General features: G+C 37.2%; 1 protein-coding gene, 1 non-coding gene and 1 pseudogene across 2 annotated transcripts; 1 reads left to right on the top strand and 2 right to left on the bottom strand.

Annotated features, from left to right (window-relative positions):
* Positions 1–13,304: 13,304 nt before the first annotated feature.
* Positions 13,305–218,920, bottom strand: LOC101044492 (sperm flagellar protein 2). The gene is made up of 37 exons (XM_003925929.4): positions 218,729–218,920; positions 205,346–205,448; positions 193,804–194,056; positions 190,993–191,163; positions 188,868–189,008; positions 186,266–186,330; positions 181,116–181,302; positions 176,641–176,829; positions 168,610–168,797; positions 164,672–164,840; positions 142,566–142,785; positions 141,135–141,289; positions 139,606–139,666; positions 137,863–137,924; positions 135,879–135,982; positions 132,237–132,493; positions 128,119–128,227; positions 126,980–127,137; positions 125,234–125,407; positions 121,510–121,584; positions 106,896–107,044; positions 96,660–96,787; positions 96,439–96,577; positions 76,200–76,337; positions 69,888–70,039; positions 65,917–66,097; positions 50,411–50,558; positions 47,897–48,025; positions 45,519–45,657; positions 42,552–42,781; positions 32,597–32,703; positions 31,701–31,883; positions 29,300–29,392; positions 26,243–26,422; positions 19,556–19,801; positions 19,259–19,381; positions 13,305–13,418 (listed from the first exon to the last, which is right to left on the bottom strand). Exons 1-37 carry the CDS (start codon positions 218,784–218,786, stop codon positions 13,329–13,331), a joined length of 5,454 nt encoding a protein of 1,817 aa, XP_003925978.2. The 5' UTR covers positions 218,787–218,920; the 3' UTR covers positions 13,305–13,328.
* LOC141580600 (uncharacterized) lies at positions 35,252–38,260 on the bottom strand (annotated as a pseudogene).
* On the top strand, positions 202,855–202,916 carry LOC120365713 (U7 small nuclear RNA). Its single transcript, XR_005580588.1, has one exon. It is a non-coding gene; the product is annotated as a U7 small nuclear RNA (small nuclear RNA).
* Positions 218,921–288,358: the final 69,438 nt, after the last annotated feature.

The following is a 288,358-nucleotide window of genomic DNA, read 5'->3' on the forward strand; positions in this document are numbered from 1 at the left end:
CCTGATCAATATGGTGAAAACATGTCTCTACTAAAAATACAAAAATTAGCCAGACATGACTGCATGCACTTGTAATCCCAGCTGCTCGGGAGGCTGAGACAGGAGAATTGCTTGAACTCAGGAAGTGGAAGTTGCAGTGGGCAACAGAGCAAGACTACATCTCAAAAAAAAAAAAAAAAAAAAAAAAGATAAGTTTTCCAATTTCTTTCTCTCTCTCTCTCTCTCTCTCTCTTTTTTTTTTTTTTTTGAGGTGGAGTCTCACTCTGTTGCCTGCCCAGGCTGAGGTGCAGTGGCATGATATCAGCTCACTACAGCCTCTGCCTCCTGAGCTCTCAAGCAATTCTCCTCTCTTAGCCTCCCAAGTAGCTGGGATTGCAGGTGTACACCATCACACCTAGCTAATTTTTGTATTTGTAGTAGAGACAGGGTTTTACCATGTTGGCCAGGCTGATCTAGAACTCCTGACTTCAAATGATTGGCCTACAGGTGTGAGCCACTGCTTTGGTGCCTCAATTTCTTTATGTATAAAAATACACATACACCCATAACTTTACATGAATATGACATTAAACATGCTATTTGAATGCAATTTTCCCCTCATTTTCTTTTTTTTGTTTGCCCTTTCATGCAAAATTATCTTTTATCCTCTGAATCCAGTCAATTAACTTAGAGTATATCTTACATATTTTTCTCTATGTTCACGGAATCATGTATAGCTTAGACACTACACACATTCGTATATGGAAACACAAACAAATGCATTTGATTTTTTGTCTTGTATTTTGCAAAAAGAGGATCATATAATACATATTTGCCTGAGTCTAGCTTTGCATACACAACAACAACAATACACTGTGGAAATCTCTAAACAAACTAGTTCTCTCTGAAATCTTACTCTCTTTAAACTGCAGCACAGTGTTCCATGGTAGTTATATTACAATTAATTCAATTGCTTCCTTTAAGTAGGGCTTTGTTCTCTGCTTATTGGGAAACAAAGCACTGATAAACATATATTACCTATGTATTTACTGATATATTTCTATCTATTATCTATCTATCTATCCATCTGTTGTTTTCCTATGGACTAGATCCTCAAGAATGAGATTTTTGGTTTGAAGACTTCAAATATTTTTAATTTTAATGGGATTTTGTAAGCTTGCATCCCAAAAGCCTGTATTAATACACATTTCTACCAGCATGTATTTGAGGAAGCATAATGTTTGAAATACTTATTATTCATAGGATGGTTCATGGACCAGAAGTAACGGCCTCAGCTGGGAACTTGTTAGAGACGCACACCTGCAGCCCCATTCCAGACCTACTGAATCAGAATCTGCATTTTAATAAGATCTTTGGGTGAGCCATGTGCACTTTACCATTTAAAGATTACTGTTTTAAATCACTTGTAATCTGTTAAATTGGGAATACATTTATCAACTGTCTTCTCTGGAAGGATAATTAAGAAATTACTAACAGTGGTTGACTTTTGGATGGAGGATGGGAACTGAGAGACAGACTTGGATGAAAATTGTTTTTCATTAAATATTTATATAATGTTGAACTTTTTGATGTGCATGTATTTCTATGTAGAAAAATTTTAAGAACAGCTCCTTGCAAATGTAATGATTATTTTCCACCCTCAAACCTGCAGCCAGATAGTAGACTGGTGGTTCATGTGTATTCGTCACACACTAATGCTCACATTGTCAGCTGGTGTTTTCCAGTCTAAGAAATGCTGTGGTAAAGGAAAATTCTCCAAGCAACATGGCTTGCTTTTTTGAGGATATGAAAATGTCATGATGTCAGTGAGGGTTTTCTTGTCAGGGAACATTTGACAAGACAGTCAGTGAGTCAGTGTCACAGAACACTTTCAAACCTTTCTCTGTGACATTCCCACAGTTTGAGTTGTGATCACCGTTCCACCATTAAAGTTTTAATAATCTAAGATTTCCCCAAACCAGAAGGATGCACTAGAAAATTCCGACTGATTTAACTTCTTGGCATATGGGGTTCTCAGGTTTGCTGCGAATCAAGGAGCTAGCAAGCAAGTCTAGAACACCTTGGCTGCAGGGTCCACAATTAGACTTGTGGACACCAAAGTAGGGGTGAGGTTCAAAGGAGTAGGGTAAGTAGTCCTGCCTTTTTAGGTTAGAAATGGAGCCCCCTCATCACATAGCTGGTTTCTGTAAATCTTCCTAGGACAAGAATTCCCCTTCTACCTCAATGATGCATCGTACATACAACTTATTCTTAGGGAATATTTTATGCAGACTAAATTGAAAATATATGCAAGTTCTAAAAAGGCTCTGAAGGTTAAAATATATAAGTCTTTGAAATCTAATTTCTCCAGGAGTCACCACTTTTTGGATCTACATGGCTTTATGTTAAGAGCGATGATGCAAATTTATTTGGCTCATATATCCAAACCCACCCATTCTCTCAGGACTACCAGCCTGGAAAATGTTGGCAGTCCCCCAATTATTTGGGAGACTCTTTTAATGGGGGGAGTTTTTCTCATTAATGTTCGCAAACATCTGGCTGGCCACCAAATAATCTGCCATTTCTTACTTTCCATTGGCTTTACCCTCTGCTTTCAGGTGCCAATACTCCTGCCAAGATTTTTTTTCTTCTTCTACAGAGCAGCTTCTTTCTCCCAGTGGGCATCTGTCTCCAGCTGCAGTGGGGACACTGGAGTCCGAGCATGTGTGTAGGGTGGAGGGGACAAAGCTTGCATGATGTTTTTCTGGATGAAGGGAAATAAGTCAGCCTTTCGTCTTTAGCGGTATGAAAGCACCAGGTCCCAGGATATTAGTGAAACAGCACTTTTGGCATTTACTTAACAAGTCTGTCTCTCTTGAGGCCATGGGCATAAGTGGGCTTTGTTTGAAGACAAATGCAAGTATCAGAAAACACACTGTGGCCACGGCTTTGTTGTAAAATCTAGCTGCTGGACTGTGATTTCTTTGATGTTCAAGGTACATTTTGTCTCCAGATTATACCCCCTGCATATGGACATCTGAGACGTAAATTAAATTTATGCTGGGGTTCCTGCTACATCCACAGCAAAAACTCTACATTCAAAAGAAACAATGGTTTATTGCTTGGACTTCTCTGAGCTCTAGTACCTGAATCACAGGGTTTCATGCAAAGCAGATACAATCCTCAAAACTCTTGAGGAACTTCCAGGGGCAAGAGTCCAGCTAGCTGTTCAGTCATTGGCTCCATAGCAAGGTCAGGCCTACCTAGACCTCAGTCACTTCTTCTTGCCCTCTCTGGAGTGGAAATGGAAATCCGTTCCATGCTGCACGGGAGACAGCAGAACCCAGCCCCTCACAGGATGATGGAGCGAGGAGGAGGTTGCTCTCTGTCCTCGGGTTCTGCAATGCTACAGCTGCGTTGTGCAGCTCAGCTCTGGGGATGTCTGGTGTGGATGGTTGGGTCCTGGGACAGAAGGAAAGGAACAGAGGGCGGGAGGAGAAAAAGGGGATACTTTACCCCAGTGCTCCACTAGAATCTGTAAGGAAGTTCTCAGGAGACATGTTTTCTTCTCAATAAAAATCTTATTTTATTCCCCAAAGAATAAAGAAGATGTCTTGGTGGCTATGAAAGGGGACCGTGTGATGGGATGGGTATGGGGAATACATTTTCTCCCCATGTTTTCTTGTGCCTGAGAATGTTTGTGAAAGTAGAGGCGTGCCTTGTGAAGCGAGCCTGCAGCTAATTTGGAAATAGATCCCCCATCTGTGATTTCCAGATTAACAGTTTGATTACAATTGATATGTGGGTAGATGGTAATCACCATCTCAGTGACCCTATCCTGAAAATAGTGGTAGGGGAGGGGTGGTTACAGGAAACTGTGCTGTCTTTTCCATTTCAGTTTAGTTTTGCAGATTAGATTGAGAGTTTCGCAAAGGTGCATTGCTAAACATCTTCTTCTTCTTCTTTTTTTTTTTTTTTTTTTGATACAGAGTCTCACTCTGTCACCCAAGCTGGAGTTCAGTGGATCGGTCTTGGCTCACTGCAACCTCTGCCCCGTGGGTTCAAGCAATTCTTCTGCCTCAGCCTCCTGAGTAATAGATGCCTGTCTATTTTTAGTAGAGATGGGGTTTCACAATGTTGGCCAGGCTGGTCTTGAAATCCTGACCTTGTGATCCACCCATCTCAGCCTCCCAAAGTGCTGGGATTACAGGCATGAGCCACCACACCCGGCCAACATCCTCTTAATGCAAAGGAATGTGTAGGCAAATGGATCAACAGGTTGTGCAATGTGTCTGCAGGCTTATTCTTGGGTCCTGTCCTCCTCTACCACTTCAAGGTTTCTTCAAGGCTCGGCTTCATCCCACGCATCTGTGCAGTATCTCACTTCAAATCTTTCATGTCTAGCATGGACCAGAGATGCAGATGACAGGAAAGAGGGCTGTTGAGAGGCCTGTAGCTGTGATTGTGAGCCAGGTGTGCACCCCTCAACTCCCAGGAATCAAATGTCTGGCAGCCTCGGAATTGAAGAACGACAGCTGGAGAACTCACCTGCTGATTGTCTTCCTTCTTCAGAGTTTTAAATTTTTTTCACTCATGTGGTTTGAGTGTCCAGGTTTGCTGGTTGGTGCCATCTAAGGCAGCTGCATGTAGTTGGGTGGCTTATGTTCTGCTATAATGCAACCCTCTAAGAAGAGAGTGGAAGCTAACCTCTGTTAGCCTGTCTGCTATTCCCTGCCATATGCTACATCAGTCTGAAGGAAGAGATGTCTTTTATTCATTTATTCTCCCAGAGAGTGCCTTGTGAGGAGACCCAAGAGCCCTGAATGAGGTAGTGGTGGCCCTTGGCAGATCGTTTTAAACTGTGAAGCCTTGAGAAGACTTTCCCCTCACTGCCAAGGCCAGCCCTTCTCTGGCTTGCTTGAATCTGACCTTGAAAAATTGATAAGCCACAGACCACATACAAGCTCCATGAACCGATTTATTTGGTTTACACAAAGCTCAACCACATAGTGTTGTGAAATACTTGAATTTGTTGTCGATACCTGAAGTTTAAGAGATTTTACATAAATATCTGAGTTTCTGACTTCCCACAGTACTGCCAGGTAACATTTGGTAGCAGCCAGTTAATGTGTGACAGCCCTCGCCATGCCCTGTGGGCTCTCCAGCCCTGAGGGCGAAGGTTGATTGCTGTTTATCATAGTGCTTGTGCTCTGTTTACTTCCAGAAAAATTTTTAAAAAGTAAAATCTATCCTGTGCTCACTTTTTAAAGCGGGAAGATTTAAAAATATCTTGAGAAGCCACTTGTGGAAAAGTCTGGCCTATTACATATTCTCTTGCTGCCTCCTAAGGCTTTAGCATCTGCGTTGGCAGCGCGTGGCCCTGTGTCTCACAATCACGTAGTTGAAGAAGTTCAGTTTTAGCACATGCTCCTCTACTGGGCCATTACAAGCAGCTACTAGGCTTACAGAGGAATCTGAATTTATCATGACTCCTCTGAAGCAAGAGGGCTGATTTGGGGGAGTATATTCTGGGGGGCTCATCTGTTCTGCTGTCATTGGTCTAAAGTGTTCAGCAGGACAAAGAATCTAGACCCTTCTTGCTGAGCTGGGAGGCTAGTCCATGAGTGGCTGACCTAGGGCAAGGACAGGTGGTCATTGAACAAAAGAACACTGTGACCAGAAATATGAGACCAGAATTGGGTGCGAACACAGGGGCATTAGGAACATAGGTGACACAAGCCAAGTAGCTACCAAAGAGGCATATAGGTCAAGGAAATCAGGTTTCATAAGCTAAGGTCCTGATGGCAAAGTTTTGTTTGTTTGTTTGTTTGTTTTTCTGAGGCAGGGTCTCACTCTGTTGCCCAGACTGAAGTGCAGTGGTTCGATCTTGGCTTAACACAGCCTCTACCTCCTGGGTTCGAGTGATTCTCTTGCCTCAACCTCCTGAGTGGCTGGGATTATGGTGCGTGCCACTACTGCAGGCTATTTTTGAATTTTTAGTAAAGACGGAGTTTCACCATGTTGGTCAGGCTGGTCTTGAACTCCTAATCTCAAATGACCCACCTCCCTTGGCCTCCAAAAGTGTTGGGATTATTGGCATGAGCCACTGTGCCTGACCACAAAGTTTTGTAGTAGGGAGCAGATGCTCAAAATGCAGAAGATTGAGAGGCTCAATCCTTAGCTCAGAGAAGCTCTTAGGGACTTTACATGCTTGGTCATACCTCATGATGCCTGTATAGTTGACCGAGAAGCAGTCTAGTCAGGTGTTTAAGAGCAAAGGCTCTGGAGACGGATTCCTTCCTGGAGAATCCTAGCCTCTTGCTGGCTGTGAATCAGGTGAGCTCCTTAACCCCTTCAGGCCTTAGCTCCCTTTTCTATATAATGAGGATAGTGATATACTCATCTTATAAGGTTGCCTATACATGAGGATTAAATGATCTAATTCTTACGAAGTGCTTAGGATAGTAGCTGGCACATGCAAACTATCCAGTAAGTATTTATTAACACCTGCTTGCTACTTCTCCCACCTTCCTTAGGAAAATGCAATCTTTAGAAACATGTTTATTAGCTTGGAGGAAATTGCCTTCTGAAAGAAATAACAGCAACATATTATTACAAATGGCATTTTAGTATTTTAAAGGAACTTGCTAAGCATGCCCCTCGCACAATGGGCAAACTTTATAAAGGGCAGCTAAATTCTGAAAGAAATTGTAAAGGGCTCCTGTAGCATCAGAAAGCTAAGTTAAGTTTCCCAATCACGAGTACTATTCCCTTGGACAGTTTTAGAGAGAGCATGGTGCAAAGCTCTTTTTTAATTTAAAAGAACATTACCATGAAATGGGCTTACAGTGAAATCTGTTGGGAGAAGAGTGAGCCTCACTCTCTGGAGTACATGTTGGAGTCTGTCATACATGAGAAGGATGTTGTGGTTTCAGCCAGGTTTGTGGGGGCACAGCAAGGTGAGGCTGTCGCTATCTCTGTGTGGTTAGTGTGAAGTGAGAGCAAAGACACAACGGTATGTGTTTGGAGCTCGAGTGCTCAAGGCGCTGCTCTGAGCCCAGTGCGGCCCTTTGGGGCTTTGAACTGCAGCCACAAGACGCTGGTGGCATGTCTTTCCAGATTTGTTTTGAAACGAGTTTGAAAACAAGACTTCACCCAGTCCTTATGCTAAGATCTGCGAGTGAATGTGCTCGTGCATTTGCTTGTCCCTAGCTCGATAGAATGTTCAGCCATGTATCTAGTAACTAGGTTATCCAACCAAATGCCACATCTGATGTTGGTATCCCTTTGCTACCACTGTCATCGGCTGTTAGGGAACCATAGACTGGCCTGGACGGGACAGCAGCTAAGTGGCTGGGTATGGTATTGGGCTCCAAGGGCTGGAATTCTAGTGCAAGGAAATCTGGGATGCTCACAGTGCAATAACCCTAGTTAAAGTGTTCTAGAGAAGTGAGGGAACCACACATGATAAAGGATAAGCTGAAAGGGCCCACTGGGGAGATCGAGGTTCGGGCAGCAGAGCTGAGCAACTGATTCAACAGAGATGAAATTTCAGGAGGAGCAGGGCAAAGAAGTAAAGTACGGGGATCCTGTCATGGCTGCCATCTTCCCTGCCACAGTGTACCCTGCCTCTGTCAGAATACTTCTGTGCTTTTGACAAGAGGGAGCTCAGGGCTGTCCAGGGTCAGCTGAAATCTCTCATGCTTTATCATTCACCACTAGTGCTAGTTCATCCCTGGGGGCACCGAAAAGATGCTTCATCTAAACAGCTTTTCAAAGGGTTGGTGGTAGCTCCCCTAAATGTGAAATTTCTCTTTCTTGTCCCCAAAATCGGAATCTTCTCTTCTCAAGGATGAAGTTTCCTCACTTCAGTCACATGTGTATGTGTATAGAACTGACATATATCCCAGTTCATCTGCATAGATAGAGTGCGTATATATTAAAGTGTGAGGCCATGAACTTTATCCAGAATTGTGTTGAGGTCTGACCACCACAAATCAGAGGAATATCAGTACCTCCCTGATTGGAGCCATTATATTATCACTAATGCCCTGAGGATATTGGATTCTCTTGGAGCCACATAACACAGCCAATTAGATTCACTTTACTTTGAACAAAGCCTTTTGTTTTTATTTTTAAACACTGCTAAGCCATACTTCATCCTGTGTTTGTGTGATAGGTTATTTCTGCCTGAGCATAGACAACTGAGTAAGAACATGGCTTTTGGGGTTAGTATTGGGTTTCTAGTCTGTGTCTGGTTTTTACCAGCTGTGTGACTTAGGACAAGTTACATCATTTCTCTAAACCTCATTTGTTCATAGGTAAATGGAAATCGTAAGGGTACCTACTTCACAGGATTGTGAGAACTAAATGAGATAGGGGACATTTATCACAGTTCCCAGCTCATAGTAAACCCTCAATAACATTAGCTATTATTATCTATTGTTACCTAATATTAATACCTCAATCCTGTTAGGTGGGACTCATCCTTCAAGAAATTATTGGTTTCTCTTTCTCTTACTAAACATAATTTAATTCCAATCTCGTCCAACTTTGTGTCAACCACAGTTATAATTAATGTAAATTCTATACCTCTCTTTGAATACCTTTCTTGATGGACTGTATCAGAGAGGTGAATACAGCAGATCATTAACCAACAGTCCATTGAAGAAGACAGTTAATGAATAACTTGGGTATGAATCTTCTGTGTTTGCTAAAGTTACTTCACCAGTTACACATTCACACATCTTTGCATCTAGTTATATTTGTTACCTTGTTCCCAAGGATATCATGGAGATATAAATAACGCTGTAAAATGCCCCATTAATGTCCAAATGCCTTGTATCTGGAAAACGATGAGTAGTGACAAAGACTCAAGATTGGAGATTATCTCTAAGAAGCCCAGCAGGATTTTCAAGCTAGTAGCAGATGTGTATGAGCTTCTGGAGGTCACAGAAGCCAGAGATGAAGAAAAATATTTGAGTCTTTTACACATCAATGAGAGTGGAAGATAAGTAGGTGGTTGAAATAATCAAGAAACAATGGGGTGAGGCATAGGAAGAGAAAAATAAACTAAGTAAGGAGAAGTAATTAGAGAAGTAAAAGGGCATTTTGTAGTTTCTCTTGTAATCCAAAGGAGAATAAAATTTTAAAAATGAGGCACTGATTAATATGATACAAATATGTAGATAAATTGCTACTACATTTGTTTATTGAAAGGCCTAAGTTTCAGTGGATTACTAAGAAGAAAGTAAGATATTTTACGGGTTAAAAAAATCGGCTGCAAAGCAGATAAATAATAGAGAAAAAATTAATAAAATAAAAAGCTGATTATTTCAGAAGATGAACAAAATTGGCTAATTTCTAGCCAGAGTGGCCAAGAAAAAAGACAGAAAACATATATTAGGAATAATAAGAGGTCATTACTATAGAACCTACCAATGTTAAAATAATAATAAGGAAATATTATAAATTTCTTGCCAGTAAATTTAAGAACTTAAATGTAAAGGACAAATTCCTTGAAAGACACCATATTTCACCAAGGAAGACATAAATAATCTTAATAATCCTGTACCTATTAAATAAATTGAATCAATAATTAAAATACTTCCAACAAAGAAAACTCTGGTCAGGAGACTTTATTGGAAATACTTAAGGAAGAAAAGCTAATTCTATATAAGCTCTTCTGTAAAATAGAAGGAATGCATACTAACTCATTTATGATGCCAGAATTAACCTGCTATGAAAACCAAGTATAAGAAAATAAAACTACAGACCAATATATCTTCTGAAAACAGATCAAAAAATTATCAAGAAAATATTAGCAACTCAAATCCAGTTATATACAAAAAATGTAATGCCTTTTTGGAATGCAAGGCTGGTTCATCACTCAAAATTAAACAAAATAATTTCTCATATCCATATACTAAAGAAAACATATCATTTTTTAGATGCAGAAAAACATTATCTGACAAAATTGAATATCTTTTCATGATAAAAATAACTTTCAGCTGGTAAAGTAGGAGGAATGAGGGCAAATTATTATTTTAAGAAGTCTGGCAGTAAAAGAAAACAGAGAGAGAAAGAGAGAAAAGTAACTCTAGGCATAACTAGAGTAGTGGTATGGGAAGGGACTTCCCCCATACCTTTAAGTGTTGAACAGGTTTATACACTGAGGGGAAGTGGCCAGAGGAGAGAGACAAAAAAAAGAAAACATTGGAAATAATGATAGCCCAGGATTTTAGGGGTTGAAGAGGGATTAGGACCTATAGCAGGGTAGGAGCAAACAGTTAGGCTTTAAGAGGTTTGGTACTCTGGGACTGAAGGGAAGGAGGAGCAAATACGTACGAATGCAGAGGTTACACGAAACAGCAAAGCTGTGCACTGTTAGAGGTAAGAGGAAAAGGGAAAAGGCTCACATTGGATATTCTTACAGGTCTCAGAGATTCCATCACAAAGGGAGACAATGTGGTGTGAAGGAAAGAGCATGAGCTTTGACATTAGTCTCTACTGGGGTTGAATCACAGCTTTGCCAGAGCCTAGCTGGACAATCCTGTGCAAGTTACCTAACCTCTGTGATACTCAGTGTCCTCACCTGTAAAAGGGAAACTAACGCCAAACCCAGAGCATCATTACAAGGACAAAATAAGAAAATAACGCAGGCAATATAGCACAGATCATAACCCATAGCAAGTGCTCAGTATATGCTAGTCTCATTTTTTTTGCCTTTATAAAGAAAATAGTGGTAGAATCAACATTGTGGGAAATAAAAAAGACATTTGGATGAAAGCTTGTGGGAAATGTAATGAAATGTTTACTAAAGATGTGTGAAAATAACTGAGTAGTAGCAAGGTCAGATAAGATTGTGGTTGTGTGTTAAATAGATCATGCTATGATAAGCAAATAGGGGTAGGAGATAAATGTGCAAACAGTGGAATAAGTGAAAGAAGACTCTGGTTCATTCTCAGTCACCAGACCTGCTTCATTCTGACGATGATTAAAAGACTCTGATTTGGCAAAGACTGATCTGGAGACCCTTTGTGTGCTGGTTGCCATCCTACTGCTTAGAGGAGTTAATGGGCCTCAAAAGAAAGATTCTACAGTTTTCTTATTTAACAACATTGTGCCAATAATTTATTATAGGAATGCTGTTTGCTCTGCTTTATTGTTTTTCTATTGCAATGTACTGTTGCCCTGTCTCACTGAATTCTTAATGAAATGTGCATTAGCTCACTGCCTGTGTCCTTACGATATTTTATTGAATCGAACTCTGTTTTCAGATATTCTTCCCCTCCCTCTCTAGAATTGCTAGAATTACCCTGTTTGTCCACATGTGAATCAGCTAAATGGAAATTTTGTAAGCTCAGGTAGGGCTTCTTCTCCATCTCCCAAGCACACATCTGGGTCACTCTCCTCCATTAGCTTGAAGACAAGTGCTCTGGGAATACAGCCTCCAGTCAACTTTAACTCACAAGAAGCAAAATTAGGAAATGTGACTCTTTGCAGAAATAGAATTTCCACTAACAGTAAGAATTGCCTTGGGCTGCTCATTGACTTATTGACCAGTTTAAATGTAATTTTTCCACAAATGCATCAACAGAACATAAAACTGGTATGGTTTTTAGTCTTATGTTCTGGGGCACAACAATAAAGAAAATACACAAAATTCTGACTTCACAGAACTTACAACTGACTAGAGTGATAGATGAGAGAATAAATATAGTTTGTTAGATGTTGATAAGTACGATGGGAAAAAAATAAGAGTGGAAGTAAGATGTGGTGAGTTGCTTCTATTTTGCATGAGGTAGTGAGAGAAGGCTTTATTGATAAAGTGACATTTGAACAGAGACCCTAAGAAATTTGTGGGACAAGTCATGCAGAGATGTGGGAGGAAAATCATTCTAAACAGAGAGTATACCAAGTACAAAGGCTCTGCGGCAGTAGTATGCCCGGTGGGTGCCAAGATGGGCAAGGTAGGTTTGTCACTTAAGCAGTGAGAAAGGGGAGAGCGGGAAATGGGAACAAAGAGGCAATGAGGGTAAGATCAAGATGAGGACTTGGGCTGGACTCTGGGTGACACAGGACATAGAGGATTGGGGCAGAAGTGTGCACAATAAAAGGCTCCTTCTGGCTGCTGTGGTAAGAACAGCCTCTAGAGGGAACAAGAACAGAAACAGGATCACTGGTTACCCGGATACAGCAGTAATCCAGGCAAAAGATGGTGATGGCTTGGACCAGACTTTCTGCCACAGAGGACTAAGGAAGATCGCATTCTAAAGGCATTTTCAGAGTCTATCCTACCTGATTTGCTGATAGGCTGGAGGTAGGGTTTGAGAGAAAGAGGCAACTCAAGGATGACTTCAAGGTCTCTGGTCTGAACAGCAGGAGGATGCAGTTGCCTAAAACGAAAGACGACTTAGGGGAGCAGGTTTGAGGAAGAGGAAAATCAGAAATTCTCCTCAGACGTGCTGAGTTTGAGATGACTGTCAGCCATCCATGTGGAAAACATGGGGCCATTAAGACAGAGAAGTTTGGATTTCGGAGGAAGATGGGAATAGAAATTTCAGTGTTGGAAGCCTCTGTAATATCCATGAAGTCATGGGAATGGATGGATTATGCAAGGATTGACTGTAGATGGAGAGGGCCGATTCCTGGGGCCCTCCTACATTCAGAAGTTGAGAAGAAGAGGAGGATCCAGCCAGTGAGGAGACACAGGGGTTATCACAGAAGCAGCTCATCCGCTGAGAATACATCACCACTCTTGAAACACTTCCTTGATAAGTATCATTGAATTTGAGTCATCAATTCATCAGGTGAAAAGATGAAATTGTGCATCTATATATGAAGGAAATAGATTCTATTAAGAAATAATTGTGAATAGATGTGGGAACAAAGCTTTACCAGCAGTTCAATAATGCAGCCTTCTTCTTGGCTACTGAAATAAACCTGGAAATTTTACTGTATATGAAGCAAGAACTGTAAAATGTACCTAGAAGTACTATCCTGACGGGAGTTTTGGGGGAATTTTCACTATATCTGCCTAATGTCGATACCTCCTATAGGGAATTTTCATGACCTATTTGTTTTTGAACATGTTATTCTGGGGTCTTCCATTTTCAGAATCACTTCAAAATACATTTCCTGGCTACTTTGTATTTTTACTTTGGATTTTTTTCTCTCTTTATTATGAAATATTCTCCAAGTTAAGGAAGGTTCCCTTTTCAATGCCCATAATAAACTGGTAGGAATCATTTCTATACTTAAAATTTTAACATATATGACAAACACCACGGTCAAATTTAATATTTGGAAGATTTATTGCTGAATTATAGAAATCACACCTTTTGTCTTCATTTTTTTTCTTCTGTAAGTCTGGAAGGTGATCTTTCTCCATCACTTCCTTGTACATGTTCACTCCTTTGGAGAATTATTTTAATATCCTAAGACAAAAGATTCAAAGAGAAGTTACAAATACTAATAAAGCATTTAGGTTTAATAATCACACAGTACATGGCAACCATTAACCAGCTTTTATTTATGTTCTTCCACTGAGAAAATTCTTCTCCATTTAGTTGTAATTACACCCTGAGACTTACTACTTGTATATTTGGAAAGCTAAGATCCTGGAATCTCAGTTTCCACACTTAATAATGGATTTGTCAAATTAGGCTAATTAATATTTGTTAAAGCAGTTACACAGACCCTGTCATTTAATGGGCAAGTTAAAAGATTATTTCCTTATGAATGAATAAACAACAGTATTAACCTTCTATGAAAGAAAAGCTAATGCTAAATGAATCATGTCTATAGATTTGTAGACTTTTAAAACAAAAGATTACTTTCCTGAAATTGTCTCATTCTTTCATTTAAAAAACATCAGGGAAAGAATGACCTGCTTTTCATCTACTATCCAGCTATCTTACATCTTAAATCACAGATATTTTTCAAAATATATTTAAAAGATTATCACAATGTAGGAGAAGTACCAACGCATGAAAAATACAGAATTGCATTTAAGTAGCTTTTAGTTTTTTTATTTCACAAATTTAGGGAAGTGTTTTTACAATTTAAGTTCCTATTCCTCAAAGCTGAGTTTCGAAGGTTTCAATTTGACTGTGATCATTTTACTCAAGAAGACACGAGTTTGTTCACTATCTGTGATAACCCTGCTGATTGACATATGCGTTGCTTCTATCAGTCACCGCGAGGAATCATGGTAAATCACTTTCTTTAGAGATCTCGTTCCTTGAAAACACAGATCTCCTGAATGAAGCCAAAGGTCAATGCTAAGTGAACCGAGTGGAAAAGAACAGCTGCTCCTCATTGACTTTTCTAGTCTTACCCAGTACAATTCTTCTATTTATTATTTATTTTTTTTAGAAATGGAGTTTAGCTCTATCATCCAGGCTGGAGTGCTGTGGCATGACCATAGCTCACTGCAGCCTCAATCTCCAAGGCTCAAGAATTCCTCCCTCCTTAGTTTTCTAAGTAGCTGGGGCTACAGGCACATGTCACCATGTCCAGCTAATTTTTAAATTTTTTGTAGAGACTGAATCTTGCTCTCTTAACCAGGTTTGTCTCAAACACCTGGCCTCAAGCAATCTGCCCATCTCAGCCTCCCAAAGTGCTGGAATTACAGATGTGAACCACTGTGCCCAGACCACTACAATTCTTAATAACATGTCTTCTTTATATAGTATGTTTATAATAACTAATGGTATTTTAATATTATCAAAAGTTAATTTGAGGATTAAGGAATGAGCTAAATTGTAATTATCTGACCCTCCATAGCATGGGGAAAATGATAAGCTCCAGATATATTTAAACCAGAGTTAGCTAAATTTATAGCTGAAATCAGGGGCCATTATTTTCAGTAGCAGTGAATGAAGAAAAACCTGTGAAATTCAGAAAATGTTTGACACAGGTGCTTTGAAAACACAAAGCACTGAAGCAGCCACCATATTTTGTTATAAAGATAAAGGAGAAGCTTAGAGAATATTTTAAAGTTAGATATCTTGAAGACAAAGAGGAATGAAAGCCTCCTTCAGTTCACACTTATAATTATAGGTATATTATCCTAATGTAATTGGGTCCTGATTCATTTGTTTATAAGATATTTTCTGGTGATACTCTGATTTTAAAGTGAAAAAATTTCTTGCTATCTTCCATTGAATATAAACCCAATTATAAGGTAATATGCTTGATTTACAGATTTGGTTTTGAAAATGTATAATAATTGAACCTGTGTTCATCACAAGAAACTAAAGTTATTAAGCTTTCAGAGAAAATTGTTTATTCATTTACATTCATAAATATATCACAGGAAATTAACTTTGTTCACCAACAACCCAGTTCCAATATCCTCACTGGTCTTGTTATATTTACACAGATCATTTTCTTAATAATTTAGGAACATTATTTGAAAATAAGTTTTTGTACAAGGCCTATGAAAATAGAAATTAAATAAGTGACTTTAGCTGAATAACTAATTGCCAATACAAAATCTGGAACTTCTCTGTAGGTGTGTACCACATGGGGCTTCCTGGGACTTCAGTTTGGACCCTTTATTACCATGGTGCTGCACCAGTAAAAATCCTTCTTTTTTTCCAAAGATAAGACATGCACACTCAAAGGATCAGATGCCAGCTCACTAGTCCATCCACATATAATTGCACATAATTCAGAATTAATTCATTTAAAGTAATGGCAAAAACCGCAATTACTTTTGCACCAACCTAACAGTAATAGTAGTAGTAGTAGTAGTAGTAGTAGTAGTAGTAGTAGTAGTCGTAGTATTAGTATCTCACATTTACTGAGTGCTTTCTATCTTCCAGGAACTGAGTTAAGCACTTTATATGTATTATCTCATTTAATCTGTATAAAATCCCCATGAGGTGAGTATGATAACTGGCCCTATTTCACAGATGGAGACACCAAGGCACTTTGAGGTCACTTGCCTAAAGCCACACATTTCATAGGTATGAACCCAGTCAGTGCAGCTCCAGAGCCCACTCTCATAACCACAAAGCCAGTCCACCTTAAATATATTATTACAATTATGCGTACTCGTTTTCTTTTAAATGTGCATTTTAAAATGTTGTCACTTCTAAACAGAAACCTTGTAAACATAAAGCTGTTAGGCAACAACCTTCACTTCCTCCTGTTTATAATAGCAAACAACATTTTAACCTGAAAAACCACACTCTAGCTTTTGCTCTTCTTATCTTGAAAGATCTTCAGATGACATCACCGTGGTTGAAGTGTATTTTAAAATGTGATCTATTTACTGTACACAGATATCTGAAGCAAAAAATGACAGGACGAGTACAGTGTTCCGAGTCTTCAAAGATTCTTTTCTTTCCATCCATCCCTTCCTTCCTCTTTGTTTATTAGCAAAAGTGAGAATAGAACACCTTACTGGAAAGGGACCCCTTTTCATTGTAAATATCAGAACATAGGCTTTTCAGGACATGGGCACAACTCTTCTTGATGGACCATCATACAAATGAGTCCCACTGGTGGTAGTTTACTGGCCTTGAATTAGATTCATTGGTGGAGTGACCAGGAAGAGGTGTGGAGGGTGTGAGAAGCGAGAGTTAAAGTAGATGACTCATGCATCTCTTAGAGAAGCATTCTGGCAATGAACGAACTCACTCACTAACTCTCAGCTATGGGAACGCTTCGTACTATTGGTATTGTGAGACTGGTTAACAGAAGACAGACACATTGCAGCTGGGTGACTTTCGGCCAAAGGGGTACTGTGCACCAAGGAAGATTAGGGAAATGTGCAGACGGAGGTGGTTTTGGAGGTCAGTATGTCAGGATGTTCCTGGAATACAGTGGGTAGGACCCGAAACGTTAGGTATTCTGCCACACTTGGGACAGTCCTCACCAAAGAGGAACCATGCTGTTCCAAATGCCGATAGTACTTCAGCTAAAATTGTGAGTTGCTGACACTCCTTCAGAAATGAGGGGAAAGTGTAACTTAAAAGGAGTCCTGTGGGCTTTCCCAGGAAGTCAGAAACCTACTGAGAAAGGCTGACTCTTGCAGGCAGCCATCTGTTGGCTGTTTTCTCTTCTCCAGCAAAATGTCAAATAGTATCTTCTCTGCAAGTGCATCATATTTAATCACTCTGGTCAGAGTGAAGATATTCTCAAATCATCCTGACTTTGTGGGAGTCTTCTTTCCATTATGAGAGAAAATAATTGTGGTATCATTTGTATGCTCCTACTTGTTACCAGCAATATAAAATTAGTCCTATTTTATGTAATCTCAAGGGATTTTGCAAATCATTTTACTGGTTCAATATAAAATAGCTGTTCCCCGATACTTGGAACAGAGCATGTAAGCTAAAATGCAGCCTAGAGCGATGGGCCTAAGAAACCTACTTTGTGCAGGATGGCATGATGGCACAATATGGTAAAGAGACCAAGGAATGCCTGGGGAGGGACAAATTAATATCACATCATGTCCTGCTCAGCAGCCTGTGCATTCTTGCCTGCTTTTCTTGGAATCCACATTTCCCTGCGTGACAAAATTTAATGGGATCATTTGATACCTTTCCCAGGCTCTTCATGTGGTGAGGATCCTGCAGTCCTGTTTCCATGCCTTCCCTAGACCTTCCCTTCACCGAGGACTCTGCTGCCTCCCTACTCCAACAGCAAAATCTATGTAGACCTTCCCTTTCCATCTCTCCACTTTCCCAAACCATAGCCATCGTCCAAGACCTGGCTATTCCTTCTTGGGCCGACTCCCTCCATGCTTCTAGCACAAAAATGGCATGTATTGAATTCCTGTAATTTTGCACTTGGTTGGTTTAACTTATATAATTTTCTTGCAATTCCTGCATGTAAACATTATCTTGCAAAAAGGAGTGGAATTTTTTTTGAGAGGAGTCATTAATTTATGCACTCAATTTTCTCTCTCCTATGGAAGCGTATACTATGGGTCTCAGTAGTAGGTGCTCAGTATTGAAAGTACTCCTAAAATTCATCATTTCTGTAGCACTTCCCCTGTGTCAGATAACATGTCAAGTGCTTTACATGCATGACCTCACTTCATCCTCACCACCACCCTTTGAATATGAATATCTTATCACCATTTAACAGATGAGAAAGACAGGATTAAGAGAAAGTTAAGGTCAGGGAGCTACTGAGGAGTAGACCTGAGATTTAGTCCTATGACCTGATTCCCAGAGCCTGTGTTCTTAAATTCTGTAATCATATTTCACTACTGCATAGGCTCTGTGTCTAAACAGCTGCTAGCTTGTTAGAAATCAACTTCAATTATATTAATATAGAGAATAAAATTAATTTTAATATTAATTAATAATTTAATATTTTAAAGGATCAGCAATTTGGAACAAAAACATTTAGGCACAAAGAAAGATATTTAAGTCTGAATAATTTCATTTGTGGGTATAGGAAGAAAACTACAAAATGTTAACTTGTCGTCACTGAGAAGTCAGGATACACAATCTACATTTTACCAAAGTGAAAGTGCTTTTATCTTCAACTCAGCAAACCTTTTGTAACTCAATACACAACTCACAGGAGCCAAACAGGGAGACTTCATGAAAAACTTGTATCTGAGAGGGTTGCAGTGCTACATTCTGAAAGGGGGTTGGTGTCAGCCTCTGCCCTCCTCAGCCCCTGCTGTGAAAGACCTGGGGCTAGTCATGGTGGATGCACATTTAGCATGTGTGGTCCAGACTTGCTTGGTGGTTATGTGATTTCTGAGTTCTTCTATTCTTTGCAGTTCTTCCATTCTTCTGCTGGGTTTGTCCAGTTTCTCTGGTTTTATCCTGAGTTTCTCCATCTTGCACACTGTTTTCCTGATGGAAGTGGTGCCCAACCTTTCGCACATGCTGTCATTTCCACTACGTAGATTATGTGTACCACCTTGCGTGATTACAATACAATGAATATGTCAGCACTTGGCTGGAGATCATGGTCTTGGTTAGTTCTTTTTGGCAGGAGAAATCTTATTCTCCAAACTCTTCAATCGCAGGCCAGGGTCATTACATGGCTGGAATGACAATCCTAACACTGCCACCCACCCAACTTTAACTTCCACCTGTCCGCTGGGCTTGCTGTGCTTTGGGTATTTCAGGCTGACCTTTCTGGTTTGATGTGATTACTAGCTTAGCTTCTCCAGAGCCTGGTATGGCCTGGCAGAGTCCAGCTTCTTTCTCCTCCATGCCAGCTCACATTTAGAAACATCCTAGCATGCCCTGAACCTGAGCCCAACCAAATTAGAGCACTTTGGGGTAATACTCACAGGAAGCTTATAGTCTGAATAATTTGAAATCAAGTCTTGAATAAAAGGATGCTTCAAGAGAACAGCAACTTCAATTGGCTCCAGGTTCTTGGCACCTAGGTCTTGAAATGCTTTTACAAAGCCCTTTAAAGAAGAAAAAAATGAAGTTAATCAACCTTACAATCCTGTAGATGTAAAAAAAAAAAGGTTGTGTTTATGAAAGGGATTCTGTATAATATCTATACAATGATATATTTTGAGAGCAATTCCATAAAAATACGCTCAGAATTCAGGCCAACTTTTTACCAAATAACCAACCTCTGCATAAATATTCTCTATCTTTAGGTGGCTTGCAAATCTGCTGGAGTCCTGTGCTTCACTTCCCCCTTTGAACACTTTGAGTAGCGTTTCCAAGGAGATCTTTTCATGGTTTGCATTTTCAGGAATTTCTTCATCCTTCTGTTCCCTTTCCTCCCTGTCGTCTTTTAATTTCCTTTCTTCTCTTGCAGGATTTTCCTCTGGTTCAGCAGATTCCTCAACTGGACTTGTATCAGTCGAGGAGGTCTGCAAAGTTAAAATGAGAGAACCCGAAGTTAAACTGAAGTTTTTTCCACCAATAGAGACTTTTAGAATATACCAATTTCATCATCACACACTTTTCATGAATGAGAGAGCCTACCACAAACAAGCTACCCAGTTTAGAGGAGAATACACTAGCTGCCTTGAAAATCACAATGTCAAAATTCTAGACCAGTTTTACTCGTAGCGTACAGAAGCTTGTATAGTGTGGGGTGTGTCCTACTCATCTTCATACATTCTTGGGCTGACTTCATGGCCGGGTATTTCAACATCTGTATTTAGATATAGATATACACATGTATACAGATTTTAAACAAGATTTGCTTTTGAAATTGGTTGTAATTGAGAGGCTAAGGCAAGTCAATTGTTCTAGCTTGATAGATTCTAAGAGCTTCAGAAACAGTTCTTTGGACACTGGAGGATGTTCCAACTAAATACTCAGAAGGCAAAACAGAAAACAAATCCAGTATACAAAATCAGGCTGAGATTTTTACTGCTGCTCTTTGAAATTTGGCCAAAAGCCATGAACTCAGGCACTCATGAGTATGATGAAGAGTAAATGGTTTTGATTTCTTATGTATCAAAAGCCTGAATGTATATGTCTTTCTTATGTATCCTACCATTGACCCAGTAGTTACAGAACTAGGAATTGATCCTGAAGAAATATTCATTTGCGCAAATACTTTTGTATATAGCTGTTCATTCAGCGTTACAGCAAAAATAGAAAACCTAAGATTCTAAAAAATGGGTGAATGGTAATAGAAACTCTGTTTCTGCAATGGAATATTACATTACCATGAAAGGTGATGGTTTAGCAGAATTCTTAATGACACAAGAAAATGCTTATGATAGAATAAGTGCAAAAAGAAGGCAGAAAACAAAGTAAAACACATAGTAGGATATTTCGCTTATATAGCTATACTGCTGATGAAAATGGAAAGCAATACATTAAAGAGTTAACACTGGTGACCTCTGGCTAGTGGAATAGGCAATTTCCTTTTTCTATGTTTCCTATATTCTCTAGTAAATTTGTATGTATATGTGTGTGCATATATGTGTGTATTTATGTATGTTCCAATATTTGATAATTTGTTAAGAGAGAAAGGAGCATTTGGCATTTTGGGGGGCCAAATGTCAGAGAACATCTGAGATCTGGTCTCCTGCATCCCAAGGAAGAAAAAAAATGCTAATTTAGGAGGGTGCCAATCCTATAAATACTCAATTCAGTAGAAGAATTAAGTGCATAGATTGTGCAAGCTCTTTCTAAATAGTCATGTAAATCCCATGTATAAAAAGATGATGATGCAGCACAAAATTAAGCCCCGGGCAGTCATATGTCCATATAAGGAATGTGGAGGGGCAGTGGGCAGTGTAATGAAGGCAGTTACATTTGCTACAGCTCTGTGTGGTCACTTTGCCTTAATTGGGTCCTTATAGCCTTTGTTGAGAACTTAAGCTTGAAAAAGAAATTGAGAAAGAAAGACAGAGAGGGAATGCTCCAACAGGTGAAGATTTTGGAATCAAATAAATATAAATATTTATATAATTTTCCTCCAGCCTTTGGTTCACTTTAAACAACTGGAAATGCTATGCGGCAAAAATGTAAAATCAGCTTTAGTATTTCAACCCAGGATGCTTGGGAATTATTGGATTGGCTACCCATCAATAATAATTTTCCCGGGCAATGTAACAGTTAATATAGTGAAATGAACATAGTAGTGATGTAAAACATCTTTCTGAGTCCAGGATGAAAACATTTCTATTCAGAGTGTAGCCTAGGTGCTGTGCACCCGAGATAAACATAGAACCTGTAGGTAAGCAAATGACTAGCTGCTTAGATGAGCAGGTGATACCAAAATTAAGAAAAGAAGGAACCTGGCTTCTCTGTAACCAAAATTAGGGAGGAATTTACTTTCCAGAGGCCTGATGTAAGAAGAATGGAATAAATAATTTAAAAAAAAATCAGAGGTAGCAATGTAAACATTTGAAATGTGGAGTGAATAATCCTTGACTTATTAGTGTCAGAGGATCCTTTCTAAATGTTTGTTATTTTTGCTCTCTAGGGGGTTGGTATAGAATAGGCTTAGTGGCTCAGTGGGAGGGGAAGGAAGTGAGAGAGGCCCAGATCCTACTGAAGAAGCTGATAGTCCTGCAGGGAGGGAAACGTGTGTAAGAGGAGGTGGTTCTCTCCAAGAGACTCTGAAAGCCAGTGATGTTGAACATGGGTGCAGGAACAAAACCAGTGATGCCACTTTGGAGAAAAGCCAGTCCTTCTGAATAAGCAATTATTAGTGGTATCAAAGCTCTACAGAAGTCACATTATTATCTAAGCAGAGGAACAGACTGTGGTGCCGTCAAGCACCACGTCACACTTGGCTAACTCTCAGGACTCCCAACAAATGTGTCCCCAAAGTGCTACCTGTGTGTCCTCCTGACCATGCATTTTTATCATTCAGTCAGCCCAGTCCCACATCCTGGATGGCCGTGTAGAGGTCAGTTCTTGTGACTAATGTGGGCAAAGCCTCAAAGACCAGAAGAGCATAGAAATGTATGCGTGTTCTACCCCAGGGCCTCAAACGCTCCTGCCAAGATGTTTCTGCAAGACTTAATTTCAAGCTCACAATTTACTAACCCCACACCACACAGGTGGCAGAATGGACCATTTTCCCAAATGTCACTTATTTAAAGATCCACCAAAATTAGTGCATTACTGATAAATGCCTTGCTCTTAAGTAACTTTTAAATTACACAAGAAGCTGTGACTTTAAACAGAAGGCCTGAGCCACATTGAATAAAATCAGCATGAATAGTAGAAATAGAGTAAAGAAGAATGAAATGCTAGGGAGATTTCCTGTTTTTTTTTTTTTTTTTTTTTTTTTTTTTTGTGCAGAAAGAAAAGCAGAGATCTGAATGAATATTTTGGGAGTGAATATGAATCTGCTGGAGGTGTTATTTCTTAGCATTACGGCTTCTCGGGACAGGGTTGCCCAGGAAACTGGAACGCAGTGGAAATGACACAGAAATGAAGTGTCACAATTGGAGACAGGGTGGAGAGGATGAGGACTGATTGAGAATGAGGGAGGTGGGGGGCTCCTATGTTCCAAATGCTCCTCGGATTCACTCCAAGTCAGGAATAGGCCTGTGTGTGTAAGACAGTCCTGCGCTCCATCCCCGGCTCCACCTCCCACCCACTAGCTTAATCTCAGCTGTGCAGTGTTCTTGGTTCAGTTCCTCCACAGTGTCCTTGGATTTTAAAGGAGCTCGTGAGAGCATCGCTCAAGGAGAGCTACTTTCTGGGTGGGGACACAGGCAGACGGTGAATGCAGCACTCAGGGATGGAAGGCATTAAGCGTCTTCCTGTGCTAGCTAGCCTGGCTGCCAGCCCCAGAGACGGCTGTCTGTTGCTATGGCAACAGCTCTAGCACAGGCTTCCTTTCTCCTGGCCTTTCCTGCCCATTGCAGCCTCCTGGAGTCTACTGTTGCCTCTGCCTGTCTGGAATATCTGCTTTTCTCCTCTCTACCACGGAGACTAAACTCTGTTCATTTCACTGTCCCTCTCTTCTTTTTCCCTTCTTTCCTAGTCATGTTCACAAATACTAATCAAGCTCTGGCTATTGAAGCCGCTACTTCAGAGAACAAGAAGATGGGTAACAAGATGTCCCAAACTCAAGGCAGGAGCCATTTAGCAGTAGAAATAATAGATAAGTGGCCCCTGCCTGCAGCCCTAGGTCTCCGTACTTCCCTCCTTTGCACACTATAGTCTTTCCTTAACACAGAGAGTTCCTGACCCCTCTGGGTCCTCTCCCTCTCACGTCCCTTCCCTATGACTCTCCTCCTGCGTGCTCATCTCCAGCTCTGCTGGCTAGCCCTACTTCTCAGAACACACCAGTCAGGGCTGCACTTAAGGGCTTTCGCGCAGTTTTCTTCACTTCAAGTGCTCGCACCCCAGAGACCTGCATGGCTCTCTCCCTCACCTCCAGGCCTCTGTTTATATGGCTCTTCTCAGAGATGCCTTCTCTGGCCAGCCTAATTAACACTGCAACCCCTATTCCAATGCCTGTTTTTTTCCCCTGCATTCTTTTTCCCCCATAGAATTTATCACCATTTGATGTAGTCTCTATTTTGCTTATTTGTTTATTGTCTGACTTCCTCCTGCCTGGAATGAATAATCTTCCTTCACTGCCATACCCCTGAATCAAGAGTGGTCCCCAGCACACACAGGTGCTCAGTAAATGTTTGTGGAAGCAGTGGATGCATGTTCATGATGGTGCTCTGCCTGCCAGGGAAGTTCTGGTTATAACCCGGGCCTTGCTGCAAGAGTGCTCAGTGCTGTCAAGGGAAGCTTTGTGCAAGGTCTGGCATTGCCTAAGCTTTGGACAATGGGGAGAACTCAGATCCTGCAGGATGCTGCATGTAGAGAGAGTAACAGGAGCAATGGCAGGGAGGCAGGGAAGGAGAGGGCGTCCACAACTCTTCTAGTTGGCAAAGCCTCATGTTCATCTGCCTTTTATTCTGTGCTCCCTCCTGTTTGGGGCATCATACTCTCATTGTCTTCCATATGAATGAGGGCAACTTGAGTCCCTTCAGGAGAGCAAGTTTGGCTTCTTTTGGGACTATGCAAAGAGCATAGTTTACAAAGTGAATGGACTAATTAATTAATACAGTGTTTACTGAGCTCTGTGCCAGGCCTTGCCTCAAGTTCAGGGACTCAGAACAAGGCAGATGCCTCCTCTCCACCAAACTCTCCCTCCACAGGGTGCTTAGATTCTAGAGAGAAGCAGGTCTCAAGGAGGTCATTGCCAGGTGAGGAGTATCTTGTAGGAGAAGCAGGGTGCACCATGGGAACATACAGCAGCGGGTCTGACATTATTTTGAGGTGATGAAAAACAGACATGAATGAGCCCTCACAGCAGGGATCTGGGCTTAGATCACAGATCCAGAGTTAGTTTAGAGAACCCCCACCTACAGGGAGATACAGAAACATCCCTGGTAAAGTGGCAAAAGCAGTGCCGTGAATGCACATCATACCTAACTCCTTACTTACTTGGGAAACTTTTTTTCTTCTGAGACAGAGTCTTGCTGTGTCACATAGGCTAGAAAGCAGTGATCTTGGCTCACTGCAGCCTCTGCCTTCCAGGTTCAAGTAATTCTGCTGTCTCAGTCTCCTGAGTAGCTGGGACTATAGGCACACACCACCCTGGATAATTTTTGTATTTTTAGTAGAGATGGGGTTTCACCATACTCATCAGGCTGGTCTCGAACTCTTGACCTCAGGTGAACCACGCACCTTTGCCTCCCAAAGTGCTGGGATTACAGGTGTGAGCCACTGAGCCTGGCCCCTTATTTGGGAAACTTTTAAACTGGGCTTCTACTGTCAAAGAAGACAGCATTCTTGAATGGAAGTAAACACTCCTGGCTGATCTTTCTGCTGCTGTGTGTCGAATCGGTATTTACAGCACACTGGTTTGAAGAGCTGTTGGCTCACAAGGTGTGTAACTGGCCTCATTCTCGCTCTGGTGGAATGTGAAGGAGATCTTTCTGTCCACATGCGCAGGGTCAAACTTTAGGATGGCATTTAAGAGTTTATCTCTTCCCTCCCATGAATGTCTGATTAAGATGCTCAGAAACCTCTCATTCCTTTCAGACTACTTCTGCGTTAACAAGTACGTGTGAAGAGGACAGAAGTGTGGCTGGGACGCCTGAGGAGTCTGGACTGGGCAGCACTTTTTTCCCCTCTGTTTCAACAAAGGAAAAGCAGAAACAAGGTCCCCTCAGATGGAACCACTGCTCTGGCTCCCAAAGAACAAAACCAAAAGCCATGCCAAGAACAAACGGGCACCTAGGAAGCACGTTACTTAGCACCCTTCTGGAGACTACCCCATCCCAAAATCCAGGGAATGCCAACGCCTTTGAGATCTCAAGGGGAAGGTGAGGTGGCATCTTAATCAGATATTAAGCTTCTTTGTCCTTGGACACAGGTGACATAAAATGCAGGTTTCTGGTGGCCGGGCTTTGGACTGAAGCACTATCAAGTCACATATATGTGCGGTGCATGTAGGCCTGAACTGGTTTCATGTACAATTTCTATACAGAATCCCAAATGGGTTGGATTGAGACCCATTTCTGTTTCATTTATCAGGATCAGTACTCATGCAAATAAAGGCTATCCTTTACAGAGTAAAGTTGGATTCCACCAAGACACTTTGAATAAATTTTAATTTTACTGTAAAAGTGTCTGATAGGAACTGGGTCCCCAGGTCTTAATCCAGTTGAGTAAGGCTTTGTTGAAGACCGAGTATGTGTAAAGCATCATATGACACCCCTAGGCAAATATGGAGATGAAAAGAACAGTCCTCCCTGTCAGTTTAAGATCTTCAGGTATCCCCTCCGGACTCTATAGTCAGTTTATTTCTGGAATGCAATTACCTTGTCTGCACTCAGAGTGGAAGCTTTGACTTGTTGGAAGACATGAGTCCCAACAGCCACACTGAGGGCCCTGTAGACTCCTTCCACGGTGTCTGGGTGGCAAGCAAAGTAAAGCAGCATCTGTGTGTAGTCAAGCTGGGGTGGGTCCTTCTCAGAGTCGGCAAATAGCCTAAAGAAAAACTGCACACAAAAAGAATTTCAAAGATAAAATGGGTGTACTCTGGCAGTTAGTAGTTAGACATGGCAGTGAAGAATCCCTCCAGGAGCTCTGGAATAAGGTTACCTTCTGAGGATTGAATTAGTAAAGCTAACATATAACAAATGGTATGAACTGAATAATGTTAAGAAAAAAAGCAGTAAAAGTAAGGCCCTGAATGCTAATGTAAAAGAAATAGTGTGCTAATTAATGCTACTAATATATGTAGGAAATAATGTACTAATTAAGGGTCATGGGGGCTGCACATTGAATAGGAAAAGTGAGCCACAAGGACCCATTTATCTGTCCTCAGCATTATCTGGACAAACTAGGCCCTGGCCCTAAATATGAGGCTTCTGGTCCATCGCTTTCTGTGGGGAGTGAAAGGAGGGAAAGGAAATGATGTCGAAAGCCACTGGGATTCTAGCCATTAAAAAGTCCTCGAACTGCTTCACCTGCCTTGGACTTCATACTCAAGCTACTGACCCTAAGTGACTTCACAACCAGGCAGAGAGTGTACTAAACACGAAACAGCAGATGAGCAATTTTCTCATTCTGAATGCCTGAGCTGACATTGACACAGTGTCTTGTGCCTTCGGCAGCATGAGGATTTAGTGTTCGGGAGTCTATTATCCTCTGGGGCTCTCCAAAGCACAGGCCCAAGCCCTGGAACACGCAGGCCACACCTAGGCACCTAAGCAGACTGTTTGGGAAGACTGCTACCATCCAGCTCTTACTCAAATGTGTATTTATGACCGGGAGAACCTTTCAAAAATGTATATTTTGATTAAGAATACATCTAAGGTATATGGCCTCAACAAGATGGTGTTGGGGCCATCTAAGGTTCTGCATGTCTAGCAAGGTTCCAAGTACTTCTAATGTTGCTGGTTCTGGCCCATATTTTGAGAAGCAAGTTTCTAGAGCCAGAAGGTATTTCCACCATGTTATTTTTTGTTACCAAAACCCCTTACAACTATCAACAGGTTTAACTAGGAATAAATGAAGATAACAATTGAAAAAATAATTTCTGATATTTGGCAAATTCAATAAAAATTTAAATAATGTCTCAAAGAAATGAGAGAGGCCAGATATGGTGGCTTACATCTGTAATCCCAGCACTTTGGGAGGTCAAGGTGGGCAGATCACTTGAAGCCAGAAGTTTGAGACCAATCCGGCCAACATAGCAAAAACCCGTCTCTGCTAAAAGTACAAAAATTAGCCAGGTATGGTGGTGGGTGCATGTAATCTAATTTCGTATTCTAATTACAGCCAAGTAAATAAACAAACATCTTTTGTTGTTTGACTTTTTCTCTTTGCCCACCTTTCTTTAGCAGATTGACTGTTAACCACTGTTTAACCATGCATAGTAAACGTTTAGCTTGTGTACTAACACTTACATAGGACTTACTATGTGTCAATTGCTGTTCTAAGAGTACCATACACATAAACTCCCTCTGCACAACAGCCCTACCAGAGAGGGATAAGAAACCAAGGTGCAGAGAGGTTGGGTAATGCCATGAATACCTTAAAGCTTATAAACAGTGAAATCTCTGCTTTTATCCCAGTGTGAGAACACTGAGATTTACGTAACTTCTGAGCACTGAGTCTCAGAGACACCCGGGGGAGGATGGAAAATACCACTCCTTTCACCTTTTCTGTCATATGGACATCACACACACACACACACACACACACACACACACACACACCCGTCAGTCATCTTTTGTTCCATTACAACACTTTTTACTCAGGCTCCACAGTCCTGCCTCTGCCTCTGACTTTGTTCCTTGCCTTCCCATAATCTTCCAGCAGCAGGTGGGAGCCACCTGCTCCAAAAGTACTAAAAGGTCATTTTCTGTTTTGCTGCCAAGTAAGCAGCTCAAAGACTCTGCCTTTGATTGACATCTCTAAAAACTTCTGGCTGAAACTGAAAGTAGATTTCCCTTGGCATAATATTCAAACTGCCAGTTGCTTTCAACTAATGAAGAACCTGTTTATGTTGATGGCAGATTTGTTCACAAAAGCATATAGAGAACATTCCAAAACTCTCCAGGATAATTGGTTTTCAGTCCTTCAGTTTCTCATTAAAAACAACACATCAAATACTGCCCCTGCTACTGCCAGCCTTATATCTTGGACTTTTTTGGTAACTCTCTGACCCTTTCTCTTACCTGTTCTCCTGGAGCATCTAGCAGAGGTGCTCAAAAAATATGCATCCAATTGAAGGAAGTTGCTCTATTTAAGGTCACAACTGGAGCCTTGCTCAATTTTGTACTGCAATTTGGAACTACTGGCTGGCTAGAAATTCAACAATCTATATATTATACAGATCTATGTCTAAATCTACCATTCAGTTTTTTTCATGTCTTACTGAGGTCAGAGTGGCATTGAGATTTTTAAGGTCTGGACTTTCACTGTGGCCTCAGAAATAGAGGCTCATAAAATGCTCTTACTGAGAATAATAATAATCATATTGAGGGCAGTAAGCTCTGATGGGCCGTGGGCAACAAAATTAAAGAGAAATGGGCATTGGTAAAATGACAAATTTTATCCTAAGCCTTTAGAATTGGAAGGAAACTTACGAGACAAATGTGTTAAAAACTTAGCTTATTTGACAGATGAAGAAGGTGAGTTCTGAGAGGCCGTGGAATTGTTCAGGATCACTTAGAGTCCAGCCCCTGCCTCCTCTCCAGGGCTTCTCTACCCTGCCTCCTCAATGAGCACTGGTGTCTGCACTTTGGAGAGACAGCCGAGGAACTGAGGGGCTGGGGTGCAGTCAAAGCAAGTTTACACAAGTGGAAGGAAATGCAAAGAAAATGATTAGTGCTGTGATGCCAAATGTTTTAAAGATCTGTCATTACCTCAATAAGATGTTCCTGCCTATTAAATGGCAGGGGTTCAAGAGGGTTTTCTGGAATTTTTATATCTTCATCTCCTGTAAACCACAGACCAGCCTACATGAAAAATAAAAATGAAAATCATTAAAGTATGCATTATGCAGAGATATTCCTCTAAAAGCCACAAGAGATTGTGCCAATATTGTCTCTAGAGCAGCTGTCTCTCAGGTAGGCTGCAGAAACCACAGGGGTTTAGGAGAAAATACTAGAACTCCCATCTACATTTCTTTTTATCTCATTCTTTTGTAATTTTTATTTCCACATCTTTGATAACATTCATAATGCATTAGTGCTATAGCATATGTACTTAATTTATAAATCAATGTCCATAGATTAAGAGTGCTAGCCACTTTTAACTGCTGGAAACGTGTGACGACGCTGGGAGGCACTTCCCTGTATCAATCTTGGATGAGTCACATTTTGGAGGAGTCTGTGCCCCCATTAAAAATAGTTCACATTCCTCATTTCCTGTTCGTGTCCTGTCTACTTGTGGAGACTTGCATGATGCTGGTTACATTTTAGAAAACTCTTTGTTAAGTAACTGAATGACTAACTCAAGATCTCCGCGACCTCTTGTTCATGACATCCCTCTGTCTCAGTCTATAACCGACACCCATGAGAACTTCATTTCCGCAGTGCAGGCATCCTATTTGACTGTTCTAATGTGGCGTTTTCAACAAACCTTACAAAATTTTGACCTAAGGTTATTTTGATGTTTCCACTGAAACAACATTGTAGGGGAGGGGCAGTGAGCTGGGAAGTGCTGAAAATCTGTGAAAGGCATGCAGGCTGGTCAAGTGGGCCTTTCCACATGAGGGCTTCAGAGGAGGGGGCCTGAGGGCAGAAGGAGAGAGGGCACAGCTCAGAAAACAACTGTTCCCCAAAACATAGGCAGTGTTCAGAGAAGTAGTTCTGAGTTTCTCTTAAACACAGCATCCAGCTTTCTCTAAGAAACTCACACCTTTGGTGAAATAGTTTTCTGGTTTTGGCTCAGCACTTTGGTGAAAATTGCCAACACCCTTTATTCTTATTGTGTTTGTGCAAAAGGATGTTGAAATCGATATCCTATGTTAGTTGCCACGTGCAATAAATACTGAAGGTCAGTAATTTCATGAGTGCACACTTTTAAAAATCTTAAGACATCTATGCAAACAGAGTAAGTTTTGTTCTGCTGCTTTGCTTTTAAACAAAACCACCTTAACAAAAATGTAGCAGAGGTCAAATAACCGAACTACTGTCTTGATCAGCCCAGAAAGAGCCTCATTATAATTTGTGTTTCTTCTTCTGGCTCAACTCTATGAGCCTGGAAATGTCAGAACTCTCTCAAAAAAAGGCAGGCCATGCATTAAGGAAGAAAAGAAGCAGGAAGGGACATCTTGGTGTAATACATGTGGGATCCAGGCACCTGAGAATATTACTCTGTTTCAAAGTTAGCTCCTTCTGAAAGTTCCCTCTTTCATGTTTACCAGAAATGTGAAATGGTGAGCAATATAATGACATTAATAAAGACAAAGTAAGTAGTTCAGGCCCCCTCTCAGTTATGAAATTTTGTTCTTACTCCTTTCTTACTCAAAATTCTCAAAAATCAACAGACTTTTCCTGTCTTCACTTTCTAAAGACCCATTCATTTTCTCAAACCTCTGCCATGTAGCTTCTGTACTTACTATTCCACCAAAATTTTTCTAACACAGGTTACCAGTTACATCCCACCTGCCATGTCCAGTGGCCAAATATTACACTACTGGGTTATCCATCACTTTCCTTGAGTGATCTCATACATTCATAAATTCAATAACCTCCTACATGATACTGACTCGTGATCCCTTCTGTACAGGCCATATTAGATTGGACATTTCTGTCTTCATTTCCCACAGACATTTCAAACTCAACTTCTCAAAAACAATGTCATCATTCATCACCCTCTCACCCCAAAGGAAAAAAAAAACCACTCCTTTCCGTGTGTGTGTGTGTGTGTGTGTGTGTGTGTGTGTTTTATCATTGTTCTGTTTTGGGAGTTTCGGGCACTGGGTTTAATAAAAGCTTTGCAGATGATTCTAATGTACAGCCAAGGATAAGAACCACTGGTTAGGAACTCAGGAGAAGAGCAATGCAGTTTATGTAACTGCTTTCAGAACCCTTTGTTCTCCTGGAAGTTCTGACTTTTTCAGATTCTTTCCCTGGGGATGGAAGCCAGGCTTCTGCCTAAGGCTTTGACACTGCCTATGCTGCCTCTGGGTGCCTAAACATGGACAGCTGAAAAGCAACGCACTGGTCTGAGACCTGGCAATGTAACATCAGTGAGTAATTCACATCTTAGGTCACAAGTGTTCTGGTTTTACCAATGCCATCAGGTGCTGGTAACAACCTGCATATACTGCTCGAAAGTGATGGTGCCTAACTGCTCTTTATCCACAGCCTTGAACTTCTGAAGGGTCTCAAGGAGCTCCTCCTCCAAGGGAATGGGCCAAGGCATGGAGGTTACTAACAGGAACTTCCGCCAGTCCACGAACTCTGAGTTGACTGTTAATAAGGATGTTAATTCCTGTAACTAGAAGAAAACAGGAAATGTCTTTGGAATATTTACACGATTCTATCTTGATGCTCTACTTGCTTGCGTTTTCATAGTTAGGGTTTCTCATGAAAGAAGGAGGACTTTTCACTGGCACACAGAGTCAGTTCTGACTTTCGTTTCTTTTATTCTACCAACTAGTCTACACCAGACAGCACCTAGAAAGTGTTTCATTTTTTGCTCCCTTTACATTTGTGATTTTTGTTTACCGTTATGCCATCAATTTACACACATCACTGCAGTTAACTTGGTACGTTTCTAACAGAAGAGAGATAGAAATTATAGCTGTGCCTGTGCAAAGGCTCTGCAGCCCATGGTGGAATGCCCTTTAACCATTCTGTTTTCTGAACACTCTTAAGGAAAAGGTTATGATGAAAAGCAAGAACAACTAGAATTATCTACTATTACTAGTTAGGCTCATTCCATCTGGTAGTTATAGAAAGAAACTCACTGGTTGACCTTATGGTCTCTATAATATGTCACTGACAGATCATCACTTATTCTTCAAATATTGAGCATGTGCATACTGTATGTTTTAATTAGAATTTCATTCATTTTTTATTTACTCGTGTTTCATCGATTGCCTACTAAATACCAGACACTATGCAAGTACTCATTATTTTAGAACTATTGACTCATTGATCAAATAAGAATGCTCAAAGCTTTAAAACAGAAACAACATAGAAGCTTACTTCAGGTTGGGTCAGGTGCATCCAACTACTAGGTAAGTTGTTTGTGCCAAGGTTCAAGGTCACCAAATCGATGAGAATGTCAGTAAATGCTTTATTTCCTATTGTGCCTGTAATATAATGAAAAATATTTTGCTACTTAGATTAGGTGATTTTTTTCTTTCGCTAAAATAAAAGTAATAAGTATTTGAAAAATCATTTTATTCATATTATATAAAACTGTAAGCTTAAAGAAACAGAAGACATTTTCGAAATATGAAAATAATAATTTCCTGATGCTCTTTCATTATTGTTTCTCAACTAAGTCAAAATTGCTTTTTTTGGCTTAGTAATAATTAATTCCAGATTGGGTAAAATTATCAAACTGTAAACTTTTTAGTTGAGTCTTCTTTGTGTTTCACTCAGAATAGGCTGAATTTATTTAAAAAATATGATTTTAACGTTTCCAATATGCAATAGGGCATAAGAGTAAACTATTTTGGCAAATATTAAATAAAAGTGTTCCAAATGCATGCAGATCATCACTACAAGCAAGGTAATACATTTATCTGCATCTTGACCTTTGGATCAGACTAAATTTGCTTTTGTAAATGTAGAGAGATTTGAATTGTTAAATTACTGGATTTTGAAAGTGCTAATTTAGTCACCTAATTGGCTCAGTATTCCTAAGTATTTCATGAAAGATCACTAACCTTTTAAATTCTTTGCTCTTATGTACGAACTTACTTAACTCTACTTAAAAGAGATGTCTGCTTTGTTTTTCATTTCAAATTGCATGCACATGCATTAAGAAAAAAAATAAGAAAACAATATAAATGAATCTACTTTTGAAAAAATGTCTGGCTAACCAACACATAAGAGGTACCTTCTAGAACAAGGAGAGACTCCTAATGTGTATCCAGGTATCTTTCAGGTCCAGAGTACATCGCTATTCTTTGTTTCAGAAATAAAAAGACTGAAAGATAGACACACTATGCCAAGGTTTTCTTTCTACAACTAAGTTTTTAGCATTTCTAAAAGTCCACGTGAACTTTATCATTTCCTCTAACCTCCAGGGAAATGCAATAATTCTTCTAAAATCTCAGTGCTTCAAACCAAATACACAGTTTTGAGATTTGGAATGTAATTTTCTGGGTAGCAAGATCAAAACATTTCTTCTTTGATATAATTGGCTGTTCAGAAATAAATTCTGTATCCTTTTTCATCAAACTTGAGTATCCAGTTTTATAGACATGAGAGCATTTTCCCAGACAGCAGAATTTTCAGTGAACTGGGGTTTATAAAATCCTACGTTGGTTTTTAGGTAAGTCAGACATAACTCAGTCATGCTCTTCAAGCTACAGCCATAAACAAAATCTATTGAAACCATGAAGAGGCTCAAAGAATTTTAAAAATCTTGTAAGCTGCAATGCATTTCTGCTACCTCTAATGGATATAGTGCAAAACAGTGTTATAGATTACAGTACTTTCAGTTTACATAAGAATTGTTTACCTGAGGATTTAGCATGAAATGTGAAAACTCTTTTAATATTTGCCTTTGTTACTTAAATGGCCAAGGCATGCAGTGATATGATTGCAATAACATAATTACATAAATTTACAAATTTTGTTCACAGATGAAAAGAGAAGCTCTCTTTTAATTTGGCTGTAAGTTAATTACCTAATGCAGCTATCACTCAGAATTATCGAGGAAAAATTATGAATTGCAATGCCATGCCTAAAGGAAATCAGGCCATAATCATAGTCTGGTCACCCTTAGTGATAACTCTCAAAAAAATGACATCAAAATAACACCATTGTGTAGAAGCATACAGTTCCACCAAAAGAGTGTCAAAGAACACATTAATACATAAGTGAAGTTAGAAAGTTATAGACGAAACAATCTTGAGCCTTTTACTCTGTATGTTTGGAAGAAATCAAATGCCTTTTGTTTGATGTGAAGACAAGTTATTGTTTTACTTTTAAATTTCAGGTTTCTGGACACCATTTATTTTATGTTTTTTAATATGGGAAAAAGTTACATTGTTATGCAGCTACAATGTAAACATTTGCATATTGTTAATCACTTTCATAATGGCTTTCTGAGTTTGATGAGCAATCTGAATTAAAGCTTGTGTCACCAGTTGAAGATGGTGTTCTTGTATTCCATAAATGGATAGCTTTCCTAGGGTCAGAAATATTAATGTCTGGAGAATTCAACTGAATGATTAGGACATCTGTCAGATATTAAGCCTTGATTTTTGGATGCATGCGTGACTTGGTCCATTTCATCTGACTAAAGCCACATTCTGCTTCAGCTGAACTTGCAGGAAGGGTCAGCAGTAAGTCGACTAGTGTCAGGATATTTGGATACTTGTGTAAGTAAATGGAATTCACAAAATCCCAGGTCAGTTGTCGAATGTTTTGAAATCTAGGAGGGAGGATAAGAAATGTTAAAGTTTGAGACTCTCAATTTTTACCCAAACATTTATAAACATCAGCCACTCTCCTCGGCTTGCTTTCTTGCTTACCTGGCATAGATATGTAACTTCAACATGCTCCATTCAGTATCCACTTCACTAAGTTTCACATTGGCAGCTTCTGATACCAAGTCATAATGTGCAGTCAGGATGGATATCTCTTTTTCTCCAAATTCTATAATCAAGATACCAGAAAGAGTCATATATATATAAGAAACTCATACAGACCATCAGAGAATAGGTTCAAAGTCAGTGCATGTAGATTATCTTGATTTATCTTTGTGGGCCACAATTTAAAACTTCCAATCACGGTAGCCCTCACTACATTTTGGCTGGCGTCTCTGAAACAGCCTTGAAGCCTCTTGATAAGATGTGTTAAAACAGTATTTCTCACAGCAGAAACATTTTCTTTCCCTCTGAGGCAGTTTCCATGAAAGTGTGTGACTGAATCCACTATGCGTTCTTTTGGCCCTAGTCTGGGGAGAAAAAAAAAAAATCACCCAAGTAACAACTAACAAATTAAAATTTAAAAATCTGGCAGATAATTTTGTAAGTCAAACTGTCTGGTTTGACAGATCTCTGATCATCCCAACCTCTTACCTTGTTTGATAAATTCGGAGCATTTCCAGCATTGACACTTATGTGGCAAATATGTCAGCAATTGAGGAGTTTCTGTTCTTACTGACACAGGACAGAATGCTAAGGACATTAATGACATCCAACAAGAAGTGGGCAAATTTAACAATGTCAGCTTGGAGAGAAGACTCTAGAAGTTCTTTGTATTTCTTTTGATTGGCGTCACTTTTGCTTTTGCCGGCCTGTAACATGGGTTGGGAATAACATGGTGGTTATCTTTCCCAAAATAATGATTCCGGGGAGCTCAAGAGAAGTATGTTCTGTGATATTGAAAAAGTAAAACAATATGGTATTTCAAAATTACTTACTGAGTGGAGTTGCTGAACAATTGCAGGATATCCCTTGAGAAAGTTCTGGAGGGCTGCCTGTAATCCATGAAGCCACCTCCTGCCTCCTATTTGAGAAGGCATCACAGGTGAAAGGTGAAGGCCATTGAAAGCAGTCCTCAGAGCACTCTTACGAAGAGGAGAATTGTGATAAAAGTGATAAATGCTGTGAAGGAGGTCTTTGACATCATTGTACAGAGGAATGCTCTGGAACACCGCTTTGTGAGATAGTTCAAGGTGATGACAAAACAATATATAGTCCATATACATAGTTGTATTTCTCTTAATAGCAGGGCCATCTTGTTGTTCTTTCCCTCTATGCCATGGGTACCATCACTTTGAAAAGCAACCAGCTTCTTTGCCCAGTCTTGGCTTGACAGCCTAAGTTGAAGATTTCTCTTGAGAGTTTTCTCAATGGCATTGTTTATTGCCAGAGGATCGTTTCTTTCTACTGACTGTACCCCAACAATTTGACAGTGCACTTTTCCCGCATGTGCAAACTGCACATAGACAAGTTTGGCTTCTTTAATTAAACTGTCTATGATTCCATCACTGATGACAGAGAAAAATTTACTTTTTTCTAGCTTCTCTCTTAGATTTTTTTTGTTCTACTTCAGCAATAAAGTGTGTAAACATTCTTACTGGTATTTTAGTTCTGAATACTGGGCCAATATCAACACCTTTCATATCATCCAACTTGCACATCCAAATAAAATCTTTGAGGGGACACCTGGTCTTGGCAATAGCATGGCATGATCTGAACAAGTTCTCTACTCTTCCAAGGGTTCCTTTGCTCATGGTCTTCATCATCAGTTTGGTTGTTACTCTGTTCACTGGAGAACTACTCATTGCTTCCATTAATGAAGGCTTGGCATGAGCCTCACTGAGATGATGTGCACTGAGAAACTCAGCCCTAAAGTTGTCAGTACTGTAAAAAAAAATTTGCTTGACTTCCCCCTGACTTCACTCGATGCTTACGACACAGGGTGCAGAACGTAAGATTTAATAACTCATCATATATTAGCCAAGGGTATTTTTTAAGCCAAATTTTCAAAAATTGATTGTTTCTCTTTGGAAGGTAATGGTAAAGCTTCTGTGGCCTTTTCTGCTTTTCGGTGACTCTATTCACATCAACCGAGGGATTCCTGCCTTTAAAATAACTCCAGGTTGTTATTTTAAGTAATCACAATTTTGCTTAATCTCTGACCCCCACCATTTGCTCACTGTTTTTGGAAAAATTTTATTGAGTGCTTATTACCTAGCAGACATTCTGGTGAGTGCTTTAACTGGTTTATATCACTGAATCCTCACAATCCATTACCCCTGTTATATAGTTCAGAAAATGCACTGACTGTTATTATCACCATTTTATGGATAAGAAAACTGGGGCACATGGAGATTAATTAAACTGTGCAATGTTGCAGTGCTTATCAGTAAGTGGTGGAGCTGAGATTCATCAATAGGCGGACACGTCACAGCCCGTCTGTATACTTCACTCTTACACGTGTCTTGTATGAGGACAGGAGTGCTATGCTTTTCTTCACTTTTGAATCCATTGATTCATGCGTAAGAGGGACATGGCTTTTAGCTAAAATTTTCTTTCCTTGTTGAGAAAAAAGGTATAATAGAGCATGCATGGTGGTGTGTCTGCAAGACCTGCCTTGGACATCCCTTCGTTCCTGCCTAAGACCTACCTTCCGGGGCAAGTCTGCCCTTCCTTGCTGACTTACAGAAAGGGTGCAGAGCTTTGCAATCCTTGCCACGTGGTTTTGTAAAGGAGCTGTGCCTCATGCCTCATCTTTTTCTTTCCCCTGAAGGTCTAATTTTTGACACATATTTGATTATTTGTCAGACAAGAGGACATAAATTTATGTGAACAGAAGGATAAAAAACTAAAAACTACACAAAACAAAGTCCTCAAATACCAGTTTATCCTTGAAGGTAGAGAGCCTACATCACGTGTATATGTCCCTTCTACACTTTCTTTAATGCTACTCATCATTGGATTATATTGTCCTATTTTATTACAAATAAAAGTTGAGTATGTGTTTATTAAAATATTTCATGTTAACATACACTCTTTTTGTCAGTGCTTTATGGTTTTGACATTTGACCCCTCTGACTAGAACTAAATAATGTGCTTCATAATGTTTGGCTGACTCCTAAGCACTTGGTAGAGGTTTAAGAAAATTAATCTCCTTTCCTAATTGATTTTCATGATTTCATATCTCAACTTCTTTTAATTGAAAACCTTGATCTGCCTCTGCCTCTCATACCTTATTTGGGTCTAACTTCTCCTTTGCTTTTTAATCAGTCTTTTGTGTGGCTCTTGTTAAAATAGACCCCTATTTTTGTAAATTCTAAATATAATATTTCACCTAAAATTAGTGTCCTTGTAGTTGACAGCTACTGCCTTTGTTTTCTTATTCAAGCACTGAGCTACTTGCCAGTCTTCTGTGTTAGGGCTGTTGCACTAGGCCTGGGGTCTGCTATACACATATAAATGCTGATGAATAAATGAATAAAGGGATGAAAATATAAAGTCCCTTTTTGTTAAAGAAAGGGTTTTGGTTGAGCATGGTAGCTCATGGCTGTACTCTCAGCACTTCGGGAGGGTGAGGTGGGAGGACCACTAGAGCCCAGGAGTTCAAGATCAGCATAAGCAACACAGTGAAATCTCATTTCTATTTGAAGATGAAGAAGAAAAAGAATCAGAAGAAGATGAAGAAGAAGAAGGAGGAGGAGGAGGAGGAGAAGGAGGGGAGAAGGAGGAGGTGGAGTGGAAAGAGGAGGAGAAAGAAGAGAAGTAGGAGAAGAAGAAGAAGAAGAAGAAGGAGATTAATAAGAATAAAAAGAAGGAGAAGAATAAGGAGGAGGAGGAGGAGGAAAATAAAGAAGAAAAAACATTAGCCAGGCAAGGTGGCAAGCACCTGTAGTCTCAGCCACTTGGGAGGCTGAGGTTGTGGGGGGGCGGGTGTTGTGTTGAGGCTGCAGTGAGCCATGATTGTGCCACTGTACTCTACCCCGAGCTACAGAGTGAGACCTTGTTATAAAAATTTAAATTTAAATTAAAAAAAATTAATTTTCAATACTGATTTTGCTAATTTCAAAACAGAGTTTTAGTTCTATGGACTGATTTTCCAGAAGATGTTATCTTGAATTCTGAGTATATACTTTCATTTGTCTATGGAAGTTCTCTGGCTTTGGGAGAATGCCTGTGTGTTTCATTCTAAAGACACATTTGAAACTCTGTCCATGCATAAACAGTTTTAACAGGTTCAAAGCCATCTAGATTCACTACTGCATTTCTGTGATCTGAATCTAATCTAGTGGAAAGAGTTTGCCCGCTGAATAAAGCAAAGGCAGGTGGGGGACATACTCCTCTTTGCTGTAATCCCTATATTTTGCCACCTGCTATGATAATTCCGTTAATAACACCTAGTCTTCTATATCATTCCCTTCTCCAAGAAATCTTTCTGTATTTATTGATTTGAGTAACTTTGAAAATTTTCAGATCAAAAATACTTAACTGCAAATATATAATATTGTATTTTTATAATTTTCTCAGAGACACTAAGCCTGGAAAAATCCACAGAACTTTCTAGTTACTCCTTTCAGGCAACCAACCACTCAGGTGCCCTTATTCCTGCCTCTGGGTTTTTGAGGCTTTGGAGAGAGACTCGCAGTGCTGCCACTCTCTCAGGCATAGTCTCTTCCCTGCTCCAGTCCATTCTCCCCAACACTTGGCTCTAAACGCCTTTAAAAATTCCTCTCCTACATGTTCTCTGCAAGCCACCTGAGACTTCACAACCTAGCCACAAGCTCTCTGTGGTCCCATCTCCTGCCTCTTGTCTGTTCACAGTTTCCTCAATATATCATGCAATCTCAAAAGCTTCACAGCTGCTCCAGTTTCCCCTTTGCCTGGAATACCCCACCTTTGCTTCTCTTCCTGGAAAGTTCAGTTTCAAAAGCCTCTGGGCTAACCCTCATGCTGACTCACATAGGGAGCAATAGCTACTTCTGCCTTTGAACTCCTGTAAAAACCATGCTGCTGAATGATCTAGCTTAATCACTACAGCCCAGAGTTCTGAATGTGTACCCTCTGTCTCTGGTACCAGTCATTAAATCTAAAGATCTTTAAGAGGGGTTCAAAGAAGGGGTCCTTGTCAGTTTTTTAGAGCAATGTTGCAGGCCTTGAACAACTAAATGTTGTCCCTTTTGAAAAAAAAGAGAGGGTGTAGAATTTGCTGGACCATGTTCTCTTCAGGTAGCTTCTCGGCAGAAGCAAAAATAGATATGAACCAAATCTCTGCAGCATTGCATAGAGTACTGATGGGCTTACAAGGAAAAAGAGTCCTTTGGTTTAAGTGGAGACAGAGGAACCCTGCTAAAGTGTTCTAGTTTCAATAGAATCCAAATTGCTTCCATCAGAAAAAGGCTGTCTTCCTGATGTACTTGGCACTTAATGTTTGGAGACAAGATGTACCCACCCAGAACTTAACTAGAGTACACAAAATGAGTGTTTTTGTTTGTGATGCATGTAGTTCCTAGGAAGCCACATTAATTTATGATTTAATTCTACCAGGTGGTGTACAATTTTTGGGGAAGCACTCTGGGGTAATATTGCAGGTGCCTACTAGGGTACTTGCACCTTTAAGACACCAAGCTAACATTTTGAATAATAGAATACTTTGTATCAATATTGTATGATATTATATATTATATACTAATATGACATTACTATAATCAAGTCACAATGGCTTATATGATTACACTTAAATTGCACATTCTATGTGTGATACTCTTTCTAAGCACTTCACATATATTAATTACTTTAATCCTCATAACCTTATTTCAATACATGAAATAAATAGCATTGTTATTCTCATTTTACATATGTGGTAATTTCAGAGAGAAATTTAATAACTTGTCCAAGATCATATGTCAGTCATGTGACAAGAGGTGAACTTGAGAGAGAACGGTTTGACTCTAGTCATGCCATCACAGACTGAGGTGGATAATAAGTAAACTAACATATGAAAATGTTAGCAAAGGGCCTGACATATAGTGACCATGCCAAATTGGCTATTGTTATAATTCAGAAAATATTCACTAGATCTAACTCTTCCAGGGGTATGCTCATGGGAATGATTCCTAGGATAGTTGATGGAAAGAATGGTTTGCTGATTCACTGGCTTTCTTTTACTCATACTGTTTTGATGCTTCTAAAGTATGGATCTTTGCTAACTGGCAGGAAAAATGCAAGTGTAATCAACTGTTCCATGGCATTTTGCATGGAAGACCATGTATAAGGTCATTTTTTCCCTAGCATATTTGTAGCAATCATATCAATAAATGATAATTTATGTATAATCCTTACCTTTACCAAAAGAGGTTTAGAATCATCACAAGTGGCAGAATTTGACCAGAAAAGAAGTGTTGACTCTATTACAATATATACTGCTTTTCAACTTTATGTTATGTTTAGTAAGGGGTATTTTAATGAAGACTTTTGTTTTCAAAGGGATTAACCAATACTTAGCAGAAAACCCCTTATGCTCCTTTTACTAATGGCATATGATGTGAATTTCTAGAAATACTAAAATTTTTTTTTAAAGTTACATTGTAGTAATGTTAAAGTCAGTTGACTATGCTATAGGGAAAAGTAGTAATTTCCCAGTAAGTGATATATATGGGAAGATAAAATAAATCTGCTTATGAGAGGCAACTTAGTCCTGTGAGAAGGGGCAAGAACTTTGAATTTGCAGAGTTCTGAATGATGTATGACTATAGGCCAAAAAATCTGCTAAACGCCTCTGTGGCTTAGTATCTAGACCTATAAAGTGGAGATGGTAATCCCATGTGTCTGTCTGAACTGCTTGTGCTACCAGTTGGCAGAACTCACTGAATAGTATCTAGAAGTAGGAAAAGCCTGTATAAAAAAAAGTCTGTGCAGATGCTTTGGGTTCATGCTGATAAAATGTGAAAGAGCTAAAATTGTTGTGTGCAGAAAACATTTACATATACATGTGAACAAACGGACCAATTAAGCGAACATTTTCTAACAGCTTATTTGATTCTGTTTATGGTCTACAAGCACTGAAGGAAAAGGCCAATATAAAAGGGAAATCTTCAACTCCCTGATCTCCCCTCACAGACTATTGAGGGAAACAGAAACACAACCTCAATCTCAATACAAAATCTAAATTAGAAGGATGCACAAAGTCTTTCTGTAAGCTTCTGGGTGGAATAATACTCAAATATATAAACTTGTCAGCAAGGGGCAGAGAGGGCAGGAGAGGGGAATTACCAGGAATAAGGATCATCACACTGTTCAAACATTATTCACAGTGGGCCCTGCTTGTTTAATTTGGGTCTCTGTTGTATGAAACAATATTTAATAAACTAGAACAAAGCAAGGGCTTGTTTTAGGACCACATGATCCCATAAAGCTGATTTTACTTGTTGGTAAGTGATTGCTGTCCTGGTTAATCTTTACCTGTTTTGTGCTCTCTTCATGATCATTCTTTTTCCTACCTTTAGGTGCTATATCTAAGAACTGATCTCGAAGACTGTCAAGCTGTTCAATGGTCAGGGTGCCATCTTCTTCCTTTTCTACAGGTGGAGGACGTATTGGTGGGGGAAGATCTGGGAAAACTTTTATATTGCCATTAATGAAGAACTCTTCTTGGTTTAAATAAAGTTCATTCTGAATTTTTGTAGATGTTTCAATGTGATAGCGAGCTACATCAGTTAATTTTTCTATACTGAAAGTGATAAAACAGATAGAGTTAACCCCATGAAATACACTATTAGATTAGTAAAGTTTGCTTATAAGACATATACACTAAAGCAAACACATTATGCAGCTGTTCGACAACTCCATCTGCATGCTTATAAATCTCAATTTGTCCCCAAATCTGTTTTGTAAAAAAGCAAGGTATAAATAAATGCAGATTAAATAGAAAACGCATGCTTATTAAACAGCTAATAGTTACACATTTCATACAAAGCTGAACTTAAAGAGAATCTATTAAATATAGTTTTCATTAGTATTAGAATATATTTTACCATGTAAGCAAGATTATGTCAAGGGTTAGATTTCATTCTACGTATGAACCAGAATAAGGTTGTATGGTACAATACTCTGTAAAATGTGACTATTAGAATAATACATTTATTTGGAATCAGGCTAAATTATAAAGTGAACCAAATTTGAGAATGTATTTCTAGAACAGTGGCTTTCTCTATTTCTGTCAAGAAGTTTGATGTTATCGAAAATACAGTTGTCAGAATAGCCTGTTGCATATAACCCATTGAAATTGCTTTGCTACCTTCATGAAGAATAACAATTCCTAGCTATATCATATGGTTAAAGCAGCAACAGTTAGGAACCACTATCATGTGGTAGAAAGAGTACCGGAATCTAAGTTCCCATAATAGGACACTCCCTAGGCACAGATCCTGGGGCAAGTAACCTAAGCTCTCTGTATGTCCTTGTCTTTGCAATGTAGTCTACAACACATCACTCCCTATCTTATGGTTATTAATGTGAACTTGCATAAGGCAAGGATTTAAAATGTACTGGGGACATAGTTAATGATCTTTTAAAAGCATTTTAAAGGTGAGAGAAGTTTTATACATGAATAAGTGTATTATCTCTGTAACGTAGAAAGGATCTTGTTTATATATTACAATGAAAGTGAACATCACAGAAAAATGCATATTTAATCTGATTTTATATAATTCATAAGTACCAAATATACCATATACTGAAAATATAACTGAAAGTTCAAAAAATAGTATTAGTTGCTGTCTTTCAAAAGATACTCTAGAATTCAACTCCAGAATGTTGTATTTGTGAGTGTTCACGTAGTACGTGTTAGCCAATTAGTTTATGCTTTACGGTGGCTGCATGCTCGGCGACAGAGGAGAAGGGCATTGGATAGCTGCTGAGTTTACGTGAGTGAGGAGGGACTCCAGATGTGGATTGAGACCCAATCATAATGCAGCACTGTAAAACATGACTATTAGAATAATACCTTTATACGGAATCAGGATACCAAAACAGGTGCGCGCCACCTAGTGGAAGGTTACGAAGAGTAATCTTAAGAATGGAAGGCAAAAAGTGTCAGGAAAATAAAAATAGGATTTGAAGCTCAAAGGGATCTGACAGCTGTTTGTGTATTTATTTGTTTGTTTGTTTGTTTCTTTATTTGGATCACATTTCTAGGTTTTAACTTCTTGTCATCACAGTTCATGACAGCATTTGCAGATTCAGAGAGCAAAGACATATACAATATAAATCTGAGAAATATGAGTACCTGTGCTAAAACTAATATGCATTTACATTGGATGGCCATATGGATGGTAGCTATGAATCCCCCAAATGAAGAAGATATGCTTTCATTTGAAAATGGCAGGCAGAGAACAGAACTGAATATTTTTGCTGTATGATGCTGATGAGTAATGACTTGGCCATCCAGTAGCAAAATTATCTTAAGTGTTACTGCAGTCAGCTTAGTTACTTACACTTGTGTTTGTGTTTTTAATTCGGTTTAATGTTTGCTTGTTTGTTTGTTTTACTATGGAGCAATAGTTCTAAACAAGTAGACTGAAGACTTTACAGAAGAACTTCCTTATGAGACAAGGACCAGAAAAAACAAACCATAACAACTGCTTTTTACACGACAATTGTTGCTTCTAAGAATACTTGCCTTTTGAACACTGTTTGTGTATCAACTTCTAAGTTTTCAGTAAATGTATATTGTAAATGGTAGCACTTCCTGGAATCTATGTCTAATATACACTTCTGAAATAGCCTGGCTGGAGTGTTTCCTTGTATAGATGAAGCCAGTGGCGCCCAGAGCTATCAAGCATGTTACTAATTTGTGGACAAGATGGGGCTCCTAGTCTGTGGACAATCATGACTCACTCCACTGAGCTGCCTCTTTGTACCTTTTAGGGAAGAACTAACAGGATGAGGCTCGTTGCCCCTCAGTAGCAATGAAAATCTGGGAGGTCTTTGGAACTCAACAAAAAAGTAGAACTTGGGGTTGGTCTTATAAGAATATCAGCCTATCTGGTAAAACATTCCAGTGAATGACTTTTTAATCTCCTCTTAATTGGCCCTGACTAATAATAAATCTACCATTAGAAAAGGATGAAGCATTATTTTAGTTCTGAAAACTATTTTTAAATGACCTATAATCTTACCTTGTAAAATAAGGTTCTCATTGATCAATATGACAGCTAAACTCATAAATATTGTGCAAAGTTGAATATGGCAATAGAACCCTTTGATGCATGATTTACTGTTAGAAAAGAGTTAATACGAACATGACAGCAAATCTCATGTTATGTGTTTATACACATGATTTCTTACAAGGTCAAAATTTGTATTTATAACTGTAATTTAAATTTGTAAACACCTTAAAAATCCTCATCAGTTTTGATACTTAGAATTAACAAAGCATATTTTCAAAAAGCCATAGAGTATTTTACCTGGCCATTTCATTCAAATACTTTTCACCAAGCCATTTTTCCATGAGTTTATATACATCAACCACCTTTGTAACTAAATCTTCAAGAAAAGCCAATGCTTTTGTCTTTATCAGTTCAAGTCGAAATTGCGTGGCTGTTTCTATTTGCAAAGAAAAATAAGAATGTTTTCACATATTGTAGTCCAAGCATTTATTAATGAACAGATTCACTTTGAAACCACTCATGCTTCAATTTGGGAAGTTTTAGGTATGCATTTAATATACCAGTAATCTCCATCTCACTGAGAAGCAAAATGTAATGTTGTAGAGTCATTTGAGAAATTATCTGTACCAAAACTATAATTGAGCTTTTTATCCATTGTACTTTATAGCGATGGATAAAGTAAATGTACATTTCATTTGGTAAATGAAATGGGAAAACACATGTAGATAATTTCTGAATTTTGAAAAGAGACTGGGGGGACAAAGTCTCTCGCTTGCCTCCCTACTTCAGAACCCGGGGGTGGCAATGCCATTGTACTTCTCAGCATCACTAAAAGTAGGGCAAACCCCATGTACCCCCAGGCCTATTACTGATCCTGGCACATAATTGTTTGGTAGATTTTAACTCAAACATTTTTCCAATTTCTCTTCTTGGCTTTTTCCATCATCACTGTCTAGTTTGGGTGCTGATTACCTCTCACCTAAACTGCTACAACAGCCACAATCCTACTTTTTTAAACCTTCTTTCCCCACCTTAAATCCAAATTCACCTCCACATTATCCAGAGTAATTTGTCTTACCTGCAGATGTGATCATAATCACTTTTCTGCTCGTAATTTTTTACTAGCTCCCAGTTGCCACCAGGGAAGAATTGACCATTCTTGGCAGGGCCTAGATAACCCTCCATGGTCTGGCCTCCCCATCTCCCAGGCTACTTCTTCCCAGAACATGCTTCATGTTCCTAAGCTACTTACAAGCTGATATGCCCCTTACCCCTCTCTCTGCCATGGCCCATAACACTTCTCTTCATTCTCACTCTAGTTTGTCCTCTGGAAAAACTTCTCCATAGTTTTCCAATTCAGCTCAATAATTAGTTCCTGTGGTAAGTCAGGAACTCCCCTCAGGTCCCCTTTGCCTCATATGCCTACCACTAATATCACATTCTTCTTTTTTTTTTTAGAGACAGGATCTTACTATGTTGCCCAGGCTGGAGTCAAACACAATTGATCCTTCACTTCAATCTTTTCAGTAGCTGTGACTACAGGCCCAGCTGTCAACATGTCAATAGGCAACAGTGATTGCATTTCTCTTCCTTGAGATGGAGTTTTATTTTTTGTTTATGGTTGTACATATAAGTGTGTGTCTCCAGCAACTATCACAGGACTCGGAACATAGTGGAAAGTCAATAAACATTTGTTATAGGAATGAATGAATTTTGCCAACTAAGGATCATGTACAGAATGAACTGAAAGATGAAGTATACTGAAAACCATTGAAATCAGATGAAGAACAAGCCACAGAGAAGATGCATCTGTCCTGGGCTCTCCTGATGCCACAGGTCTCCCTGTGTTCAACTGACTTCAGATTTTATTGTTGGAGTTATAGAAGTGGGTGGTAGTGAGATGGAAAGGACAGGGAGAGAAAAAGAGAGAAACAAGGGATAGAAAGCATCCTTAGTGGTTAAAGGTATCTCAGCACGCCCCATGCCACATTTTTTGTGGTTTTGTCGTCTTGTATATTGACCACAGTTTTTTTCCTTAGGATATGTTTGCTCAGTTTTCTGGTCTTTTCAGATTTCATTTAGAATTCCATTACAAGACAATTAGGAGAGCCATAAGGAGAATACGTTTTACGGAGTCACTGCTCCTATAAAGAAGAACACCCCTGAACATAATAGCTATATGACTGGCTCCTCTATGGCCTTTGTTCCCAATAAATCACTTTCAGGGCCTGTTAGCCTCTAGAAAGAATTTATTTTCCTAATGAGAGACTTAAATTATTCTTATTGTAATATAAAACCACTTACTTCAGGTAGCCACTACCTAAACCTGTAAAATCATACCAACTTTCCACATTATCTTTGGTTTCTGTTTTATGAGATTTTGATGACTGCTGTAGCTTTTTCTAACCCATTCCCAAATTCTTTTTGGTTCTTTGTGAGATCCTACCATCAGTTAAGACTGATTAGGTGATGCCAAAACGTCTGACTCATGCAACACTCAAATCTAGTCCTCAAGTGGTCAAACAAAAACAGTCAACTGAATATTGTACTTTCAACCTGTTTGCTGTATGTTCTCATAGACATGGTCTGAGGCAACTGATGAGCCCGTTGTGGGCTGTTTGCCCACGGGTCTCCTTTCTACTGAAAAGCATCACTTTAGTTATTTCAATCGCTACCTTCAAATTGCAAGGCAGCAAGGTGTTCTTCTTTTATCTTGAGCTTCAGCTCATTTTTCATTTCGATTTCAGCAATTTCCTCTGTGGTTACTACCACAGGAGTCGCTTCTGCTGTAGGTGTTGATTTACCTGAAAGGGCAGTGAAACACGCTGAGTAAATGAACAAAATACAAAGGTATGCACATAGCATTTGGACAGCATGAGCACCATACAAAATTTGTTAAGCTATAAAGCTCTAGTGATTTGGAACCAACGAAACCTTGGTCCTCTCAGCATAAGTGATGAAATATTGAATTTTTCCTTAAGAACTCTCTGTATGGTGCCTGGGCTGGACTCATATAAAAACACCCAATTTGTGCAGTATAATTAAAAAATGAGTTGTGTAGCAAGCGCAGAGATAGTTACAGTCTCTAAACATAGTGAAATCCAGAGTTTGGGGAAAAGAATGAGCAAATCCCAACGTAGTGCTGACCCCATTAGACACCTGCAGAATTATCGCTCCATAAGGGGTAACTTCTATCAGTAAAGTGTTTCTAGATCTTCACCATTAAAAGATAAGAGAAGCCAGGTGTGATGGCTCACACCTGTCATCCCAGCACTTTGGTAGGCTAAGGTGGGTAGATTATGAGGTCAAGAGATTGAGACCATCCTGGCCAACATGGTGAAAACCCGTCTTTACTAAAAATAGAAAAATTAGCTAGGTGAGGTGGTACGCACCTGTACTCCCAGCTACTTGGTAGGCTTAGGCAGGAGAATTACTTGAACCTGGGAGGCAGAATTTGCAGTGGGCCGAGAACATGCCCACTGCACTCCAGCCTGGAGACAGAGTGAGACTTCAACAACAACAACAAAATAATAAAGACGAGAATAACCTCAAGAAGAAGTGAATGAAATGCAGGTGATGGTCAAGAATTTATAACCTATTTAAGCATCATTATTTTTTGAGAGGGTCTTGTTGTGGCCCAGGCTGGAGTGCAGTGGCATGCTCACGGCTCACTGCAGCCTCGACCCCCCAAGCTCAGGTGATTCTTCCATGTCAGTCTCCCTAGTAGCTGGGACTACAGACGTGTGCCACAACACCCAGCTATGCTTCTGTAATTTTTTTTTGTAAAGACAGAGTTTTGTCCTGTTGCTTAGGCTGGTCTCCAACTCCTGGGCTCAAGCAATCCTGCCTTGGCCTCCCAAAGTGTTGGGATTACAGTGAGGCACTGTGCCTGGCAAATTTAATTAAATTTTAGTGATTATATAAGAGCATTAGAAAATATAAATTTGTCAGTACTTATGAAAGGATTTACCATGGGCTATGGCAGTATGATTCTAGTTGTAGGGCCCATTTACATAGTTCTATTTTCAGTTCAACGAATCTTTCCTGAGGGTCTGACATCAAGGGGTTCAAATCTTGTAAAGAAGGCATAATGTGAACAAAGAAATTGTCATATGTTGCAATAATAGCTGTATGTATAAGTTACAGATGAAGGAGAGATTAATCTCTCTGGATTTCTGTTTTATCATCTGTAAAATTAAGGGATCAGACCCAAACAGTTATTGTATTAGTCAACAGAAGCATTTTCCTTATTCCTGCCACTTGAGATGGGTTAAAGTGGTACATTCTTTATCAAGGTAATACTCTTCCCTTTTCTTCAAGTGCCACTGATCCACTCCCTCCTCCATCCTCAGTGCTCTAACTCCCATTCCAGGCTGCTTGAATGTTTTCCATCTAGGAAGCATCTTCTATGCCCTCAGATGGAGTGAGAAGACCTCGTTCTCAGGCTACCTGTACCTCCCCTATCAAAGAACAATGGTTATGTGTCTGTCTCCATGCAAGACTGCAGATGGATTAGGGCAGGAACCGTGATTGTGATTTTTGTTTTTTTAATTTACTATTGTGTTCTTTGTATCCATATAGAGCATTTCACATAGGTGTCTAAGAAACATATCATGGACAATCTATGAGTGGAGTTCTTCTCATTTGCTTCTCAGGATTCCACTCAGGGGGGCAGGGTAATGTTTGTGCCAAAGCTATTTATTCCTAAGTTTAATTAGAGATCTCCTTTAAGATGAATTTTCTCAATTCTTTGTTTTTCCTCATGCTACTGAGGCAGAGATTTAGACAGGAGGCCTCCAGGAGAAAAGAACTTGCTCCTGAAATATGCACATTGCTTTTAAAAACACAGCTTTTAAACTTCTGTTTGTCACCGCAGTGTTAGCCCTTTCGTGCAGACTTTTCAGATGACACAGTACAATCCTGGAATTTCTTTGAAATTTCAAAACTGTCTTTGAGGTTGATTTCACTCCGGGTACATTTGGCTATTTGGAACAAGAAGTTAAGTGGGCTTGCTATGCAATATGATTTGCCACTAACGCCACAAATCATAGAAGCCTGGGTTTCTAGTTTAAACCTAATGAGCAGTATTTTAGTGGTTTAGAGGCTAATAATGTGTCTGGTTAAATGCTCGTTTTCTACCAAGGAGAGGTTTCAGCATCCAGGGCTCTGAGTGCTAAAACCATAAATACCTTTGGGTTTTTTGTCTTCCTGTTTTTTCTTGGGTGGCTCCTTTTTGACTTTTTTATTTGCACCCATCTGAGGAGATTTTTCTTTGGGGTCTGCTGGCTGGTTTTCTTTTTCTTCTTCCATGAGCCTCTGTTGAATTTCAGCAGCCACCTGGTTGCATAAGAGCAGTATTTCAGTTAATGTAGCATATAAAATATGGTAACCATTTGGATGTAGTCATTACTAAATTCTGTTGAAATCTTAATCCACTGTAAACAGTCGTGCCCATGTACTCGAACTTTACAAAACACACCTCACAATTTTACTTAAGCGGAAACCTGGCCCCATCCCAAGATGTGGCTTCCCTACCACCATCTGTGTGGAGGCTGCTCACTTTCTCAAGCCCTGCCTGCAAAGCATCCTTGTTTCCTCACTGCCACCTCCAGACTGTCACAACTCCATGATTATGCAAAAGTTCCTTTCTTTTAACTCTCAGACACACATCTATACTTCTCAGTTCCTTTCATCTCTTGACTTCCAATCTGGAGTATTTCCCTATATCAGTGTTTCTTAATCTTTTCTTGATAACTGATCCCCTACAGAGGTTTTTTTTTGTTTGTTTTTTTTTTTTTTTTTTTTTTTTTTTTAACATGTTTTTTCTTTTATTTGCATTTATGCCCTTTTAATACTGCAGAAGTGTATTTGTTTATGTCCTGGGTATATATGTGTTTCCACACACATATTTTCATTACCTCTGGCCACAGCCAATTTTTGGGAATGCATGTCCTGTGTTAACTGGGTCATCAACACTTGACTCCTGGGCTTCTATTCATCTTTAGCACTAAATATCATCCACAAAATAATCAGTATTTGTGAGGTTGACCCATCTCGCAGGCTAACCCCAAGGTTCTTAGCTTCCTCTGCTGGGCTGACTTGCAGCTTCTCTCTATTCCACCATGCATTTCCTTTCACAAGTGTTCCGGTTTGAGATTAGTTGTTCTGTCTCCTCATTATAAGTGCTGAATGGAGAAGCTCTGTCCTTTGCTACCCACGGGGTAAGGAACTGCAGGTATCCCTCCACCTCTCCTCTGCAGCTGGCTCAGCACTTCAGGCAGCAGAAAAAGCCTGGTCTCGTGACAACACAGATGAACCTGGACGACATTATGCTAAGTAAAATAAGCCAGGCACAGAAAGGCAAAAACTGCATGATCTCACTTATGTGTAGAATCTTAAAAAGTCAAAGCATGGAAGTAGAGTGTAGAAGAGTGGTTACCAGGGGCTGGGGTAGGTGAGTAGGTGGGACAGGGAAAGGGAAGATGTCAGTCCAGGGGTGCTAAGTTTCAGTTAGATAAAAGAAATAAGTGCTGGTGATGTATTGCCCAGTACAATGACTATAGTTAATAATAATGTATTGTGTATTTCAAAATTACTAAGAATAAATTTAAAATGTTCTAACCATAAAAATTACAAGTGAGGTAATAGATATGTAATTAACTTGATTCAATCATCTCACAATACAACGTATACAGACATCAAAACTTCATATTGTAACGCATAAATAGATGCAATTATTATTTGTAAATTAAGATTACATATATGTACACTCTTGTCTTGAGGCCTGTGCCACTGGGATTGTACTTGCAGTTAGAAATATTGAACATTTTGCAGTAAGTTCAACTGCCCCTGGGGAGGCGAAGGTTGTTTATGAGTGTCGCCTTAAGAAATAAGAACCCAGGAAAGAATCCCAAAGGAAGAAACAACACACATACACACACACACACACACACACACGCACACACACTATTGTGGAGGCAGCAGCAACATAAGGTTTAAAACTCTAAAATCTCAGTAAAGTAAGTGGTGAAAAAATGGGGGTTCTTGAGGGCTTATTTATTTATAATTTATGTGGTGAATGGGGTGAGGAGGTGAGAGGAGATAGAGGAAGATTAATGGAGATGAATAGAAAAATGAATAAGGCATAATCTCTACCCTTTGTGGGTGAAATAGACCAGCCAGTTCCTGCCTTCTCCAAAATTCTGCCACACTTCATACCCCATGGCGGCATCTAACTGTTCCTAAGTGTTCTGTGAGTGTTAAGTCTTGCCCCACCCTCCAAAGGGACCTCATGCTTCTCAGAGCTAAGCCAGTCCTACTTCTTTGTAATCTTCTTGGCTTTGAGTATCTGAGCTGCGTTTAAGAGGACGTCCAGTAGATGCTTATTAATCAATGAACTTTCTTTCAAAATAATCATATTCCACAGAATGTACCCACAACTTCTTCAATATCAACAGAACCTTGGAGGAATACAGGAAGGTTTCAGAGAGCAAGCAGATTTATTTTTTCTTTTTTTTTTTCCTTTCTTTTTTTTCCTTCTTTTTGCCTTTGTCTTTCTTTCTTTTTATTTATTTACTTCTTTTTTTTTTTTTGGTCAGATATCCTTTTGATAAAAATGAATACCAGATACTGTACTTGCAAATTCTTAGTAAAGCTGAAAGCAGACCGGCTAACATTCCTCCCCTAAATTGCAGGCAGTTCAGTTTTTAATTGGTTCCTGCAAAGCACTCTAAGTTAGCAATTTTCTTCAAAATTGGATTTTTCTCCTTTGTAAACAACTTTGTGATGATGATGATAATTGTCATAATTATCTGCATAATTATGTATCATAATTATCTGAATTTTTCTGGTCCACTTCCAAGACCTCTGGGTTGCTATCAAAAATTAACATAATTCACAATTCATTCAGCAATCTAGCTTATAAAGCTGGAGAGAACTTTAGACATAATGCTTTGACATTGTGGGTGTTAAAAATATGACTTGTTTCTTTGAAATCATTGCATACCTCTTAATTAGAAGGAAGTTTTGCCAAAAATTAACAGCCTACCAAATGGATAGCTCCTGGTAAAACTGCTGTGTAGATAATAGCCTGTGTTGAAGTGTTCTCATTTTTAGTTGCACTAATCTCAGCTGGTACTGTTTGCTCGATAACAATTTAGTGAATCACACCTGTTTCTTTTGAGATTCAAAATTCCCTTAAGGTTGTGTGACGTCAAAGTCAAGCAGGATTCAAATATAATTATTAGTAATATTAATTACTAAACAGTTCATTTTCCTATGCTTTCTATGAGATTTTTAAAAGTCCACAAGGAAAAGGGGACAATTTTAAATACATTTCTTAACAAAATTATAAGTTAAAATTTCTAGTTTTTAAAACACTTTATATACATTATTTCATTGGATTTTTTCAGCGATTCAATAAAGGAAAGATAGACTGTTTCCAATGTTACAGATACAGCACTAAAGAATTAGAGAGGTTAAAAATCTGGAGACAACAGATGCTGGAGAGGATGTGGAGAAACAGGAACACTTTTACACTGTTGGTGGGAGTGTAAATTAATTCAACCATTGTGGAAGACAGTGTGGCAATTCCTCAAGGACCTATAAATAGAAATCCCATTTGACCCAGCAATCCCATTACTGGGTATATACCCAAAGGATTATAAATCATTCTACTATAAGGACATATGCACACGAATGTTCATTGCAGCACTATTCACAGTAGCAAAGACCTGGAACCAACCCAAATGCCCATCAATGATAGACTGGACAGGGAAAATGTGGTACATATACAACATGGAATATTACGCAGCCATCAAAAACGATGAGCTCGTGCCTTTGTAGGGACATGGATGAACCTGAAAACCATCATTCTCAGCAAACTGACACAAGAGCAGAAAATCAAACACCGCATGTTCTCACTTATAGGCGGGTGTTGAACGATGAGAACACATGGACACAGGGAGGGGAACACTACACAGTGGGGTCCATTGGGGGGAAATGGGGGAGGGACGAGGGGGTGGGGAGATGGGAAGAGATAGGATGGGGAGAAATGACAGATACAGGTGAGGGGAAGGAAGGCAGCAAACCACACCGCCATGGGTGTACCTATGCAACAATATTGCATGTTCTTCACATGTACCCCAAAACCTAAAATGCAATAAAAAAAAAATCATACAGCTTAGTCAAGAGGCATAGCCAGTGTGCTCTTTGTGCTATATGAACCTCTCCTTCTAAGAATATACCATTTTTAAGTGTCATTTTGGCAGATAATTTTAATGGAATTCATAAGACTTGTAGATTATATCTATACTGCTCATTTAAAAATAAGAATAGCTCTTTTTTTTTTTTTCCTAGAGCTTCTTTGTCTGGTTTCTTACTTTCTGGTGTTTGGTACTTGTTGTGGTCTCTGCTATGACCATTACTGTCACTACTGTCATCACTTATATTGACATCAGTATCATCAGCATAGCAGCAGCAGTATCTCAAGACTATAATAAGAAATTTTTATTATATTATGCTAGATGTGGGCATTATGCTAAGTTCAAGGTATACAAAAGTTTTAGAATCTAGTTAAGTATTCAGACTAACAACTAACAAGATACAAATTACAAAACGACAACAACAACAAAACTTAGATACTAAGAGCCAAATGAGTGGGAAAGACAAGAACTGCTACAAGAATAGGAAGAGCACATGATCACAGATGGCTGGTACTTCAGGAAAGAGCAAACTAACTGGTCAGGAATCAAGGTAGAAACTAATGCTGAAGACCTAAAGAAGGTCAAGGATTTGGGATTCTTTGATGGCAAGTGGAGATCATCACACTAACCCATTCTTCTCTTAGGTCAATAATGAAAAATCATTTTAGTATCCTTATATGCATCATATCCCATTAAAAAACCCTAATACTTATTTTCTTTCATCTGGTCTATTTTACTCATTTAAATTTAATGTCGTTGCAGATATATTTGGGCTACAAATCTACCATCTTCTCTGTACTTGCATTGCTTGTAGAATATTTTTTTTCTGCCCTGTTTTCTTTTCTTCTTTTGGATTAAATATTTTAAATTTCACTTTCCATCTCTGTTAGCTTGGAAATAGCACACACTAAACAACTTAGTGGCTACCCTAGAAATAACACCATGAATTACTGACTAAATAAATGACTTTGATGAGTTACTAATTCATGTTGTAATTCCTGGGGTAACTGCTAAGAGAATAGTAACAGAATACATGATGGCCAAACTCACAGAGGGAAAACAAGCAGAAAAGATAACAATGAAAAGATGAAAAAGATATGACATGTCAATGTCAATAATACCTAAAAGTATAATTTGCAAAACAAAATGACTATATATACAGAAGATTATTTCATAATAAGAAAATGTTCAATTCACCAAAATGATTTAACAGTTTAAAATGTGTAGAAATTCCATTTGACTCAGCAATCCTGTTACTAGGTATATATCTAAAGGATTATAAATCATTCTGTTATAAAGACACATGCACACGTATGTTCATTGCGGCACTGTTTACAATAGCAAAGACCTTGAACCAATCCAAATGCCCAACCATGATAGACTAGAAAAAGAAAATGTGGTACGAATACACCATGGAATACTATTCAGCTATAAAAAAGGGTGAGTTCATGTTCTTCATAGGGACATGGATGAATCTGGAAACCATCATTCTCAGCAAACTGATGCAAGAACAGAAAACCAAACGCAACATGTTCTCACTCATAGGCAGGTGTTGAACAATGAGAACACATGGACACAGGGAGGGGAGCATCATACACTGGGGTCCTTTTGCCAGTGAGGGAGGCTGGGGGAGGAACAGCAGGGTGTGGGGAGGTTGGGGAAGGATAACATGGGGAGAAATGCCAGATATAGGTGACGGGGGGATGGAGGCAGCAAACAAACTTGCCATGTATGTACCTATGCAACAATCCTGCATGATTTCCACATGTACCCCAGAACCTAAAGCACAATAAAAAAAATGTGTATAGTCCCAATTTCATTGCCTCAAATATACATAAAGCAAACTCACCAAACTACAGATGATCTTACTATAACTCTCTTGATAATTTAAAGGAGAAAACAAATAAAATGAGAAAAATAAGATTTAAATGATATATACAAAATATGTATTTAAAAATACATAATAAAGTAATAAATATATCAAAATATTTATACATAAACAATGAGGTATAATATGTATACTAAATAATTAAATGAATATATTTCAGTTACACACATAACATTTATAAAACTGATCATAAGGCATCTGCACAAACTTTTATGAGAATATGTTCCATGAATAAAATGTAATCTAACCTGAAAACAACATATTACTTTGAAAATTAAAAATATATTTCTAAAATGCTTTGAATTTGATGAACATATCAGAAACTTTGGGATGAAGCTGAAGCAAGTAACAAAGGAAACTTTGGAGGAGCAAATGTGTATAGTAGAAAATAAGACTGGAAACTAATAAACTATGGTGTATCTGAAATCCCTAGGGAAAGAATGGCAAAGTATACTCAAAGAAAATAGCAGGAGGAAAAATTGATATTACAAACAGAAAAAAAAAAACAACACACACAGTAAAAGGAATCAATGAAGTTAAAAGTCCCTTATTGGAAAGCCTGATATAATTGATACACATCTGGCTAAGCTGATAGAAAAAAAGAGGAAAAGCACAAATAATAAACATCAGTACTGAAAGTGAACATCATATAGTCATTGCAATATTAACACAAACAGACTATTTTAAATAACTTCATGCCCACAAATGTAAACATTTAGAAGTAAAAAAATTCTTAGCAAAATAACACTTACCAACATCAGCTCAATCTTTTCTAAGAAGAAACAAAACCAGAAAGCATTGCATAATCTATTAAAGATAATGAATTCTTGAGTGAGGGAGGACAACAAAAACTCCTCCCACAAACTTCCTATAAAACTTTAGGTCTCCACGGCCTCTCAGTCAGTGCTACCAATCATTTTAAGAAGAAATAATCCCGGATCCGACTTTCAAGATGGCCGCCTAAGAACAGCTCAGGACTTCAGCTCCCAGTGAAAGTGCAGAGGGTGAGTGGACGCCGCATTTCCAGACGAACTCTTATTGCCCACAGACCAGGAGATACCCAGGCAGAGGGGTCGCCAGCGTCGCAGTCCCAGCCGGTGCGGCTGTTTTGGCCCCCGCGGGGCTGATTCCGCCCGCGCGGCTGCTGTGACCACTCCCTGTTGCTGCGGTTCTCCGTACAAAAGCCACTGGTCTGGGAGCCCTCTTAGCTGGCGAGCAGAGCCTTGAGACGGCAGAATAGCCCATTCATCTGAAACAGCGAGCCAGGCCAGGAGATTCCTAGGCAAAAAATCCGCCAGGAGCCGGCGCCGCGGTTCGAGCCGACTCCGTGAGTCGCAGCACGGGAGATCCCGGCGCCTTTTCAACAAGCGACCGGAACGCGGGGTCGTTCAACTTAAAAGAAAAGACTCTGAGTCAGGGAGCCAGGTGGTCAGGCTCGGTTGGTCCCACCCCTCCACCCCCAACAACAACGAAAACAAAAACAGTAATTGGAAACCCTCTGGGTTGAGCCCTTCAAACCAAGCACAGCTGAACCGGGACGGTCGGGCTCCGTGGGGGAGGGGCTTCCGCCATTACTGAGACTCTCCACCTCTACGGAGGCAGGCTGCCGTTGCGGAGGCAACCCGCCATTGCCGAGGCAACCTGCCACAACAGAGAGAGTCCGCCATAACAGAGGCGGGGCCACCATTGCCCAGACAGTTCTAACTACGCCCATATAAAAAGGACTACAGGGAAGAGCTCAGGGCAGCTGGGCGGAGCCCACAGCAGCTCAGCAAAGCCCCTGCGGGCAGGCAGAGGCTAGGCGTGCTGCTAGCTGGGCGGGTCCGACCTGAAAAAAAAAAAAATCAAAAAAGGCAGTAGTGCAATGGAAACTCATACAGCTCCAACTCCCTGGGACAGAGACAGACAACAGGTGGATAAACCCACAAAAATGGGTAGAAACCAGCGTAAAAAGGATGAAAACTCCCGAAACCAGAACACCTCTCCTCCTAAAAGTGATCACAACTCCTCACCAGCAAGGGAACCAGAACGGATGGAGAAGGAGGGTGATGAAATGACAGAATCAGACTTCAGAAGATGGGTAGTAAGAAACTACAATGAGCTAAAAGAACATGTTCTAACCCATCGCAAAGAAAATAGGAACCTTGAAAAAAGATTGGACGAACTGCTGACGAGAATGGACAGCATAGAGAGGAGAATAAGTGAATTGATGGAGCTGAAAAACGCAACACGAGAACTTCGTGAAGCATGCACAAGCTTCAACAGCCGAATTGACCAAGCAGAAGAAAGGATATCAGAGGTCGAAGACCAACTCAATGAAATAAAAAGAGAAGGCAAGAACAGAGAAAAAAGCGCAAAAAGGAATGAACAAAATCTTCAAGAAATGTGGGACTATGTGAAAAGACCTAATCTACGTCTGATAGGTGTACCTGAATGTGATGAAGAGAATGAATCCAAGCTGGAAAATACTCTTCAGGATATTATCCAGGAAAACTTCCCCAACCTAGCAAGGCAGACCAATATTCAAATCCAGGAAATACAGAGAACACCACAGAGATATTCCTCAAGAAGAGCAACCCCAAGGCACATAATCGTCAGATTCACCAGGGTTGAAATGAAAGAGAAAATGCTAAGGGCAGCCAGAGAGAAAGGTCGGGTTACCCACAAAGGGAAGCCCATTAGACTCACAGCAGATCTCTCAGCAGAAACCCTACAAGCCAGAAGAGACTGGGGGCCAATATTCAACATCCTTAAAGAAAAGAACTTTCAACCCAGAATCTCCTATCCAGCCAAACTCAGCTTCATAAGTGAAGGAAAAATAAAATCCTTTGAGAACAAGCAAGTACTCAGAGATTTCATCACCACCAAACCTGCTCTACAAGAACTCCTGAAAGAGGCTCTACACACATAAAGGAAAAACCAGTACCAGCCACTCCAAAAACACACCAAATGGTAAAAAAGCAGCAACACAATCAAGAATCTGCATCAACTAACCAACAAAACAGCCAGGTAGCATCAAAATGACAGCATCAAATTCACACATAACAATACTATCCCTAAATGTCAATGGACTAAATGCCCCAATCAAAAGACACAGACTGGCAAATTGGATAAAAAGCCAAAACCCATCAGTGTGCTGTATCCAGGAAACCCATCTTACATGCAAGGATACACAAAGGCTCAAAATAAAGGGATGGAGGAAGATCTACCAAGCAAATGGAGAGCAAAAAAAGGCAGGAGTTGCAATTCTCATCTCTGATAAAATAGACTTTAAAGCAACAAAGATCAAAAGAGACAAAGAAGGACATTACATAATGGTAAAAGGATCACTGCAACAAGAAGAGCTAACGATCCTAAATATATATGCACCCAATACAGGAGCACCCAGATACATAAGGCAAGTTCTTAATGACCTACAAAGGGACTTGGACTCCCACACAATAATAGTGGGAGACTTTAACACCCCATTGTCAATATTAGACAGATCAACCAGACAGAAAATCAACAAGGATATCCAGGACCTGAACACAGACCTGGAACGAGCAAACCTAATAGACATTTACAGAACTCTCCACCCCAAATCCACAGAATATACATTCTTCTCAGCACCACATCACACCTACTCTAAAATTGACCACATAATTGGCAATAAATCACTCCTCAGCAAATGCAAAAGAACAGAAATCATAACAAACAGTCTCTCAGACCACAGTGCAATCGAGTTAGAACTCAGAATGCAGAAACTAACTCAGAACCGCACAGCTTCATGGAAACTGAACAACTTGCTCTTGAATGTTGACTGGATAAACAATGAAATGAAGGCAGAAGTAAAGATGTTCTTCGAAACCAATGAGAACGAAGACACGACATACCAGAATCTCTGGGACACATTTAAAGCAGTCTCTAGAGGAAAATATATAGCAATGAGTGCCCACATGAGAAGAAAGGAGAGATCGAAAATTGACACCCTATCATCAAAATTGAAAGAGCTAGAGGAGCAAGATCAAAAAAACTCAAAACCTAGCAGAAGACAGGAAATAACTAAGATCAGAGCAGAACTGAAGGAAATAGAGACACAAAAAACTCTTCAAAAAATCAATAAATCCAGGAGCTGGTTTTTTGAAAAGATCAACAAAATAGACAGACCACTAGCCAGATTAATAAAAAAGAAAAGAGAGAATAACCAAATTGATGCAATAAAAAACGATAAAGGGGATATCACCACAGATTCCACAGAAATCCAAACCATCATCAGAGATTATTACAAACAACTCTATGCACATAAACTAGTAAACCTGGAAGAAATGGATAAATTCCTGGACACCTGCAACCTCCCAAGCCTAAACCTGGAAGAAGCCGAAACCCTGAATAGACCAATAACATGGTCTGAAGTCGAGGCAGCAATAAAGAGCCTACCACCCAAAAAAAGCCCAGGTCCAGATGGGTTCACAGCTGAATTCTACCAGACATACAAGGAGGAGCTGATACCATTCCTTCTGAAACTATTCCAGACAATCCAAAAAGAGGGAATCCTTCCCAAATCATTTTACGAGACAAACATCATCCTGATACCAAAACCCGGCAGAGACTCAACAAGAAAAGAAAATTTCAGGCCAATATCCATGATGAACATAGATGCAAAAATCTTCAATAAAATACTGGCAAACCGATTGCAACAGCATATCAAAAAGCTCATCCACCATGATCAAGTAGGATTCATCCCGGGGATGCAAGGCTGGTTCAACATACGCAAGTCCATAAACGTAATTCACCACATAAACAGAACAAAAGACAAAAACCACATGATTATCTCGATTGATGCAGAGAAGGCTTTTGACAAAATTCAACAACCCTTTATGCTAAAAACCCTCAATAAACTAGGTATTGACGGAACGTATCTCAAAACAATAAAAGCTATTTACGACAAACCAACAGCCAATATCATACTGAATGGGCAAAAATTGGAAGCATTCCCTTTGAAATCTGGTACTAGACAAGGATGCCCTCTCTCACCACTCCTATTCAATATAGTACTGGAAGTTCTAGCCAGAGCAATCAGGCAAGAAAAAGAAATAAAGGGTATCCAAATTGGAAAGGAGGAAATCAAATTGTCTCTATTTGCAGATGACATGATTGTATATCTGGAAGACCCCATCATCTCAGCCCAAAATCTCCTGAAACTGATAAACAACTTCAGCAAAGTCTCAGGATACAAAATCAACGTGCAAAAATCACAAGCATTCCTATACACCAGTAATAGACTTCAAGAGAGCCAAATCAAGAACGAACTGCCATTCACAATTGCTACAAAGAGAATAAAGTACCTAGGAATACAACTCACAAGGAACGTAAAGGACCTCTTCAAGGAGAACTACAAGCCATTGCTCAACGAAATAAGAGAGGATACAAACAGATGGAGAAACATTCCATGTTCATGGTTAGGAAGAATCAACATCGTGAAAATGGCCATACTGCCCAAAGTAATTTACAGATTCAACGCTATTCCCATCAAGCTACCAATGACCTTCTTCACAGAACTGGAAAAAAACACCTTAAACTTCATATGGAACCAAAAGAGAGCCCGCATAGCCAAGTCAATTCTAAGCAAAAAGAACAAAGCGGGAGGCATCACACTACTGGACTTCAAACTATACTACAAGGCTACAGTAATCAAAACAGCATGGTACTGGTACCAAAACAGAGATATAGACCAATGGAACAGAACAGAGGCCTCACAGGAAATACAACATACCCACAACCATCTGATCTTCGACAAACCTGACAAAAACAAGCAATGGGGAAAGGACTCCCTGTTTAATAAATGGTGTTGGGAAAACTGGCTAGCCATGTGCAGAAAGCAGGAACAGGACCCCTTCCTGACACCTTACACCAAAATTAACTCCAGATGGATTAAAGACTTAAACATCAGACCTAATACCATAAAAACCTTAGAAGAAAATCTAGGCAAAACCATTCAGGACATAGGTGTAGGCAAGGACTTCATGACCAAAACGCCAAAAGCAATGGCAACAAAAGCCAAAATAGACAAATGGGACCTAATCAAACTCCACAGCTTCTGCACGGCAAAAGAAACAGTCAGTAGAGTGAATCGGCAACCAACAGAATGGGAAAAAATTTTTGCAGTCTACCCATCTGACAAGGGGCTGATATCCAGAATTTACAAAGAACTAAAGCAGATCTACAAGAAAAAAACAAACAAGCCCATCCAAAAATGGGCAAAGGATATGAACAGATACTTTACAAAAGAAGACATACAGGAGGCCAACAAACATATGAAAAAATGCTCATCATCACTGGTCATCAGAGAAATGCAAATCAAAACCACATTGAGATACCATCTCACACCAGTTAGAATGGCGATCATTAAAAAATCGGGAAACAACAGATGCTGGAGAGGATGTGGAGAAATAGGAACACTTTTACACTGTTGGTGGGAATGTAAATTAATTCAACCATTGTGGAAGACAGTGTGGCGATTCCTCAAGGACCTAAAAATAGAAATCCCATTTGACCCAGCAATCCCATTACTGGGTATATATCCAAAGGATTATAAATCATTCTACTACAAGGACACGTGCACACGAATGTTCATTGCAGCACTGTTTACAATAGCAAAGACCTGGAACCAACCCAAATGCCCAACGATGATAGACTGGATAGGGAAAATGTGGTACATATACACCATGGAATATTATGCAGCCATCAAAAACGATGAGTTCACGTCCTTTATAGGGACATGGATGAACCTGGAAACCATCATTCTCAGCAAACTGACACAAGAGCAGAAAATCAAACACCGTATATTCTCGCTCATAGGCGGGTGTTGAACAATGAGAACACATGGACACAGGGAGGGGAGCACTACACACTGGGGTCTGTTGGGGGGAAATGGGGGAGGGGCGGGGGGTGGGGAGGTGGGAAGAGATAGCATGGGGAGAAATGACAGATACAGGTGAGGGGACGGAAGGCAGCAAAGCACACTGCCATGTGTGTACCTATGCAACAATCTTGCATGTTCATCACATGTACCCCAAAACCTAAAATGCAATAAAAAAAAAAAAATCAAAAAAAAAAAAAAAAGAAGAAATAATCCCAACTTCCGCAAAATTTTCCAAATTATAGAGAGGAAACATATCCAGACTTGATTTATGAAGCTAGTGTTATCTGGATGCTACAAGCCAACGAAGACAGCATGAGAAGGCAATTACACTGTCTCGCGTTCACTCTCTCACTTAAAGATTAACATTCTAAATGAAGTATTAACAAAACAAATCCAGCAATATGTAAGAAAGATGATACTTCATTAAAATGTTGGACTTATTCCAGGAATGTGATGTAAGTTTAACATTAGAAATTGGTCAATGTGATTTTTCACATTAATAGAAAATGAAGAAAAAATTATATAATAGAGGCAGAAAAAGCATTTGAAAATACAATTCATGAAAAATCCTCTCAGAGTAAACAGGATATGAAAAGGAATACTCATAATCTGATAAATACTGCCTTAATAATTAGCAGCCAACATTTTTGTGAATCTTGACAAGCTGATTTGAAAATTAATAGACAAAAAGTCATAAAAATTCAAAATGTTCTTGGCAGACAACAAGGTGGGAAGATTCGCTCATTCAGGTAACAAACAAATGGTATGATATTGGTGTGATGTTGGCATAAGGCTAGACAAATAGAGCAATGCAACACACCTATACAGACGTGGCCATCTAATGCATGACAAAGATGATAATGCAGTGAAATGGGGAAAGGGTTTAGCACTACCTATGAAAGCCAAGGTATTATGTATAGTATTGTCTACTAACTTTAAATATAGCACAGATTACTAGATGTATACCCAACAGTTATTTACACACATGGGTACCAGTAGACATGTACAAGCATGTTCATAGCAGCAGTATCCATACCAACACCAAACTGGAAACCCAAAAGTATACCAAAAGCAAGTTGGTTAAATAAATTGTGATACATTCATATAATGTAACATAATACAGCAACAAAAATGAGCAATATAAGATTACTCTCACAAAGAAAGTTGAGCAAAAAAAGACACAAAAAAGACAAGATACGAGTCCATTTATCTAAAGCTCAAAGGCAAGGAAAGCTAAACCACAGTGTTTAGAGGGATAGACTTGGTAATAAAACTCTTAAGAACATCAAGGAAATAATTCCTAAAAAGGCAAGATGGTGGTCCCATTTAGAGGATATGAAGTGGGTTAGGAATGGGAAGGAGCACAGTATTTATTACTATGTAGGTGCAGCCCTTGTTCCGTTTCTCCCCAGGGAGTGGTGCCATGAGTATTTACTTTAGGTGGGTTCATTAAACCATGAAATTAATAATTCGTGCATTTTCCTTATGCATGTCAAAATCCATACTAAAATGTTGTTCAAAAGAAGCAAAACAATGAGAAGAGTCATTATTACTCCTGAGAGGCAAAAAAGAAAGAAGTGGGGAGGAGAAAAGAGAGAGAGAAAAAAAAGGAAACACTGAGGCTGCTTGAACGAGAAGGTCAGAAAAAAAGAAGCCCGGAAGCAGAGAGGCCAAGAAGGGACTTGGAAAGTGTGCCCAGTTGGAAATTTCGTTTGCTGTGAGATGTGCGATGCAAGGTTCTCTTCTACGTCTTTCACAAAATCTTTTGGAAAGTTGACACTGCTTTCTGTTTGACTGATATTTCGTGGAAACTCAAAGAAGACTTGGCATGGAGTGAAAAGAGAAAACATCCTGGTGGACCCAGGACCTGGCAGATGAGGGAATAGCAATTGATCATCTGAGTTAAACTCTGGGTGTATCTTCTGCATGGTGTAACACTTCTGCTTAAAGTTAAGTGTATGCCTCCCCTTTACCTTTTGATTTAGGTATAAGCTTTGAAGTCATAGAGACCAAGGTTCAAATTTCATTTGGACATTTACCTGCTAGGAGAATCTGGGCAAGTTTCTTGGCCTTTCTGAACCTTAATTCTCCACCGTAAATCGGATAATACTACTACTTACCCCATAGGTGACTTAGAAAAAATGCCTAGCAGAGAGGTTGCCAACTAGAGCCCTAGAGGCCAGATGTGTGATTTGCTTGGCTCTGCAGAATATTTTTAAAATTTTTTTTATTTCATTTCTTACATACTAAAATTAGTAGTTTTAAATAAAAATCTGAATGTCTGGCTTTTCTTAGAAAATTGGAAAATCTGGCCACGTGAGACCTCATTCTTAAGTGGCAACTGCATTTGCACCTGCAAACAGGGGTGTGACTTCTGCTTGGCCTCAGACCCATCCCTCCTGATTGTCTTACACTTGACCCACCTCATTAACATTTCCTGACTGCCTTTAGGCCCTGCTCTTGGAACCTGAGCCCAGCACAGAAAATAATCAAAGTGTTGGTTCATTTGTTTCGTGATCTCAAACATGTATTGACTGAATCACATTTCTCTTTTTATTTCTTTCAGAAAAAAAAATGCTTTGAAGGTTTAACTTTATACAGTGTTTGAGAATGTTGTGCAAATTTGCAACTTACAGCATATTACCAACCTTAGTCCTTAGTGAGTGGGTATTACAAACAGGAAATATAACGAGCACTGCTTACCATGTGAGATACTGCTAAAGAAGCCTGCTGCCAGGTGTCCATGACCAGCCTCTCATCGGCCTCAAAGTTGGATTCTACGTTTTCTAGGGAGTTATCCATCTTACCCTTCAGTACTGATTTTGTTTTTGGTTTGGGCGTAACTGTTTCCAGAGAAATGGACGTTCGAGGAACTAGAGGAATTCTTTAGGAAACAAACAAGCAAAAGGGATATAAATATTTTGCTTAACAGAATTCTATTTTTGTGACCATGTTACTTTGTAAATGTTACTGTCTTGGTTTAATCTTAATTTTCAAAGTTTTCCTGGAAGAATTATTTTAATGAAGAAAAGATTATAAAAGACAGCATTCAAATTTTTGTGGTCTAGAATGTCCTGTTAATAAGAAGAGACTCAAAATGAACAATAACAAAACATACTTTTCAGGCTTAATTCTCAATAATTATAAAACAGAGGATTAGACAATGGCCATTATAAAGAAATGCAACTTTGGAATTTGTCCCACAGCACACACTTCTGATGAAAGATAAATAAAAAAGTCAGTCAACAAACCAAGCAAAAGTGGGCATCACTTCTCTAAGGTGAAAAGTATCATTTGGCATCCCGAAGGGCACAGCTGAAGATAGGACATGTCTGTCCATGGCCATCTCACATTGAACACCCCTAATCTCTTCTGACAGTAGCACATGACAGATACTAATGTGAGGTCTGAAAGGGGCTACTGCACAGAAGCAGCTAAGTTTTGATGGTGGGTGGGGTAGTTGACAGCACCACCCCCCAAAAAGTTTTCTTTGTTTTATAAAGTGGTGGGGGAACACAAAGTTAAGCGCTCCCTCCCTCTTCCCTTATTGCTGCTCCTGTGTGGAAATTTTTAAGCTGCCTCTGGGAATATCTTAACCCAGAAGGATCCCAGGATCTCAAAGGTTAACAGAAGCAGAGAAAGATCTACAAGGTAGAATGCTTTTTGTAACTGGGACCCCGCTTTAGTAATAGAAAGTGCAAAGGGTTATCAGCTTGGGGAAGAAATGAGAACAAAGCAGCTCCAAGGATGACTTTGTTGAAACTAGAGGAGAAGAGTCAGACACAGTAAGCTAGGAACAAGCATTTGGTTTTGTAGACTCAAGTTGCTGGAGAATAGAGCAGTGATTCAGAAAGATGATTGTAAACTCCACAAATAGCTTGCTTTGAAGCATCAGGCAAGGTTTTGAAGCATCAGAAAAGGTTTCTTGAACTTGGCACTCTGATTCTTAAAGTGCTTGAAATAGCTGCCTCTGTGCAGTAGCCCCTTTAAGACCTCATATTAGTATTAGTCATATGGTCCTGTCACAGGTAGACCACAGTCTACTGTGCCTGAAAAGGCAGTGTATTGAAGATCTGCTACTCATCTACACACAAATTAAATTATATTTTAATGATCAAAAGAGGCTAAATCACTGTCACTCCAGTTTGACTGTGATTCCTGTGTTCAGTAGGTTAGGGTAAGGCTTGTGTGATCATCTCTAGATGTTTAATACAGTACAATATGTATTTTTCAACATCTTGCTTTGGAGGACAGCAAAGTAGTAGCATATCAGTTAGCAAAAGAATTTGCATTTAGAATTTATTTACTGGAAAAGACACTGGTCTAGGTAGCTCCCTCACTATTAGTAGGTATGAACTTGAGCATGTCACTTGATTTTATGAGGTTCAGTTCCTCCTAGAATAATACAAACATAATTATTATGAGAAGTATTCATTATCAACTAATTATTAGTTATTACCATCATTGTGAATAATCATACTATACCACTTCTAATATTATTATTGCTATAGAGTTGTTGGGAGGAACAAAGTAGACAAAATATATGAAAATGTTTAACACTGTTTTTGTTTCCCTTTATATATGACAAGTTGATTGGTTGGTTGGTTGATATACTGATTGACTGATAGTTCCAGTAGGTACCCAAAGCTGTGGTTTGAGGCTGAGACTGGTGCAGAGTTATTTGCAGGAAATAAGAACTGGCTGTTCTTTTGTTAGTTTCATTCTACTAACCAACATTAACAGCTTCCCCATTATGCCCAACTTGCTATTATCTGCTAGGAACAGAATGTACTGCCATTCTAGACATTGAAATCTGGCCTCTTTTGATGGTTCTAGTGGTTCATATTGCCTTTGAAAATTTTTAAATTGTTTTTAATCTCAAAGTTCTTTTTCCACAGCTTGCTGAACATTTTCCTTCTATATGTGTAAAAAAGAGGGGACACATTCTTACTCTTAGATATTCTTGTGTACACATGGGCCTGACAGGGATGTGATGAGGGTAGATGGAAAAAGCCAGGAAAGAACAGAAGTGGGCTTTGGATCACTGCATAAAATATTACGTTCAGGCCATCTCGAATCCTTTTTGGAACAAGGGTGAGTAAAGGAAACAAATAGGGAACATGCAATAGGTAATAATCAGCATTTATTGAGAGTTATTGGGACTCAGTTTCATATTCTGATACCATGATATGGTACTAAATGCTTTGTAGATTCTATTTTCCGTAATCTTCACAACAACTCTCCTTTACAGATAACGAAACTGAGACTGAAGAGAGATGGAGTGAACTTGACAAGAATAAATTGCCTTATTTACATACAGTGATTGAGTAACAGAACCAGGATTCAAACCAGACCTGTCTTACTTCAAAATATATACGTTATCCTCCATTTAGTTTGTGCAGCTCCTGACACCTGCATTGATTGAGCAAACTTGTAAAAATATAGTACACTGCCTTTCACATGAAATACACATCTCCTTGGAGATTTAAATTTAACTTGCCTTTATATTATTTTTATTTAAGTGCCTTTATATTATTTTTTAAATCTTTCTCTTTCCCCTCCTCATATCTGATATAATGTTTTTTTGTTTCTTATCACCTGCCTACTGATTATTAAAAAGAATTGTTTTAATTCTTCACTACATGGGGAGAAATGCCAGATATAGGTGAAGGGGAGGAAGGCAGAAAATCACACTGCCATGTGTGTACCTATGCAACAATCTTGCATGTTCTTCACATGTACCCCAAAACCTTAAAATGCAATTTAAAAAAAGAAAGAAAAAGGAACAAAAAAATTCATTTAATTTTTAAGGATTTTGATTTCTATTTTTTAATTGCCTTGATTTCAATTCTTACTTTTACCTCTCTTAATGTTTTATAGTTGGAAACCATGCCACAAAAATTGGAACCACTCCTAACTACCATGTCTCGAAGACATTTTTCTGTCTGTTCAGAGCTTCTCACGAGTTTGGGATCTTGCCTTTCTCTTACCCCTACCCCACTGGATCTACAAAAACAGTGACTTATAGACTCTTATATTACACAGGATTTGCTTGGCTGAAGATAAAATTTGTCTTTTATCCCATCACCAAGTTTATTTTTGGCAGAAATCTGATGTTAGACTATTAATAAGTCTTTCAGTCACTCTCGTAAGGTCATTATCACATACTACTGAGACTTTACTGTTTCTCAATGTCTTCACCTATAAAAGAAGGCCCCAAATATCTTCCATTTTCATTTATATAATACAATATGTACACCGCCCCCCACCACACACACCCCTACTTTGGTCCTTTCATAAAAGTGTTAGAGGATCATAATTTCTTACCAGAAACCACTGGGGTCAAAAGTGCTTCAGAATTCAGAATCTGAGTATACCATATACTCCCTAATACCACCTGCAGAGTCTATGGGATGACTCCATTATAAAATGCATTTTATCTTTGCAACAAAATGAGTAAATATTCCCTATAAATTGAATAACATATGTTAGTAGTCTTAAGTCAATGACATACTAACTTTAAAAGAAAACCATGATAAGTTACTAGAGCGTTTTTGTACCTTGGATTTGCAGATAAAGGAGTATGATTTTTACTAGTGGTGTGATTTTTATTATTTTAAATCACAATGCTTTATGTTGAAAACAATTACGTGTGATATAATAGTCTGCCTTACCTAAGTTGGCTTTCGGAATTGTCTTTATTATCCAGTTGAACCAAAGGGATTCGAGTAAATTTCTTATTGTCCTCTACTGGGATTTTATTTTCCATTCCCCGGTAATAATCTTGAAGGAGTCTCTTCGTATCTTGAAAACGGTTCAATTCTGCCTTTAATAGCAAATGTGAATGTTAATATACAAGAAAGGACAAGCTGATCTGTACATATTTCTGATAGAAGCTTCTGAAAGCGCTATTTTGAAAACATTTAGATTGAAAATAATTTTCTCGAAATTAAGAAGGAGCATTGGTTATAAGTATACATCTAAGATTTTCATTAAAATTAAAAATAATTAGTGACTTTGTATTCTCTGTATTTACTGAACATGATTCAACTTAACAGAACGACTTTTCTATGCCTCTTGACATTGTGACAAACAGTTACAGGATGTATGATGTTTGAAGTAGTGCATATTATTCATTATTTTAACATTAGGAATTCCTGTGTATTGAATTAGGAATTCAGTCAGCCAATACAGTAGCAAACTACAGTAGCAAAGTTCTTTGTCAAAGGTAGCATATTAGTTGATTTGGAAGGTACCAAAAATACTATATGTACAAATACAAAATACAAATACACACACACACAAAACACTAGGTTCAATCAGCTCACTAGAGCAATTGAACTGAGATATGGAGAAACAACAAAGGGTAACATAAAGTTAAAGTTTTTTTTTTTTTTTTTTTTTTTTTTTTTTTTTTTTTTGACAGAGCCTTACTCTATTGCTCAGGCTGGAATGCAGTGGTGTGGTCTCAGCTCACTGCAACCTCCACCTCCTGGTTCAAGTGATTCTCCTGCCTCAGCCTGCTGAGTAGCTGGGATTATAGGCACCAGCCACCATGCCTGCCTAATTTTTGTGTATTTAGTAGAGACAGAGTTTCACCATGTTGTCGAGGCTGGTTTCGAACTCCTGATCTCAGGTGATCTGCCCGCCTTGGCCTCCCAAAGTGCTGGGATTACAGAGGTGAGCTGCCCCTCCTGGCAACATAAAGTTTTAATGAATAGTTCTCTTTCCACAATTTTTTTTTCTTATTCAATATGTGGAGAAGAGAGAGAATTCAGTTCCTCTAGTGCTCACAGCTAAACACTTCTGTTTGCATTGCCAGTAAGTACCTTGTGAAAAATGGAGCAACCCAGAGGAGCTGGTGGTAAGGTGAGCATCAGTCATTCCCTTGTTGTGACTTCCTGTCAGCACATGTCATTTTCTTTTGTGGTATGCATATGCTGAAGTGTGTACATGGTGAGACTGCGCACAGTTCCAAAAGCACAAATGTAGAATGTGATTTTTTTCAACCTCGTCTCCCATTGGGTTTATGACAATATGGTGCATATCTGTGATTCTCTTTGTTAGTGTAAACATGACCTCCAGACTTTGCTTTAGCCAGCTGGACTACTTAAATCAGTACCCGAGGGCCTAAATATTGAAGCTTCTTATACAGATGTGTTCCATGATATCTAGTTAATTACAGAAAGCATCTTTTTAAAAAGAAAAACAAAATTGACCTAATTTTCAAAGCCTTATGTAACCAAACTCAAAGATATTTACAAAAGGATCCCTACATTTATCAAACAATTATGTAGCCACTTATTTCATAAAACATCAAGAAATATTCTCTTACTGCCACGTTCACGGTTTAAAACAAACAAATGTCTGTGTTTTTTTTTGTTGTAGTCTATACTAAAAGACAAGAACAGTTTCAATAAGTCTGTGTTTGATATAGAAAAGGGTAAGCCAAATTGCTTCAGAAAAGCTGTTTTCTGTACTATTCAACTTTTCTAGCTAAATGACTGAAACAGGAAGAAATTAATTTGGTGAACTTGAATCTAAGTAGTTAAAAAATAAAAGTACTATTTATGTCTTGCTTCACATTATAGAACAATTTTTTCTCTTTTCTCTTTTCCTTCTTCTTCTTTTTTTTTTTTTTGAGATGGAGTCTCACTCTGTAACCCAGGCTGGAGTGCAGTGGTGTGATCTTGGCTCACTGCAACTTCTGCCTCCTGGGTACTGGTTCAAGCAATTCTCCTACCTCAGCCTACCAAGTAGCTGGGATTACAGGAATGAGCTACCATGCACAACTAATATATATATATTTTTTCAGTAGAAATGAGGTTTCATCATGTTGGCCAGTATGATCTTGAACTCTTGACCTTGTGATCTGCCTGCCTTGGCCTCTCAAAGTGCTGGGATTACAGGTGTGAGCCACCTTGCCCAACTATAGAACATTTTTAATGGTATCCTTGGATTTTAAACGTAAATAAATATTTAAGTAGTTTTTTAAACTAGCATTTTGGAATGACCAGAAAAACTAAACTTTTTCTCATTCCTTGCAAAGCTACCAAATTAAGTTTTAAAATATTCATGTATGAACACATTCTACAATTTGACAAAAAGTGTTTGCATCTGTCATGTTTAGGTTTGGGAAAACAGAGGAGAAAAATGAGTATTGTAAATTATACTTATGAGAACTTGCACAATGCCACATTTATGGTAAATAGAATCAAGTATAAACCCAATTTGTACAAACTGAATATTGACAAATAACTTTGGAGAATTTTATATAAGTTTGTTGAGGTTATACAAATTATTAGTCATTAAAGCATAGTATTGTATTATTTGGTAAATAAATTTGGAAATTAGGAAATTATTTCTTCCTTAACTTAGAGAACTAAACTAATAATTATTAGGTTTAGTAAAGCTTATTTTATACAATTGGTATTTGGGACAGTGCTGTCATCTGTGCCTTAGGCTTACCACATTATAGTGATTATCTTATAAAAATATTAATTTATTTTTAGCTGGAATAATTTAATTAACTAAATCTGAATAAGATGCCATACTATATCCAAGATTTTCATAAAGGCAGAATTAATCAAAATTCCTCTCACATTTATGATAACTAGTAAACAATATTTCATTGTGACAGAATCTTAGATTTAAAAGGAATTTCAGAAATCATCTAGGACAGCATTTCGTAAAACACATTTTGTAGAAAACCTGTCCTATAGAGAGTTAATGAGTACCTTGTTGGAGAAGAAACAAATAACTTTTCAAGGTCAAATAGTGTAGAAATAATGGGTTAACATAGAAAAAGGATCTTCTTACTTGGGAGTCTCACACGGGAATGTTCCCCCGGCACGTCTCTTACTGAAGGGCATTTTGATGTCTAAATATGTTGATACACTTATCAATCCTCCAAAGAGAGGGAAGAAGGATAGAGTGTGTAGCACTTCTCAAAGTCATTTGATCAGAGAGTCTGAGTCGTTTTGTGAAACATCTTGGACTAATGTCTATGGAGCCCACTTTGGGAAACATTTATTTTAGCTGTTACCCAATACCATAGATTCTTGAAGACTTTCTCTAGCATACTTTCCACCAGTCCTCCAAAACCTGTGCAAACTTCTGCTTTTGAGCCTCCTGGACAAAAAGCTCATTGCCTCAAAAGTTTGTTACTTGATGGCCTGTTCATTAGGCTCATTCTGTAAATACTGAATTGAAACCTCCTCTTTTGTAATTTCCACCCTTGGTTTTTATAGGATCCTATTGATCAGTGCAAAATAAGGCTCTCTCCTCTGTTCTATGTGGCAAACTTACAACTATTTGAACAATGAAGCAGTGGTTAGAAATAAGTAGACACTCCCTTCTCCATGGGGGTTAAGTTTCAAGACCCCCAGTGGATGCATGAAACTTTGGATAGTCCCAAACATTATATGCCCTATGATTTTTTCATCTGATAACTAAATTGGCTACTAAGTAACTAACAGATGGGCAGGAGCATCTACAGCATGGATACACTAGACTAGACACAGGGATGATTCACCTTCTGAGCCAGACAGATTGAAACAGTGTGAGACTTCATTACACTACTCAGAATGGAGCATAATTTAAAACATGAATTATTGATTTGTGGGAATTTCCATGTAATATTTTAAGACTGTGGGTAACAAACTATGGAAAACAAACCAAGGAGAAGGGGGAGCTACTGTATTGGCTTTGAAGTAGATGGACAAATTGTTTCACTTGTGTTTGTCTCAATTTCCTCATTTGCAAAATGAAGATAATAGAACTTACAGCAGGTTGGGTGCAGTGACTCACACCTGTATTCCCAGCACTTTGGGAGGCCAAGGCAGGTGTATCACTTGAGGTCAGGAGTTCTAGACCAGCCTGACCAACATGGCAAAACCTTGTCTTTGTTAAAAATACAAAAATTAGCCAGGTATGGTGGTGGGTACTTGTAATTCCAGCTATTTGGGAGGCTGAGCCAGGAGAATTGCTTGAACCTGGGAGGTGGAGGTTGCAGTGAGCTGAGATGGTGCCATCGTGCTCCAGCCTGGGTGACAAGTGTGAAAGCTTGTTGTGAAGTTTTAATGTATTCTACATGAACATCTTTAGAATGGTGCCTGGCATGTACATAGTAAGAACTTAATAAATGTTAGCTTTTATTTGCTGATTTTTCCTCTTTATTCCTTGTTGATCTTAGATGTTGGTTCAGTTTCTCAAGATAAAAAGTCCTATATCTAGGGATTGTTGAAATAAGAGTCATATACCATTTCCAAAGGAGGTATGTATTGCTCTGAATCAAGAATGATTCACAAAAATTATCCATTCTCTATGCCTTCATCATTGGTTTTCAGCTATTTCTACCATAAGCTTTTGATACAACTGTTTGTAATATTTGATTTTTGCTTGCCGAAACCAATGTCGTAGGGACGCTATTCAGACTGGTCTAGGCTGCTTAGGCATCTCACTTCAATCTTTGCATATAACCCATGTCATGTGAATCTGTCCTCTTGGTCATGGCCTGGCTTTGTCCTCTGCTTTAGACAACATCTTTCTAACTCCATCTTCTCATTCCCATCCAGTTTCCTAACATGGCTGCATAAGGTCTTCACTGTCCTGGTATCCTCACTTCTTGAAACCTCCCACCTGAGGGGCTGCTGTTGCCTCTCAGGTTTCTGCTGATATTTCAGACCTTCTGTGGTCTGGCCTATGTCTGAACCATGAATGCTCCCTTTGAAATCTGCAAGTACTGGCATGTATTGGTCCTTTGATGAAAAAATATTTACTGAAACCTATTATCCACTAGCTGTAGGGACTGCCAGATAAGTATTCTCATTTCCTACAGTATCTCTTTAAGTTAATCAACTGAAGACTAGAAATGTGCACTTTTCCATTTTCTATTCTCACGTCTATTATTGTAGGAAAAAATACTCATGTACACACAGCTTGAACGAAAACAGCTTTAATATTCCCTTCAGCTTGACTCAAGTTAGACAAGCTGCTTCATGACTCTAGGACTTGACCTTCTTTTTGTTAGAGCATTTGCTTTAAGAAAATTTGAAATTGTAAATCCTTTCACTGTTCCTTTGAGATGTCAATCTTTTCAAAAGCCTCCTACCAGTTGTACAACCCAGGAAAGAATGTCTTTCTCAAGGACCTAAAAACCATCTCTTTGTAATCATTCAGAAGGACAGTGCCTCTGTCTCCCAGTTCCCCTGTGACAGTAGGAGCCTAACTTCACTAGGTGCATTGCTCAAAGTCCTAAAACTACCTCCCATGACGAAGACAGTAGAAAGCTGACTTTTCCTTCCGGTAGTATCAATTGGCAAACACATTTGGCCTATGATCCATACCCTGTAGCCTACCCCAGTTCTTAAAAACTCTCTAGCCCTTTGTCTTGGTAGAGCTGGGTTTGTACATTCTCCCCTATTGCTGGCAATAGTAGCAGAATAAAATCAGCACCTGTCTTCCAATCTTGCCTTGTGCAATTTTTAAAAACTTAATATGCTGCAAATATAAGTTATTTGGGTTGCACTCACTATGGTCTGTTTTCTAGTCCAGTATTGGAAAAATTTTTATTTTCAGGAATCAGGTGTCTCCCTGGTCAGATCTTACCTATGTTTGTTGTGGCTGGGCTGCTTTCCTGGGCTTTCTTTGACCACTTAAGGGTCTGCTTTGAGAGTTTGGTGGGGTAAAGAACTCAATTCTAGACACTATTTCTACTGTGGCTTTCTACATATCTAGGCCACCTGAAGCAAAGCTGGTGGGTAGTTGTTTGGGATGTTTCCAGTCTGTGTGCATATTTGGCCTAGACCAAAATGTGTTATTTCAGCTAGCTTTCTTGGTGAGTTGGAGCTCATACTAGGCATAGCGCTATGACCAAACTGAGCACTGAACAGACCTCTCATATTCCCAAGAAAGTGTCATATGAGGGACTGAGGGATGAGGCTGTGAAGGGAAGCACCTGCGTCATTGTGACCAGCTGTTCTTACCTGCATCAAGGAAAAGAAATGGTTCACTGTTATTCCAAGAGTGTCCTGTAACCAGCTCTGGTTAATGACGTCAAGCCGCTCCTGCTCTGCCTCTTCCTTCCGGGCGTCACAAATGTCCCACAGGCGGTCTCGCAGATCCTGAACAGAAAACAGGCATCGTGGCTATGCATTAGATCACTGCTTAAATCACCTAGGTGCAATAAAACTGAAATCTTTTTCTCTCTTAAAAATGTGTCTAAAGAAATTTTACACAGAATGCACTCCTGTATTGTATGTGCTCATTCAACCAATATTCATTTTGCCTCTATTCTGTCACTCCCTCCCATTTAAAGAGCACCTCACCACATTATATGTCTATGTCTACCACAGATCCACTATGTTTGACTTTATTCATGAATGGCTATATTTTATGTGTTTTAATCCTTCCCCAAAAATGTGTTGAGAAAGTCCTTTCAGTGAATTTTTTTGGTGAAATGGCATATTGTTGGTGGAAAACAATACACAGCTGAATTTAAACCAGGGGCATAAACTTGTGAATTAATACTACAGATGGGACATATTGTTCACCAAAAAATGTTATCTGAGCTTAATGGGGTGATCCAAAAGTAATAGCAGTACTTTATCGGTATCTCTTTGTATTAAAGAGATACTAGTAAAGAGATTGCCCTTGCTGGCTATTGGGCAATAATAAAGATAATAAATACAAATATAATAATTTATAACATACTATTTATATATGTACACATAATAATGAACTATATTCATGCATTTATATTATGATTTTGAATATAACATAATAAATTATGTATATATTTAATAATTTATGTATAATAAAAATAACTGGTCATCATGTAGAGTCCTTTCTGTGTTTATCTATGTGTCAGAACATAAGTCAGTATGCTTGTGTTGACTCATTGAATACATCACAAAAACCTTAGCTAGGTACTATTATTATCTTCATTTTGCAGATGAGGAAACTGAGTCACAGAAAAGTTACTTTCTAAGGTCACACAAAGAGTAAGTGGTGGAGCCAGAATATAAACCTGTGGTCTTGAATAATATGTACTACTATATTAGGCTTCAGTTACTTTATCTGTAAAATGGGCATCATACTACTTACCTTTTGGATATGTTATGTAGAAAAAATTACCTGGTACATATAAAGCACATGCAATAATTCCCCCAATTAATAAAAATAATAATTATAATCTTATTCATAGCAATGAAATATTTATTATTTAATAAAATATCCCATCAATGAAACGTATACAGTTCAATAAAAATTGACAGTTTTTGCAATAAAAACAATTCATTGAGTCCAGGAGTGGTGGCTCATGCCTGTAATCCCAACACTTTGGGATTCTGAGGCAGGAGGGTCATTTGAGATCAGGAGTTCAAGACCAGCCTGGTCAAAATGGCAAAACCACCATCTCTACAAAAAAATTAAAAAATAAAAACTTAGCCAGGCATAGTGGCACATGTCTGTAGTCCTGGCTACTCAGGAGGCTGAGATGGGAAGATTCTTGAGCCCAAGGGTTTAAGGCTGCAATGAGCCATGATCATATCATACCAGCCTGGGTGACAGAGTGAGATCCTTCCTCAAAAAAACTTAATAATAATTCACTGAGTGCGATGGCTCACACCTGTAATCCCAGCACTTTGGGAGGCCAAGGCAGGTGAATCACCTGAGATTGGGAGTAGAGACCAGCCTGATCAACATGGAGAAATCCTGTCTCTACTAAAAATACAAAAAATTAGCTGGGCATGTAGGCGCATGCCTATAATCCCAGCTACTTGGGATGCTGAGACAGGAGAATCGCTTGAACCTGAGAGGTGGAGGTTGTGGTGAGCCGAGATCCTGCACTGCACTCCAGCCTGGGCAACAAGAGTGAAAGTCCATCTCAAAAAATAATAATTCACTGAACATTTATTATGTGTTGAGAATCATGTTAAATGCATTACATGAGGGCTCCCCAACCCCTGGGCTGTGAGCTGGTACCTGTTGATGGCTTGTTAGGAACTGGGCCACACAGCAGGTGAGTGGTGGGCAAGTGAGCATTACCCCTTGAGCTCCACCTCTTATCAGATCAGCAGCGACATTAGATTCTCATAGGAGCCTGAATCCTACTGTAAACTATGAATATGAGAGATGTAGATTGTGTGTTCCTTATGAGAATCTAATACCTCATGATGAGATGGAACAGTTTCATCTCAAAACCATCCCCCTCACCAATATCTGTGGAAAAACTGTCTTCCACGAAACTGGTCCCTGGTGCCAAAAAGGTTGGGGACTACTGCATTTCATTGATTGCCTCCTAATCCCCACAGTAAGTAGGTTTCTGATAAGACCATTGAGACACAGACAGGTTAAGTTCCTTGCCTATAGTTTCCGTGTGGTAGAGTCAGAAATTTGAAGGCAAGCAATTTGATGCCAACAGTGAATTTCATTTCTGTGACCCTTCGTGTTTATGGAATACTTTGTTTTTGAACTCTTATCTTTGCATTTTGGTTTGTTACCTTGTAGAGGCTGCACATGAAATGAAAATATCACAAGCCATTTTTATTGCAATATGCTCAGTATCAGAACAATACACTATTATTTTAGAGCTGATCTTGATATCTTCATGGGGTTTCCACAAATGCTCTGTCAGGCATTCAATAAGTACTAACTTGTGCTTATCAAATATTTATATATTTTTAATTAATTAATTTTTTAAAATTTTTTCATAAATTATTGGAGTTCAGGTGGTATTTGGTTACATGAATAAGTTCTTTAGCGGTGATTTGTAAGATTTTTGGTGTACCCATCACCCAAGCAGTACACACTGCAACACATTTGCAGTCTGTTATCACTCGCCCCCTTCCCACTCTTCCTCCCAAGTCCCCAAAGTCCATTGTATCATTCTCATGCCTTTGCATCCTCATAGCTTGGTTCCCACATATCAGTGAAAACATACAATGTTTAATTTTCCATTCCTGAGTTACTTCACTTAGAATAATAGTCTCCAATCTCATCCAGCTCACTGCAAATACTATGAATTCATTCCTTTTTATGGCTGAGTAGTATTCCATCATATCTATCTATCTATCTATATATACATATAGCTATATATACACACACATATATATAGATATATATCTATATGTGTATATCTATAGATATTATGGAATAAACATATGTTATATGTATACCACATATATATGTACCACATATATGTATGTGTGTGTATGTGTGTATATATACATATACATATGTATATATACACCATAGTTTCTTTATCCACTCATTGATTGATGAGTGTTTGGGTTGGTTCCATGATTTTGCAATTGTGAATTGTGCTGCTGTAAACATATATGTGCAAGTTATCTTTTTCAGATAATGACTACTTTTCCTCTGGGTAGATACTCAATAGTAGGATTGCAGGATCTAATGGTATTTCTACTTTTAGTTCTTTAAGGAATCTCCACACTGTTTTCCATAGTGTCTGTACTAGTTTACATTCCCATCAGCAGCATAGAAGTGTGCCCTGATCACCACATCCTCACCAACATCTACTATTTTCTGATTTTTTGATTATGGCCATTCTTGCAGGAGTAAGGTGATATCACATTGTGGTTTTGATTTGAATTTCCCTGATCATTAGAGATGTTGAGCATTTTTTCATATGTTTGTTGCCCATTTGTGTATCTTCTTTTGAGAATTGTCTGTTCATATCCTTAGCCCACTTTTTGATCAGATTTTTTTTCTTGCTGATTTGTTTGAGTTCATTGTAGCTTCTGGATATTAGTCTTTTGTCAGATGTACAGACTGCGAAAATTTTCTCTCACTCTGTGGGTTGTGTTTACTCTGCTGATTGTCCATTTGCCATGCAAAAGCTCTTTGGTTTAATTAGGTCTCAGCTATTTATCTTTGTTTTTATTGCATTTGCTTTTGGGTTCTTGGTCATAAAATCTTTGCCTAAGCCAATGTCTAGAAGGGTTCTTCCAATGTTATCTTGTAGAATTTTTATAGTTTCAGGTATTAGGTTTAAATCTTTAATCCATCTTGAGTTGGTTTTTGTGTAAGGTGAGAGATGAAGATCCAGTTTCATTCTCCTATATGTGGCTAGCCAATTATGCCAACACCATTTGTTGAATAGGATGTTCTTTCCCCACTTTATCTTTCTGTTTGCTTTGTCAAAGATCACTTGGCTGTAAGTATTTGGGTTGATTTCTGGGTTCTCTATTCTGTTTCATTGGTCTATGTGCCTAGTTTTATATCAGTATCATGCTGTTTTGGTGACTATGGCCTTATAGTATAGTTTGAAATCTGGTAGTGTGATCCTTTCAGATTTGTTATTTTTCCTTAGTCTTGCTTTGGCTATGCAGGCTCTTTTTTGGTTCCATATGAATTTTAGAATTGTTTTTTCTAATTCTGTTAAGAATGTTGGTGGTATTTTGATGGGGATTGCATTGAATTTGTAGATGGCTTTTGGCAGTATGATCATTTTCACAATCTTGATTCTACTCATCCATGAACATGGGATGTGTTTCATTTGTTTGTGTCATCTGTGATTTCTTTCAGCAGTGTTTTGCAGTTTTCCTTGTAAAGGTCTTTTGACTCCTTGGTTAGGTATATTCCTAAGTATTTCTTTTCTTTTCTTTTTTCTTTTTCTTTTTTTTTTTGTGGGCATTGTAAAAGGGGTTGAGTTATTGATTTGAATATCTGCTTGGTTGCTGTTGATGTACAGAAGAGCTACTCATTTGTGTACATTGATCTTGTATCCGAAAACTTTGCTGAATTCTTTTATCAGTTCTAGGAGCTTTCTGGAGGAGTCTTAAGGTTTTCAATATAAACAATCATATTGTCAGCAAACAGGAACAGTTTGACTTCCTCTTTACTGATTTCAGTGCCCTTTATTTCTTTCTCTTGTCTGATTGCTCTAGCTAGGACTTCCAGTACTATGTTGAAGAGGAGTGGTGAAAGTGGGTATGCTTGTCTTGTTCCAGTTTTCAGAGGGAATGCTTCAACTTTTCCTCATTCAGTATTATGTTGGCTGTGGGTTTGTCATAGATGGCTTTTATTACATTGAAGTACATCCCTTGTATGCCAATTTTTGCTGAGAGGTTTAATCGTAAAGGCATGTTTGATTTCGTTGAATGTTTTTTCTGCATCTATTGAGATGCTCATGCAATTTCTGTTTTTAATTCTGTTTATATGGTGTATCACATTTATTGACTTGCATATGTTAAACCATCCCTGCATCCCTGGTATAAAACACACTTGATGATGGTGGATTGTCTTTTTGACATGTTGTTGGATTTGGTTAGCTAGTATTTTGTTAAGGATTTTAGCATGTATATTCATCAAGAATATCCATCTGTAATTTTCTTTTTTGGTTATGTCCTTTCCTGCTTTTGGTATTAGGGTGATGCTAGCTTCATAGAATAAGTTAGAGAGGGTTTCTTCTTTCTCTATCTTGTGGAGTAGTGTCAAAATGATTGATACCAATTCTTCTTTGAATGTCTGGTAGAATTCTGTTGTGAATTCATCTGGTCCTGGACTTTTTTTGTTGGTAATTTTAAAATTATCATTTCAATCTTGCTGCTTGCTATTGGTTAGTTCAGGGTATCTAATTCTTCTTTATTTAAGCTAGGAAATTTGTATTTTCCCTGGAATTTATCCATCTCTTCTAGTTTGTCTAGTTTATGTGTGTAAAGGTGTTCATAGTAGCCTTGAATGATCTTTTGTATTTCAGTGATGTCAGTTGTAATATCTCCTGTTTCATTTCTTAGTGAGATTATCTGGATTTTCTCTCTTCTCTTTTTGGTTAATCTTGCTAATGGTCTATCAATTTTATTTATTTTTTCAAAGAACCAGCTTTTTATTTTATTTGCCTTTTAAATTTTTTTGTTGTTCCAATTTCATTTCATTCTGCTCTGATCTTGTTTATTTCCTTTCTTCCGCTGGGTTTGGGTTTGGTTTGTTCTTGTTTTTCTAGTTCCTTGAGGTGTGACCTTAGAATATCAGTTTGTGCTCTTTTGATCTTTTTTATGTAGGCATTTAGGGCTATGAACTTTCCTCTTAGCATCGCCTTTGCTGTATCCCAGAGGTTTTGGTAGGTTGTGTCATTGTCATTCAGTTTGAAGGATTTTTAAACTTCCATCTTGATTTTGTTTTTGATCCAATGCTCTTTCAGGAGCAGGTTATTTAATTTCCATGTATTTGCATAGTTTTGAAGGTTCCTTTTTCAGTTTTATTCCACTGTGGTCTAAGAGAGTGCTTGATACTTCCAATTTTCTTAAATTTATTGAGGCTCATTTTATGACCTATCATATGGTCTATCTTGGGGAAAATTCCATGTGCTGTTGAACAGAATGTGTATTCTGTGGTTGTTGGATGAAATGTTCTGTATATATCAATTAAGTCAGTTTGTTCCAAGGTATAGTTTAAATACATTGTTTCTTTGTTGACTTTATATCTTGATGACCTGTCTAGTGCTGTCAATGGAATATTGATGCTGTGTATCTCATTTATTAGGTCTCTTAGTGATTGTTTTATCAATCTGGGAGCCCCAATGATAGGTGCATATATGTTTAAGATTGTGATATTTTCCTGTTGGACAAGGTCTTTTACCATTATATAATGCCCCTTTTTGTTTCTTTTAACTGCTGTTGCTTTGAATTTTGTTTTGTCTGATATAAGAATAGCTACCCCTGCTCACTTTTGGTGTCCATTTGCATGAAATGCCTTTTTCCACCCCTTTACTTTAAGTTTTTGTGAATCGTTATGTGTTAGGTGAGTCTCTTGAATGCAGGAGATAGTTGGTTAGTGAGTTCTTACCCATTCTGCAGTTTTGTATCTTTTATATGGAGCATTTAGGCCATTTACATTAAATGTTGATACTGAAATGTGAGGTGCCCTTGCATTCATCACACTCTTTGTTGCCTGTGTACTTTTGTGTTTTTTGGGGTTTGTTCTGGCTTTTTAACTTGTATTTTGGCTTTTAAACTTAAAGTAAAGGGGTGGAAAAAGGTATTTCATGGAAATGGACACCAAAAGTTTTATACGCCCTGTGTGATTTATGCATTAAAGAGGTTCTGTTTTAATGTGTTTCCAGGATTTGTTTCAAGATTTTTAGCTCCTTTTAGCAGTTCTTGTAGTGGTGGGTTGGTAATGGCAAATTCTCTCAGCATTTGTTTGTCTGAAAAAGACTGTATCTTTCCTTCATATCTGATGCTTTTTGCTGGATACAAAATTCTTGGCTGATAATTATTTTGTTTGAGGAGGCTGAAGATAGGGCCCCAATCCCTTCTAGTTTGTAGAGTTTCTGCTGAGAAATCTGCTTTTAATTTGACAGGTTTTCCTTTATAGGTTACCTGGTGCTTCTGTCTCACAGCTCAAAAGATACTTTCCTTCATCTTAACTTTGGATAACCTGATGATAATGAATTTTCTGAATTTTTTATTGTTTTTTCTTTAAGCTGTCTATTTTCTTGAATATTTTTCCCTTCACTTCTTTTATCTTTTTTTTTTTTTTTTTTTTTTTTTTTTAATTTCCCTGCATTGGGGCTTTGCATTTCTCTGGTACCTCCCTGATTAGCTTAATAACTAACCTCCTGAATTCTTCTTCAGGTAAATTAGGGATTGCTTGATTTGGATCCATTGCTGGTGAACCAGTGTGATTTTTGGGGGGTGTTAAAGAGCCTTGTTTTATCATATTACCAGTGTTGTTTTTCTGGTTCCTTCTCACTTGGATAGGCTGTGTCAGAGGGAAGGTCTAGGCCTGAAGGCTGTTGTTCAGATTCTTTTGTCACACTGGGTATTCACTTGATGTAATATTCTCCCACTTTTCCTATGAATGTGGCTTCCTGTGAGCCAAACTGCAATGATTGTTGTTTCTCTTCTGGATCTAGTCACCCAGCAAGTCTACCTGGCTGCAGACCGGTACTGGGGGTTGTCTGCACAGAGTCCTGTGATGTAAATTGTCTATGGGTCTCCCAGCCATGGACACCAGTGCCTATTCCAGTGGCAGGGGAGTGCACTGGACTCCCTGAGGGTTCTTTGCTTTGGTGATTTAATGATCTATTTTTGTGCTGGTTGGCCTCCTGTCTGGAAGTGACCCTTTCCAGGGAGCATCAACTGTAGCAGTATGGAGAGAGACCAGCAGTGTGTGGGGTCCTAGAACACTCAAGATTATATGCCCTTTATCTTCCTCTACCAGGATGGGTAGGGAAGAACCATCAGGTGGGGGCCGGGCTAGGTGTGTTTGAGCTCAGACTCTCCTTGGGTGGGTTTGCTGCAATTGCTATGGGAGATAGGGGTGAGATTCCCAGGTCACTGGAGTTATGTATCTATCTAGGAGGAGTGATGCAGGTTGTCAGGGAAGTGGGGGAAAGCCAGCAGTCACATCCTCATGCAGCTCCCATGCAAACTGAAGGGTTGATCTCACCCTGCTGGGCCTCTGCCAACAACCCCAAGTCTGTTTCCAGGCAGTGGGCAAGATGGGCTTGAGAACTTCTTCCGGGCTACCTGCTTCTCAGCTGTGAAAGAAAAGGACTTGGTTCTTCCCCTATTTGTGGAGTCTGCACACTGGATTTGCACCGTCCCCCTAGTTCTGGCCAGGAGGCTTCTTGCTCAGTTCAAACTCTTACAAAGTCTAGCTAGAGATTTTCTTCTCCCTGTGGAGTTTTACCCACTGCTTCTCTAGCCACCCTCCTGATGGATCCCTGTGATGCCAGGTAGGAATGGGCTACTTGGGAACCCAGCGAGCTCCCAGAGCCTTTCTGCTGCTTCCTCTACCCCCTGTATTTCACTCAGATCTCTAATTGACTGAGCTCCAGGTAAAGTCAGAAACTTCTTCTGCAAACAGACTTTCAGTTTCTCCAGTGGGGGTGTGTGTTCGAGAGAGGAGGGACTCCCGTTTCCTCTTCTGCTGTTGGGGCACTCATAGTATTTGGGGTGTCTACCGGGTCCTGCAGGAGGTCTGTGGGTCCTCGTGGGATTGCTAGTTTGTTCTTGCAGTCAATCTTGAGCTAAAATTCACAGTGCGAGCCTCCACATACTGCTCTGTCCAGAGCTGCAATCTAGTCCTGCCTCCCGAATGCCATGATGGTCCAGTCTGTCTTTCTCTCTCTCTTTTTTTTTTTTGACAGAGTCTTACTCTGTTGCCCTGGATGGAGTCCAGTGGTGTGATCTTGGCTCACTGTAGCCTCCACCTCCTGAGTCCATGGAATTCTCCTCTTTATATATATTTTTTAAAGAAAAGAGAGGACACAGCAGAGGAAAAAGCACAAAAGCGGAGCTCTGGAGACCTTGACTCTAGTTCTATCTCCCATAGACTCATTGTGAAACCTTTGCAAGTAACATCATGTTTGTGGTTCAGTTTTATAGTGGACAAAATGAGAACAATGCAATAGCAGCACCTCTCCATTAACTTCATAGGATTGGAATGAAATAATTGAAGAACAAGGAATATTACCTGGGATAAAAAGGAATTCAAACAATGAATTTTTCTTATGAACTTGTCCAGAGATATTGCTGGTTATCACACTTTATTTAGCAAGAATTAGGGAATTACTAAATATTCCTGAATAAATCAGAGATGTATTTAAGAAAGAGTCATGACTATCAATTGAGATGATCATGCAGACTAAATCATTATAAACGTGTATTCTTACAAAAGCTGTAAAGACCTTCCACTGGGTAATACCCCACATTCAACTTACGTGGTGTTTACTAGAGATACATAAGGCAAAATTACACAAAAGGTCAGTGTGGAAACTTATATGACACATACAAATTAAAAGTAAAGCAAGGTTTATGGTATTAACATGAGATAGAAGTCAAATTTAAGACAAAAAGCACTATGGGGGCAAAGACTTTAGACTATAATGGGGAACAGGGCAACTTGGCCACAGAATCCCAACACTACTACTTGCCATGTTGGCCTCTTTACCATATTTGTTCATCTATAAAATGGGAGTATTATTAGTGTCTACCTCAGGGGGTGGTTGTACAGATGAAAAAAGACAGTGCCAGGATATAGTGCGTGCTCAGTGTTTATCTATTACTGTTGCCTTAAAATTGATGAAAATCAAAAACTGTAGCAAGAAAAATGGATAGAAATATAATAGTCATGGGAGTTTTTCACTTACTTTCACCAGTTTTTACAAGATCATCTAGTTATAAAAATGTTTTTTTAAAAAAGAATAGAGCATTTATTTCAATCAGAATTATCTGTATTCTTTTAAAATAAATGTAATATAAGGATTATAATAAATTTAATGAGTTGGTCATAGGGCATGAAGCAAAGGCAGGTTTATTTATTTTCTTAACTTGACTTCACAAGTTTCTCTACTGTATACTGTTGCTGAAGATCCACTGCTAAAATGTTATAATATCTTTAATAAGGTTGATTTGGTCAAAACTTACTGAACCTTCCAAGTAGAAATTACATATGCTGTTTTCTAGAATTCATGGATATTTTCTAATATCCAAATTTCTACTCAAAGAAAGTTTGTTTTTCTTCCCTTAATTATTCTTTGTAGAGGTTTCTCTGCATCTATTGCCTGGATTGAATTTTAAGTTTAATATGTTTTATTTGCCAAATGTTAAATTTAATTCCAAGTTTATAAGAATTATCGTCGTTAATTCCTTTCTTCTTTCCTCAGCTTTATTTTCTAGCTTCTTTTTGAAGTTACATTTATTTCTATTCTTCCATGTCTAATAATAAGTGAAGAAAAAAATAAAAGGGAGTATGTACACATCTAACCATGTAGCTAGATAAATATCCACATATAATATATATGTGCATATATTATATGTAATTCTATGTATTTTAGTCTTCTCACACCATTGTATTAGCTATCTGAAGAAAAAACTAAAATGAGATTCCTATTGAAGTAACATAATATTTTAAATATTTAAAAGTAAAATAAAGAACTGTAAAAGCATTAAAAATTGTGTTTTATATTTGGATATAATCTTGGGGTGAAGTATTGTAAATTTATCACAAGAAAGCTATAAATAAAATTTCCTTATTCATCTATATAAACATTAAAAACCAACTGCATATTAAAACTCACCTTAACATCAAACTGGGAATATATATATATATACTATATGATCAACAGCTCGCTTGTTTCCTTAATATATAAAAGGATCGTAGAAGTCAGTAAGAAACAAAGCATACTCTATCAGAAAAAGGGACAGAAATCACAAACAGGTTTTGGGAGAAGGAAAATAAACGACCATTAAACTTAGGAGAAAATCATCAACTTCAATTGTAAATTGAAGAAAAAAATGTAAATTATAAGAAGATATACATATTTTTACCCATGAAATTGGCAAAGATTAACAAAAAGAATATAATATTTGATATAAATTTAATAATTTAGATTTAAAATATTTGTAGAATTTAAAATACCATACAAATCTGCTATTTGAATAATCTGTTAGTTGTAGTAAAATTTACAAGTTTTTAATGTGTAAATTAAAAAAATTTTTGAAATTTGTAAATTTTTAGTGTATTTTTAAAACCTTAAAAATAAGCATAATCTTAAACAATTTTCACTTAAAAAATTTGCCCAAGGGCAGATCCAAGATGGAGTGCAGTTCCCAGCAAGAACAACACAGAGGGTGAGTGATCACCACATTTCCAAATGAGGTTTTTTTTACTGCCACAGACCAGGAGATTCCTGGTCTTAAAAGTGCCATGAGTTTCTGGCATGGCTGTTTCAGCCAGTGCAGCAGGTCTTCGCACAAAACCTCACACAAATCTGGGCGGCTATTTCAACTGGCCCCTGGAATGCATGGGATACAAAGCTGCCCATTCAACTGAAAAAAAGGGGGCTGAAAAAAGGATCCAGGTGATCTGGCTTGGCAGCTCCCACCCCCACAAAGGCCAGCAATCTGAAACACTCTGGATTGAGAGTTTCAAAGCAAGGGCAGCTGGTTGGGGGAAGGGTGCCCACCATTACTGAGGCAATCTAACACTACCAAGGCAGTCCACCATTACAGAGACAGTCCACCATTACTGAGGCAGTTCTAACTATACCTCTATAAACAAAACCACAAGGAAGTTCACACAGCAGCTGAGCAGAGCCCATGGCAGCTCAGCAATGCCTCTGCTGGCAGACTGTGACTAGGCTACCTACTGACTGGGCAGGGTATCTCTGAAAAAAGGCAGCAGCACATCAGGAACTTATAAATAAAGCCCCACCCTCCCAGGACAGAGCACCTCAGAAAAAAGGTGGTTATGAGTTCCACTGCAGCTGACTTAAACATACCTGGCAGCTCTAAACAGAACAGCAGAGCTCACAGCTCAGCACTTGAGCTCCTATAAGGGTCAGACTGTCTCCTCAAGCAGCTCCCTGACCCCCATATATCCAAATAGACACCTCATAAAGGAGAGCTCAGGCTGACATCTGGTGGGTATCCTTCTGGGACTAAGATAACAGAAGAAAATGGCAGAAACCCTTACTGTTCTGCACCTACTGCAGGTGATTTCCAGGCAAGCAGGGTCTGGAGTGGAACTCCTACAGTAGAGGGGCCCGATAGAAGGAAAACTTAAAAACAGAAAGAAATAACTTCATCATCAACAAAAAGGACATCCACTCAGAGACTCCATCCAAAAGTCACTAACTACAAAGACCACAAGTAGATAAATCTTCAAAGATGGGAAGAAACCAGTGCAAAAAGGATGGAAACGCCCAAAACCAGAATGCCTCTCTTCCTCCAAGGGATCACAACTCCTCACCAGCAAGGGAACAAAGCTGGATGGAGAATGAGTCTGATGAAGTGACAGAAACAGGCTTCAGAAAGTGGGTAATAACAAACTTCTCTGAGCTAAAGAACATGTTTTAACCCAATGCAAAGAAACTGAGAACCTTAAAAAAGGTTTGATGAAATGCTAATGAGGATAAACAGCTTAGAGAAGAATATAAATGTCCTGATGGAGCTGAAAAACATAACACAAGAACTTTGTGAAGCATATACAAGTTTCAATAGCCAAATCAACCAAGCGGAGGAAAGGATATCAGAGATTGAAGATTAACTCAATGAAATAAAATGAGAAGGCAAGATTAGAGAAAAAAGAGTGAAAAGAAATGAATAAAGCCTCCAAGAAATATGGGATTATGTGAAAAGACCTAATCTACATTTGATAGGTGTACCTGAATGTGACAGTGAGAATGAATCCAAGCTGGAAAGCACTCTTCAGGATATATCCAGGAGAATTTCCCCAACCTAGGAAGGCAGGCCAATATTCAAGCCCAGAAAATACAGAGAACACCACAAAGATATTTCTGAAGAAGAGCAACCCCAAGGCACATAATTGTCAGATTCACTAGGGTTGAAATAAAGGAAAAAATGCTAAGAGCTGCCAAAGAGAAAGTCGGATGGGCTTCCCTTTAAGGGGTTACCCACAAGGGAAGCCCAACAGACTCACAGCAGATATCTCAGCAGAAACCCTACAAGCCAGAGAAGAGTGGGGCTGATACTCAACATCCTTAAAGAAAAGAACTTTCAATCTAGAATTTCATATCCAGCAAAACTAAGCTTCATAAGCTAAGGAGAAATAACATCCTTTATGAACAAGCAATTGCTGAGAGATTTTGTCACCACCAGGCCTGCCTTACAAGAGCTCCTGAAAGAAGCACTAAACGTAAAGGAACGACCAGTACCAGCCATTTCAAGAACATACCAAATGTTAAAGAGCATCAACACAATGAAAAACTGCATCAACTAATGGGAAAAACAACCAGCTAGCATCAAAATGGCAGGAGCAAATTCACACATAACAATATTAACCTTAAATGTAAATGGGCTAAATGCCCCATTCAAAAGACACAGACTGGCAAATTGGATAAAAAGTCAAAGCCCATACAAAAAAGTACCTATGAAATCCATCTCACATGCAAGGACACACATAGGCTCAAAATAAAGGGATTGAGAAAGATTTACCAGGCAAATTGAGAGCAAAAAAAAGCAGGAGTTGCAATCCTAGTCTCTGATAAAATAGACTTTAAACCAACAAAGATCAAAAGAGACAAGGGCATTATATAATGGTAAAAGGATCAATCCAGCAAGAAGAGCTAACGGTCCTAAATATGTACACACCCAATACAGGAGCACCCAGATACATAGCAAGTTCTTAACGACCTACAAAGAGACTTAGCCTCCCACACAATAATAGTGGGAGACTTTAACACTCCACTGTCAATATTAGACAGATCAATGAGGCAGAAAATTAACAAGGATTTCCAGGACTTGAACTCAGATCTGCAAACCTAACAGACATCTGCAGAACTCTCTATTCCAAATCCACAGAATATACATTCTTCTCAGCACCACATCACATCTACTCTAAAACTGACCACATAATTGGAAGTAAATCACTCTTCAGCAAATGCAAAAGAACAGAAATCATAAGAAACAGTTTCTCAGACCACAGTGAAATCAAATTAGAATTCAGAATTAAGAAACTAACTCAGAACTGTGCAACTTCACAGAAACTGAAAAACTGGTTCTTGAATGTTGACTGGATAAACAATGAAATGAAGAAATAAAGATGCTCCTTGAAACCAATGAGAACAAAGACACAATGCATCAGAATCTCTGGGACACATTTAAAGCAGTGTCTAGCGGAAAATTAATACCAATAAATGCCCACATGAGAAGCAAAGAAAGATCTAAAATCGACACCCTACCATCAAAATTGAAAGAGTTAGAGGAGCAAGATCAAAAGAACTCAAAACCTAGCAGAAGACAAGAAATAACTAAGATCAGAGCAGAACTGAAGAAGACAGAGATACAAAAAACCCTTCAAAAAATCAATAAATCCAAGAACTGCTTTTTTGAAAAAATCAACAAAATAGACCACTAACCAGATTAATAAAAAAGAAAAGAGAGAAGAATCAAATAGATGCAATAAAAAACGATAAAAGGGATATCACCACCAATTCCACAGAAATACAGACTACCATCAGAGTTTACTACAAACAACTTTATGCACATAAACCAGTAAACCTGGAAGAAATAGATAAATTCCTGGACACTTGCACCCTCCAAAGCCTAAACCAGGAAGAAGTCGAAAATCTGAATAGACCAATAACAAAGGCTGAAGTTGAGGCAGCAATTAATAGCCTACCAACCAAAAAAAGCCCAGGTCCAGATGGGTTCACAGCCAAATTCTACCAGACATACAAAGAGGAGCTGGTACCACTCCTTCCAAACAATACAAAAAGAGGGAATCCCTCCCAAATCATTTTATAAGACCAATATCATCCTGATACCAAAACGCAGCAGAGACTCAAGAAAAAAGAAAACTTCAGGCCAATATCCATGATGAACATAGATGGAAAAATCTTCAATAAAATACTGGCAAACCCATTGCAATAGCACATCAAAAAGCTTATCCATCACAGTCAAGTAGGCTTCATCCTGGCGAAGCAAGGCTGGTGCAACATACACGAGTCTATAAATGTAATCCACCACATAAACAGAATCAAAGACAAAAATCACATGATTATCTCAATAGATGCAGAGAAGGCCTTTGACAAAATTTAACAGCCTTTATGCTAAAAACTCTCAATAAACTAGGTATTGACAGAATGTATCTCGAAATAATAAAAGCTATTTATGCCAAACCCAGTGCCAATATCATACTGAATGGGTAAAAACTGGAAGCATTCCCTTTGAAATCTGGCACTAGACAAGGATGTCCTCTCTCACCACTCCTATTCAGTACAGTATTGGAAATTCTAGCCAAAGCAATCAGGAAAGAAAAAGAAATAAAGGGTATTCAAATAAGAAAGAGGAAGTCAAATTGTCTCTATTTGCAGATGACATGATTGTATATTTAGAAGACCCCATCATCTCAGCCCAAAATCTCCTGAAACTGATAAGTAACTTTGGCAAAGTCTCAGGATACAAAATCAATGTTCAGAAATCACAAGCATTCCTATACACCAAGAGCAGACTTAAAGAGAGCCAAATCAAGAATGAACTGCCATTCACAATTACTACAAAGAGAAAAAAATACTTAGGAATACAACTAACAAAGAATGTAAAGGACCTCTTAAAGGAGAACTACAAACCACTGCTCAAGGAAATAAGAGTGGACACAAACAGATGGAAATGATTCCATGCTCACGGTTAGGAAGAATCAATATCGTGAAAATTGCCATACTGCCCAAGGTAATTTATAGATTCAGTGCTATCACCATCAAGATACCTATGACCCTCTTCACAGAACCAGAAAAAAAAAAACAAAAACAAACAAACAAACAAACAAACAAAAACACCTTAAACTTCATATGGAACCAAAAGAGAGCCCATAGAGCCAAGACAATCCTAAGCAAAAAGAACAAAGCTGGAGGCTTCAAACTATACTACAAGGCCATAGTAATCAAAACAGTATGTTACTGGTACCAAAACAGAGACATAGACCAATGGAACAGAACAGAGGCCTTGGAGGCAACGCCACACATTGACAACCATCTGCTCTTTGACAAACCTGACAAAAAAAAGCAATGGGAATGGATTCCCTGTTTAATAAATGGTATTGAGAAAACTGGCTAGCCATGGCAGGAAGCAGAAACTGAACTCCTTCCTGACACCTTAAACTAAAATTAACTCCAGATGGATTAAAGACTTAAATATAAGACCTAATACCATAAAAACCCTAGAAGAAAACCTAGGCAAAACCATTCAGGACATAGGCATAGGCAAGGACTTCATGACTAAAACACCAAAAGCAATGGCAACAAAAGCCAAGATAGACAAATCAGATCTAATTAAACTCCAGAGCTTCTGTACAGCAAAAGAAACAATCATTAGCATGAACTGGTAACCAGCAGAATGGGAAAAATTTTTCACAATCTACCCATCTGACAAAGGGCTAATATCCAGAATATACAATTAAGTAAAACAGATTTACAAGAAAAAAACAAACAACCCCATTCAAAAGTGGGCAAAGGAAATAAACAGACACTTTTCAAAAGAAGACATCTATGAGACCAACAAAGACATGAAAAAATGCTCATCATCACTGGTCATTAGAGAAATGCAAATCAAAACCACATTAAGATACCATCTCACTCCAGTTAGAATGGTGATCATTAAAAAATCTGGAGATATCAGATGCTGGAGAGGATGTGGAGAAATAGGAACACTTCTATACTGTTTTTCGGAGCGTAAATTAGTTCAACCATTGTGGAAGACAGTGTGGCGATTCCTCAAGGACCTAGAAATAGAAATTCCATTTGACCTAGCAATCCCATTACTGGGTATATATCTGAAGGATTATAAATCGTTCTGTTATAAAGAGGCACGCGTGTGTTCATTGTGGCACTATTTCAATAGCAAAGACCTGGAACCAACCCAAATGCCCATTGATGATAGACTGGACAAGGAAAATGTGGCACATATACTCCATAGAATACTATGCAGCTATAAAAAACAATGTAGGGACATGGATGAATCTGGAAAACATCATTCTCAGCAAAATGACACAAGAACAGAAAATCAAACACCACATGTTCTCACTCATAGGCAGGTGTTGAACAATGAGAACACATAGACACAGGGAGGAGAGCATCATACACTGGGGTCTATTGGGGGGGAATAGGAGAGGGAGAGCTGGGGGTAGGAAAGTTAGTGAGGGATACCATGGGGAGAAATGCCAGATGTAGGTGATGGGGGAATGGATGCAGCAAACTACATTGCCACGTATGTACATATGCAACAATCCTGCATGTTCTGCACATGTACCCCAGAACCTAAAGTGCAATATTTTATATATATATATATATATATATATATACACACACACACACACACACACACACACACACACATATAATTTTCCCATGGAAATAATTAAGGGTTTGGTCAATAGTTAGCTAGATGAAATTTTACTATAAAATTCTCTGTAATAAAACATTGATGCTCAAGAAACTTTGTTAATAACGTGGTGACTAAATATGGAATTCTGTAAAATAAATGATATAGTCCACTAGTCATATCTTTTAGTCATAAAAATGATGTTGTAGATGAATGTTTATTGAAAAAGAAAACACGTTCTATGAATAAAGAACAATGTTACAAAACAATACATACTTTGCTATCAAGTTTTTGTAAAAACAATCTGGAAAGACATGCAGACGTGCACCAAGGTAGCAGCCACCTTTTACTATTTGGGATTTGTCATTTTAAATGTTGCTTCTTATTATCTAGTTTATCTACAACAAACATATGTTGCATTTAGAATTAGAGAAAAAATATCCCAAATCTTCTCATTCTCTGCCAACAATCACCTGACTTACATGGGGAAATTAGTATACAGGAAGGCTGGCTTTATGAATAGGTAGGAAAAAAAAACCCAAAAAACATTAAAGTGTTTATATAGATATTAATTACTGTTTGGGGAATGTCAAAGAATAGGCAAAACACTTCAATTTTACTTGGACATTTGAATACTTATGGAGTTTAACGCTTTAGCACCCACCCTATCTCCTGAGCCACAGTGATGTCTTGCCTCTATTGCAAAAGCTTCCCATCTAGTCTTCCAACTTGCCTTCCTTCTGTTTTTACTCTACTGTAGACTGTTTTAAAACCAGATAGCAAGGCTTCCCATCTCACTCAGATCAATAGCAATATTCTCATAATAACCTCCAAGGTCTTAGGTAACCTGGTTACCTACAAACTCTCTGACCCTATCATCAGCCAACTGTTGCCCAGCTCACTCTGCTCCAGACACACGAGTCTCCTTGCTGTTCTTCAAACACAGCAGATATCTTTTCCCTTCAGTGTCATTGCCCTTACTTCACCCCTGCCTCATACACCCTTTCTCCAAATATTTACATGGCTCACCAAATCACTTCTATCCTCAGTCTGTTCAAATGTCACCTTCTCATGAGATTTTTTACAGCCACCATTTACAAAATGGTACATCCAATGTTCTTTTCCCCTTGCCCTGCTTTCTTGTTCATGGCATAGCTCTTATCACTAAGGACACCCTCACTGTATGTTTATTTGTTTATTGCCTATTCTATGTCACCTGGGCACAAGGATATAAACACCCTGTGGTCACAGATTTATTTTGTTCACTGCTGAATCCCTAGTCTCTCGAATAGTGCAAGGACCATAATAGATGCTCAATAAGTATTTATTAAGCAAATGAATGGGGCATGGGTTTGAGATCAGCAATATTGTAGTTACATAAATCAATATTTAGGTAAAAATCAGTTTTGACTGTTAGTAATCTATACTGAAGGTAGTGGCAAGGTATCCCTCTGGTGGGATAAGGGGATCTGTCAATTTAAAACAAAAGAGGAAGGGTAAGAGAATGAAATGAGGCTTTTTGTACATTAAAGGCCCCTTTCTAAAGCATCAGGATAATATACTTCATTCAGGAGTTTATGAAAATCTGCTTGTCATTATGCTTTCTGGAGCACCACCAGGAACTATGCTTGCTGGAGATAATGTGTAAAATTTAGTACCGGCCCTTAAGAGATCTATTCAATCAAGCCTGTAATCCCAGCACTTTGGGAGGCCGAGACGGGTGGATCACTAGGTAGAGAGATTGAGACCATCCTGGTCAACATGGTGAAACCCCGTCTCTACTAAAAATTCAAAAAATTAGCTGGGCGTGGTGGCGCGTGCCTGTAATCCCAGCTACTCAGGAGGCTGAGGCAGGAGAATTGCTTGAACCCAGGAGGCGGAGGTTGCGGTGAGCCGAGATCGCGCCATTGCACTCCAGCCTGGGTACCAAGAGCAAAACTCCATCTCAAAAAAAAAAAAAAAAAAAAAAAAAAAAAAAAAAAAAGATCTATTCAATAGAGGTAATTCTAGGTTTTCCATGTCGTTCCCTCATTCCCCTTCTCCTTGCTATCAACCAAATGTATAACTGTGCTCAAGACAGGAATGTGATTAACACCAGGCATAGACACAGTTACACAGACTCACAAAGGGGTTAGACATCTGCAGGACAGATGCCAAGAATGCTCTTGCACTGTAGATTGTGGCCCCACTGTGGATTTTGGCCCCTCTTTCCAGAAGTATTGCCATGGTATTCTTATTCTAAACTCAAAGTGTGGAAAATCCACAGATCTTGAGAGTTATCTGCTCAATAGTTCAAACCATTTTCTTTCTCATCCTTGTACCTCACAAAAGTAAGGAGCAAATGAGTTGGGGTTTTGCAGGACAAGATACAAAAATGTGCTAGCCCTGTCCCAACAGGTCACAATTTCCTTACATTCACTCGCTGGTGTAGTTCAGCCTTTGTTTCCTCATCATCCCACAGGTCATCAGGAAGGGAGTTGAAATCAGCCTGCCATTGAGCCACAAAATCTTGCTTGTAATCTGGACGTGTCAGAAACTCCTGGAAACTTGTTCTGTAGACACAAGGAGAATGAGATGAATTTTATATGTCATGCCTCTAAACTGTAAAATTCTGACTTTGGGAAGTTTACTTACCTAATTTCATATAAGGTAGAAATCACAGTATGCTGGTCTTCCCTCAGCTGCCTAAGTACTGTTTTGATGGTGTTTATATAGGAATTTTCTATTAGTTCCCAGTAAGGTACTAAAAACAAAGGCATTTCCTGTTAAATGGTAAAGTGTAAAAATTGTTATTTCAAAATGAAAGTTCTGAATAATAGAGTAAAAAGAACAGTCCCAAGCAAGGAGGTCAAGATGGAACTGCAGCTACCTAAAATCTACCCTGTGAGACTTTTTGCTCCTCTTATCTCCCACACCCCCCACTCCAGCAAATTCACATTCCAAATAATTCTTCATGCCTCAGCCCAGATATCATTTATTCCAGAAATTGAGGGGCCATGTGCAGTGGCTTATGCCTGTAATCCCAGCACTTCGGGAGGCTGAGGTGGGTGGATCACCTAAGGTCAGGAGTTTGAGACCAGCCTTGATAACATGGTGAAAGCCCACCTCTACTAAAAGTACAAAAAATTAGCTGGGTGTGGTAACGTGTGCCTGTAATTCCAGCTACTCAGGAGGCTGAGGTGGGAGAACTGCTTGAACCTGGGAGGCGGAGGTTATAGTGAGCCGAGATTGTGCCATTGCACTCCAGCCTGGGCAACAAGAGCAAAATTCCATCTTAAAAAGAAAAAAATATTTATTCCAGAAATCTTCCCAGATCCAACAAGTCTTCAAGGTTAACCATGGAGGTTCTTAGGTTCTTCCTTAGTATTCTGTAATTCTCCCATCATAACACTAATGATGTTAATTGTAACATCATTTATTTATCTGCACTCACTGCTAGAATGGCAGTCCCATAAAGCCAGAATCTATGATTGTCTTGTTCACCATTATAAGCAGAGTCTTCAAAAGGTTTCTGATAAGTGCATAGTATGAAAAAACTATGTGTGAATTTTAAAATTCAAAATTTCAAAATTTCAAAAAATTCAAAATTTATGCATAGTTTTTATAACATGTCTGAACACATCTCAATAGGATGTAGTTTGAGATACTGAGAAAGATGAGATGTCAGTTTGAAAAGAGCCCCTCTCTGTGCAACTTGAATTCTGCAAAAATTGAAGCAAGAACAAACATCAAATTGTTGGTAAAGCTTGGAAGGAAGAATGGTGAAATCATTAATGCTTTACAAAAAGTTTATGGTGACAATGTTCCAAAGAAATTATCAATTTACAAATTAATAACTGATCTTAAGAAGAGACAAGACAATGTTGAAGATGAAGCATGTGGCAGTAGACTACTCCACATTAATTAAAAAAAAAAAAACAAAAAAACAATTTGTGCCCTCACTGAAGAGGATCAATTATTAACAGCAGAACAATAGCCAATACCACAGACATTTCAATTGGTTCAGCTTACACAACTCTGACTAAAATTAAAGTGGAAACAACTGTGCACTCAACGGATGCCAAAACCATTGTGCCCAGATTTGCGGCAGACAAGAGCAAAGCTTTCAATAGAAATTGTGAAAAAGTGAGATCAAGATTCAAAAACATTTCTTCAAAGAATCTGTAATAGGAGATGACATGTGGCTTTATCAGTGTGATACTGAAGACAAAACACAATCAAAGCAATGGCTACCAAAAGGTGGAAGTGGTCCAGCCAAAGCAAAAGCAGACTGGGTCAAGAGGAAAGGTCATGGCGACAGGTTTTTTTGTTGTTGTTGTTTGGTTTTTGTTTTTGGTTTTTTTTCTGATGCTCCAGGCATTTTGCATTTTGTTTGTTAACTTTCTGAGGGGCTGAAGAAAAATAACATCTGCTTATTATAAGAGTATTTTGAGAAAGTTTGCTAAAGCTTTAGCTGAAAAACAGCTGAGAAGCTTCATTAGAAACTTATTCTCCATCACAACAATTCTCCTGCTCAGTCCTCTCATCAAACAAGGGCAATTTTGTAAAACTCTTAATGGGAAATCATTAGGCATCCATGATATGGCTTGGCTCTGTGTCTCCACCCAAATCTAATCTCAAATTGTAATCTCCATAATTTCCATGTGTCAAGGGAGGGACCTAGTGGGAGTGATTGGATTGTGAAAGTTGATTTCCCCCTGCTGTTCTCATGATAGTGAGTTCTCATGATAGTGAGTTCTCATGAGACGTGATGATAAGTATTTGATAGTTCCTTCTTCATACACATACTCTCTCTTTCTCTCTCACTTGCCTCTATGTAATATGTGCCTGCTTAAACATTCTGCCATGATTGTAAGTTTCTTGATGCCTCCCCAGCCATGTGCAATTGTGAGTCAATTAAATCTCTTTCTTTTATAAATGACCCAGTCTTGGATATTTCTTTACAGCATTGTGAAAATGAACTAATACAATCCAACTTATATTCTTGATTTGGCTCCATCTATCTTTTTGTTTCCTATTCTTAAGATATCCATAAAGGGTACTTATTTTTATTTTATAAGTAATAATAATAATAAAAAAAGACGGCATTGGCATGGTTCAATTCTCAGGATCCTCATTTCCTTAAGGATGGACCACATTGTTGGCATTATCTCCTAGAAAGGTGTCTTAAAGTTGAAGCTCACATTGAGAAATAAGGTCTTTAAAAATTTTTTATCTTTTAATTTAATTTTCACAAGCTTTTTGAAGTCATCTCATACCATCTTTTCTTTAATTACCATAATGTTTGGGATATAGTAGGCCCTAAAGGAATAAAGGTAGTTATTGAATGAATTAATTGAATCATCACAGGTAACACGTTTTGTCTCTGTTAGAAAACCGCCTAGCATGAAGAACACCTAGTGTTCATGTCAAGGTAGTGATTAGTTATTTCTCTGATTACATTTAGGAGGTTCTTTCATTGCTGTGTGCATCATAAAAATCAGAAAGTTTCTTTTATGTTTTCTTTAATAATGCAAACAAAACCAAGAAATAATCTAACTGAATAAAGTCAAGGATCTATATTACATTTAATATACACTTGCTGTACTCATTATTCCCTTATTGGCTGTGCATTTATTTAGATATTACACATGCAGACCTTAGAGGTCATCTGGGCTAATTTCCTCTCCAATCAAGAAATGCCAAATGCTAGAGATATGCTGTCTAATCTCTCTGTGGACCTCATGGATGCATCAAGCACAGAATTTCAAGGCAGTCTCCTTCAATGCTGCACAACTCATGTTACTGGAAAATGTTTTTTTCTGTTGAGCAGAAATTTGTCTTTCTGTAGTTTCTACTTAGTTCTAGCTGTCCTCTTTGGAGAAGGACAGACTACATACATACTACATTTCCTATGGCAGCCTGTCAGATATTTGAAGACTGGTATCATTAGTGAGGAGAGAGCTAGAAGAGGATTCAGGATAAACGAGATCTGGTCCAAGTCATACGGTCCGGTCCAAGTCATTCTATCATTACCTATGCCCAAGCCAATGAGTAAACCAACCAAAAATTATTCACTAAGTGGTCACCCTATGTAGGTAGGTACTGTTCTAGGGGCTAGAAATTTTGTGGTAAGGCAGAGTTCCTGGCTTTAGGAGCTTATATTCTGATAAAAGATAGGAAACAGTGAAGAATAAGTAATTAAGAAAATCAGTAAGCAGGTAAGTACTAAAGACCTAGGCAACTTAATAAGCCAATAAAAAAGCAATTCACGGCCGGGCACAATGGCTCATGTCTGTAATCCCAGCACTTTGGAGGCTGAGGCCAGTAGATCACAAGGTCAGGAGATGGAGGCAATCCTGGCCAACATGGTAAAGCCCTGCCTGTACTAAAAATGCAAAAATTAGCTGGGCATGGTGGCACACACCTATAGTCCCAGCTGCTTAGGAGGCTGAGGCAGGAGAACTGCTTGAATCCAGGAGGCAGAGGTTGCAGTGAGCCGAGATTGAACCACTGCACTCCGGCCTGGTGACATGGTGACACTCCATCTCAAAAAAAAAAAAAAAAAAAAAAGCAATTCACATACGAAGGCTGTGAAGTGACAGATGTGCTGCTTTGTTTAGGGTGGTCAGGAAAGGCCTCTTCACTATGGCAGAATTGCAGTTGGCATTGAGAGAAGGAAGATATAGGGCAAGCTTGTCCAATCCATGGCCTGTGGGTCACAGGCAGTCAGGATAACTTTGAATGTGGCCCAACATAAATTCATAAACTTTCTTGAAACATTATGAGACACTTTTGTGATTTTTCTTTTTTTAGCTCATCAGCTATCATCGGTGTTAATGTATTTTACAAGTGGCCCAAGAGAATTCTTCTTCCATTATGGCCCAGCGAAGCCAAAAGATTGGACACCACTAAATTAGGGGAGCAGAAGGAACAGCACGTGTAAAGGCACTGTGGTGGGAATGTTCTTGGCATATGTAAAGGACAAAATGCAGGCTAGTGTCCTGCATTTGTAGGGCTTGGTGAAACAAAGTAGGACTGGAGAAATATGACATCTGAGAAGTGAGTAAGACCCATTTCCTGAACCATTCCCAGATTCTGTTTCTTCCTCCCTCTTTCCCTATGTTGTGGCTTTTATTCAAGCCCTTATCAGTTCTTGTCTAGAGCAGTATAGGGGCCTCCCAACAGGTTTCTGATTCCTTTCAATATCCTTGAATTACTTTCTATTCTTAAAACAGTGAATACTTATTGAGAACCTACTTTGTGACAGATTCGGTTCAAAGGGCTTTATGTGGGCTAACTCACTAAATTCCTACAACGACTTAAAATATCGGTTTCTATTACTGTTTAAAGATGAGGCACTTGAGGCAACAGAGGTTAAATAGCTTGTACAAGGTCATGTAGATGCTGAGTGACATAGCTGGGATTTGAACATAGACCAGTCACAACCCATGTATTTTTGTTTGTTTGTTTGTTTGTTTTTGTTTTTACAATTCATTCTGTTTCTCTGAGTTACTGTTGTGAAAATGATTCCAACATGTTACTTTCTTGCTGAAAAACATTCCATGGTTCCCACTATCACACAGATGAGGTCCAAACACTTCAGCACAGATTTTAAGATCCTTCTAAATCTGGCCCTGCCTTCCCGTCAGCTGCCACCTGAAGCTGTGTCCTCAAATCTTCTGCTCCTGATGCACTGAACCAATCTTTCAGACTGGGATTCTCTCTTCCTCTAATATTCCCTACCCAATGAACTGATACTTTAAAGGGAAATTTGCATTGGGGGCCTTTTTTGATATTCTAAATAAAATGTATTATTCCCTCCTCTATGTTGTTATGACAGTTTATAGTCTTGTTACAGAGGAAACTATAAAACTGTGTTATAATTATTTGCTTACAGAGGTCCCACTTACCACGGGGGATATGTTCCAAGACCCTCAGGCAATGCCTGAAACTGAAGATTGTACCAAATCCTATATTTACTATGCTTTTTCTTGTGCATACATTCCTATAATATGATTTAATTTATAATCGGGCTCAGTAACATATTAACAACTGATAAAACAGAACAATTATAACAATATACTATTAAAAAGTTATGTGATTGTGGGCTCTTTCTTTTATTCAAAACACCTCATTGTACTGTACTGTGGGCAATCAAAATCACAAAGTGAAACTTGGGCATAGAAATTGCACTTTGCTTTCTTTTACGTTCCCAGAACTGAGTACAGCATTTACACATAATGGATGCTCAATAAATGTTCATGTGGATGTCAGTAGGCTCATCTGAACCCAGTTTTATCATCATATTAATTTTTTTGGAGACTGTATGGCTCCAACTAATTCTAAAAATCTAAGATCTTATGTCTAACCATATCTCCAGGGTTTTTATCTAAGTTAAACGTTTACAGTTCTTTTGATGTCTCTCTAACATTTCAGCACCCTTTCCTGACCTATTTCTCCCTCTGGTTTGTAGTTTGTCATAATTTCTCTTAAAGAAAGTGATATCCAGAGTGGTGCTAAAGACCATTTTTAAAAAGCATACTACTAAATCTCCCTCCTGGTCAATTTCAATCTATTAACCAACACTGTGTACATGAAGAGCTACCTCCTAAGAAGGGGTCTAATTGAATTAGTATCCTGCTCACAGCTCTCATTTCTCTATAATAACTTCATGAAGAAATTGTCAAATACGATTTTGAACTCAAGAGATACTATGCCTATGGTACTCCCTGATCCACCTATCCGGCCTTGCTCTCAAGGTTACAGCAGGAATGGGTCAGCTCAACAGGACTTATTCTTGCTGTGCAGGCTCCAAATGATCATCTTTATATTCTATAGGTGCTCAGAAGTCACCTGTTTAATAATTTGCTCTTAAATTACAGCAAGGATTAATGTATAAATTATTGGTCTGTATGTTACTAAGTCCCATTGCTTTTTCTTGCCTATTTAGTCATTTATCTGCATATAGTTTTCCGGAATCCCCTGTACTCTCTGTGATTTCTCTGAGTTGTGGATAATGTCATATCTGTAGGTCGTTCCAGTCCCTAATGCAATTTTTCTGGGTCTGGGAACTTGAACTTATGTGATGCAATGAGGTTCTCAGAGCTGTACTTTACAATTAAATAGTTTACCGTTTGCTAGAGAACACAAATCATAGTAGGAATTCAGTAGCCAAGGTGGTATTCTCCAAAGTTTCAGAGATCCTCACTTTACATAGGCATCGTCCAAGTTCCTGAGAGGAGTACTTTGCTCACATGAGCAGCAGGTTTATTTTGAAGTACCACTGGTCAGGTCTTCTACCTTTTTCCAATTTGACTTCCTCTCTGTCACATTTCCTTCCATAATGAGTCATGAAGCTAAAATAAAATGTTCTAACTATCAATACCAAAAATTCCAATGAACCTTGCTAGAGGGAAGCCTAAATTATCTTTCTGTTCTCGCTATAGGAAGATGAGTTTACAAAATCATTATCACATGTAAAGACCTGCAAAGACATCAAATAACAGAAGTATATTGGGCACCTAAAAAGTGTTTGTGGTACTTGTCTGTTTCTTCCAGTTAAAAAAATATTTCTTAACTGAAATCAGTTCCAAATAAATATTCACTTCATGACTTATTTGGTATTTTCAATTTTGGGCTTTTTATCTTAAAGAGAGTCCACCAAGTCTCTAGAACTCACAAAACCTTATTACTACTATTAATTAATTTTACTTTCTTTTCTCATTTAAGATGAGTTCAGGTTACCCAAACTGTGTTTCCATTTTCAGTCTTCTATTATCTTGTTAGACAATGTAACTACAAAATCTTTTGTTTTTGGCATTTTGGCAAAGACATCTACACATATCCTTGACTGTATTCTTTCAACATTTGAATGCCTATGATGGGCTAGATACTCCCTAAATTCCTCTCCTTTTATAATGTTCTCTAATTTTTTGAATGCCTTCCCCATCCCCAAAAATGCACTGGGATCACATTAGTTTCCTTGGTACATAATTGGGATTTTAGGGGCAAATTTTCTTCTTATTGGAGACCATCCATTTCTCTTAGAGTCTTATTGCTCTTTAGAATCTGATTATAATTTCACTATAGGTTTGAAATATGCTTTCCTGATAACTAGGGCACATGTTTCTTATGTTCTGCCAGATCCTTCCTTTACTATTGCACCTCCTTTATTAATAATTTCTCCTAAATTATTGATCATTTCCATTTACCTAACTGTATGTGTTTGTTAGTACAAAATCCAAAGCAAAAGTTCTCCATAGGCCCTGTCTATATTTTGAATGTTGAAATTGTCAGCAAGGCCAGTTGAAAACTAACTGATCAAAAGCTCTGCTTTAATCTGAGTTACACTGTTGGCAGAAGAGTCCTGTATTTGGCAGCCTCCTGAAGAAGGACAGGTTTCCAAACCCAGCACACATGGCCCTGTGGCCCCTAGGCCCAGTTTCAGTGAGGAGTGCTGCTACAGGTTAGTTGAATGTGATTGAGGGCACTAAGTGGGCCCCCCGAGGTATAGCTGCTTTTGTCCTGGGGTCCAGGCCTTGGTTCTAGTGATTCCACAGGCTGGAAGCACAGACCTCTCACTCTAACTGCCTTCTGCGTTCTCTCTGCACCTGCCCTTGTTGCTGGCAAAGGGAGGAGATCCCAGGCTCTCCTCACATTTGGTTGCTACCTGAATGTTATATGAAAGCAGCCTCTATTTTCTATCTCCCTCCATTTGTCTATTGAAGTAAGGTTGACCTGGGCCCTCAGAAGGTCTGGAAACAGGGTTACCAGATACAGTACAGGATTCCTAGTTAAATTTGTTGTTTAACTGAAATCCAAGTTTAATTGGGCATTTGTCTTCCTCTTCCTTGGCAGGTATATTAGTCTGCTTTCACATAGCCGATAAGACATACTTGAGACTGGGAAGAAAAGATCTCATGAGACTTGTTCACTATCACAAGAACAGCATGGAAAAGACTGGCCCCTATGATTCTATTCAATCCTGCTGGGTCCCTCCCACAACACGTGGGAATTCTGGGAGATACAATTCAAGTTGAGGTTTGGGTAGGGACACAGCCAAACCATATCAGCAGGTAAACTCGGCAGTTCACGCGTGGGGAGTCTGGAGTGGAAAGGAACTAGACTGGATCACGTGGCCTGCTTTGCTGTAGCAAAAGGTTTTTACTACCTGGTCTTTCTTAGGAAACGAGAGGTCTGTGCTGTGCATCATCCGTGTTTCTCCACACCAGTTTCCTTCACCTTGTTAGTGCCTGGGGAGGCTAATGTAATCTACTTCAGAAACTCCCTGGCCCTTCATATTCTTGGCCAGAGTATTTTTCTGCTCCTATTTGCGGGGTTGCATTGCATCCTTCTGGGGAAGGCCACAGCTCCTGTCAGATGGCCCTCTAAGTGCAGAAGTCATGTTGAGGCCCAAGGATCTATTCCCTTTCTGCACCTCCTCAGCCTAAGGGTTGTAATGACCCCCAGCTGTCCCTTGTTGGAGGGGAGGGAATAATCTAATCCTTGTCGGTTGCCATACTTATTGCCCCCACATTTGTAACTAGTCTTTTATTTCACGCTCCTCAAATTATCATGTTTTCTATAGAATCCAGAATGCTGGAAGATCTACATGGAGCATGTACCATATTTCAATGTTAATTAAAAAAAAAAAAATCCTGCTTTCTTTCTTGTCTCTATGGAGTTCTTTCAAGGGTTTCAAGTTTTGGAGTTAAGAAATGAATGTAGGTGTTTTTGCCCCACACTCCCCATCACTTACCATATCGTATCATTTTAATTTTATCTCATTCCCAACACCCACTTCTATAGCTTGCTTCTATGATATGTTTTTGAATCTACACATACTAATGTTAATATATACATTAAAGTAGCTTCTATTTGGCTGAGGTCAACTATATACATCCATAATTATATCATTTATTGTTATGATTTTAAAATATTTTCTATTCTAATTTCCCTCTCAATGCTAATTAATCAATTAGAAACCTATCAAGAATCTGTTACATACTCTGCACTGTGTTTGTGTTGAATACAGTGAATTATTCCATGTTCCTACCCTCCCCAAAGAATTTACAGTTTAATTGGGAGAGAAGACATAGTCCTAGAAAAGCTCAATAATAACAACAACACAATTTCTGTATTTCATAATTGGTTCTCAAATGCCTGGCACAGATGGTCGCTGCTGAGTTTATCAGAGCGAGAGGTCACTGGGGACTGGAATGAAGAAGGAGACCTTGACTTTTAAAAAGCTCTTTGTCGTTTAATAAGTTTTAAAGGAATGACCATTCTGTGGACTTTCTGAGAATTCATCTGTCAAAGCAACCAAAAATGGTAGCTGGCAACTGGGCCTTGCTAGTTGAGCTGGGCAGAGTTTCCAGCACTCCCCTGGGACATCTCCTTACCTAGCATAACCATTAATGTTCCCAGGTCAGATAGCTGTGTGTTCTTTTATGGATTTAGTTAGCTTCAAAAATATTCTTCTGCTTCTAAAAAGTCAAAGGTTAAACTTCATTTAAAAGCATTATGATGGAGGTATTAAAAAATGAATAAAAGCCTAGAAATTTGCTGGATATGTGTTCTGGGGAAGTCATTCTTCCAGGAATCTGCATCTCTGTGTGTCATTGGGAAGAAAATTATGCCTCACAGAACCCATTTGTTCCCCCATTTTAGCACTCAATAGCAGTTCAAAGCATGACTCAGAAACTCAAGTAGGAGGATGAGATATGGGTCATTGAGTAGTCTCTAAAAAAAGCTTCTCAGCTTTTTGATGGATAGATATGTATTACCTGCTGTAAAAGGCCTTCAGGATATTGCAAATGACAGTGAATCTTACTATATGCAGGAGAAAGAATGGATTTTTTTCTCCAGCTTGATTCTAAACGGCCATACCTCAGGAACTGGTTCATTCACATAGACCCATTCTTCCGATCCTGGCTTAGGTAGTTGAGGCACTATTGCAACAGGTGATACATCTGTAGAGTCAGCAGGTGATTTCTTTACTGGTGCTTTTCCTCCTGACGGTTTTCCTTTAGGAGAACCTTAAACATGCATATCAAATTATTCCAATACAAGTAAATGAATGGGACAGAATTCTGGTGGATAAATAAATCTATAATTTTCACGGACTTCAGGCAATTTATTAATTACGTTTTAAGCCTTTATGAGGAGTCTTACAAAAAATGCTTATCCTCCATAGCTCCCAAATTAACCAATAAAACAGTAAATGTTTTAAAGCAATCCAGCCTATCCAAGTGGCTAATAAATTTGATATTTTATTTTCATCTTTGTCTTTGCTTTTACAATGAACATGTGACTTTTATAAAGTTTAGACTCTAGAACAAAATGTGTTTCACCTACTATTTTAAAAACTGGCAAATTAAACTGTCTACCCTGAGTAAGAAAGAAAGTAGCTAGAACATGAGTGGTGCTCTTGGTATCCCTTGGAGACCCGATGAGAGGGCAGAGAGAAAGGAGGATGTTATGAGTCAGCTGGGGTAGGTGAGGGATGCAGGGGAGGAGAAGAGAGTTGTTGTAGCTCCTGAACAGTCCCTGCACATCACACAGGGTTTCTGTGGGGAAATTATATTTCTTGCTACAGTCAGGGAATAAAGATGAAGGTAGTTGCTGTGCCATAAGCCTGGCAGATTCAAGGCATGAGAGAGAGAAGGGCAGGGGAGAGTCAGGAAAGGGAGAAGAGGGGTGTGGAGGGCAGGGCAGGGCTTGGGAAGAAAAAAAAAAAGAGGAGGTCTGATTTTCAATTCAGAATCCAAAAAGGACATTCACTTCACTTTCCCTGATAACATCAAGAGGGGAATCTAGATCTGTTAAGTGATACCCTAGGGTATGAACAACCTTGGTTCTTAACTCAGAAAGCACTAATATTCCCTGGAAAGATCAAGTTATTATAGTTTGGAAATTCACTCCATTTAAAATTCCACTTACCTTTAGATTAATTATTGAATTTTTTAGATGCAGTTTATAGACACTTGTAGAACTAGGAGCACTTTCTTCCTTCAAAATATATTTCTTTACTGAGTATTATTTAATGATAAAGTTGTTTAGAAAAGCAAATACATCTTCTACTTTTGTGTCAGTTAAAAATAAGTGGATTATAAGTAGAGGAGAAATTGTTAATTATATCTTGTGGACAGTGTAGATGATCTCTACTTATATATTTAAAAATAGTATTATCTATAGATCTGAAGTTATATCTAAATTCTATAAAATTTAGAAAAATTTAAGAAAATCTTTTTTTAGGCAGTAATTGACAATTTTCACAATTAGATATATTTTTCTATATAATGATTTTCGTTGAACTGAATCTCTGATGAAGTACAAATGATAACTCTATGACTAATTTAAAATGAATTTCCTAAGCAAAATTCCTAAGAAGAACTTTGTAATGATAACTTTAGAGACTGGAATGAGTCTTTTTTTTTTTTTTTTTTTTCCCTTTCCTTAAACATCATGTTCATTTAGTGAAAACTGAGAGAACCAAGGAATATTTCTGGACTACTGTGCTTTGATTCTATACAGCTTGTATTTAACTTTTAACAATGAAAATGCTGAAGAGCAAAATATTTGAATGAATAAAAATATATGCATTAGTGAATATTCACTTTTGAACAAAATCTTTATGAGCATCTTAAATGTAACATTAGCAGCCTAACTTTTTAAGTATCATCAATACAATCTTACGAAGGCTTTGTTTTCTAATAAGGTATTTGCTTTCACTTGTAGAGTTTGGATCATTGAGTCCTCAGTATAACTATTCCTCATGCTCATGAGTGAAAGGTTTGGAAAATAAACTATGATTAGCATATGGCAAAGGCACATATTAGCATTTTTTGTTATAAAAACTTGACAGTATCACATAGAAGCTCATTGCACTGGAATGAGCCCAATAAAAATAAAATCCAGTAAAAAGAGAAATTCAATTTTATAACATTGGATTTTAAAAATCAATGTTATAAATAAAGAAATAAAGACAAAAATGACAGAGCAGTAAGGTTAAGCAAAGAAGATAATAATAGGAACTCAGTAAAGGTCTGAGTAATTAAAAGTCAAGAGCTGGAACCAAAAGTTACAAGTAAGGAAGTAAATAGTTAATTCTAAGATAAGAGTTTCAATTGATGAGAGGACATTAGGAAAACCAGACACTTTGAAATTAAACTGGCCTTCCTCAGGGAAGTGAAAGGATTGGGAGGTGAGAATTGTAGGAGGGAAGAAAAGATATGGAAAGTCTGATTTATGTGTTTTTTTTCTTTTTTCTTTTAAGAAAGGCATTAGTGTTTCCTTTGTGTTGCAAAATATGTCCTGCAGGACTTGATTTAATTAACAGCTTCACTAGATAGAAAACAGATCAGTTAACAGTGATGGCTTTCTTACTGCCTTGGGGGTCAGGCATGTTCAGCAAAAAACAACTCTTTGTTAACAGATGCCAACAATGGCAACCAAAGTGGAGATTTAGAGTGTCTTAGATAAAATTTTAGCTCAGCAATGGAACAGACTGAAGAAACATGACCAGGAAGAGGAGAGGTCCAGTGTTAGGCAAGGAGCCAGAGACTGAACATGTGTTCTCAGAACTCACTATTGAAAAAATATTCTGAAAAAGCTCATGGAGGGAAAGCTTTTTCTGCTTACTGTCCTAAAATTTATACTGTTATTCTGTGTACAGCTAGAGATACAGAATGTGGATGACTATAAATGAGACTGGTTATCTGGGGTCACTTATAAAACTTAATTTTAGTATTTTTGTAATCAGTGATAAGAGGGAACTCTCCAGGTCAGCTTTAAAAAGGATTCACCTTTCTGCCCACTATCTTTAGTGACTTGGTCTGGGGCCAATAATAATCGTCCATATTTATTTACGGTTTATTCTAGGCCAGACCCTGTACTATTTACTTTTTTGCACATTTACTTATTCTTTATAATAGCCACATGAGTAGATACTTCTATTACTCCATTTCACAGATGAGGAAATTGAGGCATATTAAGGTACAGTAACTTGCCAGAGGTAACCCATATATGGTAAAGGGCAGAGCTAGAATTTCAGTCTAGGCAGGCTGGCTGCAGACTTCATGCTTTTGATCAGGCGTCCCCAAACTTTTTACACAGGGGGCCAGTTCACTGTTCCTCAGACCGTTGGAGGGCCGCCACATACTGTGCTCCTCTCACTGACCACCAATGAAAGAGGTGCCCCTTCCTGAAGTGCGGTGAGGAGTCGGATAAATGGCCTCAGAGGGCTGCATGCGGCCTGTGGGCCATAGTTGGGGGATGCCTGCTTTTGATTGTCATACCTCATTACCTTTTAGTGTCTGTTGATGTAGTTCTTATTGACAAAATGTTCTTTTGATTCATACTTAGAAGTCTGCAAACTCAGAGAAGTTCTTATACTATTATTTATTATCAGTTGATTTTAAAATTATTTTTATTTATATTGTTATACTAATTTTCTTTTTGGTAAATTTCTGGCAAAAATTTTTAAACTATAGGCTGATAAACAGATTCATTAAAAGACTCATACTTAAGAGCATAAATAGTATTTTTTTAAATTTAAACAATTGTAACATTATTGAGGGAAAATCCAGGGAAGTTATGAGCAATTTAGTGTGCAAATTAACGTGGGAGTGTAGATTATATTTTCTGAAGAGTTAAGAAGCTCTTTTCTGTTTTTTTCTCATAGGTTAACAGTTCTTAATAAAACATTTCTTTATTCATTTTGACTCTAAATTTCCTCATCTTTGACATGGTAAATTGATAATTTCTACTTCATAGATGATTGTGAAATTTAATGAAATTATATATGTAAATTATCTTGTGCAGTGCCTGGTGCATGAAAGATACTTTATAAGAGGTAATTTGTTATTATGCTTATAAAACGTATTATAAAAGAAGACTATGGTTGAATTTTGCTACCAGAACTGTGATGGATCATAAATTAATCACCAGCTTTTGTATGTATGGCATCAACCTTCCAATGAAGCCCAACGTATTTTGCATTTGCTATAGACCTACGATGACCTTGCATTCTGTGCTACATACTATCCTCTGTTAAAGGTCTCAGATGATAAAAATCGATTTTAGAAATTAATCCTGTTAAAACTTAAACCCATAGTACTTCCTTCTTCACCTTGTTTGTCAGGTTGCTCTGATTAATGAGTCATCACAATAAGCATTGTGTCTTTGAGCTGAATGTGCTAATTTCCTTCTTTCAGGGCTTTGTGTTTTTATTTCTATTTCAACAGCATTATTATAAACATGTTTTTTATTGCAATCCAACATAAATATTTGAAGGAAGGGGTATATTATAAATAATACACTAGAGATCATTGAATGTTTCTGATTTTTCAGTGGCTACAATAGAGCAGTAAGCCTGAGGCTCCAGTAGAGTAGTTCTCAAATGTTAATGATCATCAAATCCTCTAGTGGGCTTGTTAAAACACAAAACTGCTGGGCCCCACCCCTGGAGTTTCAGATTTAGTAGGTCTTGGGTGGGGCTGAGTATCTATATTTTTAACAAGTTCCCAGGTGATGCAGATGCAGATGCTGCTGGTCCTGAAACCACACTTCAAGAGCATCTGCTCTCATGGATGATCTGGTTATTTCAATTTCATTTCACTTTTGTCTTTTTTCCTCTGTTCTCTCACATCCTTCAAATTAAGTGTCATTAATGAGACAGCCAGGTGGGAGGGGGTCACTGGAAAAACTTTAACCAGCCTGCCTGTGAGGGTTCAGTCAGGATGGTGGGAGAAATTGTAAAAGTATAAGAAATAGTCACAAACTTTCCTGGAAGGCTAGGAGGTTTGCATAGTTTCAGTAAAAGGTCTAGCTGAAGGCAGCCTAATCCTCTTGACCTTGAGTTAACAGCAGAAATGCAAACAAAAAGGGAATGTAGAAGAGTTTATCTAAATAGCTTGTTTACTCATATGGTCCTATGAATCATTCATAGGCAGGATGTCTCTCTTGGGGGTCAACAATATTAATTACCTTCTAGTACAACCTTTGTCATTTAATCTGTACTAAATAAATTCAAACTTTGCTGGCTGATCGAGGCAACACTGCAGACTGAAATAGCAGAGCCCCTTAGTTGGACTGAAGGCAAGAGATCTGCCTGTCAGGCTAAGTGTACATTATTCTTCAGTGTACGTCATGCAAGCCTAGGTTTCCAGGTCAGACCCTGGTACCTACCCACTAGGGTGGAGCCTTGGAAGTTCATGCCATTTGTGGTGGGGAGAAGCCTGGCCCCTCCTTTTCCTGTGTGGAACCTGGGATTCAAACTGCCAGGTAGGAGGTGCTTTAGCAGAGAGACTCTGGCCTTGGAAGAGTCCCTGTTTCCCCCTTTTTTCCTGTTTATGCCCAATAAAACCCTGCTTTATTCCTTTTTAAACCATGTGAGCCTAAATTTTCATGGCTGTGGAACAGACAAAAACCCCATCTTTAGCTGAACGAAGGAAAAGTCTTGCAACATTTTTGGCACCCAATATGGGGCTTGAGAAGCAGTGAGTGAAATGGGGACTCAAAACCTCTCACTATTGCTTCTAAGCCTTTTCATTCTTGGACTTCTGAGGATGGGGGAAAACAAGCCTCCAAACCCCATGAATCCCAGGCCTTTTCATGGCCATTTCCTTTTTTTTTTCTGGACAGACCAGCAAGCACCAGCTTCCTGATGCTCCCTGCTCCCTGCCAGGGTTGGGACACATGGCACCAGGGTCCTGAACTGCTGACTGCCTGGGTCCCAGCCACAAGCCACCACAGCCATCCCCTTTCCCAGCCAAAGAGTTTTACTCCATTGGACAGTAATTGAACTAACCTCCCTGGTAGAGAACAGCTTTCATAAGAATAAGAGGTTCTTCCCAGGCATTTTTATACGTTTTTTTCCGTCTTCTCCACCCCGTCAGCAGTTTACCTTTAAAGTTTTTTTCCCCCACTTTACTAGGCCAGGCCCCTCAACTAACACTGTTCATATTTTCTGTAAAGTTTTAATTGTGAAAAAGGATTTGTGGGGCTAGTCTTGGGCTGCGACCAATCTGGTATACTTTGCATGTCTATATGGTTTGTGCCGCTCCATCTTGCTTTACATCCTGGGGGCATAACTGCTTAGCAAGGCTTTGTTTAGCAATACTGCCTTAGGGGATGAGCCCTCTCTGGTTCAGTATCTGCATGTTTTCCTAGCTCTTTCTCTTAAAGTACCCCACCCAGCAACTGAATTTTCTTCTGCCTATGTATGTACTGTGTGTGATGTCTATGAAAAGAGCTCTAATTAATTTGTCATGAAGAAAGACAAGCACTTGGATCACATACTTTTTTTAAGGGAAGTTAAAAGCTGTGGTACCTTTTAGTTCACTCTTTAAGAAATAAAAACAACCCTAAAGACTTGGTAAAATGCAGGCCAGATGCAAGGTTTGCTAAGTGTTTTAAGGTTGCAAACTGCTTTTTGGGTTTTGAGAACTATATGACATGCTGGCTTCACAACTGGTAAGGCCTGGGGACATATGGAACTAACCTCACCCTTTATTAAGAAGGCAAACCTTGGCTACTTAGCACACAATTAAAGCAACTTACCAAGTTTTACCTTAAAGTTAAAATTCTTAGAGGAGTTAATTGAAACTACTAGAAATAGATTTACATGCAAGGTGTGTAAGAACAGTAAAATGTGTTTTTTAGTAAAAGGTTATAAGAAGGCATGGAAATGTTAATCTATGCCTAGAGTTAAAGGATTGTTTTGAGTTAAATTAGGAAAAAGCTGAAGGTTCAAAGAAGTGGTAGAAAAATTGTAGAATTTAATCTTTCATTAAAGGTTCTCTATGTGAACATACTGACTAAGTTCCGAAAAGGTTATTATATGGTTTTCCTGTAAATTAAGCATTGAAATAAAAGCATAACAAGGTTTTCCTAAGGCACGAATCTGCTCTTTGGCAAAATCTGTAAAGGGATATAAAAGGTTTTTGCTTATTTATAATTTCTGAGTCATCATTTGGCAAAATAAATAGTCTACGGTAATCTGCAATTATACTTCATACTTATCAAGTGTTTTAAGTGTATTTGAAAGTCTTCCCAAAATCAAACTTCAGTATCAAAAGTATCTTCCCTGGCACCTGTCTTTTTGAATACTTCAGAGGGCCCTGAAGTTTCCAGAAAAAAGAGGTAAATAGGATTATTTGATAGGTTTAGTACATGGGATTGCCAAAATGATGCTCAATCTTCTTGAGGTTATATCTTGGCAAATAATGCTAATATATATTGCCAAATTGTATACAATTTCTAAAATTCTAATGTCTAAGTATATGCTATCAATCATAATTAAGATTATGTTATTAAAAACTATGGAGATAACCAAATGTCTTTGTCAATTGTGTTTCTAACTGCAACTACCTTAGACATTTTGCTATCCACAGACAATTGTTTTATTTTAATCCTTTTCAAAGATGGTTTATAATGAGCTATAAACCTTAATAGATGCTCTCAAACACAGGTTTCTGATAACTTTGGAGATTGTGACATTGGAATAAAAGAAAATATACAGGACTCATAAACAGCCGAAATATTCATGAATATATCAAGTGAAGCAAGAACTAAATGGACTGAACTCAGAAAGCTGAAGCAACATTTTTGACTTTTGCTTGGAATATTGCTGATCCTTGTTTTGTTTTTCAGAGTCAAGGAAACTTACTTTGAGCTATTTGCAGCCTTTAATAATTAAGCAAGGTATCCCCCTATGATCAAAATTTGCAGCATGTTTGTTTCTCTATGCCTGGTTCCTCCAGAATTTAGAGCCTATCTGTGAGTATTCTTATGGCAATATAGTTGTTTGCATCAGTGCAATAAAAATCCATTTTTCTTTTGCAACAGGACACAATTGGAGAAAGTGGTTATTTTACTAAGGCTTTGACTGGAAGGGTATGCTTCCCTTTAAGGAGTAAATCTCTACTTGCAGAGCCAATAAAAGCCCAGTAGGGAAACTGGCCTCATGCATTCATCTACACCAGATGTCCTCAAACTTTTTACACAGGGGGCCAGTTCACTGTCCCTCAGACCATTGGAGGGCCGCCACATACTGTGCTCCTCTCACTGACCACCAATGAAAGAAGTGCCCCTTCCTGAAGTGCAGTGGGGGGCCAGATAAATGGCCTCAGAGGGCCGCATGCGGCCCTGTACAGGGTTCCTGACCTGTGGTCAGTAAAGAATGTCACTTTTTAACAGGTCCCGGAGCTCCAAGTATGGGACCATAGAGGAGAGGATCACCCAGTTCATAGGTATTTGAGGATACAAACTCATGATTAGGCTTGGCTTTGAAAGGTCTTATCTGAGATTCTTTGTGGAACAGACTTCTATCCGAGCCAATCCAAAAGGCCTATGTAAAAGTAATAGTTCTTGCTGCACTTTATTCAAATAGGCCAGTTATAAGACTAAAATCTGTTTTGCAAACTATTCAGTTCTGTGATGATTGTTTAACAAAAATGAGGACTGGAGAGACAGAAATCATGTTTCAAAACTTATCATACATTTGTCATTAAATTCTAAATTCATTAGTTGTTCTTAAGTTTTCACCTACATTTTAGACTAATCCTGCTTGCTCCAGTGAACCAACCAGAAATTTCTGGCTGCAGCTCAAAAAGAACAAAAGGGATCGGTAATGTAAAAATCTGGATCCATATGCTAGTTCCAAGCAATTATCCTGCATATCCTGCCAGGTGATGGGAATAAATAGGATGCCCATCAATCAGAGGTTTCCTTTTTGAGAAAGTAAGACCAAGGGAGCTAAGCAAAGCCAAGCACCATGCACCCAAATCTTAGCAAGCATAACTATAGCCACCAGTTATCTGGGTGTGTCACAAGACATCCTTTCCTCTTCCTTGTTGGAAGAGGACTCAGTTCCACAGTTTCACCTTAGCATCCACTTATAATAAGGAGTCCCTGAGACATATTTTTGTCCCAAACTCAATTTCAAGCTTTGAGTCAAAGCCCTAGAAAGGAAAGATGGATCTAAGGGATTCAGAGGCAAATGACAATAGAGGTTAAAAGGCACAGCAAAGGTGAATGTGTCTGATTCCTGCTGATTAAGCCAAGTTCAAGCTTCCTGTTTCATGGATAAAGGCCACATTAGTATCCATGACATAAATGGTATCTAGGAAACTCCGATGCTACTGACAGCAGGGGAGATAAGGCATACGTGGATAAGAGCAGATAATTCCTATTGTGTAGGGCCTCTCTGCTTTAAGGCACTTTGGCACTCACAGTGGGACCTGCCCAAATCACTCAGATACAAAGATGGAAGAGGGAAAGAGAATACTCTTCCCTCTCCCTCATGTAACCTGGATATCTGCTAGGAAGAGAAGGGAACCAGGGATGCCTATTCCCCTCTTTCTATTCATCTCCATTCTATATCCATTTTGAATGCATCCTGACCCTCAGGGATTCCTTTAAAAGGTGCTACTTTTTTTCTTTCTCCTCCTCTGTCCTCTCTTCACAGATAGGTAATTGTGTCTCTGTACCATGGGACACTCACCTTGGATGCATCCTCTGAACTGGAAAGAGTTAATTTCCCAAACCTTAAACTGGTTGGTTTAGGATTGGTCTCAGGGGAAGGGAACCCAGAAGCCCAACATGCCAGCAAATGGGTAGAGTTTTTTTTTTAACCAGTTGGGGTTCTGTCCTCCCTCTCCCTGTGCAAACTGGTAAAAGACCTCAGAAGTTTTGACCTGTCCTTATCCCTCCCCATGTTTCATTTTGATACATGTTTTCTAATAACCCCATTTGTCTGCTCTTGTCTTCAGGCCATCAAATTCTAAACGGTCATGCAACCAGAGCCTCTGACATGGCCCCTTCTGCTAGGAATCCTTAAATGGTCTCTGAGGGAGCTCTAACTGCCATTTCCCAAGAACAGCACCGCCTGTCAGCTGGAAGCAGTTAAGATAGGTCTTGTCGTTATCCTTAATCTACCAGCAGTTAGATGTACTTCTTTAGAGGTGGGAATCAGCCAGCCAGGTGGGAGGAGGTCCCTGGAGAAACTCCCACCAGCCTGACCACTAGGGTGGAGCCTTGGGAAGTTTACACCATCTGCAGTGGGGAAAAGCCTGGCCCCTCCTTTTCCTTTGTGGAACCTGGGATTCAAACTGCCAGGCAGGAAGGGCTCTAGTGGAGGATCTCTGGCCTGGCAAGAATCCCTCTTTCCCCTCCTTTTTTTCCCTTTTCACCCAATAAAATCCTGCTTTACTCACCCTTTAAACCGTTGGTGAGCCTGAATTTTCATGGCCATGGGATGGACAAGAACCCTGTCTTTAGCTGAACTAAGGAAAAGTCCTGTAACATTAATGCTTATAATATTGATACTACATTTATTACATTAAGTGGCCTGGTAGTACCTACAATTGACCCTATAAGACAAATCAGGAGGCAAGCACCGGAACATTACTAACACTAATACATGTGACAGAGCATTGGAACTAAAGATGGCGTGATTTCCAAGTGTTTGTTCCAGAGAACTCTGGTCCCTACAGATTCTTCTCCAGGGAGAAGAATTCTGCATCCAAAATGTTCTGGGATCTTACATATGGTGTATCCTACTCCCTTTGAAATGCACATTGTCATAGAAAAATAAATCCTGTAATTAAAAACATTTTAACTTGATGTAACTTGGCATTTTCTGAATTTAGTTGATTATGGAAAACCTTCTTCATTTGGCTCCTAATTAACATCTCTCCCAGGTAAGGCTATATGTTTGAAAAGCCGTTGTTTAATAAAGAAACATAATGGGACAGTGGCAAACTGGTTGAAGAGGAGGTGAAATATTTTAAAAACACTCTAAGTACCATTGTTAATGGCATCTCAGTGTCAAGATTGGGGAAGCAGAAGGGTAGAAACTGATCTCATATGCAGAGAAGAATATAAATGAATCAAAGACATCAATAGCAGGAAATAATAAGTTTGAAGAAAGGATAAAATAGATGGTTCCTCAACTCATAGGTGACACTTTAAATATAATTGGTATCAATGACCTGTGAAATAAACAGATGACCAATTAATGGTGTTCACCTGAAATGGTGTTAATTTGAAATATTAAGAAATAAAATCATTTGTTCTACATGAAGGAAATCCAGAGCCACACTATTTATATGTAACAGAGAGACTTTTAAATCTTGAGAGTTTTCCTATCTCAAATATTACTTAATGCAATAGAATAGTAAAATAAAAGCAATAAATATTTGGAAGTCTTTGGAGTTAGTTAATTTGAGCTAACGACATGGCTCCAATGTATATATTTTGCTGTTGAACCTGTGTTTGCCTGTGAATTGTTTGGAGTCTGTATGCTTTTATTAAGGATGCCCTTAGAGCATGTGTAAATTATGTTTAATTTGATGCTTTGGTACATAAGTCTTTTTAATTTCTATTTTTGATGATTCTATAATGATGTTTCATTTGCTTTTTTGATTCTAATGAGAAAAAAGAGATGAGTAATGTAAAATATGAAAATTATTCTATTAGTAAACAAGTGAGAGCTGAGAACAACTTATAGCCCTTAAAATTTTAACTAAAACTTCTATCTCCGTGTTAACTCACCAATTAGGTCTAGTTATATAAACCCATAATATCACATAATTAGAGAAGGGTGAGGTTCCCTTTGAGAATCATGGTTTTATATATATATATATATATATATATATATATATATATATATATGTATTTAAATGCTCAAATGTCTATTTTAGCACATTATGTTTTGAACATTACACGCTCTTGGACTGCAACCGCACTGGCAGTTTGTGATGAACAGTTTAAAAAAGGCACATACTTCATGACAATGCTGCTTGGATGAACCTGGAAGAAGTAAACTGCATGTGTCCATAGCTTCATTTAAATCTTTAGTTAATTGGTTGCTATAGCAACTTTAATATGAATCTAACTGATGTGCTTTATAGAGCTTAGGATTTTCTTTCACCAACTATCAATTACTTTAAAAATTATATCCCCTTATTTCACAGAAATAGTTAAAGCAAAATAAAAAAAAACACAAATGAAACTAGGATCAGAAAAAATATAGCTTAAAGTAGAAATTCAAAATCAGGAGAGGAATTAGAAGGCAGACCATTGAGATCTAGGTTCTTGCACAGATACGGAACCTGAGCCATGAGTTTTTTCTGAACTTCTAGTCAGCCAAAACACAAAGGGAAGTGATCTCACTTAAAGGTGCCCATTAATTATCCAGAGGAGGAGACATTTTCCTGTCCCTTGATTCTGAACAAAATTTATCACCTAGGATTTCATGTAGGAGCCACTGAATGATGTAGTGGGCATAATATTCCTTAAGAAAATATAGTACCAGGTATTTACTGGTATAATAAAAGTTTTACCGCCACTGCTATGTTATGTGGTGGAGGACTTTTTATCAAATGTTGAGGACTTTTTTTAAGACTGGAAGTTTCATTTCATTTCAATGGACATTACAGTTGGCTTACTAAATTCCAAAACTAAGCAAAGTCATTAATGAGTTTTGAATGAAAACATGGTCTTCAGAAAAACTGTTAACGAAATTCTTTACAACAAATAATTCTATAAAAATTTAAACTTGGCCAGGCATGGTGGCTCACTCCTGTAATTCCAGGATTTTGAAAGGCTGAGGCGGGGAGATTGCTTGAGCCCAGGAGTTTGAGACCAGCTTGGGCAACATGGTGAAACCTGATCTCTACAAAAAACATGCAAAAATTAGCCAGGGATGGTGGCTATGCCTGTGGTTACAGCTACTTGAAAGGCTGGGGTGGGAGGACTGTTTGAGCCTAGGAGGTCAAGGCTGCAGTGAGTCATGATCACACCACTGCATTCCAGCCTGGGCAACAGAATGAGACCCTGTTTCAAAACAAAGAAACAATAACTTAAAATCAAACATTATGCAGAATAAAAACTTTGCAAGCCAGGTATTTTAGAAATAGTATCGCATGGATAAAGCTATAGGCATTTACAATTAACTGAAAAAGGCAAGCAATGCAATGCCACCAGCTTAATTTAAGTTGTAAGGTTCCTCCTGGGCAGTAGGGAAGCAGGTGGGGTAGGCGGGTGGGGAATCAACCTCTTACTTACCAAATAAAAGAAGTGAAACAAAAAAACCTATCAACAAAACCTAAAAACAAGCAGCCATGGAATTGTAATATTGATAAAAACAACAACAACAACAACAAAAAGTAAACATCAGATATGAATGTCAGGTCAAAATAATTTTCAATAAAACAACATCAACCAAAATAACCTGTTAATGCTCAAATAGGTAACTTAAAAGTACCTCAGTGTTAAAAAAATAGTTACAGAGTACATATCCAAATACCCTAAAAGGGATATCAACCCTCATAAATGAGCTTTTAAAAGTTTACTTATTGTGGCTGTACGCATAACATAAATTTTCCAGGGAATTTATATTCTTTAAAAAAGCACAGAGTGGGGTTGGGGGAGGGGACAATAACTCAAGTTCTCTAAAATATTTGCAAGAGCTCTTTAAGGTTCTCTTTACTCTTAGATGGTTGAAGAATTTTCTAAAGAAACTCAAATAAGTAATACTTAATAAGAATTAAAATCCCTTGCATAAAATATAAATTAGAATAAAGTAAAAATCATTAAAATCTTTTGCCAGTATGCAGTTACACCAATAAGTTACATCAAGCTGTAAATATTCATTGATTCCAATTCCTTTTTTTTTTTTTTTTTTGAGAGAAATGGTGTGATCTTGGCTCACTGCAACCTCCGTCACCTGGGTTCAAGAGATTCTTCTGCCTCAGCCTCCCTAGTAGCTGGGACTAATTTTTGTATTTTTTTTTTTTTTTTTTTTTTTTTTTTTAGTAGAGACGGGGTTTCACCATGTTGGCAGAATGGTCTCAGTCTCTTGACTGCAGGATTCACCTTCCTCAGCTTCCCAAAGGGCTGTAATTACAGGATTTAGCCACCATGCCCAGCCCCAGTTCATATCTTTGTTTATAAATTACTGGCTTTAATTATTACAAAAAATGTAGGATAGGTCTCAAAAACTACCTTCAAGAGTTCCACTAAAAATAGATGGTAAAAATAAAATATTCTACTTAGTTAACAGTATTGTATCAAGTTTACTTCCTTAGTTTTGTAAATGTTCTAAGTTAATGTAAGATTTTTATTTTATTTTGTTACCAATGTGCTTATCAATGAAGGAAATTCAAGAGATCCAAGAAAACTTGATACAGTTATGTAGCTTTCTGATGACACAGTTTAGCTCAAGGATAACAGCTATAATATCTTTGATGAATGGATATTCTGCATATTAGATATTCTCTAAATTATCCCGGCCAGCATCACTTTTCTCAGCAGGGCCTTTGGTAAGCATTAGGATACAGAAAGTTTGAGGTTATATTCTTTGGCACAGCTTATGATTTACAAATGCCTGAGAGAAGTAGTCAATGTATACCACTACACAAATCTAGCTATTTTCACTGAAATAGTTATAAAATACAGAATTACATGTAATCATATCTATTTTTATTTGCTGTACCTTTTCTTTTGAGTGCGGTCTCACCTTTCTTCCCTTTTCCTTCCTGAGGAGATTCTTGCTTACCAGGCAGGGCTTCTAAACAAAATTCAACACACAAAAATCACTGATGATTTACTTCAATAGCCTGGGCTATATGATTTGCAAGCAAGCTAATGCTATTTTCCATAGGTAAACAGTTACATTTGTGAACTGCATAAAATGGCTCAGGTCTTTACTATGAGTTAAAATTACTCTGAAGATAGACTATGGACTGAAACTTCTGGAATGATAGCTCTAATAGCAGCATTATTCTCTCATATTGAGACATTTAGTCCTAACTTTAATATAAACATTTGATAATGGATTTGATCATAAACTCTTTAATAGAACTAGCTGTGGTGTTTTTAAAAGATAATCACAAGTCCATTTGAAGCATATGGCTATATTTGGATTTATTTCAATGGAATGTGGCTATACAATGAGACAGCTGTATCTGTAATAAAAGTGATGTCAAAGCCAGGTAATGTGGAATGTGCCTGTAGTCCCAGCTATTGAGGAAGTTGAGGCCGGAGAATGGCTTGAGCCTGGGAGTTTGAGTCTGGCCTGGGCAACATAGTGAGACCCTGTTTCTAAAAATTAAATAAATAAATAAAATGATAAAATAAAATAAAAATGACGGCCAAACACTTTGAAGAAGAGTTACATAACGACATTGTTTTGCTATGCTGCACCCTTGCACTTCTCTTGGTCACGTGCCTTGTAACACCCACATTTTTCATTGACTGTAATTGTAATGCAAAGAATGATGTGAGTATATTTATCTTAAATTCCCTGGGATATAGTTCGGAAATATACTGGAAAGGAGAAATTGGAAAACTGATGATTTGGAGATGCCCCAATTAATGAGTTTGTTTCTTGAAAAAAAAAAATTCACTACATCCTGCATTATTTACCAAACAAATTTAATTATTTTCCTCCCTTGGTCCTGGGCTATATTGTTTTCCTTCATTTTAAATGATGAACCAGTATGGCAATTTAAATGCCTGTGATGGAGAGAGACTCCCTCTAACCTATCGTTTTGTATTTAGAAGTGATAGTTATAAGAATGTATAGATGCCTAGCACCTCTCACTTACATTTAAATATCATGGACACGACAACCAAGATTCCACAGAAATAAGACAGGTGACTTTGTTAATCTCTCTAAATGAATGTTTAAAAATCCAAATAGTTGATAACTCAATCTAGAAGAAAGAGGGAGGAGGGATGAAAAGGAGGGACAGAAAAGAGGGAGGAAGAGAGGAGGGAGAGAGGAAGGCAGGGAAGGGGGAGGGAGGAAGGGAGGGAGGACATGAAGGAAGGAAAGAAGGAGGGAGGAGAGAGGGAAGGAAAGAAAGAAAAACCTAAATAGAAGTATAGGTAGTATTAGTCTATTGTGCCATACCAAGAACGAATTCTAAATTAAATACTGACAATTGATACTGCATTTGATAATAGACCCTTTAATGGTACATAAATATGAAGATTTTAAAATTTAATCACAAGTATAATTGAAGCAGATATATAATACAGAACTGAATAAAATATAGAATAATTTTTGAACTAAATAACTGTTAGGAATTCAATGTGCTGGCCCCTTTTAAAATTTTTACTTTGTTTCTTAGTAAATAAGTCCTCTTTTCATCTCAACTTCTATTGAAGACTGTACTTAGATGTTTGAGTAGGGCATGAAAACTTGAAAGCATCAGGCTTTCAAGTTGAAAAATGTTCCATTTTGGAAAATTTGTGAACTATTTATACAAAATTTTAAAAACCTGTGATAAATGTTCCTCTCTAAAATTGCTTAACCAAGATTCTCTCGGCTGTAGGAACAGTGCCATCTGCCCTCCTGCCCCATCAGTGCTCACCATACTGAGGCTGGATGACAGCAACTGGGACTCTGGAGATTAAGCTTTCTAAACATTCTTAAATATCAGGCATTAGCCCTGACATTGGTAGGAAAAAAAAGACAAGTACAACCACTCTTTAAAGCACCAATAGATTTATTATTTCTCCAATGAACAGTATTCAAGAATACAATTAAAAAAATGGCAAATTTCAGAAACTTAAAGACTGAGCTTTCTTTATCAGAAACACTAGAGACTGGTTTCAGGGAATGGCTCAAATACATAGATGTTCCTGACTGGAGCAAGCTGAGGAGGAGCAAGAGATGTAGAGCCATAGCTACAGGTTAAAGGATTTGATAATTCCAGGCTCACTTTAGCCACTGTTAAAACTGTCTTCTGAAGTTCTTTTTTTTTTTTTTCTTTTTCTTTCTTTCTTTCTTTCTTTTTTTTTTTTTTGGAGGCAGAGTCTCACTCTATTCCCCAGGCAGGAGTGCAATGTCGCGATCTCCGCTCACTGCAGTCTCCACCTCCCAGTTCAGGCGATTCTCCTGCCTCAGCCTCCCGAGTAGCTGCGATTACAGACACCTACAACATGCCCGGCTAATTTTGTATTTTTAATAGAGATGGGTTTTTGTCATGTTGGCCAGGCTTTTCTTGAACTCCTGACCTCAGGTGATCCACCCTCCTCAGCCTCCCAAAGTGCTGGGATTACAGGCATGAGCCACTGCGCTCAGCCTGTCTTCACTAGTTCTAAAAAGCGTTTAAAAGATTTCTATTTTCCTCAAGACCTCTGAATTGTTTTTTAATTTCTTAATGAAAGAGTGGGAAAACCGTGTATATTTAATTCATGTCTTTGTGTTTTATTGTTTATATGATAAAAACATTTTTTAGAGTTTGTGTTTTCCCTTTAGTAAAGTTCTAATTTCCTGGAGTGAAATGGTCTTTAATATACCATAATATATCTTACTAAAGTCTTCAAATTTCTTTGTTTATATGAATGGGTTTAATTAAAAAAAATTCAGACCTATCTCAATTCTCCATGAAGCAGAAAGACTATGGAATTTATAAAAGTCATGACACAATATCAAAGATACTTAGACATGGTGTAACTGCACAGTCAGCTATTTATAAAACTGAAACTAGAAACTAGAGCCTTATATGTTTCATATACACACACAACAGGTTACTGACACTCTACCAATAGCATGCATTACAACAACAATTGAGCACTTTCCTATTGTCATTATATTCACTGTCTACCATTTAATGCTAGACTTACCGTCCTTAGTGGTTAAGGATCTAGAAAAAAACTAAAAATATTCTTTACCTAGGCTCCATACATATATGTTTACTGAGATGGCAGGAGTTTGTTTCTATACTTTTATAATCACATAGTCCTGAAGATTTACAGTTACATATAAATTCTAGTTCTAATGGTTGCTGTTAATTGGTTCCCTTATTCTGGTAGAAAACCAGCTATACTCATTCTTATTTTATTAAGATATTCTTACTCTATACAGAAATGTAACTCTATAGTTCAGCAAACAGATCCTCTTGATCTGCCTGAAGTTACTTGTTACTCTGTGCCTTTTTCTCTTCTCATCTGTGATCTTACTCTTATTGGTAGACTTAGGTGTGGTGACTCCATGTCTCCTCCTACACAGTGAAGAAGCTGGGCTTTGTAACAACCCCGCTTTTAGCTACTATGAGGGCTTTTCCACTTCCATCTGAGTGTGAAGCCTTGTTTCATATGATTGACATTGCCCAAAGTCTGAATGTAGATAGACTATAATTTATAATTCTTTACTGAGTAAAAATAAGAAACTGAAAAACAAGATTATAAATCATTCTGTCAATCACCTGATTTAGGTTTTCCTTTTGCACCAGGAGTTTTTGAAGGCACATGCTGAAGATGAATTTCCTTCTCTTTTTCTGTTTCAGGAGGAGGAGCAGGAGAAGGTGCAGGAAGTGGAAGCTCAGCCAGGGAAGCTGCTGCTTTTGTCTCAGCTTCCTTTTCTTCTAATTTCTTCTCAACTTCAAAAGGATGATAAGAATTGACCTTCATTAGAAACTCCAGACATCTAATATTTCACTTGAACTAAGAGAAATCTAAATCAATATAAAACACTCTTACATATTTAAAGCTAATTCATGATTTACCACATCCTTTTAGTTTTTAACTTAATTGGGATGTTTAATATGGAACACTGGGCTAGGTTGATGTTTATTGTTTTAATGATTAAATATTTGTTAATTATCTGTTTGAAGTACACATCTAAAATAAGTGATAACTAAGTCTATTAATGCAGTCAGTTTTTATTAGAATGCAAACTGTTTAGGAAAATGTGAAGTTGAGTCTAACAGTTGGCAAAAGCAAACTGATTCTAACATGTAGCATCAAGACTTTATGGGTTCGAATTGGTTTGTTTTTGCTTCCCAACCAAGACTTTGTAAGATTGCTATGGAAGGTTTCTCCCTCCTGTCAGCCTCGTTTCTGTCAAATGACGTTAAGCCTCTTAAAATACAATATAATTGCTTTTTATTTGAAGGGTTCATGCTGTTGGTTTTTGGAGTAGGCATTTAGATGTAGGAGCTTGTCTTTCTAAGTGTGAGCTCCTGGATTTCCATGGTGATTGTCGTTTATGGCGATGGGCTATTTTAATATTAGCCAACACGTTATGGTACTTTAGGTCACAAATTTAGCGACAGGAGGCAGTATGCTTTCAAGGCAACTTTAGAATCCTTTTGATACTATTAACTTTGACTATTTTTTTATTATACCAAGAAATTGTAGTTGCCAGTATAATTAGGGGTGATTGATAAACAAAAATGAAACATCTCTTTTTCAAATCATTTCTTGAAGGTAAAATCTCAATGGAAATCTGACATTGGACTGAACTTAAAATCTCTTTAAATAAAAAACTTCAATAATAGTATAAACAGTTAGTGGGCAATTATCATTGACTGAATGAAGGAGAAAGATATCTGGGTAGTTTAATGTGTGTGAGATATAACATGAAAGCAAGTTAATAAATAATGATCAATTTAATTAATAATAATAAAGAAACATAACAAAATAGGTGGATTTGAGAAAAAACGAATTGCCTAGTGTGTTCATTTTAAAAGAAGAAATCATACAGTTTCTTGATAATGCTAAAGCTAACAAAGAAAACCTTTACCCTTATCTACAATATCCCTAATTTTCATTTTTTTTACTTAAAAATATTTAATTAACAAATAAAGATTGCATATATCCAGAGGGTAAAATGTGAATTAACATCTTTAAATTGAAGTCTGATGAGTTTTTGTTGTTGTTGTTGTCTTTACATGAAAACAATGCTTTCTTAGAGATCGCCTCTTTTTGATTAAAATTAAAGGAGAGAAAAATATTTTATTCAGAAACACGTACAACAGAAAGCTAAAGCCAGAAGCAGACAGAAGCAGAACACACTTGTAAATAGTATAAATCCAAATATAAGAAAGAACATTTCAAAAAAAAAAAAAAAAAAGAAAGAACATTTCAATCACATCTTCATTTCCTCCCAAACTCATTAAAACCACACATTTTAGTTGCATAAACTAAAAACTATAAACAAATTTAAATACCTTTATTCTTCTTTTTCACTATTTCAGTCGCAAAAGTTTCTTTTAGTTTTTGACATAAAGATTCTTTATCTATTTCAGCATTGATTTTTATCAAAATATTTTCTGGCTCTGAAAACCATTGCTCCAATAAGGGCCAGTGGTCCAAGAAGCCTATAATTCTGCAAAATCAAAACATTATATGAATATCTCATGCTGATCAAAAGATTAGAATGACATTAAGTATAATTTATCCAACACGCATAATGGAAAGATGGGCTTCCAATATTATTGAAAAAGAAACAATGTTATTTACTTTAGGTTAAAAAAGAAATATTTAATGTTATCCAGACATATTTTTGAGATGTATGAGAGTAAAAGAGGAAAATGTCATTGATTCAGGAAAATGTTCAGTGTTAAGTTCAGGTTTTTAAGTGAAAATCTAAGAAAACATCATCTGCGTTCACAGTACAATAACTGATTGCTCTTCCGAAGGTAGCTACAGCCTGATTCACCTCAGCCATCTATCTTTTTCTAAGAAATAGAAATTGAAGAGGTCTTTGAGTAGGCATAGATGGTTTAGACTTATCTGCTTTACTTAAAAGTGTTCTTGGAATGATTCTTAAAACTGTTTTTTCCTTCCTCCTGGAGAGTAGACAGCCTTAATGTAGCTCAAATTATTCTTCTCTGGTTCATTTCATATTGCTGAACTTTTCAGCATTTCATAAAAATGTCTAATTTGGTCTAAATTTCCATTTCCAGTGTAAAATTGTAAACAACCAAAATAATAATTTTATTTTAGCAAAACAGAAGTAGTTTATACTCCGATGCTTGGCTCTGTGAAGTTCCACCATCTTCACTGGCATTTCCTTAATGAGTGCTGAATCAGGATTCCATAGAATTAACTTACAAGTTCATGTAACCATAAAGGGAAGCATTTCCTGATTTAATTCTTATTTTTTTCAGACTATAATGACTTGCACTCTAAATGTGAAAACTAGCACATAAATATTTTACTAATTATCAAAACTACTTTTTCTTTTACCTGTAAAAGACTGAATGCTAAGAAATGGATATTCTTCTAGATCTGATGATTCCAAAGTGATTGGCAATTTACTCAGAGAGCATGAAACAAGAAGCAGAGCATTTAGTTAAAAACTAACCTATGTTGTATCTGGTCTCTTAAATTCTGGTCTTCATCTTTATCTTGGTTTTCAGCAGCTACACGTTGACTGATATCTTCTTGAGCAGTTTTATTAGAAAATTCTTCAGCTATGGTATAAAACTGATTTAATTAGATAATTTTCAAAACCAAAGTTGCTACTTACTGCTAAAATATACTGATGCAAGATGCCAAACAGATATGGTTCCTGTATTTTGTCCGATGTTTCTCAACAATGATTTAAAAGAGGGACTCCATGTTTGGATCCCCTTCCACAAACACTCCCATGCTCATGGAAGCTGTTTTTCTCTATCCTGGATTTTCCCTCTGGAGTCCCCTTCCATGAACACTCCCTTCATGGAAGCCTGTCTTCCCCTCCTAAACTCCATCTCTCTCTATTCCCTTCCACTCAGTGTGGAAGCTGCTTTCCTCTCCTGGATTCCATCTTTCTGGATTCTCTCACTCAGTGTGAGAGTTAGCTGTTTCTTTCTCTCTCCATCTCCTGTTTCTCTCTCTCTCTCTCTCTCTATATATATATATATATATATATAAAGAAAAGAGAAGAAAATAAACAAAAAAAAGTTTTAAAAGATATTGAAAGAGTATAGTTTTGAGATAAGAATTTGATTTTTTTCTTGGAAATTGTGGAAAATAAGAAATACATGAAAGAGAAGTTATAGTTTCAGAGTAGAGGATCTGAGGATTGATTATGACAGACGAGAATGAAAAATGATGGGTCATCATGAATAACTAACTTGAACTGAATTAGAAAAATTAATGTGGTGATGTAAAAATTAAGATGAAAGAACAAGGTGGCCAGAATGTCAAATATACATAAAATTATTTCTTGATAGTATATTGCAATATAATAAAATTATTCTGTTTCTTTTTAGACTTTATGATCTCCCTGCAGAATAGACATAAAGGAATAGAACTTTAGGTCTATTTGGTCTCTTCAGAGACCAAAACAAACAAAGAAAAAAACAATCTCAACAGCTCTGATTGAGTCCTATTCTGGATTTATGGTAAAAGTCCATAATATTCACCAATTTAGAATAAAAAAATCATAAAGAGAAAAGAAAGCCTTGAACTAGATTAAAATAAATTAGAATTACTCAATGGAAGAGAACATTGAATAGTGAATTAATAGAGTTCAAGAAAACAAGGAACCCTCACGGGATGTAGTAATCAGTGTTCTTCATCTCCATTCATAATAGAAGAAGGGGAAATCAATTTAGAATACAGATGATGCTTTACAATTCTTGATTTAGAGAAACCTTAAGAACATCATCACCAGCATCCAGTCCCTAAATTCCTACCTCCTTTTTTTCGAATTTATCCGCATTATCCTAACTTCACTTTACGCTTTCTAGCAAACCTAAACTGCGTGAATGAACACTTCAAGTTCTCTCTGTCCCTTAACAACTCCAATTTCTGTGTCCTTCTGTACCAGCCTTAGATGACATCATCTTTAAAAGACTTATGCTGGTAGATATCTTTGAGTAAAAATTCACAACCTTTATTCTCACTAATTCCCTAGCTCAAAAAATCAGCTGAGCTCATATATATATATATATATATATATATATATATATATATATATGTAATTATATTAGCTGAATTTTTAAGCCCATATATATATATATATATGTGTGTGTGTGTGTGTGTGTGTGTGTGTGTATGTGTGTGTGTGTGTGTGTGTGTGTGTGTGTGTGTGTGTGTGTGTATGGACTGTTTTCTAAACCAAAGAGAGAAATTTAAAAAAACTAAAAGACTAACAAATATTCTGTGGTCACAGCTCTTTTCTTTTTGCCTTTAGAGATCAACTTCTTGGGCGTTATCTCCACTCACTCTCCATCTTTGCCCCTCCCACTCACATCTCACTGCAATCTTTCTTTTTCTCTCCCACCCTCCATGAAATGGCTTGCATAATGGTCACCAAAAATGCCAAAGGACATATTTCAGTCCTTATTTTGGCTTACCTGTAGTACTTATAGGTAAAATTTGGCATACAACTCTTAAAAGCTGTTATACATATTATGCCATTTTAGACTCAATAGAAACTTGTAATGTAGGATCAAGATTCCATAATTAGCTTCAAATTTCACAGTTCATAAATGGTAGAGAAGGGATTTGATTCTCGGCAATGTGACTCCAGATTCTGGACTCCTTTTTAATTTTTACAGTATTTGTTGAATTATACTTGCCAAAAAAATGCATACATGAATATACAGCTCCATGAATTCCTGAAGTGAAGACAGTCAGCACCCAGATATACAAACATTATCAGTCCCAGAAGCCCCTTCCTGTTTCTTTTCAATTGCTATTAGCCATAAAGGGTCAGTATTTGAAGCCTGAATTCAAAACCTGTCTGTACCTCTCACCAGAGGGTAAAATAAACATTACTGTTCTATCTCAGGCTGATCAATGACTAAACAGCGGAGGCAGCCACCTCCTTTTCCATTCCGATGCAGCCTTTTACTCTCACAATGGCCATTTTCTCTCCTTACGTTCCCAGTCTCCTGCCCATTGGCTTGTAGTCTGGACCATTTATCTCAGCCCAGTCCTGGCAGGACCTTGTAGCCCACATGGCTTTGGATGTAAAGTGCTTCTCTGTGATGATATTCTTCAGGTTTCTCCACAGACCCCGAGCACTGCAGAAGTGCATGCTGCACCCGACCCTAGTGGCTAAGCTCCCACTCAGCCCAGGCTGCTACTGGTCTGGAAGCAGGACTAGGTGACACATTTGCCTTGAAAATTTGTCCTCCCTTGGCTTATGAGACATTCCTCTCCCAGGCTTTCTTCTTCTCCATTTAGTTGTTGCTTCTAAACACTTCTTCCTTTGCTCTTCCCACTAAATTCTGGTTACTATCTATAGAGCAATGTGATTTTTTTGGAGGCAGGGTCTTGCTCTGTTACCCAGGTTAAAGTGCAGTGGCGTGATCATGACTCATTGCAGCCTCGAATTCCTGGGCTCAAGTAATCCTCCCACCTCAACTTCCCAAGTAGCTAGAATCACCAACATGTGTCTCCATGTTGGGCTTTTTTTTTTTTCATTTTAATTTTTTTGTAGAGACAAGGTCTTGCCATGTTGCCTAGGCTGATCTCAAACTCCTGGGCTCAAGTATTTCAAATCATCTTTTTTTACAATGTGGAAATGGTCTCAGCCGAACACAATTTATTTTCATTTCTAAGAACAAGAATCATTTGCATTACTATCAATTTCCTACTATTAATAGAGTTATAGAAGAGTTGACTCAAAACCAATGAAATCAGGTACCCCCAAAGGTTCAAGAGTCAATACTCAGTCTTCTAGTAAAATGATGTGCTGGTAATCATTTGTTGATTTCAAAGTCTTCTATCATTTTTCCCTGATGTATTTACCACATGTTTATTATCATGTGCCAGATTCCATCCTAAGCATGTAACTCTGATGTCATTTAATACCCATAACAATCCAAGAAGCCATTCTATCATAAAGACCGTGACACTGAGGCTTACAGTAATAAAGTAACTTTCCCAAGGTCAGATATCTCCTCATGCAATAGAAAGCCAAGGTTCAAGAATCAGTGTTTCTACCAATAAGTATTTAAGTTGTGGAATAAAGGATTTTTTTTCAAGGTTGAAAAAGAGTTAAATAAACTATTAATTTTTGCAAGAAGATTCAACCCCATCATGTGACATTTTCAGCCAACTGATACCTGCTCTTCATAATACTCAGTTGAAGGAGAGAATGTTATCAGATTCTTTCTTACAGCACAGATATGGTTTATGATCCTCAAGAGGGTGACCCACCAAAACATGCTAGAAAGTCACAAAGCCCTCTTCTATATGTACACATCTCAAGAAAAAAACCCTATGCCAGGGGATCTCCCAAGTTGATGAAAAGGTTCAGTGAGATGCTTGCAGTTGGACTAGAATTTAGTTCCAGGTTTTGCCCACAGTACTGAATGCTAACAGTTAAAGCAAGAGGCAACTATGCTTGGCTACATAATTCTTTGATAGGCTGAAGTGGATTATTTTGTACTCCCTTATAATTGTAAATGGGAGTATTCGTGGATTCAAAGAGCAAACAGTTTTCATTGTAAAAAAAGGTGTCAAAAATGGTGTCCAGCTTACCTATTATATCATTCATGCGACTCATTGAGGAATTATCTGAAATGTCCAATAATATGACAAAATCAAATGCAGAAGAGGGAAGAGGTACTTCTTTGGAAGTCACAGGATCAATAGCCAAAGTGGATTTTTGTGCTTTTTTTCTCTCCACTTCTATGAAGTTTCTATTGCAGCCCATAAGAGCTTCTTCCAGAAGCTGTGCTTGGTTTAAAGTCATTGGAAAACCATCTAGGATCCAGTCTTGATTCACAGGTATCATGCTAAATTGAAACAGGACAACTCATGAATATTTTGTTAGACACAGGTACTTTGGAAATAATATGATGAATTTTTCTCTTTTCTTTCAATTCCACAATAACTTCCTACTGCAAGAATTTCATTACTTCATAGCTAAAAGATTAAGTTTTCTAATGTGCCACATTAATGTGCTTAAAATACTTCTGTGGATACCTGCTGCCCTCCACATCTATTCCAGAGGTTTTACCACATAAAATTAACTGGCCACACCTGTATTAGTCCTTTATCACACTTGATAAAGACATATCTGAGACTGGGCAAGTTACAAAAGAAAGAGGTTTAATTGGACTCACAGCTCCACATGGCTGGGGATGCCTCACAATCATGGCAGGAGGGAAGGAGGAGCAAGTCACATGAATGGCAGCAGGCAAAGAGAGAGCTTGTGCAAAGAAACTCCCGTTTTTAAAACCATCAGAGCTCGTGAGACCCATTCACTATTACAAGAAAGGGATACCATGGGAAAGACCCGCCCCCAGGATTCAATCATCTTGCACCAGGTCCCTCCCACAACACATGGGAATTATGGGAGCTACAATTCAAGATGAGATTTGGGTGGGCCACAGCCAAACCATATCAACTCCTTATTTCTCTATAACTTGTTATCACTTACAATTTTGAACTATTTACTTCAAACAAACTCATCTCCTCAATTAATGTTAGTATGAATTGCATTTTCTATCTTGTGTTCATAGACTGTTCCTCCTTTGGACCTCAGGTTCTTCATTTATACAATGGGGTTACATAACATACCTCATAAGGTAGCTGTGAGTATTAACTGAAATGAGGTATTGTAAAACCTCAGCACAGAGCTTAGCACATACTGGATACTTGTACTGCCAACTGGGAGAGCTCTTCCTATCCCAGCCAATCCTGTGTGGGGTCATAGTAGTCTGATCTGAATTTCTCTGACTTTCACTTACTTCGCCATGAAAGTGGTGATTAATTTCTCTGCTCAACACAAATTCAAGTGAATCTTTTAAAATCTCAATTAGATTATAAGATGCTGAAGTGCAACTGGGTTTTTGCACTCAGCACAATATCCTCTTTAGAGAATGGCTGTTCAATAATTATTGTTTTAATTTACAGCTGGAAAACGAGGTGAGAAAGGCATAAACTTCAACTTTGTTCTTCTAAGCCCTTAAATTATGCAAAATTGAGTTTTTGGCCTTTGGATTAAAAGGTATAGTTTCATTTGTTTCTGTTGGAACACATATTACACAATGGAATATCCTTTCCAAAGTTTTCTGAGTCTGCTTCGGGGACTGCATGTGATTCTTCTGATAGGGTAGCAAGGAAGGGTGGGGAAAACAGAACTTAAGGGAGATTTCATTACTTGTTCAAAGTCACAAAACTAAAAATCACCCAAATCCAATGATCTTTCCACAGTATCAAGCTGTCTTCAGGTCATTTGAATATAGTTCATGCCTATATTTTCCTCATTAGGATATTAAGAGCAAGAAAAGGTTTCATTTTGCTTTTATAACTTGTCTAGAGCTTGGTGAAGTATTCTGCATAGAACAAATTTGTTGATTCACTGGGCTAAGATGGGAAAGAGAATTCCCTTGAGTACAGTACCTCCACCCACAATTGCAGGAGGCACTTTAGAGGAAGGGGGAAGTCAGAGCTACTCTTGTTCAGCTGTAATGTGAGGATGAGATGACGGGGAGTCAGGAGCTGGGGCTATACCACTAACCCCATGTAACTGGAGCACCTCACTGAACTGTCATGTGCCTCCCTTTCCTTATAGAAAAAGGAGAAATTTAGACTGGATCAAAGATTTCACACCGATGACTGTCATCTGGAGGTCCCTCAGGGGCGATGAGGATGGTGGCAGTGGAAGGAGGGTCATAAAGTTCTGACAATGGGGTGTGGAGATTTCAGTTCCACTGAAACTAAAGTGAAGAGCTGCTTTATATCTGATACTTTTCATATGCATTTTTCTTTGGAGCAGAAGCAAAGAATCCCATGGCTGAAACATGCTTTACGCCACTTCTGAGAAATGTTACAGCTATTAGAGTGAGGCCCCTCCTAGATCTAGGCAGCCCTGAGGTCTGATTTCTAGATACATCATCATTGAGAAGCAACTTAAATCTTTAATGTCATCTTTTAAGAAAAGTCCATTCCAGATGCAGAGTAGAACTCTCAGCCCTCCTTGGTCTCACTGGTTCCACATCCCCCATCTCACTATCAATTCTGCTTCCTCACCTACTCTAAGCTGTCCGCAGCTCTTTCCCAGGTGGCTTTTTGACAGTTTTCTCTATCCCGCTTGGCCTTATCTCTTTATTACATCTATCAGCCAAGTCTCTATGGCTTTTTTTTCCCTTCAGATTTATTGAGGTATAACTGACAAATAAAAAAAAAATCTTTTATTTAAGGTGTACAAATGACGTTTTGATATATGGATGCAATGTGAAATGATTACAGTAGCCCCTCCATAGCTGCAGTTTCACTTCGGTGGTTTCAGTTACCTACAGTCAGCCATGGTCTGCAGATAGGTGAGTACAGTACAATAGGGTATTTTGAGAAAGACCACATTTACACAACTTTCATTATGGAGTATTGTTATGAAAAAATATTGTTTTATTTTTGTTGTTAATTTCTTATGTGCCTAATTTATAAACTAGTTATTAACATAGGTATATATGTATGGTATAGAAAAAAACAGTATTTATAGGGATTGGTACTACGTGAGGATTCAGAAACCTACTAGGGGTATGAAATGTGTTCCTTGAAGATAAAAGCCACTCTCTGTGACTTCTTTTAGTTTTTCCTTTTTCTGCATTACAAAGGAGGGCTGAGGGGTGATTCTTGCAAAGAATGGGAGAAATGACAAAATTATAGCCTATTTTTATTTTTTAAATCCCCTATTACGTGTCATGTCAGTGCTGTGCACTGCTTTTATTCTTTGCCTGTGCACCCTCTACTCTGTTCTTGGCTTCCTGCCCCAGCACTGCCCAGCCTTTGCCCAGCCTTTGGATCCCCGGGTTCAGCTTTCTGACTCCTCTTCCTGAAACATAAAATGAGGAAGCACCATGGTCTGTGACCACAGAGTTGAGTCTTTCCCTTGGCTTTTCCAGTTATTCAATTTCTCCTTAAATTCCCCACAGGTAATAGAACCTGACTTTATTCATGTCTGGGTATAAGAAGTCAAGATTGGTACAGGAGTAGAAGTGGAATATAGGGATTTAAATCACAAAATATGTCTATCTTTTCATTGCTGTATATTTTCTTATACGGATGAGTGAAATTTATAAGATACTAAAAAAAATTCCCATATTATTCTTTATACATCTTTGTGTGATAAAGAATATATTAAATAGATAGGAAGAAGAAAAATGCAATACATACTTAATAGCATTTACCATGATGTCAACAAGCAGCACGTCAGGAATGCTTTTTCCTTTCTTCAGTAACTGTTCTGATTTTGCACCAAGCTGAGCACGTGTAGTGAGCTGGGAAAATAAACAAGAAATGACAGAAGATGGCTAATTCAAAACTCAAATTCCAAACATCTGGAGGAAAAATCAATCAAATGACTGTGCTCTCTGATGATGACACTGATCATGTGACACAATTCTGGAGTCAGGAAAACACTTCAGGAAAATTTGTGCGCAGAACTTGAGGTTCTTCCTTTGAGCCTCCTTCTCTTCCAAGCTCATATTTTTCAAATTTCAGCTGCTTTTGCATCCCCAAACTTAATTCTCTAATACCTGAAATGAGACAGATTGCGCTCTCTGCTTGGGTTCTAGCCACTCATGCCATGCAGACTGGGGCATGCCCTCTGGGGAAAACTCATATAAACATGGTCCTTGCCCAGTGAAGTTCTCATCTTTCCATGGTCAAATTCCACAGATTTTCTGTTTGCTGTTGGCTGCTTGCTTATTTGCTGTCTTCTTTCAACCCTCAAATAATTAGCTTTTATATTTCGCCTGGTGTTTATAATTGTATTTGTAGGTTAGTCCAATACAAGCTATTCAATATCACTGAAACAGGAACTTCCCTAGAGTCTATTAACTTGGCCGCCAGAGTGAGAATTTTATGTCAAATGGTGTAGCTCTATTCCAAATACTATTAAAACTCTCCCTTTGACTCCAAATGTCTTGATAATACTCTCTGGCCCCTCTGGCCAGGCACCTTCCTGCCTCAGTATCCTCACAGTCTGGAACACTTCCCCAAATCCATTGCACTGGTTCTCTTACCTCTTTCAATCTGCTTAAGGCTCCCTTTCCCAAGGAGGCCTGCCTAATGTCGTAAGGTGACCAACTGTGCCTCTTTCACTTTTTATGTATTTTTTATCCCCATCACAAGTCATCTCATTGCTGGGCACATCTTTTATTCCTTGCCTGTGCACCCTCTACTTGCTCCACTCCATGTTTCCTTTTTCCTGACACTCATCATCATCTTCAACACCATGTATATCTATATGTTCATAGTTTATTATGTCTCTCTCCATTAGAATGTAAACATCATAAGGTCAGGGACCCCTGTCTTTTGTATTTACTGGTACATCCAAGTTATTAAAACAGTGTACAAAACAACATATGCTCTTTGTATTGAATTGAATTGAATAGAGAATTTGTGTAAAAATCAATAAATGTAAATATTAAAACATACTTATCCTTTCTTATAATTCTTATTTCAACTGCACAGAGTAAAAATTGTAAGTTCCCTTTTCTTGCTTTTTCTGAACTCACTTCCATTCCCATTGGTCATCTTGTTTACAGTTTGGTGTATATTTTTCCAAAACCTTTTCTATCTTTAAGCAGTTTTGAAATCTAAAATATTATAAAACTGTTTTTCATAATGAGATGCATTATAAAAATAGTCAAATGTAATAAAAAAATAAAATTTCACTTGATTTAGTCTGGCCATTTTATTTGATGACCAATTAGTTTCCATTAGGAGAAATAGTGAATTGTAGGAAACATTTTCTCAGGAATTAATAAGAAAATTCTATAGAGTCACCAACAAGAGTAAGGATAATATCTGGAAAAAATATTTAAAGGTAAAGAGGATATAAGGGAAATAAATGTCATAAATTAAATGGTAAAGAAAAACACACAAAAATGAGCTTAGACTTAGTCTAAAATTTTTAAAAGCACATGTTTATTACCCTGGCAAAAGTAAAGAGTAATTTCCGCTGCTTTTGATATAAATATTAAGAATACAAAGAATGCTAAGTAAAGTCAGATAAGCTAATATTATACCATCGAATTTACTTTAAAACCAAAGAGCACACTGCAATTTAATTGCATTTGAAGACACTCCAAAAGGCCATTAATCATGACACATTTTAATATGTTACTAGCCATATTTAGATCATAATACTTACTTTTAAGAGACTATCACTTGATTTGACTTCTTGAGCTTTTGGTGTTTTATCAGCATTAGCATCTAGGAATAGGAAAAATGGTAAGAACAAATTTCTGGTATTTATACCTAACAACCACAGCAGTATTTGACCATCTATGGTTTTGGACATAAGGATTATGATCCAGCTATGCCTGAGATACTCAGGGGAAGGAAGTAATAGAATCACCACAGTATAGCTTTTACCTTCAGTCACCGCATTAAGATCCCGGCCACTGTGTGTCTCAGTGTTTCCGCTTCCTCCTTACTTCCCTCCCTGATGCTCTCCCTGCCTCCTTCCCTTATTCCCTCCCTTCCTGCATGATCTAAGCTCATAAAAATATTGTTAGGAACACTTTAACACAGTCGGGGGAAGGATTTCAGAAGACAGTCAAGTTTTTTTTTAAAAAAAAATTAAAATGTTAATTTTTTACACTTTTATGTTCCTGGATTACCAAGTTATAGATAAATATCTTAAAAGCAGATGACTCTAGAAGTCAGAAGTGTTTTAAATTAAACTCTGTGGAAAAAAAAAAGAAAAGTTTTGAGTTTGTTTAGTGGGCCAGGCATGGTGGCTCACGTCTGTAATCCCAGCACTTTGAGAGGTCCAAGTGGGTGGATCACCTGAGGTTAGGAGTTCAAGACCAGCCTGACCAACATGGTGAAACATTGTCTCTACTAAAAATACAAAAAATAGCTGGGTGTGGTGGTGGGCACCTGTAATCCCAGCTACTCGGGAGGCTGAGGAATGAGAATCACTAGAACCTGGGAGGCAGAGGTTGCAGTGAGCCAAGATCGTGCCATTGCACTCCAGCCTGGACAACAGAGGGAGACTCCATATCCAAAATAATAATTTAAAAAAGTGTTTATAATTACTTAGACTAATGTATAATAAAATATGTAATAAAATAAGTTTTAAAAATCAACTAAAATTATCCTTAAGAAACAGATAACAGGAGTAAGGGACAGATAGTGTCCTTTTAAAAAAGGAAAGTCCAACTGCTCTGGAGTGTTGCGCTCATAGTAAACCTGGACATTGTTCAATGGTAATGGCAATAATAATGATAGCACAGGAGGAGCTTGGCTTCATGCTAGAATACGAGGAAGCTATTTAATATGGCAAAGCCTTCACTAGTACATACGGAAAAAGAAATATTTAATATTTAAAATTGTTTTCCTTCAATGGTTCTACAAAGGATCTAAAGGACTGAAGCCCAGATCCCAAGGGAGATGATGTTTTATGTTTGGGAAATTAATTGTATTGGCAGTGCCCAAGGTTGAGAATAAACTCAAGAACCACTGTGCATATAGGTTAAAAAGGCCAGCTCCTGCAATACAATTAACAAAGCAGCACATAGAAAGCCCCAATTGTACTTATGCACACAGTCTTGCCCAGGTGACAATGAGAAAAGACTGTCTCCCTGCAGAGCCAGGAAGAAGGAGGATGATTTATCCTGGATTCTTTCATAACAGCAACAAAACTGATCAACTATCTGAAGGAGGCTGAAAAGATTTCCTTGTAATTTTCATCTCATCTCCAGCTGTAGGCAAGAGTGATCTTGTTCCCTCTGTCAAATGGCTATATGTTGACAACTATGTAACACTTCTCTTGGTTCCTGTTTATTTCCCTGAAAATATGTTTGTGCTCACATACATGCGCTCTCATTCTCTCTCTAATGTAAATAGTAGATGATTTGTTTTGAGATCTTATTAAGGATTGTATCACCTTCTGTTTCTGGTAATGCTTCATCTGAAACTGGACCAGCTGAAAATACATTCTGTGCATCCTTTGGAGAGAAAACACATACACAGAGAGAGATTTTAATATTGCCATATTTTAAGAATCCTCCTAATTTCATATCAGTAAGTAAAGGTTTGAGAACAAATACAATATTTTTTAAATCTATAACATTAATGATTTTAAAGGGAATTGAAGTTTCAGTCCTAAATTATTATTTCCAGAAACAAACAATATAGGATGATAACTGCACTTACAGAAATACACAATAACCTGTGGTATAATCTGGCTTTTGAATGGTCTTCAATTACTATGTAAAATATGCCAACCACTACTTTGAAAAGACAGTGGAACCTGAGGAAAGGGTAGAGTATATGGAAAACCATCTACAACGTGGAAGAAGAGATCTGCCACCATGAATAAAACTTCTCCCAGTTATTTACAGAATTAATTGTTAAATGGTATTTACTTTTTTCAGGGTATGCAAATGACCTGGATTAGATTCTTAGCTAATTTATTCATTGCAGAGGCAGCATCAGGTAGAGAGAGGAAAGAGTAGTGGACTTAAAATCTGCCATTGCAATCATAGAGAAGCCACTGACAAGTCTTCTGACTCCAAGCAAACTAATTCATGGTTAGGGTCTTTACTGTCTGCTCTGTAGAATGACTGGGCTGGACTATATCAAGGATTCTGAAGGTGGGGCTACATCATCCTATTCACCCCTCCACCCCAGGAACCTTCATGCAATAATGTAATGATATGCAATACTTATGGGAACATGGTATAGGTAAACCTTTCAGAGAGCCATCCCCCAGTTGGGATCTACTATTAGAGATCAGGTGTCAGTATACTACAGCTCATAGACCACATGTGGCTTGCCAACTGTTTTTATTTCGTTTCTGAATGCCACTGAAGCAGCTGACCACTGTGAGACTAGAGACAGAGACAGGAGTCCTCCTCTACCTCGGTTCCTTCTGGGCTTCAAAATCTGCCTCAGCCACTGCCCAGGGCCAACATTGGGTCTCTGACTACACCCTGGGGACTTTGATGTTGGTAACTGCCGGAAGCCGAGTGGGAGAATCTCAGTCCAGGAATTGGTGATTTCTTGTGTTCCCCAACAATCACATGCCACCCTCCCACCTTCTGCAACCTCCTCACTTCACCCACCCCACTTACCAGCTAGTGGCTGTTTCCTCAGGAGAATGGCTCCTGCTGATGGCTACTACACACAGAGTGGGCCCAGCACATTAGGCGGTCCACCCAAACTGGTGGGAAACAAGAGTTTTCTCTCCTGTTGTACAAGTACCCACATAATATCCTCGATTTTGTCTCTTGGCCTAAAATTTGTCCTAAATATTTAACCTAAATGTTTATTCTCCAGATTTTTGTGGAACCTAAATCTTACTCTCTGGGTCTGTACAGAAAAAACCTCTGGTCTAGAAGATCTTTTAGATTCCATCCAGTTCCAAATCTCGAATGTGCTAGGCACAGAAAAGAGAAGTAGAATCACACTTGCCTGGCTTTCTTTAATCTCCTCCTGCAGAACTGGTAGAGCATCTTCTTTATCTTTTTTCTGAATTGGTAGGGCCTCAGTGACTTTTTCATTGTTATGAAATGCTTGGATAGCTTCTTGGACAAGAGTGTCAATGGAGAGTATCTGCATAGGAAAGTCTAAAGTTCGAAAGATAATTTTATAAATAGCTTTTCATTTGGGAAGTTGAAATTGTTGACTTTATGTTCTGGATTTACCCTATAAGACTGTCTTCTAGTCCCACTAGAACTGTCTTTTGGATCAAGCTTCTTCTTATAAATTGGGACAAGCCTGGGCGCAGTGGCTCATACCTGTAATCCCAGCACTTTGGGAGGCCGAGGTGAGTAGATCACAAGGTCAGGAGATCAAGACCTCCTGGCCAGCATGATGAAACCCCATCTCTACTAAAAATACAAAAACTAGCTGGGTGTAGTGGTGCTCACCTGTAGTCCCAGCTACTGAGGAGGCTGAGGCAGGAGAATCGCTTGAACTCGGGAGGCAGAAGTTGCAGTGAGCTGAGATTGTGCCACTGCACTTCAGCCTGGGTGACAGAGCGAGACTCCATCTCAAAAATAAATAAATGAAAATTGTGATAAAATGCATATAAAGTTAAGCATTTCCACCATTTTCAAGGCTGCATTTCAGTAGCACTAAGACTTTAACAATGTGTGCAACTATCACCATTTTATTGTTCCCCCCATTTTTTTTTTTTTTTTTTTTTGGGACGGAGTTTCGCTCTTGTTACCCAGGCTGGAGTGCAATGGCGCGATCTCGGCTCACCGCAACCTCCGCCTCCTGGGCTCAGGCAATTCTCCTGCCTCAGCCTCCTGAGTAGCTGGGATTACAGGCACACGCCACCATGCCCAGCTAATTTTTAGTATTTTTAGTAGAGACGGGGTTTCACCATGTTGACCAGGATGGTCTCGATCTCTTGACCTTGTGATCCACCCGCCTCGGCCTCCCAAAGTGCTGGGATTACAGGCTTGAGCCACCGCGCCCGGCTGTTGCCAAAATTTTTAATCACCCTAAAAGGAAATCCCAAACCAATTAAGCTGTCACTCCTCATTCCCCTACCCCTGCCTCTGGCTTCAAATAATTTAACTTCTTTCTCTATGTATTTGTCTATTTTGGATATTTCATACAAATAGACTTGTACGTTATGCGACCTTTTGTGTCTGGCTTTTTACACTTAGCATAATGTTGTCAAGGATCATCCATGTTGTAGCATGTATTAATATTTCACTCATTTTTGTGGCTGAATAATCATGGCCTGGACAATTATAAAATGTTTGATGATAGAGATTTCTCCACATATTAGCAGTGCTTCTTGTATGCTTTTTATAGACATAGACATTTGCAGCTATAGTCCATGTAAACAGAACCTAATGGCAGGGAGAGGGGGAGAAGAAATCCTACCTTTTTGTAGAGACCTTAAAATGGTAGTTTTTCCACTTAATGTTTTCCCCAATAAGCATCCTTTAACAGCAAATGAAGGTAATTCAGGTGTTGTCGATACTGCTTGAGGAGGAAGAGACTTTTCAAATAGTCTGCGAAGAACATGGCCCAGTATGCAATTGTTGGAGGGAGGAACATTGTCAATCATTTCTTCTGGTAAGGCCCACTCTCCAACCATGTTCTGTAAAAATAACAATCAAATAAACAGAAATATTCTGAAAAGTGGCATTAAAATCTACAAAAAAATTAAATGTTGAAAGTAAATCCAAATTATAGCAAACAAAAGCCAATAATGCTTTAATTATATTATAAAAATGAATAATAACATTAAATAGTTTCATACTAGAGGGCAGAAAAATGCTTCCCACATAAAAGAAAAAAAAATCTTAGCTTATGAAAGTGAGCATATAAATTGAGACATTTTGTAATCTAGGTTGAACATTAAGACATTTAAATTGATGTTACCACCAGTAAGTAGATAAAAGACAGTAATCATTCTTCTGCTATCTTATGCAAGTATTAAATTTATTTTACAATATTTTAAAGTAATAAAGATAAAAGAGATTTTTATGCTCAATACAGCATTCTCTAAGTCTACTGTGTTTAATTCCCATTTTATTCAGGCTTCTTGTTGAAATGATCAAATGATTAGATGGAGAGAAAAAACACTACAGATCACATTCTCTGACTTCCATGTGATAAAATTAGAAGTTGATTTTAGGAAGATAGAAAACAAAATAAGTACTTTAAAATTAAAAGCATTTTTTAAAAATAATTCTTGATGAAAGAGAAAATTGAGACTATAAAGTCTGAAAAGAACATTAAAACAACAGATTTATTAAAAAAATAGGGTGGAATCAAACTGTACACATAGAAAAATACCCTTTAGCCTAAAATGCCTTGATCTAGGTGCAGTGTTCAATAAATCAGTAGAGTGACTACAGTAAACAGTAATCTACTGAATATTTCAAAAGAGCTAGTAGACAACAAATCAAATGTTCCTAGCATAAAGAAAAGATCAATGTTTAATGTGGCAGATACCCCAATTACCCTGATTTGATTATTATATATTTTATAAATGTATCAATACATGTTTTTATTACATATCAATAAAAAATAAAATAGGAAAATAAACAAAGTAGACATTAAAATAGGCAATAAAGGTAATTTTAAAATAATCACACTAGGAAGAAAAAACTTGTAAAAGTAAAAATGGTAATTAATATATTAGAGAGTAAAACTATCCAGATACTCTTTATTGATAAAATTCTAAAACTTATCCTTATTAATCATGATAATGAAATTGCTACTACTTGACACAAAGGTAAAGAAGAGCAAGCATCTCAATGCTAAAAAACCCTCAATAAACTAGGTATTGATGGAACATATCTCAGAATAAAAAAGAAATTTACAACAAACCAACAGCCAATATCATACTGAATGGGTAAAAACTGGAAGCATTCCCTTTGAAATTTGGCACTAGACAAGGATGCCCTCTCTAACCACTCCTATTCAATATAGTACTGGAAGTTCTAGCCAGAGCAATCAGGCAAGAAAAAGAAATAAAGGGTATTCAAATAGGAAAGGAGGAAGTCAAATTGTCTCTATTTGCAGATGACATGATTGTAGGACCTAGAAATAGAAATTCCATTTGACCCAGCAATCCCATTACTGGGTATATATCCAAAGGATTGTAAATCGTTCTATTATAAGAACACATGCACACGAATGTTCATTGAAGCACTGTTCACAATAGCAAAGACCTGGAACCAACCCAAATGCCCATTGATGATAGACTGGACAGGGAAAATGTGGCACATATATGCCATGGAATATTAAGCAGCCATCAAAAATGATGAGTTCGTGTCCTTTGTAGGGACATGGATGAACCTGGAAACCATCATTCTCAGCAAACTGACACAAGAACAGAAAATCAAACACTGCATGTTCTCACTTACAGGCGGGTGTTGAACAATGAGAACACATAGGGAGGGGAGCATCACACACTGGGGTCTATTGAGGGGAAATAGGGGAAGGACAGTGGTTGGTGGGGAGTTGGGGAGAGATAGCATGGAGAGAAATGCCAGATATAGGTGAAAGGGAAGAAGGCAGCAAATCATGCTGCCATGTGTGTACCTATGCAACAATCTTGCATGTTCTTCACATGTACTCCAAAACCTAAAATGCAATAGAAATAAAAATAAATTTTAAAAAGTCATATGTATTTATTATAGAAAAATACAAAAAAGAAAATGAGAATTTTCTAGGACATTACCACCAAAAGACAACCACTCAATATATTTCCTTTTCATGTGTGCCAGAATCTAAAAATCTTAAAAAAAAAAAAAGAATAGCAAGTATCAATGCTGTAACATAATAGGAAAAAAGGTAACAACAGACACATGTACCCTCTGTTCATCATAGCACTATTCACAATAGAAAAAACATGGAATCAACCCAAGTGCCCATCAAGAGTGGACTGGATAAAGAAAATGTGATATACATACACCATGGAATAGTACACAGCCATAAAAAAGAATGGTATCATGTCCTTTGAAGCAATATGGATGCAGCTGGAGGCCATTACCTTAAGCAAACTAATGCAGAAGCAGAAAATCAAATACAGCATGTTCTCACTTATAAGTGGGAGTCAAATACTGAATACACATTGACATAAAGATGGGAACAATGAACACTTGAGACTACTGGAGGGAGGAGATAGGGAGAGTGGCAAGGGCTAAAAAACTACCTATTGGGAACTATACTCACTACCTGGGTGACAGGTTCAGTCATACCCCAAACCTAGCATTATGCAATATACTTCTGTAATATTTGTTACAGATTATGATAGAAGTATATTGCATGGTATAATTTTAATAAAAGTAGGAAGAGGGGAAAGATGTTGGGTACAGCCATACTATAATAAAGTTGGATTTATTAGTGCATGGCAATAAATGATATTCTGAGAAAGTGCAAATGATTAAAACAAAATATTTGGAAAGACAAAAGCCACGAATGAAACAAAAAAGTAGTCTGAGAACTATACCTATGAAACTTGAAGACACTAATGGTTTACAGAAAAATTTTCTTTCCTTAACTGAACAGAAATTTAAATGTTTAAAAGTCTTCTCGAGTATAGAAGATTAAAGATAAAGATACTAATTGACATTGACTGCATACTATGTGGCATATACTGTTGTTTTTATGAATTATCTCAAAAGATTCTCACACAACTCTTACATAAGTATTATTATTATCTTTCTGATTTTTAGAAGAAAAATCTGACTATTGCAAAGAATAAGTTATTTTTTCATGGTCATAATAAAGAGTAATGGCAAAACCTAGATTGGAACCCAGGCAGTCAGATCGCAGAACACATACTCTGATTGAATAATAATTATTTCATGAATCCAAGGACGATTAAATACTAGAAAGCCTATGTACTATATTCATTAATAGGTTAAAATAATAATTAAAAAAGCATATGATAATTTTGGCCAAGAAACAACTGATAAAACTCAAAATTCATTTCTGATTTTAAAAGTACAAGTAAATCAACAAAATAAAACAATCTCTTAGTAAGTTATGAATTGAAGATAAATTTTCTAACACTCTCTGGACCAATGGCAAACCAAAATGAACTATACATTTTTCCACTGAAGGCAAGAACAAGAAAAAGTTGCTTATCATGAGTACTATTAGTCACATTGTTTTGGAAGTTCTAGCCAGTGCAACAAAATAAGAAAAAGAAAGAAACAGCACTGTCCTTAGAAGGTGGCTGCTGAAGAGCAGAGTTCCTGGTGTAAAGGTGGCAGCTGCAATCTGAACTGCTACTAGTGCTCTGGGGTGGTGGTGGCAGTGACAGTTTTTTTTTGTCAGACTTTGCTATGATGGTTCTGGTCTGGAAATTTAACCTTGAGCCTACTTCTTGAGCCCACCCACTGATTCTTTGAGCCTTCCACCATATTTTGAGTATTATCTTTTTCTGCTTACTCAACAAGTCATTTATTTTGCTTGCAAATTTTTTTTTTGCTTGCAAATATTTTGTTTGCAATTTTTTTGCATCCAAATTTTTTTTGCTTGCAAAATGTTTTTGCTTGCAAATTTGGTTTTGCTTGCAAAAGCTGACAAAGTCATTAGAATTAACAAAAAATGCAAAATCTGTATATAGAAAGTTTCAAAACTTGACTATTAAGAAAAATGACTTGAGTAGAGGGTGAGATAAAAAGATCCAAAATTATAAACCATTTAATTCTCCCCCAAATTAATCTAACTTAATGTTTAATGACAACGAAAGTGCTAGTGTCATTTCTCCCTAGTTCTTGCTCAAAAGTTGGTATGACAAATGATTTTAAAGTTAAGGTGAAAGAATAAATATAATGGGCAAAAAAGAATCCATTAAAAATACTTAAAAAGGAAAGTAATGGGAGTGTTGCCTTATAAGTTATAAAAGCACTTGTTAAAAATATGGTAATGAAAAGAATGAGTTGCAGGGACAGAATATTCAGTGTATAAAAATATAGATTCTAGAAACAGATCTAATTATATATAAAAATTTAGTATGTAATAAAGTTTATGCTTCACATTAGCAGAGAAAGAATAGATTATTTTACAACTGATATTTGAATAACATAAGCAATGCTCATTTAGTGGGATAAAGAAGCTCCCTCATCAATATAGGTGCTTGTGAAATCCAAAGAGGGAACCAAAACAAAAGACAGGGTCAGTTTGATTTTTTTTTTTTTTTTTTTTTTGAAGAAGGTATGCATCATTGTCTTGAGTATGATTTAGCTCAAGTTTCCTAATGATTTTCTGGAGGGGACCTCTCTGAAAAGATCTAGTTTAGTTTAAACATTATTGGCCAAATTTGATCACTAACTTGAATGACATTTTTTTCATTTTAGTCAATTAGATGATGTATCGTTTATAAATATTACTACACTATCATTAAGTAATGAACAAGTCACATTTTTGGCTTATAAATGAATGTCCATATTATATTTTTAATCCTTAACTCTTGATTAATACGACAAAGTGGCCCTTAGTGAAGTCTACAAGTCAAGCTATTTTTCTAAATACCATGAAGAAAGAAAAGTTTGTTTAGGCCACCTTTGACAATATTTCTATAATTATATTATGTCATATATAAATAAATATATGCCTATGTTTTTGCTTTTCTTTCATCAATATTCTTTTCATACCCATTATCTGACAAAACACACTTACTCAGAATATAAGCTGCCAAATTTGGTGAGCGCTATGAATGGCTTGTCTGGTTTGGTGCCAGAATTTCTGATATGAGAACACTGCAGATAAGAAAATGCTTTTTGAAACAAAATTCGAAAACCCCAAAGTACTCGTAATAAGTTTTTTATTTAAAATTGGTGTAATGTAATTATATACACAAATTTTAGTATAGTTAGTATATAAATATAATCTTATTTGACTGCCACTTCTATATATACTATCCTGGATTTGTAAACATTATTTTGTTTGAGTTTACTGCCTTTGGTTTTTCTAGGAGCTCTGTGTATAATGATAATCTGTATTGTTCAAGATTAGCCAAATACTAAATGGATTTGCAAAATTATTGATTGTACTATAATTAATTACCTGCTTCTGCTTTCATTCATTGAAATTATTTATACTTCTAATTAGACAAATGATAATTATTTTATGTAATGTGGCCAATTAGAAATTAACCAAATAAGAAAACAGAAGCTGTAGAAATTATTTAATTTTACAATTAAAAAGGCGATAATCCCAAGGCCAAGTTGAAGTGGAAAGTTTCCAATATTGTAATGATTTTGAGCTAGGCAGTCACTTAACCCTTTTTAAAGGAAACAGTGTTAGGCTGAAATCAGATGTGTTTCTATTATATAACGCTTCTGCTACCTGCTTGCTTTGTAGTCTCATTAATTCCATCATCTTTGCAGCATAACAATAAATATCTCACCAGATTGTTGTAAAGATTAGATGAAATAATGCTTGTGTGAGGAGCCTATGTGACTGCTGACTATAAACAGTTTAGGAGTTCTCAGGCAGCTGCTGGAGGCATGTAAGAGCACCACATCCAGCTGCACCCCAATCTGAAAGGCCTGCTTCCTCACAATGAATCCGAATAGCCCTCTTCCATCACTAAGCTAGCTGTGGAATGTGGCCAAACACAATGGAATAGGATGTCACTGTGAAGAGAACAGAATGCTTAGGTTAGAAGAACTGAAGCCTAACCTGAGGAGATAAGCAGATAAAGGATTTGGTGAAACACATTCAGTAGAATCACTGCCAAACAAAGCCTATGAAGTTCCTAGCAAAGACCAAAAATAAAGGCTGAATCACGGTAAGCATCTCCAAGGGGATGAAATCAGAACATGCTGAGTGAAAGGGAGATCAGAAGAATTGAAAAAAAAAAAACCATGCAGACTAGAATGATGATGATTAGTTTAACTGCATGAGCTAAAGAGAATTACAGGAATCAGAAACTTTTATCAGAGCTGTACTTTACATATATGTTATCTATGTAGATATGATTAAATTATTTATATAATAAAACATTTATTATTTACTCTTTCAGGTATTGTTGTAAATCAACATCTGACTAATAGGCCCAGACTCTGATGTCCAGAGTGGGCAAAACCAGGTAAATATCACATGGTATAAATAATTGCTTTAAATGAGATACGCTTTCTGTGTAGATGTATAGTCCTTGATTTAGGTAAACTGTCATGAACATATAGGAAATAATTATTAAGATGTCTTAATTTTAATAATAATACTTTAATTAAACCTGCATAAATACCATCAGTACCCATTTTTGAGAAGGACTAAGATTCAGGATCCATCAACACATAGGAGATCTTACTCTCCCTGTGAATTTTTGTCTGCCTACACATAGAGATCATAAAATTACAACAGAGACTAAATAGACTAGCTTGTGGTCAAAAGCCTCAATCTGTTCACTAGCACTGCTTTTTTTTTCTTTTTCTTTTTCTTTTTTTTTTTTGTTTTGAGATAGAGTCTCACTCTGTTGCCCAGGCTGGAGTGCAGTGGCGTGATTTTGGCTCACTGCAGTCTCCATCTCTCTAGTTCAAGCAATTATCCTGCCTCAGCCTCCCAAGCAGAAGGGATTACAGGCAGGCGCCACCATGCCTGGCTAATTTTTGTATTTTTAGTAGAGATGGGTTTCACCATGTCCGCCAGGCTAGTCTCAAACTCCTGACCTCAAATGATCCATCTGCCTTGGCCTCCCAAAGTGCTGAGATTACAGGTGTGAGTCACTATGCCTGTCCCACTGGCACTGTTTTTATTAATTGGCCTATACTGACCTTTCCAGAACCTAAATTCTGAATTTCTGAAGTCGTAGTATCCACCATTTTTAAAGATCCCGTCTTTACAGATCACATGGACCTACCACTCTGCTATCTAGCCTAAATCCAAAGCCCTCACATGCCTCCCTATCCTGTTGTAGGAGCCCAATGGCGACCTAGACTTCTGATTCTGGTGACTTCTAGTCTCTCATATCTTGTTGGTTTCCTATGGCCTAATGTGTCAGTATCCTTGGTCGCTTTGTTATGAATCATGGCTAATAGAATCATGAGCATTTACAAACAGAATCTGGTTGGAAACAAACATGCTTGAATGTGGGCAGAGTTGCACACTGCAAGGGCAAGCTTAAGCTCCCATGTGTCCACTGGATTCCCTTCCTGATTGTAACATTGCCCAAGTGATTGAATGCTGGTGATGCTGCCGATTTTCCCTGTAAAAATCACATGTATCTCACTCTCATTCTTGCCACCTTTAAACCTCCATGTTGGGAATGGAGCTTCCTCATTCACCCTTTCAAAAAGTGAGGAGAGCTGGCTTACTTAGATCAATTTGAATAAACAGAATCTGGGCCTTTGGAGATATTCATCAGTCCATAAAATCTCAGAACACCTAGCACAACATTCAACAAATAATAGAGTTACATCAATAATACTTAGTAGAGACATTCAAAGGTGCTTTTGTAGAGGAGTGGTACTAGTCTGAAGGTACACATAATCCAGTGTTTGTCTGCATGGATCACTAGAACTTCCCAACATCTGCATGGCCTGACATGTCCCAGATGTCCCCAATTTGGTAAGTTCTAAATACTTCAGAATTAAATTACTGATACATTTAGAAAGATAGGGTAAGTGCCTTTTCCTCTAAGAAACAGAAAGGATCTTCTAGGGTGATATAACACTTACACTGTTTTTGATACCTGCTAGTTTCCTTGAGTTTCCTGAAATGCAATCTTGTTTTTACCTATATTTGATAAGACCCAACAACAGATTATCTTGCTGCAGTGGCCAAAGGACTTAAGGCAGAAGCTGCTAACAAACTGACTTCAAGACATTCCATAGATAGTGATCCCACGAAATGAGGCTATGCCCCTTTTAGAGGACAGCCAATGCATTCTAACTCTACCATGGCAAGACATTCAATCCGCCTTGATTTATGGTTAGCTGTCCCTTGTCCTACCACTCTCACATGTGCTTGGCTGGCTTTTCCGTTGGCCTCCACTTTCCCTGGTCCCAGCACTCTGTAATACTTAAAATATAGTTAAGACGTGTACTAGCAACCTAACAAGTAGTTGTAGCCATTACCAATCCTCAAATTTCAGGAAAATTTGAATTTACGTTCATTATGATGGATACTTCTTTAGCTATTCAAGACTTCCAGGAAGTCTTTTTCATCAGATGTGTCCATTTTTATTGGTCTGAACCCCTGTAAAGCACTCCTAAAGCTCTCTGGCTTCTTTTGTAGCATAGTTACCACTTGGACTGCATCTTCTAAGATAGTAGCTTTCAAACATCTTTGACTAGAACCCCCCCCACATAAAAAATACATTTCTATACAGGCATATATAAAATACAAAAAAAATTTATGAAGTGCTTATCATTACTACTTGTGATATGTTTTTTTTTTTTTTTTTTTTTTTTTTGAGACGGAGTTTCGCTCTTGTTACCCAGGCTGGAGTGCAATGGCACGATCTCGGCTCACCGCAACCTCCGCCTCCTGGGTTCAGGCAATTCTCCTGCCTCAGCCTCCTGAGTAGCTGGGATTATAGGCACGCACCACCATGCCCAGCTAATTTTTTGTATTTTTAGTAGAGATGGGGTTTCACCGTGTTGACCAGGTTGGTCTCGATCTCTCGACCTTGTGATCCACCCGCCTCAGCCTCCCAAAGTGCTGGGATTACAGGCTTGAGCCACCGCGCCCGGCCGTGATATGTTTTATTTTCTATTATACTGCATTGTATTTTATCCTATTGTATTTTTTTATAAATACTGGTTGTGACCTAAATTAATTTCACAATCTGGTTTTAACCTCTTTTTGGACAACAAATAATAAAGAATATTTCATTGGATAAGATACCAGGAACCCTCAGTTCTAATTTCATGTCTGTAATGACCATCTCAAGCTTGTTTTTTAGGTATCTTCAAACGGGGAGAGTAATTCTTAATTTTACAATAACAGTGACTCAACCCAGAGAGTTAGAGTGAAGTTATTTATTTACCAAAGCATATTTTTAAAGCATTACAGTTTTCAGTATAATTTCTCATGATTGGTTATAATTAATTTAAAGACCAGCTCACTCATATCCTAGATCTTACTTGTATTATTATTAGACTTTTGTTATTGGTTACTTATTTTTTAGTACTATGGAAAACTGTATTTTGTACAACTGCTGTTCTTAAATGTTTTTTATAATGTAAATCTCTAAAAACTCTTACCAACATGTGCATTATTCTTATTCAAAATGCAGTAAAACTTTAGGCTTATTGCAAAATAGACAAATTAATAGTTAAATTGCATCCAAAGAAAAAGTATTAGTGAGTAAGAGGTTAGGTAATTTATTAACTCAAGCCCAAACACCTTGGGCAGAAAATCATGTCTTTACCAGGCACAAGCCAATTGCCCATTTATAATATTTTAAGTTGTTGCACAATCTACATGGTTCTCTTGGAAGATTATTAGAAATATCCAAGATTGATATCTTCAGAGGTTACTGAAAAGTCCTGATGCTGGAAGTAACTCTTAGTAAGAATACCCAAAACACATGTCCTAAGCTTAGTTTGATCTACAGGCTTGAAATTTAATGAAGCCATGAAGAAAATACAAAGATAGAAGAGCCTAAGCTCATGGTTCATAGGGTTAGGTCCGTTTTGCATTATTACCATTAAATTAACTGATGTCTACCTATACTTCACAAATAACTGAATTTCATACCTTCCAATGTGTCCCATAACCTCCCATTGTTATCCACACGGCATCACTCTCTGGAATGTTTTTTCTCTCATCCCCACTGAACTGTGAACATTGGGACGGAAGGATCTCTATCTTATTTAACTTTGTATCTTCAGCACCTAGAACAGTGCTGGTAGAAGTGGGCACTCAATAAGTATCTATTTATTGAATACATGAATCAACCAATAGTATAGACTCAGTATATGTGAACTGAATAAATGAGTGACTAAATAGAAATCAAATTTTAGTAATTTTAACTAGGTACAAAGATGACTTAAGCCCCCAAATAAGATAAGCATAACCCAAAACTAGGGACAAGATCAGAAAGTATAATCCTCAAAGACAGAAGCTAGTGAAAATCTAGCCACATCACAGATGAAATTAGCTAATACAGGAAGCATCTCCTGAAGTAACAACCTGTAGTATGATTTTGAGTGAGCATCTCCATTAAATTAAGGCATCTCTTTTTATGTCAGCAAAAAAGCATTTCATTTAAGATGTAATATATGAAAAAGAGTTTATTAATTTGGGTTTTCCTAACAAACTATGCCAGAGACTTAACAGGGAGGCGAGAGATGTTATAATGCCATTTTTACGTATAAAAACAAATTGAAGTATTTCAGTTTTGTGGTGTTTTATCCCAGAGGAAAGATGGAGGACAAGTCTTCATTTTTTAAAATAGATATATCCCCAAATCACCTAAAACAAATGGGTAACATCACTTAGGGAAAAATAAATCCCTGGAGAACATTGACTATATTCACAATACCAAAAACCCTCTGGTTGTAAATATTTTTTCCAAGTGAATCCATGTTTGGGGAGAGATCTGTCACACTTAAACATGGGTAGCAATGGATTAGAGCTGGTAAGAAATTCAAATAAGTAACCTGAAAGATGCCAAAAACTAGGCAGGAAAGAAGTCAAGTTTAAAGCAGTCAGGAGCTGGCAGGTCCTAAAAATCTAAGCACCTGGGCTGAGTCCAGGGTCCTGGAGTAAGGAAGAGTAGCCTATGTCAATGGGTAGGTACAATCTGCTCTATGGCAGAAGCTGTTTGTGACTTGGTTAATTTCATATTCCTAACTGGGTATTTGCCTTGGGCCTCCTAGACTCTGATTTCCAGCTGTACTGGAAGGGAATCACTCAGGAGATCAGTGGAAAGTAGTTCAGTCACCCCAAAATGATAGGTTCCTACTCCTTATTCCATTCTCCATCCCTGGAAAGCCACCGTGTTCCACATGACTGGCAGGTGAGAAAAACAAGCTGCAGATGTTCTAACTCTGTGGCAATTGCCTAGAGCCTCCTCACTTTGCTTCCAAGCCTTTAATGTTTGTCCCGTTCTGTTCCAGTTCTGCCTAGCTTCCAACCTGCCAGCTTTGTTTTCATTTTCTAGTCTGGTTCTCACCCAATCTCAGTTTTGATCATTGGCATGCTCCAAGGACTTGGCTTGATTCCACCTCTGTTTCTTCCTGTTTCTGGTCACATCGGGGAAATCATCTTGATTGCCTTGGTTCCAGTTCTGAGAATTAAACCTCTGGCACTGTATCTCTTGGCTGACCTTCTGGCTGGGTCTGTCCTGCTTTCCTACCAGAGGGAATAAAATACTACAGAAGTATACTCACTATTATGGTAGAATGAAGAGTCTAGTGGCTGTATTCCAGTTCCTGTGCCTGGGGAATATGGCACTCAGAATAAAGCCATACTCCATAGGAAAATAAGAACTTTTAGAGCCTCTGTTGTCATTTCTTCCAGGGCTTTCTGTCCTCCAACTACCCGCAAACCCTGAAGAAATCTGGAAGAACTGCCTGAATTTTATTCAGATTTAAAAATGTATAATAACTCCCCAGGATTCTTAGAAGAGGCAGAAAGTGTGGTTACTTATCTTCCCTAATGGGAGTTCAGCTGTGTAATCTGGCAGCCCCACAGGGTTTCTTGAACACTGCGTAGGACCTGTTTGATAGCCAGGTGACCATGGAAAAGATGGAGGCTGCCGCATACTGCTTTAGACAAAAAGGCGGAGAGAAGAGAGGATGACTAGCTGATGTGCAGCTGAATTCTGTATTCTCATCCAGGAGCTGCCGTGGAATGGGGCTCTGTGTTGAGGCCCAGTTTCAAGAGGGTCTCATAATAACTTTGGAAGATGAATTGACCCTGTTGTGTGAACCTGGAAGCCTTGTTAAGTCACTTGGCCTTCAGTCAGATCAGCACATGGTTAGCTACCTGGACACATCTTTCCACCAGACACTCTGGCCTTCAGATTTTAAAGGAGTCAGTGGGCAGGAGTGTCTATCTCTCACTGACATTTTCAAGATGGCTGCACCTCTAGAGAGAAGGCCATCTCTATTGCCAGGAAATGCAGAGTCTGCACTATCAAGGGAAAGGCAGAGGTTAGCTCAACTTCATCTGCCACATGGAGCCCCATGCTGAGCTGAAGAGTGTTCTGGCTAGAAGCAGAATTGTGGGTGGCCAATGCCTTGCCTATGGATCCATACCATGGTTAATTCTGGATCATCAGGAAATCTAATGAATTTGACCTGATTCAATAATGCCTTTCACTCAGTAATCTGATCACTTCTGTCCCAGGAGTAGCCTTCCTCAGTCTGCCCTAATCTAATGGTATCAAAACAGGCATCTCATGGTATCAAAACAGGCATGTTCAATTTTAGCCTATTGCAAAAGCAGACTCAGTCTACTGCCCTGAGTCTTCTTTTGCAATAGGCTAAAATTGAACATGCCTGTTTTGATACTACCTTGTTCTTGTTTTTGGAAGGAAATTTACATTGGCCATGGTCAGTTACTCAGCATGTGAAAATGGTCACATCTCAAGCCCTTGAAGCCCACACTCGAGAGAGCCGGTTACCTCGTGATGCAATTCAATCACTCTAGCTTGTCACATGTTCAGAAGTTCAGAAAGCTCAGCAGTGAGCCAGAGCAATCAGGCAAGAAAAAGAAATAAAGGGTATTCAAATTGGAAAGGAGGAAATCAAATTGTCTCTATTTGCAGATGACATGATTGTATATCTGGAAGACCCCATCATCTCAGCCCAAAATCTCCTGAAACTGATAAACAACTTCAGCAAAGTCTCAGGATACAAAATCAACGTGCAAAAATCACAAGCATTCCTGTACACCAGTAATAGACTTCAAGAGAGCCAAATCAAGAACGAACTGCCATTCACAATTGCTACAAAGAGAATAAAGTACCTAGGAATACAACTAACAAGGAACGTAAAGGACCTCTTCAAGGAGAACTACAAGCCATTGCTCAATGAAATAAGAGAGGATACAAACAGATGGAGAAACATTCCATGTTCATGGTTAGGAAGAATCAACATCGTGAAAATGGCCATACTGCCCAAAGTAATTTACAGATTCAACGCTATTCCCATCAAGCTACCAATGACCTTCTTCACAGACTGGAAAAAAAACACCTTAAACTTCATATGGAACCAAAAGAGAGCCCGCATAGCCAAGTCAACTCTAAGCAAAAAGAACAAAGCAGGAGGCATCACACTACCGGACTTCAAACTATACTACAAGGCTACAGTAATCAAAACAGCATGGTACTGGTACCAAAACAGAGATATAGACCAATGGAACAGAACAGAGGCCTCAGAGGAAATACAACATACCCACAACCATCTGATCTTCGACAAACCTGACAAAAACAAGCAATGGGGAAAGGACTCCCTGTTTAATAAATGGTGTTGGGAAAACTGGCTAGCCATGTGCAGAAAGCAGAAACAGGACCCCTTCCTGACACCTTACACCAAAATTAACTCCAGATGGATTAAAGACTTAAACATCAGACCTAATACCATAAAAACCTTAGAGGAAAATCTAGGCAAAACCATTCAGGACATAGGTGTAGGCAAGGACTTCATGACCAAAACGCCAAAAGCAATGGCAACAAAAGCCAAAATAGACAAATGGGACCTAATCAAACTCCACAGCTTCTGCACGGCAAAAGAAACAGTCAGTAGAGTGAATCGGCAACCAACAGAATGGGAAAAAATTTTTGCAGCCTACCCATCTGACAAGGGGCTGATATCCAGAATTTACAAAGAACTAAAGCAGATCTACAAGAAAAAAACAAACAAGCCCATTCAAAAATGGGCAAAGGACATGAACAGATAATTTACAAAAGAAGACATACAGGAGGCCAACAAACATATGAAAAAATGCTCATCATCACTGGTCATCAGAGAAATGCAAATCAAAACCACATTGAGATACCATCTCACACCAGTTAGAATGGTGATCATTAAAAAATCGGGAAACAACAGATGCTGGAGAGGATGTGGAGAAATAGGAACACCTCTACACTGTTGGTGGGAATGTAAATTAGTTCAACCATTGTGGAAGACAGTGTGGCGATTCCTCAAGGACCTAAAAATAGAAATCCCATTTGACCCAGCAATCCCATTACTGGGTATATATCCAAAGGATTATAAATCATTCTACTACAAGGACACGTGCACACGAATGTTCATTGCAGCACTGTTTACAATAGCAAAGACCTGGAACCAACCCAAATGCCCAACGATGATAGACTGGATAGGGAAAATGTGGTACATATACACCATGGAATATTACGCAGCCATCAAAAACGATGAGTTCACGTCCTTTGTAGGGACATGGATGAACCTGGAAACCATCATTCTCAGCAAACTGACACAAGAGCAGAAAATCAAACACCGTATATTCTCACTCATAGGCGGGTGCTGAACAATGAGAACACAAGGACACAGGGAGGGGAGCACTACACACTGGGGTCCGTTGGGGGGAAATGGGGGAGGGGCGGGGGGTGGGGAAGTGGGAAGAGATAGCATGGGGAGAAATGACAGATACAGGCGAGGGGACGGAAGGCAGCAAACCACACTGCCATGCGTGTACCTATGCAACAATCTTGCATGTTCATCACATGTACCCCGAAACCTAAAATGCAATAAAATAAAATAAAAATAAAAATAAAAAAAAAAGAAAGCTCAGCAGTGAGCAGTGACAGGTTTATTTTTCAGAAAACGCTGAGCTACAAATTACTTATATATCAGGCAGCCAGCATCACTGGGCTGGATGCAGGTCTGATTACCATGGATATCTGATACTAAGCCATTCTAGGAGATCCTCTCTCCTAAAAACCTATTCAGTGCTACTAAAATTCAGTGACCAATCAGATGCTAACAATAGGTAGGGGCTTCTGCTGAGCACTCTGATTTCCAGCTGTACTGGAAGTGACTCACTCAGGAGATCAGTGGAAAGTAGTTCAGTCACCCCAAAATGATAGGTTCCTACTCCTTATTCCATTCTCCATCCCTGGAAAGCCACCACGGCCATTCCAAGGCATTAAATGTGGCACACTGATAATTACAGCAGCCCAGTGCTTTCCCAAAGCACAATTGCCTGGGTCAAACAAACAAACGAACAAAAAAGAAGACTCTAAGGTCACTGCATTGCTGCTAAGTGACCTTGAGATTGCATGACCCTGGACTTCATATCAGATGGGGGCCACCAAACAATTCTGGTGGTGGTGGCTATCCTTAGAAAAAACAGTAAGTGTCATTCCCTAACTACTTAAACTATGTCTCTTCATCAGGGAGGTGGTAGCCTACCTCAGGATCACTTTTATAGTAATTTCCATGGTCTTACTATTTAAAGGAAATTTTCCAGAAGCATCTACATCTGAATTCGCCTGTCTACTGCTATTACCTAGCCAGGGATAGTCAGAAAAACACATTTGGTTGGAATTTCTCTGGTGTCATCTTGTAACTGCAAAATTCACACAGAATTTTTCCATAGAGAATACCCTCTTCTATAATAATGACCACTATCACCGCCTTTATTTCACTGCTGAGATTGATACTCAAAGAGGTATAAGCCACCCCCAGAAAGCTTAGAGGTGACACTGGCCAATGTGTCAAAGACTACTATAGGCCCAATGTACCAAACAATATGGCTGAGAAGTCCTGGGCACTGGACAGGAGTGGTGGTATGGGGGGGTTCTTTTAGGTGGGAGAGTTTATGGTTCTCAGTCCTACACATCTGAGCATATCAAAATTTAAACACTTTATTGGATTCATTCAAGTTTTCAAGATTGTAAACCCCATTGTGTTCTTCCTATATTTATCTGTCAAGATACAGCTTTAAAATATTTTTTTTCTTTTGAGATAGATTCTTGCCCTGTCACCCAGGTTGCAGTGCAGTGGCGGGATCTTGGCTCACTGCAACCTCCGCCTCCCAGATTCAAGGAATTCTTGTGCCTCAGCCTCCCAAGTAACTGGAATTATAGACACCCGCCAAAATGTCCAGCTAATTTTTGTATTTTAGTGGAGACGGGGTTTCACCATGTTGGCCAAGGCTGGTCTCAAACTCCTGACCTCAAGAGACCCACCTGCCTTTGTCTCCCAAAGTGCTGGTATTATAGGTGTGCGCCCCCATGTCTAGCCTATAGCTTTAAAATTTAAAACTTTATAGCCAGCTCTAAAATCCTGGCTGGTAATTCTGAGCAATTGATTGAAGAGAAAGTGGGCTTGATGCATAGAAGCTGGCTTCTGTACTTGCCAAAGTAGGTAGAGGACAAACCCAAAACTCAGTGGTAGAAAGCTCGGAAAAGCTTTGACCGCCTTCTGTTTCCCAGGTCCCAGAGAGAAAGGAGCTTGGAAAAGGGTTGGCTTGTCTCTATGTGATCAAGAACAAATAAAAATGAGTGGTGGACGCTGATCTTATTCATGTCAGTCATCCAGGACTCCTCCCTTTCCTCTGTCCTCACATCCCATTCCACTTCTATCTGGCTGCCAATTTTTGGGAAAACATTTCTCAATTCTGATCTAATGTCTTGAACTTGATACCTTAATTCAACTATTTCTACCAAGATTTTCAATGAACTTATCTTGTCTCTAGTGTTAATAATCTGAAACCAAATACCCTCCACATGACCCAAGTTCCTCTTCTATTCCTGCTTTTCCTTAGACACAAGTCCCAGACCTCTATCAAACCCTCTGAAATCGTTGGCCTACAACAATTAGAAAATAGTCTTGTTTCTTGGCAACCACAGACCTAGGGCAACTAGAGCCCTCTTCAAAACCTAATACATTGATATTCTGCTCTGTAAGTTAGAATCAGTTTCCTCGATTACTACAAATAAGAATCCTACCCAACCAAGATACAATGAGGCTTACTCTAAAGAAGCCAGTTAGAGAGCCTTACAATTAGTGAAGGAGTTTAGGGAGTCATAGGTAAAACTGTAAACAAATGGAGAGAAGAAACTGCAGCTATGAAATGGCACATTCTTAAAAGCTAAACTAGAATGATATGAGAATGTTCCTTTCAACATGAATCTTCCTTCCCAGTTCCTTTCTATTTTGGAGGCTGATAATGATTCTTATTGCCTATCTTGAGAACTATTGCATTTTAGGAAGTGCTGGTGTCTTAATTCAAAGGAATGATAATGTGAGGCATGGAGTGCAATGACAGGAGGAATTTTTACAGAACAGCCTTAGAGAATATCTCAGCCTCCATCACATAAGCAAGTGCTTACTCTTCCCACTATATATTCAGCTATATTCCTCCATATCTGAAAATAAAAGATGAAATCATCATATTTATCAGGGCCCTCCAGTACTACACAATAAAATTATATATAGTTATATTAAAATGACTAATTAAAATAGAATTAATGCTCAGGTTCATCAATAGAAGCATTTTTATAGTTAAAAGACAAGAAAATTAAGACTTCTTGGCAAGAAACAAGAAAGACCATTAAACAAGCAATTTCATGTGAAATTAAAAGTTCTTATACTTTATTAGTAAGTTTCCATATTGAGACATTTTTGTAAATGTCCTGAATAAATGCATATATTATGGGCTGAATGTTTGTGTCTCCCTGAAATTCCTATGTTGAAGCCCTAACCTCCAATGTAATGGTACTTGGAGGCTAGGCCTTTGAAACATAAATAGGTTTACATGAGATCATGAGGGTGGGGCTCCCATGATGAGAACGGTTTCCTTATAAGAAGAAGAGAGACAAGAGTTCACTCACTCTCGCTCTGTCCTGTGAGATCACAGCAAGAAGGCAGTCTTCTGTGAGCCAGGAAGAGAGATCTCACTGTAGAGCCAAACTGGCTAACACCTTAATCTTGGTCTTCTCAGTCTCCAGAACTATGAAAAATAAACTGTTTTAAGCCACCCAGTCTATGGTGTATTATTATAGCAGCCTGAGTTGATCAATGCAATGTATATGTTTTAAATGTAAAAAAGTGATCTATTCATATGCCCTTAACACTCATCTACTAAAATCTATCACTGTGTTTGGGTCAATTATCCAGGGATGTCTTTGAGCCAAACAATTCAGATGAGACAGGAAAACAGAGAACCTCAAAGCCCATTTAGTCCCACATCATTTTCTCTCTTTTTTTTGAGATGGAGTCTTGCTCTGTTGCCAGGCTGGAGTGCAGTGGCACGATCTGGCTCATGGTAACCTCCAACTCCCTAGTTCAAATGATTCTCCTGCCTTAGCCTCCTATATTTCTATTCTTTGGTGGAAGAAGACCTGGTGGTCATTGTAAAACAAATTTGGGGATGGGTACCCATACATGTGCTGTAGTGACAAGTGTACACATGTTACATCATAACATGTGTATAAACACATCTTAAAGTCTAGTTAATGGAAAATCATGAACCAAAAATCATGTTAAAAATGTACATTATAACACACACTGTAGGTTTAACTCAATAACAACAACAAACTCAACTGATCATGAATTTAAACAGTAATTTTCCATTAAAAACAAAAAAAATAGTAGCAATTAAAAATCATTAACTGAGACAACATGGATGATGTGCTGGAAATGAAATATCCTTCCTCCACATTATAGGAATTCCAACCATAACTTGGTTGTGGGCATTCACAATAGAGCTCTGAAAATTGCTAAGTGCTTTATGGCAGGGACTTCTTAGAAAAATCCAAGTCTTCAGGAAACCATAGCCATGAGCTAATTTTAGTTTATGAACACTATATTTTAGTAACTCTTAAACTCATTCAACTAGTAATAGCTGGTAAGCAGCTTATATAAAAGTGAAATGCTGTGAATTACAACTCATTTGCTAGTAAGACCCATAGAAAGGATTTGCATTGGGGGAATTTGAGGTTCACCAGCAGGAGTCCACTGCATGATTGCGAACCACCGGCTGCTATGTGGGGCTGTGCTGCCAGCTGCACTAGAGGAGCTGGGCCTCCTGGCTTAGCCTGCTACCCATGATCCACTGGGCTTGAAAGGCCCTTCCTCACTCTCTACGGAATAACTCATTGTTATTATCCTGCGGTAGTTGCCTAGGAACCTCAGAAAGGTTCTGCTGCTCTGTGATGCTGCTCCTGCCTCTTTCCTGGGAGAAAGAACTGTTATTTCTAGCCACTGGGCTAGAGCTTCATCACATTCAGTCATTGTCATTCTGTAAATAGAGTGTGATGATTTAGAAAATAACGTTAAGAAATAAGAGTCAAGTTTTTGCCAGCTACATATGACATGAAGATAAGCAGATATCTGTTTTAATTGCAGTTTCTAGATACAATAATTAAACATTTTAAGCATAATAACTTATTCTAACAGAACACAGACTTTTAAAAGCACAGACTCAAAACTGGGAACTATCAGTTCTTTAAAGGTAGATGGTATAGACATCAATTAAGTATGCTAAGAATATAAACTTTTTGAAGATTAGTTTCTGAGTAATACATTTTCTTGAACGTAATAATGTTCATTATAATGTTATTGAACATTATATATAATGAACATTGTTATGTTCAAGCAAATGTATTAATTTCTTAGTAATATATTTACATTAAAACTCCTGAACAAATTTAATAATAACAAATGTGGACAACTGTTTCTTTTAGATAAGCCAGGATGCATTGTCCCTCTGCCTTTTGTAACAGGCTGTTTAAGCCAGATAATATATTTTGCAAGTTGAAACATTTATTTTTTACTTGTGTGTAGGAACCTTTAGGACAGGTTCTTGAAGAGACAAAAGATCTAAAAATAAAGAATGACAGTATAATGTTTACAGTATATCCTAAAACTGTATATGACATATTTTCCATTATCGAGTTGAAGGGAGTTTGTGAAAACACATTATAAATCCTAAGGTAATTTTCATTTCTAGAAAAACAGCAAAGTCAATACAGAAAATAAAGTGCATTGCTAGATGTTCACAAACTCCTAACAAAAGTTTACAATTTCCTGCAAAATAAATGCATCATCCACATCAGGATGTGGGTAAGACAAGCAGGTTCTGTGGTAACCATTTCTCATACAAGGAAAATAGCTAGAGAGACAAAAATCTTTGCTAAGCTGCAGCCTACTAGGTCTCCTGATTTGTAAGAGTAATAAAAATAGAGACTGAGCTGTTTAAGAAGTAATTTAGAAATAAACATTTGATGAACCAGTAAAGTCTGTCAAATGAAATGGCTTTTAATTCACAGTGGAAACAAATACCTTAACACAGTTTGACACTGTCAAAGCATTTTATGATGTGGCATTACACTTTAGGTTGATGTGCTAGGTCTAGTATATTTTACAACCATACAAAATAAATATCCACATATATCTTAAGGTTTTAGTCAATCCTTAACAATAATTCTCTTAATGCTACAAATACAGATTCATTTAATTAAAATATAATGTACATTTAATTTCTCATAATCTCATGTTATTTCCTTATCTTTTAACCACAAAGTTATCTTTTTATAATATTTACTTATTAGTGTTATTTTGCACTTTTCTTTGTTTATTGTAATGCATTCATTTTATTCACTCTTTGTTCCACAAACATTTGCTGAGTATTTACTAAATACCAGTGAGTAATTAGGTCAAATCACCTTTTCAAAGAAAGATTTTTTCATGTTGCACTTAGGCTTTCCGGGACTCATTCAGTAATTTTTCTAATAAAAAGCCTTACTCATTCCACTGTTGTTGATCCACTCAAAACTTCTATACAAAAGCTATGATTGTCACATCTTTACTTCTAAGGGTGAGATGGGGTGGGATGGGGAGAGTAGGATGGTGAGGAGAGACATGGGTATTCTCATGCATGTATTACATGCATCCAACATGAAGCACACTCAGCTAAGTGTTTAACTCAGGTTAACTTAAAAAAATTAGGTATGGTATATTACCTTTCCATAAATTGAAAAATGGAATCTATTAGCCCTTAAGGAACTAGTCACCTAAGGTCACATAGTTAGTAGTTGGCAATTCCAGTAATGTAGCTCTAGTCTGTCTAGTCTCAAAAGCTTTACAATAGTTCTTCTAAAAATCACTGTTAGAACCCGATACTTTTTATTTCAATCTTTGAACAAAACGTTGTTTGAATCTATGCTATTCATAAAAACCCAGACCCCTTCCTCTTTCATTTTGCCTGTAAAAAAATATATTATTTAGATTGATTACAAAAGAAACATTTTTTAACAATAGTTTTTAAAGCAGAAGTAGCGCATACAAAGAAAAATGCTAATAAATAAATAAAAGCATTTTAAAAATTCTGAAATCTGTCTACTCAATTATTAGGCTTGATGTTTTCTCAGACCACTTTCCTAAGACTACCAAGAACAACAGATAATAGCTTATGTATGTATAGTTTAAGCAACTAAAAAGTAGTAAAAATATACAAATTAAAATAGGGAAAATACAAACAAAACATGTCTATTTTTATTAGTAGAAATGAAATAAATGATATCACAAAATTAATGTTAAAGGACAAGGGTTTATTGTATAGCATTCTAATTACTTCATGTTGGTAGGTACCTTATAGTCTTCATAATCATTGGTATCTAGTAAGTCCCTTTTCTCCAGTTCTGTAAGTTGTTCTCTTGAGGGGTTAGCAGGTAGTGGCTTAACAGAGGCTTGTTCATATATGGGCTTTCCATTGAAAAACAGTTCCTTCCAATCATGCATCAACTTATATGGAATCAGACTATTTAAAAAAAGGTAGAGTTGGACCAATGGTTAGTCAAATATAGATTTTAAACATTTGTATTTTTATTATATTTATGTAATTAGCTTACTTTCACCAGATAAATAGAAGTAATTATTGAAAAATAATCTTAAAGGTTACCATATGTGCAATGACAATGATTCTAATATAAATTAAATTTTTCTGTTATGAATTATTTATAAAATGCAAACCTACCATTCTCTTAAAGGGGCCTTGAAAAGAACTCAGTTTCTTCGTTTTGCACAGGAGGACACTGATACTAGAGCATTTAAATAATTTCAATTAAGTTGATATCAGAGCTGAGAACTAAGGAACCTAAGTGTTTTGACTGTGCTCACTATTTTTAGATATATTGTTCTGCTATGAAACAGTCAATAAAAAAGTTTAAAGAACCCGTGGCATAAAGTAACATTCATTCTTCAAACCCACAAGTTCCAGACATTTTACTAGCCATTAGAAATACAATAGCAAGTGGAATACCTGGACTTACATAGACTCTGGGAAAGAAGGGGAAAAAATTGCATAAATAAATGAAAGTTTTGAATAGGAATTATACAATGGGAAAGTATAACAATATGAGTCAACCTAAGTTGTTGGTTCCAGGAAGGTCTCTTTAAATAAATGACTGCAAAGCAGAGGCCTAAAGGATGTTTCGGAGGCAACAAGGAGGGAGTGATGGGAAAATTGTCTCAAGACAAGATGTGTGAAATGTTCTGATATGATAATAAGCAGTTGGACTAGAACTTGAAATTACAACTTAAAAAGTAGTATGTTATTCTGATTCATGCTACATGAATGGACCTTGAAGACATGATGCTAAGTGAAATAAGCCAGACACAAAAAGGATGCATATGATATGATTCCACTTATACAAGGTACCTACAAGAGAAATTCAAAGACATAAAGTAGGACAGAGATTATCAGCAACTGGGGATTGGAAGGGATGGGGAATTATTTAATGCTACAGACCTAACAACTTTTCCTGTTTAAAGGGCTGTGTGTTCAAAGGTCTTGAACTCCTAACAAACCTCATATTCAGGTACTTCTTCCTTTTGCTTTCTCCATCACTTATTAGGGCTTTAAAAAGCCTCAAAATTACCTGTTTTCTCCTATTAACTTTTTAATATTCTCCTTCAGTATGACTTACTATGACATTTGTAGACATTCTATGACTTCATGATTGCAACCTACTAAAGTAGTCCACGTATTTTGAAAATAATACAGAAGAAAAAACCTTAGCTATCTGACCTTTACCATAAAATTCTTTTCACATTTAATAATATGAGGATAGAAACATAAAATGGCAAAAGTAGGATCATTTTTAAAATAGCTTCTCTAATCATACAGAATATCAGTCTCCGTGTTCTTGCCAAGCTTCTCCTTTGCCTCAAGATTCTGACCTTGCCTCTCCCTGCCTGATATGTTGGGGCTCCTGAATAGAAAATCACCTGCTATGGCTTCTGGGGACCTGAATGCCTTTCTTGTGAACTAACAGCTCACAAGAAGATTCCCTGCATACTTTTGGGCTAGCAATTCAGTTTTCTCAAAGGACTCAAATTCCATCAGTTCACCTCAAATCAGCCTGCTCTGGTGAAGCAATTATTAATTCAAAATTAAAAAAGTGAGGAAAAATGCTATTATATCAAAAAAAAAAGCACTGCTTTAGAAGCAGTATTATACTTTCCATTTTAGAATGAGCTCTTTTGACTTTAAATAACTTGGCCTGAAAATTACAGCTATGTGGTCTGCTTTAGCTTATGTGAAAGGAAGACATCTTGGGCCCTTTCAAGCTGGGAACCATTCAGGGCAAATCTGCTTCCCATTCTATTCAAGTCATCTCTTTGCTCACAGAGATAGATACATATTCTGATTGCTTCTTTGGAAAGACTTATCGGAAACTCAGAAGAATGCAGCCATCTGTCTCTCACCTACATGTGGCCTGGAAGCACCCAGTGGAGGGGCCTTGCTTTGAGCTGTCTCCACCTTTCTGGATGGAACTCACATACTTACTTCTTGCATATTGATTGATGTCTCATGTCTCCCCAAAATGTATAAAACCAACCTGTGGACCTATCACCTTGGGCACATATCATCAGGACTTTCTGAGGCTGTCACAGGTGCGTTCTCAACCTTGGCAACCCAAACTTTCTAAGTTAACTAAGACCTGTTTTGGGTTTTCAGGGTTCGTACTTAGTAGTATCTATGAATCATTTATCCTACTTCTATGTTATTCTATTGCTATTTAAATATTCTTTGACTTTTAAAATTAAACTTTCTATTTTGAGGTAATTTTACACTCACCTTAGGTGTCAGAAATAATATGGAGATCCATATACCCTTTACCCAGTATCTCCTAATTGTAATATCTTGCAAAACTACAGTACAATATCACAACCAGGATATTAACATTTAAATAGTCAAAATACAGAACTTCCTGTTACCACAGAACCCATCATGTTGCTCTTTCATAGCCACATTCACTTCCCTCTCACCTCCACCCCATTCTTAGCCCCTGGTAATCACTAATCTGTTCTGTTTCTATAAATTTGTCATTTCAAGAATGTTATATAAATGAAATCACAGAGTATGTAACATTTTGAGATTGGGTTTCTTCCACTCAGCATAAGTATCTGGAGGCTCATTCAGACTGTGACATGTATGGATAGTTTGCTATTTTATATTGCTCAGCAATATTCCATGATATGGACGTATCACACTTTATTACCTGTTGAGAGACATCTAGATTGTTATCAGTTTTAAGCTATTACAAATAAAGGTGCTATAAACATTAGTATACAGGAGTTTGTGTGAATTTAAGTCTTCATTTCTCTAGGATAAATGCCCAGAAGTATAATCACTAGGTTGTGTGGGAGTTGCATATTCAGCTTTTTAAGAAACTCCCAAACTGTTTTCCAGAGGGGCTATACCATTTCACATTCTTAGCAACAATGAATTAGTGATTTTCTCCAGATCCTTGCCAGTGTTTGAAGTTTTTTTTTTTTTTTAATTTAGCCATTCTTATAGGTGTGTAATGATATATTATTGTGATTTCAATTTGAATTTCTCTAATGACTAATGAGGGTGAATTTTTTTTACATGTTTATTTGTGATCTGGATATCCTCTTCAGTGAAATGTCTTTTCATGTCTTTTGCCTATTTTTGAACTGGCTTATTTTTTGTTACTGTGTTTTGAGAATACTTCATATATTCTAGATATTAGTCTTTTGTTGGATAGGCAGTTTGAAATATTTTTTCTCATTCTATACATCCTTTCATCTTTTTCAAAGCAAAAAGTTTAAATTTTGAGGAAGTCTAACTTATAAAGTTTTGTCTTTTGCAGAGCAAACATTTTTTATTTTAATGCAATCCAACCTGTCAAGTTTTCCTTTTATGACACCATGCTTTTGGTGTCAAGTCTAAGAATTTGTTGCCTACTCACAGAACCCAAAGATTTTCTCTTATTTTTTTCTTCAAAGTTTTATAGACCTATGCTTTATACTTAATTCCATGATCCATGTTGAGTTAATTTTCATAAAAGGTATGGAAAAAGGCATATATGCATCTTAAATAAAGCTAGTCACTGGGTAAATCAAGTCAGTAATCAAGGTCTTCTGGACCCCACCTTTTAGTCTTTTTATGAATCATTTTTGTCTCTCTCTACTTATCAGCCTAGCATCTACTTCACAATCATATCCTTTCTCATTCTTTATTGTATCTCTACTGTGTTATTATATAAAAAAATACTTACTTATTTGTCAACATTCGATAGTCTGCCACTTTAGTGGACAAATCAACTATTTGATCCAAAATTTCTGCACATATTGAATAATGCTTTTTATAACAAGCTTGAGCTCTTTCCACAGCAATCTGCTCATGATATCTCTTCTCTTTAAGGATTTGTTCTTCAAAATCAATCTTGGCTTGTTTTGCCAAAGCCTAAAAAGGCAAAAACATTTTTAAATCACTATAACTGATTCAAATAAAAATAATGTCATCCTTTCCATAGCCAAAAGAGCTTTAAGTAGAATGAAATGTCTTCTCACATAAGGAAAAAAAAATTAATCATGAATAAACACCTTCTTCTTAATATATTAGTACTGAGTATGATGGCAAAGATAATATTAGAAATAGCCTACTCTTAGCTTATGCTATCAACAAAACATAATACAGTGAAAGATGATCTAACTGAGGAAAGCCCAATGTGGATTAATGATGAATTGGATCTTAAACCTTCAGAAAGAAGTTCAGAGTTCAGTGGTTGTGAATAGGGTTCAGAGAGAAACAGGCAAGTCTCTGCCAGACCCTAAGCATAGCTGACCCCTCACTCCCACCACCAGAGTATCCATTTGGACACATCTGCCATAGCCATTGCCCTTTGTCTTTGAATGGGAGAGTTCTATAATACTGATTTATACCTAGAAAATATTTTAGAAATTCCCTGATTATACTGGCTTGAGAATATAACACATTTGCCAACAAATGTTAAATGTGTTAATTATAAACCCTCTATGGTTACAGGCTTAATAAACTGATACCAATCATTTGTAGAAACATCTATTTCTGTAGAAATCAATAAAATACTTAGCTTGTCATCATCTATCCTTAGTGCACTATTATTTTGTTTAGGGAATCTTTTCTTCACACAAAGTACAAAGGTTGAACTCAGTCCAGCCAAGCTGAGAGTAACATAATAGTTAATTAGTGGGATTCGAATGACCAAATATTGCTTTTCAGATAGCCATGGCAGCTTTTTGAGAAATTCAGTCACATGCTAACCTGCCTCCTGCAACAACCCAGTGAGTATAAAATGGAAGTAAACTTGGGCTGTGGAGGAGGTATGGTTGAGTTCAAGGCCTAGATTTTATAGAGAATGCAAGTTCTAGCTGTGAGAGTTTGGGCAAGTCCTTAGTCTCCTTCTGCCTCTGTTTCCTCAAAGTCAGGATATTAATAATACTTCGCATACCCAGAGAAAGTACCAAACCATCTCATCAGAACAATATCTCCTATTATGATACCATTCATAAATGACTAGATGTGTGACAATGGATTGCTGTATAAGGTCCACCATTTGTTTTGCTATTGCTGGTTTTATTTTGTGTGCTTATTTCATTTTTGTTGGGAAAGGGGTTAAGCTGGATGATTACTAAGGTCAATTCTGTACATTTGACAGATCCAGGAATTACACCAGAATTTATTATTGTCGTATCATTCTGTACACCCTGTTTTCATGGAGAAGGAGTACAATTTAAGTACAAAACTTTATGGCATGACTCATGAAGTGAAGAATTCAGAGAAAAAAATGAATCTAAGAGAGCAGAAATATCAGATGAGAATTTATGGAGAGAGTGACACAAAAATGGGTCATGAGGTTGGTTTACTACAGAGTGTCTTTGAAACACTTGGAAATATTTAGGATGTGAGGAACAAAAACCTTTAAGGGAATGGTAGAATGTTCTACCAGTAATAGCATAGCTTTTAACCCTGGTTGCTGCCCCATCTCCTTCTCTCTCTTCCTCTCTTACCCGCTCCCTCCCTTCCCCAGTCCCTCTCTCCCTCTCTCTATTCCTCTCCCTCGTTTCATTCAGCTGTCTAGTCTTCCTTCTCCTTCTTTTCTACATCTACCATCAATCCACTCCCAAAGCTGCAATAATTTCCTGTCTCATTACAGCTAAGTGGGTTGCAGCCATAAAAAGAGAGGGAGAAAAAGGAAAAAGGAAGTCTGTGGGAGATAGTAAATCTCAGTGGTTATGAGCCTGGACTCTGGAGTCTGATAGAACTGGCCTTGCTCCCTGCTATACCACTGATAAGCTGTGTGAATTTGAGCCTTCTACTCTTCAATTTCCTGATGTGTAAAATGTAAATAAGGATAATATCCACTTATGGTCATTGCAATAATTATATTATATATGTGTGTAACAAATATAGTACAGTGCTTGACTCAGAGTAAAGGCTCAACAAACATTAAATATTATTGTAATTAATTATGAATAATAATAGATCAGGAACTGTCTTAATATAGAATAGTTTTTCAATTGCCTCAAAGGAATAGATTAGCAGATTTAATCTAAAAACAAAACAAAAACCCCCAAAAAATTGAAAGTGAAAGAAAAACACAAAGTTCTCCTTCATCATTTTCTCTCTCTCCTCTGTCCTTCCTTTTCATTGCTTCCCTCTCTCATTTTCTTTCTTTCCTTCTTTTCTTTTCCTTCTTTCTTTGTTTCTGTCTTTTTCTTTCTCTTTCTTTCTCTCTCTCTCTCTCCCTCCCTCCCTCCCCCGTTCTCCCTCCCTCCTTCTTCCCTTCCTTCCTCTTTCTCTTTTTTTTTCTCTCTCTCTCTCTTTCTTTCTTTCTTTTTGGCAAGACAGAGTCTTGCTCTGTTGTCCAGAACTGGAGTGCAATGGCGTGATCTTGGCTCATTGCCAACTCTGCCTCCTGGGTTCAGGCAATTCTCTTGCCTCAGCCTCCCAAGTAGCTGTAATTACAGGCATGTGCCACCACACCCAGCTAATTTTTGTATTTTTAGTAGAGATGGAGTTTCACCATGTTCACCAGGCTGGTCTCAAACTCCTGACCTTGTGCTCCTCCCACCCCAGGCTCCCAAAGTGCTGGGATTATAGGCAGGAGCTCCTTCCTTCCTTCCTTCCTTCCTTCCTTCCTTCCTTCCTTCCTCCCTCCCTCTCCTCCTCCCCCTCCTCTTCTTCTTCACCTTCCTTTTTCTTTCTTTTTTCTTTCTCTTTCTCTTCACCTTCCTTCCTTCTCTTCTTTTCTCTTTCTTCTTCCTCTTTCTTTCCTTCTTTCTCCTTCCTTCCTTTTTCTTTTTCTTTCTCTCCTTCCTTCCTTCTTTCCTTTCTTCCTCCTCTTCCTCTTCTTCCTTTCTCTCTTTCATTCTCTCTCTCTCTCTCTCTCTCTCTCTCTCTTTCTTTCTTTCACAGGAGCAAACATGCTACTGCTCTTATGGACTTTACATGACAATGGGATGGGCAAACAAAGAGCCAAACAAATACAGATATAATTACACGCTGCAACAAGTGTCATTAGGGCAAGACCATGGTCTATGGGGCTATATAATAGGGGCCTGACCTAGACAAGAAGGAGCATATGCATGGAAATTTGAGAACAAGTATTAATTGGGTGAAAGCACTTGGGGAAAAGGGCAAATTAGAAGAAATGACTTGCTCAAGAATCTGAGAGCAAACCAATGTGGCCAGAGCCAGGCAATGAAGGGGAGCAATGAAGCTTCAGAGGGGATTATATCACCAACAAAGGCCCAGCAGCCTCCCCAAAGGTTCCTGTGCCACTGAGGGGAGAGTGTGGGCTGCGGTAGCTGAGATCTCAATAGCGCTGGACTTGCACCTGATGACCGTAGTGCTTCCAAGATGGCTTGGCCCTTATAACCTCAGGCATTGTACATTCTCTATGTGCAGAGATGGGCTGAAAGAGTAAAACTTAGGGTTGAATTAAGGAACAGAAATACTGTTATATTCTGAAACTCTTCAGTTTTTGGTTGCCAATTCATAACCACTAAAAATGGATGAAGAACCACTGCAGTAGAGACCAGGGGTGGTAGTGTAGACATGGAGGAAAATGGACACGATGAAGAGAAATGTAATGTGTGAAAATGATAGCACTTAGTGGGTGTTTTGGGTATGCGAGAATAAGAATGAAACAGCTAACAGGTGGGTCCTGAAATTTCAGGCTTGTACGATTGGATACATAATGATGCCATTTGTTGAGCTACGGAACATTGAAAAAGACTAGCTTCATAGAAAAGGTCATAAATTTGGCTTGGAACATGTTGAGTTTGAAGTGTCTCTGAGACATAGGACCACAGATGTCAAGGAATACTAAAACTATGGACCTTCATCTTAGAGGACAGAGGCATAACTCCATGAGTTATTTGTGTATTTCAGTAAAGGCACCACCATGGTTGTGGAGGCGGTTGTCTGAGAAATAACATAGAAAAGAAAATAAGGAAGCCTAAGATAAAATTTTGAGGAATTTGTTAATAAATGTTTTGATATAAGAGAACAATGAGCCTGCAAAGACAATGACCTTGCTCCTGAGAAGGCACAGTCAAAGAAGTAGGAAAAAAATCAGTATTTTCCACAGCAATACTTAATAGAAAGTGGCCATGGAATAGCAAATCAATACAATTAAATAAGTAATACAAGTATTATTAATAGTTTGTGAGCATAGTTAAAAAACCTTAAAGACTTCAATAGACTTAAAAATACATTTAGAACACTCCACCTTCTCTCACTCACAAATAATAATACAAATTATAAGAACAATGAAAACTAAGAACAAAGCTGGAAGCATCATGCTACCTGACTTCAAACTACACTACACTATATGGGGTTATGGTAACTGAAACACAAAAACAGACACATAGACCGATGGAACAGAATAGAGAATCCAGAAATAAGACCACATACCTCCAGCCATCAGATCTTCAACACACGTGACAAACACAAGCAATGGGGAAAGGATTCCCTATTTGATAGATGGTTCTGGGATAACTGGCTAGCCATATGCAGAAGACTGAAACTGGATCCCTTCCTTACACCATATACAAAAATTAACTTAAGATGAATTAAAGACTTAAATGTAAAACCCAAAGCTATAAAAACCCTGGAAGACAACCTAGGTAACACCATTCAGGACATAAGCACAGGCAAAGATTTCATAATGAAGATGCCAAAAGCAATTGCAACAAAAGCAAAAATTGACAAATGGGATCTAATTAAATTAAAGAGCTTTACACAGCAAAGGAAACTGTCAACAGAGTAAACAGACTATCTACAGAACTGGAGAAAATTTTTACAAACTATGCATATGATGAAGGTCTAATATCAACATCTATAATTAACTTAAACAAATTTACAAGAGAAAAACAAACAACCATATTAAAAAGTGGGCAAATGACATGACCAGACACTTTTCAAAAGAAGACATACAAGCTGCTAACAAACATGAAAAAATGCTTAACATCACTGATCATTATATAAATTCAAATCAAAACCACAGTGAGATACCATCTCATACCAGTCAGAATGGTTATTATCAAAAACCAAAAAAAAAACAACAGATGATGGCAAGGTTGTTGAGAAAAACAAACACTTTTACACTGTAGATGGAAGCATAAATTAGTTCAACCACTGTGGAGGACAGTGTGGCCATTTCTCAGAGATCTGGAGGCAGAAATATCATTCAACCCAGCAATCCCATTACTGGGTATATATACCCAAAGGAATATGAATCATTCTATTTTAAAGACATATGAATGCCTACATTCATTATAGCACTATTTACAATAGCAAAGACATGGAATCAACCTAAATGCCCATCAATGATAGACTGAATAAAGAAAATGTGATATATATACACCATGGAATACTATGCAGCCATAAAAAAGAATGAGATCATGTCCTTTTCAGGGACATGGATGGATCTGGAGACCACTGTCCTTAGCAAATTTATGCAGGAATAAAAAACCAAATATTGTATGCTTTCACTCATAAGTGGGAGATAAATGATGAGAACACATGGACACACAGAGGGGTACAACACAAACTGAGACCTCTCAGAGGATGGAGGCTGGGAGGAGAGAGAGGATCAAGCAAAATAATTAATGGGTACTAGGCTTAATATCTGGGTGATTAAATAATCTGTACAACAAACCCCCATGATACACATTTACCTATGTAACAAACCTGCACTTATACCCCTGAACGTGAAATAAAAGTTAAACAAATAAATATGTATACCAAAAAAAAAAATTCTCCTTCTTCACATAAAAGAAGTAGTAGAATGATAATATAGAGAATAAAATGGATTTTGTTTAGTTAGTGAATGATACTGGAAAGAAGAGGTGACTGTTAATTTGGCAAATCAAATTCAACATATATTGCTTTATTTATTCAGCGCCTACTTATGTACTAGCCACTGTTGGTGGAGGACTTGATAAATTCAACATGTATGGATGAACGCCATAAAATCCAGCCATCTCTAAGGGATAGGTGCCAAGGAAGTAGATACGTCTGTTGTTGGAAAAGGTAATCATATGAGAGTAAGAAATATAATTTTTTCAGGTGCTTTGGAACCTCACAATTCAGGTCTCTGAGGTTTTAGCAGGTCCAACTGTTCCAGTACTCTGAAGTTAATTTAATCCCAGTTCAAGAAAGAATAGGTGATCCTTATCATCCTGAGACCAGTCCAACTAAACATACTTTGCTATTTAGCTGAGCTTGTGAAATAAACATGTTTTAAATAGGCATTTAGAAAGATAAACACATCATTTCTAATGTAAGCAAATGACACTCTAATCTAGTCAAGTCTACTTTTGCCAAAGAAGAGAGACATGAAACAATCATCCAGATAACTCAGCTCTTGAGGCCAAAGAAGACATTGAGGTCAGCATTCATTCAGCTCAAATTCATGGGGAATGGCTCCCTCTCCCATTCCATACCTGCCATTTAGGCTATGCCTGTTTCACAAAGGTAAAAGCAACCCTTTCCTCACTGCAAAATATGCTACTGTCCAAATGATGTTTCTAAAAATTGCTTAATTTTGGCAAGAGCTACATTGCACTTTCACGGGGTACCACAGTGGAAGGAATGAAGCTAGTAAATAAAGCACTACCCTCCTGTTTTCTATAAGGTTTCTCTTCTGTCCAGTCTGGTTTTGTGAATGTTTTATGACAGTAAAGACAGGCTATCTACAATGCCACTCACATGAGTTCTCTTCAATCAAATGTGGACTAATGAATTAAATAAATCTAAAACATCCCCAATAGGAAGTAGACAAGAAGTAATCGATATTCTCCTTTAATGAAATCCATCTATTTTTGTTACTAGAACCCACATATACATAAAGTTTGGGGCAAAAATAATCTATTAAATAATTAAAAGATTGGATATTTTGATTTTCAGAGTTATAAAAGAGCCGAGATACAATGATACCATGGTAGCAAAGAGTACAGCTAGCAGCCTAGATCTGAGTTTCTGTATACAATTCTCAACTACGGTGCACCAGAGTACCCTAGATAAGGGACTTATTATCGTCTGAGGAAGAAATAGCACAAATGCCCCTGAGAAATCTCTTTTTTTTCAGAAGGCAAGGGATTGTTACTAAAGACTAATGGTGTCTAGTTGAAAGGAAATAGTTTAAAAGTTCTCTTATTGCCTGAGATATTCACCTAGAAAAACCAATAGCAATGCCTATTCTAGTAAACATAGTGAGCTTTTAAACAAAAAAAAAGTATCTAGAAAAAAAAAGTAATGACTCAAGGAAATGAAAGTTAGATTATCACCATTCTTTTTGACAGAACGCTTTAGAAAACAGAATGACATACATAAGATATTCAAGGAAACAAAGTGTGAACTAACCATATTATACACAGCAAAACTAACAATCAAATATAAAAGGCACACACTGTTACCAATATATAAGAACTCAGGAAATATGGTTTCCATGAGCCCTTCTTGAGAAATCTATTAGAGAAGGAGCTTCAGACAATCAAAATGACTAGTGAGACATGGACATAAGGGCTGGTGGTGAGCATTAAGTACTTAGCTACTTGTACAATCAAGGCTAAAGGAAGACAGTATCATACTATGCAGTGGCTATATGCCCTGTTGATGGAGTTACACAAAAATAAAAATGGGCAGATAACAGGCTGATTATGTAAAAAAAATCAACTCTTATTAGATGATTGGCAACAAAATATAGCTTTGTTTACCATCACTTGGTAGAAAGATTTCTAAGGCAGATAGTATTTACCGCTTCTCGATCAAGAGCATCCTGGAAGTCTTTCAGTCGTCTTTCCTCGTGTTGTTTTTCTCTGAAAATTCTGTTTTGCCATAAAACTTCCTTTTCATGCCGAACATGCATGAGCTGCACAGCAATCCTGCGCTCCTGCTGGGACTGCCGCATCAGTCGGTTAATCAGCTGTTCCTCCCGATAAGCCTCCTGAAAACATCAAGGGAAGAGCCCATTTTTTGTTAAAGTGATGTCCAGATTCCCCACTGGGCTATGAAGCCTATACATAAATAATATACAAAAGCATAATGTTCATCTAAATCAATTTCTGTCATTTGACTTAATTTGAACATAGCAAAAAAATCAAGTTATGAAGTGAGAATTTCCAACAAAAGTTGGTGTTCAGAAACATTATGATTTTGCAACTCACAAGCACTTTAAATAAATTATTACTTCATTCAAAATATTATTAAAAATAGGTAATTTTTTTCAAGGTTTTAAAAACAAGTGAACAGCTAATGGATACTAGGCTTAATATCTGGGCGATGAAATAATCTGTACAACAAACCCCTGACGTGAGTTTACCTATATAACAAACCTGCACATGTACTCCTGAACTGAAAAAAAAAGTTAAACAAAAACAAGTGCTGTAACTCTAAATTTAAAAGCATGTTTTCAACAGTTTAGGATTATGTTACACACATGTTAACATTACTACTAGTTGTAAATAAATGCAGCCGTTGTCAGCTGAAGATTGCAGATCTGATTAGTTCCCAGTGAGGATATTGCAATACCAATGTAAGGAAAAGCTATTAATAAAAACTGACAGAATATGAAGCCTGGAGAAGAGGCTGAGGGAAATGACCTACTGCTTATCTGAAAAATCTGAGTGGTAATAATCTGAAACAGAAACTAGATGTATTCTTGGCTGTTTGAAGAGAATAGAAGGGTGACCAGTAAATGAACAGTAGAAAAAAAACATTAAACTGGGAATCAAAGGACCTATTATAAGCTGAGTGGCCTTGGGCAATTAACTCAGCTTCTTGGGCCTATTTCTTGTCAGCTAAAATGATGGGTTTAGATAGAAGATGATATCCAAGACCCTATCAAGCTCTCTCACTCTTTCGAAACAGAGACATCATGTGGAAAGAGGAGGTATCTATAGTACTCAGTGGGGAAGACATAGAAAAATATCTAGACATTGGAGGAACTTACTCTGTTCTACAACCACTACCTAATTTTCCAAAGATGCCTGAGCAGCTCTACAGAGGAATAGGGCACTGCAGGAAAGACCTAAGAGCTAATAATTCAAGGGTCTTCTATTTAAGAAGTGAGGGAAGGGCCTGGTGTTCAAATACCAGTTCCAAAGAAACAGCATAGAAAAGATTCTTAGAAGGCAGAGGTAGTTGACTTGGAGTAAATCTTAACTAGCCAAGATACTAGCCAAATGACCACAGAACCAGGTTGGAGCCAAATTTGTTCCCAGTTTGAATATCTCCACTTAAATACCTATGAAGTACTTCAACTCGGCAAGTCCAAAATTAAACACACTAACTCCCCTTCAGACCTGGTCCTTTCCCCATATTTCCCCATCTCAGTTGATGATCCTACAATAATCTACTCTGTGATCTATGACATTAGGGCCATCCTAAGTTCATTCCCCCTTAATCACTCCTAATACTCAATTGTTCAGGAAGTAGTCTATTATACCACCCAGGTACATTTTTAAGCCACCCCTCATTCCATTCCATACCCACTGACACCACCCCATCTTGAACAACTTCAGGCCCTCTCTACCAATCCTTTCCTTACCATCCCTACTCTCAAAATCTATCCTCTAAAAAGTCAAACTGATTTTTCTCACTTTAAATCTCATCATTAGTTCACATAATTCCACATATTTATGAATCAGTAGGCAAGATATTAACTTGAGCACAGGTCTCTGGCTCTCTCTTCACCACCCAAACCAAAACAGGAATACTTAAATTCCAGGGGGAAACTGGAACAACCTGAAAGCTAGGGAAGATATTTTGAGGCATTTCTAATAGATTAAGTGCAAATGGCATCAGAAGAAAACATCCAGAGTTGATGTGGGATTTATGTCATGCTTGTGAAAAGCAGCAGGTAATGGAAGCAGAGGAATTCCTAGCCCTGACATATATCATTTTTCCTTTGGAGGAGAGGAGAATTGATGGAAACACCAGCCATTGCACACATGAGAATTTTCCATTCCATGACTGTGAACCAACATCTCTTGTGTCAGCTGCACAGAAGCCTGGGCTCACTAGATTCCATGGAAAGCAGGTGGTGGGAATGGAGGGAATGCAACAAATGCTTCAGGCCTGGTTCTAGGAACAGCAGCTTCCCCACACATGGAAAAGCAGCAGCACAAGAGGAGATTTCTGTGATGGAAATTATATAGTCTTGACTCTTTTTTTAAGTCCCTTAGGTTGCCAGATTTCCAAACTAGTAAATATATCTCCAACTCTAGTTTTGAAAATTCAGTGTTAATAACATCCTAGTGGAAAGTGAGGAAATCCAGAAATAACTCCTTTACTCCATTTTCCAGGCAAACACCAGGCCTAGACTGTAAGTAGAAAACTAGTGAGAAAAAAACTTGCAGCCAACACGCAAGCACTTTGGAACATACATAGAAGCGTGTCCAAAATTTCATTGCCAGGTAATGAAACTTGAAATGGGTAGTTATTTTAAAATCAACTTTTCAATTATCTAGTTTTCATAATTTGAAATTCTTCTAATTAAAAGATATGACCAAACTGACTGAGTAAAGATATAATTTGAAGAGATCTGAATTTGAAGAAATAACTTTCTAGCACAAAGAGATGTCCAGAGCTATTTTTTGAACTTTCACTAAGAAAGGAGTGGAATCCATGAATAAACTTCATTTCTTCATATTAATATGAAGGTTTTATTTCTTTTCAGTGAACAAGCAGACCAGACATGGATAGATGAATAAAAGCATCTTCAAATGTTCTTTTTAGACATACATATTTTTCCTATTTACAATCACAACTAAAATCACCATCCACCCCAACTTTGATCCTCTCACCATCTTCCATATCTCTGTAAATTACACCTCCATCCATCCAGGTGCACAACCTAGAAATCCAGCTTTTCATCCCACTTTTTCACTGTCCCATGTCTAATGAATCATTAAGTTCTATTGATTTTACTTCCAAAATCGCTCTTAAAGCCACTTCTCTCAATCCCTATTGCCACTAAACTAAATTTAAACCAGGATAATCTCTTACTCAAATTACAGCAACAGCGAACTTGGATTGCCCTTCTGTAATCTAGTCTCCAAACTAAAGCCAGGTGATCTTTCTAAAGGCAAGTCTGACCTGATCACTCTTATTCCCCTTAGCATTCAAACATGAAATCACAAAATCTATTTCTTTCTATGTATCCTACAAAGCTCACTATAATTTGGCCTCTGGTGACTCCTGCCAGATGACATGACTTTCAGTTAGTTAAAAGCACTGAGCTTTCCATGTGATAGTCTCTTGCCTGGAAACACACTTCACCTTCCACCATTTCAGCCTCTCTGGAAAACTGCCCCTCACCCCTACGCCACCACAACCACTCCACCTTCAGTTAGCTCACTCCTGACCCTTATCCATGCTTCTGCTATTGTCCTCCAGACACTGTCTCCTGAAGCAAGCCAGGTGAACTTCTTCTAAGTGTCATTCCCCCCAAACCCCCTTTCACCTGCATAGCACTTTCACACTCCAATGTACTTGCTGTTTGTAGATGCTCCTCTAAACAGAAAGCTCTGGGAGATAGGCATCTTGTTATTCTTGCTCTTTGTTATATCTCTGAGCCTATCACAGTACTCAAAGCATAGACATTCAATAAATATGTGTTCAGTGTAAGAAATGATCAGTGATCCTCGAGCTGTAGTGGCATCAGGATCACTTAGAGAGCCTGTAAGCACAGATCACTGGGCCCCACCCCCAGCGTTTCAGGTCCAGTCTGGGGTGGGGACCAGTAATCTGTATTACGAAAAGTCCCAGGCAATGCTGTGGCTGCTCACCCAGTAATCACACTTTAAGAACCACTGGAATAGACTGGTGAACAAAAGGAGAGGAAGAACAACTTTTTTCCGTATTGTTTTCGTTCATTCCCCTTTTCCTCTAAAAGTAGTAACAGAGTACACTTGGCAGATATAGACTTTAGGTTCCTCTTAATATAATTTTTATTATGGTAGAATATACATAACATAAACTTTACCATTTTAAAGTGTAGATTTGCCTTAAGTACATTCACAATGTTGTATAATCATTACCAGATTTTAGATTCTTTATTAAATAGGTAAGTTTTTTTTTCTAGTATATTTACTATTATGATGTGAGGATGTGAAAATGACATTTGATGAACAGTAGCAGACAATACATAAACTACATATTATGTATATAGAAGACTACATTTTGTAGAATTCCCAGCACTATTACTTAACTTTCATCTAAATATCTTACCTCTTGTGCTTCGTGGGCTATTAACTGGTCCATTAACAATTTCCGCCGTCTTTTCTCCCTTTGCTCTCGTGCAAAAGCATCTTCTTCGAGGCGCTTCTGGATTTTTTTAATGTACTCATCATCCGAGTAAGTATTTAACAAATCGGTAGTTGTCTGGCCTGCTGTATCTAAAGAAGTCTTGGATGCACTAAGAATAATAGTTTTTATTTTAGATTTTTAAAAATAATGTGATCCCATGCTACTATCTGTGGCTATGGAGGAAGACCTCAGGAGAGGGATCCCTTGAGTACACTGTTAATTTATTAATAGAAGTACTGAAGCAAATATTTGAAATCAGTGTGATACCCTTAGCTTACCAACAGATCCCATTTGCTTCACCCCATTTCTTAACTCTCTCTCTGTGAGGTCCTTAGCATCAGCGTTTTGTTTTGTTTTGTTTTGTTTTGAGACAAGAGTTTACTCTTGTTGCCCAAGCTGGAGTGCAATGGTGCAATCTTGGCTCACTGCAAACTTCACGTTCTGGTTCAAGCGATTCTTCTGCCTCAGCCTCCCAAGTAGCTGAGATTACAGGCATGTGCTACCATGCCCGGCTAATTTTGTATTTTTAGTAGAGACAAGGCTTTACCATGTTGGTCAGGCTGGCCTCCAACTCCTGACCTCAGGTGATCCACCTGCCTCAGCCTCCCAAGGTGCTGGGATTACTGGTGTGAGCCACTGCACCAGCCTGTTCTTTCACTTTCTATGATTTTCATTCTATCAAGAGATTCTGGATTTATTTTCCTCTTGTTCCTATTGGCTCTGGGCCTCTGGCCTCCTCTGTTTTGAATCAACAGTAGGCAGACTATTGATAACCCAAGTGTTAGGGAAGGCAGAGCTCTGCAACAGCCGACCAGGCACACTAACACCAGGTCACTAGAGAGTACTTCTACATACAGATGGTTCCATCTACTACACTCTTCCATCACCTATGAAAGTGCAAGTTACTCTATGAACTCCCAGATGAATTTCTAAGAGCTTAGAAAAGTGGCTGAACTCTTACTGAAAACACAGCAGTTGAAAGGTGGCTTGCTTATCGTGCCACACATATAAGCACAGGTCTAACTGGCTTCTTACCCATGTCCTAGAGACTCAACTCAGAAGACTCAACTGAGAACTCTTGTCCTATCTCATGTCCACAACATAAAGGATCAGGAAGAACCCAGTAGTTTTCCCAACAGAAAGTTAAACACATTCAATCTAGTGAGACAAATGGTGGCTTAATATACAATTCATAGATTCATTTCAAATTTATCATTAAAAGATACATTTTTATGTACATAAATATCAAATAATCATCAATTTTCATCTGCATCCTCTTCAAAAAGTAAAAAGAATACAATAATACAAGATATACCATAATGTTATTCACCTAGGAATAATGAATTTTTATATTACATATAATCATTGTTTTTGTTACAAGTAATTAACATATTTGGTCTACAACACTACTTATAATCTTATTCAAAAAATAAGGACACATTATTAAAGTGTGTAGAGATGTCATAAATTCTCATATAGACACAAGTATTCTTGTAAAAAACACAGTTAACTCATATTTAATGTTTAATGATGTAATATCTGCATATTTTTAATACAGACCATATTGTAGTATAGGTCATAATTTGAAGGTTTGCTGCTCCCAGCTGATCTCCTCGTGAATAAGAGAAATAGCCGATTTTTCTTCTCTCTGCACCTGTGCCTAACATGCCTAGCAAGAAGATGTCTGCTAAATTCCAAATAATATGCTAAAAAACACCATACATGTATAAAAATCAAACTAAAGTTCTAATCATTTTATCAGCAGAGGCTCAACATTTGATTATATTCTGTCAGTGAGAGGAGCTGAGCACAAATTATGGAGGTAACATGCACTCAGTAAGGACAAAGACAGAGCTTAACCCTATCTACTAAGATTTAGTATTTCATTTCATAGCAAAACACTTTTAGATCTTTCATCAAAAATATTATTATATTTGTACTTAAGTGTATTGTGTAAAAGATCCTGCCCTGTAGCATGGGTTCATAGCTCTCTCCACACAATATTTATGCTGTCAATAATATACTTAACATATTGCTTCTCCTTTATCAATTAGTCAACCCAACCATCTGTTGTCTTATTCCAATAAAGGTGAAAAAAAGCTACACATGATGTACTCGAATAAATATTCATTTTACTAGGTGTAGGTTTCTTGAGGGCAGTGATTATATTTTCTTTTTATCTGTTTCCTTGCCAGACCTTTATCAAATGTAATAATTGTATATATATATAATCTATTAGTAGCAGAAATCTTGGTTAAATTTGTATTTCTTAAAAAGTAGTTGCCGGGAAAAGCCTCTGATAGATCTAGTAATCCAAATACCAAATTACAGAAGCCAATAACCCCAGCTAAAGAAAACAAATAGCAGACAGTATTTATTAGTCATTTAAAAAATGAAAACATGGAGAAACCTTGTTACGTGGGGGAAAATGCAGCATGAGAGCTCTTGCACTGCTGGAATTGAGGCGTCATTTCATTCTTCCATAAAATAAAAACAATGGATTTTAAGGTGGCATCCTGAGAAACTGTTCAGGAGCAGGCTAAGAGGCAGCTGCAGAAAGTACTCCTGAGGTTCAAGCTGGGAGATTTTATTGCCTTCTGGAATTAAGTTAGTGTGAAGTTTCTCAATGTGCCCAGAACATTCTTGATTCTAAGCTAAGATTCAGAATGAACTAAAAAAGTAGCGATTAATGAAATGGTTTAAGAAGGGTCCTATATCATAGCCATAGCCTTTGTTTTCTTGAAAAGTTTGCTCTAGGTCAGCATTTCCCAACATTTTTCTTTTTAAGGCCGAAAGAGAAAAAGATCTTTGTGTAACACACTGGAAAGGATTTAGATTCTCAGATAAACTGTTCACAGCCAGAGAGGTAACTGGCCCAGGGACTTCAGCTGCCCCAGGCCGCCTCTTCCTGCTGTAAGTGAGGGTGTCAACATGTCATGTGCCCTCTGCTGGAAATCTTTGGCAGGACCAAGTGGAAGTTTCTGTGATAAAGGCATCTGACACTACTATTTCCCTCCCTTTTCTCTCAAAATAGAGCTCCAATTTTATGCAGGGAAACAGTGTGCCCAGTTAAAGACTACATTTCCCAGCTTCCCATTCTGCTAGGTGTGGCCATGTGACTGAATTCTCTACAATAGAATATAAGCAGAAATGTTATATGGGACTTCCGCAAAGTCTTTTGAAAGAAGCTATTTCAGATACGAGATATCTACTTTCTTTTTTTTTTTTTTTTGAGACGGAGTTTTGCTCTTGTTACCCAGGCTGGAGTGCAATGGCGCAATCTCGGCTCACTGCAACCTCCGCCTCCTGGGTTCAGGCAATTCTCCTGCCTCAGCCTCCTGAGTAGCTGGGATTACAGGCACGTGCCACCATGCCCAGCTAATTTTTTGTATTTTTAGTAGACTGATATTTAGATATCAGTCTTCCGTCCTGATATCTGGAATATGGGCCAAATGGCCAGAGTTCCAGCAACCATCTTGTATCATGAATGTAACCTTGAGGATGGAAACCACACAGCAGGACAGTGATGCAAAAGTGAAGAAAGGAGGAGCCTCAGTCCTTGATGACCTTGGAGCTACAGCATACACTATGGGTCGCTTATTTTCTGATTTCTGCTACATGAGAGATAAGCAGATTTCCTTCTAATTTAATTCACTGTTGTTTTGGGGGGTCTAAAACTAACCGATAGAGACCTAGGTCTGGTTGGGCTGGCAAAGGCAATAGGGAACAGGTAAATGTTTGCAGCGGCAATGTACAGGGATGATCTTTAAGACATTTAATAGCTGACATTGCAAGGACACTAACCAATAGAAATAGATACTGCTGCAGGGCCTGAAAGACAGTCCTGTGCTTCATCTTAACTCTGGTTGCTAAAGTGTGTGGAAACTGAGGGGTCCCAGGAAAGGGGCAGGCCAGGGAGCTGCAGGAAGTCGCATTCATCAAGTAGCTAAGTTTTCAGTAGTTGAAGGTGGCCTTTCCGGTGGACACTGACTGTTTATCATCAAAGAGCCTATGGCTAGAGAAGTGAGTGAAAGAGTTAGAAGAAATTGGCAGTTTCATGGTCCAAGGTCAGGGTAGGTGTGCTAGGGTTCAGGTAGTGACTGCATAAATGAGGAGACCTGGATTATGTTGTTTTTATGTGTCAGGAGCAACACTGATAAATGGAAGTGGGAATCAAAATAGGGCATCAGGAGTTTCCACAGAGGGTAGGAGGAAATGTGATGTATGTAAGTATTCTCCATTTTGCTGATTTTCTTTCTTACATCTGACTTCATCATTTCTTCCTTATGGCTCTGATTTTCCTTGCCTCCTCATTTGACTGTCTCTCCCTTCGTTCAGAAAATTTTAATATGAAGCTGAAGTAAGTAATTTGTTTCTGATTTTCTTTAGAATTAGTACCTTCTTTAACAGAGATTCATCTCATATTTCATAAGATGTAAATGCATAGAGTTTGGAAAGTTTCCATTTAAAAATGCAAGAAAACCCAGTTGCTCCTACATATGTGGTCTCTAACGAATTATTTTCTGTGAATCAATGACCCCCTATAGAAAACAAAGTATAAAGGAGCTTTATCTTTAGGTAAATGAAGCCAATTAATGAGGAAGTTTGTTCCATGAACCCATCAAAGTGTCTGTTTTAGTAACATTTGTTCAATGAACTCATTCACTCAACTTCTTACTGCCAGTCTCTATGCTAACTGCTGAGGCTACAGCCTGATATAAACAAAACTAGAGTCTAATAAAGGCTTTATCATGACAAATTTAAATTAGAGGTACCTTGAAACAATTTTAGTGAGTGTTTAAAAAATATGTGTGAACTTAGAAGAATAAACATAGCACAGAAAAATAAATCAATTTTATATTTCATGACAGTCAACTTCTAGATATTTATCAAAGTGTTAACAATCTGAACTTTAGCTCATTTATCCTCCCTAATATACTCTCTGAATCAAGATTCTCTGAAGTGTAAAGATCCTTGGAATCACTCTTCCAGATAAACTATTTCTAAATATTCAAAAGCTATATGTAGAACAGAATGCAGTTTTGTGATTCCGTAAACAGTTCACATCTCACCTTTCTTTTGCTTGGAGATCCTTTTTTATTAATGCTTCAAACATCTTAATTTCATTGGCCACATCCTTTAAAGAAAATTGATCATCAGTTCTCTGCCTCTAAAAACCACTGAAAAAATCTTCATTTACCATATTCATTCAAGTTTATAAAGTGACATGTAATACTAATTCAAGGTAATTAGGACTTAAGATATGAAAAGATGCATTCTAAAATATTTTTATAATTTTGATTTGTTACTTTTAGACTAAGCTAACTACATCTAAAAGAATGTGAAAATTGGCTCCTCTGAATCATTCACTTCATGATCTTGACAGGGTACAAACGGACATTTATTTTATTAGAATAAAGATTATCAAAGAGTCAGGACATAAATTTTTGGATACAAATATTTCTTTTTCTTTTTCTTTCTTTCTCTCTCTCTCTTTTTTAAAATTTTTTTTGAGACATAATCTCACTCTGCAGCCCAGGCTGGAGTGCAATGGTGCGATCTTGGCTCAAGGCAACCTCTGCCTCCCAGGTTCAAGTGATTCTCCTGCCTTAGCCTCCCAAGTAGCTGGGATCACAGGCATGTGCCACTACACACGGCTAAGTTTTGTATTTTTAATAGAGATAGGGTTTCACCATGTTGGCCAGGCTAGTCTCAAACTCCTGATCTCAGGCAATCCTCCCAACTTGGTCTCCTATAGTCAAATATTTCTTTAAAAATTGTTGTCTCAGGTGTTGTAAACATTTCTCATGCAACCTTATTTACACTATTAATTTGTTATCTGAAGATTGACTTTAGCTCACCTTTGTGTTCTACAAATACTTTTTTTAAAACTTTAATCAGTCCGGGTACAGTTGCTCACACCTGTAATCCAAGCACTTTGGGGGGCTGAGATTGGCAGATTGCCTAAGCCCAGGAGTTCGAGACCAGCTTTGAGCACCTGTAGTTCCAGCTACTCAGGAGGCTGAGGTGGGAGGATCACTTGAGCCTGAGAGATTAAGGCTGCAGTGATCCATGATTGTATCACTGCACTCCAGCCTGGGCAACAGAGTAAGACCGTCTCAAAAAAGAAACAACAACAACAACACTTTAATCAGCTGAGGGACATATGAGAGGTAGATACTGAAATGGAGTCAGATAAAAGCCTCTGTAGGTAGTAATTTTAGAATCCAAGTACAAGATATTTTGGTAGTATTTAAAAAACAAACAAAAAATGTGGATTAATGTAAAATTCAATGCATTTAGGAATCAGAGATATCTGTCAGTCTCTGCTTTACTAGCAGTGGGTAAAACATATCAACTTTCTGGGTCTGTTTTCTCAGCTACAAAATAGGAAAAATAATATCCTACTTAGAGAGTTGTTTACAAATTAAAGTTAAAGTGAAGTGCCCGATCTACAGCTTGACATATAGCACATGTTCAATAAATGGTAGTTATTAATCATCTTTGTAGGTCACATGGGAGAATATTAGCAATCATTGTAGCAGTATGCAGTGTGAATTGCAGGAATTAGTATCAAACTATAACACTGCTCTCCTGTGAAAGAGAATCAGACTGTATCTTACCAAAATGATTGACAGTCGATGTCTAGTAAAATGTCACTGGTATAGGTATCTTAAATTTAAATATACTCATAGCAACAAGTTACTTAACATTCCTGGGATTCATAAAAAAATAGTATGTGATGAGGAGGAGGAATTGAGTAAAAACATAGTAGGAATGGCATATGTGTGCTACATATACCTTGACTGGCCCCTGCTGTACCCAAGGCAGTTACGACCTGCTATGGTTTGGATGATTGTCCCTGAAAACAGCATATGAAATTTGATCCTGATGTTGAAGGTGGAACCTAATGGGAGGTGTCTGGGTCACGTGGTGGGTCCCTTGTGAACAGACTGATGCCCTCCCTGGGGATGAGTTCTCACTCTATTAGTTCCCATGAGAGCTAGTTGTTAAAAAGAGCCTGGCACCTTCTCTCTCACTCTTTCTCCCTCATGAATAGATTGATTCTCTCCCTAAGGGTGAGTTCTCACTTTATTAGTTCCCAAGAGAGCTGGTTGTTAAAAAGAACCTGGCCCCTTCTCTCTCCTTTCTCCCTCCATCCCCTACTCTCCCTTCCTCTCTCCCCATGGAATGTTTGCATATCCTAGATTGACTTCCCCTTCCCCTTACTAAGGCCCTCACCAGATACCCATTCTTGAATCTTTCATCCTTCAGAACCATAAGCTACATAAACCTCTTTTTCTTTATAAATTACCCAGCCTCAGGTATTCTTTTATAGCAATACAAATGGGTATGACATGATCCATTACAACAGCAGCTATTCTGACCTGGTTTGTTATTGACCACAGAATCCTTTTCAACACAGGAGTCCAGACTGCCATTTAATAGGAGTTTGTCATTCCTGGCCTAAAGCTACATTCTTTGTTCTGAACAAATAACAATATAACATGAGTTGGATATGCACAGAGTGGAGGAATTCTAAATGAGAAAGGACAAGGTCAGAGACAGTTTGGAAAGCAAGTGTGAAGTTTTGGAAAGTCTCTATATGTTTCAGAGAAAGACCATTCTTTAGTTAAGATAAACACAGCACAATAGTAAAGGATGATCACTTACTTCTGCCTCTTTTTTCTTTTTCATCATTTTTTGGGCCTCGAGTGCTTTCAAAGTACGATTTGATGTAGGTTTAGGTATCTGTATGATAGCTGCTTGGATTTTGGCCATTATTTCATTTTGTCGTCTTCTGTTTAAGTATTGCTGAATATCCCATATATATTAGTTTAGTTATTCAGAATAACAGTCAGAACAGGCAATATAATACACTCACAGGTATAAATATATAAAATTTATCTATTGAAATTTTCAGAACCCAGCAACTAGCCAAGAAACTCGGTGTCACAATTGTGTAATGTTAAGAAGCAAGTGTCAATATGACTTATTGTTAAAAGCATAATGTTAAAACACAATTCTGGAATCTGCAAATTATATCTATTAAATGTCTATATTTTCATTCTGTGTGATGATACTAAAAGGACAACAAAGATGTCCCAAATATAAATAAGAGTATAATTCTTTTCCAATCCTACTGTCATGACCTTACTAAGCATGGAAAGAAAAATATTCTCTACCTGAAGATGGTCCAATGAGAAAATTCTGTCTAGGAAGCAATTTCTAGCAGGGCTCCTGGGAAACCCAATAAAAATGACAAACTTCTCCAAAACCAGCCACACTTAAACAATGAATTCAGGGGCAACCTCACACATTGAATTAACACTAAATTATATGGTATCATTATTGGATGATCTCTTCTGTATGTAGGCAGTAGTTATTTTAAGAAGAATATAAGCAGGAGAATGTAATTGAAAAGAAAAAGGATCTGAAAATCAGATAAAATATTTTAAAAGTAGATGATTTATGAAGTAACATGTAAAACTAATCATTACTTTACTACTAATAGATTATATTAGAACTAATAGGATCATTAGTTCCCATGTCCAAAGATAAAAAATTTCAGTTTACCACTAAAAAGGCATAAATGAACAATTTTCTTCATTTCATCTTCCAAAATACAAATATTTGTTTAATTGCAATCTGTTTATCTTTTCTTTCTTAAGAAGATCTGGAAGACACAGGGTCTCCCCTTTGCCTTATTTGCTCCCTGTGATTATTTGAACATAATTTATTTCAGACTATTTAATGGTATCATATTTCCTTTTCCTCAGCTTTCTTGGAGACTGTCTGCATTGGGCTTGGCACGAATGGACAGGCTGGTTCCACATAAAGAGTCAAAGCAGTTGGTCTCAAACACTACTTTAAGAGTGCTTTGTCTCTTTATCATGTAACACCAAAGGGAAGTATAATCCTTTATTTACCCTCTGGCAAGTAAGAGAATTACATTACCTTCCAGTTTGTCTCTCATCTTTCCTTTCTTCCCCACGAGGAGGAGCTGACTACATTCAGAATATGTTAATAGCTTATCATTCCAAATAAATACATGAATTTAAAAAGTGATTGTACAGTACAATGGGAAGAACTACATAATTCTTTTGCCTGTAGTTTACACATTCCATATACCCAGTCACCTGAAATGCTCTTAAAAATCTTTAATGATTCCATGTACCATTATTCTCTCATCCATAAAGGCACAGAAGATCTTTAAAGAGTTTTAAAGAAATTTGAGAAGGAGCAGAGAGTTAGTCAAAGCAAGAAGCAAGGGCCAGGAAGAAGTTAAGAGTTGTTCAGAAGTATGTAAGCAAAGAATTACTTCACATTTCCAAGAACAGAGAAATGGGGCAGGACCAAAAGACCAAGTGGTTGCAAAAGAGGAGAAAGCAAGGGGACAATGTCTGATCTATCTCCTTCAGTGGTGACAATGGCCATGTGCCTTTGACCAATGGGGTAGCTAGTAGCAACCTTCCATCACTAAAGCAGCTGAAACATTGATTTCTGCCAGTGAAGGAGATCCAGTTGTCTTGCTACTCCAGAGGACGGCAGTTCTTGTTCTCAGCCACAAGTAGGGGTAACAGTCAGCAAGAGTCAGGTTGGAGAAAAGAAGCAAAGGAGAGAGAAAAAGGAGCAAGGGAGAGAGAGAAAGGGTGAGAGTAGGGCAGGACAAAGTCACACATCAGGAAAGTGCAACTTGTGCTACGTTACTGCTTAGGCAACGTGTACTATAGGCATAAATCACAAACAGTATACTATATAGTACTAATGAATTTCTGAAAAAATAGTTCTATGAAACCTTTTTGATATCCAAATATCTTTGCTCTTCCTTGAGTTTTTGAAATCTTTCAAGTTCCTCAAAATTCAAATGGGCAAGATCTTCTTTCATGTGTTTATATTTTTCTTGAAACCTGTATGTAACCCGCATCAGATTGAAATCAGTTTGACGTGGTATCATGTGTCTAAGTCTCTAAACGAAAAAAGCATTTCAAAAGATTTTGTTATTAGAGAATGAAGAGTACATTTTCATTATAAGCACAAATAAAATTCGCCTTCAAAATGAAATTCTTTGAATTACTATTGTTAGGCTAAATTCAAGCCCCATTTCAATTACTCATATTCTTAATTGATATAAGCGCAATTACAAAAACATCATTTGTGTTCCTTCTTACAAAATAGCCTCATATATACTTGTAGAGTTAAACTTTTTAACTGAGTTTAATTTTCAGAAATGGTATTTATATTCTTGGAAATATATTTTTGCAGAAATAATTTCATTACACCAATTTTAACATATAAGAGATAATATAAGAAGCCAGATTCTTCCCATTGCTTAGCCACTCCTTAGCAAAAAGTGAAGAAACATTAAAACTTCCTAAATTTGTGTTTCAGCTTTACTACCTATTGCTGCATGAAACTGGGCAAGTTACCTAATCCACTGGGCTTCAGTTTCATCATCTGTAGAATGGAATATTAAAAGTACTTATCTTTTATGACTGTTGTGAAGATTAAGTGAGATAACATTTATAAAGCACCTAACACAGGGCTTGGCATGTCACTAGATAGGTTCAATAAATTTCAACCATTATTAGTATTACCTGTATCTCTTCTTATCTAGTATCAAAGATGACATTTCTACTTCTTTCCTAGGATATCACCTCTTCCATACAGACTATTGATTGCATACTCGTCGTTTCATCCCCAGAGGGCCTTTTCCCATCTGGTCTTTGTACCATTTTCATCTCCCCTGCCACTGATTCTTTTTTCACTGACAAGTTGCCCCAGTCTCTTGGTCCATAAAACAAGCAATCTCATACTTCACTTGAGCTTTTCTCTCCTACTGTTCTCTTCTTTACCTCCACATTTCTTGAAAGAATAATGTATGCTACCCTCTTACTCAGTTCCAGTGTCCTTATTAACTCATTGCATTCCATACCACTCTAATAGAACATTATTCTCTCGCTAATACATAAGCTCTAAGAGGGTTGGGGCTTTTCCTGTGTGTTCGTTATGCAGTGCTTGACAAAAAGTAGGAGCCCAATAAATATTTGTTCAGTGAATGAACTACTGACTCTGGACGCTCACCCATGACCAACATCAAATGAGCTAATAGGCTCTTGTTTGTCTTCATCTACACAGCTCTTATAGCACTTGCTACTGTTGACTACTTTACAGTTTATTATATATAAACTTTATATAAACTCCACTCCAGTTAATCCATACTTCTTGAAGCTGCAAATATGTCCAATTCTGAACTCTGAGGCAGGAAGAAATAAGCATCCTTGTTTTTACAGTTGGGAAAATTGAAGCTGAGAGTTGTTTAGAGGATGGCTCAAAGTTAACCAGCTTGCAAGTAAAGGAGGCCTAACGTAATATTAAATTATTCATATTAAGCCTAATCTGATTTCTAGTTCTCAAAGAGTGCTGAGTCCATTCTGCTACCAGACTTGTAATGATATCCATGAAGAATGGACAAATACAAACACGGAGATGGCCCTCATATCTATTATGCCATTGCTGCTTCAAAATTAAATTAAAAATATAATTCTGTCCATTTATATTTACTGTTTTTCATCAGTACGGCACTCAAAATTATTCCAGAGGTCCTGTAAAAGTTAGTGCACTTTGTTTACCATAGGGAATTGTATAAGAACTGGAGAGAATTGTCAACTAAAAAGTCATATCAATTAGTCAGTAACACATTTAATGAGTATTTACAATGTTTGAAGCATTGTACTAGACATATTCATCAAATCTGATGTACTAAAAATTTGGTAAGATCATATGACAAATAAAGAATGAATAGTTAGCCAACAATATCAGTATCAAGAGGGTAAAACCAAGAATGTGAGAATTATTCTCTAGAGTTCCAAAGGAAGAAACCACATGTACTGGGCTGTACAGTAGACAGAGAAGAACAGTTTGGGGAAGAGGAGAGATGAGAAGGGTGAGTTTGGGTGTGAGGAAAGGAAGAGCAGGAATAGTCGTGTTTAAGCACAGATTATCAATTAATGTAGAAGAAAGAAACACTATGCTGAGGACTAGAAAAAAAGTAAAAACAGGTTTCTGAGCAGAAGAATCCAATAAAAATTAAATTTAGGAAAGATTCATTTAGCAGTTGATTGACTTTTCCAGAAAGACTGAAGATTAAGAGACATTTTAGCAGGTTGCTGCAGCAGCTGATAAAAAGATCTGAGTAGAAATGATAGGGTAGAAACAGGAAGAGAGGGGCAGGCACAAAAAGTACTAGTCCTATAGTCCCAGCTACTTGGGAGGCTCAAGTGGGAGGACGGCTTGAACTCAAGAGTTCGAGACCAGCATTGGCAAAAGAGCAAGGCTCTCACTCTCAAAAACAACAACAAAAAAAGTACTGGAAATTATAAAAAGAGTTTGATAAGCTATTGCCTATATGGATAGGATAGAGAGTGACGTCAAAAATGGGTAAATAAATTCAAAATATGAATATAAAATAAAATCCAAATAAGACCAGTAACATATGTAAGAGATATACATACCTAATGAGGCTTCTTTGTGAATTCAACATCATTGTCATTTCTCTTTACCAAGTTTTACATTGTGACATGCTTATTATGCTTTTTTATGTACCTACCTCTTGAAAAGTATCCCTTTTCATGTTTTGAAGTCTTAAATTTGTCAGAGGTTGCATGGTTTGCATCTCCAATCTAGTCAATCCACTTTTCTTCTTTTTCTGAAGAGCAATGTACAATTGATATAAAAGCTTTGTTGCCACCCCAGGCTTTTCTGTGATGATGCCATGGGCCACATTCTGATCAAACTGCACACCCAGGAGGTGAAGTGTTGGCTCCAAGCGAGAAAAATTATTAAGTTTGGCACTTGAAACCCTGGACAGTAAAATATTTTACATAATTAGACATCAGCATTAAATTAAAGACAAACAACAAATATCAGAAGTATTATCATGATCCAATATTCTGAATTATTTCATGTTCTTTTAACTGTATCATTCTTCTCTAAAACCACTCTAATGTAAATTCATTGAGATTTTTAACTGACCATGTCTACCTGAACTGTATGCATTCATTTCTCTTGAATGGCTACACTAAAACTTTTCTGCTCTAAATTGACAATAGAATTTATTCAGAAGTAAATACAGAAGTCACAACACCTAAACTTGATATACTGTTCCCAGTATACTATTTTTCAAGAGATTGCATTCAGGTAGTGGTTCTAAGTCTTTTGTTTTTGAATCACAGATACCTTTGAAAATCTGAGAGCTATGGAACATTTTTTTTACAGGAAAAAAATCATACATTTATACATATAGACAGAGAGTATATAATATCTTAGCATGTTTTTGAACCTCTTATAGTCTAACCTAAAAGTGCCCATCCCCTAAAAGGATGTGGAGCTGAGGAAATGTAAGAGTGATTTCTAAATATGAATGAGGAACCAGCACCATGAGATGGCCAATGTCAAGAAAAGTAGTGATGTAATACCTTGAATTCATGTTGTGGACATGTGGTACAACTTACTGTCCTATTTCCTCTGTGTACTAATAATTCTTTTAACTGAAATACTTAGCAACATATACTTAGGATATTATACTACGTCAATCAAACTTCAAATAAAATATTTTAAATTAGTAAAAGAGAAACAGGCCTTGGAGGAGACAAAGAGATAGTGCATGCTACAAGAAAACCTTTTCAGCATGAGACTAAACATACTTTTTTGAGGGTCTTCTCTGGTCCAATTTTGCATTTCGTTTCTCCACAAATCACCATACAGTTGGAGATACAACATTTGTCTAAAATGACTCAGGTAAAGCAGACCATGTTTTGAAGAGAATGATTGCGAAAGAAGATAGTCAAATCAACATGTGCTTCCATTCTCTGGGCAGGCATCTACCACCCCTTTTGATCTTCCATCACAGTCATCCTTTCATGCCCTTCCCATCCTAGGAGTCCTGTGTGCTTTGCTCACTACACATAATTGGAAAGACATGAACTGAGAGCCATCTGTCAGAGCTTTGGTCTGGGTTATAACCTTGGACTACAGATTTTAGGGTCATGCTAATTCAGGAGGGAGAGTCTAAAAGCAAACATTACCCATTTCCAGATTTTGTCAACACTTAGCCCTGCACTCAAGAAAAAGAGGGAAGAGTTTTCTCTTTCTCTTACTTGTATCATGTGGCTCCCAGAATGCAGTTAATAAGCCTGTTAATGTTATAGTTCAGTTACCTACTAGGGTTTAAATGTCTTTTATGAACTCGCCAAAGGATGCAGGTATAACAATACTTATTTCTGAAAGTTTATTTCTAATCAACCAAAATTTGGGGAACATAACTTGTGTGTCAATTGGTGGAAGCCGAATCTTGTTAAAGCGTGGGTAGAACTGGAATGACAGGATAATCAACAGTTGTTTTTTTGAAGACAGAAAAACTACTGGGACATCTTTGTCCTGGAGACAGAGCCATATGAGATAAACGATAACCTCTGAGGAAATAAGAAATGTGTGTTAGAAAAAGCCTTTTCCCTCTCTACTAGCAGTCATTACTTGCCAAGAGGCTACCTATCTCCTTCCCTTCTTGCCATCTGGCGAGGGAATGCATCTTCTTACAAGGTAAGTAGTAGCTGTCCTCTCAGAAATTGTCTCGACTGTTTACTTTTAAAAAGATGAATCTGGCCAGGCGCAGTGGCTCACGCCTGTAATCCCAACATGTTGGGTAGCTGAGGTAGGCAAATCACGAGGTCAAGAGATGAAGACCATCCTGGCCAACATGGTGAAACCCTGTATCTACTAAAAATACAAAAAAATAGCTGGGTATGGTGGTGTGCACCTGCAGTCCCAGCTACTTGGGAGGCTGAGGCAGAATGGCTTGAAGCTGGGAGGCGAAGGTTGCAGTAAGCCAAGATCATGCCACTGCACTCCAGCCTGGTGACAGAGTGAGACTCTGTCTCAAAAAAAAAATTAAAAATTAAAAATTAAAAATTTAAAAATTTAAAAAAACAAATCCTCTCAATTTTCACATTTGTGAAGTAATAAAAATATTCAAATCACGGTTCTCTTTCAGAGTTAGATGAGTTATTCCTAGAATTAAATCATTTCCAAGATGAGTAACTCTGAGTTATTTACAAAATATATTTCCAGTTTACATTTTAAACTAGAAAACTAAAAGTGTTAGATAAGATCCCCAAATCATAAGCCCTGGCACAAGGTTCCTAAAAATTCGGCTATGACAAAAAAGGGATTATCTTCCTCACCAAATATACCATTACAAAGGTCATACCTATGAGATTGACTTATCCTTGTCTTATTTAAAATATCATGTGCCCTGGGGAAAAAAAATGGGTTGTTCCAAGAATTGAAGATGGATGATAATTTGTTCTTAATAGAAGTAGGACCCTCTTCCCACATTAAGGAATGGAATGACTCTTGGTGAGAAAGAAAGTTAGTCCTTTGTAGTATATGATGAGCAGCACTGTCACACAGGACACACATGTGTCCAAAGGTGGAGCAAGAGTATGAAATCCACCCTCTGCTGAGATTGCTAAGCCCTGTCTCTGGCATGAGACTGCTTCTTCCAAAATGGGGTTCCTTTTTCCTTGTACAAAAGCTTCTCTGTTCACCAAGGCCTGCATTTTTACAACTGTTTCCAGCTAGATGCGGACCCTTTTTCCATTTCACACATAGGCTCTCTGTGGTCCTGCCAACAAGAGCCACTTTGGTATACCTGAAACACTGCATCTGTGATCTGGTCAGGATAGTCCTTGAACTCTTCCATGGTTAAGTAGATATACTCTCTGACATCACTCATTTATTCATTGAAAACAATATTATGGGCCAGGACGATGCTTGGAGCACAAAGAATAAACATATTCTGCAACTTTCAGGATATTTGCAATGTAGTTGAGGAGTAAACATTCATTTAACATTCATCCAACATTGCTTGGGCGCCTTCATTTGGCAGGTAAGTTCTTATCAGAACTGATTCAGCTACTGATCTGATATGAACTGATAGTTAAATAAATAATTATAACTTGATAAAGATAATGTAATAAGGAAAGGGATGTCCAAAGTATTATTAGAACAAAGAGAAAAGGGAAACTAAATCTACTAAGAAAGTAAAAGCAGAGTTTAGCGAAGGAGAAAATTTTTACCTGGCCTTCAGAATAAATACAAGTTTCTCATGGTAGAAGTGAAAAAATGACATTAATTTGCAAAGGTAAGAGGCATAACAAAAATACATGATGTGTGTGTGGACCAGAGAAGCTTAGGTTAGGATTCTAGGTAGATGGGAAATATACCTGGAAAGGTAAATGAGTGTCACACTGAGAAGCACCTTGTAAGCCATGACCTTGAGAATGACAGAGAGACTGGAACACTCGAGTTTCTTAAGCTGATGGGGATATCACATCTACAGATGTGAGTGTAGAGTTTTAGCTTCATGTTGGGTAGTCTAAACAAGGTCTCTCTCTGTAGAATTTACTAGGAAATGTAGGCATTCATTAATTTAAAATATATTTACTGAAAGCCAAATATGCACCAGGCCTATGTTAAGCCCTAGAGATACAAAGAAAAATAACCTAATACCCCTAACTTCATGGTGTTTTACACAATGTGAAAGAAACACAGATAAAAACACAGACAAAATCACAGATAAAGAAATTGACAAAAAAGTGATCAGTGTTATAAATATTAAATGTTTAAGTTGAATCTCTAACTTTGATAAAGGATAAAAAGCAGCAACAACAACAAATGGATTGGAAATCTGGTTACATGCAAGTTATAACCCATCAATCTGTACGTATAAGAACTCCTGAGAAAGCACAAAAAAGAGAAGGAGGGCATGAACACTGGCCTTCTTACCCTGGCATTCTTATACCTTGGAGCCTAATCCAGCTTCTACTGGTGGCAGCAAAGCTAGGAACAGAGGGAGCGAAGGGCTGAGAGGGCAGGCAGAGGGGGCGGCTGGGGCTAGTAATGAATTTATATGCCATGCCGTTGAGGAAGAGATGCATGATATGAGATGTAGGTATGGATTAGAATGTTAACCTGTATACTAGAAGCACAAGAAATTGGATGAGATTAGCAAAAAAGGGTTTATTTGGCATGACAGTATAGTTTTAATCTATGGCTTCTTTTGTATCATACAGTTACTATACATAAAATTAACATAATCTGTTTTATGAAAGAATAATTCACCTCTAGTGTAAAAATATCAGAGATGCTTTTGCTCAGAAGTCTTATAACATAGGTGTAGCTTCACAAAGGCCTATCATTACAGGCAAACCAAACCAAGAAATACCTGAGCAGGAAGTATCAGGTTAAAATATTATGGATTTGAAGTAGATCTTCATAAATGGTAGAGTGAGAACCTCCAAAAATCTGTTTGTCCTTAAAGGCAACAATAACACTAACAAAAATTGTAAAAATCAACTTTGTTCATAAGTCTGGAAATTAGCTAAAGGTTTGCAACAACTCAAGGAGCACTTATTTAAGAAGAGCTGCTGAATAGTGGTAACAACAGAGAGCTTTTTGTCACTTTAGCTTGCTCCATTTCTACGTCCCTCTCCCTAGCTCCATAGTGGCTGTGAAAACCAGCAGCAGACTTACAGCCATGGTAGCTGTAAAAACCACCAGTTTGGCAGTTATCAAAGCAGACAGATTTGAAGCACCTTCAAAAGACCTATCTTCAGAGCGGTGCTTTTCTTTTTCTTTTTTTTTTTTTTTTAAAAAAAACAGAGTGTTGCTCTGTCACCCAGGCTGGAGTGCAATGGCGCAATCTTGGTTCACTGCAACCTTCACCTCCCAGGTTCAAGCTACTCTCCTGCCTCAGCCTCCCAAGTAGCTGAGATTACATGGCCTTCTACCACAGCCAGATAATTTTTTGTATTTTTAGCAGAGATGGGGTTTCACCATATTGGCCAGGCTGGTCTCAAACTTGTGATCTCAGAGCATCCATCCACCTCAGCCTCCCAAAGTGTTGGGATTATAGGTGTGAGCTGTCACACACAGCCCAGAGTGTTGCTATTTAACTAACCAGTAGTGTTTTGAAAATCCCCATTTTCAGGCCTTGTCATTATTTGACCTGATGGAGCCTGCTCACTGAAAAAAGTTCTGTCTCAAGGGTGTTGGTAAAAAACAATCATAGCAATTATTTATAATCAAAGTTACCTGAGAGTAAAACCAGGTGGAGCAAAGAAGAGCCTGGCCAAAAACTAAAAAAGGAAGACCTATGAATGAGATGTCCATTAGGGACTCTGAGGCCATATGCATATGGAGGAATGTATGGATGCCCAGGAAAGACATGAAGAGGTACAAATCTCTCACCTTTGGCTGACTTTGAAACGTTGCACAAGCAGAACGTAAAGGCTAAAGGAAAATTGTAAACTGAAAATTGTAAACTGCCAGAGCACTGAAAACATGCTGCAATCCACTCACAGAGTTTCTTAGCAATGGAAAATGTATTGGTTCAAGATACTGAAAGATATCTCTATTCAACTGCTGATCACTGAGCTAATCAACTAGAGATTTTAGTTGCAGTACACAAGAAGGAATATAGACTTTACATAATTAGTCCAGGAGAGTCACTAAACAAAAACAAAACAAAATGAAACAAAAAGCAGAAGCAGAAGCAACAACAACAAACCCTGAGAATTTGTAATAGTTTGAATTGATACTTTATATTATTTTAAATGTCCAGTTTTCAAAAATTATGAAACACACAAACAGGAAGATATGACCTATACATAAGGAAAAAAAGTGAATAGAAACTCTGTGGGGAAGTCTTGGACAAAGACCTTTAATGGCCTATTATAAATATGTTCAAGAAAGGAAAAGAAACCATGTATATAAATTATATTCCTGTTTAGAAAAAAAAAAAACAAGTGCGGCTTACTGCCAGTGGTCATTTAATTTTACATAAATACAATCTTTGAGGCTGAAGCAAGTCTGACTAATTTTCAATGTAAAAGTAAAATATAAAAACTGTTATTGGAGTTATTTCTAAACAGAACAAACACCAGGATCATCTCAATCATCAGAATCGTGTATTTTGGAAAAATTAAATTCATCCAATAAATCTTCAGCCAACAACTGTTGGAGAACAACATTAACATTATGCATAGGAATGCTATGTTTTCTAGGATTTGACATTTTTGGTGATTGAGAATTACTACATTTTGTAAATGGAAACACCACTACTAAAACACAATCCTGTAAGTAGAATGACATCTTTTGTTTCTGAAGTCTATATACTAAAGCAAGGCAAAAACAATAATAAAAGCAAGATATTTCATGGCAAAGTTATCTCAGGGTAAATGCTGCAGCTTCAAGCACTGCCAGCTAGTGTTCTCAGGATAAATGGGAAAACAGTTAAACTTAAAAGAAAGTATGAGAATATTGTTTCAACAAAAAGAGAATATCAATAAAAAAATAGAAATTATAAAAATAGAAACGAAGTGAAATTCTGAAGTTCAAATGTACAACTGAAATAAAACCATTCACAATAAGAGTTTAACAGCAAACTAGAGCTAACAGAGGAAAGAACCTGAGAACCCAAAGACAGGTCAATTAAAACTATTCAGGGGAGGGAAAAAAAGAAAAAAAGCATGAAGAAAAATGACCAGAATCTCAAAACATATAAGTCCACTCTAATCATGAGAAAAACATCAGAGAAATTCAAACTGAGTGACAATCACATCACTAGTATTGTTCAAAACTGCCAAGATCATCCAATATAAGAAAAGTCTATCTGAATAAATATCACATTCCAGAAGAGCCTAAAGAGATATAATTATTAAACATAATATGATATGCTGGATGGGATTCTGGAACAAAAAAGACATTAGGTAAAAAATTAAAAAAAATCCTAAATGGCATGTAGATTTTATTTGATAATAATATGCAAATACTGGCTCATTAATTGTAACAAATGTACCACACTAATGTAAGATACCAGCAATAGGTATGACTAGATATGGACAATATAGGAAATCTGTGTATTATGTTGATAATTATTCTGTAAATCTAAAACTGCACTATAATAAAAAGTTTAATAATTAACAAAGCCTCAGAGACCTACAGTACCTCACCAAGCATACTAATATACACATATCTGGAGAATGATATGGGAGAGAGAAAGAAAGGAGACAAAAAGAATCTTTGGAGAAATAGTGGCCAAAACTTCACAAATGTAATGAAAGATATGGATCCACACATCCAAGAATCTCAATGAACTACAGCAGGTTATTCACAAAGATATCTACACCTAGATGTATTATAGTCAAACTCTTGAAAGACAAAGACAGAGATAATCTTAAAAGCATCAAGAGAAAAACAAGTCATCAAATACAAGAGCTTCTTTATAAAATAAGCAACTGACTTCTCATCAGAAATTAAGAGGGCCAGCAGACAATCGGATGACACGGTCACAGTGCTGAAAAAGAAAAACTGCAAATCAAGCTTCTATGTCCGGTAAAAATATGTCTCAACACTGGAGGATAAGCAAAAACTAAAATAACTCACTGTCAACATACCTGCCCTATAAGAAATACTAAAGAGAATCCTTAAGGCCTAAATGAAAGGACAATATTCAGTAACTCAAATCACATGAATGAATTTTAAACCACATCAGTAGAAGTAACTACAAAGAGTAACATAAAAAATAGTTTAAACATATTTTTGTTTATAACTATTTTCTTCTTATCTGATTTAAAAGTTAAGTGCATACAGCAATAATTATACAACTAACTGGATGTACTTAAAATGTAATTTATAGGACAAAAATAGCACAAAAAAAGGGGGAGACAATTGAGATACACTGGAGCAAATTTTTTTTCTATACTAGTGAAATTAAAGTAGTATTAATCTCAATAGTCTGATTTAAAGTGTTAATTTTAATCTTCATGAAAACCACTAAGAAAATGACTCAAAAATATAGTAAAAGAAACAATAAGGGAATTAAAATAGTATTAGAAAATATCTAACACAAAAGAAGGCAGTAGCGGAGAAGTTAAAAAAAAAAAAAACATAAAACATATAGACAACAAATATCAAAATCACACACTTAAATCCCCCTCCCCAATTAATAAATGGATTAAATAACTACAATTACAAAGAGGGAACTGGAAGAATGGATGTATAATCCAATTACATGCTTTCTACAAGAAAATACAGTTTAGATTCAAAGACACAAATTTGTAGAGAGTAAAAGGATGGAAAAACATATATCAAGAAAATAATAACAAAAAAAGGACTGGAGTGACTATACTATCAGGCAAAATTGACTTTAAGGAAAAAAAGTATTACTCGATAATAAGAATATTTTATATTGTTAAAAAAGTCAATCCCTCAAGAAGACATAAAAATTATAAACATGTATGTATCTAACAATGGAGCCACAAAAAGCATGGAGCAAAAATGGAAAGAATTAGAGGGAAAAATAGATAATTCAAAAAGAATAGTTTGAGACTTTGGTTCCAACTTTCCATAATGGATACAGCAACTAGGCAGAAGATCAGTAAGGAAATGTAAGACCTAGATAACACTATAAACAGATATCTACACAGATATCTATAAACACTCTATTGAACAACAATAGAATATGTACATTTAAGTACATATAAAACATTTTCAAAAAGAGAACATATATTAGACCATTTTTAAAAACAGCTTCAATAAATGTTACAGCCCCTTTAGAATTTGTCTAGCAGGTTTTGTAGCTTTTACCAAAAAACCTCCCACAAAAAAAATTTTTTTCATTAAGTTTAAAGAGATTGAAATAACTGTGTTGTCCAGTGACAATGTAATTAACTTAGAAATAAATAATATAGCAAATTTGGAGAATTCAGAAGTACATTGAAATTAAATAACATACTCCTAAATAACAGTGAATCAAAGAAGAAATCACAAGAGAAATTAAAATATTATTTTAGATAAATAAAGATGCAAAATGACATACTAAAGTGTATGCGATGCAGTTAAGTCAGTGCTTAGAGGGAAATGTATAGCTATCAATCCAAATATTAAAAAAGAAAATCTCAAATGAAAAAGCTAATCATGCATAACAAGAAACTAGAAAAAGAACACTACACCCCAAATAACCAGAAGGCCAGAAGTGACACTAAGAACAGAAATAATAAAGTAGCTGACATGGTTAAGCTTTGTGTCCCCACCCAAATCTCATCTTCAACTGTAATCCCCGTAATTTCAACATGTCTAGAAAGATACCTGGTGGGAGGTGAATGGATTTTGGAGGCAGTTTCCCCCATGCTGTTCTCATGAGAGTTGAGTGAGTTCTCATGAGATCTGATGATTTTATGAGAGGCCTTTCACACTTTGCTACTCACTTGTCTCTCTCCTGCTGCCTGGGTAACAGGCAAAGATTGGAACAGTTTGGAGGGCACAGAAGAAAACAGAAAAATATGGAAAAGTTTGGAACTTCCTAGAGTTGTTGAATGGCTTTGACCAAAATGCTGACAGTGATACGGACAATGAAGTCCAGGCTGAAGTGGTTTCACATAAAATAGTATAGTATTTTCATATAATGTACATACACCCTTCTGTATATTTTCAATCATCTCTAGATTACTTATTTAATGCCTAATACAAAGCTGCATGTTACTTCATTCTTGTGGATTCAATGTAGTACACAGTTTGTGACAAATACAAGTTTTGATCTTTGGAACTCTGTGAAATTTTTTCCCCATATATTTTTGAATTGCAATTGGTTGAATCCATGGATGTGGAAATCATGGACACAGAGGGCCAACTGTATTTGGGTTGTTTCTACTTTTTGGCTACCATAAATAATCTGCTATGAACATTGTGTTATCACATGGATAGGTTTTCATTTTTCTTGGGTATATACCTAGAAGTGGAATTGTTGGGTTTTGTAGTCAATGTTTACCTTTTGAGGCAAACCTAAACAGTTTTTTTTAATTGCCTGAATTAGTTAAATTCACAGTAACATTGTATGAGGGTTTTGATTTCTCCATGCCCTTATCATCACTTGTTATTGTCTATCTTTCTGCTTATAGCCATCCTAGTGGGTATGAAGCGGTATCTCATAATCTTGATTTGCATCTTCCTAATCACTAATTGATATGCTTTGGCTCTGTGTTCCCACCTAAATCTCATCTTGTAGCTCCTATAATTCCCATATGTTGTGGGAGGAACCCAGTGCAAATGACTGAATCATGGGAATAGGTCTTTCCCATGCTTTTCTCATGATAATGAATGGGTCTTTAAGGACCTGATGGTTTTAAAAACAAGAGCTTCTCTGCATAAACTCTCTCCGCCGCTTCTATCCATGTAAGATGTGGCTTGCTCCTCCTTGCCTTCCATCATGATTGTGAGGCCTCCCCAGCCATGTAAGTCCAATAAACCTCTTTCTTTTGTAAATTGCCCAGACTTGAGTGTGTCTTTATCAGGAGCGTGAAAATGGAATAAAACACTAATGATGTTGAGCGTCTATTCATCGCCCCTTATTTGTGTGTTAGCTTCTTGAAATGTCTATGCAGATATTTTTCTTATTGTTAAATTGGGTTGTCCTTTTATTATTGAGTTATATGTGTTACTTATATATTCTAATAGCCAGAAGGCACTATATAAGTGTAAGATAAGTCCCATTTAGAGATGAGGTCTTGTTGCAACCATTTAACATTCTCTTCTTTGTACTCTTCAGACAATAAAAGATGTATGTGCAAGGAAGGAACAATTTCCATATCAATGGTCCGCTTGGGTGTTTGAGGTTTGGAAGGGATTTTATGATTAATGATTCTTTGACGTTAACTTTAGACTTTCCAAATGCCAAGGAAATGAACTTTTCTTTAAAGTAAAGAGTAGGCTAGGTGTGGTGGCACACCTTTAATCCTAACACTTTAGAAGGCTGAGGCAGGAGGATCACTTGAGCCCAGGAGTTCAAGACCAGCCTGGCAATATGGCAAAATCCTGTTTTCAACAAAAATACAAAAATTAGCCAGGCGTGGTGGCATGCACCTGTAGTCCCAGCTATGTGGGAAGCAGAGGCAGCAGGATTGCTTGATTCCAAGAGTTTGAGTTGCAGTGAGTTATGATCACGCTACTGTATTCCCATCTGGGTAACAGAACAAGACCTTGTCTCCAAACAAATAACAACAACAACAACAAAAAGAAACAATCTCACTAACCTGCTTTCCGAAAATTCTGAAAAATCGTCCTGAAGTTCAAACTTGTGTAGAACTTCTCCAATTAGATAGCCACTGGAAAATGCCTTTGCAAATGACTTGGGACCTGAGTTTCAAAACAATGAGATTAAAAAACGTGAATACAATGTTATGCATAGAGCTAAGAATCTCATTATATATACATAGACTAAAGACTACATGACTTAACTTGAACTCAAAATGCCATGAATATATTTCTAGAAACATCTTTTAATAACCAAAGGAAAATGCTGACATTTAACAGTAGATATTTTATAAAGATCCCCAAATAAATATAAATCAATAATGGATGAAATATACAATTTTGAAGGAAAAGACAACTGATAAAAATTTTTTAAAATGCTACCAAGAAAATTTATAAATAACATTAGATCTAAAAACTAGCCTTCGAAATATTTTATAAAATTATACTCTAATACTTTCGTTACCCATACAGCCTATGATGATAGCATATTTTGACTAAGTGAGATGCAAGCTAACTTCTTTTAAACAAAGACTTCATTTTAATCTGTAAAACAATGGAAATTTTACTAAAACCATTTGCACCTTCTTAAATAAAACCTCCTGAACATAATCAAACTTCTCCTTCATGGTTCAGAGGGGACACTGTGGTTCAGTTATTGTCCCATGCAAGTATGGAGAAATAACCCAGAGAAAAACTGGCTTCAGGGCCAGAAACATCCGTGTTGGAATCTTGGTTCTGCCCCTTACGAGCTGTGTGACATTGGGCAAGCTGCTTCATCTTCCTGAGTTTCAGCCTCACGTCTAGAACAGAGATGATCACATCTATATCTTATCTCAGAGAGCTTTTAATATTAATAGCTCTCTTTTGCTATTAGTAGTGTTTGAGAATTGCTGGATACCATGCCTGCCACATAGTAAGTACATAATGATGAGTGCAGAAAAAAATGTTTTTAAGTGTTCAATAAAATTTGCTTTCTTTAAAAATGTTCTTAGTTTTGAATCACTTGTATTTTTCTTATAAGGTAAAAGATACAGAGTTACATGGTATTTAAAGATTATATATAAAATAAATATATATTGTCATAGGCCAAAGCCATTATCTCTCAAATTACTTCAAAAACCTCCATAAATCTTCAACATGCTTCCATCAGGCAACATGCTTCCATCAGGTTCCTTTAGGCAACCTCGGTTAAAATGCTATATGTGACTGCAGTTTCATAAATTCAGTCTTACCAGATTGTTCTATTTTACTTGTCTGACTAATAATAAGGTGGCTAATTGAACGGGAAGAAATCACATTTCTTCATGATTTGTAGAAGTGATGCTTGGTTGTGTGAGCTAAGTTGCTCCATAACAGCCACTGCACGGTCTTCACTCCAAGGATTGTATCCTATCGTAATACTTTTTTTACATTCCTGATACCAGCCCACAATTTTATCTAAGACTTTCTTCATATCTGTTCTCAAAACCCTTTATACTCAGAGTAATACCCAACCCTTGAGTCAATACAATAATAAAGGTAGTTTACAAAGACGTCAATGATTCCCATTGATTCTATTTACTCAGGGTGAGCTCTTGAACGATCTAGAATGAGAATCTATTAATTATGATTACATAATTTTTATTGGCAGTAGAAAAAATAAAAGGTAGAAAACTTTCAGGGGAATCAGTGCTTTTGTCTATGGATCACTTTAGCAACAAGTAAAAAAATGAAACTTTTATAAGCTCCAGGGAAATGAAAGCTTTCAATCACCTAACCTTGTGTTCAGCTGTAGTTCATGTGAGAACAGACACATTGCATGTATTCAAGAAGTCTACAGTCTGGCACCTATTAGTGGATTTTAGCATGATTTTCCACAAATAGGCCAGTTTCATCATCATTTTAAAACTATTCAAGGCAGAATGATCTCACTCGAAGCCCATGATACATTCTTTCAGAGTTGATGGTTTGATGCCCTTCCTATCAGTCACATCTGTCCTTCTAAAGTTATGTCTTAATGGGAAACACTGAAGCAACTCTTGAGAAAATATACTTAGAGAACAGTATGTCCTAAAGCTTCCAGTAGAGAATTTGAAATTCATGCCATACGTGAGCTTTATAACTCAGTTAGATCTGTTGTGCTGCCTGGAATAGCTTACAGCACAAGTTAAGCTTCAGCTTCATAATCTAAGCACTGAATTGCTCTGACTTTAACACAGCACCACTTGAATATCATAATGCCTTGTGATGCTACTGAAATGAGGATTGGCTTGATCTTATACTAAATGCCATCTGTTATTTAGCAAGTGTCTTCTGGCTTCATACCTCAGTCTTTAAAGCAACTGAAACCCAAATGGCTCCTTTTGATTCCAGTGGGCAAAAGTGTGCCAGCTCCTCCTGTGTCCTCCTTCCCTTGCAAACCCCAAAGCTCTGATTGCGACTACAACCCTCAATGTGCCACCCAGGGTGCTCTAGTTGTGCCTTTCACCTCTTCTGTCTGTTGCTTCCTTCTTTCTGCCTCTTCCCTTCGCTTCTCCCTAGCCTATCCCTATTCTTCCCTTAGTTTTCTAAACAGTCCTTGGACATAGGCCTATTATTCATCTATGGATGTATCTATGTCTTTCTATTCCTTGGCCATCAGGGTCTTATCCTAGTTTTTGGTTTATTGCTTTCTGTTCAAGAGCTGTTGCTATGTTACCTCCAGGTAATCTCTTTCCCTTGCTGCCTCCCTCTGGGGTTTGCACTGTGCCTGTTGTTCATGTTGACTGAATGCTGAAAGTCTAGCCCATGAATAACTGGGGAATACTAAATCCCTCTCCTTCATCTTCAATGTGGCTGACAAATGATCTGCAGCAAACTGCTTTCTACAAAAAGGTCACCAGAAAAATAAAATCATCACCCATTTCCTTTGAAATGGCATGACATATTAATTAGGCAATTATAACATGAATAAAAGACATGTTTATAGTATAAAGATTAAAGAAGGATGGTAAACACTTATGTACTTCATTATCAGAGTGATTTATAACAAATAAGCAAGTTCCAAAATATCTGTCTGAAGCTTTTTATGCATAAGACACTTCAGATTTACTGTGTGCCACATCAGCAGAAACTAGAACAATGAGTGAAGAATATAGCAAATGATAAAAGCAACCAAGGGGAAACTTGGTGAAAAAAATTAAAAGGAAAAGAAAAAAGAACACATATAAGAAATTAGACTAAGAAAGCAAAAGCTGAAGAAAAAGTATATACTTTCAGATTAATAGGACTAATAGATTAAAAAGTATAAAATAAGAAAAGCAGATAAGAAGCCAAAGAAAGAGAGAGAGAAAGAGTAAGAGAGGACAAAGGTGATATATAGAGAGAAACAGTGAGGAAAAAAGAAAAAGCTTATTTTTCTTCTCTTTGGTTTATCATATTCTTCTTCCTACAAATGTCACTGAATACTATGACTAGGTTCATCATGCCCACCTCTATAAATTAATTTGCACTAACAACTGAAATTCTGTATGGGAAAAAAGAGGTAGGTTGTTTCCAGAACAAGGAACAATGAAAGAAAATGACAAGTAAATAAACCATGGGAGCCCAGTGACAATCTTCATCCTAAACCCAAAATTATGTACATCTGGGATTAATATTATTCAGCAGCAATTCAACCCTGCCTCTACTATTCCAAGCCACATGCCTGGTCCCCATCACTGAAGTTTCCTTTTGCTAATAAATCTTTGATGTGGATTTATGTGATGGGTCTATATTAGACTGGGACAGCAGGTGAAATATCGATGCGCCTCTCCATCAAAATAGGCCTGAGCCAGCTGGAGGAAGCACAGAAAGCCATTCACATTCCACATAGCACAGGCTCTGGAGAAAGATTCTCTGTTAGAGAATCTCGTGGCTCATTTATAAGCTGCTTCACCTTGGGCAATTATGTAGCCACAGTTTCTCATCTGTAAAAATGAGAGAATGATGGGTTCTATCTTGTAAGAGTGGTTTTGAGAATTAAATATTGTATGTAAAATGCTTAGTGTACTGCCTGGTCCACAGTAAAAGCTCAGTGACTATTTTTATTGTTATTATTACTGTCTTTAATTTAAGAAAACAGGTCTTATTAATTACACAAACTGCAAATAACAGATCCTTAGTGATTATAGTACAAACATTCTTGTTTAAAAGACAATTCAGTACTCAGAAAGCAAATACTTAGCAATCCCTGAAATTCATATACAGGCCCACTCTTTAGGCCAGATAGGCTATATAACTCCCCCACTGATCTGGGGAAGCACGTGTACTTAAATACAGTCTATTTCTAGAGCAAAATGTTCAGTCACATTCAGTGAAATGAATAAGGACTAAAGAGCCTCATAGCATTTCTGGTCAGGTTTTGCTGCCAAATGAATAATGCACAAAGTTGCAGTTTTCAGAGATTTTTGGATTTTAGACATTTTTAGGTAAGGTACTGCAGACTCATACCATTTTATTCTCAGTGGCCTTTACTCCTCCTTTGCTAGAGTAGGAAAGATCCAGCCTGATAGATAGCCTGCACTATCAACTACATTTAAAAAACCAAGCAAATTTACTTTCATTTGAGATTAAAAAACAAAACAAAACAAAACAAAAACCTGCTAAAGGCTTGGAACTGGCATGGCTCTATCAGGCCGCGGTGTTCCTAGAAACTGGCTGGGTGCTCACAGCTAGGCCTTGGCATTGTCCTGCTAAACTTAAGCAATTTCACAGCACATTGACATCAGACTCTGTGATCCTGATGGATCAAAACGAAAACAAAATCCCTCTGTAATCAAGTCTGAGCTCAAACCAAAACAAGAATATTGTTCAACACAAAAATAACCAAATATATCCCTGTTCTGGCTAATAAGAATAATTTTTGCTTCTCTACTAATTTTAGCTTTGCTTTGATCATTTTTATCACCTTCTAAATAAGATGTATTAAGATAGCCAAATCATAAAATTGTCTATGTTTCTGGAGAGGATTTAATTCGCAGGAAAGTACCACCTCTGGAACCATCCTCAAAAACACCTAACAGAAGCCCAAGTCATTTCTAGCACCTTCTTACTGAGATGTCCTGCAGTCCCCATGGTATGTGTTCTCTCTTGTTACAACAAGTCTATAAATCCAGCTTTCTTCAACTACAGATGTGTCCTGTGATCTTTGCCAGGGGACACTGATGTTTTCTTCCCTTTGGTAAAAGAATAGGATGGTCAGTCTTCACAATTTTATCCTTTGAAAGCTTTATTATAATTTTTGAGATTTACTATCTGAAACTAAATCTCAACTGCAATATTAAAACCCTCTTTAATTGTGAAAATACTGAGCATACATCTTTTCTTGGAATTCCATTTCTTAAAAATTTTGCTTTGAATTACACAATGGCCTTCTGCTACTAGATTTGCTGTATTAATTTTTAGTCAATGAAAGCCAAGTTTTAATCAAGAAAAGTGCTGAAAGGCTGGCCAGGAAATATCAAAATCTGTTGCTTTACGTCAGAAGCAATATATTTTCTAATGACCCTGAGAGCTTAAGTATGAGAAAATATGTAAGGTTTAGACTCAGTTTGAAGAAGACTAGAACTAAAAGGCAGCAGGTCCAGAATCTACTGCTAATTTGCCACTACCTAGCTGCATAATCCTAAACAATGCTCTTAACACATCTGATTAGATTTCCTAGTCTACTAAAGAAGAATTAAATGATGTCCAAGATTATTTTTCAGATCTAAAGTTATATAATTCCATGATGTGGTAAGTTTGCCAGAATATATTACAAACTCTTGCATAAAAATAAAAATTCAATGGGATTTTTGATATCTCCATCTTTTCTTAAAATAAAATACGATCCTTCTGAAAATGTCAAGACAAAATACCAAATCAACAAACTGTCGTTAATGCATGAGAGAATGCTCCTAAAATTTGGGACAAAGAGTAGAAAATATCACACTCCAAATCAAATGCTAAGATTTAATATAAAAGGACAAGATTAATCATCTATGGAAACTCACTTGGAAAAAAAAGAAACAGTTAATAAGGAGCATAGATTATCTCTTAAAACTCACAAAAATTTACCTGTTTAATTTTTTTACATATCACATAAGCAATGATCTTGGGATATATTAATTAATATTATTTAAAATAAAAATATACCAAAACAATAGAATAATTCACAACTTTTGTAATTTCAGAAGCTTTCGGTAGTAGAAGTAACATTGGAAAAAATTATTGAACAGTGTGGCTTCCCGAAGTACTGCAGGACAGAGGGGCAGGAATTCTGACTCTAATCTAATCTAATTCACCTGTCACTGCTATCTAGCTGAAATATCTCTGGATCAGAAAAGTAAAACTCAGCACATATTAGCTTTGACCGTACCTCCAATAACTGTACCATTATTTAGCCTCACATGCTTGGCATTGTCATTCTGTTTCTTAGTCCGAACAAGCAACTATGGACTGAGTCACTTCTAAACAAACTAATTCATCCACCTTTGACACTTAGCCATCTAGGAATTAGTTGATGCCCTATGATATTATAACATGCCTAGATGGTTGAATTATTATATTTCTTGTGACTTCAAATTAAAAATAATCCTCATAAAAAGAGTTCAAATGAATATATTTGAGAGAGTTACTTAAATATATATATTCAGGCCTCCATTTAAAACTTGAATGTACAATATAGGACCTAAAAGCATAAGTTCAAACTCTAGCTCTACAACCTACTAACTATGTGACCTTGAACAAATTACCAAGCCTTGTCATCCTCCTTGCATCTGAACATCCAGGGCAGTACCTCTTAGGGTTGTTTTTACAATTAAATAAGAAAATTTATGTAAAGGGCTTAAAAGGAGTGTAATATATGTATATAACTGCTCAGTAAGGGATAACTTTCATTATTTATTAATCTTTCATTTGTAAACATCATTTGAACTCCATATAACTTTTCCACAAGCTCCCACAATACTTTATTATAATATTCTTATGGCATTCCAACTAAAGTATTAAACTTCCTTTTCTCCTATTTTGTTGTGCGACATTTGGCTTCTTTTGATTTTTCATCTTTAATGCTACATTGAACTTTCCCTTCAAATTACAAAGGCAATATATGCAACAAGCAAGATAACAGAAATGTATAAAGAAAAGCTACCAATCTCTCATTCCCCAGAGTAATCCCTATAACACACTTGTTTATATCCTTCCACACTTTCCTCTATGCTTATACAAACCATAATATGAAGACTCAGAGGTATAATAGCCCACTATTTGTCTTTCCACACTTTTCTTCACGCTCATATAAATGTCCATATTCATATGTGTGTGTTTCATAATTGGTACAAATATATTATTATACTAGTCACAATAAGCACTAACTTTCGGTTTTTGCTTAACAAAAATACATAAATAAACCTTTAGATCAAAATTTATAGCAACTAACTCATTCTTTTTAATAACTGCATAATAATTCATAGCATGAATAAAGTATCATTGATCTAAGTTTTACACTTTTGAAAGATACTCAGATTGTTTCCCATTAGTAACAAACATCGTCGTTCACATATTTTTACATATTGATGCTTTTATTTGATAGATGCTGAAAGGTAAAACTTAGCACTTATGTACCAAGTGCTGTTCTAAATGCTTTAAATTTATATCCCATTTAATCTTGATACAAATAGATGAGGTATCATTATTACTGCTCTTTTTAAAGATGATGAAATTTAGGTAAATAATTTTTCCAAAAGATTTCAAAGCAATCTAGCTGCCAGGTTCTTGCTCTATATACTTCCCTTACACAGAAATTGCCTGATTACTTTCCCCAGAGGTTACAACCACTTACAATTCTTCCATGATAGATTCTATAAACCATCCAAAGCCTTCTATTGTGCACCACAGAACAGTTTATCTAATGATAAGACAGCAGCAGGAAATCTGCCTCCTTGAATGCACAAATCCTAGCTTATTGGCTTACAAACACAGTTAAGTGTGTTCCCTATAGTCCAAAGGCCTTTTACAATGTGGAATCTGGTTAACTTCTTGAGGACTGTCTCTCTCTCTCTCTCTTATAGTAGTAGAGATTAAAAAATAAATACATAGTTCTCCTTGAAGAGGTCCTTTACATCCTTTGTTAGTTGCATTCCTAGGTATATTTTTCTCTTTGTAGAAATTGTGAATGGCAGTTCGTTCTTGATTTGGCTCTCTTTGTCTGTTATTGGTGTACAGGAATGCTTGTGATTTCTGCACATTGATTTTGTATCCTGAGACTGCTGAACCTGAGATTGCTGAAGTTGCTTATCAGTTTAAGATTTTGGGCTAAGATGATGGGGTCTTCTAAATATACAATCATGTCATCTGCAAATAGAGACACTTTGACTTCCTCTTTTCCTAATTGAATACCCTTTATTTCTTTTTCTTGCCTGATTGCTCTGGCTAAAACTTCCAATACTATACTGAATAGGAATGGTGAGAGAGGACATCTTGTCTAGTGCCAGATTTCAAAGGGAATGCTTCCAGTTTTTGTTCATTCAGTATGATATTGACTGTGGGTCTGTTGTAAATAGCCTTTAATATTTTGAGATATATTCTGTCAATACCTAGTTTATTGAGAGTTTTTAGCATAAAGGGCTGTTGAATTTTGTCAAGGGCCTTCTCTGCATCTATTAAGATATTCATGTGGTTTTTGTCTTTGGTTCTGTTTATGTGGTGGATTACATTTATAGACTTGCGTATGTTGAACCAGCCTTGCTTCCCTGGGATGATACCTACTTGATAGTGATGGATAAGCTTTTTGATGTGCTGTTGCAGTTGGTTTGACAGTATTTTATTGAAGATTTTTGCATCTATGTTCATCATGGATATTGGCCTGAAGTTTTCTTTTTTTTTGTTGAGTCTCTGCCAGGTTTTGGTATCAAAATGATGTTGGTCTCATAAAACGATTTGGGAAGGATTCCCTCTTTTTGTATTGTTTGGAATAGTTTCAGAAGGAATGGTACCAGCTCCTCTTTGTATGACCGGTAGAATTTGGTTGTGAACCATTCTGGACCTGGGCATTTTTTGGTTCGTAGGCTATTAATTGCTGCCTCAACTTCAGCCCTTGTTATTGGTCTATTCAGGGTTTCAATTTCTTCCTGGTTTAGGCTTGAGAGGGTGCAAGTGTCCAGGAAGGTATCCATTTTTTCCAGGTTTACTGGTTATGTGTATAGAGTTGTTTGTAGTAAACTCTGATGGTACTTTGTATTTCTGTGAAATCGGTGGTGATATCCCCTTTATTGTTTTCTATTGCATCTATTTGATTCTTCTCTCTTTTCTTTTTTATTAATCTGGTTAGTGGTCTACAAACCACTGTTCAAGGAAATAAGAGAGGACATAAAATAGATGGAAAAACATTCTATGCTCATGGTTAGGAAGAATCAATATTGTGAAAATGGCCATACTGCCCAAAGTAATTTATATATTCAATGCTATCCCCATCAAGCTACCTATGACCCTCTTCACAGAACTGGAAAAAGCCACCTTAAACTTTATATGGAACCAAAAGAGAGCCTGCATAGCCAAGACAATTTTAAGCAAAAGAAAAAAAGCTGGAGGCATCATGCTACCTTACTTCAAACTATACTACAAGGCTACAGTAATGAAAACAGCATGGTACTGGTACCAAAACAGAGATATAGAACAACAGAAGAGAACAGAGACCTTGGAGGCAATGCCACACATCTACAACCCTTAGATCTTTGACAAACCTGACAAAAACAAGCAGTGGGGAAAGGATTCCCTGTTTAATAAATGGTGTTGGGAAAACTGGCTAGCCATGTGCAGAAAGCAGAAACTGGACCCCTTCCTGACACCTTACACTAAAATTAACTTCAGATGGATTAAAGACTTAAACATAAGACCTAACACCATAAAAACCCTAGAAGAAAACCTAGGCAAAATCATTTAGGACACAGGCATAGTCAAGAACTTCATGACTAAAACACCCAAAGCACTGGCAACAAAAGCCAGAATAGACAAATGGGATCTAATTATACTCCAGAGCTTCTGTACAGCAAAAGAAACAATCATTAGAGTGAACTGGCAACCAAAAGAATGGGAAAAAAATTTTTTGCAATCTATCTATCTGAAAAAGGGCTAATATCCAGAATCTACAAAGAACTAAAACAGATTTACAAGAAAAAAACAATCCCATTCAAAAGGAGTGATGGATATGAACAGACACTTTTCAAAAAAAAAAAAAAAACACATATGAGGCCAACAAACATGAAAAAATGCTCATCATCACTGGTCATGAGAGAAATGCAAATCAAAACCACATCTCATGCCAGTTAGAATTGCAATCATTAAAATATCTGGAGATAACAGATGCTGGAAAGGATGTGGAGAAAAAGAACACTTTTACACTGTTGGTTTAGTTCAACCATTGTGGAAGATTGTGGCAATTACTCAAGGATCTAGAAATAGAAATTCCATTTGATCCAGCAATCCCATTACTGGGTATATAGCCAAAGGATTATAAATCATTCTGTTATAAAGACACATGCACACATATGTTCATGGCGGCACTGTTTACAATAGCAAAGACCTGGAACCAACCCAAATGCCCATCAGTGATAGTTTGGACAAGGAAAATGTGGCACATATATACCATGGAATACTATGCAGCCATAAAAATTGATGAGTTTATGTCCTTTGTAGGGACATGGATGAATCTGGAAACCATCATTCTCAGCAAACTGACACAGGAATAAAATCAAACACCACGTGTTCTCACTCATAAGCGTGTGTTGAACAATGAGAACACATGGACACACGGAGGGGAGCATCACACACTGGAGTCTGTTGAGGGGGGCAGTTTTGGTAGGGACAGCAGAAGGTAGGGAGGTTGGGGAGGGATAACATGTGGAGAAATGCCAGATAAAGGTGATGTGGGAATGGATGTAGCAAACTACATTGCCATGTATGTGCCTATGCAACAATCCTGCATGTTCTGCACATGTACCCCAGAACCTAAAGTGCAATAAAATATATATTTATAAAAGTATTTTTAAAGTAATAAATAAATAAATAGGTATTGCTAGTGAATGGAAAGCAGAATACTGCATTAGAACTGGGTGTCTCTGCTGGCTTCCAGAGCTACACTTCAGGAAAGCAGTTGCCAGGAATTTTCCATTCATAGCCTAAATGTTGTTACAATTCTTAATCGGTCTTCAGGCTTTTAATGTTTGCAGAATGAAAACCAAAATTCCCAAAACTGATTACAATTATAATGACATCTACTGTTGTTTTTTTTTTTTTTTTTTTTTTTGAGACGGAGTTTCGCTCTTGTTACCCAGGCTGGAGTGCAATGGCGAGATATCGGCTCACCGCAACCTCCGCCTCCTGGGCTCAGGCAATTCTCCTGCCTCAGCCTCCTGAGTAGCTGGGATTACAGGCACGCGCCACCACGCCCAGCTAGTTTTTTGTATTTTTATTAGAGACGGGGTTTCACCATGTTGACCAGGATGGTTTCGATCTCTTGACCTCGTGATCCACCCGCCTTGGCCTCCCAAAGTGCTGGGATTACAGGCTTGAGCCACCGCACCCGGCCCCGACATCTACTGTTTTTATGTACCTTTATCAATTTCATTTATTTATCCTAAAAGTATTTTAAAATGTTGCAATACAGTCCTGGAGACTTCAGCAAAGAGTGTGGGGTTTTGTTTGCTTGTTTGTTTTGAGAGAGAGTTACGCTGTGTCACCCAGGCTGGAGTGCAGTGGCATGATCTCAGCTCACTGCAACTTCTGCCTCCTGGATTCAATTGATTCTCCTGCCTCAGTCTCCCAAGTAGTTGGGACTACAGGCACACACCACCATGCCTGGCTGATTTTTGTATTTTTAGTAGAGATGGTGTTTCACTATGTTGGCCAGCCTGGCCTTAAACTCCTGACCTCGTGGTCTGCTTGCCTTACCCTCCCAAAGGTCTGGGATTACAGGTGTGAGTCCCCATGCCCAGCCCAGGTGTGGTTTTTACTAATAAAATAAATGAACTCAATTAAACTAAGTAATATGTAACTGCTTTTCCTTTAGAAGAGTACAACTTAAGGGCATGATACTGCATTTTGGCTCCTATGGTGATACAGGAGTAAGAAATTATAAATGCTAAATATTGTCCTCAGCCCATCATATTTTAGCAAATAAATAGTTGGAGACACAATGGGATAATCATAGAATCCTAGGAAAAAAACTCTTGCAGTTCATAGGGAGTGTGTAGGTAGTGATTTGACAAAGAGTCTGAGGTTTATGCCTCAAAAAGTGCAACAGGAGAGGCTCCATGTTAAAGATCCTCATGCTGATAATATTAATAACTGCTTTGCAGCCACAGAAACACTACCGATCTAGCAATTTCTGTGGATAACCTGAGGATGAGCTGGCACCACTGCCTCTCTGGTAGCAAGCTGGTGTTAAGCAAGAGTTCTTCTGGGAAAACTGACTGAAATGACTTACCCTGAAATCCTCTTGCCTTAAGCAAAACAAAACAAAACAAAAAACCAAAAAAAAAAAAAAAAAAAAAAAAAAACCCAACTGAAAAATGATCTCTTACTGAAGAAATAACGGAAAGAGGTTCAGAAGGTTCAGATGGGGTGTAGTCCCGTGCTGGAATTACTGGGCAGTCAAGGAAGCTGCCAGCATGCAAAATTGCCTCCGTGGTTGCAGATTGGAAACTTTAGGTGGCAACTGCATGGTTAGGATAAAATTAGGTTAGTGAATAAGGTCAGCTTTAGGCAAGAGCCAACAGTGACCTGAAATAGCTGAAGTTTGTGGTTTGGGCTTAAAATTTACTAACATTTATAAACGTTAAGATATTCCACATTAACTTATTTTACACCCACCTTCCCCTGCTGGTCAGTTTAAGTATGGAAAGTATTATTAGGTCCATTTTATAGAGGAAGAAACACATTCAGAGAAGCTATTGTAACTTGTCCAGGGGCTTCCTATTTCATCGACTAGGCAGCACACCATGCTTCTGCTTCTGGTAGTGTGAAGGAGGCACTTCAGGGTCAGACTACAGAGTCCGGCAAAGTTCCCTCTCCACGGAAGCAAAGGAGACCTCCCTAAACCCACTGATTGCCTAGAACCACATCACAAGTCGGAATGCCTGCGGGTCGGGCCCACCGGGGTAACTCGAGAGCGGCAGAGTGGAGATGTGACAAGGCCTTGCCCTGGCTGGGGTGAGCTGTGGAGAGTTGGCGGGACGGACCTGGGGCACTGACGAGCAGAGCTGCTCACTGTGGGGTGCTGCCGGCTCCACAGGCGCCCCGCCCTGCGCAGCTCGCGCCCCGCCCGCCACCTTCCCTGAGTCCGCTGCGCTGCGGGATCCGCGCCCCGCTAGCACCTCGGTCGCTCGCCCGTGGCCGTGGTCACTCACTCACGGTCCGGGACACCTTCAGCTCCTTGTTGAGCCACTGGCACAGGATCTCCGACATGGCTCAGCCGGTGCCTCAGACCGCAGGCGAGTTCTAGAAACTCGCCAGGAACCACGCCCGCCAGCCCGCGTCCTCCTGTTGCCAAGGGCAACCTGTTGCTAAAGAAGCGTATCAGGGCTGGAAGTAGAGGAAAGACCTGGAGAAGAGGGACGCCAGGGTTCAGCCTTAGAGGACAGAAAATCGTGGTCCGCCACCTGCTGGCGGGTAAGACCTAAGCCAGTGCAGCAAGAGGCAGTGGGGGCCTGCGAGAGAAGTTAGGGAGCAGTGCGTATGGGGAGGGGCGAGGCGGGAACACTTAGGGAACCCAGCAGGGGCTTCTTAGATGAGCAGAAAGAAAAACGAGAGTCTTCGCAGTGCACCGTGGCTCACGCCAGCCAATAATTCTACCACTTTGGGGAAGGGGTGGTGCTCACTTGAGCCTGGGAGTTCAAGACCAGCCTGGGCAAGGCAGCAGAAACCCTTTTTCTTTTCTGTAAGAAATTAGGTGGGCGTGGTGGCGTGCACCTGTAGTCGCAGCTGCTCAAGATCCTGACGTGGAAGGATCAACCCAGGTGGCAGAGGTTACAGTGAGCCACCTGGGTTGATCCTTCTGTTGAGTCTCATTCTGTTGCCCAAGCTGGAGTGCAGTGGCCGAAATCGAGCCACTGCACTGCAGCTTGGGCAACAGAATGAGACTCTGTCTCAAGAAAGAAGAAGAAAGAACAAGAAGGAGAAGGAAAGGAAGAAGAGGAGAGGAGGAGGAGGAGGAGAAGAAAGAGAAGGAGAGATCAAAGAAGAGGAAGAAGAAGAAAGAAGAGGAAGAAGAAGGATAATTGGGATATCCAACACCTTGAGTATTTATCGTTTATCTACGTTGGTAATATTTCAAATATCTTCTTCTAGCTATTTTGAAATATACAATATATCATTGCTAACTATAGTCAGCCCAGTTGCTGGCTAATATTACACCCTATTTCTTCCATCTAACTATAAGTTTGTACCCATTCACCAAACTATCTTCATTTCTTTCCACCCTCACATCCTTTTCCAGCCTCAGGTGCTTATAATTTTGTTTTCTGTCTCCAAGAAAAATGATATTGGTATTTTTTTATAGCTACCACATATGAGTAGTTTTTAGTACCACATATCAATTTGTCTTTCTGTTGCCTGGCCTATTTCACTGAACATAATGGCCTCCAGTTCCACCCATGTTGCTGCAAATGACCTGTTTTCATTCTTTTCTATGGACAAATGGTAGTCCATTATGTATATCTACCACACTTTGTCCATTTGTTCGTTGATGGACACTTAAGTTGATTCCATATCGTGGCTACTGTGAATAGTGCTGTGATAAACATGTGAGTGCAGGTATCCCTTTGATATACTGATTCCTTTTCCTTTGGATAGGTATTCTGTAGTGAGACTGCTGGATTTCATAATAGTTCTATTTTTTTTTTTTTTTGAGAAATCTCCATACTGCTTTCCATAGTGGTTGTACTAATTTACGTCCCCACCAACAGTGTGAGTTCCCATTTCTCCACACCTTCTCCAGCATCTGTGATTTTTGGGGGGTCTTTTTAATAATAACCATTCTAACTGGAGTAAGATGATATTTTATTGCGGTTTTGATATACATTTGATGATTAGTGATGATGAATTTTTTTCATATACCTGTTGGCCATTTGTACCTCTTCTTTTGAGAGATATCTATTCATATCCTCTGCATATTTTGAATGGGATTGTTTGTTTTTATAGTGTTGAGTTGTTTGGGTTTCTTCTATATTGCGCCTATTTGTCCTTTGTCAGATGAATAGTTTGCAAATATTTTCTTTCATTCAATGGTTTGTTTCTTTACTCTGTTGATTGTTTCATGTATTGTACAGAAGTTTTTAGTTTAATATGCTCTGGTTGTCTATTTTTGTTTTAGTTATCTGGGCTTTTGAAGTCTTATCTATAAAATCTTTGCCTAGAGCAATGTCCTGAAGTGTTTTCCCTGTTTTCTTCTAGTGGTTTTATAGTTTAAGGTCTAACATTTAGGTCTTTAATCCATCTTGAGTTGATTTTTGTATGTGTTGAGAAATATTGTTCAGCTTTATTCTTCTGCATATGGATAGCCAATTTATCCAACACAATTTATTGAAGAAGTTGTTCTTTCAAGGCAGTTCTTGGTGCCTCTGTTGAAAATCAGTTGCCTGTAAATATGTAGATTTATTTCTGGGTTCTCTGTTACCTTCCATTGGTCTATGTGTCTATTTTTATACCACTACTAAGTTGTTTTGATTATTATAGCTTTGTAATATAATTTGAAGTCAGATATTGTGCTGTTTCCAGCTTATGCTGTATTAATTACTATAGCCTTATAATATAATTTGAAGTCAGATACTGTGTTATTTCTAGCTTTGTTCTTTATGCTCAGGATTGCTTTGGCTATATGGGCTCTTTATTGGTTCCATATGAATTTTAGGATTGTTTTTTCTATTTTTGTGAAAACTGATATTGGTATTTTTACAGAAATTGAATTGAATCTATAGATTGTCATAGACAATATGATCATTTTAATTATATGAATTCTTCCAATTCATGAACATGGGATGTCATTCCACTTGTTTGTGTCCTCTTCAATTTCTGTCATCAGTGTTTTGTAATTTTCCTTGTAGGGACTTTCACTGCCTTGGTTAAAATTATTCCTCGGTATATATTTTTATCATACTAATTGTAAATGAAATTGCTTTATTTATTTATTTATTTATTCATTCATTCATTCATTCATTGGCAGAAATGAGTTCTCACTATTTTGCACAAGCTAGTCTCAAACTCTTGGGCTCAAGCAATCCTCTGCCTTAGCCTCCTAAAGCCCTGGGACTACAGGTTTGAGCCACTGCACCTGGCCTTGATTTATTTTTCAGCAATTTCAATGTTAGTGTATAGAAATGCTACTAATTTTTTCATGTTGATTTTGTATCCTGATACTTTACTGAATTTGTTTATCAGCTCCAAGAGCTATTTGGTGGAGTTTTTAAATGTTCATAAGATTATGTCATTTACAAAAAGGGACAATCTTACAATTTAAGTATGTTTTCTTTCTTTATCTTGCCTTCTTTATTTGGCTAGGACTTTCAGTACTCACTGAATAACAATAAAGTGGGCAGCCTTGTCTTGTTCCAGTTTTTAGGGAAAAGGCTGTCAACTTTCCCCCATTTAATATGTTAGCTGTGGGCTTATCATATATAGTCTTTATTATTTTGAGGTATGTTTGTTCTATGCCTAGTTTGTTGAGAGTTTTTATCATGATGGAATGTTGAATTCGATTAAATGCTTTTTCTGCCTCTATTGAGATAATCATGTGGTTTTTGTCCGTCATTCTGTTGGTATGATGTATAGCTTTTATTGATGTGTGTATGTCAAACCATCCTTACATCCCTGGTATAAATCCCCTTTGATCATCATGTATTATCTTTTTGATGTGCTATTGAATTCAGTTTGCTAGTATTTTGTTAAGGATTCTTGCATCTATATTCATCAAGGATATTAGCCTGTAGTTTTCTATTTGGGTTGTATTCTTATCTATTTTTGGCATCAGGGTAATGCTGGCCTCAAAGAATGCATCAGGGAGAATTCACTCCTCTTCAATTCTTTTAAGAATATTTTGAGGAAGATTGGTATTAGTTCTTTATATGTTTGGTAGTATTCAGCATGAATCCATCTGGTCTTGTGCTTTTGTTTGTTGGAATGATTTTTATTACTGATTCATTCTGTCTAGTTGTTATTGGTCTGTTCAGGTATTATATTTTTTCCTGATTCAATCTTGCTAGGTTGGGTGTTTCCAGGAATGTATCCATTTCCCCTGGGTTTTCCATTATATAGTTGTATATAATAGTCTCTGATAATATTTTATCTATCTGTGATATCAATTGTAATATCTCCATTTTCATTTGCTGATTTTATTTGGGTCTTCTCTCTCCTTTTATTGATTACTGTAGCTACTGGTTTATCAATTTTGCTTATCTTTTCAAAGAACCAACTTATCTTTTCATTGATCCTTTGTATTTCTTTTTTTTATTAAAGACTCTATTTTGTTCAGTTTTGCTGTGTTTATTATTTCTTTCCTTCTGCTTATTTTAGATTTGGTTTGTTCATGCTTTTCTTGTTCGTTGAGGTGCATTGTTAAACTATTTATTTGAAAATTTTCTACTTATTTGATGTGGGCATCTATTGCTATAAACTTTTCTATTAGTTCTGCTTTTGCTTTAACCCACAAGTGTTGGTATGTTATGTTTCTATTTTCATTTGTTTCAAGAAATTTTTTAATCTCCATCTGAATTTTTTCATTAACCTATGGTAGTTCAGGAGCATGTTATTTAATTTTCATGTGGAAATTATATATGGTTTCCAAAGATTCTGTTCATATTGATATCCGTTTTTATTCCACTGTGGTCTGAGAAGATGCTGAATATGATTTCAATTTTTTAAAATTTGTTGATACTTGTTTTGTGGCCTAACATACAGTCTGTCCTAGTAAATGTTCCATGTGTTGATGGAAAAAAGTTGTTTATTCTACAGTGTTGAATACAAAGAGAGTCTTGACTGAAGATTTTTTGTGTGTTTGTTTTTTAAAGAAGCCATATTGAAGATCTTCTTCTAGTGGCAGCAGTTTTGTAATTGATTTAAAAATAGTTTTGGTTGCTATATTATATGGGCTACCCTGGAATGAATAGAATGTATGTTATTCTTTTTATTCTCAGACCTAGTGCAGGACCTGACATTCAGCTAGCATTCGATAATTTTTATTGGCAGTGGTGGCAGAACTAACAATTAGGATTATTAATATCTTTATATTGTTTTGAGAAGTGAAATTTTATTGAACTACTTTTCTACTCAGTTTTACCTTTCAAGTAATTATTTCAAAATTGTATTTTGACAAAAAAAAAAAAAAAAAAAAACATCATCCTTGGCGTGCTGAATTCAGTTTTAGCAAAAATGTGGCTGGGTTCATTCAGTGAAAATCCTCAACCCTGGATATCTGATCAAATTCTAATCTCCCACCATTCCTAGGACTTATCACTCTGGCCTGCCTTCAGCAAGAAGAATCCTGTCAAGTTGGTCTAGCTAGAATCCCCCTGACCCTGATGTTTCCTTTTAGTGTTTTTTTAATCTACTAATCGCCACCCTGCTCTTTGGCTATAAATCCCCACTTGTCTTTGTATTTGAAGTTGAGCTTGCTTTTTCTCCCTGACTGTAAAACCCCACTGCAGTGGTCCCTTGAATAAAGTCTATCTTACCCTCTTAACAAGTGTCAGAAAAATTTTTCTTTAACAATTTCTAAAGGTTTAGATGGAATAGTAGAAACAAAATCCATAATCTGTGCATTATATTATATGTACACTAATATATACGTAATTGTATGTATATGTATGTTGTCAATACAAGGAACTTCATGCAATGAGACCTGGATACAGTGAATTATGGTTCTTTTCAACCACTGGCACAATAACAATAATATCCAACTAGCGCAAATGTCTCTTGAGATTGACCTGAAGTTAATCCGGGTGTCTCATTGAATAAAAACTTAGTACCATTTCATTCTTGGCTTTACTTCTAAACATCCCATTACATGAGTTTCGTTGGTATATCTAGTGGGTACACATTGTCATTTTGCTTTGATGGTTCTGTTTCAAATATGTTCTTATAGTAAACTCAGGTTTTTTCTCTAGAGAGCTGTCTGCCTTCCTGTATTTATTTTACAGAACTAACTAATTGTATTTAGTAACAATATCTCAGTCAGTGGGAAGTCCAAGCAGGATATGATCTTGTTCAGAATGATTATTGTAACAACTTATGGAAAAACAGGATTATTTTGGTTGAGACAAAATGGCCTAATCAACCCAACACAGATGGCAAGGCTACAGTTGGAATTCTGAGAGAAGTTCACTGATGACAGAATTGGAGCCGAATGATATATTCAGTGTGTCTCACTCTAGAGTTATTCAAATTAGGAAGATTATAAGGTTCTACAAAGCCCCTGTAGCTTAGGGACTATGTGTCCTAAAGCTGTGTCTATTGGAAGCACTGAATTCCTGAGCATGCTTCTAAGGGGTGGATACATACTGAACAGTGGTCTCTCAGGCAGTTCTGCTTGTCATCCTGTTAGTATGTTTAAATTGATGACTAGTGATGATTTAGTAAGAGGTTCCAAGCTTTACTATTGGTACGACCTGGGGGATTGAAGTTAATGATATCTAGATTACTGAGAAGATTGATCTTTGGGAAGGGCATAGACGATAAAGCACCAAACTTTGCAGCAGCATTATTATTGGAGAATGACTGAGCTCATAAACACTTGCAGATATGTGTGGGCTGTTATTCTCACATCAAAGTGAAATACTTCTGTGTTTATCTATAGGAATTGTTTGACTATTGTTTGTTGTTTGTATCAAAAACTATTTGTACTATTCATCTTTGGCATCCAGCTTGGAACAATAGAGTCTGCCCATATGATATTTTGGAAAAAGAGTGTCTATACAGGATTTGGATAAATGAAGATACAGACATTACAAAAAGAAAAAAGTCAAAGTCACTCATTTTACAACAAAGAGCACGATCCTCATTTCAGTTCACAAAACATCCAACTTGAAAATGATCTGATACTAAAATATCAGTGAAAATGTGCTATCACTGAAATACACACATTTTACTATGTGTTTTTTCTTGAAATTGCTAATTTAGTTATCATTCCAAGTTTGAGATTAAATCTATTGTGCTTCCATTAAATACCACCTCTCGATAAAGTTTGTAGCACTGCCCATGTTAGTATTTAGAATTATTAAATGATGTGTTTGTTCTCCCATAAGGAATCAGCTGGAAGAGATTAAAGAAACTGACAGTTTTCTTTCTCTTCCTCAGATGGCTTTCTTGTTGTTTTTAATAAAAAAATTTTATAATATTTGGCCCCTTCACCTTATTGTAACTACCACAGCAATCCTAAAACTAAAAGTTTTCTTTTTTAAAGTATCACCTGTCATTTTAATTAAAATTCAATTTTAATTTAAATATTTCTCTTCTGTAAATACTCAAGGAGAAGTTATAAATGAGTTATTTTGAGACCACAAGTTGGTTTGGAAATTTATACTTTATCTAAAAAGCAATTCATTAAATATATACCTAATTCTTTTAAAAATTAATTACTTATTATCATTTTCTTTTTCTGAGACAGAGTCTTACTCTGTCCCTAGGCTGGAGTACAGTGGCACGATCTCCACTCACTGCAACCTCCACCTCCCGGGTTCAAGCGATTCTTCTGCCTTACCCTCCCAAGTAGCTGGGATTACAGGCATGCGCCACCACGCCTGGCAAATATTCGTATTTTTAGTAGAGACAGGGTTACCAATATGGATTGATTAGGCTGGTCTCAAATTCCTGACCTCATGATATGCCTGCTTCAGCCTCCCAGAGTGCTGGAATTACAGGCGTGAGCCACTGCTGGCTGCCCATTATTAATTATTATAACTTTTTTTTTCACACCAATACAACAATCAACACAAGATTTCCATGACAAAATGTTTGGGAGTTTTTTCCCACATACCAATTAGTGGATGGCAGCTGGGGGTCCTTTAATCTAATTTAATTCAATTGTGGTTCTGTCCTCCTGGAGACAGATCTCACAGGCTGAGGACTCATTCCCACAAGAATGCCTACTGAGTCCAAGCCTCTGGAACTTCTGACTGAACAACTTCAAGCTGGAATTCCCTCTTTGGGCTTGGTGAATTTGCTGGAGTGGCTCAGAGAACATTTACTTAGGTTTACTAGTTTATTTTAAAAGATATTATATTACGAAGGATACAGGTGAAGAGCTGCGTAGGTCAAGGCATATGAGAAGGGGTGTGGAGCTTCCATGCTCTCCACAGGTGCTCCACCCTCCAGAAACCTCTACACGTTTAGCTGTGTGGAAGCTCTCCTAACCCTGTCCTTTTGGACCTTTTATGGAGACTCCACCGGATAGGCATGATTGGCAACCCTGTAGAAATGTGAGTGAACAAAAGAGTATGATCTAATCCCAGAAAGGCCAGTCTTTTCGAATTCTTCTTGGCCTCTCTGTGCAGCTTTCCTTCCTCCATGGTATGAGGAAAGACCCTTTCTGGAATAATAGTCTCATGACCCGTGGTAAGATTAGAGCCCTGCCTTGGGCAGGTGAAAAGGAGGGAAAGAGAAGAAGGTAAGAGAGGGAGAGATTCTATTTACTTTAACAAGGGCTATGGAATTACAAGCCAGGAGCTGCGGATGAAAACCAATATATGTAAATTATAATATCACACTTTCCTTTCTAATATGTCCTGTGCAATTGGTCCAGTTTATATTCCTAAAGACACGTGCTAGTCATTACTCAGATATTTCCAGGAACTCCACTGGAGCAGTATTTACCTAGGTGGGGCTTGACCTCGTAATGCTTAAGGCAATTTCTTCAGTGAGTCATGCCAGAATCATTCATAAATGAAGCAAGGTAGAATAAAATTAAATAAAAATTATCAAAGGGCATTTCAGATAGTAAGCGTAAATGCATATGTGTTTTTTTGAAACATGTTTGCTTTAGTTATGTTTGTACATATTTGTGTGTGTGTGTGTGTGTGTGTGTGTGTGTAAAGGTGGATGTGTATATATGGTTTGCATGTGGGGAAAAGTATTTTTTCTGATGGGTCATGGTCAATAAAATTTGCAAGCCACTGTTGGAGGATAAAGACCCCATTGAAAGTAATTTATGATCTAGCCTCAAGTCAACCTTAACTATAAACCACAAACTCATTTCCACATCCTGTTCACATTCCTTTCTCAGGTTCCAACTTTCCTATCTCAACACCTGTCTTTTCTCCTCCCTCTGCAAAAAAGACAACTGAATACATGGATGACTTTTCATTTTCACATACACAGAACCTAGAACAGTGTCTGTCCAAATGCTCACTCAGTAAATGCTATTGCATGAATTCATGATACCAACAGGACTTTTAACACACATCACTCACTTTAGCATCTATGTATCAGGTTGCACAATTTCTTGTGTGTGTGTGTGTGTGTGTGTGTGTGTGTGTGTGTGTTTGTGTTACTGGATGAGTCCAGTCCTTTGTACTTAGAACAATGAGGATCACAAAAGAACATGTAAATGTGGAAACTGTTTTTTTTTTTCTTTTTTCTTTTTCTTTCTTTCTTTCTTTCTTTCTTTTTTTTTTTTTTTTTTTTTTTTGAGACGAAGTCTCACTTTGTCACCCAGGCTGGAGTGCAGCGGTGTGATCTTAGCTCACTACAACCTCTGCCTCCCGGTTCAAGCCATTCTCCTACCTCAGCCTCCAGAGTAGCAGGGATTACAGGTGCCTGACACTACACCTGGCTAATTTTTGTATTTTTAGTAGAGACGGGGTTTCATCATGTTGGCCAGGCTGGTCTCAAACTCCTGACCTCAGATGATCAAGCAGCCTCAACCTTCCAAAGTGCTGGGATTACAGGCATGAGTCACTATGCCCAGCCAGAAACTGCTTTTTTTTCATGTTCTACTTTCAGTTATGCCATGATGAAATAGGGTATATTAGACATCCCATCCTACTGTGATTAACTATAAAATGAAAAAATATGTAAAGCAACTTTTTAGGCAATGTACAGATGGTAAACAAAAATGTCAGCTCTCTTTCTAGGGGAAGTTCCTTGAGTGTGGCTTAAAAAAGTAGAGACCAAGCAAAGAACAAATATCTTTCTGGGTGGAGGAAACAAAGATTGGAATGTAAGGCTTCTGGAATTCTGAGGATAACATAATGGAGAAGAGGAATGTAGAATTTGTGGGGTAAGATAATACAGAGGAGGAAGTTATGGTGAGAAAAAGCTCTAGAAACTAGCTTGGAGTCTCCTTGAGTCTTTGACCAAATGCAAAGGTGACCATGCACAGGAGAATAGGAAGCTTATTGAATATACTGTGTGCTGTGTATTGCTAGGAATCACTGGAATTTTAGTCAGGCTAAGTGAAGAAACTTCATTGAACACTCAGAAAATTCAGGTAAAAACCCAGAAGGAAAAGTTTTTTTTTTTTTTCCTTTTCATTATAATGTACTTTAATCATAGTGTAAGGGCTAACACATTCTAAAATAAAATTTTTAAAATTCTAACTAGTTAAAGCTAATTATCTAATAAATAAAGTTCCTGACAGAAGAAAAAATCAATATTTAAAAGAAGACAAAAAATTTTAAACTGTTAACCAATGTAGCACCCATAATGTCAGACATAAAATCAAGAAGAAATAACATATGAATTGTAACCAGGGGTAAAACATGGTCAAAAGAAATAGACTCAGAGATGACATGGGTGTTAAAATTAGCAGAAAAGACGTAAGTGCTATAAAAATAATATAAATATTTTAAAGATGAAAATTAAGATATGAATGTAATGTATAAACAGATGTGAAACTTAATAGTGCAATAGAAGCTATTTTTAAAAGATGGAAGGTCTACATCTGAAAAATTTTTCATCTGAAATGTAAAATTTATTGAATGGACCTAACAGCATATTAGAGATTCAGAAGAAAAGATAAAGGAACTTGTAGCAAGACAACAGTAACTATCCAAACTAAAGCATAAAGAGTAGGCAGTCTAAAAATAATAAGTGGAACTTCAGTGACCTATGGAACAATAACAAATGGTCAAACGTGTAATTAAAAGCCCAGAAGAAAAAGAAGACACTAAAGCAGAAAAAAATTTAAACATAAATAGCCAAACGTTTTCTAAATATGATGGAAAATATATTATTTAAAAACCCCAAACTTGACAAAATCCAATCTGGAAAAGCACACAGTAAAACTACAAATAGGCATATTGTCAAATGTCAATTTGTTAAATTGCAGAAAAATAAACACCAGTTGAAAGATTAAGATTGCCGAAAAATGAAGAAGATTTAAAAGTACACAAAGGAAAAAGACATATTGTGAGAGCAATAAGAAGAATGACAACTCATACCATAAGGAACAAGGCAAGCCAGGAGATAATAGAGTAGCTTTAAAATATTGAAGAAGAAAAAATTAATTCTATAATTTTAGACCCAGAAAAATGATCCGATAACGGACTGAGGAAATTTGATACATGCATTGTAAAAATGGTAAACTCTCTAAGCTGAAGGGAAGTCAAGAGAGAAATTCAGATCAACATAAAAGAAAGAAAGAACACTGCAAATAGGCAATATATAGGTTAATATGAAAGAGGTATGTCTTAGGTGGTGGCAGACAAGAGACAAAGAGAGCCAAGTAAAAGAAGTTTTCCCTTATAAAACCACCAGATCTCCTGAAACTTACTCACTACCATGAGAACAGTATGGAGGAAACTGACCCCATGATTCAACAATCTCCCCCTGAGTCCCTCCCACAACAAGTGGGAATTATGGGAGCTACAATTCAAGATGAGATTTGGGTGGAGACACACCCGAACCATATCAACGTTATAGCTAAAGCTGATGAAGAAAATTATGGGAAACTAAGCAAATACTCAAGCCAACAGAATTCAAGAAAGGAAAAAAATGAAATAAAAACAAGGAAAAAATGAGACTGATAAAATAACTAACAATATTGTAGATTAAACCTAACTAGACCAATGAATCTATTGTATATAATTAAAAACTCTAATTAAAATGCATAGATTACCAAATTACACTTTAAAGAAATCAAGGCCCAAATATGTATTCAAAAAGAAATGCAGTTTAAATATAAAGACACATATAAATTAAAAGTAAAATTATGGAAAATATATATAATGTAAATATTATTTATAGTCAAATATTTATAGCATCATTTATGGTAAAGTATCATTCATAGCAACATCATTGAAAGCTAAAGTAACAATATTTCTGACAAAGTAGACTTTCAAACAGGAGTACTAAAGAGAAGCATTTCATGAAATTAAAAAAAAATGATCAAGAATATATCATAATCCTGTTGCCATACACTTTGTAACAGAAGCAAAAACTGGCAGAACTAAGGGGAAATTTAAATTATGTAAAATAATATTTAATGATAATTTAAAAAATTGTTTTATTTTATTTCAATAATTTTTAGGGAACAGGTGGTTTTGGTTACGTGGGTAAGTTATTTAGTGGTGATTTCTGAGATTTTGGTGCACCTGTCACACAAGCAGTGTACACTGTACCCGATGTGTAGTCTTTTGTCTGTTACCCCCCTCACACCCTTCTCTCTGCATCCCCGAAATCCGTTATCTTATTCTTATGGCTTTGATTCTTTATAGCTTAGCTCCCACTTATAAGTGAGAACAGGCAATATTTGGTTTTTCATTCCTGAGTTACTTCACTTAGAATGAAGGTCTCCAACTCCACCCAGATTGCTGCAAATGACATTATTTTGTTCCTTTTTTTATGGCTGAATAGTATTCCATAGTGTATATATACTGCATTTTCTTCATCCGCTTGTTGGTTGATGGGCATTTGGGATAGGTCCATATTTTTGCAATTGTGAATTGTGCTGCTGTAAATATGCATGTATAAGTGTCTTTTTAATATAATTACTTATTTTTCTCTGGGTATATACCCAGTAGTGGGATTGCAAGATCAAATGATACTTCTACTTTTAGTTATTTAAGGAATCTCCACCCTGTTTTCAATAGTAGTTGTGCTAGTTTACAGTCCCACCAGAAATATAAAGGTGTTCTCTTTTCACCGCATCCACACCAACATCTATTATTTTGTGATTTTTAAAATTATGACCATTCTTATATGAGTAGATTGGTATCTCATTGTAGTTTTAATTTGCATTTCCCTGATAATTAGTGATGTTTTGCATTTTTTCATGTTTGTTAGCCATTTGTATATCATCTTTTGAGAATTGTCTATTCAAGTCCTTTGCCCACTTTTTGATGGAAATTTTTTTCTTGATGATTTGTTTGATTTCCTTGTAGACTCTGAATATCAGTCCTTTATTGGATGCGTAGTTTACAAATATTTTCTCCCACTCTGTGGGTTGTGTGTTTACTCTGCTGATTCTTTTGTTGTGCAGAAGCTTTTTAGTTTAATTAGGTCCTGTATCTTTTTGTTTTTGTTGCATTTGCTTTTGGGTTCTTGGTCCTGAACTCTGCCTAAGAAAACATCTAGAAGAATTTTTCCGGTGTTATCTTCTAGAATTTTTATGGTTTAAAGTCTCAAATTTAAGTCTTTAATTTTTGTATAAGGTGAGAGATGAAGATTCAGTTTTATTCTTCTACATGGGGCTTGTCAATTATCCCAGCACCATTTGTTGAAAAGGATGTTCTTTTCCTACTTTGTGTTCTTGTTTGTTTTATCAAAAATCAGTTGGCTGTACGTATTTGGCTTTATTTCTGGGTTCCCTTGGTTTACGTGGTCTGTTCCATTGGTCTAGGTGCCTGTTATATTTTTATATAACATGGTACTGTTATAAAAATATAACAGTACCATGCAGATCTGGCACTAGAACCTTGTAGTATAGTTTGAAGTCAGGTAATGTGATGCCTCCAGAATTTTTCTTTTGCTTAGCCTTGCTTTGGCTAACTATGTAGGCTCTTTTTTGATTTACATGAATTTTAGGATTATTTTTTAAAGCTCTGTGAAGAATAATGATGGTACTTTGATGGGAATTGCATTAAATCTACATATTGCTTTTGGCAATATGGTCATTTTCACTATATTGATTCTACCTATCTGAGCATGGGTTGTGTTTCCATTTATTTGTGTCATCTATGGTTTCTTTCAGCAGTATTTTGTAGTTTTCCTTGCAGATATCTTCCACCTCCTTGGTTAGGTATATTCCTAAGTGATTTTTTGTTTGTTGTTTTGCAGATGTTGTAAAAGAGATTGAATTCTTGGTTTGATTCTTAGTTTGGTCGTTGTTGGTGTATAGCACTACTACCGATTTGTGTACATGATTTTGTATCCTGAAATTTTACTGAATTAATTTATCAGATCTAGGAACTGTTTGGAGGAATCCTTAGGTTTTCTAGGTATAAAATTATATCCTTGGCGAACAGTGACAGTTTGACTTCCTTTTTACCAATCTGGGTGCTCTTTATTTATTTCTCTTGTCTGATTGCACTAGCTAAGACTTCCAGTACTATGTTGAATGGAAGCAGTGAACATGGGCATCCCTGTCTTGTTCTAGTTCTCAGGAGGAATGCTTTCCACTTCTGCTAATTCAGTATGATGTCAGCTGTGGGTTTGTCATAGGTAGCTTTTATTATCTTGAGGTATGTTTTCTTCAATGCCAATTTTACTAAGAGTTTTAATCATAAAGGAATGCTGGATACTGTCAAATGCTTTTTCTGCATTTATTGAGATGATCATATGGTTTTTGTTTTTAATTATGTTTATACGATGTATCATGTTTATTGATTTGCATATGTTAAACCATCCCTGCACCCCTGCTATAAAATCCACTTGATCATGGTTGTTTTGTTTTGTTTTGTTTTGTTTTTATTTTTATTTTTTGATATGCTGTTGGATTTGGTTAGCTAGTATTTTGTTGAGAATTTTTTGCATCTATCTTCATCAGGAATATTTGCCTGGAGTTTTCTTTGCTTCTTATTCTTTTTTTTGTTGTTGTTAAATTCTTTCCTGGTTTTGATATTACAGTGATATTGGTTTGATAGAGTGATTTAGGTAGGATTTCCTCTTTACCTTTTGTAATAGTTTCAGTAAGATTGGTACCAACTTTTCTTTGAATGTCTGATATAATTCAGCTGTGAATCCATCTGCTCCTGGACATTTTTTTCAGGATGTTTTTATTACTGTTTGAATCTTACGACTTGATATTGGACTCTTCAGAGTTTCTATTTCTTCCTGATTTAATGTAAGAGAGTTGTGTATTTCCAGGAATTTATTCATCTACTCTAGATTTTCTAGTTTGTACACATAAAGGTTTTCATAGTGGCCTTGAATGATCTTTTGTATTTTTGTGGCAGCTGTTGTAATATCCCGTTTCATTTCTAATTGAGCTTATTTGGATCTTCTGTCTTCTTTTCTTGGTGAATCTTGCTAATGGTCTTTGAGTTTTGTTTCTCTTTTCAAGGACCCAGCTTTTTGTTTAATTTGTCTTTTGTGTTGTTTTTATTTGCTTGTTTCAGTTTCATTTAGTTCTGCTCCGATCTTTGTTATTTTTCTTCTCCTGCGTTTGGGTTTGGTTTGTTCTTGTTTCTATAGTTCCTTGAGGTATGACCTTAGTTTGTCTATTTGTGCTCATTAAGACTTTTTGATGTAGAAATTTAATGCTATGAACTTTTCTCTTAACACTGCCTTTGCTGTATCTTAGAGGTTTTGCTAAATTTGTCACTATTATTCAGTTCAAATAATTTTTTAATTTTCTTCTTGATTTAATTGTTGACTCATGGATCATTCAAGATCAGGTTCTTTTCTTTTCTTTTCTTTTCCCCTTGATATGAAGTTTTGCTCTTGATGCCCAGGCTGGAGTGCAATGGCACAATCTTGGCTCACTGCAACCTCTGCTTCCCAGGTTCAAGTGATTCTCCTGACCCATTCTCCCGAGTGGCTGGGATTACAGATATGAGCCACCATGCCCGGCTAATTTTTTGTATTTTCAGTAAAGAGAGAGTTTCACCATGTTGGCCAAGCTGATCTCGAACTCTTGGCTTCAGGTGATCCCCTCACCTTGGCTTCCCAAAGTGCTGAGATTACAGGTGTGTGCCACCACACCTGGCCAATTTTTATGTATTTGTCTAGCTGTGAGGGTTCTTTTTGAAATGAAATTATTGCACTATAGTCTGAGAGGATACTTGATATAATTGCAATTTTCTTAAATTTATTGAGACTTCTTTTGTGATCTATCATATGGTCTATCTTTGAGAATCAAGATCATCAAAGATATGGTCTATCTTTGAGAATGGGAACATATGATAGGTCACAAAAGAAGTGACCTCTGTGTTTGCCAACAAAAGAAGTGTGCCAATGAAAAGAATGTACATTCTGCGGCTGTTGGGTAGAATGTCCTGTTAAAATCTGTTAGGTCCATTTGTTCTAGGGCATAGATTAAATCTATTGTTACTTTATTGACTTTCTGTCTTGATGACCTGTCTAGTGCAGTCAATGGAGTATTGAAGTCCCCCACTATTATTGTGTTGCCATCTATCTTATTTCTTAGATCTAGTGACAATTGTTTTATAAATTTGGGAGCTCCAGTGTTAGGTGCATATATATTAAGAAGCATAATATTTTCTTGTTGGACTAATCCTTTTATCATTATATAATGTACTTCTTTGTCCTTTAAAAAAATTATTGTTGCTTTAAAGTGTATTTTATCTGATGTAAGAATAGATACTCCTGCTTACTTTTGATTTTCATTTGCATGGAATATCTTTCTCCATCTTTTTACGTTATGTTTATGAGAGCCCTCATGTGTTAGGTGAGTCTCAAAGATAGCAGATATTTGGTCGGTGGATTTTTATCTATTTTGCCATTCTGTATTTTTTAAGCAGAGCATTTGGACCATTTACATACAATGTTAGTATTGAGATGTGAGGCACTATTCTATTTATCATGTTAGTTGTTTCCTTAATACTTTGTTTTTTTCCATGTTTTATTGTTTTAAAGGCCCTATGAGATTTATGTTTTAAAGAGGTTCTGTTTTGATATATTTCAAGGTTTTATTTCAAGATTTAGAACTCCTTTTAGCATTTCTTATAGTGCTGGCTTAGTAGTGGCATACTTTCTCAGCATTTGTTTGCCTGAAAAATACTTTATCTGTTCTTCACTTATGAAGCTTAGTTTCACTGGATACAAAATTATTGGCTGATAATTTTTTGTTTAAGGAGTCTAGAGATAGGACCCCAATCCCTTCTTTCTTGTAAGGTTTCTGCTGAGAGGTCTGCTATTAATCTGATAGGTTTTCCTTTTTAGGTTACCTGATGCTTTTTTCTCACTGCTCTTAAGATTCTTTCCTTCGTCTTGAATTTAGATAAGGTGATGACTCCTAGGTGCCTAGGTGATGATCTTTTTTGTGGTAAATTTTCCAGGCATTCTTTGAGCATCTTATATTTGGATGTCTAGATCTCTAGCATGGTCAGGGAAGTTTCCTTGATTATCCCCTGAAGTAAGTTTTCCAAACTTTTAGATTTCTTTTCTTCCTCAGGAACACCAATGATTCTTAGTTGGTTGTTTAATGTAATCCAAAATTTCTTGGAGGCTTTGCTCAAAATTCTTTTTGCCTTTGTCTGATTGGGTTAATTTGAAAGCCTTATCTTCTAGTTCTAAATTTCCTTCTACTTGCTCAATTCTACTGTTGAAACCTTCCAGTCTGTTTTACATTTCTCTAAGTGTATCTTTCATTTCCAGAAGTTGTGATTGTTTTAAATTTGAGATATCAATTTCTCTGGAGACTTTTTCATCCGTATCCTGAATTGTTTTTAAAATTTCTCTAAGTTGGCTTACTTTTTTCTGTTATTTCCTCGAGTATCTTAATAATTAACCTTCTAAATTCTTTATCTGTCAATTCAGAGATTTCTTCTTGGTTTGGATCCATTGCTGTGGAGCTAGTGTGATCATTTGGGGCTGTTAGAGAACCCTGTTTTGTCATGTTATCAGAATTACTTTTCTGGTTCTTTCTCATTTGGATAGACTATTTCAGAGGAAAGGTCTGAAACTCAAGCCCTGCTCTTCAGATACTTTTGTTTTACAGGGTGATCCCTTGACGTAGTGCTCTTCCCCTTCCCCTGGTGATGGGGCTTCCTGAGAGCTGGACTGCTGTAATTATTATTGCTCTTCTGGGTCTAACCAGAAATCTGAGCTTCCAGATTCCCCTTGTTGGTGATGGGGATTGTCTGCAAAGTATCCTGTAGTGTAATCTGTTTTCAGTTCTCCCAGCCTGGATACCAGCACCTGCTCTGGTGGAGCTTGCAGGGGAGTGAAGTAGACTGAGAGTCCTTGGTTGTTATATTAGTTCATTTTCATGCTGTTAATAAAGACATACTCAAGACTGGGAAATTTACAAAAGAAAGGGGTTTAATAGACTTACAGTTCCATGTCGCTGGGGAGGACTCACATCATGGCAGAAGGTGAAAGTCACATCTCACATGGTGGCAGACAAGAGAAAAGAGGCTTGTGCAAGGAAACTCCACTTCATAAAACCATTAGACCTTGTGAGCCTTATTCACTATCATGAGACCAACATGGGAAACACCTGCCCTCATGATTCATTTATGTCCCACCAGGTCCCTCCTATGACATGCAGGAATTTAAAATGAGTTTTGGGTGACGACATAGCCAAACCATATCAGTTGTAGATATGTTTTGTGTTGTGGCTTTCTCAAATGCTGTTTATGTGAGCAGTGCAGTTGTCAGGTACACATATTCAGGACCTCTGGTTAGCCAAGATGTTTCAAGCAGTAGAATTAGCTGTTGTTTTCTTCTTCTTAGGATCATGATTATTCTGTGATTAGTTTCTGTAATGTCCTGAGTTGGTTGGCCTCCAGCCAGGAAGTGGCACTTTCAAGAGAGCACACTAACTGCAGTAGTAGCAGGAGGATCTAAACTTACCCTAAGTTGGCCAGGGTAAGTATTTTGGTTTCTTAGGCAATAGGTGGGGCTATAAGCCTCCCAAAAGTTTCTGTCTTTTGTGTTCAGCTACCAGGGTGAGTAAAGAAATACCATCAAGTGGGGACAGTGGTAGGTGGGTCTGGCCTCAGTCTCTTATTGGGCAGGCCTTGCTGTGGCCACTGAGGGGAATGGTGGGGTGGGGGGTGATTCTCAGGGTAAAGGGGTTATTCTCCAGAGGGGATTATGTCTGCCTCTGCTGTGTTATATAATTCACCAGGGAAGTAGCGCATAGCTGGTAGTGAGAGGCTTCACCTAGATCCCACACAGTTGGCAAGGCTAGTGTCACTCCTGCAGTGCCCTCCTCAGACCTTGCCTCAGGCCCTGAGCTTCCCCACTGAGAATGCAAGCACAGTTTCCAAACGTCACCCCTCCCCATCTGCCCACACTGTCAGTGGTGCCTCCTGTATTTATATCTGCAGTAGTTTCTGTTTGCCCCCAGATTCTGCTCAAGAAAATTTGTACCCTGTCAAAATTATTACTGATTTCAGCTGGAAGCTGCTTTCACCCTGTGATCGCTCCCTAATTCTGCTGGCTGCCTCCCTCCAGGACCCCTGTGAGATACAGTAAGGGGTGGCTTTCCTGGGCTCAGGCCGGAGACTTGGAGTGCCTACAAGGCTCTTTTCACTGCTGCTTCTTTTACATTTGTTACAGCTCTCTAAATCTGTTTCAGCTCTAGGTAAAGTTAAATCCTTCTCCCGTAATCTGGATTTTCAGATTTCTCAGTGGGGATGTATGTTCAGTGGCAGGTTTCCCCCTCTCACTTTGGGAACTTCCAGATTTTTTTCTGTCTCACAAAAATTGCAACAGCATGCCACTTCTTTCAAATGATTATTGAATTATTATTATTGTTAATAATTATTATTATAAATTATTCAAAGGATTATAAATTATTTTGGTTTTCCTGGTATGGTCCGGTGGTGGTTCTAGGAGCAAAAGTTCACAGTGCAAGTCTCCATATGCTGCTCTGTCCATGAAAATGGCAGATGTACATTAGCCCTTTGTCCTATCTGCCATCTTGTCCTCAATTCCTAACATTAATATTATATAAAAGTTCCTAATACTTAACTCTCAGTATTTGATGTGCTAAGTAAGCAGAGCCTTCATTAAGGACATGGAAAACTTTAAAAAACACTGTATCAGCAGTATTAGCACAATATTTATAAAACACTATCCCTAACAATATATATCTTTTCAAGATTACATGGAACATTCTTAAAGGAAGACTATATTTTAGGTAACACAATAAATCTCAAAAAATGTAAAGCTATTGAAATCATGTAGAGTGAGTCCTCTGACCAAAATGGAGTTAAATTAGGATGAAAATATAAATATATCTGGAAAATTTCAAAATATTTGTACAGTAAGCCATACACCCTTATATAACCTATAAAGCAAAGATGAAATCATTAGTATGATTGCAAAATATTTTTTATTAAATGATAAAAATATAACAAAGAAAAATTTGTCAGAAACCACCTAAGCCATTGATATGGTTAAGCTTTGTATTCCCACCCAAATATCATCATGAATTGTAATTTCTTAATCCCCATAATCCCCAGGTGTCAAGGAAGAGACCAGGTAGATATAATTGAATCATGGAGGTGATTTTCCCCATGCTTTTCTTGAGATAGTGTGTTCTCATGAGATCTGATGGTTTTATAAGGTGCTCTTCCCCCCTCACTTAGCACTTCTCCTTCCTGCTGACTTGTGAAGAAGGTCTTTGCTTCCCATTTGCCTTCTGCCATGATTGTAAGTTTCCTGAGGCCTCCCAAGCTATGCTGAACTGTGAATCAGTTGAACCTCCTCCCTTTATAAATTGCCCAGTCTCAGGCAGTTCTTTATAGCAATATGAAAATAGATTAATACAGCCATGTTGAGAAGGAAATTTATTAATTAAAATTGATATGAAGAAAATAAAGGTATAAAATCAATTATGTCAGCATTCAATTTAAGCAGCTTAAAATAAAAAGCAAATTAAACACAAAGTAAGTAGAATAAAGAAAACAAAGAAGAGTAGAAATCAAGAAAATTGATAAAAGAGACCCACTAGAAACAATTTTAAAAATCAAATGTTTATTATTTAAAAAGATAGAATTTGAACTATACTTATAAAGAAAATAAGATCCAAGTTACTAGTTGATAGGAAGGGAGAGAAGACATCATTGCAGCTCCTTTGGATGTTAAAAGGTAAAAATAAAAATTTTTGAAAACTTTTATGCCAATAAATTTAAGGATGTAAGTAATTTTTTTTGAAAATTACAAACTACCAAAGTTTCTTCAAGTTGAAATAGATGAGTTCTTCCTCATACTATTTTCTAACCTCCCACATTCTTCTAATAATTTTTTTATTCTGATATATCTTTCTTAGTTAAGATAACCAGGGCCAGGCACAGTGGCTCACATCTGTAATCCTGGCACTTTGGGAGGCTGAGGCAGGTGGATCACAGGTTAGGAGTTCAAGACTAGCCTGACCAAGATGGTGAAACCCCATCTCTACTAAAAATATTTAAAAATTAGGTTGGCATGGTGGCAGGAGCCTGTAATCCCAGCTACTCGGGAGGTTCAGGCAGAGAATTGCTTGAACCCAGGAGTCAGAGGTTGCATTGAGCCAAGATCACGCCACTGTACTCTAGCCTAGGTGAGAGAGTCAGACTCTGTCTCAGAAAAAAAAAGATAACCAGATCTGTAACATAGTATTCCAGGCAGATGCACCTAGAAACTTTTTTATAAATATGTGTCTGCTGGCCATCTTAGATCCTTTCAAACCAAGGCTCACAACGCTGTACCAGATTCCTCAAGCCACACTCATGTTTCACTCATTGAAATGTCCGTAGCAATGCATAGTTTAGTTAGAACTCAACTGTAGACCATCCAACTATTTAATAAACTTTTCAGGCATCTGAAGCATCCCCTTAGGAAAGTCAACAATCTCAAGATGAGAAGTCTTATCTTTACTTCTTTCATAGCCTTCACAGCCTTGATCACAGTGCACATCACAACTCTAAATGTACCATAAGATCATTGGCCCTGCCCTTTCCTGCACATCACTCACTTGGAGAAGCAGCAACTATTGGAGAGTGGCTGTTGAACTACACAGTATTACAATAAAGCTAGAGAAGATATAGATTAGGTTGATTCTTTGATGGCTATAAAACATGTAAAATCAAAGTTACTTTTTATTTTTCTCCCTACTGTGAGTCTATTTCATCATCATTCAAGTCCTTCTAAGAGTGAAAAATTCTCTGATTAATCAAGAGTCCCAGGTGTGTTTTACTTAACTCGAATTTTACTGAATACTAAAACTTCCAGTAGAAGAATACAGGCATACCTGCTTATGGTGCTTTGCTTTATTGTGCTTTGCAGATATTGCATTTTTTACAAGTTGAAGATTCGTGGCAAACCTACACTGAGCAAAGTCTACAGTTACTGTTTTTCCAACAGCATATGTTTACATTGTGTCTCTGTGTCACATTATGTTAATTCTCACGACATTTCAAACTTTATTATTATTATTTTGATATCTCTTACTGTGAACTGTAATCAGGGATTTTTTTGTTTACCATTGTAATTATTTTGGGGCACCACAAACCACACCTATATAAGACGGCATACTTCATTGATAAAAGTTTTGTGTGTTCTCCACAGATAATTGTTTCTCCATTTCTCTTCCTCATCTTGGGCTGTCCTATTCCTGAGACATGATAATGTTAAAATTGGGCCAATTAATAACCTTACAGTTACCCATAAGTGTTCAAATAAAAAGGAGTCAAATAAAAGGACGAGACACACTCTCATTTTAAGTCAAAAGCTAAAAATGATTAACCTTGGTGAGAAAGACAGATTTAAAGCTGAGATAGGCAGAAATCTAGGCCTCTTGTGTCAGTTAGCCAAGTTGTAAATGTAAAGGGAAAGTTCTTGAAGAAAATTAAAAGGGCCACTCCAGTGAATACACAAATAAGATATTGAAACAGCCTTCTTGCTGATAGGGAGAACATTTGAGTGGTCTGGATAGAAGATCAAATGAACTGCAACATTTCCTTAAGCCAAAGCCTAATTCATAGCAAGGTCCTAACTTTCTTCAATTCTAGGAAGTCTGAGAGAGGTAAAGAAGCTGTAGAAGAAAAATTTGAAGCTATCAAAGATTGGTTCATATGGAAAGAAGCCATCTCCATAACAGAAAAGCACAAGGCAAAGCAGAAGTCTTGATACAGAAGCTGCAGCAAGTTATCCAGAAGATCTAGCTGAGATGACTGGTGGAGGTACACTTATCACAAGATTTTTAATGTTTATAAAACAGCCTTCTATTGGAAGATGATGCCATCTAGGACTTTCATAGCTAGAGAGTAGATGTCAATGTCTAGCTTCAAAGCTTCAAAAGACAGGCTAACTCTCTTCTTAGGGGGTATTCTGGCTGGTTACTCAGTTGAAGCCAATGCTCATTGACCATTCTGAAAATCCCAGGGATCTTAAGAATTAAGCTAACTTGTGCTTTAGAAATGTAACAACACAGCCTGGGTGACAGAACATCTATTTATAGCATGACTTACTGAATATATTTAAGCTCACTGTTGAAACCTATTGCTAAAAATATTATTTTCAAATATTACCGCTCATTGACAATGCAACTAGTCACCCAAGAACTCTGATAGACATGTACAAGGAGAAGGCTGTTATTTTCACGCCTGCCAGTACAACATCCTCTGTAGCCCATGGATCAAGGAGTCATTTCAACTTTCAAGACTTATTATTTAGAAAACACATTTTGTCAGGCGAATGCTTATACACTGCTGGTAGAACATAATCTAGTACAACTTCTATGGAAAACAAAAGAGAGATTTGTTAAAGAACTAAAGTAGATACACCACTTGATCCAGCAATCCCACTACTGGGTATCTACCCAAAGGAAAAAAAGTCATTATGTCAAAAAGACACCTGCATACATATTTTTATTGCAGCACAGTTCACAATTGCAAAGATATTGAATCAACTGAAATGCACATTGACAAATGAGTGGAAATATATATATATACATATATATATATATATATGTATATATATATATATATATATATATATATACACACAATGGAATACTTAGTCATAAAAAAAGAACAAAATAATGTATTTTGCAGCAACTTGTATACAGCTGAGGCCATTATTCTAAGTGAAATAACTCAGAAATAAAAAACCAAATACCATTTGTTCTCACTTATATGTAGGTGGGAGCTAAGCTACGGGGAAGGAAAGGCATACAGAGTGCTATAATGGACTTTAGAGACTCAGAATGGGGAGGATGGAAGCAGGGAGAGATAAAAAACTACATATTGAGTACAGTGTGCACTACTTGGATGATGGGTACACTAACATCCCAGATTTAATCACTTACGAAAGTCATTTATGGCACCGAAACCACTTGTACCCCAAAAGCTATTGAAATAAAACAAGTTTTAAAATAAGTACATTTTGTAACTAAAGCTATCATAGATAGCAGTTCCTATGACGGATCTGGGCAAAGTAAATTGAAAGCCTTCTGGAAAGGATTTACCATTCTAGATGCCATTAAGAACATTCATGATTCATGGGAAGAGGTCAAAATATCAACATTAATAGGAGTTTGAAAAAAGTTGATTCCAACCTTCATGGATGATCTTGAGTGGTTCAAGACTTCACTGGAGGAAGTAATAGCAAAAGAACTAGAATTAGAAGTGGAGCCTAAAGATGTGACTGAATTGCTGCAATCTCATGATAAATCATGAATGAATGAGGAGTTGCCTCTAATGGATAAACAAATAAAATGGTTTTCTAAAAGGGAATCTACTCTTGGTGAAGATGCTGTGAATGTTATTGAAATGACAACAGGGGATTTTTGTTTAGAATATTGCATCAACTTACTTGATGAAGCAGTGGCAAGGTTTGAGAGGCCTGATTCCAATTTAGAAAGAATTTCTACTATGGGTACAATGTCATCAAAGACCACATGTTATAGAGAAATCCTTCATGAAAGGAAGGCTCCATTGATGCAGCAAACTTCATTGTCATCTTATTTCAAGAAATTGCCACAGTCACCTCAACCTTCAGCAAGCAACACCCTGATCAGTCAGCAGCCAACAACATTGAGTCAAAACTTTCCACCAGCAAAAAGATTATGAGTCACTGAAGGCTCAGATGATCATTAGCATTTTTTAGCAAGACAAATTTTAAATTAAGGGATAGATATATTGTTTTAGATGTGCTGCTATTGCACACTTAACAGTAGTCTACAGTATAGGATAAATACTACCCTTATCTGCACTAGGAAACCAAAAAAACATGTAACTCACTTTGCAATATTCACTTTATTGTCATGGTCTGGACTCAAACTGACACTCTGAAGTATGTCTGTACTAAGTCGATGAACTGGCTTTATAAACATTTTTGAACGACTTTTCAACTGTGTTCATTTTCTGTGTGTATTCTCCAAAATGTGCATTTCTATTTTAACATTTACAGTGACATTTTGAATTGTTACCTCTGCAATATTTAAGAGTTTTCTCTCCTTAACACAAAGCTAGATGTTCATTTTTAAGGTAAACATAACCACCAGAGAATGGCAGGTTTTTGCTCTACAGAGCACTTACTGGAAATGTAATGACTTTTTGATATGTTACATTCTATTTAAATTGTCATTGGTATTTTGAACTTCATCTGTTCACATTTTTAATCTTTTATTGGCACCATTTTAAACATGTAATCAAAATATTTACCATTTCATAATCATTTCACTAGATTGCTAAAATGTTTATACATAAACATAATTCATGTGGTATTTTTATTTCAATGAAAATCACATTACTAATTTTGTAAGAAATATGAAATTAGAGATAAAAAATATCTTAGCAGAATTTCAGCTATATATATCCTCCATGAAATAAGCTATAACTCCATGAAATAAGCTATAACTATAATTACATCTCTCTTGATTAACTTTTTAGCTTCTATGGACGTGCGGGGAGGAACTTCTCTGAATTGCCAAAACAAGATTATAAAATTGAATTTCTATGAAATGGTATCTAAAACCAGAGTGAAGGGAGTGTGTGTCCCATGTTGGGCAGCAATTTTTTCAGATGCTTGGATTTTACCACAGAGTAATATTCCAAAAGCAAATTTCATAGTCAATTAAGGTTGCCAATTTTCTTTTTCGTTTTTGAAAGTAAGAACATACAAACACACTCTACATCTTCTCTGGCTATTATTTCACATAAGAAAAATGTATACCAAAAGAATTAGGAAGCCCTAATTTTGAGAATAAAGGACTTTCTTGAAACTGAAGAATAGGTTACATGAAAAACCCATATTTTATCATAACAAATGTGTACATGTTTTTAATATGCAGAGTTTAGATTAATCTATTAATTAGTTTATTCTATTAATTAATAGATTTAATTAATAGATTAAACTAATTAATCTATTAATTAGTTTAATTTATTAATTAATAGATTTAATTGATTATAGTTTAATTAATAGAGTAAACTCATTGCCAAACTCTGTTCTAAAACCTTAAACCTAGGGAGCACTACCTGGATGTGGATTCTCAGTCTCCATGGTGTTTACAACCCTTCATTGCAATGTTGGAGAGCTAGGGGTGTGTGTGTGTGTGTGTGTGTGTGTGTGTGTGTGTGTGTCCGCATGTGCAATTTGAATATAGAGCATCTGTGATTGCCCATTTTTGGCGTTAGTCAATTTCTTTTTTTTGGGTATCACCTATCTTTCTATATCCTCTTAGAAGAAATACAGAGTTAGATGTTAGAGGATTTTAAGGCCTCCACGGTGATTACAAGTGCTAAGTGAATTTAAAGATCTTTTATAAAAAGCATAGACTCAATGCCCACAAACTTTACCTGGGAAATTCCACAGTATGGGAGAACTTTGCCCTTACTACCTCAAATCCTCAAGGAGAAAAACATTTACCTTTGGATTATGCACCTCCTCAGAGACTTCTGAATTTGTGTGATACTATTGTAGATGCTTAAATTATGCTATTTTGAATTGTATTAGGAAGCCAAATCTAAAGTAAGTCCTATATTTTCTTCTGGCTGCTTGTAGTCTCTATTCTACATTTGTAAGTGTCTTATTTGAGCATGTTACTGAATTATCAAATCCTCTAAAAGTCTGAGAAGATCTAGCTGTACCAAAAAGAGATGCAGACATTTAAATGAAGCATGAAGTTTCTTCCATTTTCTTACGTAGTTATTATCTACTCTATTTCACCAAGTTGATAACTATTCTGCACAAGTTTTTATTCTAAACCACCCAGATGTGAGAAAGGCAACCTGTGATGAAATTATAATAAAAACACATCTATATTTGTCAAGACATTTGATATAGTTGTACCTAATCAGTTTTGAAAAGTAGAACTCAATGTTCAAGTACTATTAATTTGATATCTCTACCAGATGGATCTCATTTTAGGTTAAATTCCTGCTAAGCTCACCAAATAATTTCTATTAAACACACTTGGGGAATTTTCAAATTCAGGGTAAGATTTTAACAGCTCCCAGGAAGTTAATGATTGTAATGGATGCTAAAATAGTGATGATGTGACGACCAGTAATTATATTAACTTCTGTTACTTTGAAAGTACCTTTACGTCATCAGTCAAGGTAGATTTTTGTTCTGGCAAAAAGTTCATGAGGACAAGTCTGCTTGGTATGAATACACATAATTTGTCAGCCAAAAGATGCAAATATTCTGTATTAGGAAGTCAAGTCCAAAGAAAAATCTGTATTTGTTTTTTCATACTAGCTACTAGAAATTTCCATACCATATTCTTTGATACATGGACATATATGTTTGTGTGCATATGTGTGTGCATAAAACGGGGCACAAAGTGGAAAAAAAAGGAAAGCACTGTTTACTTGTAGTGCAGGTGGATAATGCACGAGTATTTAAAAGGACAGTTGCTTATAAACAGACTAGGCCACCATTATTTAAAAAGTCTTTGAAAATATAAACCCAATGCTTGTCAGTTCATTGTACAAGCTGCTTTTCTTTGAGTCTTAAAAGGTTTTGGAAATGAGGAGCCCCTTGTTACTATGATGATCATCAGAGACTGAAAGGATCACACATCACACTTTACTTCAGTTACACCGCAGTTGCCTGTTAACATTAGGAAAAGTCAGCAGGTAGGGACTGCAGGAACTCATAGATTGCAGAGCTAAGCACAGTGAAAGAGACAGTGATTCCAGAAATGGAAAATGGAAGGGGGGCTGATAAGGAAGGTGGGGAGGAGACAAATTTTAATTCCTTTCAAAATTTACATGAGGTTAAGTCTTACTTTTAGGATGAAATCTGGGGCAAGAGGTAGAATAGGTCCTCATTTAACATTGTCTTAGAAATTGCAATTTTAATTGAAATGACATATAACGAAATCAATTTTAATAGACTAATTGGTATAACTAAGAGTTAGGTTATTGTGGCATATTTCTGGTCACAAATCATCATCTAAATTCTAAAACAAGATCAAAATCTTTCTAATATTAAACATTGAAATACATGTGAGCTTCGTAAGCTTAAGAAAGATTAAGAAAAACAGGTAAGATTATTATTTATCCACTTATGCTAGTTCTAGGAGACATGTGGCCAGAGTCTCTCTTAGAAACTCTGAGTGCCAGACAGGAATCAGCCCTGGACAGGATTGCCATTCCATTGCAGGATACCCCCATACACACCCTTACTCACTCAGACTTGGACCAGGTAGACATGCCAGTTCACCCACATGCTCAGCTTTGGTGGTGGGGGGAACTGGAGTACCTAGAGAAAAGCCATGCAGACATGGGAGACCATGTACACTTCATACACACAGTGGCCCCAGCCAGGAATCAGTTTTTTTTTTTCTCATTGATGTCATAAAGAAATGATGCTGAACAAGTTCACGTTATTCGAAGACCTGCTGTACTACAGAAAAGTCAAAGAAGTTCTAAAGAAGATATAATATTAGCACTCCCACAATTGCTATTTGTTTTGAACCTTCATGAATTATTCCATGCAGTTTAGGGTGGGAAGAGATCAAAAAGAACTTCTGACAAGGAATGGGCAGAAAAACTCAGTCATGACAGATGCAACCTCCCTCTCTGTTATAGCTACAAATACAAGAGCAAAAGATGTGGCAAGAGAGGTTAATATCAAGAAACAGAATCAGAAAACACTGTCAGCTTTTTAAAAATTCCCCCAATTAAAATGTGGTGTTGACTTTTAGATGCTTGACTTATACTGTGGACATTTTTAGTGAGGGAAAAGGCCAAAGACCCACCCCCCCAAAAAATGATACGGGTGATTTTCTTTTTGCAAAAATATCAGTCATGTAATTATCATCAACAAGAAAAAATGCCCAGTGACTGAATTTCGTTACATAATATGAATTCCCGCAACTCTTCACTTTCTTAGTGAATCCACCATCTGTTCACGCTTCCTTCTCCAAATCTTTGGAAGTAAATGCATTGGCAGTTTGTCATCCAGAGATGACTGAGTTGGTTTCATTTCGGTAGGCTGACCAAATTTAAGCTTGGAAGGCTTAAAAGGAAGAGGAGGAGGAGGAGGAAGATAAGGGAGAGCAGGAAGAGAATACGAAAGAGGAAGAGGAAGGGTGAGAATGAGGAAGTGTGAAGGAGAGAAGACAGAACAATAAAGAAGTAGAATGAAGAAAGATGTCATCCATAACCTCTGGACTTACGTGATGTTGAGGCATGGGAGCTAATACACTAGATTTGGTGGTCCCAAATGTAGGATATTACAGAAAGAAAGCCACTTTGCTAACACAAGGAAATAATAAAGAAAACTTTGTGTTCTTTTTTTCTATTTAGATTTTACACTTAAAATGCAGTTAGAATAGAAAGGGCATTCTTATAAAATAATGTTTCCCTTTGTTCATTTAACTACTTCATACTTTTACAGATATTATACCATATATTTTGTTTTAATTAACCTGAATTTCATGGGAATGCTGAAGAAGTATTTAGAATATATGTATATTTAGCATGCTAAAGAAGTATTTAGCATTCTCATGAAATTCAGGTTAATTAAATAATTAATAATTTGGTACCTAATTTATCAATAGTTTGAAGCACTAACATTGAAAAATGCTTTAGCTTTAAAAGTTTTTAAATTTAAGTTTTAATATATACAGCTCACTTTTGGTTAGCAATTTAATGGTTAGGATAAAACCACAGACATAACAAAATCTCCAGAAATATATAGCCTAATTGCTTGGTTGGCTATTACAAATACATTAGAAATTGTTACCGTGAGTTACTGTGACTTATAGCTGAGTTACAACTTGGGAGCAACTGTTAGAACCAGGAGATGGAGTTAGATAAGATCTCCTATGAATATAAGCTGTATACCTTAGAAAAACAAGAACTTCAAGACCAATTGTAATGAAAAAGGTTTGGGTAGGTACATTCCCTTGACAGCATATATATATATATTTGTAACAAATAGATATATCTATTTGTTACAAATATATATATATTTGTTACAAATATATATATATATATATATATATATTTGTAACAAACCACCAGGGATGAGGAAGGCTTTTTGTGAAGTTAAGCCAGTAATACCAGAGTTGGTGTTAAGTTTATATTGATGCTCTCTGTCAAATACCTAAACTATATGGGGAAATAAATTCTCTATTTCATGTGGCAAGGAATAAAAGTTTCCCCTTATTTTATTGTTTCCAAAAATTATTATTTGATGTGACTGGTAAATGCCTAGATTTATGGCTAAGGATTATCTGGTAGAGGGTATGTAAAAGAGTATATAAAAGATAGGAACATTATAGAAAAATAGGAAAACATGAACCTGCTTTTTTAGTTTAGGCAGAATTGGAGAATAAGAACAACATGCTTCACAGATACCTTGGAGTTTTCACCACAGTGCAGACTGAGAGCTGAGGCATTTGAAAATTAGTTTAACATAGACTTCCTAGAAATTTAGATCCTAAGAAGAAATAGATTAAGTGTGATCATGCAGATGTTTGGATCAGTAAATATTTCAAAACCCGCAGAATTCAGTAACCACATTAAAATAGATCTGGTACCTAGCACTAAAATTTATTTATATTTGCCCATTTGGGCATCATTCCTAAGAACGTTATCATCCTTATTATATTTCATGTCACCTCCTTAGACTTCAGTTTCCTCATCTGTATGTTATGAATTGGACTAGATGACTTCTAAGCTCCTTTTCAACTCTAAGAATTAATGAGTTTAGTATTGGAACTAACAATGCTGGTAGCCATAGCAACAGCAGCAACAAAAATGCCCTGTAGAATATGCTAATTAGCTTGACTTCGCCATTCCACAAAGTATACATACATCAAAACATCATGTTGTACACCATAAAATATGCAGTTTTTATTTGTCGATCAAAAAATAAATTTTAAAAAATACCCATGACCTCAAAAAGGGGCAGAAAGGATGAAAACTGTCATACCCCTTACTTAGTACGAATAGGGAAACTCGTGGAGGAGAGTCTCACACTTGATAATATGGAAGTAAGAAAGTCATTGAGAACCTGTGTTCTAGCACCTCATACAGACTTGAGGCCTCTTGAAGGAGAAACGTAAGTCTCTAACACAGTCTTGGTGATTTTCATTGTTGCTCAACATTATATCACCTAGTTAAAGTTAAATGTTTTTGAGAAAAACCACTGTATTAAAAATCACTTTAAGTAGACTTACACTACTACTATTGAGCTGGTCCATAATTGCTTATTTGCTAGAACTTTGAAAAAAAGTATAAGGGGTGGAATAATCACCCCTGAGATTGTTCAATAATGTGCAATAATCCTTCCTTAGATTAATATTTCCTATAGTGAGGCATATAAAATACACAATGTAGGGAGGTATAGCATTTCATCTGATACTTCAAATTTTTCTATATTTTAGGTATTTTTAATTATTCATTTTATTTATTTAATGGTATATTATGTTTAACTTGTTTAAATAGAGAATCATTAGTTTTTAACTGATGAGGTGCATGCTCAGAAAAAAATATTAAATTGCTAATTTAAAAAATTGTCTTATTTACTCACTCAACAGACATTTATTGAGCATCTATTCTATTCTAGGCATTATGTTAGTCAATGGGAATCCACTGAAGAGAAAACACTGACAGATTATTTTAAGGTTAGAAGCATTTATTGATGGACAGTTGAGGAGTCTTCTAAGAATTATAGGGGGCAGTGAAATATTTTTTCAAGAAAACATGTCTTAGTCTACATTTGCCTGTCTTTCCAGGTATCAGGGTGCAGTTTGCCCTGTGACCTCAATTCTCTTATGGGCACAAGAAAATCATTGGTTTTCAGTTTGTGCAGTGTTTTCCTTGTTGTAAGAATGGAATTGACCATTGCCAAGCTTTTACATGGTAGAGGTAAAACCAGAACCCCCAAAGTGAACTTTTAATAAATGCGATATGATCATGTCACCTGCTTGCTTAAACCTGGGACATTTGTGTTTTTGTTGTTGTTGTTGTTGTTTTGTTTTTAAGCATAAACAAAATAAAAATCAAAGTTTTTAGCACAACATTCAACATCCCACAAAATCTTCCCTGAATCTCCCATTTATCTAACCCCATCACGACAACTATTGTTCATCACTTGTTCTGCTCCAAAGAGCTATTCTATTGAAATCTTGCATAATTTTCAATGTCCAGATCACATGTCAACTTCCTATAAACATTCCTCCTGCACCTGTCATCACTCCAGAGGTAATCTCATTCTTTTATGTTTTATGACATTTTATTTATATATAATTTTCAACTTTTTTAGGAAATAGAAATGGGGTCTCACTCTGTCACCCAGGCTGGGTTCAGTGGTGCAATCATAGCTCACTGTAATCTTGAACTTCTAGGCTCAAGTGACCTTTCTGCCTCAGCCTCCTTTAATTTTTTTTTACCATAGTATGCCTTTAATTATTATTATTTGTGCATGTTACTGCTGTACTTACTAGATTACAAGACTCTTGAGAGTAACATCTATGTCTTATTCAACTTTGTGTTTTCCATGTTGACTAACATGAAGTTTTGCATATAAGAATAACCGAGGAAAATTTAGTACATTTAATTGTTGTTTAATTGAAGGGCAAAAATGAAAAACAAAATTTCAAAAGATACTGAAATCACCTTCCAGATTTAGCAGATGGTTTTAACAGCAACAAAAACAACAACAAAAATCTAGAACTAATTAAACGCTTATGTCAGGAAAGAATTAATACACATTTAAAAGAAAGAAAGCCTTTATATATTACAAATGCAAGAGAATACAGAATCTGAAGAAAGTAGTATTAAGCAGAAGTAGTACCAACAAGGCATAGTACACTGCATTTATGTAACACCTATACCTCCTAAGTGGTTCAGATTAACCTGTTGCCTTGATGCAGTCAACTTTATGGCAGAAACCACTCAGACTGGAAATGCTTAGTATATCTTCAAGTCCATAAATGTCATGACTCTTCTCATACTACTGTCTTGGAAAATGTTGCCAGATTACTACTGCAAGTTCTGCTTAGATGTCTTCATACAAACATACACACATTTAACTCATTCCTCTGGTAGAGTGCTGTGAAAAATAAAATTGAAGATGTTTGTTGTAAAGGTTACTGCATCCAAGTTGAGGATAATTACAGGTTACCATATCTGGACACAAAGTGGTTTGTTGTACCTGAAACCCACAAGCATAAGTATGTAACACTCACATGTACATGACCTTCAACAGAAGTAAGAAAATCCTTGTACATTGTCTCTTATACTAAAATCACTTCACTCAGTGCAAACGAGCGCACAATTTCTCAATGAATAATGGAATTATTAGTTAATGCTGACTTGATTTTGCTATCAATATGTCTTTCAGAAAAAAGAAAAAAACCTGAGTGATTTGTAGACTTTAAAGATTGCAACACTCTTAAGTGATTTGACAATAAGGAACAAGTAAGGGACATTCTTAGGTTTCTTACTTAGTTGCTTAGGAAATCAAAAATTTCATTGCATCAGAGCTGGGGTAAAAGAAGTCCTGAGTTTATAAAACTCTAGCAAGCAGCAGAAAAATAAACATAAAATAAGCAAAATTTCTTAGCTCAAAAGTTTAGCATTTTTTTTGTTTTAAAACTAAAAATTCAGTAGTATTAGCTGCCTGTAAAATCCATAGAGCAATCAGAGTGAGTAGCCATTATCTCATTTGGTGCAATTCAGAATGACAATTCAAAGCCAGTACATTTCTGTCTCTGCTTGCAAGAATGATGAAAAATGTCACAGATGGTTGAAATGTAACTGTCACTCAAGAAAATTTAAAGCACCTTTTCTGAGTGTTTCTGAAAGATCTTATATATATATATATATTTTAATGGAAACTTACATCTTTCAAATATAAACTGGTTTGGACATCAGTACAATATCTGGGCAGGCATACAATATCTGTTGAGAATCCCTAGATTCACCTTTTGTGGATTAGTAGTTTGTCATAGAAGATTTTGGCATAGATATTCTAACTCAGAAACCACTTAGCTATCCAAGACACCTTCATTCCTTTATCCTTCTTGTTCAAACCATGGCCAAGCCCTGTTAACAGCTCCTTAAGACTGGCTCCTTCTCATCTTTTGTATTCATTGATCTCCACTGATTCTTAGTTAAGGTATTGAGTCTTCCTCACATGAACTGTTATGAGAGTCTTGGAACTGGCCTTTCATTACTCCAATATACCCATCTCAAATCCACTATTTAATACTGTAATAAGAAGAGTCATCCGAAAATGTAAATCTCACTATGCTACATCCTGGATGAAAGCTTTGGAATGACTACTGGTTGCCTAGAAGATAAAAGACAAATATTTTAGTACAAGACACTGCAAAATCTTATCTGTGTCTACTTCACCTCAGTTATCAACACATTTTCCATTTTCTCCTCTCTCTGTTCCTATCCTAATCATCCATCTGGATGTTTCTCAATTAAACATACTTTATTACTCTATTCCATTATCCACACTGTGATTTTTATCTAGAATACCCCTTTTCCCTTTATTCTAACATATTTTGCAAAACACTGCTCAATATTCTCTTTCTCTACGAAGTCTATTAAATTAACCTCACTCTAGAACCATGCAAAGACTTCTACTGTGACATCAGTAACAATTTATTTCACTAGCATCCTTAAATGTCTATACAACCAACAGGTTACAGAGGCAATTCTACAAAAGCACGGAACATGCATTATTGCTTTTGTTTTCTCAAAATGGGCACTGTATAAATATTTATTTTAATTTCCTTTATTAAGGGAAACAACTTATTCAGAAGCATTTAGAAACTATTAAACAAGCACTGTTTCTTAAAGAGAATTCACTGTACAGTCAGTGTCACTTAATGATGGGGATACATTCTGAGAAATGCTTTGTTAAGTAACTTTGTCCTTGTGTGAACATCATAGCATATACTTCAGCCTATTGCTCCCAGGCTACAAACCTGTACAGATTGTTACTCTACTAAATACAGCAGGCAACTGTAACGCAATGGTAAACGTTCATGCATCTAAACATAGAAGAGATATAATAAAAATATGGCATAATCTTATGAAACCATTGTCATGTATGTGGTCCATGATTGACCAAAACATTGTTATGTGGTGCATGACTCTACTTTCACTGCATTATAGGTAAGAGGTTAGTATGATCCATGGTCAAAATATAATAAACTATACCGGTGGAACTCTGGCTGCCTAGGGATAGTAAACGTACAGTAGTTAAGTATGTGTTTTTCGATGCCAGATTTTTGGTTTTAAATTCTGACTACCATTTACAAGATGTATAACTTTGGACAAGACCTTTGAGTTCCCTAATCTTTAGTCTCCTCAACTATAAAATGAAGATAATAATACTTATAAGATTGTTGTAAGAATGAAATAATACAAGTAGATCAAGTAGCTTATGCAAGAAGATAAGAGAAGATCAAGTAGCTTAGATAAGCATTTATATAGAACACATAAGCAATCAGTAGACATCAGATATTATTATTTCTAAAGTAGATGCAGTAAGACAAAGGTATAAATATGTGTAATCTGTTTAAAATCTACTAATTATATTTCTTCAAATTAATAAATACTTTTTTCTGAGGCTATTAAGGTTTATAACATGAATACCATGTTAAAGGGCCTAGACTCTTGGCAATGGGGAACCAATAGAGTGTTTGCAGCAACTAACTGACATGAGTTTTATTTTCAGATCACTGTGTTTAATAGTTGTTTAAAACAACTATTGCAGACATAAGGAAAGGAGTAATTAGAGGAAGGAAAACAAATAAACATAGTAATATTCTAGGTTAGGGGTTAATATGGTTTGGCTCTGTGTCCCCAAATCTCATCTTGTAGCTCCCATAATTCCCACATGATGTGAAACAGACCTGGTTGGAGATGATTTATTTATGGGGGCAAGTCTTTCCCATGCTGTTCTCGTGATAGTATATAGGTCTCATGAGATCTGATAGTTTTAAAAATGGGACTCACCTCTTCAGAAGCTCTTTTTGCCTGCTGCCATCCATGTAAGACGTGACTTGCTCCTCCTTGCCTTCTGCCATAATTCTGAGGTCTCTTCAGCCATGTGGAACTGTAAGTCTAATTAAATTTATTTTTCTTCCCAGTCTTGGGTATGTCTTTATCAGCAGTGTGAAAACAAACTAATACAGTAAATTGGCACCAGTAGAGTGCGGTGCTGGTGAAAAAAATTCCTGAATATGTGGAAGTGACTTTGGAACTGGGTAACAGGCAGAGGTTGGAAGAGTTTGAAGAGCTCAAAAGAAGACAGGAAAATGTGGGAAAGTTTGAAACTCCCTTGAGACTTGTTGAATGGCTTTGTCCAAAATGCTAATAGTGAAATGGACAATAAAGTCCAAGCTGAGGTGATCTCAGAAGGAAATGAGAACTTGTTGAGAACTGAAGCAAAGGTGACTCTTGGTATGTTTTAACAAAGAGGCTGGTGCCCCTTCCCTGGAGATCTGTGGAACTTTGAACTTGAGACATTCCCTAGACATTTTGTTCCTTCCCTAGAGATCTGTGGAACTTTGAACTTGAGAGAGATGATTTAGGATATCTCATGGAAGAAATTTCTAAGCAGCAAAACATTCAAGAGGTAACTTGGGGGCTATTAAATGCATTCAGTTTTATAAGGGAAACAGAGCATAAAAGTTTGGAAAATTTGAAGAGTCCTGGAGTCAAGGGAGATCTTACATGGGGCCTGTAGTCTCTTTATTTTGGTCCATTTCTTCCATTTGGGTTGGCTGCATTTATCCATTGCCTGTAACACCATTGTATCTAGGAAGTAACTAACTTGCTTTTGATTTTACAGGCTTGCGGATGGAAGGAACTTGCCTTGTTTTGGATGAGACTTTGGATTGTGGACTTTTGAGTTACTGCTGAAATGAGCTGAGAACTTTGGGAGACTGTTGGAAAGGGATGATTGGTTCTGAAATGTGAAGATATGAGATTTGGGAGGGGTCAGGGCAGAATGATATGGTTTGGCTCTGTATTCCCACCAAAATCTCATACTGTAGCTCACATAATTCCCACATGCTATGGGAGGGACCTGGAGGGAGATGAATGAATTACGGGGTGGGTCTTTCTCATGCTGTTCTCATGATAGTGAGTGGGTCTCTTGAAATCTGATGGTTTTAAAAATGGGTTGCCCTGCACAAGCTCTTTTTGCCTGCCACCATCCATGTAAGCTATGACTTGCTCCTCCTTGCCTTCGTCCATGATTGTGAGGCTTCTCCATCCTCATGGAACTGTGAGTTCTCCATTAAACCTCTTTCCTTTGTAAATTGCCCAGTCTTGGGTATGTCTTTATCAGCACCATGAAAACAAACTAATAGAGGGATGATGAATGTTAAAAACTGAGATAGATAAAGCTATGTCATTAGGCATGCATAGGTGAAAAATTATTACATATTTCTAGTAAATTGCTTTTTCAAGTCATGACAGTTTTATTTTCAATAATGCTTGTCTATGTATCTATTTTTCTGACATTACTATTGAAACACCAATTTTTATTTTATTAAAATTTTTCTGATATTTTGGGATTTTTAGAATTCCTTTTTAACTTCCTTTTCTTTCATTCTTATTGTCATCTGGGTTAATCACATATTCTTTATGCACAAAGAATATATAATTTTTTATATGTAGACAATAAATTATTTTTACTTTATTGTTCTGAAAATAATAGAATCTATTTTATGCTTTAGTATAATACACATTTTTTTATGGGTGCACAAAATATTCACAAAAGTTTTCCACATTGTTGACCATAAAGCAAGGCTGAGGATACACAAAAGACAGGGCCACCCCAAATAGTCGATTACACAGGCAAAATTAGCTGAGGAGGAGAAAGGTTGACAAAGTTGAGCCCACTCCCTATCAGCCAAGATGTTTCCCTTGTCACAGATCATGAAGAAAGGGATGCATTTTGCTAATGAGCACAGGGACAGCACCTGTTTGCCCCTTTGAAAGTTTCTTAAAGAAATATTTAAATTTAATTGAAATTAATTAAAAGATACTATCAAGACCAGCAGCAGCTCTAAACAAATAAATTCTATTTTCTAATAATGGGATAAAATTCAGAACCAAGTAAACAAAAAAATAAATAAAAATAAAACTAGAAAACAATGTCTTTAATAAACATAGATGCAAAATCCTCAATAAATATTAGCAAAATGTACCCAGGAATGTATAAAAATAATTATACCTTACCAAGTGAAATTTATCCAAACTGCAAGGCTGTTTCAACACTCAAAAATCAATTAATGTAATTCATCACATTAGCGGGCTAGAGAAGAAAACTCACATGATTATCTCAATAGACACAGAAAAAAGCATTTGACAAGATCTAATGTCCATTCATGGTTAAAAAAAAAAAACTCACAGAAAACTAGGAATAGAGAAGCTTTCTCAATCTGAAAAATATCATCCACAAAGAACCTACAGCTACCATCATACTCAATAGTGAGAAACTCAAAGCTTTTCTGCATATATTAGGAATGAAGCAAGGATGTCTCTTACCACCCCTTTTCAACATTATCCTTTGAAGTCTTAACTTATACAGTAAGACAAGAGTACAAAATAAAGGATGTACAGATTGAGAAAGAAGAAGTAAAACTGTCATTGCTCGAAGTGTAGAAATCTGAAGGAATCAAAACAACAACAAAAAACCCCTGGAATTAATAAGTGATTATGGCAAGATTGTAAAATTCAAGATGTAATACCAATTACATCAGCACCCCCAAAAATGAAATACTTAGATATAAATCTAATGAAACAAGCATAAGAGCTATGTGAGAAAAACTATAAAACTCTGATGAAAGATGATAAAGAAGAACTAACAAAAATGTTAATTTATCCTATTAAATTTTATTTGTTTTCCTTGTGTATATTAGATTCTTTTCAATTAACAAAATATTTACAACAAAACCCAAAGAAAAATTGCTTTTTCACACCAAATATTGTCCTAATTACAAAAGTCACTATTTGTTTCTATCCGTTGAATTATATATTTGGAATATAGTGATTTAAAAAAAATAATGCCTGACTGATATGATCATTATAAGGAAAGGCTTTAGTTTTTTAATTCTTTGATAAATATTATGTATAAACACAGCATCTTGCAGTCTTGCTGGAGGCTGGCGATTGGCCCATAGATAGCTCCATTGAGGGAGTATTTTAGTTCCTGCTGTAGTAGTTCAGTGAACAAACTGGTTAACTTAGTGATTTTTTTTTTTTACTGGAATATTATTAGGTCGTCAGTTTAAATCAAGCCCTGCAAACATATAAACATTAGTCCTTAAAATGATAGGCTTCTTGCAGGGATGAAAAAAGAATGGGGGAAAAAGACAATTTTGTGTATAAGAATAAATGTGAAATGAGAATAACTTATTCACCTCTGGTATTAGACATCTTGAGTGAAACTTAAATCTGTTTTGCTTTAAATTACTTTGTATATTTGCATAACAAAAATATTAAACTGAATAAACCAGTTAAAGTTTAAAAAAAAAGAAGAGCTAAATAAATAGAGAGATATTTAATGTTCATGGATAGGAAGACAATATTGTTGAGATGTCAATTCTTTCCAATTTGATATAGATTCAATGCAATCCCAAGTTATTTTCTGAACGTTGACAAATTGATTCTAAAGTCTCAGAATAGTCAACTCAATCATCAACAAAAAGTTGGACTCCAGTATTCAACTACAAGATTTACTATAAAGCTGCAGTAATCAGGATAGTGTAGTATTGGCAAAAGAATAGACAGACCAATAAAACAGAATAGAGGGCCCAGAAATAGACTCATATGGACATAGTCAACTGATATTTGACAAGGAGAAAAGAAAATGCAATGATCAAAGATAGTCTTTTCGACAAATGAAGATGAAACAAGTAAACATCTACATGAAGAGAAAATGAATCTAGACATAGAAATTAGACCCGTCACAAAAATTAACCCAAAATGGATCATAGACCTAAACGTAAAATAGGAAACTAAAACATCTGGAAGATAATATAGGGGAAAATGATCTTGGATATGGCATTGAATATTTAGATACAACACCAAAGATACTATCCATGAAATAAACAATTGTTTATTGTTAAACTGATACACTGAACATCATTTAAATTAAAAACTCCTCTGCGAAAGACTATTTCAAGATAATGAGAAGACAAGTCACAGACTTGGAGAAAATATTTACAAAAGACCTACCTGATAAAAGACAAAATATACAAAGAACTTAAAACTCAACAATAAGAAAATGAACAACTTAACTTAAAAAGTGAGCAAAAGATCTGACCAGACACCTCACCAAAAAAGATATATAGGCACATAAATATATAAAAATGCACATCATATGTCATTATGGAATTGCTAATTAAAACAACCACATAATCTCTTAGAATGGCCACAGTATAAAACACTGACAACATCAAAAGCTGGTGAGAATGTAGAGAAACAGAAATAATCATTTATTGCTGATAGGAATGATAAATGGGAAAGCCACACTGGAAAATAGTTTGTCAGTTTCTTACAAAACTAAACATATACTTACCATATGATCCAACATTTGTGCTTCTTGACATTTACCCAAATGAAGTGATAAGTTATGTCCACATAAAAACCTGTACACAGATGTTTATAAAAGATTTATTCACAGTTGCCAAAACTTAGAAGCAACCAAGATGTCCGTCCGTAGGTTAGCAGATAAATCAACTGTGGTACATCTAGACAAAGACAATTATTTTTCAATACTAAAAAGAAAAGATATGGCTGAAACTTAAATGCATATTACTAAGTGAAAGAAGCCAATCACCAGGCAAGGTTGCTCACACTTGTAGTCCTAGCACTTTGGGAGGCCAAGGCAGCAGATCACTTGAGACCACGAGTTCAAGACCAGCCTGGCCAACGTGGTGAAACCCCATCTCTACTAAAAATATAAATAAAAAGATTAGCCAGTCATGGTGGCAGGCTCCTGTAATCCCAGCTACTCAGGAGGCTGAGGCAGAAGAATCACTTGAATACAGGAGGCAAAGTTTGCAGTGAACAAAGATCAAGCCGTTGCACTCCAGACTGGGCAATAAGAGCAAAACTCCATCTCAAAAAAAAAAAAAAAAAAGAAAAGAAAAGAAAAAAAGAAAAAATAATAAGAAAAAAAGAAAAGAAAAGAAAAAAGAAAAGAAGCCAATCTGAAAAAAACCATATACTATGTAATTCCAGTGGTATAACACTTTGGGAAAGGTAAAACTATGGAGACTAAAAAAACTCAGTGGTTGCCCCATGTTTTAGTTGGCAGAAAAGGATAAATAGGCATAGCACAGAGGATTTCTGGGCAGTGAAACTACTTTGTATGATACAATAATAATGAATATATGTGATTTTACATTTGTCAAAACTCATAGATTGTACCACTTCACCAAAAATGAACACTGCACTCAAATGTAAACTATGGACTTTGGATGATAAAACACACACACATAAATAAAACAAACAAATGGTTTTCCCCTACAAAACATGCCCTTGGAATTAACCAGAGGTGCATGGGCACATGTACACACACACACACACACACACACACATCTATATAATCAATTTATTAGAGACAAAAATCACAAAAGAAACTATAAAATATTTGGAAATGAGCAACAATTAAAATGTTACATAAAAGTTAAAATATTACATAAAATACTGCAACTAAACAGTATCTGAAAAATTATAGCCTTAAATGCCTGTATTAGAAAATAAAATTTTGAAAATTAATGAGGTAAGTCCTAACTCAAGAAATTTAAAATAGACAGCAGAGTAAAAAAAGAAGATATGTTAAAATTGAAATTAATTATTTTAAGAAACAAAGTTGATCAAATTAGAAGAGCATTTGGTATATAGTAAGGGCTCTGTTTGCTATTATTGTACTTATTTAAAGTGTAGAGAGGTACCGAAAATACATCTTCTCTACTTAAGGTCTAAAGATCTGTCTTGTAGTTTTTTCTTTTCTCTAGGACTAGATTCACTTGTAGTGAATCACTTCTTTCTCCTGGACCTTTATTACTTAATACGCAAAATAAAGCTTTTGGATGAAAAGACATACCTGTATCTACCTAGGATTTGACTTTACAAGACTTTGCTGAGGCAAAAATTTGCCTGATATAAAACTCAGTTTGTAGACTTCTGCTATGATATGGACCACTACTTTTTGTTTTAAAACCTGGAAGTGATGAAACATGATGAGTTACAATGACACAGTACATAAAATTATTAATAGTAGTATTGTAATATTATTATTACTAGCAGTAGTGAAAAAATTAAAGTTGATTCTCTTGCTAATACTATTTCCTTTTAGTATCATAATTCATTCATGAATAAATTCCCAGCATTAAAAACAAAAACATCTTTCCTCTCTTCACAATACTCATTTTCAGGAAATGTTATAACCTTCTTCTAAGGAATTTTATAGAAGCTGCAGGATACTGCTAAGTGTTCCTAAGGCAAATTGGCTAACAACCTACTTGTCAAATCAACATCATGCTCACTTTCTCAAGAAGTTACTGGTGTGAAAGAAAAGTAGGACAGGCTCTCCAGTTTCTTTTACATGTAGAACAAAAAAGATAATTCATTTTCCTTTTCCTAATTAGAGTAAAAGATCACAGAGCATTTTGCTCAAAATATAAAAGCCATTTTTGGCTTTCTCTTTATTTTTCTGTTTCACCACGTTGTACAAAGGATGAATGATAACTGGGAACATGACATTAGAGGAACCTCTTTTTCTCCCTTTTCTCTTATTTACTCTCTTAAGAGCAGTGTTTCTCAAAGGGTTGTCAGACACCCTTTCAGGAAGTCTGTATAATTGAAACTATTTTCCTAATAATACTAAGACATTATTTTCTTTTATCACCCTCATTCTCCCATGAGTGTAAAGTGGTGTTTCCCAGAATCTACATGACATGTAACAGCACAACAGATGGAATACAGAAATGCATATGAGAATGAGCTGTGTTCTATTAAGCCAAAAGCTAAAGAGATTAACAAATATGTAAGGCACTGCCACTTTTCTCACAAAATATTTCTGGCTTTGGAATATGTATTTTTCATAAAGATGTTTTATGTTAGTTTATCAGGGATTTATTATTTTTAAATGAATTAATAAATAGTTTTAAAGTTTCTAATGCAGTAAATGTTGATAGGTAATAGGCTATGTAAACAAAAGCTCTTCATAATGTTTAGGGCTATAAAGAGGTCCTGAAACCAAAAATTTGAGAACCATTATTTTAAGTAGCTCCTCCAGTAGCTAAGAAGAAAAGAATTAGGAAATAGAAACATGTAAAATCCAGAGTAAAGAGCCAGAGGCATCCAAATGCCTAGCTAACCTGAAAGAAGAGAATAGAACACTTGGAAAATCTCTCAACTTCCATAAGAGTTTACACTCGGTGTGAGTTACAAACTGTTCAATTCAAAACCATCTATGAGGTTACGTGGGACATAATAAAATGAAGATTAAGGGTAAATAGGAAAGGAATCAAATTACATTCTAGGCCAGATATGGTGGCTCATGCCTGTAATCCAAGCACTTTGGGAGGCCGAGGCAGGAGAATTGCTTCAGTCTAGGGGTTTGAGACCAGCTTGGGCAACATGGCAACACTGCTTCCCTAAAAAAAAAAAAAAAATACAAAAACTAGCTGGGCATGGTGTTGAGTGCCTGTAGTCCCAGCTACTCAGGAGGCTGAGGCAGGAGGATCCTGGAGCCTGGGAGGCAGAGGTTGCAGTGAGCTGTGACCATGCCACTGCACTCCAGCCTGGGCGACAGAGCAAGACTCTGTCTCAAAAAAATATGTATGTATATACTCTAGATTTTTAATATTTCATGAGTATTAAAATATAGTATTTTAATCATTATCTTAAAATATGGGATTTGTTTAGTGCCTAGTGAATTTATGTGTCCTAAGTGCTTGGGGTTGGTATATACATGACATCTGTGTAAATGGTGTAAAGTTGACTGAACAAGTCCTGTTATATCGTCCTATATGACAATGTCAGTATACACTGTGGAGCTTTAGAGCAGAAATTCTAGAATCAGGTTGCCTGGATTGGAATCCCAGTATTTCAAGTTACTTTATTTCCCCAGGACTAAGTTTCCTCATCTATAAAATGGGATTGATAACAAAAGCAACTTCCCCATGTGATTGCTAGGCAGATAAAATTAGCTAATATTTATTTATATTTGACAAGGGTTTATAGCACAGCGACTGGCCACAGCATGTGCCATATAAATACATGTTTAGTTATTAGTTTGGTGGAAAAGTATTGTAGTTTTTGTCATTACTTTTAATTAATAGCATACATTAAAAGTAATGACAAAAAACACAATTACTTTTGCACTAATCTATAATGAATGTATGCCATTAATTAAAAGTAATGGCAAAAAACACAATTACTGGCCAGAAGTTGTGGCTCATACCTGTAATCCTAGCACTTTGGGATGCCTGAGATTGGGAGTTGAAGACCAGTCTGGCTAACATGGTGAAACCCTGTTTCTACTAAAAATACAAAAAACTAGCCAGGTGCAGTGGTGCATACTTGTAATTCCAGCTACTCTGGAGGCTGGACAGGAGAATCGCTTTAATCTGGGGGGGCAGAGGTTGCCATGAGCCAAGATTGCGCCACCACACTTCAGCCTGGGCTACAGAGCGAGACTTTGTCTCAAAAACAAAAAACAAACAAACAAAAAAAACAATTACTTTTGCACTAACCTGTAGTAAGTAAAACCAGAGCTGCCAGGTAAGATGCCATGAAAAAGCAAGGACTTGATCTGTGAAGCAAACACACCATTGGAAGCAGATCAGAGTAAGTTAGTAGAAGAAACAGACCCTAGGCTTTTGAGTTAGAATGAGTCCTCAGACCAACCTCACACGAAGTCATCAAAGCTCAACAAGATGAAGAGGCTTTAGATCTGAGAGAGAAATGGTATCAGTCCAAACAAAGTCTCATGAAAAACATTTCACAAAGACTGAGCTTCTTTCAAACATCTAAAGGAGACTTTGCCTGTACCAGCTGACCCTCTGAGCCCAGTTTCTGCCCTCTAGCTATCACAAATAAGCACCAACACTTGATGGCATTCAAGTCACGCCCATCGCGCACAACCATTTCACACAGCTAGATCATTTCCAAATGGTATTCTAATGCATTTTAAAATATAGTTGATATATTTAGGGATACAAAGAAGGTGAGAGATTTAAAAAAAGTTATACCACATTTTTTCCAGGGGAAATTTAAAATATTTGAATAAAAAGAACTCTTATTTACTCTGGCATTCATATTAATCTGTTCCAGTCTCATTGAGTAATCCAAAATGCCTTTGAAAGCACCCTTGCTAAGCACTTTAGAATAGTTGTGTTAATTAAATATACTGTTTACTAATCTTATTCAAAAATAGGGCCTTCCTAACACATGTTAAATTTATAATTCAGTTTAGCACATAAAATTGTATAGTTTTTTAAAAAACAAAGACTTCTAATCACTGTGTATTCGGAAGTAAATAATGAATTTAATATTTAAAAATCAGATACAATTTAATTTCCTGTAATTAAATGTCACAAAAGCTAAACCAGAGTTGCAATAGAAATTCCTTTGTTTCTATAAAGCTTTAGTTAGTTGAGGTAGGAGGAATTATTTCCTGAATCCAAAGTGTTCTATTGTCATTTCCAACCAAATGCCAAATTGAGTCACCATTTTTAATCTTATTATGTAACTCCAGAATTGCAGAAATAAACTTTTAGAAAAACATTAAATTTTTAGAACAGTGCACTTCACATAGTAGAAATTCAGTCAATGTCCAGGTAATGACTATAGCAAACACTATTCTACTAGAAGCAAACAAGAGGAGCATAGTCTTTTAAAAGCCCCAAATAAATACCCTCTCCTGGGATATTACATAAGAAACCCTGATGCCTTGTACCAGGGGTTGGCTTTTCTTTTTCTTTTTTTAGCTCCTCTTTAAGAACAATGAAAAGAAGTTAAACAGATATGTTTGCTTTTATTGAGAGAGTAACTTTTGAATATGTGTACTTTTAATGTGGCATCTCTGTTGAGCGCTTGTGAAGTATTTTGTATACATAAATTTTTAGGTAGCCTCTATCCTAAAACACAAGAAATACAAGGTTATAGACATGTCCCTTGATTCTTTTAAAAGGAATCTTTAATAGAGAGCTTAATCATTAGTTCATAAAACATGATCAGAAAGTTAAAGTTGTTCTGTGTGTTTTTTTTAAAGGAGATTTCTAATGAGAACATAATTAGTCTTTGCTCTCCATGACAATTAGCCCATTTCAAACACCAACGGGCAAAAGCCAGCCCAGAAGCAGCCCAAAGGTCACAGCTGAGTCAGAACGGAAAGCAGTCATGCACATAACACACTTAACACTGTGCTTGACGCATAGTGAGCCCTCATCAATAACCACAATAATATATTATTATGATTTCAGAAGGTAAAGTGTGAGACAGTAACTGGGCTTCTTCTCCTTTCCTTCCTGCCTTGCCTGGTTATCTTTTCACCTTTCTTATCCTTGCCAAGGGAGTGTTAATTTATTTATTCTACAAATACTGACTGAGTATGTATTCTGTGGCAGGCACTGATGTACACACTGGCTGACAATATTCAACTTTCTCTGAGATCTATGATCTTGGAAATCAGCAAGGACCAAGAAATCACCCCCATCTATTTGTGTTGCTGAAACAGCTTACTGCAAAGAGCTATCCTTTCACATATGACTTAGGTAAGACTCAGTGATGACTCCCTGCTTACCTAGTCATTCTCTACTTCATAAATGGTAACCATCTATGAACTACTTATTTCCATTGACAAATATGGGCAAAATGCCCACTTATCTGTGTTAACTAAACTTTAATTAGACTTCTCTCCTTCCCTCAGAAAAGAACCGAACTTTGGTTCACTCTTGACCATTGGAATGTGAAAAAACTCCTCTTTTATGGCAAGAATCAGCTGACCGCTGGTAAAACATCTCTAACTGACTGCCGTCCTAAATCCTGCTCATCTTACTTCTCACACCTGGTTCTTTCCAGCATTATTTAACTGCTTTCTTTAAAAAAAAAAAAAAAAGATTTTTTTTTTCTATCTGGCCTTTGTGATGTTTTCAGATGTCATAGTTGGCACATTCTCGCTATTTCAATATCCATGCCCTTCTTGTTATAGTCCCTTTTCCCTGTTGTAAAATCTCTCTGTACTGAATGCCATTTTTTTTTTTTATGACAGACATTCTAGCAGTAAACAGAGTATCCAGAAATTCTCCTCTCTTGGTACTTACATCATGAGAAATACAGATAATAAGAAAAATCATATTTGTATTCTTGTGATAATTGTTTAAGAGAAAAATTAAAGCAAGGGAAATAGGTATTAAATATGGACAGTATTTTAGTACACTTCTGCTGCTATAACAAAATAAATGAAATGGGGTAATTTTTAAGGAACAGAAATTTACTTCTCACAGTTCCAGAGGCCAGAAAGTCTAAGATCAGGCCTGGTGTTTGGTGATGGCCCCATTGCCTGCTTCCAAGGTGACACCTTGCAGCTGTATCCTGCAGAGGTGGCAAATGTTGTGTCTTCAAAAGGCAAAATGCAGAAGAATAAAAAGGAGCCTAAGCTATTTCCTCCTGCCCTTTCAGAAAAGGCACTGATTCATTCATGAGCTTAACCACTTCCACAAAGGCTCCACTTCTTAACACTACCACAGTGGGGATTAAGTTTCAACATGAATTCGAAGGGAGGGAACATTTTCAAACCGTGCAGACAGGTCATTGAAATTTTGCATAGGGTGGTCTGGGAAGGCCTCATGGAGAAGAGTTTAAGAAAAGCTTGTGGGTAAAAAGGGAGCAGATATCTGAGGGAAGAAGACTGTAAGCCTTAAGACAGGAGCATGCTTAAAGTATACACTGAGCAGCCAAGGAGGTGACGACCTGGCAGGAACAGAAAGATTTGAGGGACTCTCATTTGACTCCTTTTAATGGAGTCATATAATCTTCTGCATTGTCAATCTCACTTGAGGTGCAAGGGCAGTTTTTGGACCCCGTTAATGGTGGTCAGTGGAGAAGTGGTCTTACACTTAGCAAAATACTAACTTCTGTTGTGAAGGCTTCATTGACAATAAGATGCTTCCAAGTGCAGCAAGACCTAAGGGGTCAAATTCTTTCAAGGCACAGTAGCCTTCAAAGCCCAGGTGTTTGATTTTCAAGGCCCTGCTACATATAACTTGGCCACAAATAGTACATTGGAAAGACAATCAATGAGGTGCCAGATGGTTTTGCGACCACAGACTGGGAATGATCCTATTAGATTGGGGCCAAATGAAGAGAGGAAAAGAGGTCACAAACAGGAAAGTTTCTAAACATATTTTTTTCTCTTTCTTGGGGCTGAATATCTGCATATGCATAGAGTAGAGGATAAAATGTTTGGATATGTTGGGAAATCTGAGGTTAAATTTTCTTCCTATCTCATTTCCTTTCTGAGGAGCTCCAGAGAGTTTTCAAGCTTCTCAGAGTAACCCTGTTCTGCTTGTATTTGTCTGTTCTCATGCTGCTAATAAAGACATACCTGAAACTGCATAATTTATAAAGGAGAGAAGTTTAATTGACTCACAGTTTCACATGGGTGGGGAGGCCTCACAATCATGGCAGAAGATGAAGGAAGGGCAAAGGAACAACTTACATGGTAGCTGGCAAAATAAGATAGCTTGTGCAGGGTAACTCTTGTTTATGAAACCATCAGATCTCATGATACTTATTCACTACCAAAAGAAGAGTATGAAAGAAACTGCCCCCATGATTCAGTTATCTGCCACTGGGTACCTTCCACAATGTGTGAGTATTATGAGAGCTAAAATTCAAGATGAGATTTGGGTGGGGACACAGCCAAACCAAATCATTCCACCCCTGGCCTCTCCCAATCTCATGTACTCACATTGCAAAACCAACCATGCCTTCCCAACAGTCCCACAAAGTCCTAACTCCTTTCACCATTAACGCAAAAGTCCAAGTCCAAAGTCTCATCTGATAGAAGACAAGTCTCTTCAGCCTATGAGCCCATGAAACAAGTTAGTTACTACCTAGATACAATGGGGATACAGGCATTGGGGAAATATATCCATTCCAAATAGAAGAAATTGGCCAAAACAAAGGGGCTACAGGCCCCATGCAAGTCCAAAATCCAGCAGAGCAGTCAAATCTTAAATTTCCAAAATAATCTCCTTTGACTCCATGTCTAACATCGAGGTCATGGTGATGCAAGAGGTAGGTCCCATGGTCTTAGGCAGCTCTTCCCCCAGGGGGTTTGCAGGGTACAGCCTCAATCCTGGCTGCTTTCATGGGCTGGCATTGAGTGTCTGTGGCTTTTCCAGGCACAGGGTGCAAGCTGTAAGTGATCTACCATTCTGTGGTCTGGAGGATTTTGGGCCTCTTCTCACAGCTCTGCTAGGCAGCACTCCAGTGGGGACTCTGGGAGCTCTGACCCCACATTTCCCTTCTGCACTGCTCTAGCAGAGGCTCTCCATGAGGGCCCTGTATCTACAGCAAACTTCTGCCTAAACATCCAGGTGTTTTCATATATGCTATGAATCTAAGTAGAGGTTCCCAAACCTCAATTCTTGACTTTTGTGCACTTGAAGGTGAGATGAACCAAACTAACTCCATCTTAGATGTAAGCCTGACTGACTCCATCTTGGCTTCTTCTCCTGCCATTTCTCCCTTGAGTGCATATCTAGGCTACACTGTGCTGGGTCATGCTGTGCTTAGAACTACAGAAACATAACCATTGTAACCATGCCCTGCTTGACAAGCCGACTTGCTATTGTGAATACGCCCTTAATTGATTATATGGAAAGTACCAAATGCCCCCCTCTTGGTAACCAGCAATCAGGAGAACTGCTTGTGTATACCCTCCTTAGTTAACCAGCAATCATGGGAGCCTCCTGCCTCCTAGTTACCAGCCTCCTCCCCCAACTTGCTTATTCTGCTTCTGTAAAATTTCGCTTTGCCCCCTTACCCTGAGCAATATGCAAAAGGAAATCAATCCCCTTCCTCGGGGCCAAGAGATTTTGAGCATGAGCTGACTCTCAGTCACCAGCAATATAGGACCCACAATCAGATTTCAAAGTGCTTTCCTAACAACCTGCTTGGATATTACAAAGGCTCAACACCATGTGGAAGCCACAAAAGTTTGGGACTTGCACCCTCTGAAGTCACAGCCCAAGCTGTACCTTGTCTCTTTTAGCCACAACTGGAGCAGCTGGAATACAGGGCACCAAGTCCCTAGACTGCACAGAGGAAATGAACCCTGGGCCTTGCCCACAAAACTATTTTTACCTCCTATGCATCAGATCCTGTAATGGGAGGGGCTGCTGTGAAGACCTATAACATTCCCTGTAGACATTTTCCCAATCTTCTTGGTGATTAACCCTCAGATCCTGATTACTTATGCAAACTTCTGCAGCCAGCTTTAATTTCTCCACAGAAAATGGATTTTTCTTTCTTATCTCATTGTCAGGCTGCAAATTTTCCAAACTTCTATGCTCTGCTTCCCTTGTAAAACTGAATGCCTTTAACACAACCCAAGTAACCCCTTGAATGCTTTGTTGTTTAAAAATTTCTTCTGCCAGATGGCCTAAATCATCTCCCCCAAATTCAAAGTTTCCCCACAGTATACATAGTCTGGAAAAGTACAGGAAAATAAGTAAAAGTCATCTCCAGCTCCTGTGAATTGAGAGGAAGTAACTGAGAGTGGACCACAGCTCTGGAGTACTCTCCTTCTCAGGTTGAGGAAAATGCAGATCTTCACAGGCGTGTGATTGCAGAGCAGGAAGGAACAGCGATATTCCTGCATATGCACTGAGATTCAATGGAGGAAGACAGCAGGGGGTATGCCAAGGTCCATTGACTAGCAACCTCTCTCTCAGTGATACTAGGACAATATATGAGCTAAAGCTTAGGAGTCTTACAGGGAGAGGGGCAGAGAGATTAAAGAAAGCCCTTATTTTTCTGAGTTTATACCCAAAGCAACTGAGATCAATTTAATTTACCATTAATTGATTGGACTAGGTTTTCTATTATGTGAAATGTGATCTTACGTAGAGATTAAGGTTTTTCACCCTAAGCATGTGGTCTGAAAGATTAAACTAGTTACATTATTTTACAGTACTAATTACTTTTATTAGTAGTAAGTAGTAAATCTACCTCACAGTGTAGCTGTCTTTTAGCAGAACACCTCTAGTACTGATGTTTAGCTCTTTAATTTGGAGTATTTAGCCTCAAGTTAAACATCCTCCTGTTTGGTTATTAGTCATCTTGTGTCTTCCTTGTGAGAATCTCCTTGAGGCATTCCCTCACATTGGTCAGAAGAAGACATATCCCTTACAGTCAAGAAGAATGAAGGATCAATAATATTGATAGTGTTGTCTCACTGCACAATTCCAGGATTGTATTCTATTTAAATGATGCTTCCTTGACTGTGCAAAGTCCATTTTCTCTCGGTCAGGCAGCTATTCTTGATACAATCTTGATATTTTCTTTTCCATTCATCATTTTTAATGCATATTTTATACTTTTTATAAAAATTTTAATTTTTGCTATGTGTTATAATTTTTATAACAATCTTTTAGATAATTAGTAATGCTTACAAGATTTTGCTATGTAAAAAGTGTAATGGGACACACATTATATTGTACAATTATTTCTTCACATGTTGAATTGTTGCATTAGGATAAATTCCCAGAAATATGTCAAAGGGGATGGACATTCTCAAGGCTCTTAATGTTTAGTTAGAAATTGTTTTCCAGGAATATTGTTCTGATTTACTCTCCCATTAACTCTGTATGAGAGTGGCCTTTTCACTGCAGCATAGCCAGTATTAAGAAGTCTCATTTACCAAATGGCAAAAAGGCAGAGATTAAGCCTACAGTTGAGTTGAAGGAAGTAAAATTGTGTACGTTTCAGAAAGGACAATTTGTCATTGTCTATCAGAAATGACATTAGACATACTAATGTATGCAAGGAGATTAGAAACATGCACACCATTGAACTAGCAACTTCAATTATAAAAATGTCTTTGTAAAATATATTTGACTGTAAAAGTTAAATTAAAAGTATGTGCAAAAGAAGCATTTAAGAATGTTTATGTTGGAAAATTGTTTTGGATTTTATAAGCACATAATTGTATCACCTACAAGCTGATTTAATTCCCCTTTTGAATATTTGCACTTTTTTTCTCTATGATGATATTAGCTTCAATGCCATCTTTGTGGAGACTGGCTAAGGTTGCTGCAGTGGTCAGTGGCATCCATAACACTTGCATAGTGCCTAGAGGCAATGTTTCGAAATCTGGAGAAATATGCCAAACAATATATCAAGACATGTTCAATAATAGGGTCTTGTCTTTGTGAAACACATATTTTAAAGGAAGGGCTGTCCAGGTACCAGTGCTTTTGCCTATAATCCCAACACTTTGGGAGGCTGAGAAGGGAGGATCACTGGAGCCCAGGAGTTTGAGACCAGCTTGAGCAATATAGTGAGATCCTGTCTCTACAAAGTAAAAAACTTAAACAATATTATCCAGGCATGGTGGTATGTTCCTGTGATCCCAGCTACTCAGGAGGCTGAGGCAGAAGGATTGCTTGAACCTTGGAAATGAAGACTGCAGTCTTCCCTGATTATGTCGTTACATTCTAGCCTGGGCAACAGAGCAAAACACTGTTTCTAAATAAATAAGTGGCCAATAAAATTCTTATTTCTATGTTTATTATACTATAATCATTGGTCTCAAAATTTGCTAAAATTCATATAATTACCATTAATATTTAAATTTTAAAGAAACAGGATTTTGCTTTGTCACCTAGGCTGGTGTGCAGTGGTATGATCATACTTCACTGCAGCCTCAAACTCCTGGGTTCAAGCAATCCTGCCTCAGCCTCCTGAGTAGCTAGGACTATAGGCAGACACCACTGTACCCAGCTTATCTTTAATTATATATTGACAAATTATAGTTGTACCTATTTATAGGGTACAGAGTGATGTTATAATTTTTGAATACAATGTGGAATGATTAAATCAAGTTGAGTAACTTATCCTTGCCTTAAATATTTAATACTTTTTATGTTGAGAACATTTGAGGTTTACCCTCTTAGTGATATTGAAATGTTGTTAGCTATATTCACTACACTGTGCAATAGATTTCACAAAATAACAAATATGTCTTTTATCTAATTGAGACTTTGTACTCTTTACTTCTCATTTTCCCATCACAGCCTCTAGTAGCAACCATTCTACTCTCTGCTTCTGAGTTCAATTATTCACCTGTAAGATTTTTCACTTGTAAGATTTTTCACTAGAAGATTCCACTTACAAGTGAGAACATGCAGTATTCATCTTGCGTTTGGCTTATTTCAATTAGCATAATGTTCACCAATTCCATTCATGCTGTCACAAAAAAACAGAATTTCTTTTTTAAGGCTGACTAGTATTCCATTGTGTATTCATCCCAATTTTCTTCATTCATTCATCCACTTATGGACACTTACATTGATTCCATAACTTGACTATTTTAAATAGTGCTGCAATGAACATTGGGTATAGACATTTCTTGAACATATTGTTTTCAAATCTTTCATAAATATGCCCAGAGGTAGAACTGCTGGATCGTATGATAATTCCTTTTTCTTAGTTTTGTGAGGAACTTATACACAGTTCTCCATAGTGGTTGTACTGATTTACATTACACCAACAGGGTCCTTGGGTTCCCTTTTCTCCCCATTCCCACCAATAGTTTTCTTTTGTCTTTTTTGGCAATAGCCATTTTAACAGGTGTGAGGTGATGCCTCATTGCAGTTTTAATTTGCATCTCACTAATAATTAGTGATGTTGAGTATTTTTTCATGTAGCTGTTAGCCATTCATATGTCTTCTTTTGAGGAATATCTGTTCAGGTGCTTGCTTTGCCCATTTATTAATCAGATGATTTGCTTTATCTTTCCAGAGTTGCTTGAGTTCCTTATATACTTTGGACATTAATCTCTTATTATATGTATGGCTTGTAAATATTTTCTTCCAATCGTAGATTGTCTCTGCACTCTGTTTTCTTTGTTGTGCAGAAGCTTTTTGTTTGGTTGAAATCCAGTTTTTGTTGCCAGTGCTTTAGCGTAAAATGTAAAAAAATAAATAAATACATAAAAATAAATCATAGTATAGGCCAATGTTATGTAGTTTTCCCCTATTTCTCTTCTAGGAGTTTTAAAGTTTCCAATTTTATGTTTAAGTCTTCAATTTATTTTGAATTAGTTTTGTCTATGGTGTCAGATCACGGTCTAATTTTATTATTTTGCATATGGATATCCAGTTTTTTCAACACCATTTATTAAGAGACTGTCTTTTTCCCATTGTATATTCTTGATATTTTTGTGAAAAATCAATTGATCATAAATGCATGGGATCATTTCTAAATGCTCCATTCTGTTCCATTGCTGAATATGCCTGTTTTTATGCCAGCACCATGCTGCTTTAATTACTATCATCTGTAGTATAGTTTGGAATCAGGTAGTATGATGTCTCCTGATTTGTTGTTTTTGCTCATGATTGCCTCGACTATTCAAGATTTTTGGTTGTTTTATATGAATGTTAGAATTGTTTTTCCTATATCTATTTTCATAGGTATAGGAAAAATAACATTGGAATTTTAATAAGATTGCATTGAAGCTATAGATCACTTTGAGTAGTATAGAAATTTTGACAATATTAATTCTTCCACTTCATAAACATAAATTATCTTTCTGTTTGTGTCATCATCAATTTTTTCATTAATGTTTTACAGTTTTTGATGTACATGTCTTTTATCTCCTTAGTTAAATTTACTCCCAAGTATTTTATTTTTTGGTAACTGTTGTAAGTGAGATCGTTCTATTGATTTCTTTGTCAGAAATTTTGTTGTTATTGTAGAGAAATGCTATTGATTTTTGTGTCTTGGTTTTGTATTGTGCAACTTTACTGAATTTTCTTATCAGAGGTAACGGTTTTTGGTGGATTTTCGGGGGCCTTCTACATATAAGACCATGTTGTTACCAAGTGGTAAGCATTTCACTTCTTTCCTCCCTATTTGAATGTCATTTTTTTCTTCCTCTTGCTTGGAAAGGACTTTTAATACTATGTTGAAAAGAAGTGGCAAGTATGAGCATCCTTGTTCTATATTTTAGGAGAAAGGGTTCCAGTTTTAAACCATTGCATATAATGTTAGCTATGAGCTTATAATATATGGCCTTTATTGTGTTGAAGTACATATCTTTTAAGCCTACTTTGTTCAGTATTTTTTTTTATCATGAGACAACATTGAATTTTGTTAAATGCCTTTTATGCATCTAATGAGAAAATTATGTTATCTTTGTCATTGATTCTGTTAGTGTGGTATGTCGCATTTACTCTATCGTCCACTTTCATTTCTGGTTTTATTTATTTTGTCTTGCATCCACTCGATCATGGTAAATGATCTTTTCGATGTGTCATCGTTGAATTCAGTTTGCTGGTATTTTGTTGAGGATGTTTACATCTATGTTCATCAAGAATATTGGCCTGTAGTCTTCCCTTCTTGTGGTGTCTTTATCTGACTTTCGTATCTGGTATCCATTTTTTAAAAATGTTTTGTAAGATTCAGCAGTGAAAACATCAGAGCCTCGGATTTTCTTTGATAGACAACCTTTTATTACTTATCCAATGTCCTCACTTATTATTCTGTTCAGATTTTTTATTTCTTTGTGATTCAGTCTTGGTAAGTTGTATATGTCTAAAAATGTATTCATTTATTCATTAATTTTTTATGTTATCTAATTGTTATCTAATTTTTGATGAATGTTATCAATTTTTTGATATATGGTCTTTAATTTTTTGGCATATAATTTTTCACAATAGTTTTGTGATTTTTTTGGTATTTCTGTGGTATCAGTTGTAATGTGTCCACTTTCATCTGGTTTTATTTATTTGAGTCTTTTCTCTTTTTTTGTTAGTCTAAGTAAAGGCTTTTTCATTTTATCTTTTCAAAAAATAACTATAAGTTTAGTTGATCTTTTGTATTATTTTCTAGTCTCCATTTCATTTTTTTCTGCTCTAATTTTTATTATTTATTTTATTCTGCATTAGGCTTAGCTTATTTTTGTCTATTTCCTTGAGGCATACCATTAAGCTATTTGTGATCCTTTTTCTTTTTTTGATGTAAGTATTTATTGCTATAAATTTTTCTTTCAGAACTGCTTTTGCTATATCCCATAAGTTTTGATAGGTTATCTTTCTATTTTTGTTTATTTCAAGATATTTTTAAATTTCTCTTGTAATTTCTTCATTGACCCATTAGTTGTTCAGGAGCATGTTACTGAATTTCCATGTATTTTGTGAATTTTCTGAGAGTTTTTCTGTTACTGATTTCTAGTTCTATGACATTGTGATTAGAAAAGATACTTTCTATACTTTCAATCTTAAATTTTCTAAGGCTTATCTCATGGTCTAACATATGATCTACCCTGGAAAATGTTTCATATGCACTTGAGAAGAATGTGTATTGTGTTGTTATTATTTGGAATGTTCCATGTGTGCATGTTAGGACCATTTGGTCTAAAGTGTTCCTTAAATCCAATGTTTCTTTATTACTTTTCTGTCTGCATAATCTATCTAATGTTAAAAATGATGTATTGAAGTCCTCTAGTATTAGAGTATTGCAATCTGTCACTCCCTTTCTGTTTTTTAATATTTGCTTTATATATTTAGGTACTCTGCTGTTGAATTCATATATATTTACAATTGTTATATACTCTTAATGAATCAACTCCTTTATCATTATATAATATCCTTGTCTCTTTACACAGTTTTCAACTTAAAGTCTATTTTGTATGATGTAAGTATTGCTACCCTACTCTCCTTTGGTTTCCATTTGTGTGGAATATCTTTTTCCATTCTTTCACTTTTAGGCTATGTATGTCCTTAAAAGAAAAGTGAGTCTCTTGTAGGCAGCATATTATTGGGTCTTTTTAAAATCCATTCATTCACTCATGCCTTTTGATTGAGAAATTTAATTCATTTACATTCAAGGTAATTACTGAAAGGTAAGTACTACTGTCATTTTGTTAATGGTTTTATGGTTGTTTTAAAGACCCGTTGTCTCTGTCTTCCTCTTTATCTGTCTTCCTTTGTGGTTGATAGTTTTCTGTACTGATAGGTTTAAATAATTTTTATTTTGAGCATCTGTGGTTACCATAATGCCTAAATAGAACATCTTATGCTTATAAGAGTCTATTGCAAGCTCATAATACCCTCTCCTCCATTTTATGTTTTCAGTGTATGAATTTAAATCATTTTGTAATGTGTATCACTTGGCAATGTATTTTAGCTAGAGTTGTTATTAATAACAGGTATATTGAGCTTTCACCAAAATCTGCATTCTATTCTCTGTGGACTCTACCTCCTTGCTTTATTTCTTTTTGACCCCAGATGACATGTATGTGTAGTTTTTTCCTATGTTCCTCATTCCCTATGAGTTGAGAATGGGGGTTGGGCTTCCTAGAAACTGCCTCAGAAAGCTAGGGAAGCTGGATGTCAATCCACCTGGTTCTCTTTTCTCACTATAGAAACTGTGGGCCCTGAGGAATCTTCTCTGTGTGGCACAATGCTGCCTTAGAGGAGATGCGGGGCAATACAACCAAAGCCAGACTGTTTCTCCCACCTTTTAAATTTTACTAGCTTTTGTGGAACACACAAGCGACTCAGGCTTATTCTCACATGTTAAGGTGTTTTTGTGTGTGAATAGTGGCTAGCTGAACGTTCTTCCAGGGTAGGGTTGAAGTCTAGGCCCTCCTATTTTACCATCTTGCATTAGCATTTTATATATATATATTTTTTTTTAAATATCAACCAAAGTACTTTACTGTAATCAGCTTTGTTTTTATTCTCAGGAAGATGGATTTCTGACCTCAGCTATGGTTATTTGTTATATGACTATAATAATTTTCTTTATTAAAAATCATTATAAAATAAAACCTGACAGTTTTTCATTTTACATATTTTATATATTTTACCATTGATAAACATTAATGACATAAAAATGTTTAAGAGAGTTTTAAATACATTAAGTATGTTACTCTTGGAAATCCATTTAAACCTATAGCACTCTTTGCTGGTTCTCTTTGCCAATGTGTCACTAAAAGTCAAATTCAATTATTTCTAAGTTAATGAGCCCCTTTATTATTCAAAATGTAGTTTTTACCAGCAGCAGTTTATATTTTCCGTAGGATTCCATAAACACATTAAGGTTTGAGAAGCACTGGGCCAGGAGTGATGACAATAGGCACTTTCAATTTTCTTCTGCTTTGTTGTTTCTGATTTGATGAACCCTATTTAAACCTGTCCTTGTGGGTCAAAACAACTGTTATAATGCTTTTCTGCCAAACCTGAAGGAAATTTGTCTTCTTTGACAAGGAGGTAAATGCAGCTGCATGATTTCAAACTAAACAAATCAACATAAAGTTAAATTTTTCTGAAAAATTCAAAGGTGGGGAAAAAAAGTCACAAACAGATAGTTGCTTAAGTATTACCTGTCAGAACTAGATATGCTATTCAAGTAATAAGATTTCTTCTTTTTATCTACTAGATCATATTAAACAAAAACATAGATTCTTTACATAAGCAATGACTACATCATAGCATATGGATGACATTTTATTCTGCCAAAAGAAGATCAAAATGGATTCTTTCAAAATCATACTTTAAAAATATGAATATTTGAAGTAGAACTATTCAGAATAACAACACGATACCTCTTGACTACTTATACTAAACACATCTGGTAGAAAATGACTCTAGTTTATAAAAGCAGATAGAAACTTTTCTTCTGGAAATTAATGTTAATAAAGCAATCTCTCTGATCCTTACAAGAATTTCACTATGTGTACAGCTGCAAACAGAATAATGTGGAAAAAAAGATACGATTTTCTCTTCCCATGAGCCCAGCAGAAATAATCACTTTACTAATTTTGTAATCTGTGAGTAGATAAGTAGGTTTCTTTAAAATAAAATCTTCTACTGATTTTTGTATATTTTTCTGAGAGAAAATTTTGTCAGCACTCTAAAAAGCTGAATTTTCTATAGTTTTGGAAGAATAAGGCAGCCACAAATCACTTGACATTTGTCTTTTCATTTCTTTAACATTAGAGAGTCAAACATCACTGTTTTTGCAACTAGAGTGGCTCTTCAAGTGATAGATAGAATGCAGGGGAAGTGACATTGTCTAACTCCTAAGGCTAAGTCTGAAGAAACTGTGTAGTTCCTGTCTTGACTGCTTAAAACTCATGATATCTGAATGCTTCCCATTGGGATACTCGCCGTAGGACCCCACAGCCATGCTGTGAGAAGCCCAGGCCATATGGAAGACATTATGTTCAATTGCTCTGGTTGACAGCTCCAGCTGAGTGAGCCATTTTGGAAGTTGAGCATTCAGATAACCGGGGCCCCAGCCAATATCCAACTGCAGTGTTTTGAGACACAACAAGTGAGAATCCCTAGCTGAGCTTTTTTAAAATTCCTAACTGCAACATTATAAGCAAAATAAGATGGTTGTTTTAAAATGCTGAATTTTGAGGTAATTTTTTTTTTAGCAATAGATAAAACACCAACAAATGCCCACAATCTCTGTACAAAGAGACCATTTTTCCTTCTGGTTGCACTTTATCTTTCATAGTATTGACTATTCAGCACAAATATTAGCAATAACTTTGATCATAAATATATTAATCTCCGATTGCTAAAATGCCATTTACCTAATTCCATTTTGTTTTCCAAATTCGTTAACCATACTGACTTGAAAGACAGCAAAAATGATTTGAGAGAGCATTCTTGTTACTGGCAGGATAAAATCTGCAGAGTAAAGGCAACAGCTTTGGGTACCTGAACCCGTGAAAAGGCCAGGTACAGCTGACTGAAGAGGGTTATCTAAGAAGCAAGCAATAACTGATGAATGGAAGAATAAAATCATCATTGGCTACTTTTATAGAAGTCCTTTCTGAATATGACATTGAACCACAGCTTCCCTCAAAGCAAAATGTTTTCATAAAAATTATAACAAAAACTCATTTTTCATGAAAGCAGGCCAACTATTTTCAGCTATTAACTTGGGCTGATCTCTAACACAAGGATAAAGGGATTTCTAATTTGAATTAAGGTTTGATGCTTAAGTGGCAGACTAGTGTCAGGTTACAGCTAGGAATTCTTGGCTTAAATCATAACTGAATCAAAAGTCAGAAGAAAAGACTTCAAACATTTTGTGCCTTTTTTTGCTAGAGTCAAAATCTATCCTTCCTACCCCTGCAACCTGGCTTCATCTATCTACTTCACTATCTAACTATAGGATATATTAGAAGCTTATAATCTAAAATTGTTTTTCCTTTTGGTCCTCACCTAAATTATGTTTAGGCACATTTTAATTTTATTTTTTAACCTTAATCAATTGGTTTAATTTTATTTTAACATAAGTCTCTATTTATTGGAGGAAACCACTTAAAACTACCAAAAGATGTTCATATATGAATTGATGGCAGAACAGGTGTATGTAATCAAAGATATAATGGAAAGAAACAAAAATGAAAAAAAAAGTGCAGTCTTCTTAATGAATGTAACTATGTTTGTTTTAGGGAAACAGGATTTGTAAAAAAAAAATTATTTCCACAGGTTTTTGGGGAACAGGTGGTAGGTTAGATGAGTAAGTTCTTTAGTGGTGATTTCTGAGCATTTGGTGTGTCCATCACCTAAGCAGTACACACTGAACCCAATTTGCAATCTTTCATCCCTCACCCAGCTCCTACCTTTTCCCCTGAGCCTCCAATGTCCATTGTATCATTCTTAGGTTTAGGCACATTCTTAAGTAGGGCTTAGGAATTCTGGATTTATACTGCATGGGGGCAACTAATGAGTGCTCATGTGACTTCTGCTGGCTTGTAAAGTGTTAATTTTCTTCCAAGAGATGGCTCTATTGCCCATGGAATTCCTGCTGCTGCTTTCCCCAGGTGTGACTCTGAGAGTAATTGGACTTTATCCGGCAGGAGAAGGGTTAAAGGCAAAGGTATTGCCTAGTTGAGAATTGTGGTTGGTAGAAGGCAAATGGACTCCCAGAAGCATTAACTCATAGCAATGTGCTATCGTTACTACTTACTGAGAAATTGCAGCCCTTTTGAATAAAAGAGAAAAAGGATTCGCTCATTTAAGACACCATCTTCATATCCATGAGACAGAACTAGAGAGGCAAAGAGTGAACCTATAATATAGATGGCAGGTATATTCAACATGTAAAAACACTTTTCATTTAGAGTTACCTTAGTCAGGTTCAGATGCTAACTTGTTAAATATGACTACCACTAAAACAACAATGAAAATAAATGTAAGAAGTAATATAATAGAATGATAAAACAATACAATTATCTAAATATGTTTTAATTCCCTGATATTCATAAAATAGATAATAATCATTAAACCCTGAATTTTATGGTGTCTCTGTGTCTGCAGTTGAGGCTTCTTTGAAGAAGTGATTTCATATTAAATACTACAAATGGGCAAAGTAATTGATAACTTATATTCTACAGAACGAAAATATTTGCCTCATCTCAGATTATTCACAGGCCCAGTTGTACTTATAGAATTAAATTATATTTCATCTTGTCAACTGTTCTAGCTAGTCTTTGTAAATACTCTTTTTTTTTTTCACCTTAAGAGTAATCATTGTAATTTATTCAGTGCATGCCTGGTTACAAATTGTACTACAAAGCTATAGGAATAAAAATAATATGATACTGTTATAAGAGTAAATGCATAAACCAGTGAAACAGAATAGAGAACCCAGAAATAAAGTTGCATATCTGCAACTAACAGATCTTTGACAAAGCAGACAAAGATAAGCACTCTGAAAAGGGTATCCTATTCAATAAATGGCGCTGAGAAAATTGGAGAGCCACATGCAGAAAAATGAAACTAGGTCCCTGTCTCTCAACATATCCAAAACATAACACGGATGGAAGACTTAAATGTAAAACCTGAAGCCATAAAAATTCTAGAAGAAAACTTAGGAGAAACATTTCTGGACAATGGCCTAGGAAAGAATTTATGACTAAGACCACCAAAACAAATACAACAAAAATAAGAATAAATATATAGGACTTAATTGAATATTCTCTTTTGTGCTCTTGTTTTTCAGTGCTTACACATCAGACTTCTTCATTCCTCAATGCTTCCATGACTGTATCCTCCCTTTAGCATATTCAAAGAATGAACATCCTTACCAGAGGAGGACTTAACTTCAACGATCACATCATTCACATTTGTTCACATGGCCACCTCTCATGCTAGTGAAGTTGCTAACTGGTATCTTGATTCAAGGGAAGTGTGCTGTGGAAGGTGATTTGAAAATCTCCTGTCTCCTGCAATTAGAGATGGTGGCATCATGCCCAGGATTGAAGTTGGCTACATACTCAACAACAAAGACTGAGGAGAAAGGGATTATGGGCAATAACGTTTCCTGATCTTTCCAAAGTTAAGGGTTGATGTAAGAGAAGCCTAAGAATTCAAGGAGATGGAACACAAATATTATAATTCAGTTAATCTGTGTCTTTGGTTGGTAGAGCTTCCACAAATGTGCCTTGCAAATGATTTAGACTTTATATAAAATTTCTTGTTTGGGAACAAGATAAAGTAGGACACAGGGCAAGATTTCAGAAGAGATTAGACTGCATTATCAGACAGCTCTAGGGTTAGGTCTGGCCCTTGCCATTCACTAGCTTTGACTTGGGCAAATAACTTGTATTTTTGGCCCTCTGTTTGCTCATATATTATAATGTTCATCCAACAACCATGTCCCACTCTTAGTTTTGTGTAGCCATATCAAGTGTGTTGTTTAGGTGTGACAGAGCTTCTCCTTTGACTCAAGGATCAGACAGACTTGGTCCAAATACATGAAAGTAATTGCATGTCTCCTGTTGAAGATTGTTTTGAAGATGGACATGTAACCCATTTCTGACCAATAAGATGTAAAGGAGATCAACCTGGAAGAATTAAGAGGAAATTTTCCTTGTTCTTGAAGAAATTCATTGGCGTAAATAGCCTTTCCTGCCGGTCCTCATCACTACTGGAGGATGTGATTTTTAGAACTGTGGCAGCCATCTTGTGATCAGGAAGGGTCAAGCTAGAATAATCAAAGTCTGCATGCCAAGGGAAGGACAGTAGAAGGAAGTGATGTCAATACGTTAACCCCTGGGAACATAACAAGTTGCTGAATTAACAAAGCTTGAGAATTTCTTATGGGAAATACTTAATTCTTCTTATTGGATAAGTCTATTGGATTAGGTTTCCTGTGGGACTTGACAACAAAGACCTCTTAATAGATAGACCAATTCTATAAAATTAGAATTCAAATACCTATATCAGAATTTTTTGAAAAAAGAACATGAGACATATGTGTAAATAAAGATTTCATGTATTGCTTTTCATATCGTATATGCCCAATAAATATCATCAATGTTAGAATTAACAGCATTATGATTATTATTTCCTAATGTTCCAAAGTAAGAAATTTCAAACTATGAAGGTTAAGTGATTTGCCCAAGGTCACACAGTGAGCAAGTAATAAAGCAAGGAACAGAACTTAAATTTCCAAGCTTCCACAAGACAAGATGCTTTTCATCTAATCATGCTTTTCATTCTATGCCACAGATGTGATTTTGTGTGGTTACTGCCAGCTTCGCAAACTCTACATTTTTTACAGAGTTTATTTTCTATTCTCTAAGACTTCATGAGCTCTACATTTTCTGGTTTAATTTTTTATTTTCTAAAAGGAAAAATATAAAAGGGCAAACACCATATAGGAGTACAAATGACATATGTAATTGTTCCTTCTTTGTAAGAAATTTGTTTACATTTCAGATTCTTGCATTTATCTTCTTATTTTCTACCAAAGAAGCCATAAAACAAAACAAAACCCAAAACCTTCATTTTAAGTTCTGGAAAATTGAAAGCAAAGAAAAGTAAATCCCATTTATTATTTTTTATATGATAAATACTTCATCTTGTCTCCCCGGTTGTCAGCTTACTTCTTTTTTCACTGCATTATATTTTCTTACAATGAGAGGAGAACCAGAAATATGGAGCTATATACCAAAAGTGGATATAGCTTGGAATATGGGGAAGAGTAAGTCAAAGAATATTAGGGAAGAAATGACCCCATGTTATCACCCCATTTGCTTCCATTTCTTAACTTCTCTGCAAATTGAAGCAGCAGATAATATTTATTGCTCCTGGTGATGTCATAGTTTTCTGGAAACATTTATTTCACAAGAGTTTTGTTTATAATGAATTGAACAGCTTTGATTTGTATGTTTTGTCCTGACCTTCTGGTTTCAGGACAAAGCTGCGTTTTAAGTTTCACAGTATTTCCTAGTAGATTTGCACTCAGCAAAGAATTGAAGCTTTCTTTGTCAACTTTGAAGCTTTATGTGTCATTGTGCAGTGAAAATAATGAAATATGGCATTATTCTTTTGTGGAGTTATCTTCCAAAGAAGTAATGTTTTCCCACTAAAGTTGAAAAAATAACTTTAGAGATTTATGGCATTGGTATTGCCTGAGAATTAGATGAGCTGGAAAAATACTATTTCTCTTAGGTTATCAAGAGCTTATGCAGTTACTCAAATAATTTAATGTGTGCTCATTCCAGTTCCCTGCACTTTCAGATTCAGGTTGATGGAACCAACACATAAATTGATTTACCAGTGCACCATGCCAAGAAAACCATGGGAAGAATAAAACTCTCCAACAGAGCAGATCACATCCATTAATATTTGCAGTGGTTTCAGTGATTGATTCTTCCACATCCACTCCATTCCAGATGTCTAAAGTAATAACAGTAATGCCACTTCTCTAATGAGTAATTGGTCTAGGAATGGATATAGGTATATCCTTAGATCTATAATAATATATAATATGAATCTATATATATGGATATGAATCTATCTGGATATGATTCATATATATGAATATAAATATAGATATAAAGATACATATGGATTCTATATATGGGTATGAATATAGATATATCTCTACATTTGTATTTATAGTCACATCCATATATCAGGATAAAATTGATTTAGATATGAATATATAGAGACATATCTATATTCATATCCATATATATCTTTGTATTGATATTCATACCTAGACTAATATACATATATATATATATATATATCTACATCCATGTCTAGACCATTCATCTATACACATACACACACACAGACACAGACAGACACACACACACACACACACACACACACACACACATATATTTCTAGCAACTGAAGCAAGAGGGAAAGTCAGCTGGTGATGGACAAGAGAGGATTCTGGGGTGAATGAGACCTAGAGAGAGTATCTTAGGCTGGGTCCTCTAAAGAAAAGCCTGAGATGTGGATTCTTGTGCAAGATATTTCCTGAGGGTGTAATTCCTGGAGAAGAGTGAGGGAAGCAGAAGAGAGTGCAGGAAGAAGGCTAAGCAAGAACGTGTTCTCAGGTGGAGAATGGCTTCAGCCTGGTCCTACAGGAAGTCCTGGGACAAACACTTCACCGTCGAGTTGGTCCCATCTTGAGGCAAAGGGCTGATCCGTTGTAACCCTATGTTGGTCAGTCACTAGTTGTTGCTTGTCTCCCCTCTTTCCCCTACCCTAATAAGGAAGGGCATTGCCTCTCAGGCAATGTGGCTGCTGTTTTGCCAGATGCAATTCTTGCAACAGATGGGGACAAGTGTGCTGGCCCAGTGAAGGAAATATGGGCAAGGCACTAACAGCATCTCTTACTAAGTTATGTCTGAAGTTAGTAGGTGTCTGAACATGATGGCCACACAAAGAAGAGGGCAGGTCAAACTAATCAGAGAGAAATAGAGCCAGAACCCTGATAAACTCAGCATCCTCTAGATTTCTTCTCATACGAGATAAATTGCAGAAGTTACCCAGACCCAAGAATTTTGTTTATTGCCACCAAAATACTCTGGCATATTTATAAGAGACGATACTTCCTGTATCATTATTGTAATAGACATACTGAAAAATAGAACATTCAAACAGCACAGACAGATTGTAAAATCAAAATATGTCTTCTCCCTGACCCCCACACCTAGCTATCTCCTCATATAGCTTAACTGTTTTAATTATTCTGATGATTTCCTTCATAATATTAAATGATATGCTTATATTTGTATTTTTATCAACTCTAAATAATATATATTGACTTTTTCCCTTAAAACATGAGAAATTTAGCTCATTTACATTACCTCTGCTTCCCTGCTTTTTCTGCTAATGTTTGCCAGTTATATATATTGGTTAATGTTTTTATTTTGTTTAATAGGGTTTCAGAAATGCATTCATATCTTTTTTACAGATTCATCACCTTTGCATGATTTCTGACTCCCCAGATATAAGGTGAGAGAACACTCACCTCAGCACCTCCTTCCTGACCTTTCTCTTTGCTGCTAGCTCAGAATTTTTCTCAGCTCTACCCTCTTCATGTTGTTAAAGTTTATCACGGCTATGTTTGCCAATGCTTTATTTCACCATTAGCCTTAGAACAGATGTTATTTAAGTTCACTACTCCAGGTCATCTTAGGGTGTAGGCTGTCAAACCCAGTGTATCATAACCATGGGGGCTCCCGCCTATAATCCCAGCACTTTGGGAGGTTGAGGCAGGTGGATTGCTTGAGCGCAGGAGTTTGAGAACAGCCTGGGCAATGTGGTGAAACCTTGTCTCTACCAAACATACAAAAATTAGGTGGATGTGGTGGGGTGCACCTGTGATCCCAGCAACTCTGGTGGGAGAAGTGGGAGGATCACTGGAGCCCAGAAGTCAAGGTTGTGGTGAGCTGTGATCATGTCACTGTACTCCAGCCTGGATGACAGAGTGAGACCCTGTATCAAAAAAAAAAAATAATAAACGAATAAATACAAATAATAAACAAATACAACATAATTTAAAAGTTACAAGAAAAAGGAAAAAAGGAAACAAATAGAAAAATATCCCAAGCAGTTACAGAGCAAGAATCTTCCATGGGCGTACCAACATTTTTCCCCTTTCTTCATCACATCAAGCACTTCCTTTCCTAGGTACAAAGTCCAATAGATAAACTTTGCCCATGCATGTCAACACTGCTATTCTTTGGGGTGGAATGAACAGATGAAAGGCACAAAGGAGCATATGTTTTACCCAGAGAGATAAACATCTCCTTGTTTTGGTAATTTCAAGAATTCCCAGCACTTTTAATTTTAAATCTGTTAGCAATTTTAATCACAAAATTAAAAATGTGTTTGTTGTAAAATTACTCATTTACAAACGCTTTATTTATTGTTTGTGACCTCGCTTACACTGTTGGCAACTCAAGGGCTGAAACATTATACCCTTAGAACAGTCTTCCGTAATAACATGGTAGATACACATATAATGATTAGAAATGTACAGTGTAGTAGAAAGAGTATTAACAAATCTGAGGGTGAATAGCTCCCAGTTCTGCCACTTAAGCATCTATTCATTAATTTATTCATTAAATATATTTTGCATTTCTCCTCTGTGGCAGGGAATTTTCTGGGTACTGAAGAATACCTTATGTACCCCAAATACACAGTTTAAGTTTCACATGACAGATATAAGTACACTGGAGAAACCAATGCGTATTTTTTTGAGGGGAAGATACAAGTAGTTTGGCTTATTGAAGCATAAAACATGACGCAATGGCTAAAGGGAGATGAGCTTAGAGAGACAGGGAGGGGCCAGATCATGGAAGGCCAGACCAAACAGCCTGAGAGGTGCGCTGTAGTTCTATTTGGAGTCATTAAAGGTTTTTAACAGGTCAGACATAGTTATTAAATACAGTCCTATATTGCAGATAGGAGAATGGCTTTAAGGGGAGGTGACCAGCAAGCATCAGGCAGACCGGAAACATTTCACTGTCCAAGTTTTAAGTGAGGAGAAACTGATCTAGAATGTAGCAGGAGGAGTAAAGAGAAGGAGAGAGATTTGAGGAACTGCTAGAAGTAAAATCAGCAAAATATAAGATGATTAACATAGGGGTAAGTGAAGAATAGGAAAGTAAGAGTAAAAGAGTGAAAAAGTAACATCCCAAGGTTTCTGGTATGGTGACTGCAGTGGGCACTCCACAATAAGACATGGAGGTCATAGCAGAAGAAGACAGGAGGATTAGAGTCAGGGAAGAAAAAGTGGTCACAGAGGTAAGAGTGAAAGAGAAAGTATGCGAATGAAAGATGGTACACTGCTGGTACTTTTGGGTACTTTTCTATTTGTTTCCTTTTTTGATGACGGAGGAAAGGGAAACAGCCAAGGAATGCATGGGGTCCCGAGAAGCCAAACAAGGCAAGGAAACAAGTACTCCCTTCAGATCCTCCCGAAGGAGTCACCCACCTTGCCTTTAGCCCAGTGAGACTGATTTTGGACTTGTGACCTCTAGAACTGTGCAATAATAAATCTGTGTTGATTTAAGCCACAGAGTTTGTGGTAATTTGTTACAGCAGCAATACAAACTGAAACCTCCAAAAATATGTACTGAATACCTACTATGTGCCAATGCGTATCTTTTAGAAACCATCACACTTGTGGAAGAGAAAGAAACAGGAAGAAATTATAGTAAATACACTGTGAGAGGGGCTGAAATAAGCAAAATTTGTACAGTGAACTATGGAGTCAAAAAAGGCAAAACCGGTCAATTTTCCCAAGGATAAGGGGCAGGCAGGGCTTCACCACGGTGGTGAATCTCAGCTGAGTACCAAAGGATCAATGTAAAAATTACCAGATGATTTCTGAGACTCTTTAAAATAAAAGTGGCACTCTGAGATCAGTGAACTCTTTTAGGTGGAGTAATTAACTTGTGCGACATCATGGGAAACAGGCAGCTATACAAGGTCGAAGTAAGTGACGTTGTCATCAATTACTCTTCTGAGAGCTTCTTAGCATGACTCCCATTTCTCTCCTCCAGATGATCCCTCTGGGTGATGATATTTGATATAGCCTTCATTCTGAACAACCCAAATAATTATAATTCCATTTTTAGTTATTCGTTTTGCATTATTTATTAATGCATTAGTTTTCTGCCAAAACTTCACTGCTCAAAACAACAGAACTTATAGTCTTAGAGTGCTGGATGCCAGAAGTCCATGATTAAGGTGTTGTCAGGGACATGCTCTCTCCGACAACTCTAGAGGAAAATCCTTCCTTGCCCCTTCTAGCTTCTGCTGCTTGCTGGCAATGCTTGGTGTTCCTTGGCTTGTAGATATGTGACTGCAGTCACATGGCTGTCTTCTGCCTGTGTGTCTTCACCTCATCTCCCTCTGTGCGTATCTGTCTCTGTGTGCAAATGTCCACTTTTCA

The sequence above is a fragment of the Saimiri boliviensis genome, chromosome 1 (genome assembly GCF_048565385.1).
Source record: "Saimiri boliviensis isolate mSaiBol1 chromosome 1, mSaiBol1.pri, whole genome shotgun sequence".
Classification (NCBI taxonomy): Eukaryota; Metazoa; Chordata; class Mammalia; order Primates; family Cebidae; genus Saimiri; species Saimiri boliviensis.

Excerpts from the sequence above, each read along its gene's own strand:
- LOC101044492 (XM_003925929.4), bottom strand. The coding sequence starts at position 218,786 with ATGTCGGAGATCCTGTGCCAGTGGCTCAACAAGGAGCTGAAGGTGTCC. Across the intron at positions 137,925-139,605 it reads AGCATTACCAGAAACAGAAG|ATGCTAATGCTGATAAAACA; the intron begins GTGATACAATCC and ends TCCTATTCCTAG. Across the intron at positions 66,098-69,887 it reads AATTCCGAAAGCCAACTTAG|AATTCCTCTAGTTCCTCGAA; the intron begins GTAAGGCAGACT and ends TGTTTCCTAAAG.